Here is a 283832-nt window from a genome sequence, read left to right as displayed (position 1 = left end):
GCAGAGGGAGCCGGGGCCGGGGGTTCAGCGCTGGCAACAAATGGAATTTGTGCTATGAATGGAAATGGCTTCGGGTGAAAGTCCCGGAGGGGACGGGGCGGGTGGTGCTGCTGCTGTCGCATCGTTTGTCTGGGCAGAACCTCGCTTCTACCGACGACATTACTGTGTGCTGCCTAATTGCTTTTGGATGATGTTCCGGCACCGAAGTGGGGCAGAAACAGCTCTCCATCCTGGATTTTAACTTCTTTGTGGATGTGATTGAGTTGGTTGCAGGGGTAGGTGAGGTGGGCAGTGGGGCTGGAGCCTGGGGCGGGCAGCACCGCACACCGGGGCCCTCCAGATGCGGGCGGCAGGAGGAGGGGTAGAGGGCAATGAGGCGGAACCAGAAAAAGTGTTTTACTGATCTAAAAAAAGGTGAAGGTTAAAACCTGCAGTTCAGTGTGGAAGGAGAAGAGAAATCTTGGAAGGGTTCGGAGTAATGGGATGGAGCAGCCCCTGGCCGGGGGAGCAGGATGACCCATGACACTGCGGTGTGCGCGCTGGTACCCACAGCATGTGCACGCAATAAATTAATGTGTGTAACAAGCATTAAGAGGGAAGAGGTATGTTGTAGAAACACAGCCCCGGAGCCTGTAGGACTAATTGCCTGGGCAGGCTGGAGGAGCGGGTGGTGTTTAAGAGCCGTGGGGACCTTTGGTGGAGACAGTGTTAATCGGCCGGGCTTAGCGGCGCGCGGCGGGTGTCAGGGAGGAGCAGGAGGGCTGTTAAGCACGGGGAAATTGCTTGTGTCTGGATGGGCTTAACACAATATAAACTACACGGTGTGCAGAGAAAGTTAAAGCCTGACATGGCGAAGGAGCTGGAGTTACCCAGTACGGCGATGTGGATGTGCGAGGAGGGTGATGTTTTCCCTGCATGGTGCTGCCTGGAGCTCGCGCTGAGGCAGTGCCCACGCACCGGCCCTTTCCTGCGGGCAGAAAGGCGTCTGCAATATTTCAGAGCCTGAGAGATGCTTGTGTTTCTTTTCCCTTCCTGGTACTTTGTCACCATCCTTTTTTCCATGTGTTCCTCCCTCTGCCTTTACCTGGGCCACGCTGAGCACCGGCGTGGCTGCTATCTCCCCGTACACAGGGAATGTTCCCCAGTTCCTGGACTGGGAGGCAGGATGGCAGCACCTTCACTCCCCGCTTGGCAGCCCCCAGCCCTGCTTAGCTGGATGTTGTGACCCGGACCTGTTGATGCCTTTCTAGCTGTGCCATTTATTTGTTTGTTCTCTGCGAAAAATCACCCTGTAAAACCTCCTGGATTTACCTCCTGGAGGATCCTGGGTGGGGAAACCCAAGTTGCCTGTATGCGTTTTCCCGTCTTTAGGGTGTTGATGTGGGCAGACGTGGTAAGGGCACGGTCTGCCTTCCATATGGGTGCCCGTCTCAAGCTCTTGCTTGGAACAGTTGTTTGGCTAGAAAAAAATACAAGTTTTTTTGTATTGGGGAAGTTGGGGAAAACCTGTCCAGGCTCTGAGGAAAACTGATAAAAAAATATTTGAGTGAGAATTCATTACTGCTGTGTCTTGTTTTGGAATTGCACTTTTGGCTGGTGTGCATCTCACCAAAGATGCTGTGGCAGTGCCCCGCAGCCTTCCTGTTGGTTTTCATTTAGTTTAGAAAAGTAATTAAAAGAGGGTAAAAAAGAGCAGCAGCAGAGTTACGGGCTCTCTTTACAAGAGCAAAGCGTTTAGGCCAAACCTACTGCTATGAAAATAAACAGAATTTCTTTTTTTTTGTTGCAAATCCTCCCCGTATATTGAATTTCTGTGCTCGGTGACAACGATGGATCTGCGTGAGTGAGCAGCGATTGGATTCAGATGGCTCTGAGCTGCGACGGGCTTTGCGTTGGGAAGCTGGAACCGTCCTTGGAGAGGAGGGCTTGGACCTGAGCTTGGGGCCGTGTTCTCTAAGGAGCAGAACCCTTGCAGCCTGGTTTACCCCAGTTGCTAGCTTTTCATGGCTGTGCCTAGAAAATGTTTTCTGCCTTTTTTTATGCTGTGCTTAAGGTGTGTTTTCACTCCAACACGCTGGCGATTGCAGTTGTCACTCGAAAGGCTTGACGTGTGTTTGCCTGTAGAGCTGGACGTGGGCTCTTGTCCAAGAGGTGCAGGTCCTGTGCTCACCACAGCCTTCTCCAGCTGCTCCCCCCCGTTCTCTCTCTCACCCCCGTGTTTCCCAGTTGCAGGCGGCCGTTAGCGTGGGCGCAGGCATGGCAGAACCCGCGGTAAGCACCGCGTACGGAGCACGAGCCGTAAGCTGAGAATAACTCGGCACTGAGTTAAGTCATAAAGTGCTTTATGGCCCCGTTCAGGATGTAGCTGCAATGTCTAAATAAAACCATACCCCAAGCGATGGGAGCTGTCAGCTACGGCCCCAGGGAGCCGGGTTGTCGTGCGAGCAAAAAGTGACTATTACAACTCACAGGAAAAGGGAAAAGGACTGGAGTGAGTGGAGTGTGGAGAGAAGGGGGAGGTGGTGAGGAGCGTCCATGGGGAGTTGCAATGCGCAGCGAGGAGTCCCTGCGTTCATCAGTAACGGTGTCATCTCCTCTGGGCGCAGGGGACTGCTCAGGTGCACGGCAGGACAGAGGAAGGTGACGAGCTCTGCGGTTGCTCTGGGTCCGGCAGAGCCGGCTGTGCCAGGCCAGGAGCAGGGTCAGGCCACGCTGGTTCCTTGAGGCTGGAGCCCGAGCGCTCTGAAAACACAAAAGCCACGAGCACCGAGTGCATGGGGCAGGTAGGTCACCAGCTCGTCCCTTCTTTCCTGCTGGCATCACCTCAAGAGATATTTAGCTCCTTTTCACAGTGAGGAAAGTGGGGCACATGGTGGTTCCTGAGCCTGGGTGTGTTGCTGGGAAGAGCAGTGGGCCTGGCACCTGAACAAGGCTGCCTGCTGCTCTTCTTGCGCTGGCATTGTGGCTCCTCCTGCGAGTTGGCTCCTTGGCCTCCGGGGTCTGGGACAGGGGAAGTGAGGAAGGAGCCTGCTGCCAGCAGCCTCCGTGGACCCAGAACGCTTTTCTAATAACATCCAGATGGACCCACAGAAATGGTTAGCGTCTCGGAAGAAAAAAAGAAAGAACATCAGCTGCAGGATAAATGTGGTTCGGATGGTTTGGGAAGGGCAGCCTGGAGGAGCCCAGTGCTGGCTCCCCACGTCATGAGAGCATCTGAAATGGCAAACGCAGCGCCGGGAGCTCTGCTTCCCGGGGAGCCCTGCACTGCTGTGGCAGAGCCTTTCCTTTCAGAACTAGGCCAATGTTTGCTAATTTGAGTCTAGAAACCCATTTTATCTGAGGCACATTGCAGAGGTTGGCTCTTTTGTTACATGTGTGTGCGGGTGCCCACCTGCCCTCCTCCTGTCCCACAGTGAGGAAACCCACACTGGGATAAGTTCTGCAGAGAAACAGTAGATTTGGGGTGGTGGGGAGTGGGTTGAGCTTATCCCAAGTGTGCCCACCGCCTGGGACCCCCCTGCTGCGGGCTGCGAAGGGCAGAGGCGAGCCCTGGCAGGGGGGTGGGAGGTGTTTTGGTGGTCACTGCGTGCACCAGCGTTCCTCTGTGCGTTTGGTGGTGACAGCAGATGGTCCCAAGGGAAGGGGCGAGGGGGTGAGGGGGGGTGAAGATGCTCTGTGCCTCGGGTGATGAATGCAGTGCGGCCCAGCTCCGGAAACAGGGCAGGGGAGGATGTGAGCGACAGAGGATTCATATCCCGGAAACGCCACGGTGTAACGGCTCGGGAATTCGGTGTGATAAATGCATTTGCTTGTGCTGTTGCAGACAATCTTCTTAATGTGGGAAGCAGAGTTTCCTGCAGCACGGAGGTAGTGGGGAGGGGAAAACCCTGAGAGCCAGGAACGCCGGGGAGAATTAAGCAGGTAAACCCATTACCAGTGACCACCTCTTTGTGTGGGGATTACGCGGAGGTTTAAGCTGCAGCTTCCTGATGCTCAGCGTCTCAGGAGGAGCAAGGGCTGCAAGAAGGGGCCTCTCCCTCCCTCCCTCCCTCCCTCTCCCCTCTTGAGGGGCTCGACCTGAGAGCTGGGATTAGCGATTGCCACAAGCCCCCGCACTAGCCAGAACAAATTGCTGCACGTGCTTAGGAACAGCCCAACCTGTGCAAACTGGGGCGATGCTTCGAGGCGGAGGTTTGCCAGACCTTGCTCTGGCAAATCCCCCCCTTCTTCCTCATGTGACTTTCACCGTGGAAATCACTCCTTTTTAAATAACCAGTTTACAGTGTCCCAGTACCCTGACCAGAGGTTTGCCCCAGCTGCCTCTGTATCTCAGGAGTGCTGCAGACACTGGCTCTAAAACCAGAGTCACGGCACATGTGGGAATAGATGTGCTGTCCCAAGAGCTTATTTCAGTTGGCACATCGTGAAATGGGTTGGCACTACCCATGGTGGGGCGGGTGCAGTGGGGGGCTGCTGAGGATGGGTGTGCGGAGGGTGGGGGTGTGGGCAGTGCTGCTGCACCCCAGCACCAGGGAGAGCTGTGATGAGCATCACCCAGAGCCAGGCTCGGGCTGTGGCTGCGGGGGCTCCCTCTGCCCTTGCCGGAGCCTCCGAGGGGACGATGCTCCATGGCATGGTGGTGCCCTGCAGCCCTGGCCCCGGCCGCTCACCGCCATGCCATCGCCCGCCCCGAGACGTGTGTGTCCTCTGGCAGCCTTTCCCAGTGCCAACCACAGGAAAGCAGCAGAAACCCAAGCTTTTCCTTTTGCTTGGATTCCCATCGGTTCCCAGAGCTTAATAACAGATTATTTCAGGCTTCCTCGCTTCGGTTGTTTTGGCTTTTCGGTCTGGGGCCGAGCGCTGTCTCATGGCCGAAGCAGCCCTCGGGGTTAGAGGAAGAGGAAGGAGAAGCCACTTTGTGGGATGTTTTGCCTGTGATCAAACCCTCCCTCGAGGCTTGCCAGGAGCGTAACCCCTCTCTACCCCTCCTGCTCCCCACGGGGGTCCCTGGCCAGCCCTGGTGCCATGGGGGGGCTGCAGCGGGGTGGCAGAGGGGGACCCTCCTCTGCCCGGGCCCCTTTCAGCTCCCTCTGACTCCATTTGTCAGCCAGATGCCGATCCAGATGTTGGCGCTTCGGTGTCTGCCCGCTGGCACCGGCAGCGCGGGGTGGGTGGGGTGGGTGCCCCGGTCCCCCCCCGCTCCCCCCGCTCCCCCCCCGCCGCTCCCGGCCCGGCCGCGCATCCCCATCGCCACCTCCTGGGCATCCCTCGACACGGGGACAGCGGCGGCGGCTCGTTTCGCGGAGGGGAAGCGCTAATTCCGCTGTGCCCGGCACCGAGCCATCTGGGGGTTCGTTGCTTTTTTATTTTCCTCATGTTTTGGTGCCCCCTCCCCACCCCGAGCTGGTCCAAAGCCGCTGCCGGGGGCTCCCACAGCCTTTCCGCGGGTGCTCGGTCCCCGCGGTCCAAGGCAGCAGCGCGGTGACGAGCTCAGCAGGTACCACGAAAGCCTCAGCCTCAGAGGTCTGGCACCTACAGGACTCATCCCCCCAAGGGCACAGAGAGCGGTGAGGGACCACGAGCAGGCAGCGGTGGGCAGGACCTGCTGCCTGGCGTCTAAAGGGAGCTCGGGATGGCTGAAGGGCGCTGGTCCACCCGCCCCGTGAAGCAGAGGTGCCACAGCCTCTGGTGTACCCCGCAGCCCAGCCCTGCCCAGCTTTTACCTTTCTTGGGCATTTTCATGGAGAACATATGGGAGCCATTAGACCCAGATTTACGTTCTTCCCTAACGAATGGCAGCATGTCAGAGAGTTGTTTATTTAATGTAAAGTGTGATATTTAAAAAAAAAAATAGCTTCAGCTCTCCTAGCGTGATAGTTTGTGTGACTTTTCATGGCCTTCTTCCTGGTGCAGGATAAACACTTAACAGGAACTAGCAGTCGGGTTTTAAATCTCCTCAGAGGACTCCTGAGCCAAGCAGAAGGAGGGAGCGGACACAACTGAGAGCGCTCTGCAGCCTGGTGCCCTGCCTGCCCGACGGCGTGCTGGTGAGGTTACGCTCTGTTAAGATCTCTGCAGATTTTTAGACCTAGCAAACTCCTGCACTGCGCAGCCCAGCTGGGATCCGTGGCCCTTTATTGCCCTTCTGGATTGGGCAGTCGTGGAAAAAAAAGAGCTGATCGGGGGTGCCCTCAACCTGAGAGGTTTGACAGGCGTGGAGGTGAAAATATGGCTTTGGAGAGCCCCGGTGAAGCTGTGTGTGCGTGTGCCACTGACCTCAGCACCGGGAGAAGGGGTGTGGGGATCACACAGGACCCTACCTTCCCTGCGCCACCTCCTCCTTCCACTTCTTCAGGATGTGGAAGCTTGCAAGATCCTGCCGAGATCTGCCAGGAAACAGTGCTAGGTCGTAGCTGAAAAAGGCTGAAGCCTGGCCCGTCGGGTGCCCTTGGCTGCTGCTGGATTTGAATGGTGTAAATTTAACCGAGCATCTGAACACGGCCGTCCTCTCCCTGCCCAGCCGTGCCTCGCAGCTCACCCTCTTGTGCAGCAGCACTTGCTCTTCCTTCCTCCCGACATGCTCCAGAAACCCTCTCGCAGCTCACTACTCTTACTGGGAAAGATCTTCAAGCGTAATGATTTTATTAAATCTTAAAAGTCTTTTTTTTTTTCCCCCCTCACCTCTCACCCTAAGGACAAAACTCTCCGAAGCGAGCGTGGGTTCTCTGGGTAATGTCATCCTTGCTTGTTCATCTGTCTGAAGCAATTACTGTGGCTTCCTTAGGGATTATTTTTCAGACAAAGTGTTGACATTTTTCCCCAGTTGGGCGTCAAGCGTGTACCTGCAGTGGTAATTTCTGAGCAGCAGAAGCCTAAGGAGAGGAATGCCCTGCGGTTAATGAGGTGTTGGAAGGCGGCACGGCTAAATCCGGCATTGCGCTTTCCAACTTTCCAGTTTAATTAGAAACCTGGATCTCCTGGTCATGCGTTCATTCATTTTTTGACTTGACAATCCAGCCTTTCACAGGGGAAGCGACCACAATGTTTAAGCAAGGTGTTCATGCCGGTGGCCATCCACATTGCTCTGTCTTGCCCAGCTTTGTGTTTGCCTTTGGAACATCGTCTGTAGCCTTTCCTGGATGCTGGACCCGCCAGAGCTCCAGTGCCAGGGCCATCGGTAGGGGCTGGGTCCTTCTCCTGTCCTTTCTCTGCCTGCAGCTTGTTGGCCTAAATCTGGGATTTTGGCAGATATCCAGTCCTTACTGGACAGTGCCAGGTACTGGTTTAAATGTCAAACTTCTCAGCTCTTACCCACAGCAGGTCAGCAATTACAGATTCGTAGCAGTGCAGAAGGTACAGACGGAGGGGTTCAGCCTGTGTCCCTGCTTCAAGAACCGGTGCTGCAGGTGTAGGACGTGGGCACACGTGAGGATGATGAGGATACCCCCCTGGGGTGGCCCTTGGCAGCTGAAGGGCTGCAGGGCGCCGTGCGTCTGCTCCTCGCCCGCCCTGAGCCTGAACCACCTTCACCGAGAGCTGAGAGAGTGTTTTACCTCCCTGGCCAGGTAATTAGAAGCAAGCACATGGGTTGTGGTGGCAGCAGAGCTGATGAATCATTCCTTGTTCACCTTTTATAGTGGGATCCTGTGCGCTTGCTCTGAGTTGTTTTACGTGTGCTTGGATGTGGGGAATAAGGCAACACTGCGAAATGGTCACAGGTGCTTGCCAGTTTAGGGATAACCAGCTAGCTTACCTGTGACACAGTGATAACGAAAAAAAACCCAAGATATCCTGCTGTTGGTTTTTTTTTGGGGGGGGGAAAGGTGCCTGTACAGAGCAGATTTTTTGCAAGCATTATTTTCTTCTTTTAATTAAAATGTTTTAATTGGTATATACAGTAAAAACGTGCCTTTCTGGCCGTTGGGGATTATAAGTGCAAACTGGAAATCGATGTGTGTAGTCCTTCAGGCAGTCAGTGTGCACATAGCAAATACCTGCAAGACCACACATCTGGGCTCCCCGTGGGCAGCTGTGTGGAGACTTTGTGATGTGAAGGACACGAGGAGCAGCTGGCATCGTGCAGCCCGTAAAGGGCACGAGGAGCAGCTGGCATCCCACAGCCCTCCAGGAGGAGCCGAAATCACTTTTCTCCTTGATTTCCCCGTGGTTGTCCCAGATGAGAAGCAGCACCGAGGGGCCGTGGCAGCAGGTAGGTGCGAGGAGGGTGCAGGGCTGGTGCTGCGGGTGGGCGATGGTGCTGCCAAAGCTGCCGCACGCTCCTTCCCCGTCTCGGCTCTGCCGTTCCCACGCCAGCTCCCCGTTTGCCTGCGAGGACGATTAACCGCGATGCTATCAGCGCTGGGGAAGAGATTTTGGAGCCAGCAAGTGCAAAAGTTCCAGAGCACAGTAATTAGCAGAGTGGTTCTAAAGTGCAGTAATTAGTGGCTAATTACTGCTGCAGAAATATGCGAGGCAGAGTGCCTTTTCTTCCTGTCTCCCACGCAGAAATGGCTCACCTGGGGTGTGCCGGGAGCGCTTGTCCCACGGCCCGCTGCGTAGCTCACCTCTGGGTGAGAATTCCTCTTTGGAGAGCAGCTGAGCTGCTGTCGTGCTCCTGCCAAACACGCACTGCTGCAGTTTCCAAGGGTTTATTACACAAAAATAAAGGTAAAATGAATTAGATTACCCATCTTTTCCAAACGGAACAGCAGTGCTTTTCACCACTGACCCAGAATTATTATTTCAACAATGTAATGTTTAACTACCTTACACTGTATTTCTAAATGCCTTTTATTTTGCCCCAGTAGTGCTGAATACGGAAAGTCAGGCCCAGCAGGGGGGAAGCGTTAGGAAAAGCATTTAGGACTCAGTGGCTCTGTGCGTGCCCCCAGCCCAGGGTAAAGGGGAGGATAAAGTTCACCCCGTCCCTCAGCCGTGTGCACTGCAGCAAGTCCTGCTTCCCCTGGCATTTTTTTTCCCCATTCACTAGAATTACAAAATTGTGATTATTATTGTAGAAACAATAAAGAAACAAAGCCTGGGGCCATCCCTCCGTGTGGTGGGAGTGGTGTCTGCAGCGTCTGACCAGGCTGTGTCACCTGCCTGCCCTGGTGCACAGGGGCTGTGTGGCACTGCCGCAGCTCCAGCCTTGCACAAGCAAAGGGGGAGGGTCAGGTTGGACATGAGGAAGCATTTCTTCTCAGCAAGGGTCATTAGCCATTGGAAGGGGCTGCCCAGGGAGGTGGTGGAGTCACCATCTCTGGAGGGGTTTAAGAAAAGCCTGGACATGGCACTTAGTGCCCTGGTCTAGTTGCCATGGTGGTGTCAGGGCAGTGGTTGGACTCGATGATCCCAGAGGGCTCTTCCAACCTGATCGATTCCGTGTTTCTGTGACTCCTGCACTTTTGTTTCTTCAGCTGCCGAATCTGTCCCGGTGACTTTGGCACCCTTGGCCACGTCTCTGCGTACACCACAGCCACAGCCAGCCCGTGACAAGTCACATGGGTGCAATGGAGTTAAACTTATTCCCAAGGTGCTTTTTAATGCAGTATCACCAGAGAGGGTTGATTAAAGGCTTTGGGCTTGTCTACACAGGGGGAAACAGTGTATGGTAAAATGCACGTGCCCCTTGGGAAGAAGCAATTAGAGAAGTGTTGGCTCAGCAAAGCTCTGCCCCAGTGGTGCCTGGGCTGGCCTGTCCCCTGTGCACCTTGTGCCTGGTCACTGGAGGTATCTGCAGGTGCCTGGGGTGGATGGGGGAAGGCGAGCCGGGGTCGAGTGTGGTGCTCCCGGGATGCTCTGGCCTGGCAGGAGCGGCTCTTGAGCTGCTCGGGAGAGGAGAAACCCACCTTCAGGAGGGTTTGGGAGTCACCAAGGGGCCCCAGTGCCATTAGTACAGAGTCCCGTTTAGCCAGGGTGCAGGAGGAAGTCCCCCGGGCTTCGGTGCCTAGAACTACTTATGAACAGATTGTGGAAGAGACAGATTTACTTAATAAATAAATACAAATAACATATGGCAGATATTAGCATGAAATACAGCAGTATTGAGGTCGTGAGGGAGGCTGGGGTGGCCAGGGCTTGGAGCTGTCGGCTGATGCTAGCCTAGCTTTGCTCGCTGAGGGTATCTGCAAGCACTTAACCAGGCTGGCACTGGGGAACGTGGCTGATGGCACAACCTGAAACTGCTTGAAGGGTGTATTAGAAGCTACATGGATAAATATGTTAATACAGAGTATCCAGGGATGCCTTAGAACGACTGGGGACAGCGCAGGCGTGCGCTCCCCGGGTATCCGGGGTGTCCTTGGGGTGCCCTTGGCCACGATTCTGGGGCAGGTTCGTGCGTGTCCCCAGGAGCTCGGGGGGGTGTTGGGGCTTCTCCCCTCGTCTCTGCAAAGCTTCGTGCAGCGCGGAGGAGCTCTGCTGTGTCTGGTTTTAGTTAAAGCTTTTACCTAAGCTCGGAGCTCTAACGTTTGGCTCTGTCACGCTAGCCAAAAAGAGAGAGAGGGGGGAAAGGGAAGCGACGGCAGTTGGGTTTTGGGGTTTGGGTCATGTCTGAGCTCCTGAGACGGGGCTCAGTCAGCTGAGACGGGCAGCGGGAGGAAGAGGATCGCCTTCTGGCCGTAGTGAGTCCGCGGGCCCAGCTTGCTGCTCCCGTTTTTCTTCAGACCAACAAACCAGTTCTTATCCGCGTGCTTTTTGGAGGCGTACGTGTTGTAATGGTTTTCTTCGAGCCTTTCGAGGAACAGGCACTCCTCACCCAGTAACTGCTGAAAGAGAGCCCCGGGTAAGGACGGTGAGATGGGGCGATGCTGGAGGGAGGGGGACGCGTGGCCCTGACGCAGCGATCCCACCTGGGATACTCTCCAGACCCACCTCCGAGATCTTCGTGCCCCAGTAAAGTTCATATTTAAAGCGTGGAGGTAAGTAGCCTGGGTTTAGTCCCCTGGGCTATTCCTGCAGTAACTTGGCCATGACCTGGACATTTTATTCGGCAGTAACTGAGCCTGGTGCCGTGCCCTGTAAGCTGGTCCTGGTGCTGGCTCCTGCTCTGGCACTGACCTGGGCGGTGGTGGCTGCTGGTTCAGGGCATGAGCATGGGGAACAAAACAGCTCTTTGGTGAGGCTGAGCAGCCTGTGACCAGGATTATGGGTCTCTATAAATGGGATTATTCTCAAAGAATGAGATTGTTTTCGGTCACTCCATGCCCTCCAGTTCCTGGGCACAGGGGGGAAGCTCCTGCCTTGCGTGATCCCACCGGCACTGGGATGCTGCGGATGCTGTTGCTGCCTCCGGCCAGGGCTTGGTGCAACCAGGATGCAAAGGAAAAATGTGGGGAGGTCTTTGCTAAGTGGCTGTGGGGCATCGCCTGGGGCTGCTTCCTCCGGCAGCCCTGCACTGCCTGGCAAAGCCGTGGGAGGTGGCAGGAGGCAGGCAGAGGTGTGGGCAAGGTGCTGCCCGGGCTGGAGGTGCACCTGCCCTGCGGGGCCGGGGTCCCCTGGGACCCTGCCACAGAGCTGGCAGCTGCTGCTCCAGATAGGAAATATGATATTTGTCAAGGGTTTGAGGCAGGGCAGTAAATGGTGGTGGTTGATTATTTCTTTCTTTCCCCCCCAAAATAAAGCCGGATGGAGAGTGGCCATCCAGCTCCCAAAATAACAAACAGAGGCTAATTGTTGCTTGCGGTTTGCATTACTCAGAGCTACGAGATTTCTGCAAACCTCAAACCCTCCCGGTGTCTGGTCCCACGTGAACCTCCTACTTACCGAGCCGTAGAGCAGCCCGTTGGTGTCCATCGCCAGGTACTGCCCAGACTTGGTGCTCTTTATATACACCTCTCCCACGCTTTCCGCGCTTAGCTGGAGTTGAACTGAAAGTAAAAATAAAACAACAACAACAACAAAAGTTAAAGGAAAATAGGAAAAGGGGAAAAAAAAAAACCTGTCAGAGATAATGTCCAAGCTGCTAGGAAAGTTAGCAGGGTATTTTTATTCTGAAGCCCAGCTTATAAAGAGTTTATAAGGAACAGTATAGCGTGTAATAAGTGTCTCCTTGTACCCTCTTCTTCAAAGAAACCCCACAGCCATGCTTCAGGAACCAAAGACCAATTTTTCCCTTATTTTACATCAAAGGAAGGGCAGCCTTTTGGTTAAGACGCTGGAATGGGACACAGGAGATTGGGGTTTTAATTCTGGCTCTAATTTACAAATTTCTCATGTGGTTTTGACAAGACGCTGAAGGAGTGACATATGAAGAAGTATTTTGAGAGCTAAACCAGGGACGGGCAGACTTCGGATGCCTGCGTTGCAAACCCGGACCCAAAGCATCCCATCCCGCAGCGTACGCGGCTGGCACTACCCGGCGTGGCGTAGGCGGGGAGTGGAGAAATAGAAAGGGCTGATCTTCACCCTAAAAAATACCTCCCGTAGGTAGCCGTGAGCTGTGCATTAGGACGTCCTAGTTTGCAAATGTGGGTTCCTTTTTTCCTTACTTTGCTCATTACAGGAGTCTTGGAAAATGATTAAAACTTGGCTCACGTTCCTGATTAATGTATTTATGAGGAAAATGCAAGGGAAGAGGCCGTTGGGTTGGAGAGAAGCCTTGGGAGGACAGGTCTCCAGCGCTGTGTGCCCAGAGAGGAGCCTTGTACTGTAGAAATTTGTAATGGAAATATTTAGATTGGTTTGAATGAAGTATGAATGGGTGCCTCAGCTCCAGCTCCGTCCTTTTTTAATTCATCCTTACTTGGACGAGGTAAAAGGTAATGTTGGTAAAGGTGAACGTCAATTGGCATGGCAGAAGCCCCCGTCCCAGTGAAATCTTTGCTGTAATGGTTCACCTTCTTCATTTTTGGCGTTTCCTGCACAGTAAATGATGCTTAATCAGTAAATTACCTGGGTGCAGCTTTGCAGCGATAGGCAGTCCCGGTGCCCGCCTGGTTCCGGCTGGGAGCTGGCAGCCGGCAAACCCCGCAGTAGGAGCGCTCCCAGCCCTGCCTCTGCTGCCGTGCTGCAGCCCCAGGACGTGGGCAGGGAGAAATCCAGCCGGGGAGAGGGGGAAATGAGACAAAAATGATGATATGGTCCTAAAAACTGCCTCTGAGAGAGGGGAGCAGGGGGACCCTCCAGCTGCCGATGGGAACGTTGAGGCTCCGGCCACAGAGGGATGGAGAAAGGTGGGTCCGGAGGAAGGAGCTCGTGTGCAAGTCCTTGTGTTTTTTACAGGTCTGTACAGAGATGTCCTTCTGTGAAGTAACAGAATGAAGCGGAGAAAATAAGGCTGGGGCTGTGGAAACAAACGTGGGCTTCATCCTCAGGGGTCTACAGCGTCCTGGTAAGTTTTCTTTTCATCTCATTTTTTTTTCCTCTGTAAAAATTTGTACGCTTTGGATATCCAAGTTTACGAGATCGTTTACAGGAGGTTCCTTTCTGGCAGAGGTTTCCAAACACGCGGCCCCAGGCCAGGAGTCAGCGAGGTGTTGAGCGTTGCCAGGGTGCCAAGGGTGCCATGCGCAGGGGTGCTGCCCGCGGGCACGGTGCAGCTGTGGGACTGGTGGCCGGAGGGGAAACGCTCACTCCAAGGTGACAGGCTTGTCCCCTGCAGATCCTTTGGATCGATGTCCCCCTTCCCGGGGTCTGAGAAGGGTTTGTGCCCTGTTCATGCCAGGCTGGAGGTTCTGCACCCACCCAGCCTTGATGAGCTCACCCTCGCCCGTCCCCCAGCGCTGCCGCGTTCTGCACGGCTGGTGGGGAAACGGCGTTTGTAATTAAAACTCTGCTATAAGCTGCCGCTCATTAAAGCAACAATAACAAGCGGAAAGGTTAAGTTTGGGGGAGAAAGCCACGTGTGCGCTTGTGGCTTAAAGAAAATAAAAGTGCTTTTCTTAGCACTTTGTAAGGCAGACTTGGCTCCTCCCTGTCCTTCTCTCTAACCAGATCGGAGCCTGGCAGGTCCCAGTGATATTCCAGTAAAGGGTCAGGATATGGTGGGCTCGGAGGTTTCTGCTGAGAACCGAGAGCTCCAGCACGCAGCGGTGGGGCAGAGCCCGGCCCCTGCCCGCAGAGCCCCAGGGAGCTTTGCTGCACCGCCAGCCTCCAGCACTGGGGTAAAACATCCTCTCAAGCGCTTTGGAAGTGCAAGAGCCCTAAAAGCTTAAAACTTCCCAACGCAGGGAAGGGCCAGGGGCTCAGCCCTCATGGGATGGCTTTGTGTGGCTTGTCAAAGCAGGAGCCGCAGCACCTCGGCTTGGCTCAGGTCGTGTGAGCTGCTGGCCTCTTAAATCTTGGCGACACACAGATGGGCGTAAAATGTCTTGAAACCATTTCGGCATGCAGTGAGCCGTGCTTGTTTTCAGAAAAAAGTGAATGGTAACAGGAGTGCGTTTCTAAAGGTGTAAGTCACAAAATAATTCTCTTTCACCCAATCCCTGCCTCCCTTGGGCTTTTGCATCCCACAGGAATTTAATATGGTGCACAAGGGGAGAGGGAAGTTCAGAGTCACACAGAATCAATGAGGTTGGAAGAGCCCTCTGGGCTCATCGAGTCCAACCATTGCCCTGACACCACCATGGCAACTAGACCAGGGCACTAAGTGCCATGTCCAGTCTTTTCTTAAAGTTCCCCAAAGGCGAGGGGACGCGGTGTGCAGAACACACCGATCAAACCCGTTCTGCGCGCTGAGGAAGCTGGACCTGCCACCAGGAGCAAGGCGAGCCTGGTACAGAGCCTGGTACAGAGCCCACCTTCTCCAGCTCCCCCTTCCCGGCTGATAAAGGCTGATAAAACCCCAGGAGCACAGAGGAGTGCCAAGAAGCCCCGTCGGGTTTGCTTACTGTGCTGGTCGCTTCGGTCCCTGGTGCCATCCACTTTGCCGTCTGGGCGGATCCGTAGGAAGTGGCCCCCGTTGCTGCAGTACAGGAGTTTGGGTTTCTTGTAGTTCCCCAGGGGAAGGTTGAACTTCTCGGTCAGGGCGGTGAAGGTGGTGATGTCCCCTTCGGCCATCTCTCAGCCTCTCCCGGCGGCCGGGCTGCAAGAGATGGGGTGGCGTGTGGCAGGAGTGGTGGCACCGAGTGCTTGGCACCCGCTGCTGCTGCCAGGCTTTAAAGGGAGGGGAGGGAGCCGGGGGTCCCTGGCCGGTACCCGGGGCAGGTGATTCACAGCACGGTGATGGCTCGGGCAGTGACACAGCCTGAAAGGTGATGCTCCTCCAGCGTGGGAGGCGGCGGGGGGTCGTCTCCTCCCTGGCTGTAGCTGGGTGGTAGGGACTCTGTCCTTTTAATTTTATCACAGTGAATTGTGTTTTCTTTCTGCTTTCTATTGACGTATGTACTAAAATTACACACTCAAAAAAAAAAGTTTGAAAAACACGCGGTGTCTGATTGAAACCCACAAGAGGCAGGAAGGGAGCCCAGGTTAATAACTCTCTCTGCTATTATAACTTTCAGACAACACGATTATGACTGGGTGTTGCAACACGTACTGCCTGCCAGATAGCAAACATTGCTTCATACCTTGGCACCCTCCGTCTCACCTGGCCACGGCGCACACACGCGAGAGATCAGAACGAACATCAGATCCTGCGGGAGGAGAGCAGGGGGGCAGGAGGCTGGCACTGCCTGGGTGGTGAGCAGGGGGTTTGCCCATACACCAGTCGATGGAAAAAAGGAGCTTTGAGTCTTAATTATACTATGCTTGTGCACCCTTCCATTCAGTAAAAGTGGTTAAAAGGGAAAGGCAAAGCATGGGCTGATGCAGAAGGGTGTAACTGGGTACGGGGCACTACCAGCTGCTCAGGAGCAATGAGCACCATCTCATAGAACAGAATCATAGAATGGTTTGGGTTGGAAGGGACCTTAAAGATCATTCAGTTCCCACCCCCCTGCCATGGGCAGGGACACCTTCCACCAGACCAGGTTGCTCCAAGCCCCATCCAACCTGGCCTTGAACACTGCCAGGGAGGGGGCAGCCACAGCTTCTCTGGGCAACCTGGGCCAGGGTCTCACCACCCTCACAGCAAAGAATTTCTTCCTAATATCTAATCTAAATCCACCCTCTTCCAGTTTAAAACCATTCCCCCTTGTCCTGTCACTACTTGCCCTTGTAAAAAGCCCCTCTCCCTCTTTCCTGTAGCCCCTTCAGGTACTGGAAGGATCTTGCAAGACACCGTGTGGTCACGATCCACGTTTAAGCCAGCGCTGTGCCAAAACCTAAAGGCATCATCAGACCGACAAGAGAAAGATGCTGTGAACATTGGAGGGTGAGAACTGTCGTTGCAGCCATGGCCGTGGGATCAGGAGGTGCCGTGGGTGGGGACCAGAGTCCCACACGTAACCCACGTATATTCAAATTTATCTGAATGTTTCTGGCCTAGAAACTGCGTTGAAAATCTCCCATGAATATGTTGTCTTTCATACACAAAGTTCTGTTGTGCTTGTAGAGAAGTGGATTTATGAACAGAAAAAGGGCACAGTATAAATCTAGATAGAGGAAATGAAATGTAATGTATTCCCATAGCTATATTATGGGAAGTATTATATAGTCACTGTTTATATATATTTATAGATTGTAAAAATGTCTATTTAGTACTGAGTTGTGCTGCTGGTACATTAGGATGGGGCCAGTATCAGACTGTGTGGGTTTGCCGTGGTACTTAGAGAGTGACCCTGGAGATATTAACGACTGCAACTCTGCAACACAAACACACACACGTATATATACATATAATCTCTAAATATTTGGCTGTAAACTCCTAAGTATTTAAATTTGTAAGTGCAGCTGCAAGGAGGGGAAACTGTTCCTTCAAGTGGATTGCAAAAGCCTGCGGAAGATAACAATGTATGAAAGTTGGATGGCTAAAAGCTGAAACCTTGGACATGAAGAATTCATTGCTGTGGCTACCAAGGGTTACTTCATCAGCCCAGTGCTTCCCCAGCTATGTGCTGGTTTGCACTGGAGGCTGTTGTGGTTCTTATCTAGGTTTGAAAACCGTCCCAAGCCAGTTTCTCCCCGATTTGTGCATCTCCCCAAAGCTCACTTTTGCTCTGGAGCTATTTGCAAACCCCAAAGTATCAACCCAGGAGCCTGACCAAGTTTTACAGCCACCTCTGCCGATGCCCTTGCTCCCGAGTCCCACGACAGCCATGTCCATCTCGGTGCTGGTGCGTTCAGAGTTTGTGTGTTTGGAAGTGGCGAAGCTTCACAGATCCACCATTTGACACAGACCAGGTTTTGGGGAAGTGATAACACGGGCTGGCTCCAGTATCCTGCGATGAGGCTGGTGGAGCAACCCAGGAGAGCTCAGCAGCTTTATGCTTCGTGGTGGCTTTCCAAAGCAGGTGAGGGACTAGCTAAGTGCAGCTTCGAAATCCTTCTTTAACACAGTTGTCAGGCACCTGAAATCGGGTATTTCTCAGAGTGTCTGGTCCCCAAATTTATTCTTCTGGCAAGAGATCATATTTTTCTTGTAGCAGTTCAGTTTTTAATGCCAGCTGTCTGCCAAGCGTTGTCTGGATGAAAGCCTTCAAGTTGTTCAACGTGGTGCACAAGGCTTTAGTGCTTTACTGAGCATTAATCAAGATCAGTGGCGTTGTGTAATTTCCTGGAACTAAAGCTTTTCTTGAACCTTTATCTGAGGGTAAAAGGCACTCAGAAGTCCCCTGGGTTGATGACTGATGGAAGTGAGAACCAAATATCCCAAAGCCAAGAGCTCGGATCAGGATCTCGGTAAACTTATGATGCAGGCTGGGATGCTCCCCTTGGTCACCTGAAGGTCTGTGTGCTCAAGGGCACCTACGGGTGGCTTTAACAGAGCAGTTCCACTGGCAACGGCTTCTTCCTTTTCACGTATTTCCTTTAAGGTTTTTTTGCTATTTTTAGAATTAATTCAGTGCTCGCCAGCTGCCTTTGACTCCACAGGAGAAGCTGAATGAACACTATTTTCCACTCCCATTGTCTCTCCTCGCTAAATACTATTGCTGTTCAACTTTTATGAGCGTGGAGTCGGTACTCTACACGCACCACCACTCAGGGCCCTCCTATTATACTTTTGGCAGGAACATGTTAGGTTTTTATGGGAATTAAAAAGCATGAGCGAGAGAGTGAACCTGAACCAAAGACAACATCAAGGGCCTTATTTCTTTGGGTAGAAGCCCAACAAAATTATTAAATGGCTCAAAGCAGAACAGAAAGCTCTCTCCAAGATGCTAAGCTGAGAGACACTGCGCTCCAGCGGTTATTTGGTGCCCCGTGGAGAAAGGAAAATATTCCGAGAGGAGATTGCTGTAAGAGGGGGACGGCTGCTGCCGAGCAGTTGACACTGCTGCTCGCACGAGGATGGTAAGTTGGAGCCCGAGTTGGAGAGTGTTTGTCCAAGACCAGCTGTGCTCATAGCTCTCCTTTTTCCTCCCACCCCTGAGTAACGTGCTCCTCCACTTCACTCCTGGAGCTTTACCATGAGGATGAGTGGCCTCACCAGCGGGAGCTGGCCCAGGGCATCTGCTCCGGGGTGGCCCCAGCTCCGTCTGCAGGCACAGGGAGCAGAGGGTCCTGCCCGCAGCCTGGGGGCACTCGGCCCTTCCTCCTGGGCTGGGGAAGGAGATGTCAGCACCCCAAAATATCTTTCTGAAGGAAAAAAGGACTTAAAAGGAGAGTTAAACCCGAATGTTAATTTTAACCAGGTCCTACTGAACTTTGGTGGCTGGAGCGCTGCAGCGTGCGTGCTCCCTGCAGCAGCGAGGAGGGATGGAGCCCGCCGCGGGGCCGGAACAGCTGTGAAATTCTGAGAAGTTTGGGTTTGGTTCCAGACTTTATCACCGACTGCTGCAGCGGCCAAACCAGCAGCTTTGATGTGAAATCCCAAGCTCTGCAAGCATCCAAGTCTGAACGTCGAGGGCTGGTTACGTTGCCAGTAACAGGCGAACTCTGTGTGAGCTCTGAAAGAACAGTGTGCGCTGGGGGCCGTGGAGGAGGGGTGAGGGCCTCCTCCCTTCACGTTTCAAACTCAGTGCAGGCTCCACTAGACAGTTCTGCTCTCCCCTTTGCTTGCATGACAAGGACAGTGTGATGAGACATTGACAACTTGGGGGATTGCTAATGGCCCAAAGCTTTTTGTCTGTCTGGATCACACTTAGATCAGGTTGTTTGTGGCTTCAAGGGTACTTTCGTGGCTCTTCTGTGGCTCCTGCGTCACAGATTTAGTGGCCAGCTCAGACTAACCTCCCATGGCTACCGCGAGGGCGGCAGGTTTTCAGCAGCAGCCGCAGCAGAGGAGCCAAGCTGGGTCCTGTGGGGCTCCCAGCCGAGCTGGGCACACTCCAGGCACGTCCCTCTGCCTGGGGGACAGTCCCTGCGTGGTCCCTTCTCCCCAGGGAACTAACCCCATACCTTTTCTGGCTACCCCTCTACACATGCAGAAGCTGGAGACCACAAGGATGGGAAGTTGTTGCTTCTCAGCTGGGAGATGATCATCTTCCACTGTCATCCACAAACCTCTGTAGAATCACAGAATCAGTCAGGTTGGAAGAGCCCTCTGGGCTCATCGAGTCCAACCATTGCCCTGACACCACCATGGCAACTAGACCAGGGCACTAAGTGCCACGTCCAGTCTTAAACCCCTCCAGTAATGGTGACTCCACCATCTCCCTGGGCAGCCCCTTCCAATGTCCATCAACCAGTCAAACTCGTTAGTAGCTTAATGAGCTGTCTTGTCAGAGACTGCAAAGGTTACCTAGGCCAGAGCGGTGACAGCTGTGGGGAGATGCAGTCCCTTATTCTGCTGCTAAAATTTCTCTGCCTGTTTTTCTTTCCTGTCCATCTCTCCAACGCTTCCTTTCCGCTCCTTTTCCTTTAGACTCCTCCTGACTTACTTGAATAGATCTGTTTTCCTGAGATGAGTTGCAGCAATTTTGCATGTTCATGGAAGCACATTGCATGAGAGGCCGGTGTGTGCAGCTGAGCACGCTGGGTCACCAGCAGAGCCTCCTCACAACCCCAAATGGTGCCTCTGTCCCACAGGTTGTCCCTGACCAGCTAAGGTGAGCCTATTTTTTTTTTTCCTAAAGTATAAAATACCTGGCTACTACACAGAGGAAACCAGAAGTATCTCACCTACCATGGGTTAAAACAGGAATGGAGGTTGACTCAAATACATTAAAATTGTCCTTGGCTTTGGGTACAGTTGGGTTTATAAAGGATTGGAAAGAAATGTTGTGGATAGCCTCTGTTAGCACCCCTTCAGGAGCGTGGATGTGCTGATGAGAAGTGCAGTTAATCACAGTTGTCACTCAGATGATCAGATAAATCACACCGAAACCTCCAGACTGGCGAGGAGCCAGCTCAACCCAGGGGTCTGTTAAGGCTTTGTCAGACCTCACTTCATGGGATCAGTGTCTCCTGAATCAGGCTCTGGTGAGCTCAGCAGTTACTTTCACTGTGGGAAGTGTTATTTTCTCCCTCAGAATCACCTTCATCCCGGGGCGTGTGACTCAGCTGTGACCAGCCAGTGTCACCTCCGATGGGCTCATTTCCCATCCCCACTTTGCAGCCACCTGGACAGTGCAGTCACGTCCCAGGCGGTTCAGACACTACGTACGGGAATGGAAAGAAGTTACAACAGGTAGAATATTTTTAAGGAATTCAGGCTCTGTCTTTCCTCTGCCCATTGCCTGCCGCAAGGGGTTCCTGAAGCACCCTGTGCTCAGCCCCATAGGCTGAGCTTTGGGGCGATCCGAGAACTGCCTGAGGATGCAGAATAAACATCTCTCGGATAAACATGATTTTATTCATCCGAAGTTTGAGAGATCCATGGCGTGGGATGGATTTCCTCGCCCAGGAAAGGATTAGAGCTCAGCAAGAGGTTTCCTCGTGCACTGGTTGCTCCAGGAGCTGCAGCACGGTGGGTCTGGGGCTATCATCAGCCCAGGCAGCCTGCAAGGGCTCGCAGGGCTGGCAGTGCAAGGCACGGCCCGAATTCCTTGGACTATGGATCCTCTTAGAAGGGCTTAATAAATGATTAGGCAAAGCATATGATAAATATGGAATAGATAATTTTGTGCGTATCAGCGGAATGCATTGGCTCGTTTCTAGTCAGTGTTTATGGCAAAGTGATTTTATCTCCAGCAATATGATTAACTGCTTAATGAAATATTTATCAGTCAGGTTTCACCCTAAGTGGAACGTGTGGTATAAAATGTGACCAAACCAGTAGAAATTAATTTAACTAATGCCTGCTGTCATCATCTCCTGCTCTCCACCAGAAGACACAGTCACTCGGTTAGGTGACGTTGGATTTGTGTCAGGTAAAACAGGAGTGTAAATGTGAAACTTCTAGCAATTTACTGAGTGGGTATCACTAATGGCAAGAGTGAGTGAGTTCTTTGCTAAAAAAAGGCTGATGATAAACACCAGGAGCATCCTGGTAAGGACAGATTCAGAAAAAGCTGCATCCCGCCCAGGGGGAGGGGACGGGGGGGTCTCGGTTCCAGACAGCAGCAGGGGTTACCCCATCCCTGTGCTCACTGACTTCTGCGGGGCTTTGGGGTTGGGACATCCCAGCAGCTGCTTCAAGCTGGGACGTCCAGTGCAACATCTCGGCGAACTGGTGGCATCATGGGGAGACAGGAAAACAAGGTGATGATCCGCTTTCTAATTATCCTCCAGCCTCCCCCACCTCCCACCCACGCCCTTGTGCAATCTGGTGATTAACTTAATTACAGTTCCAGCTCCAGGAGCTGATCCAACCCCAGAGCAGGAGCTTTGCCAGGAGGGTCTTGCCTCATGCGTCCTGTCTGGGTTCAGCCCAAGACCACGGACACGTACGCGAGCAACGCTGGCTGCAGAAGCAAATCCCATTGCCTCATGTGGGGGATTTAAGTGCCAACTCCCAGGGCAAGGCAGCTGCGTGGGACCTGCTGCACGGGAGGAACACCCTGGACGGAGCATCACAAAGGCACAGGCTCTCCAGCCAAGCACGGGGTGGAGGGTGTGTTGCACCCAGGGGACAAGGGGACACTGTTGGGCTTTGCAGCACAAACTGCCCGATCACAGGGGTGGCTGCTGCTCCCCTGCCCGCTCCCTCCCTCCCCAGGCAGAGCCCATCGTTATTTTCAGTTGCCATTTACATCGTTTGCTGGCCAGGCCGGTCTGCCCAGCGGTCCCCAGCTCTTCCCTGGGGACCAGGCTCTGAGCAGGGACCCAGGAGCAGCCCAGCTGCACCAAGTGTTCGCTCCCTCATCCCGGGGGTTCGCTGTGGGCACCTCTAGCTCTGCTGCCCCAGCAGCACTGCAGCAGGCATCCTAATTAAGAAAGGCAATTAGTAGAGTAACACCAAGGGCTTCCCCTCCGGGTGACGGCGTGCGCTGCCTGCCTTTTACAAGTGCCCTTTCCCCCTCACAGGCTCACGCTGAGACCACCATAAAGCATCGTCCCTTCCCCTGCACCTCCCAGCACCTCGCTCGGGCGGACTGAGATGTGCTGGCACATGGGACCGGCCGGGAGCAGCCACTAACACATGCCATGAGTTACACCGTCCTCGTGGTCCCGTCACTGGCACCCGAGGAGGATGGCTCTGGGCTGCTGAGGACCTGGGGACGACACCCTGGGTGCAGGTACCCAGATGGTACCTCCAGCGATGGAGGGGTAAAGCGGCATCCCCCACCTCGGCTCCTGCTCAGCAGCTCCCAGGCGTGGGGGGTCCCTGCAGCGGGGTCCCTGCAGCGGGCAGGCCACCCGCACCCTGCTCGGGGCCCGCTGCCCGGTCCGGGCAGGCTGGCAGGTTAAGCTGGGCGACACTTCAAATGCCACCGTCCCCCCACCACCACCCGCCCCCGGTGTCCACGCAGGACACTGGGCAAAATGTCAGACCACAGAGCGGGAGCGCCGGGGCTGTCTGGGCTGGCACTGCCAGTGTGGCTGCCCCGTGGCCGCTGGCTCCTGCCCACGGACAGACAGACGGACGGACAGACAGTGCTGGCCGCTGCTCCTCCCCACGGGCAGGCTTGGCACGGCTCTGTTTGCCGGCTCTGGTTATGGGTGCTTCTCTCCAGCTCTCCCTTCTCTCTGTCCCTTGGAGCACTTTGCCACGGGAGATGCGGGCGCGGGGCTGCTGGCAGCGGGGAGCTGCTCTGTTTGCGCCCACCTCTGCCCATAAAACCCGCAGCTGACACCAAATGACTGACCCTAACCCCAAAATTTCACTCCATGCATTGCTCTGACACCAAGGGGCTGATCTGGTTCTCCTGTTGCACCACGTCCCATCTGAGCCCTCTGGTGCCACCCCAAGCAGAACCTCCTGCTGACGGCCCTGTTTCAGGTACGTGCCTGGTCGCTGCTCCTCTCGGTCACCCTCTGACAGCCCCAAGCCCTCGCCAAGCTCTTGGCGCCCAGATGGGTCTGAAATCTTGGTGTGCTGTTGCTCGTAAGGCCTGAGGCTCGAATTGGGAGCAAAAAGCAGCATTTTCCCGTGGTGTCAGATGCAACACGTCCTGCAGCTGGCCCTCGAAGGGTGGCTGAGCTCAGCCAAGGGTTGGCTCAAGCTTCAAAACTGGGATTTGAGTTTGGGTTCAGACTTTATACCGTGTCCTTCCCCAAAGAGGCAGAGGATGCTGGAACTGAGGCTTCATCTCCAGGCCAAGCGAAACCCCACATCCATCCTGGTGGTTAACCATCAGCAGACATATCATCGCTCAGAAATCAAACTTCCTCCAGCATAGCCTCAGTCTTGGTTGTTCCAAGGGAAAAATCACTTGGTTTCTGGGTTCACCATAAGCTCAGCAGTGGTTTTACTACGCTGAAAATGCGCAGGGAGCTGATTACGTTCATTCTGAAATATTTGTGTAAGGGCTATATGGCATGTTGTGTTAAGTTCTAAGAAAAACTGGCTGGAAGAATTCTGTTCTTAGCTCTGCTGCTTGATATTTTACTTTAAATTTAGCATCTAGTAGCTATGGATGCTAATGCCTGTTTTTTTTCCCTGAGTAAACAGCTTGGGCTGTGTTTTCCTCTGCACACTGCTGCTCAGTAACTTAACAGTGCAGCAAAAGCTTGAGATAATAATTGCTACTACCAGGAAAATCCTCCAATAAATAATAATTTTCTTATCTGCTTGACTTTAGGGCTGGAGAAAACGCCTTACAGTGTGACACTGCAGTGCACGAGAGCATGCAAGGAGAAAGATGGGCGCAAGGCAAGCTCAAAGCTGGATCTTGTTAGGTGCAGATGAGACAGTCAACAAAAAACACAGAATAATTATCTGTGGATAACTAGTCACTGGAGTAAACTGGTGAGAGAAGCTGTGCATCTCCCCCTCTGGCTGGCTGGAGAGCCAGACAGGTTGCTGCTTTGACCTATGATTTTTAGGCAAAAACTGTGGGGTCCTCAGTTGGAGGCAGTGGGCGGCTCTGGAGGCCCGTGGACACTGGGCTGTCCATCTGTCATCCTCATTTCCAGCCCAGAACGGAGCATGAATCACACGCTGGGACGTGCCAGACCTCGGCAGAAGCTACAGCCCTAATTGTGGCCCTCCCTGTCTCAGACAGGGCCGTGCCGAGGCACCTGCGTCCCTACAGAGGTGGGCACCCGTTTGGTCTTTCCCGTGACATCTGTGAAGAAGGTGGTGTGACCACGGGCAGGAGCAGGCAGGAGCAGGCAGCCGCTCCAAGGAAAACAGTGCCCTGCCTCGGCCGCTGCCGTGGGTTTCCGTGCCGGTCCCCTCAGAGGCAAGGGGGTATTTTTTTGAAGGCTTTTCTACCCTTTCTCATCTCCGTAAACAACAAACCACCCTAAAAAGCCCATCGCAGGAGCGAAGGCTGTAATTTAACTACCTGATGGAGATCAGCAGAGCGCTCCGCAGCGCCGTCCGCGCCGTGCCACCCACGCTGGTTATTTCCAGCTCCCGAGTGGGCAGGCCAGAGCCACGGGGATGTTTGTCGTGCGTTTCCACAGCCGGTTTAGGGGAAAGCTGCAGGATCAGGCTGGCCCACAGGGATGCAGCCGAGGATGCTAGCGATGGTAGGAGGCAGAATGATGCCCTGGATTGTCTAAGTGGAAAAAAAAAACCCCAAACTAAAGAAAATAGGCAGCCTCACAGCTCCTGCGGGATGAGTGTCACCGTCCCTGCTGCACCGTGATGTGGAGGCTGCTCACGGGATAACCCGAGTGCCAGGAGCAGGCTGCAGGGAGCTGCCTGCAGGGACTCTGCACGCCGGTGTCTGACACGTTTATGGAGTGTCTCCATCCCAGTGCCATTCATAAGAGGCTTGTCCTCGCCCAGTTTTTAAAAATTGCATAAATGCACCCCGGTACCCGCAGCTTTCCCCTGTGAAACCTGGCTGGCCTTAGGGCACAAACATCCCCTGTCACAGGCTACGTGGGTGGGAAGGGGCTGACCCAAGCTGCGCTCGCACACAATCACAGACTGGGTTGGGTTGGAAGGGACCTTAAAGCCCATCCAGTTCCAACCCCCTGCCACGGGCAGGGACACCTTCCACCAGACCAGGTTGCTCCAAGCCCCATCCAACCTGGCCTTGAACACTGCCAGGGAGGGGGCAGCCACAGCTCCTCTGGGCAGCCTGTGGGCAACAACGGGTTTTTATCTTTTTCTGACTCAGGAGCCACCCGTTCAGCCCCCGCGCTGGGGTGCAGAGTCCCCAGGGGGTCACCGAGCATCCCCCGACCACCTGCACCGTTTGCTGGGGTCTGCGCGGCACCCACGCACGTGCACCCGCAGAGGATCGCATCTGCGCCGGGTCAGGCGTGAGCTACTACACCCCCACGTGTAGTTTGGCAGCTAGTAAACTCTTCCCATCAGCTGGAAGCTTCTTAGAACACCCCGCAGCAAAGGGAATATTAAGGAAGGGGAAGGGAGGGCGTTTTACTTGATGTTAAATACTTGTATTTTATGTCCAAGAGTTGAGCTGCCATTGAAACTCAAACATAAAGGGAGGTGGAAATTCCAGTGGAAAATGTACCCAATTGAGTAGTAGCATTCTGTGGGACGTAAACATGCCCTTTGAGGATGTGCAGCTGTCGGAGACTGAACGAGTGACCTCTCTGGGGAAAAAAATAACCAGAGTGGGTGAAAGGCAGGGCAGGTTTGGGGAGCTGCCAGGGCACGGCCCTGCGCAAGGGCTGCGGTAGGGCTGGAAGCACACGGAGGGGACAGGGTGGTCCAGCGCCTGCTTGGATGGTGCAGGGATGCAGAAGGTCGCCTGTGCCCACGGCCGCGTGTGTGTGACTGTCCCAGCAGTGTGTGTGTCCTGGTGTCGTGGGGATAAAACGTATAGAATTCCTTTTCTGTTCCATTTTATTTGAGTTTGTGCCCAGCTGTGGGCTGGTGATCGGGGCCATCAGCAGTTAAACCCAGGGCAGCTGCCCCAGGCTGCCCACAGGTGATTCTGTGACATTAACCTCAGGGTCACTATAAATGGGAGAGCTGCTGGGGAAGGGGGCTCTTGGCTCTGCTCTCCTCTCCCTTTTTCTTCTCCTCAACAGTTGTGATCCCTGGAGGGACTTGACACTGCTCTGAGCTAAGTATAATTTTGTGTCTTTTGTATTAGCATTGATATTGGTTTTCTTATTTTGTTAAATCTGTTTAAACTCCAACCCACGAGTCTCCCTCCTTTTCCCAACTCCCCTTCTCAGCTGGGGAGGGGTCTTGGGTGATAGAACAACTGGTTAGTGTTTAGCCCTGGGTGTGGGCTGAAGGAGACAGTGGGGTAGGGGAGATGGGCAGAAAGCAGCCAGGTCATCAGCACTGAGTTCCAGGGATCGGCATCGTTTTCCGGGGGCTTTACGGCGTGGAGTGTCTCTGGTGTAAGCGAAGGGCTGGGATCTGGAGTTCATCTGCTGGTGCACAGGCTGGGGTTTGTCACGGTAAAGATCTCCCCCTCCCGTCCGCCCGGGCAGCGCGGGGTGAGAGCAAACTGAAATACCTCGCCCGGGCTCCTGCTCCTGTTCTGTACCTGAGCTCAGGTCAGATGGGCTTGGTGTGCGATTCGGGGCCACCCTGTGTGAGTGAGGGTGATCGTGCCCTGAAGGCCAGCTCGCAGGCTGGGCACGCTGCCTGCCTGCCAGCACTGGGCTGGGGGTGCTGGGTGGGAGCTGTGCCCGTAAGGGCGACCGTGCACCTTGTCTGGGCCACCGCCGGGGCTGGCCCTACCTCGGGGTGGTCGGTGCCTCTCGCAGGACCCGGGGAAGGGCCCTGACGGGGCACAGGAGCACTGTCTTGCAGTGCCAAGAAGAGATTGTGCCCAGCCCTGCCACCCTGTCCACGCAGAGGGTCACCTGGGTGAAGGAGGAGGAGGAGGAGGGGTGAGCTCGGCGAGGAAGGGCACGGGCAGCACTGGGCACTAGGAGGTTGTCCCTGAGCTGCGCTGGGGGTGTCTGAGGACATCTCTGAGGAGAAGCCGTCCAGTCGTGGTCTCTGGTGGTGGGTGGCGAAGGGCAGCGGTGAGAGCTGCTCTAGGAGGCACTGACAGTGAGCTCAGGCTTTCTGCAGAAATAAGGTCCCTGCATGGGCGAATGCTGGCAGAGCTCGTCTGGAGGTGGGACAGGCGGGTTTACTAACTCCAGAGACGTGGGAAAAAAAGATCCGGGGTCAAGGCTGACGCCCAGATTTTGACTCTTGAAGCACAGCTCTAAGTTAAGAGCCAGAAGCAAGGACAGGCTTCAGAAGCACGAGAAAGTTGTGAGTCACTTACGGACTGTGTGTCTAGAGCGTTGTGGGCAAAGTGCAAATCTTTGGGGGGACGATTCGGAGAGGGCACCACCACTCCAGAAATGAGCCTGCAGGGGGACAAAAGGGTTTTGGACGTCACCCTGTGAGTCGGCGGTGTGGGGCCAGGGCTGGGGCTGGCACCCTGGGCTCAGCAGCCAGCCCAGCTCCCACAGCCTGCAAAACACTTGGTGCAGAAAGCCCTTTTCTGCCTCTTTTCTAATCTTGTCCTGAGGATGGCTGATCATCGAGTCCAACCATTGCCCTGACACCACCACGTCAACTAGACCAGGGCACTAAGTGCCATGTCCAGGCTTTTCTTAAACCCCTCCAGAGATGGTGACTCCACCACCTCCCTGGGCAGCCCCTTCCAATGGCTAATGACCCTTGCTGAGAAGAAATGCTTCCTAATGTCCAACCTGACCCTCCCCTGGCCAAGCTTGAGGCTGTGTCCCTCAGGAGGGCAGGGCCATCCTGCTGCCTGTAACACCTCACAGCACTCACAGCCTATAAAATCTGCAAGTCACTGATTGCTCCTGCAACGGCTCTGCAAGGCCTCAGCGCCTGCTTTTATTCCCAGCATTAAAACAACAGACGCTGGTGTTGGAAACAAGGCAGAAGATGGGAACTGCCATTCCTGCGAAGAGCTGAGTCAGGAGAGGGAGGATTACTGCGTTCTCTCGCTTGCTGAACTGGTTTTTGACAAATTCTTCTGCAAAGAGGTTTCTATTGTGAGCCGTTGGAAAGACAAACTCAGCCAGGCTTCTGGCACGAACGATAATCCCTGACGGTTCTGCAGTACCCAGGATTTATAAAAATGCCCCCATCACGAGTCGCTGCCCGCCGTGTTCGAGGGGGTGATGTGTTGGTACCCGGGGTGGGCTGTGGCAGAGCAGCCTGCGAGGGTCAGGGCAGGTGTCACCGGGCTCCTCCCTGGTGTGTATGTTCTCGTTTAGGGTATGTTTACTAAAGGGTTTGTGCGATACAACGCACGTGCTAAGGGGTGTCTCAAGGCCCTAGTTGTGGTCTCTCTCAGCCCCAGTATACACCTCTGTGACTCTCCCCGGGGGATGAGCCCGCGCTGGGGCAGGTTGTGGTTAGAGGGACCCTGGCGATGGCCCGGCTTTGCCTCCTGGGAATTTATCTGTAGCTGGGGGTAGGTTTGGTGTGACCTGTTAACGCTCATCTTCCTCCACTATTCCTTGCAACCTCTTATTTCTGAGCCCTCATTTAGAAAGGAGCATGTTCACATCATCTAAACCCCTGTGGTTTGGGGGGTCATGAAATTAAGGGTGATTAAAAGGGGAGTTGTTCAGTGCAATGGGTGAATCTACTTGGCATTCCTGCGGTTCTGGGGAGGAAGGTGCTGCTCCTGCAGTGATGAAGGCAGACACAGCTGTACTTTGAGAGCTCACTGTGCCATTACCCCGCTGACCCCTCCGCTGCTGCCAGGGGGTCAGACAACCATCCCCTCCCAGATGTGGGTCCAGGTCTCTGCCATCGCCGGCACCCCGAGCGCAGCAGACAAAAAAAAGACTCAAGGGGAAGAGCCAGGACTGACCAGTGCCAAGCAAGGTGAGTAAGAAATAACCCCCTGTCCCCATCGCTTGGGGGTGCAGAGCCGAGGGCGGGGGGGTGCAGGGCAGGTGGAGGGTTTTACTGCAGGGGATGCGGAGGAAAATCGCCCTGCAAAGCATTGGGTGGGTGGTCGTGGGTGCCCTGAGAGTGGACGCAGCCCTGCAAAGCTTGAGCCTCCCGCGGCCAGCCTGGGGTCCGCAGGCAGCACGAGATGGGGACTGACTCAGTCACCAGCTGGCAATTATTACACCATTAAAATAAAAACCAGTGATTGCTTCCTCATTGCAAAGTACAACGTTCTTTCTCTAATTAGTACCCTAAAGCTAGGCTTATTTCCTGCTGAAATGCGTGTGCTTGTGGTTCAGGATTGCAGTGTCTCTCACAAGCCCTCCCCGGTGCCTCCTCCTCCAGACCGCGGCTCACGCACATATGGGCTGGCTGAGGCGTGGATGGAAGCAGTTGGGGTTTGGTTGGGTTCCTTCGCTAATTAAGGGCCACATCCAGCACCCAGGAGCTGCTGAAAACTGCCCCCAGCTGAAAGGAGGCTCGTTCCTGCAGGGAAGGGGCAGTGGTGCTTCCAAAAGGACCCCGGGAGTTTTCCCTGTGGCAGGCAGACACAGCCTGGTGGGGAGGAGAAGCTGGGAGTGCAGAGGAGGGGAATGGTCCTTTCTCAGTGCCAACTTCTGTTATTTTTTAAATTTCTGACTTGGCATCAAAGGAGAAAACAAATATTTAAGAAATTTTGGTTTTGGCCTCTTCCATGAGTGCATCATTGGAAGCACATTGAAATAAGAGGTGAGAGACTGAAATAAAACTGCTGCGGCCATTATCCTTCTGGGCCCTGTGACTTAGCCCTAGCTCCTCATTACAGCCACGCTCTGAGCTGCTCACTGCTACCAGAACCAGACCAAAGGTGCCAAATATAAAGACAAGTTGCCACCAGCTCTCATCGCCTGGCTGGGTGGGCGCAGGTGCTGTGCACGGCCAAGCCCCCCCACACCCCCGCTGCCCCCAGGGCCACGTGTCCCCACCGCTCCCCTTCCGTCTTGGCTTGTTTGTGCCACTTCGTCAAGGGGAAAACCCTGATAAAGCAGCTGCAGGAGACCCAGAGCTCGGGGCTGTGCCCGAGGACGGGGGTCCTGGGCGCCGTGGGGCTTCAGCAGGAGCCGAGCCATGCAGCTGATGGGGATGAAGGGGAAGGAGCCGTGGCCAGCTGCGTGATGAGCTGCCTCGGCTGGGAGGAAGATCAAGGTCTCAGGAGTGGGAGGAAGGCCAGAGTCATTTGGGGAGCTTGAGAGGGGAAAGTCCATCCCCTGGGCTGGGGTGGAGCTGGGAAGGAAAGTTTATCCAAAGGGCTTGCAGAGCTCTGGGTCTGGCTGGAGACCTCGGCGGACCCGAACTCTCTCCAGCCCTATTCCAAAGCGCGTTCCTGCGCATCCTGCGGGCTCGGAGGAAGCGGGGCTGACCCGGTGTTGCAGGGAGAACAATGGGACATTGTGCTGCCTTATCGCCACCCCTGGTCCTGCCCTTAGGAACCGACTAATCTTCAGGCCCCTGTTTGTGTGCATCTTCCCATAAGTCTCGTGCACTCCAAGGCAATCGCTGCAGGGGCTGAGAGGTGCCTGGGCTCCCCGTTACCATCGTTTTCAGCCCATCTCCCAGCCAGGGTGGCAGGTCTGGGAGCCAGGGGTGACGCTGGGGTGCGTGGCTACCAAAGCCCCTGGGCACGGCAAGGGACGCGTGCCCGACGCGGGGTGCTGAGCCAGCTCGGGGTGCGTCTGTGCGAACGGCACAGGCACCAGCCAAGCAACCAGGCACGTCGTACAAAATCAATTTAACCCCCTTTGCTTCTGTCTTGTCTCGTTCAGCCGTTGGTTTTACTCATTTCCTTCTTATCTCCCTCCCCAGCACTTCCCTGGATCCTGACCCCTTCCCGCTGGCTTGGGTGGCCCCGACTGAGACCACCCGTCCTGAACGCTGCTGGGACCTGGGGGCAGAGGTTGGCTACCCACAATTACTTCTAGTAAGATCTGAATTTACAAATCTTATGCAAGTCAAAAAATACTTTTCAGTAGGACGCGGGTGCCTGGCTAGAATTGGCCCAAGGACTTTTTTTTTTTTTAAGGAAACATATTTTTTTTGCATCAAAACCAAACCATTTTACAGTGCTGTGTCACTTCAGCAAGCTTCCTATTTGTGTTTTTTTTCTTCAATGCTCCAAACATTGTGTTTTGCAATTTAAAATGTTTTTTTATATTCTGAATCAAATTCAGATCTGGGTTCTGCCCAAAGCTTTAGGTTAATTTGCAGGAATTTTGAGATTGCAATTTGAAATGACGTGCCTGGCAGCCTTCCTCTCCCGCAGCCGCTGCCGGGGAAGGGGGGGGGGTTTGGCCGAGTCAGGGGGGGAGAAACACCCCCGAAACCCCCAACCTGGCCCTGGCACAGGGACCTGCCCCCCTCCCCCGCCCCAGCCCACCCCGGCGGTACGAGCCCCCCGGCACCTACCGCCGGCTCCGCGCTCCTCCGCGCTGCGGCTCTGCCGGCTCCGGCGAGGGCAGAGAAGGGATAAAATAATAATAAACCCAAAGATGCTGGTGAGAAGCTGCCGGAGGGGGCGGGGGGCGGGACGGGGCGGCGATGCTCGATCGCACCCACCCACCCCGCTCGCTCCGGGGCCAGCGGGGCCGGGCACCTGCGGCTGCCGCCGGCTCTGGGCACCCCCTGCACCCCCCTGCCCCTCCTGCCCCCCCTGCCCCCCGGGTCAGCCCAGCGGGAGGGGGCTGCTCTCGGGCTCCCATTGCCCAGGGAACAGCGGGCTGCGGCACAGCGGCGTCAGAGAAAGCAAAACCCCCCCAAGCTGGAGGCAAAGCAGCGTTGCTTTCCCTGGCTTCTCTCGCTCCCATCCCTGCTGTTCTGTGGGGGAAGGCGATAAAGCCCCTGGCCCCCATCAGCGTCCTGGGCAGTGGGGATGGGGGGTCTGCCCTCGCCTTGGGGCAGCCAGGGAGAAGGGGCTCAGGCAGGCGGCTGCCACGGGGCTCCGTTGGTGCCTGCCTTAGCACTGGCACCGTGCTTGGGGCTGGGCAGAGCTTGGCCTTAAAAGCCGAAGCGCTCCGGAGGGTGCTGTCAGCCTGATGAAATGCGGCTCCATCTCCCCAAGGACGGGGCCGCCTCGCCGGAGCTGGCGCTTGGTGCCCACCCTGGCAGCAGGGCGCTGTGCCAGGGCCTTGGCCTCGCTGGGGAGCCAGCGGTGGGCTCGTGGGGAGGCCGTGGTGGGCTCGCTGCGCACGGAGGCTGCGGGTCACTGTGTGTTGGCTGGCTGCGGCGTTGAAGCAGCGAGAGCGGTGACTGCACAGCTTGGCCGGCCTCCATGAGCGCTCTGATGCGGTGTTTAAGCTGCGTTATCTACGGCTGGCTTAGAACAGGCTTTTAGTGCTGGCTCACGTGGAGCCCGTGTCTGTGGAGAGCCTGTCCAAACTGAAAGTATTCCGAGCCCAGACATGACAATAAAAACATATTCCAGTTGACTGCAGTTACCGGCAGCTAGCGGGGATGGCTCCCGACACGTCCAGCACGGCACAGGTGGGCTCTGGGCTCTCCTACCATCTCAATATTCTTTTTTTTTTTGAGTTTGAACAAGCCCACACAACATTTCCTCCTGTCATTTCAGCCCCATGTTGAAAATAGAAAGAAAAAATAAGAAAGATACAGCCAAACATTTCTGCATCTCAGAAAACGACTGGCCCTGGCTTTGGCTCGGGTTTTGCTGGATGAAAGGCGTTGGGGTTGTTAGGATATGAGGAATGTTAGGAAATGCTGCTCCATTTTCTCATGCGAGGGAACATCACTGCCTTCGCTGCCAGCTCTGCCCCTCCTGCCCGGGAAGCCCCAGCTGCAGCAGATGCCCCTGTTATTTCCCACGCTCTTGAGATGGCTTTTGATGTCTGGCTCCTGCTCCTGCTCCTGCTCCTGCCTGAGGTGAGGAACCTCCTCGCCTTGCTGCCTCGAGTGTCCGCTGGCCTCCTCAGGTATGAGTCCCATATAATATGCACTTCTTGGGGTTGTTTGGAAGCACGGTGAATGATGACCGACAGAGCCACTCTCTGCCCCGAGGCATGCAAAACTTTCTGCAAGTCTGGTTTGAAACAAGCCCCCCGAGCTGCCCCAGTCCCAGGCTGGGGTTTCATCCCTCTCAGAGCTGCTGAAATGGCTCAGCCCCGTGCGGGCTGGGAACAGCGCTGAAGGGACAGTCCCCCCCTGCCTGCCAGCCTGGGGAGAGGAAAAGGAAACCCCGATTGTTCCCCAGTGACACCCACACCCGCCCGCCCTCGCCCCACTCACGGGCGGCTCCGGAGCCAGGCAGGGTCCCTCGGGTGGGCGCAGGCGTCGGGGCTGTGCCAGATCCCAGGCCAAAGCTGGCATCAGCCGGTGGCACCGCGGGGACCGAAGCGGCACCGTGGCTGGCAGCGTGGGCCGCTGCTGTGCACCCACGGAGGACAAGGAAGTATGGATAATCCTTTGCCTTGCTATTTTTTTCCCTCTCATGTGATCTTGTTTTTGGACTGCTATTTCGGGGCTGGACTCCAGCCCAGGTGAAAGACAGGGATTTAATCCAGCCTGCCTCCCCCAGCGCCCGCATGGCCTCCCAGCACCTCGCTTGCTGCCGGCTTGGGCTCCGTGAGTGCTTCCAGCCCTTTCCCTCTCCTGCTGCAAAGCCATTTCTGCCCACGGGCCACTGCTCTGCAGTTGGAGCACGATGGCAAACAGGCTGCGGGGTGCACGCCGTGCCCGGCTGCCCCTCTGCCCCGTCCCGTGGGCACCCTCTGCCCCGTGTCCCCCAGGGCTCTTGCTGGGACTCGGCACAGCTGCACAGGGACAGTCTCCCCAGCACTGTCCACCCTCTTTCTGCCCGTTTCCGCCCAGAAACAGCCTGTCAGGGAGATAAATATAACAAATGCTCGCAGTTTGCAGCAGCCTTGGCATAAACTGGTGTGAGGCCTGACCCTGCAGGCTGCTCATCGTCCCCCCGCGCCGGCTGCGAGCATCCCACCAGTGCTCGGAGGAGCTGGGCGTGCATGGACATGGGGGAGCCAGGGGGGCTGCTGGGGTCCCCCACACTCTGTGCGGGAGGCCAGACCCCACGCTGCAGCGGGCACACAGTGTCCTGCCCATCCCTGCACTGGGGCCTCCTCTGGGGACAGGTCCATGGGGTGCCACCGGCCCCACACGCTCAGCACTGCCAGGGCTGACTGGTTTTATCCCATTTATGCCTCTCAGCCCTCTGGGGGGAAGTTGAGGGGTGCCAGGGGGGCGCTGGGAAGGGCAGCCTGGTTCTGCCAGCCAGGTGGGTGGCAGGAGTGGGGCAGAAAGTGAGTGTCTGGGATGTGTCATCGTGTCTCACCTGTCCCCACGTGCATGAGTCTCACGCGGGCACATCCGTGCCCATTCATGGTGGATGGGGAGAGGAGTGGGTGCTGTCACGGTGTATTTAGTTGCCTAAATCTGGTCTTTGCATGAATAAAACTCACTAAATGTCCCTGTGCTGCAGGCTGGAGGTGCCCGTGCACCAGGGCTTGTCCCGCTGGGGACTGTCCGCGCTGTGCAGCCACCCCAGGGCAGGGACAGGGGACAAGGGGCTTCTTGCAGCAGGGGTTGGTGTGTGCACAGACACACCTTCGCCCAGACACGCCGGGGTCACACACAAACCTGCGTTTCCCTCTCCCTGGGAAGCATCCCCAGTTCAGCTACAAGAAGCCAGTTTGGGCACTGGGTGGCACAGCCCCGCGGGCAGGCGGCACCCGGGGTGGGGGGGGACGGGACCCACGCTGGGACGCTTTCATCAGAGGTGGGTTTGTCCGGGTTTGCAGAGAAATGGGTTATTGCGGGTGCGTGCGGGAGAAGGGGGAAATTCGGGTTCAAAAATTAGAAACGGCTCCGTGCTGGGGGGAGCCGCCAGGGGGCGCCCAGGGGCCGCGGCGAGGGGCGCAGCTGGGCACAGCTGGCCGGGAGAAGGAGATGAACACAGCTGGGCACAGCTGGAGCGGCTGGGCACAGCTGGCTGGGGCATGGGCACAGCTGGGGGTGGCTGGGCACATCTGGCTGTGGCATGGCTGGGCGCAGCTGGCTGAAGGGACTGGGCATCTGGGCACAGCTGGAAGCGCGGGGAGGAGCGGGCAGTGCTGGGGCAGCGCAGCTGGGGCGCGTGCTGGGGGTGGCACAGAAGAGGGGAATGAGCACAGCTGGGGAGTACAGCTGGAGCTGGGTACAGCTGGGGTGGCAGTGGCACAGCTGGCAGCCACAGGGCATGAGGCCCATGCAGGTGAGGGTGCTCACTGCTGCATCAGCCACAGCTGGAGCACACCTGGGTGGCAGCAGAGCTGGCAGCTACGGCCCAGCTGGCAGCAGGCATGGCTGGCACTGCACACCCCAGCCACCTCTGGGGGCCCAGGGCCCAGGTCACCTCTGCTGGCTCCCGAAAGCCGCTGCGGCTGCTCGGGGCTGGGGTGTACGTCCCTGTGACCCGCAGGCGGTGTCAGTCCCCTGCTCGGTCAGGATGGGGCTGAGGTAATTAGGAAGGAGTTGAAGATAGGCAGCAGGAAGAGTGTTTCTCATTAAGATCATCTCATGCACCCTGATTCCTGTCAAAACCAGTCGCTCTCCCAACCAGACACGCAGCGGAGTAATTTTGTTTGGCTTTTCTGTGCTCTTGCACATCGCTCTCAGTCCTGGCTCCTTTGCTCTTTCCCAGTCGCCGTTGCCCAGGAGGGAGCACCCCCTCCTGAGGAATGACTCCCATCCTTTGTTTCTTAACAGATGACCTTATATATTGAAAATAATGTTGTTTACTTGTGCTCTGACTAGTTCAGAGTCAAGAGCTGCTTCCCAAAGGACTCTCCTGGATACACGAGCCAAATGAGGAATCTTCTCCTGTAATTACATTTCGGGGGCAGCAGAGATTTTCTGATTCATTTAATATGTGCCAGGTTGCATTTGTTACAAATCAGATACGTAGCACAAGCCCTAGTACCTTAAAAGCACTGCTGTTATCAAGTACTGACTTAATTACTGTTTTATCTAAAAATAGATCAAGTTAGCTTGACAGAACCCATTTGTCCTGCTCCCTTGCTGCCCGGTGCTGTTCCTGCTCCCTCGAGCCCAGCAGCAATGGGGATGAGCCCAGGAGGCTCCTCGGGGCTCACGGTACCCAGCTCTGCCCGCTTCATCCTCGCTGGCTGTGGGAGCTGCTGACACCCAGGTGGTTCCCACGGGCAGGGACGTTTTGGCACAAGCAGCTGCAGCTCACGGTCCCGCAGTGCCGTCGGGGCTGCAGGGGCTGGGTGCGGGTGCTGCGGGCGGCCGGACCTGGCAGGACCGTGCTGGACCCCAGGAGCTCACACAGATGCCCAGCCTGGAAGGAGCTTTTCTCTCTGCATGTGTGTCACTGCTGGAGCTTTCTTTTGCTTTGCTGCCCAAGAAGTTTCTCCTCCTCGCTGGGGGTGCGGGGGGAAGGAGGGCAGCCCGGGCACCCCGGCTCCTTCGGGGACAGCAGCCCTGTTCATTGCAGAGTTGGATTTTTTTCTGATCTGAACCCCAGGAACAAAACAAAACTGGGGCTTCAGTGCCCGGGGGCTGCTCCAGGAGATACCTCACTGCCCAAAATCTCCAGGAATTCCTGATTTTGTCTTTGTCAGCTCAGCCACTTGTGCAAATAGTGTCAGCCAGGGCAGGGCACACAAAGCAAGGTCGGTTGTAAGCCCTTCTCCTGCAACAGAGGCACTCGGAGCCGGCACAAAGAGATCTCTGTCTCTGCCCTTCGCTGGCATCCTGGCAATTAACCCAGAGAATCGCAGCTTGTCCTGGGCGCGGGGTGCCCCGGCCCGGGCGCGGGGCTGTGCGGTGCAGGGGGGCGGCTGGCCCGGCCGGGGGGGGATGGAGATGGAGCAGCCAACGTCACGCTGGGAAGTACAAAATGAACGAGGAAATCCTCCAGTGCCAGGAAAAGTGAGGAAAATCATTTGGGTTTTTACACTGAATTATTATTTATTATTATTTATAATTTATGGCCAGAAAACAGCAAAATTAGGAGTCTCTTTGGATCAAATGTGACCAACCTGATATAAAGTTTACACTGACAATATTTTCTGGTGTATTTGATTCTTCTCCCTAAAAATATTTCAGGCACAACCTCCGTGCAGTGACCTGACCCCCTGGTCCCACGGGGCCAGGCAGAGACCCCTGCGTGGCTCCCGGGGCAGGGCTGGCTCCAGCCCCCTGCTTGGGGCACCGCGCTCGGCTCCAACGCTCTGCAAACCCACCCGCCACGGTACGATCGTTATAAACCCTAATTGTGTGCCCAGACTGGGCCAATGTACTTGCAGGGGGAGTACCTTTGAATAATTAAGAAATATTCTGTATTCGATTTGCCCCTGTGCTTCCTATGGATCAAATTAGCAAAAGAGAAATTAAATTTCAAAGTAATTTTTAAAATATTTGGGTTTGTTCGTTTGAAATTTTTGTTTCTTTTTTTTTTTTATTGTGTGAAGTCACAGGAAAACCTCACTACAGCTAATAAAGGCATAATGAGCAAGAAAACTAATTACACAAAAACGAAGGCAATGGGAAAGAATGTAAGTCATGCTTAAAGAGTATTGGAGAAAATACAGTTCACTCGAGTCCAACCCACCAGAAAACAAATATTTAATTGTACAGTAAATAACTTCTTTTTATTTTAAGAGAGGCCCATTTCAAAGCATGTCTCACAAGCCAAGTGAATATAAACAGGCGTGCAGCCCTGCTTGCCCACACCCCACGGCCTCCTGTGCCCTGCCATGGGAGGGGGAAAGCGAAGGAACCCAAACTGGAGAGGGATGAATAGGGCCAGACCCATCGATTTGGAATTGTTGCTGGTTTCAGAGGGAACCAGTCCCTCAGGACCAGCTTTGTAGGGAAAGGGACTGCTGCTCCCCCGGGAACCTCTGCTGTGGGCACAGGCAGGGCAGGTGGCGATGGCCCTGGGACCTCCTGGGGCAGCGATGCCCGTGGGATTCCTGGGGCCACGGCCGTGCCCTTGCAGCAGGTAACAGATGAGGAGCTCTCCAGTCACTTGGTGTTTTTAATAGCAAACGGAATTGCTCCCCATCATCGATATCTTATCTGCACGCTCCAAGGGCACGTCCTCTGCGAGCGCTGCCGTGAAAGCAAACCCGGTGCAGCGCCGGGGTGTTCTGCAGCAAGGTGAACCCAGGAGGTGGATCTGCTTACCGCACGCCTGCCCCCATGGCTGCGGCGCTGGGGTGCCCTGTGCGGCGTGAGGACACTTCACACCATCACCTTGAACAGATAGGATATGCCTGGGAAAATAATTGAGATGAGAAGGATAATCTAGTTCTCCTGCTCCCGTGGCTGCACGCCGCCCGCTTCAGCCCCCTCGCTCCCCAGAAGCACCGTTCCTCCAGGCATCGCTGGAGCGGCACCGGCCGTCCTTACCCGTCTCCTCGGGGAGCTCTGGGAGGGGGCAGAGAACTGTAACCCCGCAGAGCTGTGGGTTGGTGCTTGCTGACCCTCACACCTCCCCACAAACAGCTTAGTGCAGTCTGGGATTTGCTGTGTCTGCATCCCCCTGGAGCGGGACGTGGGCACAGGGTGTGGAGATGTGGGCACGGGGTACAGCAACATGGGCATGGGGTGCAGTGACATGGGCATGGGGTGCGGTGATGCTGGGGGGGGGGCTGCAGGGTCGGGCAGAAGGAGCCGCAGCGGCCAGCTCCTGCCTCCCAATCCCAGCCCCAAGAGCAAACCCCTTTGTCTGGGTTTCCAGGCCAAGCTGGGATGGTTAGTGGGGATTTCCGTGGGATTTTGGAGATACCGTTAGCTACTGTGGAAGGTATTTTCTTCCAGGAAAGGCAGTGGCCTTGCTGTAATTATGAAAATTAAAACAATTTCCACAGAAGCCAACAGAGGGGAGCTGATGTAAAGCTGGCACTGGGGCAAAAGGAGCGTGTGTACAGGGTGGTTGAGTGCCCCCCCACCAAGTGGGGGAGAGGAACATCTCTGTCTGGTTTCCAGGAGCAGAGACAGAAAAAGAGAGAACACGGAGGGCTGGGACCACTGAGCAGAACCAGGAGGAAATTAATATTTACACAGGGAGAGCCAGCGCTTACATCCATCCTACGGGTCGTACCAGGGCTAATGCGGAGCAGACAGCTCTGGAAACCCTCCAAAAAGGAAACTGGAGTTTGGTTTGGGAACTTCTGCTTCTAATTCCTGGAAACACAACTTCAGCTCGATTTCACAGTGGTTTGTGACTTTTTTTCCAGTGGTTATACACATTTTGGGAAAACATTCCTCTCCTTGGAATTGTCTTGTGATAATATAACCCCACTTAAGCTGTCAGGGGTTTTGTGTGGCTTCAAACCCCCCCTTCGAGGGCACCTGGGAGAAGGAGGAGACTTTTTACGATGTGGGTGGTGAGATGCTGGCCCAGGTTGCCCAGAGAAGCTGTGGCTGCCCCACCATTGGAAGTGTTGGAGGTCAGGTTAGACAGGGCATTGAGCAACCTCATCTCAGAATCACAGAATCAATGAGGTTGGAAGAGCCCTCTGGGATCATCGAGTCCAACCATTGCCCTGACACCACCATGGCAACTAGACCATGGCACTAAGTGCCATGTCCAGGCTTTTCTTAAACCCCTCCAGAGATGGTGACTCCACCACCTCCCTGGGCAGCCCCTTCCAATGGCTAATCTAGTGGAAGATGTCCCTGCCTGTGGCAGGGGGTTGCACTAGATGATCTTCAAAGGTCCCTCTGTGATTTGATGGCTCTGGGCTTCCAGGTGCTCTCCCTGAAGGGCTCACCCTCCCTGGGGAGCTGATGGGAGCCCCAGCTGGGAGAGGGACCAGCTGCGGGGTGTCAGTGCTGACGGGATACGGGGTGGAGCGGGGTTTAAGTGCCACTGCGCCAGGTGGGTGCAGCCCTTGGTGAAGCTTTGCAGTGCTGCTGGCTGGGGTGGCTGTGCAGGGCACCCAGCCTGGGCACAGAGGCATGTGCTGAGATACTTGCTGTTGCTGTACTGGGACTGCCCTCCAGCTCTGGTGCAGCTAAAGGTAGGTAGTGGTGTGTACTGGAATGGGGCACGTGGGTGTGTGATGTGGGTGGTGGCCAAAAGCCTTCCTGCCTTGGCCCTGGGCTCGGCGCAGGGGATGTGGTGCTGCTGTAAGTGCTTGCCTGGGTGAGCGGTGTTGGTACGTGCCCTGGCAAAGGCTCGCTGCCTGCTTGTCTGTCCTAGGTTGTCCTTCTTCTCCTCTCTGAAACTGAGGGGCCCCATCTTCACAGCCTTAAAAGTTTAGGCTTAAAAGAGTCACTTTAAACTCAATAATCTTAATTCTGAGCTGCCTCTCAGCTGTTGGTTCACAGCCTTGCAAAGCTTGGGATGTGCATCGTATTGCTGATGTCCTGGCTCATGGTCAGCAAGGTGGTGTCAGGGGCTGGTGCCCTGCGAGCTGGCTGTGGCTCTGCTGCACCTCGGTGTCACCAGAGCCCGGCACCCCCCCCGTGTCCAGCCTCAAGGAGCTGAACTAGGCTCCTGCAAGGAGAGCCTGCCAAGGAACACAGGGTGGTGGGGCTCCTCCAAACCAGAAGGTTTTGAAGGCTTTGAAGCTGGGACGTGCTTTGTGGGTCCCACACGAGGCTCATTTCCTTGCCCAGCTCCGCAGCCTGTGGTTCCTCTGGCACAACCGGGCGCCCATCAGCTCCAGCTGAATCGGATGCCTGGGCTGTGTGAGACTGACTTTCTCCCTTAATCTGACCAACTCTAAGGGTGTCACTTACAAAGGAGAGCTGAGGAATGTACAAATTCCTTGGCATGAATCTGTGGGATGGTTTTCAAAGGGGATATGTGGCATGTGTGTGATGGAAAGCAGTTGACTTCCAGCCCTTGGTGAGCGCTAGGTGTAAAACAGGCTGGTTACGTCTCTGGGTGCTGACTGCTGCTGTTCCCTCTCCAACGTGCACCTCAGTAAGTCTTTCCAGGAGAGGGTGACCTGCTCCTGCATCCCCAGCTCAGCGGGGTCCGGCGCTCCTCTGCCTCTTGCTCCCTCTCCCCACCACAAACACTGTACAACGACCTGTGCAAGTGTTTTTCCATGGAGCAAAGCTCCCGCGTAGCACACGGGTAGAGGCTCGTATTTTGTGTTTGCAGAGGAGATGAGTGGCAGCTCCTTGGCTGGGCCTTCCATGAGATCTTGTATTTCCCGTAAAAAATGAGAGTAAGTACAGACAGACTGTTCGGCCTTTCCTGACAATGAAACTTTGTCATATCTATAATTAACACTGTTATTTAAATACTTCCTTCATGAACATCTTTGAAGATTTCATGGCCCTTGGTTCATTTCTTGCTTTTCCACTTCAGCTTCCCGTACCGCAGTGATTCCCAGGGGCACGACTGAGTTCACTTTTCCATTTAATTGACAACTTGTTTCTGACTTTGCCTTTGTGTGTTTAGCTGCAGCTTGAGCAGCCTGGTTGATGCCTTGTCCCTGCCCAAAAGGCACCTGACAGCCCTTTTATTTTCCTCCAGGAAAAGCTTCCCAGGGAGTCTGGAGAACATCTATGACCAACACTTTTCTTTCTTTCAGAAACCTTTTCATCCCAGTGATGCAGTCCCATAGGAATGTCATTGTGGCTGTTGGTTTAATCCTTAACTTCAGCCCTTAGCTGCAGGGTGGGGAGTGCTGGAGCCTTGCACCCACCAGCACCATCCTATGGTGTGCTCCCCGCAGCCCTGACGGGACGGGGATGGACGTGTGGTGGGTGCACTGTGGGGCTGGGTCCCCTCGCAAGTACAGCTGCTTCCAGCGGTTGTGGCTGTGTCAGCTGGGCCCTGGGGAAACCTGCTGCTCTGAGCCTTTCCTGTTCCCAGAGGATGTCATCTGAGCTTGCCTAGGTGCAGGAAAAGCTGTAGGAGAGACCTGGGGTGCTCTCAGCCCCCCGAGATCTGTGGGGTTGAGTAGGGGACCTGCACCATTGCACTAGCCCTCATGGTGGATTTTCCTTGCAGTGTGCTGCACTTCTCCCTTTGTGACATTGGAAGGGGCTGCCCAGGGCGGTGGTGGAGTCACCATCTCTGGAGGGGTTTAAGAAAAGACTGGACATGGCACTTAGTGCCCTGGTCTAGTTGCCATGGTGGTGTCAGGGCAATGGTTGGACTCGATGATCCCAGAGGGCTCTTCCAACCTGGTCAGTTCTGTGAGTAACATTTCCTTTGCTACTCTGGCAGCTGCAGAGAAAGCAGATTCTCTTTTTCCTCCACCCAGCTTGGTAAATACCCACCGCTTTGCTCCACAGAACTCCTGCGTGGGGAGGCCTGGATGGGAAAGGAACTGGGGAAGCTCTTGGGCAGCACAGCAGAAACACAGGTGTGAAGGGCACAGTGAGGCTGGAAGCCTCCCTTCTCTCAGGGTGAGATGTAACCTGGACCATGAGCAAGGAAACGACGATCTTCAGTGCAATTAACCCTGGAAGGTAATTATAGATACACACGCACAGAGGTAAGCAGTGAAGTTCCTTTATGTGTGTTCTTCCTGCATCACGTTAGATGTGCTAAATGCCTCCAGACAGCCCAGCTCCATGACCCAGTAACTTCTGACCCTCGTCTTTGTGCTTGAATGATCGTCACATCTCCAGAAGTTAGGACCACGCAGCCTCATGATCTGTAGCACGGACTGAATCGTGCACAGATAACAGACGGTAACGCAGGGCTTTGTTCTGTCCCCACGTGTGTGCACGGCGCCGTTAGCACTGACAGTGTGAGTGGTGCTTGAAAATGAGATGGAGAAGGGGTCGTTGTGGCCTGAATCAGTGATTTGTGCTGCTGGGTAACTGAGCCTCTGCAATCTCCCGATTCAGGCATTAGTCTTTAAAATAATGTTTCTGTTTTGTAAGTTATTTTATGTCCCGTTCCTGGGCAGGGCAGTGTGACCGCAGACCCAGGCATGACGATTCCAAAAGCTGCTCTTCTGTGGTACTTCGGTGTAAGGATCTCATGGTGCTTTTGATCATCGGTCATTAATACCATCCCCACCACCAAATTAAGGGAAGACAAAGGAGGCACTGAGTGTTGAAGCCAGGCCTCCTGGTTCCAGCACCATGAGGATCATCACCCTGGAAACAAAAGTCAAAGCATAACATCAGGCAAGGAAAAGCCAAAGGGATTCACGAGTGTCCCTGTGCTCTGGGGAGGGTCCTGCCAGCGGGCTGGTTTTGGGGTCAAAACTTGGACAGGAGAAGGGAGGTTCGCAGTCAGGGCAGGTGTTGGAGCAGAGTATAAACCTTAACCAAGTAGTAAACACTTAAGTAAGGTGCCACTGAAATTGGGGAGGGAGGAGGCAAGCAGCACTCTGGAGAAGTGTGCCAAAAATCCACGGAGCTGGGAAATGTGCCACCTCCTGCAGCCAGCCTTACTGCTTATTTCCAGTGCGAAAGGACCGGCCCAGTTAGCAAAACTGAGGGGTCAGGTGAAGGTGAGAGATATAGATATAGATATATAGATATAGATGATATATAGATGATATGATATATAGATGATACTATATATATATATATATATATATATATATATATATATATATATAGCTTCTCAGTCTTAGCTAAAGGGTACTGAAAAAGATTTTCTTTTAACAAGGAATCAGGGCAAACCAACCTCCTAAACTGTCTAAAAGCACAAGCACAGAAATCTCTCAAGCCCGAGGAGCTCCTGTGCTTGCTCCGGACGCGCCGCTGCTGCATGTGGAAGCTGGGTCTTCGTCGATCTGCTCTGACACCTGCCAGGAAGATGAAGGGGAACGGTGCTGTCTTCTTCTGGAGACAGCTCCCCGCAGATGCGGTGCCCGTGGGCTTTGTTACTGCGATTCCTGCTCCCTTCTTGGCGCTCCCAGGTCTCCAGGAGGCACGTGCCAGGCGAGCGGCTTGGCAAAGATGGTGCTGTGAGTAGTTGGCACGTCCTGGACACGTACGAGCGGGTGTGACTGCTGCAGAGCAAAAGCAAGAGAAGCCAATTAGCCCAAGACAGACGGCAGCTCATAGCAGCTCTGGTTGCTGCAATATGCTCTCTGCGGGGGAGAAAATCTGATTGCCCGAGGCACAAACAACAGATACAGGGACTTGGGAGGAAAGAGATGTGGAGATGATTACTGCTGCAAGTAGGACACCACACACTGACTAATAGCATCTCACGTTGATATTTCCATTCAAAATGAAACAATTACCAAACCTGTGGTGCCTGTGAAACCCAGGAAGACTTGGTAGCACAAGTGGCTAATGATGAGTATTACCAAAAAAATTTATTGGAGGTTAACAAGTGTAAGCTGGGAGCTGAGGAGGTTTTGTAGACTGGGAGGTGGGACCCCAGCCCTGCTTGCTTTTCACTTCAGGGAGACCTGACCCCATGCAGAGGCTCGTTCTGTGCAGAGACCTGTGTTCTGGGTTGTCTCGGCCACCCCTGCAAACCTGCCTGAAGGCCAGAAGGAGGGACTGCAAGGAGAAGTTAGCTGGAGAAGGGAAAAGAGGAATCGAGGAGGTCAATCTGATAAGAACATACCCAGAGCGTATTTCCAGGCTGACACGGCTGCACTGGGGAAGGGGAAGCTCTTGGTGTCTGCTCTGGAGCTGTATTCACAGCAAAAGGTCCAAGCTCAAGGATCTGGTCTCTCAGAAGGCTGGCAGTAGAATAGGTCAATACATGCCCTTTGGTTTACAACAGGGAATTCACACAGATTCATTGCGATGGTCTAATGTATTATCTGGAACATTTTTTTTTGGGGGGCCATATACAATGCTTCATCTGTGCCTAGCTCAAACAAAATCCTTGAGAGCAAGAAAGATGTGTGTGTGATATATAGTCATGTAATAAATAGACCTTGAACATTGCTGCTGGAGGGCAATTCCAAGAAACCTCTCGTGCAGCTCCTCGTTTCTGACAGCCAAGATGCCATTGGAGTCTCCTGGGCTTTAAAGAAAAGCATTAGTGTGCCCAAGTGTCTGGTGTTTTGAGATGTGATTAGTGGGTGGTTTTCCACCTTCCCTCCCCCTGTAACACTGGTTCTAACTTCCACAAGTAGCAGCAGTGCTGCAGGACTGGGGGTCAGCTGTTGGGGGGCAGCCTCCCAAGTCCCCCACACGAGACCCTCGCAGGATAACTGGGTTTAACGTCCCCGGGGAGGCACCGTGGTCCCCGTGCCTGGCTGCCCGTGCTCAGCACGCGTCTGTTGCTCCGAGGCTACGGAGACGGGGCTGTGAGATGCCAGGAGCTGACACGGCAGCTCGGCACTGCCGGGGGGGACGGGGCTGGCTCCCCCCCGCCCGCTCCTGCTGTCACTCCGGCTCCTGCTTCACCTGCCTGGCAGAAAGCTTTCCTGGAGGAGAAGTGGCTTGTTCCTGCTGTGTTAGCAGTGACTTTCACAGAGGTCCAGCAACCCCTGCAAGGGTGGGGGCAGCAGAATGGAGGTGGGGAGATGCTGTGCTCAGCCACATTAGGGAGCTGATCCAGCTGAAAACCAGCTCTTAAAGAAAAATTTGTTAATTTTTCAAACCAACCTGCTTAGTACAGGTGATTGGATGACCCAGCCAGAGGTAACGCTGGAGGGCTGGGAAGGGCAGCTGGGGCTGAGCTGAGCTGATGCTATTGCAGTCTCCTGCTTGGCTGTGGCTGGGCTGGCCCCTGCACCAGCACCGGTGGTTATTTGATCCCAGAGTGAGCTGAACTAGGTAGAAACGGTTCTTTTTTTTTTTTTTTTTTCTTCTTTTTCATGCTGGATTAGTTTTCTGCTGACTTTGCTCCCTGAGTGAGTTAGCTGTGGGATGCGGGTTGGTGACTGAGCGAGGGAGAATGTGTTAATGTGTGGCCAAGGCCGGGCTGGCGAGTGGGAGCGTGGGGCTGTGGTGGGTGTGGGTTTCATCTGCTGGAAGCGAGTGTGGGCACAGCCCTGAGGAGGGCTGGGGGGTGGCAGGGCCAGCGCTGCACCGGCGGGCAGGTTCCTGGTGGTTTGAATGGCTGGACCCTACGCAGCATCCAATTGACTCGGCTCACTTGGAGGTGAGACAACCAAGTTGCTCGAAAAAAAATAAATCAAAGCAGGCAGGCAAATACCCAGGGACTGCAGAGGGATGCAAGCTGTTAGTTACAGGCAGGAGATGTGGAAGTTGGGGTTTTTTCTTTGCTTATTTTCCCCTTCGGTGGTATTCTGTTACAGTTTGGATGCACAAACCTAGGAAACTGGGCTGGAAGATGTCCGTGGCTGTTCCTCCTCGGTGCCTCCTGCCCTGCTCCCACACTCGGACCTCAAACACGACGAGTGTATCCTGATGAAAGCAGCATCAGCCGGAAAAAGGGGAGATGAGTCTGTGATGTGGTGGGTTAATCTCTGCCTGCCCGAGGCCTCGGTTCCTGCCCTGTGATGTGTGGTGTTTCACATGTGGCAGAGCTTTGTAACGCCTCGATTCTGTCCTCATCAGAAAATGACAGTCTGAGCATCGTTACTGTCTGTGGTTGTGGAAAAGTGGTGAAAGAAATTCAGCTTCCAGTCCCAAATATTCTGATCCTCTAAGGCAGTATCCTAAAAATCTAGTTACAGGTTCTTCTGTGTTAGCTGTCAGGGCTGGAACATTCTTTTAATATGAACGATATAGAAGGATAAAACCAAAACGTGCTCCTGCGGCTTTCTACTGTGTGGAATTAAGGATTGTAATCCAAATAATACCATGTAGTGCTTTGACAGGGCTGTATGCATATGGCGTAAATGACAGGCAATTAAAGTTCATATCCTGCCTACAAGATAAGCATGTAATTAGTACCACATCCTTTTTTTATAATTAGGAGGCCTCATCCAAAAAGATGTGGCTTGCAAACCATATTTGAAGGCAGTGACTCAGCCAGAATTAGGCTGTGGAGTGAAGATGGAGAGAATTGTGCTTCAGACCTGCCAGCGAATAAAAAAAGCAGAGACAAAAGGTTGAGCTGGTATCGGGTCGCTGTGCCTGGGCCCATCCGCTGGAAAACAGAGCTGGATTAACTTCTGATCACCAGGCCCGGGCTGGATCCCGTTCTGTCAGCCCTACGCCAAGCCCAAGCTTTGTGCAAGACCATCCATCTCCCCCAGTTTGCACAAAAGCACAAAGCTGGCCCCCGCTCCGCGTCGCGTTTCACGGCTGACTGGGCAGGAATGCCGCCGCGCTCGGGCCGAGCCGCACAGGGCTCGTGTTCGCCCTCCCCGCCAGCCCGAACGGCTCAGCTGGGGACAACAGGGGGCTTCCAGCCGTCCGGGGATTATCCGCAAATGTGGCTGTTTGTCACAGTCTGGGGCAAGAGGCCACCACCGGCTCCGACGTGTCTCTGCCTGGGGGAGGCTGGGCCTGGACTTGGTGCCATCTTTTCGGGCCAAAATGGGTTTTCTCAGATCCGTGGGGCTGGAACTCTCCTGTTTTAATTGCTGATTAGCCGCCATCCCCCTTATGGCAGCCAGAGCCAAGACGATGAGGAGAAGCAATTGTTTTGTGGGCTGCAGTTTGTTCCTGGAAGCTCCCAGCCGAGGAAGGAGGTGACGAGGCAGTTGCCGCGTTCGGGCCAAATTCCTGGCATGTCCCTGAGGAAATGGGCTGCAGGGAGAAGCAGCCGGGTTCGTGCACGGCTACGCAGCACCGTCCTGCCCAGCACCATCTCCCTTGCTGGGCTGGAGAGGATGTGCTCCTGGGGACATTCTGGGGATGGGGACCTGCAGTCCCTCCACAGCACCAGCCTGCTGCTTGGTGCTGGTGCTCCTTCATGACGAGCCGTTTACAAGAGATTAAGGGTGTGTGTGGGTTTTTTTTGTGTTTTTTTTTGTTTTTTTCAGACTGGTTTGGGTTGGAAGGGACCTTAAAGATCATCTAGTTCCAACCCCCTGCCACAAGCAGGGACACCTTCCACCAGACCAGGTTGCTCCAAGCCCCATCCAGCCTGGCCTTGAACACGGCCAGGGAGGGGGCAGCCACAGCTTCTCTGGGCAACCTGGGCCAGGGTCTCACCCCCCTCACAGACAAGAATTTCTTCCTCATATCTCATCTAAATCTCCCCCCTTTCAGTATAAAACCGTTCCCCCTCATCCTGTCACTCCATGCCCTTGTAAAAAGCCCCTCTCCAGCTTTCCTGTAGCCCCTTCAGGCACTGGAAGGTGCTAGAAGGTCTCCCCGGAGCCTTCTGTTCTCCAGGCTGAACAGCCCCAGCTCTCTCAGCCTGTCTCCAGAGCAGAGGGGCTCCAGCCCTCTGAGCATCTCCGTGGCCTCCTCTGGACTCGCTCCAACACCTCCATGTCCTTCTGTTGGTGCCCCCAGAGCTGGACGCAGCACTGCAGGGGGGTCTCACGAGAGCGGAGCAGAGGGGCAGAATCCCCTCCCTCGCCCTGCTGGCCACGCTGCTGGGGATGCAGCCCAGGATGTGGTTGGCTCTCGGGGCTGCGAGCGCACGCTGCCGGCTCACGGTGAGCTTCTCGTCAACTCGCACTGTTGAACCCGGGGGAACGATCTCGGACGGGGATGTTTAACGGGAGGAAAAACATGGAAAGCTGCATCCTGGGGAGGCCCAACCAGCGGGGTGCGGGGGGTGCAGGCTTCCACGCAGCCCCGGGCCGGGGAGGCCTCGAGTAACCTCCTGCCTGCCGGTGCCGCGGGCGGGGGCCGGGCCGGGCCCGGGGCCGCTCCCGCCGCGCCCGCAGGGTGGGGTCCCTCCGGGGCACCGCCCTCCCCGCCCCCGCGGCTGATTGGCTCAGCGGCCGGCGTGGGCGTGGCCACGGGGGCAGTGGGCGTGGCGGCGGCGTGAGGGGCGGAGCGCGGCGCGTCGGGGTCGCCCATTGGCCGGAGGCGCGCGCGCGGGCGGGGCGTGTCGCGACGCGGGGGCGTGTCGCGGCGGCGGCGGTGCGGGCGGGCGGGCAGCGCGCGGGCCCTGCCCGGGCGGCGGCCCCAGAGCGGCGGCAGCTCCGCCTTCCCCCCCCCCCCCCCCTCCTCCGCCGCCGCGCCTCAGCGCTCCGCGGCGCCCGGCACCGTTCCGCTCCGCTCGGCCCGGTCAGGCCCGGCCCGGAGAGGCGGGCCCGCGTTTCGGCTTAAAAAAACGTTTATTTTTAATTTTTTTTAATTTTGTGTTTTTTTTTTTTTCCGGCGGCGCGCGGGTGCGGGCAGCATGGGGCTGCCGGCGCTGGAGTTCAGCGAGTGCTGCCTGGACAGCCCCCAGTTCCGGGAGCGGCTCCGCTCCCACGAGGCCGAGCTGGAGAAGACCAACAAGTTCATCAAGGAGCTCATCAAGGACGGGAAGTCGCTCGTCGCCGCCCTCAAGAGTAAGTGAGGGGCCGGGGGCGGCCCTGCCGGGGCCCCGCGCCCTCCGGCCGGACCCCCGGCACCGGCCCGCCGCGCTCCGCCTGCCCCGTCGTTGCCCACCTGCCGCCATCCGTGTCGCCCCGGCCCCGGGCCGGCTGGCTGGTCCGGCGGGCCGTGCCTGGTCCCGGTCCCGGTCCTGCTCCCTCAGGACACGCGTGGTCCCTCGGGCCGTGCCTGGCCCTGGCCCCCCAGGTCCCAGCCCGTGGCCCTCGGGGGCTGCGTCCTTCGGGGGTGGTTTGGGTGGGTGCCGTGCCCCCCCGGTTGTCCTCTGCCCCCTCTCCGTTCGGGGTGGGGGGTGCCCGGTGTCCCCCCTCCGTCCCCAGCGGTGTACGGGGACGCGGAGGCGGTTGCTGTGGGGGGGAGCCAGGGGCGGGGGGCAAAGCTGCAGGTTCGAGGGAGCGGGACGTGGGCTGCGGGTCTGGGGACACCCCGCCTGCACCCGGCAGCCTCCCGGTGCCCCCCACGGCCAGGCTGGGCTGGGGACACCTCTGCATGGCCACCCGCTGCCACGGCTGGGTGGGCTGTGCCCTGGGGTGCCGCCGTGGGTGGGCTCTGTCCCTGCTGGTCCCCACACGGGGTCACGGGGGGTGTTTTTTTCTTTTTTTTTTTAAGTTTCTTTGGCCCAAATCCCAGGTCACTTCCACGCCAGCAGGTTTCCCGTACCAAGCACGCCGGCAGTGCGAGTTGTCACCACGAGCTCGCCCTGCCCTGCTCCGGTTCGGTGCCGTGGGGCGGTGGGACAGGCGAGGGGCACGTCCACGCACACCCGTGCCGTGGGGCTCCCCGCGGCATCGCCGGTGACACGCCAGCCTGGCCTCGGGGACGCGGCAGGGGTGTTTGGGGAGCTGAGGCGCGGCCGTGCCGGTCCCGGAGCACACAGGCAGGTGATGCTCTGGCCAAGCCCACCACCCCGTCCCATCAGCCACGGGGCTGATTCTGGCTCCCACCCCGTCACACCTCACCCCACGGGTGCAGTTTCCCTGCATCTGGTGAGGTCTGGATTGCAGGGACTTGCGTTGTACCAATTCTTGGTGTTTGGGTTAAAAAAAACCCAAACAACCAAACCCAACAGCTTTGGGTGCGTTTATGGTTCTGCAGGTCTGAGCTGTCTGCTGCTGCGGTGCGTTTGCCTGTCGAGCTGCAAGGCAGCCTGTGCCTGTCCAAGCCTGGAGCGTTCATTGTATCGCAGAACAAATCCTACAGCGTTGTTCTTCACTGAAAATAAATTTCAGTCATGAACTGGTGGGTCCCAAGGGCGTTCATCTCCGGGCTTAGTCAGCGGGTACCTCTAGCGGCTCGCTCGGCAGGTGCTGCCCAGGTCACGCTGCACAGCAGGTATTTTTAGGTGCTCGTGGCTCCTGGTGGGCTCCTCTGCCACCGCCCGGGGCCGTGGCCGTGCCGCACAGCCTCCGCACCCTGGGCTGCTCGCGCCGGGGCAGGAAGAACGCTCGCCGGCCTCCGGAGATAAGGATGTTTTTATGGCTGAATTGTTTTGTAGCCTCTGTTGAATGCGTTCCTGGATTAGACCTTAATTCCTGCGCAGGGCCGGGGGTATGTTCCGCTGACGCCCAGCCTGCGGTTGGCAGGAACAATGACCGTTTTGCTGGAGCACTGATCAGTGCCCAAGCACCGGTGCTGCCCGTGGCGCAGGGGTGTGCGGGCGCGGTGGCACGCTCCTGGTAGAGGGGGTCTGCAGGGCCCTTTGGGGGAAGGTTTGGGGTGCGTGGGACGGGGCATGGGGATGAGTGTCCCCTCCCTGGCTGTGATGCTCGGCCACTCTGTGCATCCTTCTCCCACTGTGAGAGCCACCTCACCGGCTGCCAGCGAGCCGTGACGCCTCTGACTTCCCCATGGAGAGACCTGGCACAGGACAGCGTCTGGCCCGGCTCTTTCCACGTGTGTTGCCCTCGGTGTGCGATGGGTCTGAGGTCTGTAATGTTGCGTGGGCCATTACAGACCCTCTGGGCACCTAGATGGAGATGCTCCAGGGGTGGAGAGCTGCTGCGCTGCCTCTTACTGGGGGTTGTTCCCGTTTCACTGCTGCAGGTGTTTGGGATGGCACCGCCGTGAGCCGGAGCCGGTGGTACCTGGTGGCCGTTCCTGGCAGTGACCCTTCTACCAGGCTTTTATTTTTCTCTGGTGTCTCCAAGGGGTTCGTCTCCCCGTGGCTGGACAGGGCGGCCTTATCTCACCGCTGGCATCGCCTCCATGCCCGCTCCGTGGCTGTCGTGGGGTGTGCAGGGACGCGGGGCAGGACGGGAGAGCAGCAATGCCCTAGGTTGGGGCATGCTGCCTCCGGGGCTCGGAGGGCGGCTGGGCTCTTGGCACAGCGAGGCGGCCTGCGACCAAAGTTACTTGAAGTCTTGGCAATATCCTCTCTCGTTTTCCTTCCTCTTGCGTTTTCTGCTGAACGTTTCACGTCCTCTTTGTTTTAAGACAGGCGCAGGGGGAACGTAACTCTTTGTGTGTCAGCGGGGAGCGAGGCGGAGGGGCAGCTTGGACAGGGCTGTGGCACGGTCCTGCGGCAGGGAGGATGGTGCAGGAGGAAGGAAGGTGCAGGAGGAAGGATGGTGCAGGAGGAAGGAGGACCCCTCCACAGCTCTGGCCCCTCGCAGCCCCCACGCTGCCGACACCAGGAGTGGTGCAGGGACAGCGAGGCTGGTGTGAAGGCACCTGAGAAGGTCTCTGGATTCGGTGGAGGAGCTGTGCTGCAGCTGCCCTGCTTTTGCCCTCTGTGACGGTATGGACAGAAATGAGACTGGCTCACAGTGCTTTCTCCTTCATTTGAAAAAGCATAAATTCGGAAGGTTGAAAATATTCCTCGTTTGCTGAAGGGCTGGTCTGGCTAAATGTGCTCTGATGCCGAGGGCATCTCTGGAGTGTGTATATATATAGGTATATATATATAAAAATACCGTGGTTTTTTCCCCCCAGTGAATATCTGTGCCTATTTCTATTGTCTCCCTTTGCTGCTTAGCTGCTCTGAGGACTGACCTGGTTTTCAGCAAAACGTGTCCCCCTTCCTCCCGTATTCACCATGCGTAAATTATTTAGAAAGTTTTGCAAATGCAAAGACCTCAAGTGAGACATAAATAATGAACTCGAAGCTTGGATGCTGTGAAACTTGTTCTCCAGCGAAGGAGCCGTGGTGACCGTCGGTACCGGGGATACGGAAGCCTTTTGCCCCGTCGCCTGTGAGCAGGCAGGGTGGTGCGTCCCGGCCGGCGGCTGGTCCTGGTATGGCGGCTGCCTGCGGTGCCGGCATCGCCTCCAGCCCCTCAGCTTGGGTGGAGGGGGGTATCATAGAATCATAGAATGGTTTGGGTTGGAAGGGACCTTAAAGACCATCTAGTTCCAACCCCCTGCCACAAGCAGGGACACCTTCCACCAGACCAGGTTGCTCCAAGCCCCATCCAACCTGGCCTTGAACACTGCCAGGGAGGGGGCAGCCACAGCTGCTCTGGGCAGCCTGGGCCAGTGTCTCACCACCCTCACAGCAAAGAATTTCTTCTTAATGTCTAATCTAAACCTACCAGTGTCGAGCCCAGTTGCCCAGATGGTGACGCAGAGATGCTTTATTCAGAAAACGAGCAGCACACGTAGCGATGGGGGGTGTGGGGGTGCGGGCGGCTGGCAGCCATCGCCTCCCCCGTGCCGCTGCGGGGGGCTGAGCGGGGACACCCTCCTCCTCCTCCTCCCCGCAGCCCCCAGCTCTCCCCGCGCTGACAGACGCTGTGCCACAGGGGTGACACACAGACGTGTCCCCGTGGCGGTGGGGCTGCGGGGGGCTGCGGGCTGTCCCCTCCTTCGGGCGCCGGGGCTGCAGCGCGGTGCCCTGCCACGTTTCTGCTGCTGGTTTGTTTTGCTCCTTCCTCCAAGTCCCAAGCACTAATTTGAAGCCACCGAGCTCGTCCACACCCCGGCTTCTGCTGCGCTCGCACGTCGCAGGCTGCAATTTGTGTGGTGGGGCTGGCGGGGGCTCTGCAGACCCCCTCCCCACGAGGGGCACGGGGCTGGACCCCGGCTGGGCTGTGCCGTGCCCAGGGCTCCCGCGGGAAGGGCAGAGGTGCCCGTGCTCCTGAAAAGCCCAGTCGGGCCAGTTTGGGGCTTTGGATCATTTTCCTTTGGCTGTTTTTCGGCCGGGTGGTGAGGAGGGGCAGGACCGACGGGGGATGCGGGGAAGGGGTGATGCTGGGGGGAGCCTGAGCTGGGGTGGTTGTGTGGTTCCCGGCGGTGCCATTGGCGTGCCGGGCTCTGCCATGGACCATGCGCTCGCACACGGATTCAGTTCCACGTCTCGGCAGCCTCTTGCCGCAGCCGAGCCTTTATGAAACGCGTGTGCCTGTGGCCGCGGTGCCACGGTGCCATACCCGGAGCTGGCACCGGCTCGGCGGCTCGCCTGGAAACGAAAGTGAAACTTCAGTCCAGTGTTTGGCCTGAGCAGTTAATTCCCCTTTGAGACAAACAAGGCGTACCCCGGAATCGGGAGGTGTCGCAGGCGCTGGGCAATACCTGCCCTTGCCTTCTGCCCTCGGGTGTGTTGGGGGAAGAGCCGTGTCTCGGGCTGCTTCACAGCCCGGTGCTGGCTGGGGTGACGCGTCCTTGTGCCGCAGGCGCCTGCCAGCGCTGGGGAGGAAGAACCCAAAGCCCTTCTTGGGTTATTTTCATCCTTTTGCCCCTTCTGGTCCCTGAAGAAAGCAGTAACAGCCCAAACCTTCCCATCACCAGATGGGAGGGATCGACATACGGAGGTTTAGGTCTGGCCTTTCCAGGAGTGGCCTTATTTTTGCGGGTGCAAACGTGAATGGTTAGAGCCGTGCTCCTACCTAGGGGACGGCTGGGTTTGGAGGGAGAGGGATGTTACGCTTTCTGGAGGGTGCAAACTGAAAATATCCCCCGTGTTGGGTTGCTGTGGCCGCTCGCGTTGGGCTCTGCTCTGGCTGTGCCGTCGGGTTTGGCGTTAGGCTCCAGCGCTGGGTGCTGGCCGCCCACGAGCATCTTCCCAGGGCCGAGGAAATCGCGGTGAGGAGGGTTCCCTGGGGCTCAGTGGGGCAGAAGACCCGGTCCCCTCCCGGGCGGTGGGACCCCGCTTTGCCCGAGGAGCTCGGAGGGGTGGGGGGGGCTCTGCCGGCACCAAGTGGGGGGAAAGCACGTGGGTTTGGGGCTTGGTTGCTAAGATGAGTTGCTTCTGATTTTTCCTGCTTTGTTCACCCAGGTGGCTCCCTCATGTCAGGGTGTATTTTTTCCCCCCGTTGCTTTCAGAGGGTGGTAGGAAACATTCGGTGCGGGGAATACTTTGTGCTATAGGAGAGGTACGTGGTTACAGCTCAGCCAGCCAGTCCTGCCCCTGTGCTGGCAGGGCTGAAGGCACAGAGGACTTCTTCCTCCTTTGCATGACCTGTGTGGCTTGTGCAGCCACATATTTAATAGCTTGTCTGGTATTTTATTCAAACGAGGGGGAATACAAATGATAATACTCGGCTCCCTGCACGCCGTGGCCCCTCGGCGCTGGCGTTTGGGGGACCGATTTCTTGCAGCCCAGAAGGCCAATGGTATCCTGGGGCTGCCCGCGCCGCTGGAGCCGGTGTAGCTTGGAAGTGCACGCTTGTGTCTGGGGAGGAGAACCTGAGCAGGGGGTGGATGGACCTGGAGAGAGGGATGGGGAGACTGGTCTGGAGGGGACCTTCCCGGGGGGCATGGGTGGGATGTCCTGGTGTTCCTCCAGCGTTGGGAGCTGGGTACCTGCTGGGTCCTGCTCATCCTGCCAGCGTGGAGCAGGGTGGTGTGGTTTGGGTCAAGAGGCCGTTTTCCCAAGGCTGCAGATGTGCCAGCACAGCATCAGCACAGCTTCAGCATCTCACGTCTCCGTTCGCTCCTGTGATGCTGAAGCATGCAGAACACGGGGGGGTTACCTGCGTGCCCCGGGCTGGGGGCTGTTGTGATTTTCTTTTCTTTTTCCTTTGGGGATGGCAACTCACAGTAACGTTGAAGATGCGTGTGAGGAAATGCCGTTCCCATGGTTGCTGCGGGGAGGGTGGGCGGCGGTGATGCTGGGGCTGTGCTGCGTGCCCCTGTGCTCGCCGTGGGCTGGCACACGCTGCCTGCAGCCGGGACAGGGCGAGGGGGAAGCCAACCCCTCTGCTCTCACCCCTCCCTGCAGGCACCATGACATCGCCCTGTGCTTCTCCCCGACACCCGGGGAGCAATGCCACGGCCGGAGCGGTGGCCAGGTCCGTGGCCAGGCTCCGGAGCAGGGGTGCCTCAGGGGTTCGCATCCCTCTGCCCGAGCGAAGGGGCATCAGAAGCCCCCGCCCGGTGCGAGGGGCTGTGACGGCGGCATGGCAAAGCCAACCCTGCCCACGCTGTGGCGGTTCTGGTTTGGGGTGTTTTGGGCAGCGGGGCAGCAGGTGGACGGGCTTTGCTGGGTGTCCCTTGCTGGGCTTGTTGGGATTTTTTTTGAGACCCGGAGGAGCCGGGTTTGGCTGCGGCCTGACGAGGAGCTGTCGCGTGACCGCGGTGGGCGGCGAGGGGAGGCAGAGCGAGGGGGAGCTCGTACCCAAACCCGCACAGCTTGTTCGCTGCTCGGCGTGAATCATCCCTCCCTCCTCCGCCGGGCACGCGAGCGGCTGTCACGGCCGAGTCAGGGCTGGTTTCCCTGGCACCGCAGGCGCTTCCACCTGCTCCTCGTTGCTCCGTGCAAGTGGCCGGTGGCCCTGGGCCCGCGGGCTGCACGTGCTCCTTAGGGCATTGCCCCGGCTGCTAAGAGCGAGGGTGGTCTCAAGCGTGGCTCGGAGGAACTGGGGACTGTGCTCCTTTGGCTCTGCTCCCGCGTGCCGAGGGCAGCCGGGGGGTCACGGCGTGTCCGGGGTGCTGGATGGGATGGCGGCCGTGGGATGCTCTGCGGAGCGGGGACTCGGCGCAGAGGGGGAAGGGGATGTCTCTGCGGTGATGCCGCGCCGGTTCCAGCTGGAGCTGGTGGGAAGGACACCAGCCCCCGGACCATCTGGCTCCCGCACGTGGAGCTCCCGCAGCCGTGCCGCGCGGGGGCCGGGGCTGCCTGCGCCGGCGCGCGGCCAGCGAAGGGCCCAGGTGCTGCTTCACAGAATGGTTTGGGTTGGAAGCGACCTTAAAGCTCATCTAGTTCCTCACCCGTCCCCGTGGTTTACAGCCACGGCTGCGCTGCGGTGCTCCCCGCGGCACCCCATTGCCGGGGGCCAGTGTGGGCATCGCCGCGGCACAGTGCCCGCCCGGGCGGCTGCGGCACGCGTGCTCTCTGCCCCGCGCCAGCCCGGCTTGGCGACTCTCTGGTTTATTCCCAAAGGACGAAAATGCTCCCTTTGTTCTGGGCTACAGCGTAAGAGAATCTATTTTATAAAGATATGGACTGTTTGTCCTCAGCCAGGCCACAGATAGCTCACAAAATAAGAAAATAAGAACTAACTTTCGCCCCCGGGTTTGCCCAGCTCCCTGGCGGGTAGCCATGCTGTGCTGTGCCATGCCATGCTGTGCCACCCATCCTGCAGTGGGGTGGCAGGCCCGGTACCCGTGGCACTGCCTTCACGAGGTCCATGTCACGTGCCGTGATGTGCCCGAGGACATTATCGCAACCCGCGTTTCGTGGCCGCTGCCCCGGCGTGGGGTGTGCATGCGTGTGTGTTGGAGCGAGTCCAGAGGAGGCCACGGAGATGCTCCGAGGGCTGGAGCCCCTCTGCTCTGGAGACAGGCTGGGAGAGCTGGGGCTGTTCAGCCTGGAGAAGAGAAGGCTCTGGGGAGACCTTCTAGCACCTTCCAGTGCCTGAAGGGGCTACAGGAAAGTGGGAGAGGGGCTTTTTACAAGGGTGTGGAGTGATGGGACGAGGGGGAACGGTTTTAAACTGAAAGAGGGGAGATTGAGGTGAGATCTGAGGAAGAAATTCTTGTCTGTGAGGGTGGTGAGAGCCTGGCCCAGGTTGCCCAGAGCAGCTGTGGCTGCCCCCTCCCTGGCAGTGTTCAAGGGCAGGTTGGATGGGGCTTGGAGCAACCTGGTCTGGTGGAAGGTGTCCCTGCCTGTGGCAGGGGGTGGGAACTGGATGGGCTTTAAGGTCCCTCCCAACCCAAACCGTTCTATGATTCTATGTGTGCACACCCTCGTGCTTTATTCTTTTGAGCTGCTTCCAATCCTGCGTTGGTATCTCAACGAGGGAAGCGTAAGGGGTTCTTTGCACGGGCCGAGTGACCTGTAAAATAAGCTGGCGTGTGCCTTTTGAATAACACAGCCTGGTAGAACATCCCTTTGCTGTTTTTTTTTTTTCTTTTTCTAGCTGAAACAGCATCTGTCCAGAGCGATGCCCTCGCTGCGTGCTGGTTGCTTAGCAATGTTTTACAAGAAGAGCCCCGCTGCAGAGTGGTTGGGTGGCTCTCCCTGGCGTGGCTGGGAGCAGCGGCAGCTCTGCCCTTGCCCTTGCCGGGTTTGGGGGGACGGCCCTGCCCTCGCTCCATCCCCATCCCCATATGAGCGGTGTCGGTGGCCACCAAGGCTGGGAGCAAGCCCAGGCTGCAGGCAGCGATGCGCTCTGGGCTGTGCATCCCGGTCCTCGCCCTCCCCGGGCTCTCCTGGAGATCTTAATTTATTTTTTTTTCCTCCTGTTGAAGGAGGAAAAATTGACTCACTGGCTGGTGATGTTCCTGTGAGCACGGTGGGATTTTTCCTGTTCTTACAGCTGAGGTGGAGGAGTGCCGGAGACAAAAGGATTTCCGCAGCCTCCTCGGGAGGAGAAGGAAGCAGGCTGCTGCAAACCCGTTTTTCGGGGGTCTGGGAGCTGACCCCGCTTTCCTGCCCTGCCTGGGGGGGGTGCAGCCCCATGGGACGTGGCCCCTTGCCTGGGGGTGGCTGCCAAGCCGAGGGGGGGGACAGGCGGGTCGTTGCCCCACGCCGTGGGCAGCAAGTGCCACGTGCCGGCTGGGTGTGTGGAGAGGAGTCCTGTCCTGCCCGTGGGGACGGGGCGCAGGTCCCCTCCCCACCCGGGGCGTGGGTGCCCCGCGGGACCCCAGTGCTTCAGCACCTGCTTCTTGGGACATCAAGCCATCTCCCTGCCGGGCTGGCTATTAACTAATGAGATTTAATAACAAGCTAATCCAAACGCGTGGCTGGTGCCGGAGGCGATCTGCTCCAGCCCGGCACGCGGTGTCTGTCCGGGACCCCCCTCCCAGTGAGCCCCCGCCGCCCTTCTGCTCTGCTAATGGTCATTGCCTCGGTCAGCAGCAAATTTCTTCTGGATTAGTGTCCTCTAAATCGATTAGCTGTCTCGGGCAGGGCATTTTATTCTAATGAAATGTGATTCCAGGCTCCAGTCGATAAATTATTGTGGCAATGAGGGTGAAGTAACCGGCCACCTTTCTGTGGGTCATTCTGGGGTTTGGAGAGGAGAGAAACGGGCAAGGCTTGGAGGAGGAATTTGATTTTATCTGGAGACCTTGTGTGCTCCCACCTGAGCTCCCTCCCCGTGCTCCGACGCCTGGCTGCCCCTCCTGCCTGCACGCTGCCCGCCGCCGCTGCGGGTTGGGATGGAGCTGGGGGGTTCTGCCCTGAAACAACACCAGGATGCGAACAAAAATAAACCCGGGGCAGAGTGCCAGCCCTGGGAGTTGGGTGGGGACGCGGGGAAATCTCGTTGTGTTTTGTTTTGCTGCTAAGTGCACGAAACGCTCTGGGTGCTCGGGGCCAGCGCAGGAGAAGGGGGGGTGGCACCCCGCATCTTCCTTTCCTGGAGGGACAGAGAGGTCGTTGAGCCCATCGCTGCTTGGTGGTTCACATGCCTGGCACTGAAGTGAGGGTCCCTTTGGGTGCAACCCTCAGCAGCGGTGAGGACCACTTCGTTAGCCACTCTGTTAGCCACCCCTGCTGCCTCGGCCAGCAGCCCTCCTGCCAGCGGCACGGGGAGGGGGCAGTGGGCAGAGCTGTTTGTGCACGCTGGCTTTGTCAAGTGTTGGGTTTCTGAGGTGTCTCAGCCACCGTGAGATAAAGATCTGAGTCACGGAAGTTGCTGTTCGGGTTTCGCCGCGATAGGAAGCGGTGGGCAAGGGCTAAGAAAGGCTGAACAGGAAGGATGGAGCGTGGTGGTAAAACCCCTGCTCAGAGCGTCTGCGGCAAGGCAGGCTCTGTATTGGGCTAAAATGTCCAGAAAGTGGGAAAGATTGGGGCTGGATCCAGGTCAGAAAAGTGGGGGCAGCAGGGCGAGGGCTCTGAGGGACCATCAGCTTCCTCGGACCAGGAGGTGGCTGCTGGATGCAGGAGAGCGACCGGAGCAGCGTGGGTCGGAGGAGCAGGTTCTTGCCTCCCGCGCTGCCGGAGCCCGAGCCCCGCTGTGGGCTCGTGGGGCCACCAGCACCCTGGCCTCCAGCCACCACGGGCTTGTTCTGAGCAGGTTACCAAAGCCTGCAGTGCAGGGTTGGACCATTGCTAGCCCAGGTGCTGGGAGGAGCAGGCAGGAGCCTGTGGTGCCCCATCCATCCCCGACCAGATGTTTCTGAGAGTCCCACGCAGCTCTTATCTCCCTGAAGTGGTTTTTACTGATTTTAAAGTTTTCTGTAAAGCTCCGTCTCGCTGCCAGGGCTGCAGCTGGCAAGCGGGGGCCGAGGTCAGGCTCCTGCCTCTCCTGGCCTGGCAAGGCTCCCAAGATGACCCCAAATGTTATTGATTTGGGGGTGGCCAGGGTGCTGGGCTGGTGGGCAGCGGGGGGATGATTTTAGCCGTGCAACCCCACAGTCCTTCCGAAGGCTGCCTGCGGTTTTCACGAAGCGCAGAACTTTTATCTCTTAAAATACCACGGAAATAATTCATGTCTTCAGCGTGTTACTCAAATGTGATCTGCTATTTGAGCCCAGTCAATACTCCCATTCATCCCACAATGGGTTCTCTGTCCCTCTGGCAAACATTTTGCCGTACGGAGCCACGTTGGGTGTGTGAAGCGAGGCAGACGGCGGTGCCTTGGCTGGGCAGCAGCGCGGTGAGCTCCTGGGGTTGCAGCAAGAGGCTGGGCAGAGGCTGTGGCACCTCCTGGATCTTCAGTCTTGGGGCCCTCTTGGACAGATCAGTCAGTTTTCCTTGCGCTTGAGCACATCCAAGCAGTTTTGGGTTTCCCTCAAAGCCTGGTTTGTAGGGTTATATGTATTTGTAAACTTTCTGTGGTAAGATGAAGCTGTGGGATTTGGGGAGGTGGGATTTGGCCTCCCCGCGGGCACCGAGATGGGGTCTGGGGGTGCTCGGGGCCGTGGCAGCGATGCTCTCCCCACCTCGGGGGGTTCCCTGTGGGGCGAGTGCAGGGGCCAGTCCTTGGGGTCACCTCCCACTTGGTGTGGCACCCCCAAACCTCTGTCTCTGGCACGTGCTGAGCCAGGGCAGCCCTTCCCTGGGCTTCTGTGCATGAAGCTGCTGCCGGACACGGGGTAGTCTCTGCTCGTCTGGTTTTATGTGTTTACTCGAACGATGAATCAGAGGGGGAACCTGCCAGCAGGTGCAGTCCTGTCCTAAACACTGATTAACTCCAACCGCCTGGTGGAGAAGTTATTTAATCAACAACTCGTTGCTAATTATGTATGAAAGCAGCTTGGGGATTGGGCCGGGTCCAGAGGACCGTGGTGTCTCGCAGGAGCGGGGCTTTTGCTGACCTCCGCTGGGCAGTGCGAGGAGAGGGGGTTTAAACCTCCTGCAACAAATTAAGCGTTGGCTTAACGTAAGCTCACGGCTTGCCCCCAGCAAGAAAAGATCTTCTTTCTTAGAAGATAGAGAGCCAGAAGATGGACCATGACGTAGATGGAAGATTTTTTTTGGAGAAGCTTTAAGGAACTTGTCAAACCCACGAGGGGGGAGCTGGTGGCTCTGTCCTTGTGGTTGTCACTGGGGCTGCGGTCACCGCCCCAGCGAGGGGGCTGGGAAGGCGCGTGGGGTGGTGGGGCTGCTGGGGGGGACAGGCAGTGCCACCGAGGTGCCCTTGGGGAGGGGACAGGCTCCTGCCCGCCAGGGACCCTCCTGTCCCTCTGCGGGGGCCGCGCAGCGTGCGCCTGCTGTTCCCTGCCGCGGGGGAAGGAAGGGGCAGGAGTCTCGGTTCCTGTTGTCCAAGTGAGCATTAAATACAGGCTATTAAGCAATTTTCTTTGCAGGAAGTGTAGAAACAGGGCTCTGCGTGAGCACAGCCTCTGTGAGACACCAGAGCCCTGGAACTTGCCTTGCAGCGTGCGACTGGCCTCCTCAGCATCCTCGGCTCTCCCCTCCGCAGCAGCATTAACCCTTCGCTCCCGGACTCGCCAGCAGGTTTGTCTTTAACTCGAACCACCCACAGCCTCCTGCTGCCCCTGCCTCGTCTCGGGTGCCCTCAGAGCGCAGATGAGTCCCAGCTATTTGTGCTTTTTTCCAGCTTAAATAGCAAGCTGGCTGCAGAGTCAGCTTTGGGGACAGCAGTGTGACTTTTTCCCTGGCCAGCTTGATCTTCCAAACATGCACTGTGGGGCTGGGGGACTGCAGGACCAGGCAGCGGAGGGGCAGGAGGGCACATCTGGCTGCTTGGTGTCTCATTTTGATGTTTTACTGTTCCACTCTGTGTCCTGTGGTCACGTTTCCCGGCTGTCCATCCCAGCCAGGAGAAGCACGCAGGTGGAGGAGCTGTGATCTCTTCTCAGCCCTGCAGGAGTTTTGATTTAAGGGCTAAGCTCCCTGCTGTACGTCTGCCCAGGCTTTCAGTGTCAGTGCACCTCTGTGGTCCCTTTGGGAGAGCCTGAGATGTTCAGAGAGGCGTGTTGCACAGAGGTGAGACGTCTGGCTGAGGAATACAGCTGGGGAAAGAGCTGGAAGCTGGTGATGGGGAGAGCAGCTTGTGGCAAGGCTGTGGGGCGAGTGACTTTGCTGAAGCTCCATGTGCTGAGTCACCCAAACCAGGGCTGTGTCAGCTCTGACGCCCGCCCTGGGGAGCAGGGCTGCCCTGTCTTGCCCCCGGGGTGCTGTACGCACGGGGAGGAGGGTTGTGAAATCACAACATCTTCCTTCTACAAACAGCCTTCTACAATAGTGCCAAATTCCTTTGGAAGGGGATTTTTATGTAAAAAAACCCCAACCACTTCAGTCTCCTTGCAGTAACAGCAGCCACTTCCCAGAAAGAAGATTTAACTGAGGAGGAGGAGGAGGAGGAGGAGGGATGCTGGGGTGATGCAGAAGGACAGGCAGCGGGAGAGCGAGGTGCTGCCTTGTGGCAGGGCTGCTGTGGGCTGGAGTGACGTTGGGTTTGGAGGGTGCCCCTGCCCTGACTCTGCGAGCAGCTGCCTCCGCGGTGCACGCCGGGCAGGACCCTGGGTGCTGGCAGGGCGCTGGGAGATGCCCCGTCCCCTGACATGGGGGCAGAGTGGTGGCGTTTCAGAGACGTGGCCAAAATTGGCTGCTGGGCATCTCCTAAGGGGCTGTTCACCAAACCAGCGAAGCTGTGGCTCAGGAGCTGTGGTGCAGGAGCTGCTCAGGCTGCAGCCGGCAGCAGATCCCCTGCCCATGTCCTTCACACCGCTCGGCTTTGCCGTGCTGGGGATGGGCGATGCCGGGTGCTTTGGGGATGGGCGGTGAAGGTCCGCAGGAGCCGGCTGCCTCCTGCCCTCCGCGCTCACTGCTCTCCGACCCGCTGCCGGGAAGGAGGGGATCAGACCTCGGAGTTCAGCTCCAGCTCCCTCCTCACCAGGACGGGCCCCTGCTGGTACCTCTGCCCTCTGCAAGGTCACATCTCCTTCCACATCACTCGTCCCCATCCTCTGTGGTTTTCTCCCCGCGTTGCACCCGGTTCAGGTCACAACCCCTCTTCCAGGTGCTCGGGAAGGGGAGTGCTGCTGGGCTGCCCCCCGAAACGCTCGAGCGGGTGACGCTGTGTGGCAGGGACGAGCCGGCACAGCACTGTTAAAGGGCATTTTATTTTGGTTGTGGGTTGCCGTAGCTGCGCAGCTGGCCCTCTGGCACGCGGGGCGTGTGCCTGCTTTCTGTCAAGCGGACTTTCCCGAGGGGAGCGTCCCGTCCCCCCCGCCAGCCCCGGGGCTGTGAGCGGGGAGCCGTGGGAGGTGACGATGAGGAGGGCTGCGATGGCATCAGCCATTGCAGCTGCTTGGCTGGTGCCTTCTCCGTGTGGTTTTGTCTCAGATCCTGGGCACGGGCACACGGCTCTGCAGCGGCTGCACCCCAGACCCTCCCGAGGTGGCTGCAGCCCTGGGGTGGCGGGGCCACCGCTTGCCCTCCCAGTGCTTCAGGAGCTTGTGCGGGGCTGTTTGCACCTCCTGGGATGCCTCTGCCCGACACGGCGCTTTCCTCGCTGCCCCTGGGGATCCTCAGTGCTCGGTGCTGCGAGGCACCATGGGCACGGGAAGGGTTTATGGGCAGCGGGGCTGCAGGCTGCGCCCCTGGGGCTGCCCACCGTGGGCACGCGGCAACCTTGGTGCTTCTGCCAGCAGATCTGTCCCAGCAGCCCGGCTCCCCCCTTGCAGGACCACGGTCTGGAGTTGCCCGGACCCCGAGCCGGTCGCGTTGCTCAGGCAGGAGGATTTTTCTGGCTTTGGGGTGGTTTTCCCTGACGTTGCGGTTGACTGATGAAGCCAGGCGGAGAACTTGGAAGCAAAACTTCCACAGCCCTTGGCGCAGCCCGGCAGTGACTCACACACACACTCCGGGTGGTTTTGCTCATGCACGAGAGGACGCAGAAGCTTCTCAAGCCTTTGCAGGATTTGGGGTTGGCTCGTCCACAGCCCTGGGGAAGAAGCAGCCTCAGGAGCTGAGCTGGCCCACGGAGGGGCCACCCTGCCTTCCCCGTGCGCCCCTGCCTGCAGCGCAGCCGGGAGCTTTGGCTGCTGCCTTCCACGGGAGGGGTTTGTCCCCAAAACGTAGGTGAGAGGTTCAAGCTTTTAGGACAAGGGGATGCTAGGAGTGCGGGTGGCACAGGGAGGACGATGGGGACGCTCTGTGCCGACTCCTCATGCAGCGCAGGCGCGGGTGCCCCCCTCTCCTTTCCTGGCCGAGCCTCTCGCTAATTTTAGCGCCCGCTTCGCCCCCACGCCTTGGCCCTGTCACTCAGCGAGCGGCTGCCAGCGATCTCCCTTTATCTCTGTAGCACCCAGAGTTATCTCCTGCTCCCCTGCCTCTCCCTCGCCTCTTTATAAGCACTGTGGGCCATCGCTGGTGGATGCTGCTGGCTCTGAGGGTTCCTTGGCTTCGCTCTGGCTCGTGCACGGTCCGTGTCGTGCGTAACGTGGGCAGGGTGTGGGTGAGGCCATAGCGGGCGGGTGGTCAGCGCTGAGCCGGGGAGAGGAAACGGTTCCTTAAGCCATTAACGTCATCTTGTCGTTATTCCAGAGGAGGCAGGAGGCCACCCGGCTCTGGGGACGGGTTAAAGTCCCTGAGCCCTCCGGCTGCCCCGGCGAGGGATGGGGGGCTGCTCCGGCGGCAGCACGGGTGCGTGGAGGAGAGCGGGATGGAGCTGTGGGCAGGATTAGCCCCAGGGCTCTACGCAGAGACACTCAGAGAGCAGCTTTAGTGCTTGGGGAAAGCTTTCATTTCTCTTATCCCACAGGGAAAGCAAAACACTTGCATTCTTTTGCGGTTATCTTTTGGCTGTTGGTGTCTGGGAGGAGGAAGCAGCCTTTGTGTGCGCACGCATGTTTTCCACCTGTGCTTGGAAAAGAAAAAAAAAACCACTGGATTTTTGGGCTTTGAAGAAATGCACAGGGGAATTAGCATTACATTTTCCTAACACAGTCCCTCGTGTTGCTCAAGTACAGGTTCCCCTCTGAGCTGGTGGCATGTGCAGGGTCACAGGGCCGCTTCGAAATGCCAGCCCTGGGTCCGCTCAGGTCACTGCGAGTCAGAACCTCATGGGATTCATATCTTGGAGAGAATCTGCGGCTTGGAAAGCAATAAACCTCTGCGTTATTGCTTGTACACGGTGCCTTCGCTCAGCAGGACTGGGAGCCTGTGCAGAGGTGCCGTCTCTTGGGGGGCAGCGTGGGAGCTGCCCAGGCAGTGCCGCCCTGCTCCCCGTTTGCCCTGTGGCACTCGGGGCTGGGACTGGGGTCCATGGGGACTTGCCAGCTGTGATTACGCGTCCGCTGGCATCATGCCCTTGGTGGGCTTTTCCCTTCCCTAACCCCTGTGTTTTCCCCTCTCCCGCTCTCTCCGCAGACCTCTCGGCGGCCAAGCGCAAGTTCGCGGACTCCCTCAACGAGTTTAAGTTCCGCTGCATCGGCGACGCTGAAACGGATGATGAGATCTGCATCGGTGAGTGCTGGGCGCTGGTGCCACGGGCAGCCCCGAAGCCATGCTCCAGACCCCCGAGCTGAGGAGGATGCCAGGGGGCCTGGGAAGTTGTCTCTGTGCTCTGAGCATATGGCTGAGGGAGCTGGGGGTGTTTAGCCTGGAGAAGAGGAGGCTCAGAGGTGACCTTAGTGCAGTCTACAACTACCTGAAGGGAGGTTGTAGCGCAGTGGGAGTCGGCCTCTTCTCCCAGGCAACCAGCGATAGGACAAGAGGACACAGCCTCAAGCTTGGCCAGGGGAGGGTCAGGTTGGACATTAGGAAGCATTTCTTCTCAGCAAGGGTCATTAGGCATTGGAAGGGGCTGCCCAGGGAGGTGGTGGAGTCACCATCTCTGGAGGGGTTTAAGAAAAGCCTGGCCATGGCACTTAGTGCCCTGGTCTAGTTGCCATGGTGGTGTCAGGGCAATGGTTGGACTCGATGATCCCAGAGGGCTCTTCCAACCTCATTGATTCTGGGATTCTTTCTTTAAAAATAAAATAAAATGCTGAATGCTGACTGCACGGGTGTGTCCCCCTTCCAGCCAAGTCCCTGCAGGAGTTCGCCACGGTGCTGCGGAACCTGGAGGACGAGCGGATGCGCATGGTACGGCCCCGGCTGCGGGGAGCAGGGCGGGTGGGTGGGTGGGTGGTGCCCAGGACACTGTGGCATGCAGCAGCTTCCCTCGCCCATGGCAGAGCCGCAGGGAGAGCAGAGGGAGGGGAGGGTGAGCTTGGCGGGGGGGCGTGCTTGAAGGGCATCAGTCGTGGTGTCTCGCTGTTGGGAAGTGGCTAGCGCTGGAGCTGGCGGGGCTCGCTGGGGTGAGGAGCAGGTTGGCACGAGCCCCTTGGCTTGTACACGGGGGGTTTCTGTGGGCTGCAGGAGGGCTGTGGAGCGGCGCGGGTGTGTGGGGTTGGGCTGGGCAAAGGGGGTGAGTGAGTTGTGCCCGTCTTGGCCCGTAGATTGAGAACGCCAGCGAGGTGCTGATCACGCCGCTGGAGAAGTTCCGCAAGGAGCAGATCGGGGCCGCTAAGGTAGGCTGCTGCTGCGCCTCGGGGAGCTGCCATCTCCTCCAGGAGCCCCTGCTCGGGCTGGGGGGCAGAGCCCAGCCCCGCACGGCCATGGCCGCGGTGGTGGCCGGGACCCGGCACGCTGCAGGGCTGGGCATGGCCATGGTGTGCTGCTGCGGGAGGGACGCGGGCACCGTCCAGCTCCCGGGAAGTTCTGAGTTCACCCACAACCAAGTAACACACCAAGGGCCAAAAAGCCACGTGCCAGTTGAAGTGAGCTTTTTTTTTTTCTTGCTCCAAGCAAGAATTAGCATTTTTTAGCAGGGTTCGCAGTCGCCTGAGCCCCCTGCTCTGTGTTCCCCACGCCTGGGCGGCTGCACGGGAATTGGGACAGGTTCTGGCAGGATGGGCAAGCACTGGTGCGGCTCAGGGCGGCTGTGAGACAGCCTGGGCCCCCCCCTCTTTCTTTCCTGCCTTTGTTCTGAAATGAAAACTGCTGTCTGCGGCTCTCCTGTTGTTATAACAACCTGCTGCTGCCTGCAAGAAGCACATGCCAGCCTGGCGGGGCCGCGTTCGCATGGCAGCGGTGTGCCTGGCTCCGCGCTGGCACGGGAGCTGCGGCGGCACTGCCGTGCTGGCCTGCTTCGTGCAGCTGAAAAAACCCCACAACAAAGGGGTCCTCCAGGAAGGAGCTGGTTGTTGGCAGGTGTCAGAGGTGGATTTCGGGGTGGCGAGGAGGTGCTGCCACAAACAGCCCAGTCGCTGTGTCGTCGTCCCAAGGGACACATAGGACAAGCCCTTGCACGGGGCGGCAGGGGATGGGATGTGAAATTGTGCTGGTGTGCTGGTTAGCCAGCGCTTTCCTTGCTGTGTTGTCCTCGGACCAGTGCTGGACCTGGATGATTTGCCAAGCTTTAGGCCCTGGGAATAGAGGAGAGGCTCCCCCAAGTCTTGGATTTTGGCAGTGTCATGGTTTTGCAGGGAAAAAATTTATAGAATCCTTTTCCTGTTCCATTTTATTTGAGTTTGTGGCCAGCTGTGGGCTGGTGATCGGGGCCATCAGCAGTTAAACCCAGGGCAGCTGCCCCAGGCTGCCCCACAGGTGATTCTGTGACATTAACATCAGGGTCACTATAAATGGGAGAGCTGCTGGGGAGGGGGGCTCTTGGCTCTGCTCTTTTCTCAACGGTTGTGATCCCTGGAGGGATTTGCACCACTCTGTGGGGTGAGTATAACTTTATGTCTTTTGTATTAGCATTGATATTGGTTTTCTTATTTTATTAAATCTGTTTAAACTCCAACCCACGAGTCTCCCTCCTTTTCCCAACTCCCTTTCTCAGCTGGGGAGGGGTCTTGGGTGACAGAACAACTGGTTAGTGTTTAGCCCTGGGTGTGGGCTAAATGTAGACAGGCAGCACAAGCCGTTTTCCTGCCTGATGCTCACGGATAAAAGCGGCTTCGTTTGCCTCCAGCTGATGGCCCTCGGCCTTGGTCCCCTCTCGTGCTGTGCAGGAGGGGGTTAGGTCCTGCCCGATGCTGTGGATCCTCATGGCTGCCCCGGTGCCGTTGTGTTCAGCATCACATTTTGTTCTGTTTTGTAGGATGCCAAAAAGAAATACGACAAGGAGACAGAGAAGTATTGTGGTGTCCTAGAGAAGCACTTAAACTTGTCTTCTAAGAAGAAAGAATCCCAGCTTCAGGAGGTGAGGGCAACCTCTGCTTTTCCATGTCTAGCAGTAGCCGTGTTGAGCTTTTTGAATGCTTTACGCAGCTTATAGCGTTGGTTTTCCTGGCTGTAAAGTCAGAGAGATCCCAAAATGGATAGCAATCAGAAAGGAGAGAGAGTTTATAATTAAAGAGTGCCACAGAGAGGAGCTGGTTCTGCTGCAGGCTTCCCTTGCGCTGGCACAAATCACGGGTGTCTAGTTCCCGTCTCTGAAAGTGGCTGCACCAGCTTTGGGCTTCGTGGGAGCAGTGATCAGGCTTAGTGCTTTTAAAGAGCTTTAGGAGCCTGTTACTGGCTCGGGACGTAGCTGCTGTGCTCTTACTGGGTGAGTATGTTGAGTTTTCAATTGCTTCTTCCAAGCTGGAATTCCCTGCCCTGGCCCGGAGCTGGGCTGGTCCCCACAGGACGCACGTCCTGGCTTTGGGGCGTGATGCTGGCGTGCTGCTGAGCTGTTGCTGGGGGAGCTGGGGGGCACAAGTGGGGGCTCGTGCACTGGGGTAGCTCAGGTGGTGGTGTGGTGCCCAACAGAGTTGGGGACTCGAGAGCAGATACATCTGTGGCACAAAGAATCATCTTCCACCAAATCAGGCTTGAAGAGGGGTAAGAATCAGGGTTGGTGTGCCTGCAAGCCAGCTTCGTCCTTGCATAGGTGTGCTGGGTTTGTAAATACCTGACCGTGGAGAAGCACCCGTACGTCCAGACGTGGAGAGTCCCAATGTCGTGGCTTTTAAATAACCCTTTAAACCTCTATTTTAGTGCGTGTTTGAAACACTGCTGTGAGACGCAGGAGTGGGAGGATTTCTTTCCAGGGAGCGAAGGAGCCGCTTGTGGCTGTCAGGTTGTAGCAGGGACTTCTAGAGGTGTGATCCTGTGCCCTGGCCAGTGTACGGCCTGGTGAGGCCACCTCGGAGCCACGGGCAGCAGGGCGGTGGGATGCCGAGCGGGATGTGGTACGGGATGCAGGCAGTGACTGGGTGTGGGATGTGGTGGGGATGCGGTGAGGATGCAGGCGGTGGCTGGGTGTGGGATGTGGTGGGGATGCAGGTGGTGGCCAGGTGAGGATGCGGTGTGGGATGCAGGCGGTGGCGGGTGCGGTGGGGCTGCGGTGCGGGCGCTGGTGCCACCTGCCGGCTTCTCCCACTGCAAACGCTGCCTTGGCTTTTGCTGCGAAGGCAGGAGGAGGCTGGAGCCGCAGCGCCCGCTCCCAGGGTCAGATGTTGGGGCCTTTCCCGGGGCACTGGGAAGCTCACCCTGCTTCTGGTGGCCCCCTGCCTCTGGTGGCCCGGTGCCCACCGCAGAGGGGGTGCCTGGGAAAGAGCCGTCCTGCACGTAGGCTGTGAAACATGAACGTGGCACCCAGCGGCACGTGGGAGCTCGCCTTGTCTGCACCTCCCGTGGGGCTGCCACCGTGTCCCTGCCTGCCGGGGGCTCCCACGGCAGAGGGGTGCAGGAGAGGTGCCCGTGGGATGGGAGCGTTGTAGGGCAGTTCACACCAGTGGTTTATGAGCAGTCTGAAGCTTCGCTAGAAGCTGATGCCCTAAGGGAAGAGCGTTTGTGTCTGGCAGATTTGGTGTTTTATTTTCCCTAACCTCCTCTTGCTGTCTGCATCTGGAGGGTGATAGTGGCCAGATGTGCGACCGCTGCGGCGAGGCGGGGAGAGGAGGAAACCATGGGAATTCTCTGCTGCTTTGGCTGGTGACCAGCTAAATAACACGCAGAGTCTAATCTGCCATTTAACTCCTGGTGAAGTTATCGGATTGCATCATATTTTCTGCTTTTCAGAACTCCGTTTGCTAAATATCTCAGCCTGGGGGCCACGGGCACGGGTGCTGGTGGCAGGTTGTGGGGAAAACGGGCCGTTTCACAGCTGTGTCACACAGAAGATGGGGTGTAAGCTGCTGTTCAGATGCCAGCAGCAACGTGTGCAGGGATACCCGTGTCCCTCGCCCCGCTGTTGGTGCAGTGGCCGCTCTGCGTGCCTGCCGAGGGTATTTTTATGCGCTGGAATTGGGGCACGACCCTGTTTTTACTCACTTGGGCTTTACCCGCAGAGCAGAGGGGATTTGCTGTCTGCTGACCCACCGAAGTGCCCCGCTGGCTGGAGGGGGTGGCAGGGTGTGTGTGCAGCCCGCTTCGGCCCCGGGACGCTCTGGGCAGTCTCCTGCTGTGGGGCTTTCCAGAAAGCAGAGAGTTGCCTTTTATTGTCAAGCACGCGGCGACTTCTCATCTTTCTTGCTTCTAATGCGTGCTTTTCCTGTCAGGGAGGTGAGAACGTGAGTCATTTTTCAGCTGAAGAAAGAGCTGTGTCATCTGTCCAGCCCCAGCCTGGCATCTGAAGCTGAGTTTGTCCTGCATGGACACGTTCCCGTTAGACCCAGGTGTCCTCTGGCCACGAGGCCAAGTGCTCCTGGTCAGGAGTAACTCCATATCTCCCCTTTAACCTCCCGGCGCTTGTATTGCAGGCAGACAGCCAGGTGGACCTGGTTCGGCAGCACTTCTACGAAGTCTCCCTGGAGTATGTCTTCAAGGTGCAAGAGGTCCAGGAGAGGAAGATGTTTGAGTTCGTGGAACCCGTAAGTGAGCGCTCAAGCCGCCTCCGCCTGCGAAAAATGGGGGGTTGCGTGGAGGAGAGGGGGCTGGTGGGGAGCGGGGCTGTGGTGTGGGCACCCCTGCAGCGGGGGGGCTGGGGGGCTCCAGCCTCACCTCGCAGCCCCTCTCTGGGGGGAGATTTGAGGGGAGAAAGCACCCGTGTGAGCCTCGGGGCACGGAGCTGTTGGCTCGGTGGCCGCGCGCATGCTGGAAACATTTTGTTTTTTATTGTGTCGTGGTGGGGTGGACTGGGGGACCTGCTGGCAATTAACAGAAAAATAGACTTGATTGGGGGGAAAAAAAAAGCACTCTAACATTCACAAGGGAAAAAGAGTGCAGGAGTGACAGAAATTGGGAAAAAATAAAAAAGGTTTTCCAAGATCTACGTTTGCTCAGGTGCTAAGTCCTTTAAAGCTCCTTGGGCAGTGCCAGCCTTCCCTGGCTCCTGCAAAGGTGATTCCTGCTGAGAGGAAAGTACCTGGGAGTGGGAGAGGCGCCGTGCAGGGCCTGGCAGCATGCTGCCTGCTTTGCCTGGCACCTCTGGCCCCGCTCTGAGTGACCCCGGGGTGTGGGTGATGCAGGGAACGGGGACAGAGGTGGTGAGGGGTCTGGGGCGGGGGCTGGCCGTGGCTTTGGGGGAAGGAAGCACAGACTCAGCTTTGGGATCAGTTCAGAGGAGGGTTTGAAAGTGAAACAGGGAACAGGGCATCTTCTAGGGACTGCAGCGAGCCCCCCCGCCCCAGGAGCTGCAGGGACGCGTCCCCCGGCAGCGGTTGCTCTGGGAGCGGCTGGGGGGTCTCCACTGACCATCCTGATTCGTTTTGCCCCAACGCAGCTGCTGGCCTTTCTGCAGGGGCTTTTCACTTTCTACCACCACGGCTACGAGCTTGCGAAGGACTTCAGCGATTTCAAGACAGAGCTGACCATCAGCATCCAGAACGTAAGTGTGCCCTGTGCCCGTGCCACTGTGCCACGTGCCTGTCGCCGTGACTGTCCTGCAGGGCTAGCTAACACTTTGGGTATATTTTAATAAAGGTTTTATTCTCCTTTTTAATGTGTGCCATCAAGCAAAGGCTTTGTCTGTGTTGTTAAAAGCAAATTCTGTTTTGTAAATCCTCCCCCATCACGTACACGGCCTTCATGGCAGCCCGTTCCCTGCGGCACACCAAACACACAGGCTCCCCGGTCCCGTTTCCCACACGGGCTGTAGTGACCCAGCTCGGGGGTCCCACCCCTGCGTGGTGCCTCCTCGCTGCAGGGGAGGCCACGTTGGGTCCACGCGCTGGAGAAGTCATTCCTGCTTTCATTTGCAGACAAGGAATCGTTTTGAAGGAACGAGGTCGGAGGTTGAATCTTTGATGAAGAAGATGAAGGAGAATCCTCACGAGCACAAAAACATCAGCCCTTACACGATGGAGGGTTATCTCTACGTGCAGGAGAAACGTAGGTGTTGGGGCGGTGGAGCTGCCCACGAGGGCAGTGTGGTGGGTGGGCACTGGGGAAGGTGGTTTATCAGGGCTGCAAATCCTCCGTGAGAGAGAGGGATTGGCCCAGTGGGGGGGATGTTGTGGTGGGAATGTGTGAGCCACGTTGTCCCCGGGAGGGAGCATCACTGCCTGTGCCTGATGAGACTCTTTCCCCTGAGCAGAAGCAGGGTAATGCTTAATCCACTTGTGAACCCCAACAGGAACCGTAGGCACAGAAATCTGCCGTGTTAAATGATTGTTAAACATAACAGGTTATTGATGGGAGGGCACTGGAACCGCAGCAGTTCTGGGGATAAAAACTGCGTTTGCTTTGTAGGTCACTTTGGGACTTCCTGGGTGAAGCATTACTGCACGTACCAGAGGGAATCAAAGCGGATCACGATGGTGCCGTTTGACCAGAAGTCTGGAGGGAAAGGGGTGAGTGCGGGCAGGCAGCGGGGCTGCGGCCTGGGGGTCTCGCTGGACGGCTGCATGCTGGCCCGTGGCTCCCATCGAACCGTTTTGAGCAAGGTGGCACAGATGAAGTGGGTCAGGCTCGTTCTGGGCTGAGCGGGTGCCACACGGAGAATTAACTCTGCACCTTGGTTAAAAAAAAAAGACAAGAAACCCCCCAAAGCCCACAGATCTTTGGAAACTATCAAGCTCCCAGCTGCGCTGCAGCAGAGCCCGTTTCCCAGGTGGATGGAGTCCCTCGGACACTGCTCTGCTTCAGCTCCATATTCCAGGCCAGTGTCTGCACGCAGCTATTTGTAAGGACAAGTTTGGTGGGTGGTCGGGACTGGGAGCAGCGCAGGGTCGTGCCACACACACCCACCACACTCCAGCTCCACGGGCCCCTGCTCCCCAGTCCCTGCTTGCTGCTCTGAGGCGAGAACCTGCTCGTTAATCTGCTCCTTCCCCAGTGCCTGTGACTTGGCCAATGAAGTTGTTTTGGACAGAGCCACAGGAGAGCCTGGAGCTGCCCTTGGCCCCGAGGGGCTGTGAGGAGCAGGGGGAGCCGGGGATGTGGGGTGCAGGGGCCAGCGCTTGCCGTGTGCCCCACTGCTCCGGGGCTGGCTTTGCTCCTCTGTACCCACGAACAATAGACCCCCTCGGAGTGTTCCCGGCCAGGGCGGTTTGCAAACATCATCCCCTTGCAGGGGAGCGCCCGGGGCAGCTGGACAGGCTCCCGCACGGCTCCATGCTGGCAAACGGGGTGGCCGTGGGGGGGCAGCTTCTAAAATTAATTTCCTCTTGCCTCAGAGCATCTTCATTATAACTCGGCATTAAAATACCCCGGCCCTGTAATCATCAGCGGCTGTGCTGTGTTTCATGTGGTCTCTTCCCCTTTACGGGTTCCCCTGCACCCCGCAGCCCTTCTCACGCAGGGCAGGGCCCCGCTCCGGGGCCTTGTGGCCTTCCCAATCCTGGCATGAAACGCTGCCCGTGCTGGGGCAGCTCTGCCCAGGCCGCAGAGCCCATCAGTGACAATCGATGTGGGTGTCAGAGCACGGAGCAGCGTGGGGGCTCGTGGCCGGGCGTTTCGGGGTCTGGCTGGAGCGGGCACCGAGCGATGTCGGTGCTGCAGGAGGAGACTCATGTCTCATGGGTCATGAAGGCCGCTGCACGTGGTATCAGCCCCTTGGGAACGGCCTGGGGCTGTGGCTGGAGCCGGATATTAGTGGGTTTGAAGCGGGGGCATTCCCTGAATACCAGACGGGGAGTTTGGGAGCAGCCTTGTGCCAGCAGCAGGCCAGGCTGGGGAGGTGCAGGTAGGCTCTGCCGAGCCCTGGGAGAAGCCCTGCGGGGAGCTCTCTCAGGTCTGCCTTCCTGGGGCTGTTCTGGGCCTCTAAATATGTTTCCTGGAACAATGGTGATGTCAGGGGGAACAGGGTGGTCAGCCAAGGTGTCCTCAAGAACAGCACAGAGAGCACAGAAAAGGGGCCATCTCCAGGAACTCGTTCAGAATTCATTTTCTATTGAGTCATCAGCGGATTTTAAGAATTGCAGAGGGAGAAATGTCTGTGCTGGCAGGGGCTGAGCAGGGATTTCCTCCAGCAGAGGACAGCAGCGCCCGCGGATCCGGCTGGATCGCTGCTCGGCGCGTGGAAACCCAGCGCAACTTGGATGCAGATGCCTGGATGGGAGAAGGGTTTTGTTGTTGCTTTATTATATAATAAACATTTAAAGGCATGTTTGCTCCCGTTAAGAGCTCTCGCGTGCAGAATGCTGCCAAAAATGCAGCCTGGAGTGAAAACTGACAGCCAGGTCTGTGATGCATTGTTCAGCAATGGAAAATAAAGCTGCCTTTGCCCAGAAGCTGTGGTCCAGCACTCCCTGCCTGCCCGAAGCGTGGGTCGCGTGATGCTTAATGACAAATTTAATGGTGTGTGTTCAGAAAGGAAGGCTCCTCGTGGAAGATTTTGGACTAAACATGGTTGCAAGGGTGGAAAGATCTATCAGATATGTCAGATATAGAAATATCCATTTCTAGCAGGCTGATATTGCCCAATCCCCCCCGGTTTGAACACGTTCATGGGAAGCGCGGCGGGTGCTGGGGACAGGCACGCGGTTCTCGGCCTTACCTGCGCTTTTGTCTCTTCTCAGGGAGAAGACGAAGCTGTTACCCTCAAATCCTGCACGCGGCGGAAAACCGACTCCATCGAGAAGAGGTTTTGCTTCGATGTGGAAGCTGTGGATCGGTGAGTGCCGAGGGGCACCGCGGGGACGCGGGGGTGGCTTTCCTGGGCAGTTCTTGTGCAGTTCCCGTGTTTCTCTTCCCCTTTAGTCGTGCCCTGGGCGGATGGAAAGCGTTAGTCCGTGGAAACGTGCTCTGCCAGGTGCTCTCGGTATATTGAGTCAGTGCTTCGGTTTACAAGGTGCCGAGTTTACTCAAGTCTCTCAAGCTTTACTGGTGTTTTAGCACCTCTGCAGGCTCTGGCCACGTCCGGTAAATGGTTGCAAGGATGGGAGAGGTGCTCTGTGGGTGTTTTGGCAGGGGTGTGATGCCTCTTTCCAGCACTGGGGATGTGTTGGAATAACTTCAGCTTTTGTCCCGGAGAGTGGCTGTTGCTGCTCTGCCGTGGATGGGTGATAATGGAAGTCGGGCTTGTGCCTCCGGGCACTTTACATCTACTTCTTTTTGCTGAAGGATAAAAATGCTTTCTGATGTGATTTCTCACGTAGCAGCTGAACCAGATGTATGTGTGGATTCAATCTATAGCGCCTGTTATCATATCTAATTAGCATCACGCACAGCTTACATATATAAACAGGAAAACCGGGCTGGGGTTGCTCTTCCAAGCGGTGTTAGTCACTGCCTCGTATCTTCCTCGCTGCAGGAGGTTTACACGGTTTACAAAAGCTCGCTCCAAAGTCACTGGATGTCTGTGCCCTCCCAGTTGTGTGCCTGTTCGTGTTCCAGCTGTCCTCCCCTCCGCTGGCCACTGCGGGAATGGCCAGGGAAAACCCCAGTTCATCAAATCCCGAGGTGTTGGATAACCCTGGAATACCCCGCGGCACCTTCCCCTGCCCAGCCTGTGCTTCCACAGCGTTTGGGTGCCAGCCCCTGGCGCTGCCAGCCCCTGCAGGGAGGGGCTGGGCTGATGGAGCTCTGCCTGCGCTGGCTGAGGGACAAGCGAACCCCAGGGCTGCCTCCCGCTCTCTGTAGCTGTGCTTTCCTCCAGAAAGCTGCAGTATTTCTGCTGACACGGGGATTTTTTTTTCCTATGCCCTGAGGATATTTTTTTTTAATGTGAAAATCAAAATAAAACTGGGAGGAGGAGAAGCCAGCCACCACAATAGTTTTCTTCTGCAGCGTGTTCAGAGGCAGCTGAACGTTCCCTTGATGTCTGGAGCCTGCTAGGCATGGGATCAAGAGCTACTCCAGAAATATGCCTGCTAAATGTAAATAATGGCAGGGGAGCGGCGAGGGCAGGGAAACCTGAGGAGTTGCTCGTTTCATCTACACGTTCCTGCTGCAAGAGATTACCTCTGCCCGAGAGGCCAGCGAGAGCAGAAAAAGCAGCAGAAAGGCTGGTGAAAACCCAATATACAGGCAACCCTGCGTATTTCTGGTGTCAGAATGTGTCATTAGTTGTCTAAAATAATGGTTATTTCCAAAATAGTTAAGCTAAGAGGAAGAGGAGGCAACACTTTTGCCATGGACAAAAGAGAGGGTGATGTGCCCACCGTGTCTCCCCCTCCCTGGGACAGCGATGCTGAGCGTTGGGAGATCTGGGCACTGTTGGGGCATGGTTGCTGCTGTCGATGGCCAGGGCTGGCTGACCACAAGTGACAGGGTGTCTCTGGCTGGAGCGTGCCCGTGTCTGTTTTTGCAGAACGCCAATTTGTGTAGTGGGCTTTTTGTCTTGGGCTGTGTTTTCTCTCTTTTTTTTTTCTTTTGGCTTTTTGTTTTGTGTTTTTTTTATTGTCTCTACTAATAGAGAAGTTAGAAACTTGATGTCTTGTTCTTCAGCCCCATGCAGGATGTCTGGATGTGATTAAGGCAAACATGCCCAAGATGCTTCTCTGTCTCATGTCCTGTGTTCTGACTTGCAGCAGTTTTCCCCTTTCTTTTCTGCGTGCATCTTCTAAATGAAAATTGGAGCTGTAACCAATGTCCAGCGAGAGTCAAATAGCTTGGCAGTGGTAGGTGCGTGCAGTCACCTTTCATCAAGCCAGCCCAGGAGAACACTGTGACACAGCCTGCTGCCTTCCCAGGCTCTCTTAAAGCGTGTTTGATCATTCGGTACGTTCTCTGTGCACAGACAGGCTTGGTTACCGGCTTGTTTTATGGTGGCCTGACAAGTTGTGTCCATCTTACTCACTGTGGGAGGAGGAAGCAGTACCGGCGGGGCATGGGGCTGGGGTTATTCCTCTGTCTCCTGCGGTATAAAACCTGTAGTAGTTACGGTTTGCTTATGTATCCCATCCCGTGCTAACAGCCACGCGCACATCCAAGTACATATGAGGAAACGTCACTTTCTACTCAACTGTTTTTATCTACTATCACCATAAAACTTGTGTAGCTCTTCGAGCTCTGTCCACGCTGACTTGCAGGGCTTTGTAGGATGCAACAATCCCAGCGTGGCACAGGAGTGAGGGGATGAGCTCTGGCTCCTGGAGGTGGCACAGGAGAGAGGGGATGAGCTCCAGCTCCTTGAGCCGTACAGCCTGGAGGTGACACAGGAGCAAGGTGATGAGCTCTGGCTCCTGGAGGTGGCACAGGAGCAGGGGATGAGCTCTGGCTCCTGGAGGTGGCACAGGAGAGAGGGGATGAGCTCCGGCTCCTGGAGGTGGCACAGGAGCAGGGGATGAGCTCCGGCTCCTGGAGGTGGCACAGGAGCAGGGGATGAGCTCCGGCTCCTGGAGGTGGCACAGGAGCAGGGGATGAGCTCCGGCTCCTGGAGGTGGCACAGGAGCAGGGGATGAGCTCCGGCTCCTGGAGGTGGCACAGGAGCAGGGGATGAGCTCCGGCTCCTGGAGGTGGCACAGGAGCAGGGGATGAGCTCCGGCTCCTGGAGGTGGCACAGGAGCAGGGGATGAGCTCCGGCTCCTGGAGGTGGCAGAGGAGCAGGGGATGAGCTCCGGCTCCTGGAGGTGGCAGAGGAGCAGGGGATGAGCTCCGGCTCCTGGAGGTGGCACAGGAGCAGGGGATGAGCTCCGGCTCCTGGAGGTGGCACAGGAGCAGGGGATGAGCTCCAGCTCCTGGAGGTGACACAGGGGAGAGGGGATGAGCTCCAGCCGTACAGCCTAGAGGTGGCAGCCTCGGCTGATGCTTCCCCAGCCCTGTTCATCAGTGCGGAAATGTTGTTGTCAGTGTTGCACTTCAGGAAACTGGTGTACACGCACCATGGGGTGCGGGCTTGGAGCTTTTTAAATAACACCCAGAGAAGCTGTTGCTTGTTGTGGGGGGGAACCCCTTGGGTTTTTTCTCCTGTAACGATGATTCAGCGCTACTGAGCTGAAAATCTCGAGCCTGATCTGTCGTTACAGCATGGCTTCCTTTTCCTGTTGTCTGATAAGGAGACACTGAGGTTCCCGACGCTGAAGAGCTGTGGTACAGGTGTTTGAGAGAGGTCTAAGAAATCCCTGACACTGCATTTGCAAATAGTTCTGATTTTCAGTGTGGGAAGCTAGGAGTGTTTTATTGCTTTGTTACAGCAAAATGAGCCCTGGGACGGTGTTCTAGTGTCTGGCTGGAATACGTTCCCAGTGTGATGGATGCTGTGTTTTACTGCTAATGCCCCTTTTCCCTAACTAAGCTTATTTGTAGTCTCTGTGCATTAGATCAGTTCGTAAACAAGGTAAACAGGGGTGACAGCCAGTGTCTTACAAAATGAGCCGGAGGAGGAGGAGTATCTCATTTGGCTGATGACAAAGGCTTTGTAATTTAGGATAATGTAGGTCATTGCTCTGGGCCAGAAGCTAAATACCAGTTGGCTTTTATGGGAACAGAGGGTATTCAAAATTTGGGGGGTTTGCTCTCTTAGTCATCCATAAAGGCAGTAAACCCCGCACGTAACGCCGTCCCTGTGGTCCTGCGTGCCCCAAAGCGGCTGGCACCGCGCTCCATCGAGCTGTATGGTGGTTGGCACCGGGGTGGGTGAGCTGCTGAGCACCTGCCCAGCGTGTCCTTGACCGGGTGGTTTTCAGTGGGTGGGTTGTTGGCCTTGCTCTGGGTACGCTTTTTTTGGATCACAGAATCACAGACTGGTTTGGGTTGGAAGGGACCTTAAAGCCCATCCAGTTTTACCCCCCTGCCACGGGCAGGGACACCTTCCACCAGACCAGGTTGCTCCAAGCCCCATCCAGCCTGGCCTTGAACACTGCCAGGGAGGGGGCAGCCACAGCTTCTCTGGGCAACCTGGGCCAGGCTCTCACCACCCTCACAGCAAAGAATTTCTTCCTAATATCTCATCTCAATCTCCCCTCTTTCAGTTTAAAACCGTTCCCCCTCATCCTGTCACTCCATGCCCTTGTCAAAAGCCCCTCTCCCGCTTTCCTGTAGCCCCTTCAGGCACTGGAAGGTGCTAGAAGGTCTCCCCGGAGCCTTCTCTTCTCCAGGCTGAACAGCCCCAGCTCTCTCAGCCTGTCTCCAGAGCAGAGGTGCTCCAGCCCTCGGAGCATCTCCGTGGCCTCCTCTGGACTCGCTCCAGCAGCTCCGTGTCCTTCTCGTGTTGGTGCCCCCAGAGCTGGACGCAGCACTGCAGGGGGGTCTCAGGAGAGCGGAGCAGAGGGGCAGAATCCCCTCCCTCGCCCTGCTGGCCACGCTGCTGGGGATGCAGCCCAGGGTATGATTGGTTTTCTGGGCTGCAAATCTGTGTATTTTGTTGGGTGCCGCCCTGCCTGCTCTGGACAGCACGTGCGATACACCTTGTACTTGTTCCTCTGCTGGTGTTGCCTTTCCAGTGACCTTTTAAACAAAGCGACTCGTGGGGCTTTCACAGGCGGGCTGGCAGCGAGCGGGCAAAGCTCGTTTACCCCTCGGTGCCCGCGGGGACCCCCACCAGCCCCGGCCCCTGCAGAGCGTGCTGGCGGTGGCTGTACCAACAGTCCTTATGCTTTACGTGGACAAGTGAGACCTTGTGAACCCAGGAACAAAGTCCCTCCCCTTTACACCTTTTCTCTTCTTCATTTTGGGGCTGCATCTGCCCGCCGGTGCCTGGACCAGCGTCCCAGGACCGGGGGGTCCCGTCTGCGGTGCCAGCGGCGTGGGGATGCTCTGCTCAGGTCAGGGCTGCAGCCTTCCCCACGTGCTCAGCTCCGCTCGGCCCTCGAGACCCTGTTATTAATCTGCTCTTACGCTTTTTCATTCAGCAGTTTAGATTGTCTCAGTGTGATAAGCTGCTGCAGGAGTTGAAAGTTCTTATCGGTTTCTGTTGCTCTCCCTGTTTGTTTGGTTTTCTGGAAGAAGGAGAAGCTATTGGACTTTCTCATTTTCTCTGCATGCTTGGTCATAGCTCCTTAAACCCAGGCTGTTTTTCACAAAAGCTGAGATATTGAGAAAATTCAAATTTCCTGTGTGGCCTCGTATGGAAAAATCTCTTTAGTTTTTAGATTGCAGCATATTGAAAATGTGCTTTCCTGTGAAGTGTTTACCATGCTGTACTCTGGTCTCGCGCATCCGCACCCACTCAGTTTAGAAATGGATTCAGGCTGATCACAAAATGTCCCTTTCCCCCCGCTCTTGCATCCCAGAAGGCGGCAGAGGGTTCTGCTGCCTGGAGGTTGGAGTGTGTGAGGCAGCAGCTAGTAATGAATCAGCAGGTCCTTTAGCTTCCTTGACACAGCGGTTCATGTCTGTGCGGTTTAGATGTGAGATCCAGGAGGGCGTCCTGCTGTCCCCCTGCGACAGCCTGGGGCTGGCTCGGCTGGGCAGACCCACCGGTGCAGGAGGCTCCTCCAGCGTGTCTGCGTGCCGCAGCAGGCTTTGGGAGGGGATGGGAGTGACCCAGCAGGGAAATCCAGCTCGGCTCCAGTATTCAGGATAGTTTCTGTGTCAGGTGAAGGAACCAAGATCACAGAATCAATCAGGTTGGAAGAGCCCTCTGGGCTCATCGAGTCCAACCATTGCCCTGACACCACCATGGCAACTAGACGAGGGCACTAAGTGCCATGTCCAGGCTTTTCTTAAACCCCTCCAGAGATGGTGACTCCACCACCTCCCTGGGCAGCCCCTTCCAATGGCTAATGACCCTTGCTGAGAAGAAATGCTTCCTAATGTCCAACCTGAACCTCCCCTGGCGAAGCTTGAGGCTCTGTCCTCTTGTCCTATTGCTGGTTGCCTGGGAGAAGAGGCCAACTCCCACTCCACTACAACCTCCCTTCAGGTAGTTGTAGACTGCACTAAGGTCCCCTCTGAGCCTCCTCTTCTCCAGGCTAAACACCCCCAGCTCCCTCAGCCGTTCCTCGTAGGTCAGACCCTCCAGACCCTTCCCCAGCTTGGTCGCCCTCCTCTGGACTCGCTCCAACACCTCAACATCTTTCTTGAAGTGCGGGGCCCGGAACTGGACACAGGATTCAAGGTGTGGCCGAGTACAGAGGGACGATCCCTTCCCCAGACTGGCTGGCTACACTATTCCTAAGAGAGGCCAGGATGCCATTGGCCTTCTTGGCCACCTGAGCACACTGCTGGCTCATGTTTATCTTTTGGGAAAGGAAGTCAGAGAAGGGCCTTCCCTGTCTCAGGCTCTACACTGACTAGCTGAGATACCCCTAATCTAATGAGCACACTTTGGGCAACGGTTGGTCTGGAAGGAAAGGCCGTGCCCACGAGGCTGGCTGCAGCCAGCGAGTCCAGGGCAGCCGCATGTTGATAGCGTTAGGAGGCTGCTGTCTCCATGCCAGCCGTCCTACCTGGCTGGTAAGCACATGGTACCCCGTGGGCATCGTCCAAATAACTAGTGAATGAGGCGTAATGTGTGGAGTGTGTTTTAAATGCATCACAGCCAGGAAGGCGGTTCTGCTCAGGGAAGTGGTGCAACGGCAGCCTTGGCAAATGAACGCTGGGGGAGGCAATGCAGAGCTATTTGCAATGTAAATAGGTTTTTAATTCAGTTTCATAGCCCCTCCCCTCCTGCTGTTAAGTAAGTTTGACTTTGAAGTGAAGCCCGAGGAGTTGTTATCTGCTCAAAGGCAGCACAAACATTTTTGTGTTATCACCTTTTTGCCCAGTGCGTGAGGGAACCTGGCACGCCAGATACCAGTGTTGTCTCCCTGGGACCTCGTTGCTTCCCTGGGAGTCCGTGTCGAGTTTAACACAAATGAACAATTTAAATTTATTTGTTTTAATGTCTTGGCTGAAGAGACAAAAATCCCAGTCCTTCCTTTTCCTGTGTCCCCCTCGTTGAGCTAGAGGAGGCCTTTCTGCCTGGGATATCTGTCCCTTCTGCAGCAGCTTGCCTTAAACTCAGACTTAAGCCTGGGCTAAAAGGGGGTGCAGCCACGGTCACCCCCGAAAAGCCTGTGCCTGCTGTGGGGGAAGGATCTTCTGTCAGGCTGTAGCCAGTGCAGCTCCTCAGGTACCAGGGACGACTCCTGAATCACCTCGTCTCTGCACCAGGGGGTTGTTCAGTGTTTTGCCAGTATTTGGTGTCGGATGTTGAACATTTTCTTTCTCAAATGGGGTGATGGTTAAGTGGTTTCCTCTTCCCTTCGAAATGAGTAAACTTCCAAACCACTAAGCTAGTGAGTATTGACTGACTCACCAGTGGGATTAGTGAAGACCAAACACATTATGTCTGGTTTACTCGGACCTGGGTTTGGTGCAAGCCTGAACGCGTGGCTTCCGCTGGTGAAACAGTGCTGAGCTGCACCAAAAGCCAAGCGTTGGGTTGGTTGGATGGGCAGCAGAGTTAGGGAGAAGGGTTAATCCTTTGTTCCTTGCACGTACGTGCCACAGAAGCAACAGAAGATGGGCCAGACCCACCAGCACGAGAGCCCCTGTTAAGGTTTTCTTTTCTAGCAGAGGATCAGCTCTTATCAGGGACCAAACGGCTTTTGCAGAGTGTTGCTGCAGCTCACGTTCTCCTGCTGAACGACTTTTGGGAAGTACAAGTTGGAAATGACCCCTCTTCCCAGGCCTTATCAGCTCCTGAGGATTTAGCACCGCAAAGAGCGCGAGCGGTGCTGCTGGCTCTGCGCTGCCTTTCCGAGCCCCCGCGCTTTGCCGTGGGGGGAAGAGCGGCGTCAGAGGTTCTCTGCTGTTGTACTTTCGATGGATGAAACCCCACGAGCATCGCTGCAGAGAGTGAGCTGCACCCAGCCCCGCTGTGGGGTTTGCTGGGAGCGCAGGATGCGACCGTCCCTTCGGAGGCTGGAGGCCTGGCCCCAAAGGCGCGAGGCTGAGGAGGCGTAGGGCTAGCTGGGCTTTGTGTGTCTGGGTCTGCTCGCCGAAGAGGAGCTGGGGTGTCAAGGACGGAGAGCCCGACAGCTCGCAGCCAAGGGAGATGGAGTAAATGGTCAGCCCACGACGTGACCCATGGGAGCACGGCCTTGGCTTTACCCTCTGCAGCGTGTTCCTCTCCTGTGCAAACACACGACCACACCTGGAGCTGGGCAAATACTCTCCACTGTGTTGAATCTGTCATGACCATGGTGGTCATGCTTATCAGAGCTAGATAATTAAGTTTTAACTCCTTGTAGGGAGAGGGCAGTCCAGGAGTGGGCTTAGGGTCCACTTACAAGTGGTGGAGGTGGCGTTGGCCTGAGGGCTGGACTGGTGGCGTCCCCTGGCTCCCCGTGCTTTGTTTGCAGGCACTTGGGCCTGTTCTTTCCCCTTCTCGTTAAAATAAAGAAGCAAACACAGAGTTAATTTTTGGAGGCTGGATTTACAGTGCAGCTCATGGGGGGTGGCAGGGCCAGGGAGGACGAGCGCTGGCATGAACGTGTTGGGGATGAAAGTCTTCCTGCGGCAGAAGGTCCCCCCCGATGAGCTGGTGCTTGGGGTGGTGGTGGGACATGGGGGGCTGGGGTGCGTGGGTCTCCCGCTTGCTTGGTTACCGTCCTTGCCTTCTCCTGCTGTTGCATGGACGTGCTTAGCCCAAGCGCAGGTGAGCTGTCTGGCTGGAAGCCAGGGGAAGAATTTGGCATCCAGCTCTCTTTCTTACACTAAAAACACTGAAAATGTGTGTTGATTGTTGGAGGCATCCTCTGCGTGTTTGCTGGCCCGGCTTAGGACCTGCAGGGACATCCCTGGAGAGATCAGGCTGGGCCCACCCCATGCTGCTGGGGCCTGGCTAGGAAGAAGGTTGTCCTCTCTCTCTCTCATGGGAAATTTATCTCTGTCATCTTTGTTTTCCATCCTGCAGTTTATTTACAGCGTTTCCTTTATCTCTGCAGGCCTGGCGTGATCACCATGCAGGCGCTTTCAGAAGAGGACCGAAGGCTGTGGATGGAGGCAATGGACGGCCGGGAACCGGTGAGCAGGAATATCAGCAATAAAAGCATTAGAGAAAATTGTGGAGATCTTTTCGTAGCCTGGGGCAGATCGCAGCGCCTGCCAGCCGGGGCGAGAGCTGTGTCTGTGGGGCAGCTCGCGCCTCCTGCCAAGAGAATAGTTTAATCCCTTGGTTAAATATTTGAGGTAATACTGTATCTCCTGCGCTTGGATTGCTCGAAGGTGCAGTGGAGAGGAGGAGGGAGGCTTGGCCAGCACAAACACGCCGCTGTGCCGTGCTGAAAGGAAAACATGGCAAAAAGAGCAGTGGAAGAAAATACACTGTAGGTTTCCAGGGCTGTTTGAGCCCTGCGACTCATCTGGCAGCCGTTCCTGGGTCTGGTGGGGAATTGCAGAGTTTGCGTGAGCGGAGGAGCGCGGCCCCTGTTCCCCGTCCTCGGCGATAGCCTCCTCGCTGCTGGGTTTGCTCCCGCCGTGCCAAAGCTGCGCAGGCTGCCTCACCTCTGGAAGGGATTGTGGAGCTTTTCAGAAAACCCAGAGTTGTTGGTTTTTTTTTTATTTTTTAATGCATATGCAAACTTTCCTGCCGAGCTGTAGGGGCTGTGGCTGGTTCCGAGGGGGTTCCCTCTGTGTGGCGTGGTCCTGCCCGGTTCCAGCAGCGAACAGCAAACACGGCACCGCAGAGCGAGACTAGACTGTGGGCCTCTGTGCCTCGGCGTGGCCAAAAGCGTAGCAGGATACGAACAGGAACTCTGCGGGTAGCTGGAGCAGCCAGGGCTGTTACGGGACGGCCAGTACAGCCTGGGAGTAGCTGTCCGTGCTGCTGGGCTTGAGTCAGGCTCTGGCAGTCGGAGCAGAGTGCATGTGGGGAGCAGGGTGTCCCATCCCAGCACAGCCTCACGGCCACAGGCTGGGACTGATTTGAGCAGATCACCCCCAAATCCACAAAAAGGTCCTTGTTTGTCAGAAAAAATGTTCGTTAAAGCCAGGTGAGATGTGGATACACGCGGGGTGTTCAGTCAGTGCTGGAGAGCACACGCTGGGCTTAGTCAAGCGACTTGCTTTTGAGGCGTGCCGCAGTTCGGAGGTCGGGAAGGTGCTGTGTGTGTGAGGGTGCTGCCGTGTGTGTCAGGTAAAGGATTTTGGTGTGGATTACAGCCAGGTCTCAGCCTGGAGTCACAGCTCCATCGGGTAATTCAGGTGGGACGGGACCTCGGGAGGTTTCTAGTCCAACCTCCTGCTCAGAGCAGATTGCTTGAGGTGTTATCCGGACGGGTGCTGAGAGCGTCCGAGGGAGGAGACTGCACAGCCTCCCTGGGCTCCAGCTCTGCTGCTCCACCGTCCTCCTGGTACCCTGGGTGATCCTCTCCTGTTTCCATTCACACCTCTTGCCTCTTGTCCTCCCGCTGTGCAGTGCTGCGAGGAGCCTGGCTCTTTCTGCTGCCCTCCTTGTAGGAAGGGTGCTGTCAGATCCCCGCAGAGCTTCTCCTTCTCCAAGCTGAACAAATGCTGCTCCCTCACAGGGCACGTGCTGCGTAGCTTGGACCTACCTCTGATGGTGATCACAGCTCTCTGCCACGTTGGTCTCCTCCCTGCAGCAAAATTGTGTTTCTGGGACAAAAATGCTCCCTCGCACCTGCAGACATACCATTGCCAAGAACAGGCACGGTGGGAGGTGCAGGCACAGAGGCAACAGGACTGGATGCGTGTCGTGCGCGCAGGACAGCCTCTGCTCCTGTTTTCTGTCATGTGTTGAAAAGGGACTCGTGTTTGGGAGAACAGCCTGCTCCTGCACCTTGGCTCTTGGCCTGGGTGGCCCTGCCCTGGGGCAGCCGTAGCTGGGGGACACGCGGGCGTAAGGCGTACCAACCTCTCCAGCTCCAGCGTGCAAGCTGTCTTGTTCCCTCCTAAATACCCCACCTTGGTTCTGTGGTGGCACCTGCAGACAGGATAATATTCTCAATTTCTGCAGAAACAAAATGTGCGTTCTTGCTCCTAGCCCAAATCAAGCCTTGTCCTCCTTCAGCCTGCTCACCTCCTCCCCCCGCCTCACCTCCGCTGGGAGCTGGGGTTGCAAGGATGCGAAACCCGGTCCCGTGTGATGGGAGCAGCGTGAATACGGCCATCCCGTTGTGTTTTGACCTGCTGGTGTCACCAGGATTTGGCACGACAGCAGAGCTGGTCTGTTAGGATCAGGCTGCAGAAGTGCAGGCAGAGATTTTGCGCGTTTGTGAAGTGCCGTACGTGCGAAAGGTGCTATCAGGAAATGCAGGACTGCCTGGATTGTCCTGTTTCAGGATCTGGTTGTGTGAACTCCTTCAAAAACACTCAGCTCTTTGTGCTGCCGCCTGCTTATTTCTGCTCTTCCCTATCGTGCCTATCAGCTTAGGGTGGCTTGCTCAGCCGGCACATCAAGGATTGCTGCGCATTAATGCAATACCTCATGGCACTTAAACGCTGGTGGGGTTTACAGCCTGGCCTTCCAGGTGTGGAGCGGGAGCTGTGGGAATGAAGCCTGTGTGGAAACGGATCCAAGAGGCATTTTACTGGTAAAGAAGGTGCGTGTTGACAGACAAGGTGGCTCCTTGTCCTCAGTTCTCCGCCTCCATCCGTCAAAAGCGGAGTTGTTGGTCTGCTCTGTTTGGGTTCTTATCTTGCAACACCAGGGTGTGGGATGTTACCTACTCCGCAGAGATTTCCTTGAGCAAGAGACGAGGATTTAACCTTTGGACTCCTAGAAATATCCATTCTATGCTTTGACTGTATCTCTGTGAGCAAAGAACCCTCCTGAAGGAACGTCTGGTTTTCCTTCGATTTGAATATTGAGTGTGGGAAAGATTGGCACGGTGGGGACAGTAATTCCGTGTGCAGATTCAGGCTGTGGAGAGATGTAAGTGGACTGGAGTTTGTTTCTGAATTATAATTAAAAAAACTAAACCCAAATGTTGTATTACATTTTGGTAAGATCTAAATGTAGAACGTGGGCTGCATTAGCCAAGACATTTGTCACAACTTGAAAAGATTTATTATGTATCTTACAGTCAGAGCAGCCCGTCTCCAGATAGCTATCATCAGTCTGTTAACTCTTACCACTTGTTACTAATTTGGCCAAAAACCCTGTGTTGACTTTGGGTTTTCTTTTATGTTACAGAGGCTGGAAACAGGAGAAAAAGTTACTAACTCCGTAACAGAGCAGTTGCATTCATGTTTGTTAGGATATTCAGTTTCCTATGGCTTTTCTCCTCTGGTGGTGCAGTTTGCAGATGTACATGGTGGAGGCCAGAGTGATTCTGAACCTTCGGTGGAGCCTAAGCCAAGACCAAACGCCTGGCGGCCGGGGTAGGCTGCAGGATTCGGAGAGGCACAAATTAGGCTGTTTGCTTTGTGGCAGAGAACTGCATGAGATCACAGAATCACAGAATCAACCAGGTTGGAAGAGCCCTCTGGGATCATCGAGTCCAACCATTGCCCTGACACCACCATGGCAACTAGACCAGGGCACTAAGTGCCATGTCCAGGCTTTTCTTAAACCCCTCCAGAGATGGTGACTCCAGATAAGTGTTTTAGTAAGGTTGTGGCTTTGCTTGCCCAGTCTGCAGCAAGCGTGCCAGCCAAAAGAGAGGTGTTGGTGCCAGCGGTTCCCCTGTTACCTTCTGAGCTGGTTGGTAACCTTGGAAATTGTTCTCCCATCAGCGAGGGCAGACACGGGGTACTGGGTTTGAAGTGCTTGGGGCGTGAAAACATTCCTCCAGGAAAGTGAGCCTTGCAGTGTATGTGGAGGGTTAAGGGTATGAAACATGTTAGATCATGTCCCTGTTGAGCTGTATTAATGTGTTGTCCAGAGATGCTGATGGAGAAGTTAGTGTTAAATGGCAAATGCAACAGGCTGGGATCCTGTCCGAGCAAATGGTGTGGCTGGCGTCAGCCCTCGCATCATGCTGCCCTTTGCTCACGTTGTTTTGGTTTTCTTTTTTTGTTCTTCAAAGCAATACAAATCTATAAAAATACAGCCAGCATTTCGTATCGGAGTTGGTTTTGTTAGTGCTGTGCAGCCGAGGGCACCACGGGCTGGGGATGAGCCGTCGGGCTCATGCCCTTGCAGGGCAGGGAGGGAGGACTTGGAAGTGGAGCCGCATCAGCAGCACTTTCTCCTTTCCTTCCCTGCTCCTCTTACCCTCTCCTCAGATCTTTAACTTCATCTGCAAGCTCGCAAAGGCAAGAACAAAGGACAAAGTCCCTCGCACGCTTCGGGAGGCTCGAGGCTGGCCGCTGAATGGGAAGGCAGCGCTGCAGAGGGTGGTGGGTTTTGTCCTGGGACCTCGCAGGGGTTGGACCTGTTGTGCTGGAAGGGCCCTGTTCCTCTTGGCACACACGTGACTGGAAACGCGATGCTGTGTGTCAGTGCTGGGCACTCGCGACGCTCAGGAGTTACAGCTGAATCACTGGGCACCCAGAGGACAAGATCCACAAAGTCTCTCAAATGATTTTTGAGATATTATGGAGACACTTAAGCTCTCTCAGGCCTTCCCTAGGTGCCCTAGACCTTCGGGTCTGCAGGCACCAGCAGCCCTTTGCTGAAAGCATTCTCGTGCCTAGATGTGCTGCTCCTTCGCTTGGGCCAGGAGCACCCTGCACCCACTGCTGGCCGCCACTTCAGCAGCATGCTTCACCCCTCTTGTCCTTCATTCCTCTTCCTCCATCTGAGCCCAAACTAAACTCTCCTTAGCCTTCCGTCCAGACCTGGCTCCCACCTGTGGAGCATGGCTTGGGCTTTACGGTGGGTCTGATGTTTATTAGCCTAATGAAATTAGGCACCAGGTGAGGTCAGCGTGTCTGAGTGCTGTGAACCTGCACGAGCGCCCGGGGCCTTTCCTTGGTGGCGGGGGTCTGACACTGCCTGGTTTCGTAGGGTGCTTGCAGCCAGGAGCTCGGGGCGATCAGACATCTCATGGTGGGCGTGAAGGACTCGATTCCCTTTCTGCAGCCGCCTCCAGGTTCCTGGCCGTGACTCAGCTCCTCCTCGGCTCTGGGGCTCTGAGGGCCACCCTGACCCCCGCCGGGGCTGTGGCGGCCGCCCTGGCACTGGGGCGGTTGGTGTCCCGGAGCTCGGGCTCCTCTTGCTTGTGTCCCCCAGCGCCTGGGTGTGTGGGCAGCACAAAATGGAGCCGATGGTGTGGGGGGGGCCCTGCGGCCGCTCTCCACTAGATGGCAAGCTGAGACCAGCCCGCTCGGTGCACTTGTGGGGGTATGGGGCTGCCCTCGCCCGCCCCGGGGGCTGGGGGAGCGAGGTGCCCCCAGAGCCGGGCTGCCCGTGCTCGGCTGGGGCTGTTGGGAAGCGCTCACGTCCCAGCTTTGTCCCCAAAACCCGGCACAGCCCAAAATTAGAGCCGCTTCCCACCTCTGTTCCTCTCTCTTCCTTCTCCTGCTGCCACGAAAGAGCAACTGATAATTTGGGGGACAGGCAGTGTTTAATCATGGTAAACAGAGGGGAGGTGAGCGCAGACCTTCCAAACTTGTAAGGTCTCTGGCTTCTCCCTCCCTCCCCAGCCATGGGGGTCCTTCCCTGCTCCCCATCCCACCATGGCCTCCAGGCTGCCATGGGGCCAGGCGTTCCCATGGTGACCGCTGCCACCATCCTGTGCCACTCTGGTTTGGGGCTGGGGTGTCCTGGGGGCCCTGCTGTGGTGGGACCTGCGCCCTGCTCAGAGCCAGCCCATGGTGCCGGTTGATTTGGTTTGATGAAAGGACCAGCAGTGAAATGAGCGGCTGAGGGACCTGGGGGTGTTTAGTGGGGAGAAAAGGAGGCTGAGGGGAGACCTCCTCACTCTCTACAACCACCTGAAAGGAGGGTGTAACGAGGTGGGGGGTCGGTCTCTTCTCCCAGGTAACAAGTGATAGGACGAGAGGAAACAGCCTCAAGTTGTGTCAGGGGAGGTTTAGATTGGAGATCAGGGACAATTTCTTCACTGAAAGAGTCATTAGGCCCTGGAACAGGCTGCCCAGGGCAGTGGTGGAGTCCCCATCCCAGCGAGCCAGGAAACCCCTCTGCAGCTCCCACCGCCGTGGGCCTGGCCCGGCCCCGTGGCTGCGCTCCCCGGCTGACGGCCCTTCAGCGGTGCTGGAGCTCGTTCGGCGTCGCTCGCTGGAAACGTAGTGTTGTGTTTCTGTAGCAAACCCCAGCGTAACAACGGAGCCCAGCCTCGCATTCCTGTCCAACACACAGCACCCTCGCCTCCCCGCCTCCTCCTCGGATATTGCTTCTGGGAATTCTTTCTGAAATTGTTTTTCATTTTCCTTGTCTAATTATACAAAATGGTGAGAGATTAATTTCCCAGTGGAAATGATGTCTTTTGAACTCACTCCAGTGCTTTCAACCTCGGCATTCCTGCCATTTTGGCTCATTCAGAAAATAAATTAACTTGAAGGACTGCAGTCCCCACACCCGTGCTGCCACGGGGGACGGCTGGGCACCAACCGCCTTCCCCACCTCCTCGTGTCGCGCCGGGACCCGCTGGAAGCTGCGGATCTGCTTTATCATTTTAATTCATTTGATCTCTGACTCCTTGGAGTCACTTTCTTCTTCTGTGCTGGTTTTGGTGCTGCACTCCTTACCTCTGTGGCTCGGTGTTTCCAGCAGGGCTAGAAAAGCCCTCTTTGATGGAGACGGGCACCAGGGATGCGTGCGTGGGGTGCGGTGTTTGCAGCATCAGGGGGGACTTGGGGACCGACCATTGAAGATATGGATGTCAGCAGTGCCTTTCCCTGAGAGTAACTCAGGAGTCACTGAGAAAAGTGAATTACTAGAGACGGTAGAAAAATCTTCACCCAGAACCTCTTTGGCTACAGACGGTGGGCTGTGGCTGTTCTCTCTTTGCGTGGGAGAGCCCGCGGGCGAGATGTCGGAGCGATCATCGCGGTTGCTCTTCTGGTGCTCTCAAGGGTTTGATCTGTGTCTGTCTCTTCAGCTTGTTCCCTCGTGGCATTTTCTGTGCTCGTCTCTTTACCCCCTCGATCCCACAGGCGTGTGTTCCTGTGGGCTTTCCAGAGAAAGATGATTATTTGTGTATGCTTTATCTTGAAGGTTTTTCCTGGCCTTCCTCCTGTCTGGGTTTGTTTGCTCATGACAAATTCTTTGTTGCTGTTCTGTTTTTCATGACCTGACTCATTCCAGTTGCTGCTTCTCCATCTCCCTGTCTCTCGTCTTTGCTGAACAGAACGTTTTTCCCCCGCTCTGCCCCCTCTCAATCTCTAAGTTTCTATTGTTTGCTTTTTCCCTTCGCCTCTAACCTGCTCCCTGACCCAGACACCCTGGTGAACTCTCCCTGAACCACGAGCATCCGCACAGCCCCCGAGCGCGGCACCTCTGTCTCGGTGGAGCCACATCCACCACGTGCAGCTGCAAAGCCTGGCCCAGGGGAGCTCCTGCTTTGCTTTTTTGCATCCCACAGTTCCAAGATTTTTTTGCCCAAAAAAGTTCTTTGTCCTTTTTGGGTGGTAGAAGAGGATCCTCAGAGAATCAGCCGGAGCTTTCGGACTGAAGGATAATTTGCCATGTTCCATGTTAGTTTTTGTACTACCTGTCCTCACCGCTGTTCCCTCCTCCCTCTCCTGTTTTGTAACCTATTTTAAGCCTATAATAGTAGTAACTTTACATTGATTTTATAAGCTTTTATATTGTTTCTAAAGCACTTAAGCCAGCGAGGTACTAAGCCTTGACTTCAGGCTTTTATTTATGGTTCCAGCAAATGCTGCTCCTGTGGTTGATCGCTCACCCAGCCAGCATCGCTGCTGCTGCAGGCTGGCAGCTTTTTGTCCTTTGCTTAAGAAACTGTTGGGGTCATAAAGAGAAAAATACTAGGAGAAGCATTCTAGATCATCTTAAAAAGAGAAAAGAGCCCCCTGTACTGCTTTTACACACCCAAGAGTGCTGTCCCACTGTCCTGGTTTCATTGGATTTGGTTTTGGTCTGGCCAGCCATGGTGATCAGGGCCATCAGCAGTTAAATCTGGGGCAGCTGCCCCAGGCTGGCCCACAGGTGTGTTCTGTATCATTGACATCGAGCTCACTATAAAAGGGAGGGTTTGCTGGGAAGAGCTGGGGATTTTTTCCTGCTCTCCTTGCCTCTCCTCCCTCTTCCTTGCTGCAATTCCTGGAGCAACCCGCCGGTGATCTGTGGATGAGTATACTGGTGTCTGTTTTGTGTTGTCATTTATATTGTTTTTCTTCATTTCATTAAATCTGGTTCACTTCATCCCATGAGTCTCCCTCTCTTTTCCCAATTCCCTTCCTCATTTGGGGAAGGGACATTGGGTGAGAGAAAAACTGCTATTGTTTAGCCCTGGGTGCGGGCTAAACGAAGACACCCACCCACTTTTGGAAAACTTGTGACCTCTTTCTTTGTGCTCTGTTGTTGGGGACATCCAGGAGCAGAGCAGTGGCTCCTGTCTCTGGTTTTCACCTCTTGCTTATGAATGCCTCATCATTTCTTTTATGTATTCATTGCTGTAGCCAGCTTTGCCATGGCACTCCTCACTGCGGTCTGTGCTGCACAAATGGGCTATGAAAGTTGGGCTTTACTTGGGGTCTAGGGTGGTTGGTCCCATGACATGAGTTGGGTTTTGCTCTCCCTTTGGGAGAAGGTGTTGGTTCTGCTGGGGAAGCGTTGGCAGCTGCCTGTTCCCTCTCATGTTGTCTTGCTGCTGATACCCACTGAGGCAACTACCTGAAGGGAGGTTGTAGTGGAGTGGGAGTCGGCCTCTTCTCCCAGGCAACCAGTGATAGGACAAGAGGACACAGCCTCAAGCTTGGCCAGGGGAGGTTCAGGTTGGACATTAGGAAGCATTTCTTCTCAGCAAGGGTCATTAGCCATTGGAAGGGGCTGCCCAGGGAGGTGGTGGAGTCACCATCTCTGGAGGGGTTTAAGAAAAGGCTGGACATGGCACTTAGTGCCCTGGTCTAGTTGCCATGGTGGTGTCAGGGCAATGGTTGGGCTCGATGATCCCAGAGGGCTCTTCCAACCTGATTGATTCTGTGAGGCAAGCTCGCAGAGGAGCGAGGGCTGCGGGTTTGAGCGTGGGGTCGGTCACAGACTTACAGGACGTCGTACAACACGCACCGTCTGCGTGGGACACCCACTGACTCTGCTGCAGCACGTGTCTTTCTCTTGCTTTGGTTCAGGCCAGGAGGTGAGCGTGGTGGTGGGAGGTGGTTTGAGTTTGCAGAGTCCCTGGGGAAAGGTGGTTCCTCGCCCTTGAGTTGCAGCGTGCTGGCGACGAGCGCAGCGTGTGTGCGAGCAGGACGGATCTGCTGACGTGCGGTGGCTTGTCTGTGAGTCTGGGCCCGGGCAGGCAAAACGGCATCAGAAAAGGTTGCAGAGTGGTTGCATCAAGTGATTTCGTTACCTGCTTTGGTGTGAGCCCAGCTGTACCCTCTCTGGCCACATCTGTCCAGCTGTGCACAGATTTTTGAGGCTCAAAGCATTCAACTGGAACGAAAGACCAAAGAGAGTGTGTTCTCTTTCCTTTTCTCTCTGCTTTTGTATCACCTCTGCTTAGAATCATTTGAGCAGGCAATTCAAGAAACATGGGGATAGCTCCATGGTAGCAGAACAAACTTCTCTGCCAGTTTGAATAGCCTATTAGAGTATTTTTTTCTGCTCTAAATTAAAAATTAAAGTGAATGGTTCATTGTACAGTCAGTTGCCAAACTAGCCTCTTTCTTTATTTCTTCCTTCAGTGGTCCTGCCTTTCGTTGTAACTAGTGATTTACTGCCCTGCTACAGTCCCACCCCAGTCCCTGACCCAGGCTTTTTCCTTCTCCGAGCTGCAGCCTCAGAAGAAAGTCTGCCCTTTGAAACTCCATTTTAACGATCTCATTTCTGTGCTTGTGGTCTCTCCCCCGTGGCACCCTTGGTTTGCCATTCCTGGCAGACCCCCAGCTGTGCCGTGCCTGTGGGGAGCTGGGCAGGCCCTGCGCAGGGTGGACGTGCCCCACGCCGTCTCTCAGCCAGCCTTCGTTGGATGCCATGTGGTGGAGATGCTCCTCATGAGTGCGGTGCGTGATCGTCCCTCTGTACGCGGCACTGGTGAGGCCGCACCTTGAATCCTGTGTCCAGTTCTGGGCCCCGCACTTCAAGAGAGATGTTGAGGTGTTGGAGCGAGTCAAAGGGAGGGCGACCAAGCTGGTGAAGGGTCTGGAGGGTCTGACCTACGAGGAACGGCTGAGGGAGCTGGGGGTGTTCAGCCTGGAGAAGAGGAGGCTCAGAGGTGACCTTAGTGCAGTCTACAACTACCTGAAGAGAGGTTGTAGCACAGTGGGAGTTGGCCTCTTCTCCCAGGCAACCAGCGATAGGACAAGAGGACACAGCCTCAAGCTTCGTCAGGGGAGGTTCAGGTTGGACATGAGGAAGCATTTCTTCTCAGCAAGGGTCATTAGGCATTGGAAGGGGCTGCCCAGGGAGGTGGTGGAGTCACCATCTCTGGAGGGGTTTAAGAAAAGCCTGGCCATGGCACTTAGTGCCCTGGTCTAGTTGCCATGGTGGTGTCAGGGCAATGGTTGGACTCGATGATCCCAGAGGGCTCTTCCAACCTCAGTGATTCTGTGCTCATGGTGCTGTGCACGTGCTGGGGGTGAGTAGTTTCCCAGGGAGGTTATGGGCATTGTTGGGATTTCAGGTCATGCCGACCCAGCATGTCCCCCACGAGCAGCTCTGCAAACCGAGGATTAACAGTGATCTTGCCTCAAAGATGTGACAGTCTTGGCATTAAACCACCAGCCATTGTTCAGAGCAACCAGGCAGTGTAAAACCTCGTTTCACAGAGGAAGAACGCGAGGCATGTCTGTGTTACAGTTATTTCAAGAATAAAGATGACACTGTCGTTTAAAATTAGGTTGGTTTTGATGTGTTCAGGCTCCTTGTTCGCCAGTAGATGTTGAAAGGAGGAAGGGCGTGTGTGCCTGCGGGAGAGGGACGGCGAGCAGCTGGCTGGGCTCCAGCGCAGATAGCTGGAGGAGGAGGAGGAGCGAGCTGTTGCTCAAGCATCCTAGAAAACTTGGGGGAAGCTGTTGAACTAGTAGAAGTTTTCACTTTTAATCGCTCACTTGAGGGGTCTGAACATATCTGCTCTGCTGGACTCGCTTAAAAATGCTGCTTTGTGAAGCTTTAAGCGCTTTAGTTATTCAAAAAATGTATTTTTCTAAACCAGTTGACCTTTAGTTGCAGTATTCTAGAGGCTGCTGTGTATCTGGCACGCTTTGCTCCCCGTCGCTTACGCCTACCCCCTTGTTTTTTTCCCCCCCAAAGTGTCTGCTGCTTGATCTCCTTTTACCATTTAGACACGGTAGGTTGATAGTTTGACCCAGGTGGTTTTTCCCTCAGGTTGGCCCAGGTGGGTTTTCCCCAGGGCGAGCAGGACGGCGGGTTGTATAACGGCGCTGAGCTCAGCACTCCAGATGGCTGGCGGGCAGCCCGCTCCGCTCCGGCTTCGGAGGCTCTGGGGAACGCCTGCACTTGTAATAAAATGTGGGCTCGTTTTTAATTAGAACCATCATTTAGTTCAGCTTGGAGAGACAGAAGAGCAAGACCTGTGTAGAGGATTCAAGCCCCCAGATGCTTCACTTTTGATAGATATTTTTTTTTCCCCTTTAATCAGGCTCAGGGCATCGGTGTAAGTTCTGAGCTGAAATTTATGTTGGAAGGAAGGAGGGGGAGAGGGAAGCGAGGCGGGGGGGTGGCTCTGACTGCAATGCATTAGTTCAGCGCTGAACAGTAGGTTGGGAGGGAAGGAAGGAAGGAAGGAAGGAGCTGCCAGGGACCCTGGGCCACCCTCTTCCAAATGAACAGCCCTCGCTTGAATGACATCAACCAGCATTTCCCAGCGGGTTGCTGCTGCCCTGCCAAGTCCCTCGCTGGGGAAGCGAGGCACATTTTTTCCTCCCCTCCCCCTGCAGGGACGTGGGCTGGGAAAGATCTTGCTCCTATCTATATCGTTCTGGCTCAGAGAGCAAGGAAGGTTATTTCTAGCCACAACACAGTGTAGTCTAGCTCTGAAAATCCTGCTTGTAGTATGAAAACCTGGCTCCCGGACAAAAATAGAACAGGGTTGATAAGGCAGAGCCAGAAACAAGGGCTGATTTCATCAAGGTTGCCAGGTGTCCTGCTTTTAACAAGGAAATATGCTTTTTTGTACATGAGCCTTCCTGCTCTGCGCTTTGCTGGCGTCCTGCTCCTGGGCCGTGTCCCAATAGCAGTTCTGCAGTGGTGTGCCAAGCCTGCTCGGGCGTCAGGTGCAGAGGGTCCTGCCTGGCGCCGCGGGGACCTGTGCTGACCTTGCTCTTGGCTTTTTCTTCCTTCTTCCCTTCCTTCCTTTTTCTCCCTTCCCTGTTGCTGCAGGGAGCAGGGTATACGGTGTCCTCCCCTCCCCAGGCATCCCCCCCCATCTCACGAAGGGACCCTCGAGTGCCCGGAGGCTCTGGCCCAGCTCTGGGCATCACTGTGCACCCCATGGGAGACGGTGCTGGGGAGCGGGCTGGGAGCCTGCAGCCCAGCCAATAGCCCCTGCCTTTCTGCAGCGTCGTGGTGTTGCCCCTCCTCACTCACAGCTCTGGGTGTCAGCAGGCAGGTTTTGGGCACGGCAGCAGGGGTTGGAGAGGTGCTGTCTGTCTCCGAGGGCTGGAGCTGGCTCGGGGCACGCTTCCATGTGCCCTTCGATCCGCGTCTGGGCGGCTGTGGGGAGCGGGGAGCCCACCCGCCTCTCCGTCCTCAACTGCTCACTCTCTGTTTCTCTGGTGCCCACGCTGTGAGCCTGATCTGGCTGCAGACTCTCAAGTAACAACAATACTCATAGCAGGCTCGCTGGATTGATTTTCAGCTGGATCAGCCTCCCAGCGCAGCTGTGTAGGTGGCACCGCTGGCGTTGCTGGCAGCCGGGGCAGAGCGTGGCTGCGAGCGTGCCGGGGGCGAGACGGTTCCCTGCGGCTGCAGGGTCGTGTTAGAGGAATGGCAGCCAGCTGTGAAACTGCTGTGTCCTGCTGCTGCCCGTGGAGCTGAGCAGGGCCACCATGGCCTCCCGCGGGCACGCAGGCGTTCGGTGTGAGTTGTGGCTCTTGGACCTGCCCATGTACCAGGGCAAGTGGAATGGCACGGCGGGAGCATTGCTGTGATGGCAAGAGCAGCAGAACAATGCACAAAGTGTTCCTGGCAAGGGAAACACCTGCCTGGGGAGCGACGGGTTTTCAGAGCAACTTCTGGGGCTCTGCCGTCCGTCTACAGCGCATCACCTTCTCCTCTCATTCCTCCTCCATGGTCTTAAAGGTCTTTTCCAACCTAAATGGTTCTATGATTCTATGATTCTCCTTGGAGTGAGTCCAGAGGAGGGCGACCAAGCTGGTGAAGGGTCTGGAGGGTTGGACCTATGAGGAACGGCTGAGGGAGCTGGGGGTGTTTAACCTGGAGGAGGCTCCGAGGTGACCTTAGTGCAGTCTACAACTACCTGAAGGGAGGTTGTAGCGCAGTGGGAGTCGGCCTCTTCTCCCAGGCAACCAGCGATAGGACAAGAGGACACAGCCTCAAGCTTGGCCAGGGGAGGTTCAGGTTGGCCATGAGGAAGCATTTCTTCTCAGCAAGGGTCATTAGCCATTGGAAGGGGCTGCCCAGGGAGGTGGTGGAGTCACCATCTCTGGAGGGGTTTAAGAAAAGCCTGGACATGGCACTTAGTGCCCTGGTCTAGTTGCCATGGTGGTGTCAGGGCAATGGTTGGACTCGATGATCCCAGAGGGCTCTTCCAACCTGATTGATTCTGTGATTTTGTCCAAGTGAGAAAGACATTAAGAGAAAAGACTTGTTCCAAGTGGATCTGTGTTGTCCCTCTCATGCAGGGCAATTGAATGGGTGGGAAAAGGGACGTGTGAGAGTCCCAGCACGCGGTTCCCACCACCGGGCTGAGCGAGCCCCCGTGCAGCGGCTGCTTTGCAGCTCCAGGGTAGCAGAGAGCACCCTGCCCAGCACCATCGGAGTCAACCTGAGCGGCTGGGCTCCCATCTGCATGCTGGTTTTCACTCCATTTTCCCCTTTTTGTTTACAAAACGGTTACAAAACACCCATGTGAACTGTCTGTGCTCCTCCTGCCCATGGCTTCACAACCTGTCCTTGGGTGGCTGGCAAGCCAGTTGGACTACCAGTTCTGAGGGAATATAATGATGTCTATTTATACTCTTTTGGCTTGTGCATCTTCTGAAAGTTGAAAAAGTCGTTCATGGTTGTTTTGAGGATTTCTGAATATGAATCACGAGGAAATTGCGTAACGCTGCAGCATTTCCTCCTATTGCTCCGGGCTTCACAAACACTGCGCTCCTCCAGGGAGAGCAAGGAAATCTGGCCCACGCTGACGGTAGTTTTAGTCTAAATGGAAAGTCTGGGTTGAAGGGTAGGTCCTAGCACTGGTAAAAGGAGCGTGAGGTGGAATCTCCCATGCTGGGGCGTGGACTAGGTGATTAAATGGTGGGTTCCTCCTCAGATGGTGATGGCTGGGGCTGCAGAGCAGGACTGCTGGCCCTGGGGGGGGTCCAGGCTTTCTGTAAACCGCTGCCACCTCCCACCTCTGAGAAGCCAGACAATTCCTTCCGCTAGATTTTAGCCATCTGGGCAGAACTTCATGCTGATGTTGGAACCTAAAAGATTTTGGGAACTGTGCTGAACGCTGTGCAGCCTCCAAGGGGTGCAGCTGAGGTTGGGCCGTTCTGAATTTTAAAGAAAAAATGCTTTGTGTATGAAATGTAGTGTATTCACGTAAAGGGTGTGTGCACATGTAGAATTGCTGTGTGAAAGCACAGTTCAATCACAGAATCAATCACAGAGTCAATCACTGAGGTTGGAAGAGCTCTCTGGGCTCATCGAGTGCAACCATTGCCCTGACACCACCATGGCAACTAGACCATGGCACTAAGTGCCATGTCCAGTCTTTTCTTAAACCCCTCCAGAGATGGTGACTCCACCACCTCCCTGGGCAGCCCCTTCCAATGGCTAATGACCCTTAATTTATTGTGGAGCCCCATCCCTGTTAGCTCTTCGCGTGCTCGTGTGTGCAGTGTATTTAGGATCAGGCTGGAAAACTGACGGATTGGATTCTTCTTGGTTTATCTGTGCGCACGGAGAAGGTGTCATTGGGCTCTGAAGGGTGGCTGTGGAGGTATTTTAGCCTACGGAGGGTGGCTGTTGGGGGATTTTGGATTATGAAAATCCACAATTTATATTACCCGCAGCTCCGGTGTGGGTGTTTGTATGTGGTGGTGAGAGAACTGAAGTGTGAGGGGGGCCTGGAGTGGGTGCAGCACCTCTATAAAACTGTTCCCTCTGCAAAACGTAGTGTATATTTGGTGAAATACTTCACCAGGAAGAATTAACTTGTTCTTTGATAAATTGCCTTAAATATGGAGTTGTTAATTGAGCATCGTGCGAGTGTTCTGGGGGGGATTTTAACTTTGCAGGAAAATTTCAAAATAATAACAAATCGCATTTTCTGTTGTGCTCTTATAAAGTTTATGCTTCTGGATTACTTACAGAAGTTTTCAATAATAGGTCGTAAAGGCCTTGTTTTAAGCCTCCAGACAGCAGTGATGCTGTGGGAAGCAAACAGCAGTAGCTCCTGCTAAAAATGATCTGGTTTTGTTCAGGGTATTTGACCATCTACAGCATGAATTTAGAAAACTAAATTCAAGGTATCAAGGGCTGCGAATTCTGTACCAGGTTAATATCTATTTTTTTCTATGCACATCAGTCCTGAAACTTCCTAGGAAAGATATTTTGGCTCTGAAGATACATTCAAATGGGAATAATTAGCGAGAGCGTGATGTTAAAACGGTTGCGGCGCTGCAGGGTGGGGAGTTGGCTCCAAGTCAGTCACTCGCCCCAGGTCTATAACCGAGCCCTCTCCCACGTGTGGGACGTGGGACAGGGACCCTCAGCAAAGGCTCTCTTCTCTCGAATTTCCTACCCTTGGTCAGTGACTAATACTGAAAAGTGAAAGAAGCTTTTTATTTCATGAGAAGCTTTCTGGGTTTATGTCTGTTTTCTCCAGAGCGTGTTAACAACAGGAAAATGGGGGGTGTGCATATACAAATACACGTATTTTATGGTGTTTATGGTCTCCCCAGTAGCTGTGGGGGTTACTGGGGGTCTCCCCAGTGGCTGTGGGGGTTACTGGGGGTCTCCCCAGTAGCTGTGCAGGTTTGGCAGCAGGCAGAGGATGGTCCTTCGGGCTCTGGAGGAGCTTCGCTCCTGGCCCTCTTACACCACGGGCCTGTCTTCAAACTTGGAAACTGTCTCTTACCCTAAAAAATCTCTCACTTCAAAAGGCTTGAGGCGATATAGGAAAGGGATTTATTTTTAAGAGTAATGTTTTTGTTGGAAAAGGAAATGATATTGCAGAATCGGGGCTTGGTTAAAACCCTGATGTTGTAGAGTGGTGTTAATGGATTAACACGCTGACAATGGATAAAAGGTTTGTCCTTAATAAGAGGGATGTAGGGTGACAGTATGTCCTTGTTTTAGGGTTGCATAATTGACCTCTGCCTGAAATTTCCTTTCCCTTTGTGGAAGGCCTTTCCCTTTTTTTAAAGACCAGTCTCTGATGATTAACAACCTCTCTATTGTTTCATGTAACCAAACTGGAAGAGAGAATATGCAGGCAGGCACGTTTTTCCCTGTAGCCGATGCGCTGTGCACCATGACTTGAGGTGCGTGATGGGTCCTTTAGCCCTGGGCACCGGAGGAAGCCACTGGGAGAAGGACAGCAGGTAGGGAGTCTGTGCCAGGAAGGACGTCAGGTGCCAGAGCAAGCGGCTGAACCCTGGGTTGACCCGAGGAAGGGCTGGGCGTCTGCAGCCTTCGAATAAGTGTTACCTCAAGCCGTGTCTCTGGTCCCTTCAATGAGTCCTCAACACTGGTCCTGACGTTGGAGAGAAAAGCTTCTCTAGGGAAGGCTGGTTCACGGCCAGGGCTACGAGACCTGTGTTTTGTGTTTAAGAAAAGCCTGGCCATGGCCCTTAGTGCCATGGTCTAGTTGCCATGGTGGTGTCAGGGCAATGGTTGGACTCGATGAGCCCAGAGGGCTCTTCCAACCTGATTGATTCTGTGATTCTGAGACAGCACCACTGGCCGGGGAGCCCGCTGTTGGTTTCCATCCCTCTTTTCACTTATTTTCTTGATATAAACACTGTTCCTGGAGGAAAACTCACTTGCTGACTACAGCTGGTTTTGCTGCTGAATCATCCCCCAGTTTCCAGATGTGGGATGATAGATTTTTTTCTCCTGCAAACAAACATCTCTGCTTTGTCTTGCGCTGCATCGCTGGGTGCCCTGGGAGGGGGCGAAGGAAGGTGCTCCTCGGGAAACGCTCCAGGAGGAGTGGGAATGAGTGTGGAGGGGTCAGTCTCTGCCCAAACCCCCACTTTTGAGCTGCACCGTTAGATTTGTGCTTCCCTGAACGTGTCCCGGGTGGCGGAGCTGATGCAAGCCATCCTGCTGCCCCCGGGTTGGTGCCAGCACGGCTGGCCATGGCCTTGTGGTGGGTGGCACCGAGGGACGGGCACGGGCAGCAGAGGTGTCCGTGGGGCTGCAGCTGCGTGGCTCTCTGGCACCATGGCCAACAAGCAGGAGAGCACAGGGGTAGCCAGGGTGTCGATGACCTCCAAGGCAGGCATGTGTTTGACTGTCCTGGTGGTGCTGTGCCGTGTGACCGACAGCCTTGTGGGGTGGGGATGGGGACACTGGGCTGGCGTTGGGGCACGCGGGGTGAGGGCGGTGGCGAGGTCTGCTGCGGTCAGCAGCACGCGTGCCCAGCTGCCGCTGGCACCAATCCTTCGAGGACATTATACCATCAGCTTCCCGGCCTTGTGCTCCTGCTGGAGCCCTGGGGGGGGGTGGAAATCCCCCTGGGAGCACACGGATCCTCACCCTGGATCTCTCTCCTGGGTGTTCACGTTGTTAAAGGGGAGCCCGCGGTGGGCAGGGTCGGGGAGCGCTTGCCTGCCCGATGGCGGGTCAGAGCCTCTCCTCCTCCCCGCTCCCTCGCGTGTGTCGGGCGTTGCTGCCTCTCGCGTTGCTATCAACATCGCCTCTGGAAACTTTCCTTCCCCACTTGCTATTTCTGGAGGCGGCATGTGATGGGCTCGGCTCCCTGCACGCCGCTGCCTCTGGAAGGGGCTCCCAGCCCTGCTCGCAGCAGCAACTCCAGCTTGTGATGCTGGTGGAGCGCCGGGGTGTGTGTGTGTTTCTGTTCAGGCTCGGGGTTGACAAAGGGTTGTGTTAAAACATTTTATCCTGTTGAACTAGAGAAATACAACTTGTCTGAAGGCTGATCTTCTTACAGCTGCAGTTCTCATTACGCTAGGTTTTAAATCGTCCTCAAAACTGTGATTAAAACCTTCTGCCATTATTTTTCTTGTTTTTATCGTACCCACTGAAACAGGACTTTAATCTAAAGCATGTCTAAAACATGACTAAAGTCTAAAACATGACTTTAAACTAGCGATAGGACAAGAGGACACAGCCTCAAGCTTGGCCAGGGGAGGTTCAGGTTGGACATTAGGAAGCATTTCTTCTCAGCAAGGGTCATTAGCCATTGGAAGGGGCTGCCCAGGGCGGTGGTGGAGTCCCCATCTCTGGAGGGGTTTAAGAAAAGCCTGGCCATGGCACTTAGTGCCCTGGTCTAGTTGCCATGGTGGTGTCAGGGCAATGGTTGGACTCCATGATCCCAGAGGGCTCTTCCAACCTGACTGATTCTGTGATTCTGTAAACAGCCAAGCTGTAGTAGTGATTTGGATAGGAGGAAGAGCAGTGGTATTTGAAGACAGGAGAGCCTTGGGCTGAAGTGGCAGCGTTGGCTCAGAGGGTGGCCCTGTCGCGGGCAGAGCTGGCTGCGTTGCTCATCCTTCTGCCTTTCAGGTCCTCTAAATTAATGCTGTTTCTCCTCCTCTCTCGCTCTTTGCCTGACTTGTTCGTTCAAGCTGTAAGTACTTGTGGGTGAGGGTGGCCTCCGGCTCCTTGCCTGAGTTGCACCTACCAGATGTCACTGTAATGCCCGTAGGATGTAGAGGGAATTGTCTGCTTTGCTCTAAGTTTATCTCCTTTCTGTGCACAGAGGAGGGGAATGCCCACCTTCACCTTGTTTAAAAGCCCCTTTACCTTCTCTTCTTACCTGGTCCATCCCATTTGCAGTCTCTCCTTTTAAGAACTGTCCTAGCTGTTATTTTAACACCACTCCAGCGCTGTGGCAGCCTGATGTTTTGAATGCAGAAGGCTGTGGTGGCCTTTGGGGACCACGCTGCTGGGGGAGGGTGAGGCAGGTCCTCCCAACAGCAGACACCAGACCTGTCAGCTGTCCCTTCCCAGGCGCAACCGGGGTCCTCATAAGACTTTCTTCTTGTGTCTTCCAGGTCTACAACTCAAACAAGGACAACCAAAGCGAAGGCAGTAAGTATTTCTTCTCGAGCCAGACCCCTGAGAAGGTGGCTGTGGTGTGTGGATGTTGGTGGGTCAGCAGGAGGGGCTGAGCTGCTGGGGCTGGTGACACCAGGCTGCGCTGCGCTCCCCTGGGCCAGGGGCACAGGGTGACGGGGCTCGACATGGGGACAGCAGGGTGGCCCCGGGGAGGAGCCAGCTCTGGTACCCAGCAGGGAACTGGTACAGAAACTTGGTGGTGGGACTTGGGGCCATGGAGAGCGGTGCTGAGCCGTTCCCTTGGCACTTTGGGGTGCGTCCCCTCGTGCCCACCCTGGTGTCACTGGGCTGCAGCAGCGGTGCAGGGGGTGCTGGTGTGCCTCGGGACCAGCTCCTTCCCCTTATCGGAGCCAATAAGTGCAGGTGGCATCTTGGGCCAACCAACTCCGCTTTCTGAACCTGTAAGTGGAGGACGAATGTGCCTTTTTGAGAGGGGAACCGGAGCAAAAATATAAGTAGGGAGGTCTCGCCTAATCAGGATTGTCAACAAGAGCCCCTAAAAAAAACCCCTGTTTTTGTTGTAGTTTGGGCAATCAAAGACTTGAGTCAGGAAAGCTCTTGTTTTCTTCCTGGAGGAGCAGTCGCACCTGGTCCTGGCTCTTCTGTCCCGTGTTTCAAAACCTTTAATTGAGCCATTTCCCAGTAGGTTTGAATTGCCATAAGTGCTGTGCTCAAAGCTCTGATCCCTTCCCTCCTTCCACTAAAGTCACCGGTCACACGGGAGCCAAGCCCAGGTTGACAGTTAGTAAATAGTTCATTTTTATGCTGCCTCAGACAAGGCATTTTCGTCTTGAGTAGAAGCATTCTCCTCATAATAATAGTTTTAATTTGCAGATAACGTTCCTCACGCCCATTTTCAGCCCTTGCACAGAGCAATCTCTTCTTCCTCTCTGCGATGTGGCTGCTCCCTTCCCTGTTGGTCCTCCATGTCTGCTGCACGCCCCTCTCATCCCGTACGTGTTCCTCTTGGCTCTCTGCGACCCAGCTGAGCCTGGCAGGGTTAAATGCTGTGCCTCACGCTTGTGGAGGGCAGTAGGGCTAGTGGCCACCCTGGGTGTGAAGGCTGCCTAGAACAGAGGGGTAAAAGGAGTTTTATGAGGCACAGACAGCAGGACTCGCTCAGCTCTGTCCGTGAGCTGTCACCACTCTGTTCCCTGCACACACTCTGCCAGGACAGTACGTGGTGATTTGGCTCAAGAAACGTGTTCAAAAAACCCATTTTCTAAACTTTGTTGAGGGGTGATGGAAAAATCAGGGAAAACATTAGGGATGGGGGTGGGAGGGAGGGTTGGTGAAGCAATTGGTGAAGTAATTACGGCTTCTGAAAGAAGCGCTTGTCAAACCGTGCCCTTCCCACCTTCCCGGTGCTCTGATAGGCCCTGTCGGTGTAAAGGAAAGGAATTACTGGATTAAATAGAAATAATCTCCTCGGCAAAAATAGAACAGGATGAGACCAGCTCAGTAGCACTAGAAATATGATGCTACACGAAGGTCAGATAAGTGTGTGTGTGTGCAACAGCTGTAACACAAGCGATGGGCGTCACCTTTGCTGATGTGAAGTGTTTCTCTGCTGGATTACTGTACAAATAGGGCATCTCAGCTGTGCACTCAAATGCTGCTCTTGGGGAAGAGCCCCTGACACGTGTCTTGGTTCTGCGGGGCTGCACGCCGAGGAGGGCACGCGTTTGTAGGTGTCTTATGCCCACGTTCAAAGGTGTGAGAGACTGAGAGAAAACTGCTGGTTTATGGAGTGGGTTGGCACTGCCAAGCGTGTGGCAGAGAGCCTGGTGAGCCGTGTTGGCTGGGCAGCACCGTGCAGGGGTACTGAAAGGTCGGGGTTGTGGCCAGCGCTAAGCCAAGGCTAATCTGGCTGCTGAGCTGGGTCTGCCTGTGCAAGAGAGTTTATACACGGTGGTGTCCTGCTGCTCAGGTGCCCCTGTGCTTGTCGGTGGTGTGGGCTATGGTGGGCTGTGCCCCACCGATTGATGCGTGTTGATTTTGTGCTGCATCCGTGCTTGGGGGGTGGCTGGGAGCCCTTGGGGTGCCCGACCCAGGGCCCTGCAGCTCCTGGAAACCCGCACACCCCATGGCACAGGCACAGGCGTTCCGCAGCGTGTGTGCTTGTGTTGGCGCAGCACTTCAGCCTGCTCGCCCAGAAAAATATAATAGAGCTGTTGTGCTGTTGCAGTGATTCAGGTTCTTGTGCCATTCATCAGAGAAACACCACGGGCAGAGAGCTCGCAACAAGGGATGAGCGAGGGGCTGCACCTTGCGGGTGAGCTGGCAGCTTAGCGTGGAGCAGCAGCAGATCTGTGCTGAGATAAATGGTGCGGGCTGGGGGGATGCAAAGGGGTACAACTGCCCGTGCCTGGCTGTGAGCACGCTGCCAGCCCGGGCCCTGCTCCCTTCCCGCTGGGCTCTCGGGACGTGGCTCTACCCCAGTCCCCCGGTGACAGGGGCCAGCCGGGGCGAGGGGGTTTGGCTGGAGGTGGCCCGAGGAGGTGGGTGGGCTGCATGCCCAGGGTGCTCATCCCAGCCCTGGAGCCCGGGGTGGCTTTGCACACCCCCTCTGTGGGGCTTCTGCCATGTGAAAGGTTTCCCAAACCTTTGTATAGGAAGGAAGTAATTTTCCTTAACAAATAGCTGTCTGCAGGCGGTGTTTTCCACGCAGTGATGGGAAGCTGACTAAGGGGTGAACCCTTCCAGCGAGTATTTGGATCTGTGTATTAGTAATTCCTTGAAATGAAATGTGAAAACCTGCAGCGGCACGAGTTAATTGAGTTTTACATTCCATTAATACAAATGTTTTAGATCTTACTCTCAGGCACTCAGCTGCCTTTGGGACATCCTAATTTGCACTCAATAAATATTTCATTTGTGCTAATAAAAGCAGGGGCTGTTCTTGAACCATGCCCGTCTGCATGGAGTGAGGGCGAGGGGGATGTGATGGTTGGTGTTCATGAGACAATAGTGTTTGGCCGGGCTTTTGCGCTGCTCGAGGCAGGGGTGTCTGCTGAAGGGGGGTGCGGGGGGGCGCAGGCATTGCTGGGGGTGGGGTTGGTGCTGGCTGGCTCCCCAGGGACAGGTCCCCTCCTGCTGGGTACAGGACATGCTTTGGACAGAGATTTGACCCGAAATTACTTCCCATCTCTGTCCGTGTTCCACCGCCACATGTTGTCAGTTCTCTCCTCTATGTGTTATGTTTTTACCCCCACGCTTTCACCTTTCTTTTGATTTCTTTGCTCCATTTTCCTTCACAGTCGCTGCTCACAGTTTTCTCCTGCTTCTCTCTTCCATCTCTCCCAGTTCTTTTACCGTAACTTTTCAATGCTCTAACCTGTCATACGGCTTGTCCTTGGAAAAAAAACCCTGCATCTGCACAAAACCACCTCAAAAGCCCCAAGAAGGAATCCAAGGCACTGACGGCCCCTGCCCTAGCACAGCCTGGGAGGTCAGTCCCATCCCCAGTGTGGGGTGATGGGGATGGCCTGGAGACGGAGACATCTCTCCAGCACGTAACGGCTTCGTTAGCTGGGGGGGGCTGAAAGGACTCACAGGAATTACCTGGGACTCCTCGAGTGCCGTGCTCAAGGTTTTGTTGTGTCAAAAATAAATGGTTCCCATTTTTTCCAAGCAACCTAGTGTCAGCTTTCCAGACAAAGGTCTCGTCGGGTTATCTCACCTTGGTCCTAAATTAGTATTTTGACCAAGTGCCGACATGAATCCCTGATGGAGCCCGGGGCTCTGCTGCTCGGCGGGTGTGGGAGGTTCAGGGGGATGCGGAGGCTGAAGTGATGGATTAGCCTTCTGCCTTACACCTGGTACAAGCTACTGTGCTCATGCCTTTCCCCTGTGAACACTTAATTTATCTCCTTCCTCTCCGCCTCGTTAGAGCAGCGGTACGGTGGGGTTGTGAATGGCAGCGACGACTGCGGGACGAGCGTTGTGCTCGGCTGGGTATTTATCGCTTCTCTCTCCTCTCCCCTTGCAGCCGCCCAGCTGGATAACATCGGCTTCAGCATCATCAAGAAATGCATACACGCTGTGGAAACGAGAGGTAGGCCTGCTCTGGCAGGAGGCTTTGGGCTGAGGAGGGCTCCGAGCCGGCGGTATCATTGCCCGTGGGCTGTCACTGGGGTCTTCCTCCTGCCCTTCCTCCTTCCTCTTCTTCTCCAAAAAAAAGAAGAAAAGAAACAAATGGGCAGATGAGACCAAACAAGGCGGGTGGAGTTCTTGGGGAAAGCTCGGAGTGCTGTGTCCAGGAGGTGCAGCACACCCAGCCTGGGGGCTCCGTGGGAAGGGCCGTCTGTCACCGTGTCCTTCGGCCGCTCTCTGCCCTGCCAAGGCGTTAAGTTCTCCTTGTTCATGGTGCAGAAGGCTCAGACCTCACCCTGAGGAGCTCAGCACAGTAAAATTTTCCACAGCTGCCCTTGTGTCATGTGTAAAGTGCAGATCCTTCATTGTGGTGTGGGGGGAAGATGTCCTTGGACTTTTATTACTCAGCTAATTGGGGCTAATACTTTGAATCAATACATGAAAGCCCTGACATCAAATTTTACCCTCTTCTATAATTTTGTGTGTCGTTGGTGAGAGGGTGTAATTATTTTTGCTATTGGAGGAGCCAAAGAAATGAAATAAATGTCAGCAGCTCTTCTGACATTCTCCTAATGAGCTCTTTGTTTTTCCTAGGGATCAATGAGCAAGGGCTCTACCGAATCGTGGGAGTGAACTCTAGAGTTCAAAAGCTGTTGAGTATATTAATGGGTGAGTGTCTCCTGTTTTGTTAAAGGCAAGTAGATTGTGCTGCTTTGAAGTCTTGCCAGCGGAGCAGAGGCTCTTGTGGGGTACCTAATCGTGGTGAATGTGCTCTTAGGGCCCCATGCTGTTAGAGGCCGGGAGGTCCCGGGGCACCACTGGCAGGTTGCTAAGGTAGGACTCACGTAGGACGTTGCTTTGAAAGGTCTTCTGGTGCAGTCACTGATGTCCTGCTCGTGTGCACTACGAATTTTGGCAGCCTTCCCAAATGCAAACTAAAATCTTCAAAGAAACAGCTGAAAGCTTTGGTTTTTAATCTCATACTTGCCACGTTGTTCCCAGAATACTTTTTAATTATTTTCTCTTGTGTGTTGCATGCTGCCTGTGGCTCTTCTTACTTCCCCCTTGGACCTCCTTGTGCCTGGTTTAACACGGTCTTGCCCAGACCTTTCCAGCATGCATTTCCCTCACGCCTGAGGCATCAGGTCCTGCGGTTCTGGGTGCTCGGGAGGAGAGAAGGTGTCGGGTCACACCACGGCAGAGCTTGGTGTTGACGTTGTGGGGCTCCTTTGAGCACTGGCCACCCTGCAGCTGCCCAGCAGCCCCCAGAAACCTCTCCCCCCCTCTGAGATGATGAGAGGCTGTGGTGTTTGCTACAAGTGCCTTTGTGCTCTGAACCAGTGCTCCATAATCCGAGCACCGAAACGTGTAGGAGCAAACGGGTCTTGTGGTTATCAGTGAGCTGGTGGTTGTTCCTGGTGCAGGTCTGGGATCCTGCACCAGAACCATTTTGAGGAAACACACGCTTGGGTTGGAGCAGCAGCAGCCGCCCTCTGCCAGTCCCAGCTCATGCTTCTCAGAGTTGGCGAAGCCACGTGTGGAATAGGTGTAATAATGAGGAAACAAATGCTTAATGATTTGTTAGAGCCCTTATGAATGTGTTTGCTGCTCCTCGGGGGAAACGGGTGGCATTTGTGGTCTTCTTCCTCTTTCCCTTCGCTTATTATGGTTCCTTTGCGACGTGACTTCCCTTTCCCTGCCTTCACCAAACGCCAGTGCTTCTTTCCCTGTGTATTTCTCCTTGCAAAAAGTTTTAATCTGTTGTGTTTCACTTTCAACATCTTCCCTTCTCCTCTTCCCATTCCCCCTTCTTTTCCCACCGCTAAGATGTTCGCTGAGCAAAGCCCGTGGTGGCCGTTACCGTTGTCAGCGGTAACCTATGCAAAATTGATAATCTAGGGCTAATTAGGAAGCAGAAGGGCAAGGCTCTAAATCAGAGGCTGACGCGAGGGGACCTCTCTGCACCAGGTTTGCTCTGGCATTTGGAAAGTTTGCTGCAGTCACAAGACCTGGTGGCTGACTTTCTCTTTTATCAGGAGAAGTTTGGCATAGGTTCTGGGGCATGTGAGCGTGTCCTGCTCGCCACCCAAGGAGCATCGGTTGAGGAGCGTTGCTGCCCACCGATAAAAACAGGCAGGGGGTTGGGAGCATCCAGCTCCTCAGCTGCCGACCTCGTGTCTCATAATGTGGTGATATATCGCCGGTGGTTCTCCTTTGTCCCTCATGTCTGTGTTAGTTGTGGGTGCTGGGAGCCCCTTCGGAGGCGAGAGCGTGCTGGGGGCTGCTGCTTGGGTGGCCCGGTGGGTGCTGGAAGCCCTTTGGGGATCTCCCATGCCATCAGTCACTGGGACGCTTTGCAAACCCGTGACTCCGTGTCTTTCCCCAAATCTCAGGTTAATAATAATAATTAATATTCGACAATCCCAGCGTTCAGGCTCTCCGTAAAGTCGGTGTCAAATGGAAACGTGTCCGTTGTCAAACCCCTTCTGTCCTGGGCTGCCCCTCGAGGCTCGGACCTGCTGGTCCCTGACCCGTGTTCGGCTCCAGCCCTCGTGAACGCAGGAGCCAAACCGTGCTGACGACTTCAGGTTTCCCTTATATTTAGCAATGAATGTGGGCAGCGTTACTGGCTCACGTACAGTTTAAATGGCAAAAAGATCGAGTTTCCCTGAGCGGTGGCTGGTGTCGGTGACGCTGCCGGGAAGGCCTTTGGCACGGGGTGCCTGCAGGAGGCCGCAGGGTGCTCGGACGAGCCTCCCCGGGGGGGCAGCAGCCGGGGCAGGGGCAGCGCAGGGCAGAACCTTGGCTCGGGGTGAGGCGGGGGGTGTGCGGCCCCCCGGGCTCGTGGGAGGCAGGTCACTGGTGGCAGAGCCCGCGGCCTTTCCCTTGCGCTGTGCGCCATCAAAACGAGGACAAAACCCAACAAATAAACCAACTTGTATCCGTGGGAGCTCCCGTGAAGGGGATGGCTGGGGAAGGGGGTGTGTGCAGGTCAGTGGTGGTACCAGTGGATCCACCGCTGAGCCCCGGCACTAAGAGGAGTGGAGCGTTACAGCATCTGCTCCGCTCTCCTCGCTCCCTCCCACTGTCCTGCTGCGGCGCCGTCACGGCCGTGGGGTTGGGGGGTCTGACCAGCCTGGGCCCCCTCCCTGCCCACCGCGCTGCCGTGCAGCGGCTAGCCCCCTTCCCTGCCCCGTGGCACCCGCTCCGTCACCCGGGGTCTGCAAGGATGGGCACAGGGAGATGAACAGGGCCCCGTCCCCTCTGCTACTGCTGCTGTTTGCCTCCAGGAGGAAAACAAACCGGCAAAAGAGATCCCTTTTTTTTGGGAATGGAAATGGATTCCTCCCACCCCCGAATCCCCTTTTCTTTCCTCAAATATCCCCTGTGTGAGGCCGTGATAACCTGCTTTGGCCTCAGAACCCAGGGAGAGCTGGGAGATGCTGTCCTGGGTGGTGTTTGTGACCATGCAGAACGAGCAAAGAGGAGCGGGGGCGATGCTGCCGTGTTGGCAGCGTCATGGGGTGAGCAAAGTGCTTTCCTCAGTCTCTGCTGGAATAAAAAGCTTGGGGAAGTTAATTTTCCCCTCCCTTTCCCCTTACGCTTTCACTTCAGCCTTTTCGGTATCTGCTGAGAGATTCCAGAGTAGTAATTTACAGCAATGAGCAGCTTCAGGGTTAACGCTGCGTTTGCCCTGCAGGTGCTTTTCTGAGCCCAGTTCCCTTTTACACCAGTTTGTGTGTCCTTGTGCGGGGCCAGCAGCTCACTGTCACCCTACAACGCTGGCTGTTTGCAGACTCATAAATCTGAAGGTCAAGGGGAACTGGTTATCTGCTCCGAGCCTTTTCATGAGACCGACCAGAGAGCTTCACGTAGCATTTCATGAATTGTGCCTGTAAACTCCTGGGCGAGCTTGTGAAGGGACACCCAGTCTTGAGCTGTTTGTTCAGCTTCGGTGAAGGCCTTGCTATTAAAAAGGGCTTTTTTAAAAAGGGTTTTGCTTTGTTTTGGTTTTGCTATGCCAAGCTTATCTTTAACCTATTAAAATTGCCTCCTTTAAAAGGTGATGCAATAGGAAGTTGCCTTGGCATTGCCGAGGCAGGATGGTGTTCATTTGGGTGATTGCCGTGAGACACACGTGACCTTTGTGTGAATATACATTTCTTAAATATTTACTTTTTCAAGTGCTCCTCTTGATGTTTTTTTTTTTTTTTAATTAAAATAAACCCTTCGCCCTGAGGGAAAGCCTAACTCTTATTCAGTGCATTCTTTTAATTGGTTTTACTACCGCACTGTGCTTACCTTTTGCTTTAAAATTCAAGAGCGCATTATATATGTCTGAAAGGACAACCCCCCCCCGAGCTGGCTCCGTGGGGCCAGATGGCGTCGGCAGCTGTACCTGGCGTCAGGCTTGGCCTTGGTGCGGTGAGTGCCTCTGCGCCTGCTCCGCCTCCCCAGGGACACTTGGCACGTCCCTGTCGCCGAGGGGACCCGCAGCCGTGTCTCTGGGGTCCCTGCAGAGGTTTCCCAGGGATTTTTTGGGGAGCGGGATCCCTGGTGTGGTGCCAGGTCCTGCTCACCCAGAGCTCGGTGCAGTCACAGCGGCTGAGAGATGCCAGGACTGAGATAAACGCCACCCGCGCTGGCGTGTGCCCGGGGTGGGTGTGTGGTCACCGAGGAGCCCCCCGGCTCGGCTCCACCGCGGCGGCGGGTCCTGGCATGGGTGGAGGCGCCGAAGAAGGGAGCAGTCGCTGCTTCTGAGGGCTCTTATTGTCAAAGCATTCAGGTGTTTTCACCAAACCCAGTAAAAATAGCGCCTTATTGATCTCACTGCACAACTCTGTGCGAACAAATCCAGCTCCCCCCTGCCTGGCTCTGGGAGAGTCCCCTGTGGTTTCAGGATGCTCCTGCCCGTCTCCTCCAGGGTCTCCTTGCAAAGTTTGCATCAGGCCGTTACAAAGCGTGACCCCCGCCCAGGTACCCGGGGCAGAAAACGGCTCCGAGGCTGCGGGGTGGGAGCAATCGCAGCGGCACCGTCAGTCGGAGATTGGGGGTTCTGGAGAGCTCGGGGGGTTGGATGGATGCAGTGTCCGCTCAGCATCAGTGGGAAGAGGGTCTCGGTGCCTGGGGCTGTCCCCAGGGACCTGCCGGGACCCAGGGAGCGTAGCCAGCATCAGCGTCGTGTAATACAGCTCGTGCCTCTCTCGGGTATCCTGTGCTGTCACTTGGCAAAGCTGAAGCTGTCAGGAGAAACTAGTTATTGCCAGAGAGAGTTTTGAAGATACATTTGTGTTTTATCTCACGCAGCCGTGGAGGGGCAGGGGTGATCCTGCTCCACGAGGCAACGGGAGCTTCCCAGCCCCTTGCAGCTGGCATCGGGCTGGCGAGGGCAGCTCGTGGTGGCACGTCCTGGCGTGGGGAGCTGAGCGAGGGTCCCCAGGGTGGGCAGCGTGGTGGGTCACACGGGAACACTGGTGGTGAAAGGAGCCATGGAGCCGAGGGAGCGTGGAGCTGCCTCCCCACAGCCTCCCCACAACCTCCTGGCTCCAGGGACCCTTCCCCGCCCCGGGTGGGAGAACGAGCCGCCTCCTGTCCCCCCGCACGCCCCGTCTGTCCTGCCACAGAGGCTGTGCCACCGTTGCTGCTCTTGCTCACGTCCGTGCAGGCCGTGGCGATGTTTGCAGCCTGCTCGGGGCTGGGGTTTTCTGCTGAGCCCTGGGTGTGTCTGTCTGTCTGTCTGGGTCCATGCTGTGTTTGTGCCCTGCCCTGTCACCACTGTCGCTGCACACCGCGGTCCCCTGCGCCCCGTGTCGTGTCACGCTTTGAGTCAAACTGCCAATCTCGTTGCTCATGATTAATGTTTTTCTTTTCTTTTTTTTTTTCCCTGTGCAAGCGAGCGTGGCCCGTCTCGTGTAACGAACCCTGCGTCCCTGCAGAGGTGTCTGCTGGGGATCGGCTCGTGGTCACCGGGCTGGGGAATAAATAGGACGTGGTGATCTTCCCACACAGCTGAGCTGGTTTTATCTGCACTTTGGTTCACTTTTTTCTTTATTTCTTTTTCCTTAGATCCCAAAGCAGCCACTGAAACAGAAACAGAGATCTGTGCAGAGTGGGAGATAAAGACCATCACTAGCGCACTGAAAACCTACCTGAGGTAAGGCAGAGCAGCCTGAGCTGTCGTGCGGCTGCAGGAGGGGCTGGGTGATGCTCTGGGGCGTTACTGCAGAGCCGTAACAGCACTTTAACAGAGACAAAGAGGCAGCTGCTCTTCGAGAATGTGTTCTGGCTTTTCCCTTGGCCCTCCAGCGTGTCTGAGTAGGGCTGGGGGAACACGCTGAGCTCTCCGACAGATGCATGTGTCGTACAAACACGATCTAAAAAGCCCATCCTCGCATCCCCTGCCTTGATTTAAGCTTCTCCCTAAACTTTTCACAACGGGCTTCCACCTAAGGAGCGTGTGGCAGAAGGGGAGCCCAGCGCTCCGCTAAGGGCTGCTCAGAACCGGGTGCTGAGCTTTGCTGGGGTCGTAATCCCCGCGTGTGAGCTGACGCCGTCACCGCCGTGGCTGCCTCCCCGAAGGGCTGGTCTGTTGGCAGCAGTCGGCACCTCGTTACCCACAACATGCTTCTACCTGTCCCAACTGTGGCTTCTTGCTTGCTGTTCCTGTTGGGTTTTGTTTGAGAGAGCGAGCGAGCACGAGAGAGGCTAAACCCCAATTAGGGTGATGAGTATCATTAGCCTGGTGGATCCCAGCCTAGAAAATCACAAATCCCTACGTAATTTTGCATGATTGGCAACCTTTGCCCCAGAGTGTGAACTGTTTGCAAGGCAATGGAGAATGTCGGCAGCACAGAGAGGTCCCGTTGAAGGGATGTGGAAGTGGGAGGGGAGAATGGGGGATTAATGGTGACTGTTAAAGTTTTATGACTAGGCTTGTTTCTCTTAATTTATTTTTAAACTTACTTGGAAATCATGGGCTCTCTATTGTACTGAAACTCTGTGTTACTGTATTACCAAAGGAATGCTAAAATTAAAAATGAATTTAGCGTGGTGCAGGAAAGGGAGGAAGAATAAATCACAGGTACTTCAATAGATCTTATTCCTTCTGACGGGGGAATTAATTAGAGCTGCTGTTGCTTAATTCTTTGCTTTTAAAAACGGAGCTGAATTTATGGTAAGGGCGAAGCTTTGTCTCTGTGGATGGTGTTACTCAGACGTGTGTTGTGCCTATTACCTTTTTATCTTCCAGAATGCTTCCGGGGCCGCTCATGATGTACCAGTTTCAAAGGAGCTTCATCAAAGCAGCGAGTGAGTTTGTTGATGTTTACGGCACCGCTCTGAAAGAGGAGCAGAATTTGCAAGTGACTGAGCCATAACCTCTGCCCTGCTGCTTCCCCACCGACCTCCTCCTCCTCCTTAAGTCCCAGAAAGCAGAATGGGAACGGAGAGACGAGGGGCGTGTTGTTGTTTGGGACTCGGGGGATGAAAAGGAAGCGCAGATGGTGCAGGGGCAGCGGGGAGCTGGCTGGTGGCAGGAGCTGCTGCCGCCGTTCTGCCTTGTTTTGACCATTATCTGCCAAAACGAGGGAGGCCGGTGTTCAAACACCACCTACGGTGTTGTGATGAGATCAGTGGCGCTTCAGATGTCTGCGCCACTTTCCTCTGACTGCCCGGGGAGAAGGTGCTGTGTATGGGAGCAGGTAACTCTGCTGGCAGCTGTGCAGCCTGTGCGCACGCGGTGGGACCAGGGGGGCGGGTGGGCTCACGAGGGCCGTGGCCACAGTGGTGGTGGCCTCCTCGAACGGCTCCTGCCCTTGAACAGGGCACCTGCGAACCCAGCCGGCCCATTGAGGAGCAGATGCTGCAGCCACTGGGCACATCCCGATGGTGCTTGGGCACACGTTGGATGGGAACGTGCCGACGTTCCCCTTGTTGGAATCAGAGGAACGCTCTGGTTACAGCCAGCCCCCTCCCTGAGCACAGCTGGCTTTTCACGTGGCTGGCGTCTGTCTCAGCTCACTGTTTCAGCCCGTTAGTTTCTTCCTTTTGGAAACAACTGGCTGGAGCTGGTAGAAAGGAAAGTGCCGTGGAGAGTATCCACAGGGTGGGAGCCTCGGGTCCCCGGGATGTCTGTTGGTGTTGGCGCCGGGGCCTGCGTGCCTTCTGCCGTAACAACCCCCTGATGCAGAGATAAACCATCTTTTATTTCCAATGCAGAACTGGAGAATCAGGAGTCGCGGGTGTCAGAGATTCACAGCCTCGTTCATCGGCTCCCGGAGAAAAACAGGCAGATGCTGCACTTGCTCATGAACCACTTGGCAAAGTACGTTTATGACTGATATGTTTTTCTCTCCTTTTTTTCCACTTCCTCTGAAAGTTCATAGTGGTAGAAAAGTTCCCTTGTGTGTGTGTGTGTGTGCGGCGTTGAGTCATATCTGGTTGGTGAGTAACTGGAAACGCGTGTGTGAGCGAGACGAGGATGGAGAGACGGAGTGGGGAGGGAGAGAGAGAGGGAGGGGGGCTTTCCCGCAGACCCACGTCCCTGCTGTCCTGTCCCCTGCTGTCCCCTGCCTGTGTGACCTGCCCCGGCCCCACAGCAGCAGGAGGAGCCCATACGCTGCTGGGAATATTGCGTTGGTATTAATGGGGTTTGGCAATCTGGAAGCTCCTCGCTGGGTCTCAGATCAAGCTGAGTGTTAAAGGACTAAAAGTGATTTCTCTGCTAGAATAGAAGACTACTCTGGGGTGTATTTTCTGCCTTTATGCAACCTGATTAATCAATACTTCTAGATCACCTTGAAACTTTTCGAGGGCGAAGGAATTGAATGATTTTTTTGCTGTCAGTGATAGCGCTGACCTGTAATTTCCCACCATCTTCCTGCTCCTGCAGGTTGCCACGGAAACCTTTGGTTAAAAAGTGAGAGCATCATCAGGTGTTTGCGCCAGCCTCAAGGCTGTGGGGTCATACCTGTCCTTGGTGTTTGGGGATTAGGAGGATTTAGGAGGGATTAGGCAGGACTTGGAAACCTGGGGAATGGGTTAATCGGCGTTGAGTGTTCAGAAGGTCTGGGAGAACCTGAAGTTATCTGTTTAAGAGAAAAGATAACAAATGATACTTGAAATAGGCTTAAAAATGGCTCTGGGTGCTTTCTTATGACACAGGGTTGTATCTGTTCCACTGACTCCCCGGCAAGGCTGTTCAAAACCAAAGAGCTGGTTTAGATCTCGGGTTCAAAACCTTCTGCCTCTACAGGCTCAAGCCAAGGGCCGGGCGGTTCCAGGTGCTCCCGTCGGCCAAGGATGGGCGAGGAATGTCATAACTGCTGAAGTGCTTTGAGCTTGAAGGAAAATCTGGTGGTGTTTGAGAGAGAGGTGTGGAGAGGGGAGGCGGGTGATACGGTGGGGTTCGTGCTGCGCTGGTAGGGAAGGGACTGAAACAAACCACAATGAGCGTAGCGGTGCGTGCTGTATTAGGGAGAGGAACAGCTCAGAGGGGTTATTTAATGGGAGAAAAATTATCTCGGAGAAAAGCAGGAAGGTGAGATGATGTTTGGAGGGCGGGAGAGCGTGGCAGAAGGGATGGGGGCCTGGGTGACCTGCGTGGGGAAGGAGGATGCTCTGGGGTGGGGTGGGGACCAGGCAGGGTTTGGGCGCACCCGAGAGCGGGGTGTCCAGAGCTGGCACGGGCACAACCGAAGGGCCCCTGCCTGGCCCTGCTGAGCTCGGAGGGGATTGCCTCATCTGTTCCTAGGGGGAGTTTTTTGGGTTTTTTTTCTGTTATTGATTTGCATTTTTATCAGATGAGCTAAAAAAGATATTTCTCACAGTATTACTGCAGAGACCTCTTGCACTAAAAGCAGGGCTCGGTCTGTACAGGTCAAATAGAGACAGAGAGTCTGTCCCACGTTGTCTTACAGCTCCTGGTTTTCTGGTTTGCGTGTTCACTGCTGCTTACTGGAAAGGGACGTGGGGCTCCTCGCGTGGTGTGGGGCTGCCGTGGACAGCAGCAATAGAACCGTGCTAACATGCGTCCCCCTGCGCGGGAGGGGAGTGGAGGGAGAGCTGGAGCAGGGGAGGACAGATCCCGGGGACAGGCACAGGCAGGGTGGAGGGAGAGGAGTGTGTAAATAGAAAATGAAGTTGATTTCTGCCTCTTGCTGTATCTTGCAGCCTGTCTGCGCTGTGCCTTGTCTCCTGTTCAGGGGTCCAGGCGATTACCCACTGAAGTACAGAGCATGAGCAACCCCTGTGCTCCGTCGTTAGGGACATAATAATGCTGCAAATTTCCTTCTCTTCTCTACAGACCCCAATTCCAGTGAAACTTGCTATTATGATGTTACTCTTTGACCTATGAGTAGGTGAAACCTTTAATTTTCCTTCTTGGGACGTGTTCACGCTGTCAGGATTTCTGTGATAAACCCAGCTGTGATTTACTGTTCCCGAAAGAGAGGAGATCTTTGTTCTCACGTTTTTCCAAGGGCATCTCTGCAGGAAAGCCCGATTCCTGATTCTGGGATTTTTTTCCCACTGTTTCTGGTTGGGAAAGGAGGAAAACAATCCTTCCCCGGTGCTGCAGAGCACCTCGGTGCAGCAGGCTGTCCCGCAGCATGTCACCTAGCAACACGCTCCTGCTCCCGAGCTGGTTTGCTGCAGGCAGCTCCTGTTGGCCCAGCACCTATCTCCAAGAATGGCTGCATTGTAGCTCCACATGCTTTTTTATCAATAGAATGTGCCAGCTCTGATTAAACCAAGTTGGTTTTTTTCCCTGCCAAATAAGTTAAAGCAGTTCAAAGCGAAGGGATGGTGCGTGGTGCTGCCGAGCTTGCGGGCGGCTGCGCCGACGGTGCTGCGGGAGTGGAGCTGGTTGTAGAAAGTTGCCATTTTTGTTAGTGGAGCTGTGATATCATAGACTGGTTTGGGTTGGAAGGGACCTTAAAGCCCAGTTCCACCCCCCTGCCACGGGCAGGGACACCTTCCACCAGACCAGGCTGCTCCCAGCCTCATCCAGCCTGGCCTTGAACACTGCCAGGGAGGGGGCAGCCACAGCTTCTCTGGGCAACCTGGGCCAGGGTCTCACCACACTCACACCAAAGAATTTCTTCCTAATATCTAATCTAAATCTCCCCTCTTTCAGTTTAAAACCATTCCCCTGTCTTTTTCTTCTCTTTTAACGTGCTGTGTCATTAAGTAATACATGCTTTGGAGGTGCAGAGCAGGAGGATTTCACGCTGATTATCCTTCAAGAATTTAGGAATTATTGTTCCTGCATGGACATAATTTGCCGTGTGAGCCTTGCTGTGGTGCAGCAGCGAGATGCAGGTTCTCCAGCGCGGATGGTGCTGTGCCTGTGCCCTGGCAGCGGGGCTCCCGAGCCCCTCCACGGCCCTGCATCGCCCCGTGTGTCACGACAGCGAAGGAGGCTGCAGAAGCGATGTGTGTACGTGTATTCAGCAGAATGAATTATCTCTAATCTCTCGCAGCTGCGGCCTGGCCAGCAGTGACTAGTCCCCTTTGTTTTTCCTGTGGTGGTGTTTTCTAGTTTACGTGTTTTAACCAACACGCTGGTGATTGCTATCTCCAGCACAAATTGTTTTCCACTTATCAGCGCGGACGGTTTCCATGGGCTCTGCGGGGCGGCTGCTATCGGCCCTGGCCCCGCGCATCCAACGGCGGCCGCCCGCCCTCGCAGCCCCTCGGTGGGACAGGTTCCGGAGGGGGCTCTGCCCAGCGAGAGGTTGTTGGCAAAGGAGAAGACAAAAAAAATCCGCCAGGTCTTCTGCCTAAAAATACAACCCGGCGCTTGTTTTCCTTCTCCAGAGCAGTCCCGTCCTTGGCAGCCCCGCGCCGTGCTGCCGTGCAGAGCCCTGCGGGAGCGGGGTCCCGGCCATGGTGGTTGCCACGGGGTGCCCGGCGCCTTCGGGGCACCCACCGAGGCACCCACGCAGGGCTCGGGGCGGCCGCTGCCCCACAAACCCGCTTTCCCTTGGGTTGTTTTCCCGTGTCTCCCCGAAGGTGCAGCCGCGAGGAGGCTGACGCCTCTTGGCACGGCAGGTCTGATTTCATCCCCGTGGCAGCTGTTTATGCTGCTGTCTGGTAACTATTCATTTGCTTGATTTATGTATTACTTCCAGTAAGTCATTCTTGTCCAGGACGTTCTGGAAATTTCCACTAGCCGCTGAGGCCTCTGAGATGCATTTCTCTCATATGCTCCTCGCCGGGTTTGGCTGCCAAAGGCAAACAGCGAGCGAGCTCCATGACCTTGCGTGGCCGGGCCAGGCAGCGATCCTCCCGCGTTCAGAAACGCCGGGTTCTCGCCCGGCGCCTGTTTCTGATCCCTTTGGATCGCGGCACCGCCTGGTCCCGGGTGAATCCCCGGGGGTTCGAGTGACCCAGAGGGTCTGGGTGCTCTTGCGGGTGCCAGAAGACACGTCACACGAGAGGGGACTCCCCGTAGGCACGCTCTGCCTCCCCGGAGCTGGGACAATCCTGCCTGGGGCTCGTCTGTCCTGGCTCCGGCTCTCGCCGTCCTCTTTTTCCCTTTCCTCCTCCTGTTTTATCTCCTTTTTGTCTTGGTTTGAAGCATCGAGTCCTGGTACTTGGGGAGCTGGGACGGGTGCTGCTGCGGCGTTTAGGCTACAACAAAACCAAACAAGAACATCCTTGGTTTAGAAAATACAGTTCTAAGCAACTATTTTAAATCATCCTCTTCCCAGTTGGAGCCAAGCCCACTCAGATCAATTAAAGTCTCTTTTGTGCTAATGCTTTGCCATGATTAGCAGGTATAGACAGTTGTCTGGAACAGAAAAGCCAACCAAGGCAGCAGCAACGTGGTGGGCAGGAGAAGGGGTGTGGGAGGGCAGGGGAAGGTGGTGGCTTTGGCAGCATGCTGGGGACCCGTTTGTGCTCCCGGCTCCGGGAGGGCAGCGCGACGTCCTCCGAGTCTCCCTCCTCCATCCTCCGTGCAAACCCTGGGGTATTTTTAACGTTGGAGACAGGCAGTGGATGAGAGGTGGCTCTGCAGACTGGTTTGACATCTCAGCACGCCCAGCTTGCCTGGCTAATTTAATTACAGCGTTTAACTGGAACCACCTGCAGCTCTGGGGAAGGACAAAGGCCACGGAGGTCCAGCCCTGGCAGAGCCTCCGGCGCGGCCACGCTGCCTCCTGGGCTGCCCCGGGAATGAGATCTGCATGTGTGTGCCGTGAGGGCTCCCTTGCTTTCCCAGCTGTTGTATGAGGCTCCTGAAGATAAGTTTACCTTTACCATAGCTTGGTAACCGGGGAGCTTTGCAGAGAGGAAGGAGCCTGCCCTGTGCCTTCTCCTGTGCGTTTTCAGGTCCTTCAAAGGCAGAGGCAGCACTTGGACGTGGTCGGTGGACGCTCAGACCCCCCGCAGCCATCGCAGGAGGTCTCTGAGATGGTCTTGATGTGTTTGCAAATGGCCTGCGTCTGTTTTTCTTCTGCTACCACAAAATAATCCGCTGGCTTATTGACACCGTGCCGGTAGCTCAGCTCCTTCCTCCTGCTCGCGTTCGGAGCGCGTTACACCAGCTCCCCGGCAGCAGCACGGCGTGCGCTGGCAATTAGCGGCTGGGGTAATGATGACGCTGGGAGTGTGTTCCCTGGTTTGCCTGGTATTCTCTCTGCTCAGGGATCCTCTCCCCCCGCTGAAGCCCTTCTGCAGGAGGCAGCCCGTGCTGGAGGAGCAGCTCTGGTGTGATGCAGCGTGTCCGTGTGAACCACCCGCGCTCTGGAGCCGGAGGTGTCGGAGCCTCGGGGGGCAGCACCAACCCTGCAGGTCCCCTTGCCCTCTCCTCCTCTCTCCCTCTTGTGCTTTGTTGGAGGAGCCCAGGGCTGGGTGTGCGCCCTCCCCCTCGCGAGCCCTGGCTCCCTCATACTCTCCTGGTTTTGTTTTTAATGTGAGATTCTGCAGAATTTAAAAAAAAAAGAAAACACACAGAAGCCTGTAGGTGTTTGCTGTGTTTTTTGGGCTTGGCTTCCTGTAATGTGTGAATTAGCAAAAGGTTTTGTTCTACTTCTGCAAATGAACTTTTCACCCCCTTAGCCCGCGTTGGCATTTTCTGGTGGCTTTTTCTTCCACACTTCTCCAAAAGGTCCTTACATTTTCTGAAGGCTCCCCCGTCTTTAGCTGGAGAGGAATGCACGTCAGCGACGGCAGCGTCTCTCTTATCGGGTTCTTTGTGACTCTTGTGTCTTCATCGCACATGAGAGCCATCTCTCTAGGTATGATAACGGGTGTCTGAAATTGGACTGAAGCTCACATCGGCAATGCTGGCAAGAGCAGTCATTTAGCAGCATGGAATGGGGCATGTCCTGGGTCTGCTGTGGAGTTTCTGTGGTTGAACATCTCTGCCGGGGTCTTCGGGAGAAGCACGGCGCATCCTGCGTTACTCGAGCGTGAATTCTTGTGGGCTTGTGTTTGGACTTTGTGTTGTCGGATAGAGGTTGTTGATAGCACGTAATTATCTGGATTCTTTTTGTTTATCACCGTGAAACTGAAACTATGTACAGGAACAGATTGAATCTAGAGTGAGCAAAAGATTTCCAATAACTAGCTGGTGTCTGTCCCTGGTGGTGGCTCCTCCATCCCCGCAGACAGAGCGGGACTTCGCCGTGTTAATGAGAGCTTCTCTAGATGGCTCTGTGTGCTGAACAGACCCAGGACTAAACCAAATCCAATTATATGGGTTTTAGGCAAATCTTTTTTCAACAGAAGGAAGGGGAATAAAAGTCACTGGTGCCAAGATGCCTTTGAGTTTTCCCAGGATGCTGGGAGCGATCCCCAGCCAAGCCTGGACCCGTCTCCTCCGTCCATCTTCAAGGGACTAAACCACACATCTAGTCGAGGTCTAGGTTCAAACTCCTCTGTTTCAGATATTGCAGCAGAGGAGCTTTGATTTTTTAAAAAATCTCCTTTGAGTACCTTGAAATATTTTCATGATTTATTGTTATTAGTCTCATTTTAAAAGTTGAGCCGTTTCTTTCCTGACCCAAATTTGCTTTGGATGAACTCGGTGTTGTGTGCCTCTGTTTTGGGTACCAGGGGACCTGCAGGGCCGCTCTGCCCCGGGGCACAGCTCCTCCGGCCCCCCGGAGAGGCACGAAGCCGAGCAGCGGGGGCCACTGGCGTGGTGGCCAGCCCAGCCCTCGCCCCGCTCCCCTCCTACACGCTCATCAGCCGCAGCCCAATTAGACTCAACGACGTGCTGGGATGACTTGAACGCACCCAGGAACGTTTCCCAGAACTCATTAGGTTTTATAGGATAAATACCACTGATTGTGTGCGCTAGCAGCTGCCTGCCCTGTCCCACATTAAATGGGTGGAAATGGGGGGACCTGCTGGCGCAGGGACACTGACTGTGGGGTCCCCCTTGAATGAAGCCACCGATTGAAACCCCAGCAGCCTTGGTGAGCCTCTGCCCCGAGCTGTGCTCCCCCCAGGCAGGGTTTCTGCTGCCACAGCTGGGTCGTGCCAGCGTGGGTTAGTCCAGCTCTTCCACGCACCGACCCACGCCGATGGATGGGGCGCCCACGGACACTCTGTCGCCCAGGGCTCTCTGCATTCCCTGTGCTTTTCACCTTTTGTTCCTGTCCAGAGGCAAATGTAAGGGTTTAATTTGTAACAAACTACCCAGAGCAGCCTAAATAATTTTTGGGGATTGCTGGCATGATTGGCTTTTCCTGTGAAGTAGAAGCTCTAATGGTGGTGGCAGACATGAAATATATTTTTACCTGTAACAATATGAATTAGCTGCGTCGTGTTCCATCCTATAAGGTCTTGTTAGGACAGCCGTAACAAGCACTTTGTTTTCAAAGGTTTGTCCCCAGCATGGAAATAGAAACACTCCAGACTTTGCCTGTGTTCCCTCTCAGATGTTTGTTTTCTCAGAGATTTTTCTCTGAATCAGGGAAGTTATTTGAACCAGTAACAGCACTCCGTGGCTGAGGCTTATATATGTGTATTTTATATATGGAATACATACACAGGGCGATTCCAGGCACAGAAAGCAAGAGTTCTGTGGGGAGCAGAGCCAGGTGCTCATGGGGAAGCCCTGGAGAAGCAGAGGAGTTCTTTAATGGGATTTCCATGAAAATAAATATGAGCTGTGGACCAGGCTGAAGGAACTTCCATCATCAGTGTCTGTAAAAGCAGAGGGCCAGCGTGGTGCTGCCCCAGCCCGCAGCACCCGGCTCCTCTCTCACACCATGCTGCCTGCAAGCCAGCGTGACAGAGGGGTATTTACTGCTCCCGTGTGCTTCCTCTGCACTGAAGCTCTGCAATTGCTCTGTACTGAATTATGTTTGGTCGTGCCGGTGATTATACAGTATCTAAGCAACCCAGGCGTAATCTAATTTAACACAACATGGATTTACTCCGCTCCCGTTCTCCTTTGTTTGCCTGAAAGCGAATGTGAAGGGAGCAGCGTCCACAGACACCCCAGGAGACACGACCTGCCCTTGGCTCCGGCCTGGGGTGTCCCCTCATGTGGCACAGTGTGGGCTCCAGCTCCTTGGGCTGGGCGCTCGCGGGCGCCAGCCCGTCTCCCACCTCTTGGGTTTGCACCACGTGGGGCAGGTCTGCACGGAACAACGTCCTTGTGCGGGGCTGCTCGGTGGTGGGGCATGGCTGAGGGCAGACACCCCCCTGTCCCACGCTGATCCTGGAGACACGTGGGAACCACCGTGTGCCTCGAGGAGGAGGAACAGCCCAGAGTCCAGAAGCTGGTGACAGCCCGGCACGTTGCAAGCACCAAGCTGGAGTGAAGGTTGCTCTGCACGTTTCTCCATTGGTGGTTGATTCCCACCTCCTGCTCATGCTGGAGGTGACTTCTGCAAAGCGTGGGTGGAGAGAGAACTGAAAAAGGACCCATCTAAATTAACATTAGTGAAATTAGAGTGCACTGAGAGCCAGAAAGAAGCAGCAGGTACTTGGAAACCTTCTAAAGGGCAGCTCAGGACTGGCGCTGACAATGCCTGCCGGGAAGCAGCAGCCTTAAGCACACTTTGGGGTGAGAACACCCCATCTTTAGAAACTGCGGCATTATTTTCTGGTACAAAGGATGATGAAGAGGTCTAATTTATAGTAAATTATCATGTGGATAATGGATGTGGCATTTGAAGGGTGTGAAAGGTGAATCACGGTTTGTAGCACAGCTTCAGCGAGCGAGCGTGGTGAGGACTGCTGCTGGAGAGGTCCCCGTGGCACGGATCAGGTGTTCCCGTGCCACCGGGCCAGCACAGCTGCAAAGTGGCTTCCACACTTCCCAAATTCAAAGCAAACATGGTAAAGAGGAGCTTGGTGGTGGCCACGGGCCGGAGGCGAGGGCCAGCGCTCGTGCCTGGGTGCGTGGGTGTTGCTCGGGCAGAGCTGGGGCTGCAGGGCCGGCTCCTGGTTGGGAGGCCATTAACAGTTCAGTCTGAAATAATTAACGGGCCCCTGCACAGCTGCCTGGCCGTAATGAGTCGGTGACAATGCAATTTATTAGAGCGATGTATTACATGGTAACGGTAATGAGAAATGGAGGGACCTAATTTTGTAAGACTTAGATGAATTCAGTTGTTTTTTTATAAATGAACGTTGTTTTACTAGCCACAGAAGATCATTAAAATTATTATTTTATTAATACTTTTCAAAACTATTTGAATTACAGCTGCGTTTTTCAAAATCCAAATAGGAGCGTGTGAAATAGAGATGTTGCTGCGATGTAAAAACGTCGCTGGCATTTGTAAATGTCTCGATGATGGGGCAGCCCGTCTCCCGCAGCGCTGCCGTTTACTGACGCGGGAGATTTCTCAGACGCTTGTGATAAAATATTCAGAGCTTCCTGGCAGCGGGGGGAGTTACAGGTAAGAGGGAGGTCCCACAAGCTCCCAAGGGGACAAGTAACTGTTGGGGGGAGCTAAGCCAGCAGTTCTGAGCCCCCGAGCACCCCTCGGTGATGAGGTCCTCTTCTGCTGCCTGAGGAGCTGTATACAGGGGTGAGGAATGAAGAGCTCTTTGCTGGTTCAAGTGAGATTTGGATGAAAAAGGACGGAAAGCATCTTCTCGTTTAAGCCAGCCCTAGTTTAGACTGCGCCGAAATAAGCTGAGCGTGCACATAAATGAGCGCTGTGGTGTCTTGGCCCTGAGACAGCAATAAAAGCTCATGGCAATAACTTCTTGGGGCAATCCAGCAAGCTCTGAGTGTCAGCCTCGCTGCGTGCTAGCCTGCTGCGTTTGTCCAGGGCCAACAGGAGGGAAGGAGTAAAGGGAAAAGACACTTAAAACCCCCTTAGGCTGAAGTGTGTGATTGCAGTGCCTGAAGTCATCGAGTTCCTGGTTGAAGAGGTCAGGAGAAAACCACAAGAAAGAGTGGTGGAGACGGGGCTGTCGGGCTTCCCCCGCAGGTCCTCCTTGCGTCACCCGCGCACGTGTCGTTGTGTGGCTCCGGCGCGGGGCTCAGCTGAAGCCCGTGGCCCCAAAGGCACGTTGGTGCCAGGTCCTCAGCGCGAGCTGCTGCACCTTGCTGAGCCGATCTGCTCCCGCTGGGCTGCGATCCGTGTGAGCGTAAAAATAGATGGGGGTGACAGGGAGGGGGCTCGAGTGTCGGAGGGTCTCTGGGGAGCGGGTGTCCGTGTCGGGCGGATTCCTCAGCGGGGTGGAGAGGGGCACGTGCGGGTGCTCGTGGGGCTGGGGGTAAAGCCTGGTCTTCTCCTTCCAGCCTGTTCTGGTCGGGCTGGAGGGGGCTGACCTCTGGCACAGGCGAGAGCTTAAATGGGTGAGAAGGAGTTGGGTTTTGGAACATATTAGGTCACTCATTCAGCTGGAGAGCAGCGTGTGTCAGAGGTCCAACAATTTGTTTTTAGAAGGGTTTTAAGCATTAATGATTCAAGATGTTTTCCTGGGAGGGGTTTGCAACATGAGACTCGGTGGCCAGCGTAGCGTTGGGGTTTTGTGGGATTAGCCAATTCGCTGGGGCTGGAAGGTCTCTAGTAACACAACAGTTAAATTTGTACTTTTCCACATGGCTGAGCCTTCAAGGAGCTCACCAGGAGGGTAAAAAATGTAAACAGCGTTGTAAGCTTGGTGCCAGCCAGGAGGCGGGGAGGGGGTTTCCGTGCAGATTCCTTCTATCACCTACTTTTTTTTTTTCTTTTTCTTTTTCTTTTTTTTTCCAGAGTTGCAAATAATCACAAGCAGAACCTGATGACTGTTGCTAATCTGGGTGTGGTATTTGGGCCAACGCTGCTTCGACCTCAAGAGGAAACAGTCGCTGCCATTATGGACATCAAATTTCAGAACATCGTGATTGAAATTTTAATAGAAAACCACGAGAAGGTAACGGCTTCGCTGGCTTCTTGCAGTGCAATTAATTTATGGAAAGGAATTTGTCTCTCTTTGTGAACGCAGCCCCCTCTGCCAGGGCCCCCCGACTCCCCGTGGCCGGTGGCAGGGCCAAGGAGGGCCACAGCTGGCACCTCCTGGCCATGGACCCGGCTCGGCGTGCGCCGTGGAGGCTCCAAACTGATGTCTCTCTGGCTGTGGTTGCGTAACCAGCGCTGCTGGGAACCAGCCTTTTTTACGGTCATCTCGGTGTGAGTCGGCGTGTCCGTGTCTCCGCTACAGAAATCCCCTTCCCTTCCCCTTTCCGTTGTTTAAGAGGATTTGTCCTTAGTTTCGAGAGAGGTGAGCGCTGAAGGAAACTGGTGCGAGGTGAAGACCTAGGCTGGCTTCTCGCTTTTCTGGCTAAATCCGTGTTTATTCAAGTACTGGCTTTATCCACAGCGTTGATCTCCTAAATTATGATGCGTTTGTGTGTGTCGGCCGTGAGGATGTTCTGTGTGTCCGTGGAGCGGAGGCGGCTCGGCGGGGCCATGGCGCTGGCTGTACCTCCCAGGGCTGCATGCAAATGGCAGCGCTAAAAAAAAGCCATTTTCTTCTAAATTCTAACAGTTCCCTGTTTACAATTTTTTGTTTGTCTGGTTTTCCTTGAAAAGAAATAAGTAATTTGTGCATTCAGGCTGCAAAGAAAGAAGTAGAGGCTCGGCCCCAGCCGGGGCTGCCGTGGCACCGTGGCATCGCGGCTCCGGTGTGGGGTTTTGCTCGTAGAGGAGCAGCTGAGGGAGCTGGGGGTGTTTAGCCTGGAGAAGAGGAGGCTCAGAGGTGACCTTAGTGCAGTCTACAACTACCTGAAGGGAGGTTGTAGCGCAGTGGGAGTCGGCCTCTTCTCCCAGGCAACTGCGCTAGGACAAGAGGACACAGCCTCAAGCTTCACCAGGGGAGGTTCAGGTTGGACATTAGGAAGCATTTCTTCTCAGCAAGGGTCATTAGCCATTGGAAGGGGCTGCCCAGGGAGGTGGTGGAGTCACCATCTCAGGAGGGGTTTAAGAAAAGCCTGGCCATGGCACTTAGTGCCCTGGTCTAGTTGCCATGGTGGTGTCAGGGCAACAGTTGGACTCGATGATCCCAGAGGGCTCTTCCAACCTCATTGATTCTGTGATTCTCTGGGTGGGCTGCAGGGCTCCTCTCTGCTCCCCAGCCACAGTACAGCTGCAGCCCCGGGGTGTCCCGGCACTTCAATGGTTCCCTCTCCTCAGAAGTTATTTATGGCACCAGCAGAAGGGGGAATCTGCAAGCTGGTTATGTACAGTCGTCGCAGTTAATTCTGGGGGTGGGTGTATTCCACAGGGCTCTCGGGAACAGATCCTGGGCAGGAGGGAGATAGGAAGAGGTGACTCGGGGAGAGGAAGATCTCTTAAATGCAGCGTTACTGCCGGTTCGGCTCCTGCTTTAGGACTGCTTCGTTTCAGTGTATTTCTTAATTTGAATTGATCTGAGCTCATTGCAGGCTGCCCGCAGGAGCTGCCGGCGGCGATTAGCAACGTGCAGCTCGCTGTGCCTGTGCTGCTGGTGCTTTGTGTTGTTTCACACCGGTGACTCACAGACACTGTTTGTGATTAAGTACGTTCAGGGGGAAAATGTAATTGATTTGAATGGTTCCTGGCAATCAGGAGCTGTCTGGTGTGACGCTGTGTTTCCCCCAGGTGAGTGGAATGCCTCTGCCGTCAAAACTGCTGGTGTTGTTGTGTACCAAAAAAAAAAAAGCAAGCAACGTTGGTGATAACATCTCTTGGTCTCAGTGACTGCTGGCAGTGTGTTACGTGGTCGCTTCAGGAGGATTATGGTCTAGTGGAAGGTGTCCCTGCCTGTGGCAGGGGGGTTGGAACTAGATGATCTTTAAGGTCCCTTCCAACCCAAACCAGTTTGTGATTCGATGATTATCTGATTGCCGGGGCAGTGGAGAGGGTTTCAGGGAGGGTCGGTCAGTGCCCACCTGCGTTTGCAGTCACCCCACCTGAGATGTGGCTCATCTTCCACCTGAGGTTATCCCTGGGGAAGAACGTTCATCCCAAAGCCATAAAAGTATCAGAGAAGGATGCTGCAGGATACGGTGCCCATGATCTCACTGATCAACTCTCACTGTGCCCTGTGCGAGGTGTTTGCGATGCGGCTCAGCAGCGATGTGCAGTGTGGAATCGTAGTCAGCAAAACTTCAGGGACTTTCTGAAGCTTCCCGGAACGACTGGTGAATTATGGTTTGCTCTTCGTTGCCAGAGCGTCCGACTCAGACCATTAAACCCTGTGTGTGATCCAAAAAGTTGAATTGTTTCTGGAGATTTAACAGGTTTCCAGGCCTGGGATCCAAATTGTTTGTTATACTCGAAACAACAGCAATAAACTCCGAGACCTTTTTTAAAGCTTCTCAGACGTGTTATCCTCGAAGGTCTCTGAGCACCGAGGTGTCGCGGGCCTTGCGTTGTCTCTATGATTGCAGCTGCATGTTGGGTGGTTTCCCGTGGGTTGTACTGACACCAGATCTTCTGGAAACGTGGAATAGTGTTGGGATGAGAGTAGGATCAGGGCTGGGGGAGGAGGGGACGACGGCTCCGTTTGCCTGCCAGATGTTCCAGCGCAGCAAACGGGAGCCCTGGAGAGGCCGGGCAGGAGCAGCTGCCCAGTGGTACCCAACGAACCAACGACACGTCACATTGCTGCTGAACAAGATTTATCCATTAGAGATTCCCAGCCTTTGCTGTGTGTGTTTGTGAATACAATACAGTAAGGTAATGTGTTATAAAATAACAATTATACAATAACAATGTACGATTAAATGGATAAAATGATTTTTCTCCTCTGGATGTTGCCTTGAGAGGCAAACCAAGAGTGCATCCTGTGCAAAGAAGAAGGATGCTGTGCTGTCTGCCTCGTTACTCAAGGGATTGCCATTTAACACCGTAGTTCTGATGTAAAAATTAAAAGTTAGCCAAAAGTAATATTGAAATACTATTACACCTGCCAGTTGCAGGTGTCTGTCCATGTTCTTTTCCAAAGCTTCAATTTTTGTAGCTCTCTGGAGAAGGCCGCTGCTCTGAAGCGTTACAAAATTAAGAGATCGATTTACTGTCTTGATGACGTTCCCTCTAGACCGAAGATTGAGCAGGTGAAGTGTAACGCAGCCAGTGTTGATGACTAGTTTATGCAGGGCGTTATGCAGAGCCGGGGGGACCGGTGGGTGCTGTTATCTCACATCCATGATTCAGGCAGGGTGCCCGACCTCTCTGGTTTTCAACTTCTGTGTAAGAAAATGGGCATCGTGGAGTAATTAGCGCCGAGCACGAGGAGATCCCCCAGCGTGTGCTGGGGAGCGGGGAGGGAAGGAGGCTCTGACGGAGGGGACACCATCCCGGCCCTGGCGCAGATAAAGGGTGCAGCGGCACCTGGATGTGTGGCATTCAGAGGTGGGAGGGATGTTAAAAAAAGCCTGTTAGCGACCATCCGAGACAAGGTGCCGCCGGGTCGTTGCCGTTTTGCAGACGGGAGAAGGCGGCGTGGAGCCGCGGGATTGCCGCTTGCATCAGGCTGTAAATGTGATTTGTGGATCCCGGCTGCCTCTCACCCACTCTGGCTGTTAAACTGTCTCTCCCTCCCCGTTAATTGGACTCTGTGACTGGGAGAACCGTAACACAGGTTTGCGCGGTGAGGAGCACATCTTGTTAAACTAAAAAATGAAACAAACCCAAGGAACTTTCCTGTGAAGAAGCGTGGGGGGGTTTGTGCAAGCAGTCTCTGGGCTGAGGGAGATGGAGTAGGAGGGTTGGGTCCAGCAGTGCTGGTTTCCTTCGCTGCTGAAGAGATCCGTGCCGTTTCCTGGTACGTGATAACGGCACCTCTGCCAAGGCAGCGGAGCCCATGGGGCGCGTGTGCTGCCGGGCACAGGCTGCCTCCTGCCTGCACGAGCACGGTTGCGGGGCACGGGCACGAGGGTGTGGTGGGGACCCTCGGTGCTGCGGGTGTTTGGGCTGATGAGGTGTTTTAACTGAAATACCAAGTTGGTTATGGTAAGTTGGGGTGTGTAAGGTACCAGGCGCTGAAGCTTGTTAGCAGAATTGTTTCATAATGATGTTCCAGCTGCGTTTGAAAATGCAGCCTCCTTACAAGCTGAGGCGGGTTTTAGTCGCGGAGTTTGTAATTTAAGAGCATATATATCTTCTCTTGTAGGACAAGAGGACACAGCCTCAAGCTTGGCCAGGGGAGGTTCAGGTTGGACATTAGGAAACATTTCTTCTCAGCAAGGGTCATTAGGCATTGGAAGGGGCTGCCCAGGGAGGTGGTGGAGTCACCATCTCTGGAGGGGTTTAAGAAAAGCCTGGACATGGCACTTAGTGCCCTGGTCTAGTTGCCATGGTGGTGTTAGGGCAATGGTTGGACTCGATGATCCCAGAGGGCTCTTCCAACCTGACTGATTCTGTGATTCTGTGACCAGTGGCGGTGGCTGCCTGCTCCAGAGGAGTCACCCTGGCAGTGAGCTGCCTCGGCAATGCACTGCTCTGTTGGCACTCCCCGGGACGGTGTTCGATACACCCTAGCGAAGGGAGACCTTGGGAGAGCTGCTTGAGGCAGCGCTGCTGTTGGCTGAGCCTGGGCTTCCAGTAAAGAAACAATAAATCGCCAAATACCAACAACAAACAAACCCGCTGCTCTTTAGGTTCGTGCGGTTCTAAAATTCCATCCCCTCGAGAAAAATGTGATTACTCAGTTTTCTGACAGCTGTGGCTGGAAGTCGCAGACTTTCCCAAGCTGGGTGGTGTCAGTGGGTGCGGGGGAGCGTGCGTGGGGACACCCCGATGTGTTGTACCCGGGGCACTCTGGCCATCGCCTGCCGGGGCACCACGCACCCCCGAGAGCTCAGCAGAGTGCCAAGTTGTCGGGGTTCTTCCCACCTTACAACGTGCATCTTGGGTGAAGAATGGGGAAAAGGAGTGCAGACAGGACGGGAATGTGGGATTTAGGAAACTGGACCCAAAACGTTGCCTTGGTGAACGCGTGTCTTCCTCAGGCACTGCTCTGCGGAGCGGTGCCGACCAGGCAGGTGGGCAGCTGTTCTCTTCGAAGGGGTGATGCCAAAGAACAACTTGTTTATTATTTTTAACAGATCTTTAACACGGTGCCAGAGACTCCGCCGTCGAACTCGCAGCTGCTGTTATCTCGCAAGAAGAGCACGGACTCGAAGCCTCCCTCCTGCAGCGAGAGGCCGCTGACGCTCTTCCACGCGGCGCAGCCCAACGAGAAGCGTAAGTGTGCCGAGCCCCGGCTCCCGGCTTGCCCACTTTGACCACGTTTTTGCCCTAATCGTGACTAGTGGGTTGTAATTCCCTTGCCATCCCCATGCCACTTCACTGGTGTCAATGGAAGAGCCTATTCCCGTCACAGGATCAGGCTTCGGTTACGTTGTGACGTGGGTGGGGAGCGTGATGATCGCTCGGCATCCGAGCCTTTAGCCAGGGGCTCGAGATGCGGCTGCATTAGCACGGTATAAAGTGTTGCTGTCCCCTCCCCACCTGACGGGCCCCTGCGCATTCCCCTTCTCGGGTTCCCCGGCCCCCGTCCTCGCCGTCACCAGCTGCCGAGGTGCACGCGGGGTGCCACCGGGTGCTGCACGCCCGCCCGCGTCTCCAGAAGACAACCCTTTTTGGATGCCCACAGGCGTTTTGCCTTTTACAGACATGAAAACTCAGCCAGGAGGTTCTGCATTTTTCTGAGGATTATGTACCACGGCAGTTTAAAAATGTTGCAGATCATCTTCCGTTTCTGTCACTAATTGATGCTCCAGATATTTAGGTGAAAGAGCCAGTGCCCCGTCCCCGCTCGTGGAGCAGCAGAAATGTGTCTGCTCAGGCTGTTGCTTCACGTTACAGCCCAGTTCCCAGCTCTGCCGTGGCGGACAGAGGGGTTGCCGTGGCCTTTGCTGACTCTCAAAACACGTGGGCTCGTCTGTCTCTGCTTGAGTTACCGTTAATTCTCAGGCACTCTCGTTTCGGAGGATGTCACGGCGATACACGTGGGTTTAAGGAAGCAGGGGTAGCACCGAGGCGTGCTCTGGAGATAGTGTATCACACGACTCTCGGTGGAGCCTCACATATCAGAAGCTGCTTTTGAAAAATTTCAGCCTAAGTCATTTATTTGCTGCTAACTAGGCAGTTGCTTGTGAGACTCTGGAGTCGCCCGGCTGCTGGAGCCTTCATGTACCATCCTAGAAGAGGAACTGAGTTCATTTATTCATTTCTGCATTTATTTAGTCTCACACAAAGCAATGTTTTCTCAGTTTTCCTCCTGACAGTCTGTAATCCCCTGTGTCTATGGGAAGCCACTACCATTTTATTTGGTGTTTGCCATCCCTGCTGCACGTGTCAGCTGAGGGCTTGGACAGCAGCTCCGGGGAGCTCTGGAGTACGTGGTCACTTTGGGTCTCGTGCCTCAAAATATGTACTGGAAGGGGTAAAGGCGGCTCAGAGGAGCCCCGAGCACAAGGGGAACGCTGAAGGCATGCTGCAGGAGTCGTTCATCTGTGAAACAAAGATATAAGAAGATCGAATAGCTGGAAATTGAAGCTAAACACATTCAAAATGGAAACAGAGTGCACATTTTTTAAGACTGAGAGCAATTTAACCATAAAAAGAAGTTAAGTGGGACAGTGGCTTTTCTGTCACTTGAAATCTATTCATCGAAGTCAAATATCTTCCTAAAATTTTCACTAAAATTCATCATACAATGCTGTGTGTAAGTCAAAAATTACAATGTTCAACAGCCAGTATCATGCAAGAGAGCAGATTAGGTAATTACAGTGATTATTTCGTTGTTGAACATTCACATTTTTGTCCACGATTGACCCAGGAGCTGAGGGGGTATTGTGAAACAAGTGTCGTTAACGCAGCAAACACACCATATCGTTCCCTGTCAGTTCTTCACTATAAGCGGCGTTTTGGTTCTTGGCCCGTGTTTTGTTCTGCAGAGAGCTTTTGTCATCACTTCTGTGGTCTCTGGGGATAACTGCTAGCGAAGTGCCCTAGATCGGGTTATCAGCCAGAAGCTGCTGCTCTGCTCTCTGGCGAGGTGTGGCGTTGGCTGGAGCGGAGCCCGGGGGAGCCGGAGGCTCGGGCAGGCTCCTGCAGCTCTGCTTGACTCGCTTTACTTTGAGATTCACAAGGGTTTGGGTAAGTGGTGAAAACTCAGACTGGCTTCAACGTGTTGCTGGTTCTTGAGCTCGAGGAGAGGGACCTGAGGCAGGCTGAGCAGTTTGGAGGAGAGGTGGTTGTTTAGCAAAGGGAGAATTGCAAACAACGTGCGATAGGACAAGAGGACACAGCCTCAAGATTGGCCAGGGGAGGTTCAGGTTGGACATTAGGAAGCATTTCTTCTCAGCAAGGGTCATTAGCCATTGGAAGGGGCTGCCCAGGGAGGTGGTGGAGTCACCATCTCTGGAGGGGTTTAAGAAAAGCCTGGCCATGGCACTTAGTGCCCTGGTCTAGTTGACATGGTGGTATCAGGGCAACGGTTGGACTCGATGATCCCAGAGGGCTCTTCCAACCTGATTGATTCTGTCCAGCTCCCCCTGAAGCCCCTCCTTTCCATAAGGTAGTTCTAGGGGTCGTGGAGAGAAGGGACTGGTCTGGTTTGTTAACGGTAGCTCTCGCCGGTGGGAGCTGGGCCACGGTGCCGGCAGAGAGGAGCTGCAGGCAGGGGCTGGGGCTGTGCTGCGAGGGGGGTGTCGGTGACCCCCCTGCACCCGGCTGTGCCGGCGGTTTGCAAAGAGCCTGTTCTGCCTTGGGCGTGACGGAGAGGGACACGCTTTAGCTGATGGGCAGTCCTGCTCTCGGAGCTGTAAGAGCAAATTAAATCTCACAGCAAAGAATCCTTTGCATAAGCTTTTGAAAACATGAAGCAAAATACAGTATCAGCCTTTTAAAGAAGAGGAAATAAAATAAAGCTAGAGTTTCAGATCCTGCCGTTCATCTCCCTTCCTCTTTGGATGAAATACTTCCCAGTTCCTTGGCTGATAGGGGCTTTAATTCAATATTGGCTGGTAGCTAGCGCTGAGATTAGGCAGGCGATTGACACCGATTCGCTCGGCTTACGGAGCTTATTGTCGGACTCCAGCCTTGGGCAGAAACATGTTTGGAAATAGGAAGACGTGGTGTCAGACCACACTCCACGGGCTCAGGGATCCAACTGAGCACACTGGAGGAGCAAAGGAGGGGACAGAGAAGTGTGTGTGCTGCTTGTTCCCTTGGCGGCTTAGTGGAGATAAAGGAAATGCAATTTCAGGAATGTGTTGACATGTATCAACATAATTAACACATCCTTGGCTTTGGCTAATCTCTGGAAGATAAGCTCAACCTGAGCTAAACCCAGTTTTAGCCCTGTCTCACTGCCATGAGGCGCTGATTTTGTCCAGGTACCAGCACAATGCAGCAGCTCCCACGGAGGAGTGTGAGGACAAACCTTTTGCTAACGTTGCTTTTCTCTTTGAAGAGGTGGCAAAGGGTTGCCCCAACGCCGTGCTCCTCGGCGCCCAGGCAATGCTGATGCCAGGCTGGGTTACAGAAATGTAGGCGGTTTCTTTCTGCTCTGTGTTCAGGATTAGCTTTTCATAGAGCCCAGGAGTTCCTCTTGCACTCCTTTATCCTTCTTGAAACGTGCAGGATATGGATGAGTAGTAGCACACGTTCTCCTTCTCACACAAGCAGAGGTGTACAGCTCAAAGGGATTGAGAATAAGGATTCCCTGTTACTATGTGTTTTTTGGTAGTAATTTGATCACATTAGTGTGCACTGGAAAAATAATTTTTGAAAGATTTCTCATTGAGGTAGGACTCACTGTGTTTTCCAGCAGGTGCCCGTCTTTCAGGAAAACATCACCACAGAAGTAGCAGTTCTCTGCAACAGGGCTGCTTTCTGAGCCATCAGTGATAATTGCTTCTCACAATTACTGCTTGTACAGAAAAAGCATCTTATGAAAATGAATTAATATGAGTTTAGGTAATTCGGCGTAGAGCTGAGGAGGGAGCCCATGCTGCGGGTGTCGCTTTGGGATGCATAATATTTTCACTCCTCACTGCTGAAGTTACACAAATAAGGGGGAAATCTCTTAACAGGGTATGATCAAGGAAAACAAGAAACTCTAAGAAAGCCCCTGAAGCATTTTTTGCTGAGATAAACTTTAACTGAGGGATCTGTCCTTTTCTGGTTCTGAAATGTTGCCCTGCTCTGTCACACACGTGCACACTCCCTTGGCAGCTGATTTCAGTCACGGAGAAATCCATTCCTCTACGTCGTTTGCATTTTGATTTTTTTCAGGTTGTGCGGTGCTTCGGATGTCTTTGGGAATATAAAATATTAATGCCTCGAGAAAAATGAATATTTTCTTACTAAAAATTGCATTAATTTAAAATGTAGCTGCACCTTAAGGGAAAAAAAAAAGAGTTCCTGGTATTTCTTAATTTATAATATCTAGAAAACATGACTGTAAACTAACTGCCTGTCTTCTGGGGCAGGAGACAGACGCTCTTTGCTTTCGTGAGCAGTGGCAGCTGTGTGACGGCTGGTGATTCTGGGGTTTTGGTGTTTTTTCAGAGGAGAACAGGAACAGTATCATCAACTCCAGCCTGGAATCCGTCATCTCGTCAAACGTAAACAGCTTCCTCAACTCCAGCAGCGCTCCCCAGCCCAGCCTCAACTCAAGTGATCTTGAACTAGAAGTAATTAAACCCAACAGGCCAAATTCACTGTAAGTACAGTGGTAATTAGTGTTTTATGGGCTCTCCGTCCTTAATCTTTAATCAGGGCTGTTTCTTACTCTGAATCCCAGCAGTTTGTTGAAGAATACAATTTAACATTTTAATTTTTAATGGGCGCCTGGCGTGTGCCCTGCATTTTTAACTCGGTCTGAGCGGTGGAATTAGTTACTCTGGGTTATATCTGCCGGCGAGTTTCATCTCTCATTATTTGGCACACGTGGGATACTTCTCGAGCAGGACCCCGCGTTGCTGCTTGGGCTGCTCAGCCCATCTGGTGGTAACTCCAGCAAACACAAAGGGCTTTTCTTCTGAGTTAAATTCTATCACTGTTGTCAGTACAGTTGATCTCCGGCCAAATCTGTGCCATTGCTTCTGCTATTGCTTCCTTCAGCTGGAAAGTTCAAGGGAAAAAATAGCGACCTTAGCAATGACTCCCTGGGGACGGCCGAGTTATTTATGAAGTCCCCTGAACTCGGCACGGCTGAGCCCTCGCGCCGATGGCCGTCTCTGCTGGGGGAATTTCCTTCCTGCCGCGGCTCTGCCGGGCCCGATAGCATTTTCCCACAGAACCTCCCCGTGCACGTGAAGATCTGCTCAGATCTTCAGGAGCCGTTGCGAGCCGAAGCCAATTTCCCCCCCCAGCGCTCCTCGGCGCGGCCCTGCCCGTCCCCGCGCATCGCCCCGGAGGATGCTGCCCCCTCCACGGCAGTTTATGGCCTCGCCATGCGTGGTGACCTTCTCAATTAAGCGAGACCTTCCTTCCCACCCCTCCGGTCCTCCCACAGGCCACAAACACTTCCAGTTCCCACTCAACCATCAAAGCCCCAGTCCCTTGAGAGCAGACGGTGACGTTTTTACTTTAGCTGCTTTCTTCTGGTTATCAGCGGGAGGATTGCTAAGGCCTCCAAAGGGATGGGTGCCAGGGTGGGGACTGGTAGAGGGGGTCAAACTTGTTCCTTGGGGTTGGGGTCTGGGGTGCGGCCCTCGCTGTCAGCGTGTGGGGACAGCTCAGACCCCTGTCTGCAGCGGTTTGCACGGGTGAGTGCACAAGAGGTGAGTACACAGCAAGGTAAGTGCACAGCGGGCACTGCTGCCCACGTGAGCGTGCGTGTGCGCAGAGGACAGGCTCTGGCTTTCATCCATCGCTCTGCCTCCCTCCCACCATCGCTGCCACTAACCGCGCGCTGCACCAGCCCCGAACCGGCCCGGCCTGGCGTGGCTCCGGCAGCGGGGCACGGGGGGCTCCCTGCCTCACCAGACGTCGCCTGCACGGAGGGTTGTGGTGGCACCCAGAAGGTCGGACACCTCTGAGTTACGGTTACGTGTTGGGTATGTTATGTACTGAGTAAAGATGCGCCGATGTCTCATGCCTGTGCTGTCCGTTGAAGCTCTGGAAGTCAGTCACATACCATTCCCCCAACAGGATGTTTTTAGTTTATTTATCCTTTGAGGGGAAAAAAAATGATGTGACTTATAATACAGCAAGGTTTGTGAGCCTGAGTCTTGCTGTGACCTTACAGGAATTGTTTGCCAGATTCGCAGTTTTTCAGTTTCCAAGAGTTGTCTCTTCCTAATAATTTCTTTTTTTTTAAGGAAATCATAAGGAAGTTCAGCAGAATAGATCAGTTAGTTATGTGGGGCTTTGGGGAACAGAGGCATCTTGCTGTTACCGAGGGATTAAGCGAGCAGACAGGCAGTGAAACCATGTGCTTGTCACCAGTTAAGGGGCCTTGATGGTTTTGCGAAGTGAAATAGTGATTAGCAGGGTAGTGCGGGCAGCTCTTACGGCTCTGACAGTGCTTGTGGCATTTTGGTGCTTTTCCTCAAATCCAGTGATTACGTGATCACTTTTACACACACAGGAATACACAAGTTTTCAGTCTGTGTTGAGCTAAAGGTTGAAAATTGGGATCTTAAGGTGAAAAACGGTACAAGGCAAGTGTTTTCTTCTCTGTAACCCCAAATATTTAAATGAAATATCTTTAATCCAATCTTTAAATGAGAAATGAAGCGTCTGGCTTCATTTTATTCCTTTTAAACAGTATGTATAGGTGTCATCTTTGTCCCCTCTGTGCCCGCTACCCAGAAGCATGAGCAAAGCTTCAGGAGTTTGCGTTTTTTCTCGCATTCTTCACCATTTTCTGTAGTTTTCCAGCCTCGGGCCAGGGCCGTCCTGTTTGTTTCAGGGCTTTCCCGGCGTCCTGCCCACGAGCTGATCAGCTGGCTGAGCTGGGAGCCGGCGCTCGCCAAAATCCAAACCGTGCAGCTGAGGAGCTGTAAAATTCCAGGTGTGCGGAGGCCAGGGCGTCCCGCGTCCCTCCTTGAAAGGAAAAAGGGATTTCTTTGTGAACAAGAAACTCCTTAAGAGAACAAGTACAAAAGAATCCTGGGTTCAGTGTTTCCTTCCCTTCGAGAAGGGGACCTCTGCTTCCCTAACGGGACGACAGCGAAGGTTAGTGAATTACAAACTGCTCCAGAGCAGAATTCGACCCAGTCCTTGTTTTCTGCTGAAAAAAACGAGCTGGTGGATGTTTCCATGCAGGAGAAACACCTTCATTAATTAGGGCCTTTTCCTGCTTTATTCTGGGGTTTGGTGCCTTCAGGTGTTGGCCCGTGTGGGCACGATGACCCCCACGTCCCGTCCAGCCTTGCCGTCCCGCCAGGCCTGAAGCTGTCCTGAGCTCGTGCCCACCCCGGGAGGGCACGGGCAGAGCGGGCACACCGTGAGCCCCTCGGCGTTAGTGCCGCTTGGAAAGCTTCGCTCTTGTTGTCTCGTGGCATCAGCGGGTTGCCCATCGTGGCTTGGTGTCATGTCTCACACGTACTGTGACGCGGGCAGAGCTGTGAAGGGGAAAACACAGTTTTTCTGCTGGTGACAAGGTACCAAACTCTGGTCTGTGCTCAGGAAAAGCTGTTGCCCCAAAGTGGTGCCCACCTCGGAGCTGCTCTCCAGCAGGGCCAGCGCCGTGCCCAGGACCATCCAACCTTCCTCAGACCATCACTGGTTGCCTCCTCCCCGCGGGCTGCAGCTGGATCCAGCCCTTGAGCCTCAGCAGAGCCCAGGTGGGGGGTCCCCACCTCGTGTCCCCACGCGTGGGGTGCGGGGGCTGTGGCACAGCTGCCCACCCCCTGCAACAGTGCTTTGGGAAACCGCAGGGAAAGGAGTTGGATCGTTTTGGTGTTCTTGCTGCTCGCTGAGCTGAAAAATGATGTTCTTGTGAAAATAACTCCTGTGGATCTCGGTGGGAGGCTTGTTGGAGTACAAACATCCAAGGCTGCGCGTCGGGGGGGTTTCTTGTTTTCCTTTTGCTGCGGTGAGCACCGGCGCGTGCAAAGGTTGCCTTTAAACGTGCGATGCTAAAACCTGTGAGCACTGTCCGTGAGATTAGAGGTGTTTGTTTGAGCTTTTGTTTACAACAGCCCCTCGGCTCCCTCCTGAACGCTCGTGTGTCCCCCAGGTCTGCTCCGCAGGGAGCTGAGCGGGGTCCCGGATCCCTGCCGTGGGTGTTGGGGCCGGGGCTCCCCGCCACGGTGCCGCTGCCCCGTCCTCCTCCCGCGGGGATCGCTGTCCTTCTCAGTGCCTTCCCTCGAGCACGGCCCTCCTTCACCAACCCCGAGGGAAACTGCTCTGCTGCAGGGCGAGGGCTCTTCCTTCCAAGCCACCAGCTGGGGTTTTACTATGGGGATGCATTAATTTATTAGGGCTGGTTTTATTTTTATGGAAAAACTGCTCCGGGCAGGAGTTGTACTCGGTGAGTCAGCAGGAGCGCTGGCCCGTGCCAGGAGCTGTCACTGCGGGCACGGAGGGACCGGGGCTGGCTGCCCGCGGCCACCAGAGTCCCAGGGAGGGGGATTGGGTTCTAAGTAAGCGTTGAGTGTCTTTATCCTGCCCTTGCAGAAAACATCTTCCTTAGAAAACGTGGCAAAACAAGAACCAGAAAGTGCTGTGTCTCTAGCACAGATACATGCTTCGGGTGAAGTTTTCAAACTAAGTTGTGTGATCATGAAAAACAGAAGATTTAAAATTGGGGTTTTTGAAATCCTTCTAAAAAAGCCCCTTGCTGTGGTGGCTCTGCAGCGCGTACCTGGGAAGCCTCTGGTGTGGGGTGTGTAATGCTATCAGGCATTTTTGCCCGATTTCTCAAGGAGATACAGCCAACCCGACGACGCTGCCTGTGTCCGACGGCGTCCCCACTCCCCACACCTTTCCGGCCCATCTGTGACCCCGGCGCCGTGGCGGGGGTCTCCCAAGTCGGGGTTTTCCCCAGGGCCTGGCCGGGGGATGCTGCCCACGGCAGGGACCGACGGCAGCGCCCGTCCTCGCCCGCAGGCTCGGGGTGCCTGAGGCAGGGGCTGCGGGGCACGGCGAGCCCCCCGCTCGGCCGCCCAGCCCTGGCATGTGCTGTTTGCCACACCTCCTTCACCCCAGGACTCGGCCTTTAGGGAAATACTAGCTTTGGGAAACTTGGATTTAGTCATCACATGTCTATTTGCATTTTACTTCATTTTCTCATTGACCAAGTATGGCTATTTCTTGCCCTCCACGGGCATGGAAAGAAATGAGGAGCAGATCTGAGGTCTAGAGGTCATTAAAAAATAACCCAGTTAATCTAAGGAAGAGACGTTATTCCCATGTGCTTCTCATCTACAGGACCAGAATAAATCTTCATTAGGCATCCCAGTTAAAACTTGAGCAACATTTCTCCTTCCCTGCCCGAAAATGAGAGAAATTTCAAGTATTCATGTGTTTGCAGAGGAGCCTCCATCCCCGGGGCTGGGGGTCTAGCAGCAGACAAACCAGTGTTGCATCATCAGTGTGTCAAACAGGAGAGGGTTGTATTTCTTGGCATAAATATGCAAACAGCTTCGGCAATTATCAGCTGTGACACACGTAAGCAAAAGCACGCGAGGAGAAGGAACTAGACCTTCAAATGCCGCCGGTTCCTTGCGGAATTTAAGTCACTTTTTCCACTCTGAAAAATAACTACGTAAACGTGACACAGCCTTATTCAGCAGCTCTGCTCCCGTACCCTCTGCGGCAAAAATAAATTGTTTCGGTTTGCTTTGCTTTTTTTTTTTAAAAAATCTTTTGTGGAGTCGTCAGTAGTAGGAGGGATGTGAACTTTACTGTACCCTGCTTCTTTAGTCAAATTACGGTAAGTACAAACCCTCGTTTGAGGCGCCGTCAGCAGGCAGAGCAGCCGGGGGCGAAGGGCAGCAGAAGCTGGTGCTGTTGGTCAGGAATTCAGGGGAGCGTTCCTTGGTTTCTGGATGCCGTGTGAAGTTGGCAGCTGGAATAAACTTCTTTTCTTTGTAGAAGGACCCCCCTGAAGGCACACAGAGAGCGTGTCTGGGGAGCTGCTTGCAGGCTCTGAAAGCCCAAGAACCCTGTACAGCCATATTCAGCTTTCATTTTGCTGGGCACGGAGAAGCTGTGAGATGGTGCCACGTTCTCCTCGGAGCAGAGCTCGGGGAAGGCACGGCACAGAGGTGGTGTGTGCACGTGGTCCAAGGAGCACGTCTGTCAGCCGCTGTCACAAAACCCCGTCCTTTCTGCCCCGTTAGCTCAAGTTCTAGAAATGCTCAGCCACGTTTGAGTTTCATTTGGGTTTTTTTACAGATAGTTGTGATTTTTTGTGTTGAATGTCTCGTTGGGTGAATGGAGTCGGAGAGGCCAAGGCAGTTAGTCCGAGGGGCAGCACCAGCAGTCCTGTCCCTGCCCTCTGCCCAGCCCTGGGATTTGCATCCTAAAAGTAAACCCGGTCTGTATCACACCGGCTTCGGCAGCGGGGCTGGGATGGCAGCTGCTCAGCAGTGTTCTGTTTCAAGCTGGGAAAATGTCAGGCTGCAGCTGAAGTTACTGATTCCCACCGCGGTGTTGGATGAGCCGTTGGGTGAAGTGGAACCAGCCGGTTGCGCGAGGTGCTGGTTACTCACTGCTGCGTTTTCCACACCTTTAAAATGAAAATGAAGATGGTTAATGACTGTTGCACACACCAGATAACATCTTGCTGGTTTGGCAAAAAAGATTTGCCATCCTTGTCAGCTGGGTGCTTCTGCCCGTGTCAGAAGGAGCAAACTGCCCAGCTTTGGGCAGTCCCAAAATCCATCCTCGGTAACATCCACGTCAAGCGCCTCTTCCTCCTTTTTCTCCCTCTTCCACTACCCATTCCTGTCTTCTGCTGGGATTGTACAAGTAATTCTGGCATTGCGGTGCCAGAGCGTGGAAGAGCCGCTGAAGTGCCAGGGATTTTTGAGCTTCTGTTTCTCTCCGTGCGCCAGTGTTCCTTGGGGCTCAGGCTTACAGGTCAGAGTATTTCTGAACTAATCCCTTCCCTGTTATCAAATGAGGTGAGGTGCAGAACCGATGCGCTTCATGGTTTCAAGCTGTGTTTTCCATATATATTACCCGTTTCAGAAGGATGAATGAGGTTCAGGAGGCAGGAACCCAGCAATGTATTTAAAAGGATAAAAAATTATCTCCAGATTAACGTAAGACCAAACAGAGACCATCAGTCAGAGCATCTGCCCTGCACATCGCTGGGGAGCTGGTGAACCCTGGATGCAGCTGGTAAGGGGCTGGGGCTCGGGGCGGGCGGAGGGTCCGGCTGCCCCCGGGGTGAGCTGGGCAGAGCAGGCAGGAGGGAGCGGGCAGCCTCGGCTGCTCCGCGTCTGCCCCTCGTCCTCCTGCTCCGCGTCTGCCCCTCGTCCTCCTGCTACACGTCTGCCCCTTGTACTCCCTCCGGAGGGGTTGTGGTGTGCCAGAAATGAGCCCCAACCTGCCCGACCTCTTTGGTTCCTCTCCCTTGTTTTGCAGAGGCTTTCGTGGCTCTGTTTTATTTGCTCGTGTTGTTTATATTCATGGAGAATAAAGGCAATTAGAGGTGCAGGAGGCGCAGGAGCGGGTCCCACCCTCATCCTGCCTTTCTGTCAGCCACTTTGGGAACGTCTCTGAAATGGCATCTCTGGGACTTCTGTTTAAGAAATTTTCTCATAAATCAAGTACTTCTGTCCTTGAGAAACCTGGATTCTTACCCACTCTGCCCCCAGCCCTGCAATATTCAGCCCCACTTTTAATTTGGAAAAAGTCCGGGAAAATGCACTGGGTTTTTGTATTGACACATGTTGCTATAAAAATGGGGTAGTTTGTGCTCAGAGGGGTCCTCTTCTCCCTGGGTGGGAGAGCTGGTGCCCAGGAGGGTGTCCCAGGGGACAGCAGCCTGCTCGGGAGGTTCCCGCATTGCAGTGAGCTCTTAGTGCCATCCGAGCGGTGCTTGCTGTAGTAAAGACGTTTCTTTTTACTTTAGCTTAGTTTTCTGGTTCTCTCTGTTCATGTGAAATTGCAAAGAAAATTTTGGGGTAGGCGCAGGGTGGCCGGGCTCCTTCATGGTGTAGAAACTGCCTGGTGCGTTTGGGGTAGGTAGAGTGGGAGCGCGAGGCAATAGGAGCTTGATTAATTGTGAGGCTTTGGGCAAAACGAAGCTGTTTCTCCTTCCTCCCACCACATTGTGACCGTGCTGGGCTTTTGCCTAAACTGGGGTTTGACCGCGAAGGCCAGCCTCGAGGGGTGGCCCTGGCTGCCAAACAGCGACTGGGATTTTTTAGGGATTAGGTAAAATCTTGTAGTCATTGCTCCTCCGGAAAAGCCTTATCTAGATTTCTTTTTCAGATGAGCAGACCCGTTCCCAACTGCGGCTCTGTGCTGGGACTGGGGGTTTGACACTCGGCGTTTGTGGTCCCAGCGGGGTGGGATGTCCCAGAGCTGGTGTGAGAGTTGCCCCAGGCGGTCCCTAACCCCAGGTCCCCAACCCCAGGTCCCCAGGGAAGTTGTTGCCTTCCAAGCAGTGTCATGATCCATGATTATTTCATCTTTCCTTCCCTCAACACCTCCTCATGCGGCAGCTCTGGGTTTGCATCTTTTCCGTCTCCTAACAGGGTTGTGAGGTGCTGCTCCACTGCCTGCGGAAGTGGGGAGGAGCCCCGGGACACCCCTAATTACAGACCTGCACGTAATTTTCTCTGTTCTCGGCCATGAAACTGCCCTTGGCAGCAGAACGTCAGCCTGGGGTGTGTGACGCAGGTTGGGGTGAAGTTACCCCAGATGTCATTGTTTCCTGTTAATATGTCACAGAAAATATTAAAAGGTTATGAGGGCAAGGCCGGGGACGCCGGGGCAAGGCCGGGGACGCCGGGGCAAGGCCGGGGACGCCGGGGCAAGGCCGGGGACGCCGGGGCAAGGCCGGGGACACCGGGGCAAGGCCGGGGACGCCAGGGCAGGGTGGGACCGGGCAGAGGGGAAATGGCAGGTTCCTGCAGCCCCCAGGCAGATGCTCCTGCGCAAAGCAAGGTTCCTCCGCCGGTATCTGCCGAGGGCCCCGGGGCGTTTCTCTGCGGGCCGGGCAGGGCCTTTAGGCCGACGTCTCCGGGGGTGCGTTGCATTTTGTATTTTAGACATGGGGTTGGCTTTGTGCTTAAGAGGGTTAGAGATTATTTCCAGTTTAGAACAGAAACCGCCTATCTCCTAGTTTTCTTGTTTGAGAAAAGATCCTAAAATTCCCAGTCTGTTGCTTGGCTTATTCCAGATGACATAATATTCAAAGTATCTCATGACTGACTTATTTTTTTTGGTGCAGACTGTTTTAAGGGTGTCTGTATGTTTGGTTTTTTCAAAGCAGTTTTAACTTGGGAGTCACAGATTGTGCCTGCAGCTCGAAAGCTCCATAAACTTTAGTGATTCAAGGGTCTGGCAAACATCTTTAAACCCCTTTCATGAAAAACATGAGCAGCGTACTCAGTAGGCCCCGCAGATAAATATACTTGAGGCTCAGTTGCTGATGGCAATATATTTTAAAGCTTGCATATATATATATATATACACACACACACACATGTACATGTATATATTTCATAATTCTTTCCTATGTTGTGTTTAAATAATCCTGGATTTATTTTTGAAGCATCTATATGCTTCCATGAGGTATTTTAAGATACATGAAAAAAGAGCGATGCTTGTAGGCCGCAAGAGCAGGGATCTTGTTTTAGGAGGGCAGAGGGAAATTACAAACTTCCATTTGAGGCGAGATATTTCAGGTTGTTTGGCCAAGAGGAAAAGTCCAGCGCTGAAGGGATGCCAGCTCCCCGGCAGCCCTGCTCTGCTTTGGGCTCGCAGAAGAAGGGGTTGAAGATGGATGGTTTATCTGTTTTTCTGCTGTGTGGGCTTTTCATATCCCCCCGAGTTTGGCATAACAAGTTTTCAGAGCTTTAGCTCTTTCACTTTTTAGTTGGCTCTTGGTCTAGAAACTTTCCACAAATTGAACGTGAAAAGTAAGCCAAATATTCTCATAAAACAAGTCTCCAGTTCTGTGGCTAACCCCATGTGAGCTAGAAGTCATACATCAAAATATTTTCTACAGGCTCATCCCTTAAAACAAAGGTAATTTGTCAGGCGAAGAGCCCTTTCGCTGGCGGGAGCGGGCACCCATCTCCCTTTTCTCAGCAGGGATGAGTGATGTGGGTGCTGTGGCGTGGCCGTGGGTGACGCTGTGGCCTGCGTGGGTGCTCGCAGGCGGCTGGGCTCTGCGGGGGCTGTCCCACAGCTCTTCCCAGGGCTGCCTCTCCGGGGGCTCCTCAGAAGTTTCTGCCTTTGAACAGCAGCGTTCTGTGTGTGGGATTTGCTCTGGGAACGTCTAAGGGTGCTTCTTGCGAACTGAATTAAATTAGATCTTACAAAGCGCCTCAAACTCCAGCGGCACAGACACTTGAAAGACAGCTTTCCTGAAAGCCCAGGGAAGAAAATACAGACATTGCACTTTCATTGCTTGCTTAATTCGTGTAATTAGCGTGGAGATAGCCGCATAGCAGCGTTTTCTTCAAAGAAACACATGAAGCAGTATTTGAAAATACATTAAGGCCATTGTGGGGAAGTGGATGGAGGAATCAAAGATGCTCCAGCAGAACAGGCTGTGTTTTGTCAGGAGCTGCTGTGCAGATCTCGGGCTCATCTTCTTGCTGGCCAGCCCTTTCTTCTTCACTTTGCCCTTCCCCGCCTGCCACCCCCCTTCTCCCCTTTGCTTTTGTCCGAGCTGCGGGTCCCGGCGTGTGTTTTGCTCCGTGGATGCCGTGCATCGCTCAGCCCCCGCGTCCCGACTCTGCTTCGGGCTCTGCTCAGTCTGCATCTGAGTTTCTTTTGGGCAGAATCTCTCAAGCGTGAGCACTGCCAAAATTTTTATTGAGGCTGCTGAAAGTGAAATGATAGTAAATTAGGTCTTTCTGCCACCTATAAATGTCACCACAGTCAAAATATTTTAAAGAAACGGCCGAACGCATTCTTTGGTTCCTCTTTGTGCAGGCAGATTTAATTCAAAATCAAGGACGTAGCCTAGGCTCTCCCTTGTAAAAGTCTTTTGACGAATGTGGGAGTGTTTTCTGAAGGCAGTGCTGGTTTCCAGCCCTACCACACAGGCACTGAAAATGCTGAAAACGTACCAAAGCTCCCCGGTCTCCCAGCAGCTCCAGCTGCCAGGGCTGGGAAGGCGCGTGAGCGGGGTTCAGATGGGGACCACCGCCGGGGTGGCTGTCCCAGGGCCACCCCCTCCTCCCGCCTGATCCGATTTCCCAGCAAAAAGCTGACAATTTCCCCCGAAGGGGCAGGAGGAAAACGGGGCCGCTGGCTCACAAAGACATCCTGTCTCCCTCTGAAAGAAGATCCTTGTGCCTAATTAACTTCACAAATTAGCTGGAGCTGTAACGCCACCACTTTAACCTAAGATGGAGGTAACCCAATCGCCCTGGTCCTTTCTGCCGCCGTAAGGGATCCTGCCCGACGATTAATTTGCCCTCGCCCGCTCTCCGCGTTGGCTGTGCCCAAGCCGCTGTGCAGACACTGTTGACAGGGCTGTGCTAAGCTGGGAAATTATCAGTCGCGTAAGAACCGCCGCCAATTATCCGCCTGCCCCCGCACGCTGGCATCGCTCCCCGCTTCGCCCGGCGCAGCCCCGCAGCTGCCGGCACCAGCCGCGGTGGCAGCCCGGCTCTGAGCCCGTCCGCAGGCTCGTCCCGGCTGGGTTTGCCGGACAGTGGGAAAGGAAATCACAGAGGAAGGAGCAGGATTTCATCTTTTGTTGTTGGCTGCACCGGTGCTTGGAAAAACACGAACGCAGGCAGCCGCGTCCCCTGCGGAGGGGAGGAAAATCCCTCCAGGATCTGGGCTGAGGGGTGGGAGCGGGGGGAGAGGGCAAGGAGCCGCAGGCATGGGAACAGAGCTGCCTGCTTCAAACACCCAAACCTCGCTCCTCGAGACCCTGCGGGGGGGCTCTGAGGAGCATTGATCCCCTCCGTAAGCAGAGCCAGGACACCTGTCCATCTGCCCGCATCGCAGGTCTCTGTAGGACAAAGCCAAGGCTGAGCCTGAGCTGTGCCTTGGGGACTGCAGGGGAGTTGGGGCTCCTCCAGCCCATGCTGGTTTGCCCCCCAGTTGCTGCTTCTTCAAATAATGACACCAACTAATCATCTCTGTCCAATATATCTGTAGCTTTTAAGTATGGCAGCCCAAGATGGGACTTAAAGTTAATTTAAGTCTTTCTGAGGCTTTAGTAGTGTTTGACATGATAAAAAGTGTTTTTCGGGTCTCTCACAAGAGCCAGGCTCTTCCACACGTCATGGTGTGATGCTAACGTGGTGCAGTGCCTGCAGTCTCCATTCTTGGAGGTCTCCAAGCCCTGGTGCGTTGACCCGCTGTACCCTCCCAGCCACCCCTGCGTGAGCGGGAGGTTGGGTAGGGACCTCCCGGGGTCCTCCCCGAACGCCTCGGGGGCTCGGGGCACAGCCGTGGGTGCAGCCCGCAGGGAGGCTTGGGAGACCTCATGAAATGTTGCAGAGGAATTGAGGCTGGGCCAGTAAACTGGGAGGGTTGTCGTGCTCCCACCTCCCAGCTGGGCTGCGCTGGGAGGGGATGTGCAACTGGAGGAGGAGGGTTTTGCTGACAAGAGCTGATGAGGCAAAAATGTTATTACAAAGTCTGGGTTTTTCAAGTGGAAAAAAAAGATGAAAAAAGAACAGAACAAAAATGGAACTTATTTTGATAAATATGATCAAATTGGATCATTTCTATATTGTAGTCCTTGAGTTTTGGAGTGAAATGTTCTGATCAGCTCTCTGTGACTGATGTTTGCAGAATACTTGCAAAACAAAGCCACCCAACAACAAATATACAAAAGGAAATCAGGCAGATCTAGTAAATGCAGAAAATTATTATGCAGTGATTTTACTCACCCATTATTCTCAAACCACTTTTACAGGCCAGAATAATCCTCATTGTTTTTCCCAACGTGTATGACTTATGTGGGCAGGTGTTAGTTCTTTACACTGCGGGAAGAATATTTGCACAATACAAAAATGAGTTTTAGCTTGTGGTGCTGATGAGGGCTTAAATAAGCGGCCTTTGTTTTTTGTTGGCCATTTCCAGACTCAAATCCTTTCTATCACGTTATGTGAGGAAGATGACTTAGCCAGGAATGAATTTTTTATGGTGTGGAGTAGCTTTTCTGACCATTTCCAGAAATTACTTAAGAAGTAAAAGAAACTTTTCTTCCTTCAGAGAGCTGAGAGTAGCAGCTGGTGGGGTGGGTTGCTGCTGCCCGTCCCGCGGTGCCTGACCTCCTTGGCTGTTGGCAGGACGGTACTTTTTTGGGGGGCTCAGGGGATGGTGCTGGCAGCAAGGACAGCCTGTTACGTACCCATCAGCTTTCCTGCAGCTCCGCCTTCCCCCAGCTGCGTGCGGCGCGTTTGAGGTGCGGGTGGCTGGCGAGCGGTGCGAGGCAGCGAGCAGGGCTGCCCTGCACGCAGGATGTGTTTACCTCAAATACTTGATCCTACCAAACACCCCCCCAGCTGATCTAGGGGCTGGGATCCCACAGGGCCTTTAACTGCCATCATTTTCCAAGAATCCCATACGGTCGCTGGGGTGGCAGATGGGAGAGTTTTCTTTTCTGGGGGACGTAAGGTGGCAGTGGATTGAATGCCAGAGAAAAATGAGAGATTGCTGAGGGCTGTCGAGTTCTCCTTAATTGTGAGTGCCATTTGTTGGTGACTAACGCATCCAGACTTGCAGAATTACCTCATGTGTTGGAGGCAGTGGTGTGATGGAAAAGATGGGACTAAGATGCCAGCTCCTGATTTACCAACACGTCCCTCCTAAACTGCTGTTCGGTTTCCTACTGGCACGTTACAACTTTTCTATTAATAACTAAGAGCTTTAATACAGTTTGAAAGCACTTGGTTCAACATAAAATCTGCCAGCTTGATTCTTAGTCTGCTGAGAGCCTTTGAGCAGGGAGGGGGCTATTAATGGAGCAGAAAATACATCTGCCAAGCAAATGGTGGAGCAAGGCGGATCCTGTCGTGTCCAGGCTAGGTGCCACGAAGGACCCAGAGACACGTTAGCGTGGACCCGTGGTTGCCCCCATTCCACTGCCCTGCCCCATCTCTTCCTGCCTGCCCCAATTCCAGTGCTGATACGATGGTGTCTCTGTAAGAGTGGTGACTGATGGGTTGGGAACTCACCAGTGATACTGCAAATTCTCTGTTTTGAACGAGTTTGCAGCCATTAATGAAATGCTGTTCTGTATTAAGATGGCACGACGTTCCCATCGCCTGGATCCCACCCGATGGGGAAGACACAAACGCTCCAGCCTCTGCGCGGTGCCTCCAACGCTTACTCCTGCTGAAAACACATCCATTTCTCATTCTCTGCTTCTTCACCCAGCCTTTCTCCAGCATTAACATCAGTCTCTAAGCTCCGTGCCAGAAGGCTATAGCACGCCAGCGATGTCATTGCATCCCTTTGAAACATCAAGCATCATCTCTCTCTATGTGGAAATGGAAATGTCTGTTAAGTGGGACAACAAAAACTCCAGCTCTCTTTCCCAAAGTCAGAACTCTCCCAATTCTCTCTTTTTTTCAAGTGGAAAAGCTTTTATTTTAGATGGTTTATGAAATTACTGAAGGAGGGAAATATTTCTACATATGGGAAATAAGCCAAACAGCAAAGTGACAGGGCAAACCACTGTGCTGGGTATCTTCAAGATTACAAAGAGGGACACCTCCATATGAGCCAAAAGAAGACTCTGTAATCTGTGCTCATGGAGACAGGAACTAGTAAATGGAGATGTGGGGGAAGTCCACGCTGAAGGACTTGAATGTTTTTGGACCTGTTTGGTCAAGTGATGTTGACCACAATGTATTTTGGCTGCTTATTTCCCTAAGTGTGTCACTGTTTTCCACCTGAATGGTTAAGCAGCAAGATAACTCGTGAGAGAGTAACACTGGAGAGGGTTTTAGCAGCATTTTTCTTGCATTAAAAGTACCAAACAGAGGAAGAATCCTGCCAGTCTGAAGCCCTATGAGCTAATGGCCATGTAAAGGGTCGTGTGTGGTGCCAACACTAACCTGCAGTGCAGCCAGTGCCGGGGGAATTGCTTGCTAAGCCCATCCAGATCTGTGCTCTGAGCTTTGCAAGGACGTGCACCATTGCATGAACTTCATGAGCTTCTCCACCAAAGGCTGCCTCCCATTTCATTTAGCCAACAGAGCTGTGTCTGCTGGTGAGCTGCAATCTTGGCCTTGTTTAAGCAGAGTTTAAGTGCCCTGGCATTCAATGGTAGTATAATTGTGGGGTTTTTTCTGGTTAGCTTTGAGAAGAGCCTTATGTTCTGCAGCTTTGTTTTATAGGAACAGGAGTTAAAGGGTTGGGTGGTTCTTGATGTATTTTAATGCAGTCAGGTATCGATAATGTCAGAATGGGAATGTTGTTATTTATTCTTGAGATGATTTCATGAAAGGGCTTTGATTCCTCACTGGACTGTGCCCATTCATAGCTGTTAGATGTTCTGTGTCAGAAATAGCCCCGAGTTCCACAAAAATAAACAAGGAGCTGTAAACATTTTTGAAGTGGAACTGATGTCCTCTCAGCCAGAAGAACAAAGCAGCAGCGGTTGTCTAGAAACCCTGCTGAGAATGGCTCTTCAGACCTGCAAATGCCTTGAGGACTCTGTGTAAAGAAAGTGCCAGAGGCAGTCTGGGTAGGCAGATTGCAGAGGAAGGGGAATTGAAAAGAGACGGGTTATGAGAAGGGATTAGAAAAGAGATTTTTTAGCTACAGCAACTGGAAAGGAGACCGGAGTCTGGAAACAAGAGTTGCAGCTTTTTTTTGCGTGTTCAGGCAGCAAAGGAAACATCAGAGTGGGAAAGGCAGTGTGTCCAGCAGCACGGGAAGCAGGGAGGAGGAGTTGGCTTTTAAACACATTTCTAAGGACACTTGTTTGCTGGAAGAGTGGGACTGGCAAAGGGGCAGACAGGAGCTGAAGGCGCAGGTGCCCCCGCAGCCAGTGGGACCAACCGCTGCAACACGACGTCCTCCTGCACTGCCGTACCCACCTCGGAAGACTCCACTTGCAATTTTATCCACTTCTTTGTTTCTTGCTTCTGGTATTTTTGGTTCTTAGCATTTTTCTCTCTTTTTGTTTCCTACTATGCACCCAACAGGAAGAGCCCCTCGCAAAGTCCTCCAGAGTAAGAAGAAGGAGTCAAAAAAAAAAAAGGTCCAGATGACATTTGCAGGCAGAACTGAAAGCAGGCAGCAGCCAACATTTCCCCAAAGCCTTTCACCACCTCTGCTCTTTCCATGAGAAACAGAAAGGAAATCGGATCCTACAAGAAAACTGTTCTCCAAAATGCAGAGACCTCAGAACAGTCTGTTTGCTCGCACGCACTGACTTCTCCAGCGAGATGGGGCTTGGGTCGTGCAGTCACATAAGCTCAGAAAGGTGATGCTGAAGCAGTATCTTGAAAATAAATACCTGTATTTCATGGGAGGGAGACGAACCCTTTGTGCACATGGTAGCCCTGTGGTGTGAAGGTGCTGGGAGGGCCAGCTCAGGCAGGGTCCTGAGAAAGCTGGTTGTTCTTCCTGAGGAAATGTGCTGGGAAGCCTTGCAAGGCTGCGCGGGGGCAGCTCGGTCACCGTAGGGCCACGCTCATCTCTTCTGCGAGCAACCTGATTGAACCAGGATGGTCTTCAGACTTAAAAATCCACCCGCTCTCATTCGTTAATAGTTCTCTCCGTTGCTTTGGTGGGCACAGAGAGTGTTTTCTTTGCCACCAAGGATCCAAAGACACCAAAATCCTGCTCCAAATTATTGAGTGCTTCTTGGATAGAGGCCAGCCCGAGTGCTGGTTCTTGCTGTAACGCTTTTTTACTGCGACATCGCAGAAATAACTCCGAGAATCGCCCTGATTGCTGTATGTGCTGTAATTAGTGTAGCTGGCTGCGCGGGTGGTGCAGAGATGACAGAGCCAACTTTACAAGTAGTGAGAGCCGCATTCTTTTAAAATGATTTCATCTCAAAAAGCGCGTTGGGAATTTCTAGTCCTAGAGCCCTGTGCGGTCGGATAGTCCTTCCATCGAGCAGTGGGGAGGACCGGGGTCGTAGCGGAGGTGGAGGCCATCCCACGATGGAGGCACACCCACCGAGGTGTCCTCTTGTACCCAGAGCCCACTGCCCACAGAGGAGGTGGGAGCTATGACAGGAGGGCTGGTGGGTGTTGGTGGCCGCTCTCAGGGGGACAAGCTTAGCCATGTTTTGGTCACTGGCTCACTGCCCCCTCCAAGGCCCACCTTGACCGTGGGCCAGGCTCCTCTTTGAGAAGGGCATTGCTGTGCCATTCTTTTGCTCTCTCCTATCCCAGTGTGGGGCCTTTGTGGTCCATTAGATACTGGATTTCTAACCAGTGGGGAGATGGGCTGATGGCTAGAGGTGTCTAAGCTGTCTTAGGACTCATCCTGCAGATGGTTTGGTGGAAAGGAACCTCACTGGAGCCAGAGGCTGGAGGCAGGGAAGTCTGCTTCCCAAGGTAACGCTCCTTGCCTACGGCAAATCCATGCACGGAGCACGTAGCGTGCAGCTTGATGAAGAGCTTTTTGAGATCACCAGGATGGAAGAGTCTACGTGACTGGTGAGAGGCCATGGTAAGATGAAAGGCTCACCTAGCAGGTCCTCTGCCTTCGGAGTGATAAACCCATGCATTCATATTCCATTTGCCATGAGGACGTTTACCGTCTTGGAGGCTCGCAGTAGTAGCTTAGCTGTGTAGAGAACGTTGCATACAGGTATTACAAACGAGGGGCTCTGGCTTCCAAAATCCTGGTCCTTCTTGCAGTACTAACAGTGAAGGAAACATTCCAGTTCCTGCTGCCCCGAGGAGAGCACTGTCCATGTCTTCCAATGCATCTGCCAGGCTCTCCCCATTAGAGGGCAGAAGCATGCTTGTGCACAGAGAAAATAAACCCAAATTACCTGCCCCGTGTGCTGTATCGCTCCTTGTGTTGGGGGAAGGTAGGACATCACCACGATAGCCAGAGAGCTACACCTGCTAGAAAGAAAAGCAGCAGCAAGAAGTGGTGCTTGAAGGGTTAATTGCTGCGATTTGGGCTGCCTGGGTGGTCTCTGTAGCACCTCCTTCTGGTTCAAGCTGGAAACAGACTTAAGATATGGTAAGTACCAATGTCTCATGGATTTGTTAAAGACTATGTAATACACGTAATTAATAATTTTTTAAAAGACTGACAATTTTGATGATAGAAAAATGCAAAAAGATTGTTTTTAAATAGTGACAATTAGGATTGTTGAGGATTTCTGTTACCAGTCTGCCTGTGACCCTGCCCTGTGTCACAGCCCTCCTGCAAAAGCTGTCACGCTCTGCTGTATCTCATGTCTATGTGCGTGTAATCCTCTGGTGTAATAAAGGTATTGCCCGTCCTTGCAAGGAGAAGTCCTTCCTTTCTGTTGAATTCAGTGACGCAGCGTCTGTGAGGAGTGAAGGAGCCAAGAGTTTGGCCTTAAGCAGGGACGGACCTCGGGGTTGTTCAGGCCAACAATTTAACCTTCTGTCGTGTCCTCGAGGTGCTGTTGCGGTGGTGACATTTATGGCATGGACACTTTCCCCCTAGAAGCTGGACCAAATCCACAGCCCTAGCCTTTCCAGGGTGGGTTGTCACCACCAGAGAAGGCCAGCTTCGCTCGCGGGCAGCACCGTTGAGTCCCCAGCCCTCGGCCAGTGCCGGCGCTGGTGGCAGAGCCAGATGCCCAGGGGTGAGCCTGGCGCGGGCGAGGAAGGTGTCAGGGGGTTGGTTGCACGGCTGCATGAACTGGAGGGGAGCTGGTGTGCCAAGAGTGACACTTGAGTTTTAAGCTGCTAAATTCTAACGCCAACTGAAGGGAAGAAAATAACAAGAAAACACAGAATTCAATATTAATCGTAAATATTTCCTGGAGACCCTCTTGGATGTTGGGGGAGGTTGGGAGGTTGGTTCTTTTGAATAATAGAGGTTGAAGTTCTACATTCAGCTTGACATGGAAGAAGAAGGTTTGTTGTAGTCTCTTTGTTACTGTATGAAACGTTTCATCTGGGCTTAAGGAGCAGAAGGCAGGGGCTGAAACAATGAACTACTGCTGTTGTGATCTAATAGGTATTGAGCGATCTTTACAGAGACTTCATCTGTTTATTCAAGGTTTGAGAGGCGGCACAGGCTGCCCCGGCCGCTGCTGCACACGAACCTGCCCGCGCTTTGTCCCTTTGGGAGGGGAGGGGGTTGCTTCCATCCCTTCGGGAGGTTGGGTTTTTTTTTTCCAAGTTGGCTCCTGGCTCCTCAGGAAGCTTCTGCTCGAGCGTGAAGGAGGCACAGCCCTGCACACCGCACGGTGACAAGAGGAAATCAGAGTTAAACATACCCAGGAAACCCTTTTATAATCCCAGACAGGTATTTGGAATGAATTATATTCACAGCCTGGAGCTGAGAGGGAGGGCTGTGCCCCTCCCCACATGTGGACCCTTTCCCTCCACCTCGGGACTTACCCTGGTGCTGTCAGAAGGTGGCTCAGCAACTTCACCCCGTCCCCCTCGGAGACGAGGGAGCAGAGATGCAGCGATGGCCTCTGGCATGCTCTTAGTGCTGGTGCAGCCCTTCCCCTCCCTCCAACGTCCACGTGGGCTGGGGGGTCCTGTAAACCGTTGTTACTGCAGGGCTGAGGTGTCCCCACATGCTCCAGAGCCCCCCCCCCTACCCCGTGTCCCTTCCCCTTCTCTCCCTTGGAAGCCCCCAACTTGGGGATGGGGATGAGGATGGGGATGAGGACAGCCGGGGGGCTGCCTGTAGGGTCGCACCCTATCCCCCCCTCATCACAGACCTGAGTGATCAGAGGTACCACCCCTCTCTCAGGAAAAAAAAACATAAATCATGATGCTTTTACAAAACTTGTTTTTACAGAGGTGTTTTCAGCAGGGAGGGGTTTTATTGGGGATGGAGTTTACAATCTGAATTAGAGAATAGAGATGAGTTGATGAGCATAGGAACAGCAGAAGATGAATCAGGCTCAACTTGGTATTTTACTACAGTAATTGCTTTTTGGTGAACCTGAGCATGACCTCAGTGGAAGAGTTTTGGAGGAACCAAGCACTTCTCACTCACCTTCTGCGTGCATTTACTAGCTCAGTAACTTGATTCACCTTTAGTTGACAGGAGTAACTTAAAAGTGAGGAATCAAGAGCAGCTGGCGTGAGGGGAGAAGAGTTCTTCAGTGTAAAACGTGGAAAACAATTCCAGGACATTTTTATAGCACCGAATGCACGAGCAGGGCAGGAGCCCTGGTGCGGTGGTGACCTCCACGCGAGCTGTTGCATGACCTGTGAGGTGGCACCCGGGGTGTTGGGTTCGCGGGGTGATGGAGCAGGGGTTAATTGGAAGATCCAGCTCTTGTTGTCCAGAGGAATGCAGATCTGGCCTTGAAACATTTCCCAAGGTCTTGGCACTTCATTTCATGGCTGTGTCTCGTGCTCTGAGTATTCCCAAGGCATTCGCTATCGTCGGATGTCGTCTGACTGTCTCTTGTTGCTGTTTGTTTCTGTGGTTGCACGTTGATAAGGTATCTGGTTATGTCTTGCAGCCCTCAGAATCCAAGCCCAACGTCACCCCTCTCACCGTCCTGGCCCATGTTCTCCGCGCCATCAAGCCCTATGCCCACCTCCTCTACGTCCAGCGACTCATCCCCCATCAGGTCTGTTGCAGAATTCGCTTTGCTCTTTGTTGCTTTTGCTGTTTTCTCTTTAATTTACTCGGTTTCTCCCACTTCGCTTCCCTTTTCCCTTTGCATCCTGCTCAACCCCCCCCAACGCAGCTATCTGCACTCAGCAAGAGAGGAGCTTTCAAACATCTCCTGCCCCAGGGGAGACCCTTTGAGTCCCCTCAGAGCCCCCCAGAGGTGCCCGCTGGCCCCGCGGTCGGGCGAGCGGAGCCGGCGCTCGCAGGCCACGCTGGCGGTGCCCAGCCTCGCTGGCGGGTGCTGGGGTTTTGCCATTTCAGCTCCCGTGGGTCGCTTCACCCCTCTCTGCAGCAGGTAGGACGTGCGCCGCCTTCCCGGGTGCTGCGAGGGGTGACGAGCCTTTGCAAAACTGGGAGTTTTCTGGCCGCTTCCCTTTTCTGATCCGGAATCTGCGGAGGGTAAAGGACGTGGTGCCCCACGGCCGTGTGCCTCCCGTGTGCCCGTGTCTCAGCGCTTGGGCATCGCTGGGGTAAATCCGTCCTGGAAGCTGCAGACAGACCAGTGGAGGTTCCCCCTGCGCCCCGGGTGTGACACGCTGCTGGCTGGGCTGCAGAGCTCTTTTTTGGGGAGAAAACCAAAGTTTGAATAATTCAAGGCAGTGTTTTTCCCCTGCCGGTCTCCCCAGGCGCTGGTTTTGAAGCGTTTGGTGGCTGCTCGTGTCAGGCAGCCGGACCTGGAGAGGAGAGCCCTGTGCTCTGCACAGCAAACCCCAAACCCTCCCCGGCCGCCCCGCTTTGTGGGTTCTGTGTGAGGGTGAACCGCTTTCGCCTCGAGGTGGGAGCATGCCGCTTCCCTGGGCTCGCTCGGGGAGAATTCAGAATAAGTTCAGGTCCTCGGAAAGATAAAAGCTGGTGAAACCACTGACCTGAGACATGGTGACGCCTCGTTCCTCACCCCAGCAGCTCTCGCCGCGTCTGCCGGCACCTTGCTCCCTCCCTGGCTCTCTCTGCTCCCGTTCCTGCAGCGTGGGCACACTGGCACTTCCCACTAACTCCTCACGGTTGTTAAATCTTTTTTATCTTCAGGTACAGCCTCTAAAGAAGTGCAGCGAATTCTTCAAGGACCTACTTGTTTTTCTGTTTTGAAATACCCTTCCCCAAGTGCTAATTCTTCCACCTTCGCTCCGTGCCGTCCTCCAGCCCCTTATGGCCCTTCAGAGACCCACAGAACACTTCCAGCTCCCCGATGTGCTTCTCCCATCTAACACCCGGGGCTGTCCCGGGGACCCTGGGCTCGGGGCTGCCCCCTGCATGGGCACCGGGTCCTGGCAGTGCCGCTGGGCTCGGACAGTGAAAATTGGGGGCTCATCCCCAAGAGCCTTCAGCCTCCTCGGGCGTCTTCCTCGCTCTTCCCCCCCAGCAGCATAACCTTGGACCCTTGCGGAGGGGTGGAGGTCCCTGGACCCCTCTTCACCATGCCCCACGTGGACCCCTCTTGGGCACAGTGGGGAGGGCAGTGCTGCTGTGTACGAGTAGAGCATTTTTGATGTCAATAAATGCTTTCTCTTTGCAGCTCACCGCTGCGGAAGGCCCGAGCTCTGTACGCCTGTAAAGCAGAACACGACTCGGAGCTCTCCTTCACGGCAGGCACCGTGTTTGATAACGGTGAGTCCCCGAGCCGGAGGGAGGGCACGGCGGGGCAGGAGGAGGGGGGCTCGTTCTGCAGCGCGGTTCCCAGTGTCAGGAGAGCTGCGCCCGGTGCCGTGGGAGCTGCGCTTGCTCTTCTTTTTCTTTCTTCTTCTTCAGTCGGGTTGGAAGAGCCCTCTGGGATCATCGAGTCCAACCATTGCCCTGACACCACCATGGCAACTAGACCAGGGCACTAAGTGCCATGTCCAGTCGTTTCTTAAACCCCTCCAGAGATGGTGACTCCACCACCTCCCTGGGCAGCCCCTTCCAATGGCTAATGACCCTTGCTGAGAAGAAATGCTTCCTGGGCCTGCCGCTCCTAAGGGAAATAAATCCTAAGGGAGACGTAAATGGGAGGGATGAGTAGGTGGGACTCCCCTCCTCTCCCCCGGAGCAGAGGGCAGGAGATCACTCTGGCAGAGATGTCACTTGGCCACCTCCAGCCCTTGCAGTCCTCGTGCCATGGGCTCGGGTTAGTCTGGTTTTTGGAGACGGTGTTAATGAACATGGACTTTGCTTCCTGCATCGAGGGAAAGAGACTGTGCCCCGTGGAATTAAGCAGCTCTGTCTTAGATATAATCCTACCGTAAAGAAAAGACTTTTTCCTACTTTCCAAGTAGTTCTTGGCTTTTATATGTTAAGCATTGTCATTTGGAAAACTGCTACCACATGCACTGGTTTTGCCCTGGGATATATGTAAGAATATAGCAGAAAGGGGACAAGAATGAATACATGTGAAGTAAAGAAAATACTCTTCCTAGGCAGCTCCACGGATATCTTGTAAATAAACATGGTCTCCCCTGTGAGAGCCCGTGGGAATTAGAGCAGCTAGGAGGGGAACAAGTTTGAATTAAATACATTGTGTTTGCTAGATAAAAATCAATGGATTATTCAAGGGAAAAAATATACAGCATGTTCCAATCCCTCAGCAGCGCAGCCGGGGCTCACGTTAGCTGGGGGAGCGAGTTAGAGACAGCACTGCTTGGTGGAAGTGTTGTTATGATGAAGGGGTTTTATAAAAGCCATGGAAAGCAAAGGGGTCTTGGAAGTGCCTGGAGACAGGTTCGTGTTTGACTTCAAGCTTCTCTGGGGTTGCACGTGGCAGAGCAGCGTCTCGGTCCGATAGAGCAGATAGGTGCACTCTTTTTGGTGAGGGACTGATGCATTTTGTGTCTCAGCCTGGTGCGAGGCCAAGCCGGGACACGCAGGGTTACGAGGCGATGGAGAAGTTCTCTCGAGCTTCAGAGAGATTTTAGCCCAAATCTGGAGGAAGTTTTGAGCCTTTGTTTTTAACCCAAATGCTTCGCTTACATCAGCTGGTCTTTGGGAGCGCAGGGCATGGCTGAGCGTGCAGCTCCCTTGGTCCTTCTCTTGGTTTCACCGTGTAGTCCCCGACGCTGCGGTGAGGGGCCACAGAGCGAGCAGGAGAGCCCTGCAGCTCTCTGAGCTCCTTAGCATATTTCCTTACTTTAAAATAAACACAAACCAAGGGCCTTGCTCTCTCCCAAGAGCAACTTGGATGCTGTCAGCACACCAAGAGCCACGGCCTCTACCCCGTCACCCCCCTCCTGTAGTAACCTGCCTTTTCCTTCTCTCCTCAAGTTCATCCATCCCAGGAGCCCGGCTGGCTGGAAGGGACCCTCAACGGGAAGACAGGATTAATCCCCGAGAACTACGTCGAGTTCCTATAACTTTGGGCCCGGCAAGCGCCGCTGCCGAGCTGGCGGGAGCCCCGCGGGCCGCGCTGCTCCGTGCGCTGCGCGACGCAGGGTGAGGCCTCCCCGCACCCCGAGGTGGATGTTTGTGTGGACAACGACGTCCGGGCCTGCTCCTGCGCCCCGCGGAGGCAGCGGGCTGGGGAGGCGGCTCGGTTCCCCCCGCCCCGCGCAGAGGCAGGCGGTGCCCAGAGCCACGTCCCAGCCGGGAGCCCTCGAAAACCAACCGGCAACGCAGCGGCCGGAGCGCGCCGTAGGGGATGAGCCTGCAAACAACCAGCACGAGAGAACCCCTCGCCTGGCGCTCCCTGCACTTGGCCACTGGGAAGAGCATTGGTGGGAGCTGGGGGACCACGAGCTGCCCTGCAGGAGGGGGAGCGGGCAGCAGCGAGGAGCCCTCTGCTCCCAGGCCCCTCCAACCAGCCTGGGCAGAGCTGTCCCGTGCAGCCCAGGAGCACCCCAGCCCCTTCCCGCGCCGTGGCAGGGGCAGGGGTGAGGTGCTGTGTCTGCAGCAGTGGTGGGCTCAGGGCTGAGCCTCCCTGGCCGCGGGGCAGCCCGGCGAGGTGGGCGCCGTCGCGCCGTGCCCCAGCAGAGCTCTGCTCTCGCAGGCGAGAGCGGGCCGTGCCGTGGGCGCTGCCAGGGCCTGGCGAGGGGAGAATCGTTTGGACCAAACCTCAAACATTTTTTTTTTAATATTTGGATTTTTGCGAGGTAAGCATCTGTGATGTGTGCAGCCTGCGTTTCCTTCCTGGAGGGCGAGATGCAGCTCCAGATAAACACCCTGCTTTTGTCGGGCTGGCTGGTTTGTGTCTCCTCTCCAAGGCACATCCACGCTTCTGCGAGTGCTCAGGCCGACGATGTGCCATCCCGGGGCTGCGTCTGCCGCTCTCCACCCTCGTTTTTAGGTGGTCTCCTTGCTTGACGCCTGGCGTGTGCTCTGTCCGTGCCAAGTCTGTGCAGTACTGGGTGTGCGAGGTAAATTATTTCCATGCTCACAGGACATTTGTTGGTGGTGTCACCGACCTACAGTGTACAGAAAGCAAAGGGCGAGCCCCTCGCCCCCCCCCACCCCGCTGCCCTGCCCTGAGGAGGGTGCTCGTGCCTCCCTGGCCGTGCAGCGAGTGGCTGGGGGGTGAGTGTGTGAACCCATCACCATTTGGGGTCATTTTTAAGGAGAAGGAGCCCTGTGGGGCTGCAGAGCCGGGCGGCGTGTCGAGAGCTGGAATGATTATATTTTGTAATATAAAATGGTGAGAGGAAGCCCAGCGTGCTGGCGGAGGGACCGTGGGGCAGCCGTGACGCTGCTGGGGAGGGAGGTCGTGTCTTTTTGTAATGATTTTAAAGGCTCCGAGTGACTGAATTGCTGTATGTGTCACTTTTTATTTTTGAAAGAATTAATGTATAAATAGAGTATCTTAAAATATTATGAGGAAAAGATCTATATTTGATATTTTTAGAAGACCTGTAACGAGAGAAGCGAAGGACATTTGAAACCGGTCGCAGAAAAGCGCTTGCAAACGCCCTCGCACCCACGGCCGCCGCCTCGTTCGCTTCGTGGTGTCACTTAGGAATGAGGGAAATGGAAATTTCAGACCTCTTTACGTTTCTTTCACAGTGATTAAACTCCCTGGACTTTTGTCTTGGAAAAAAAAACAACAAACGAAGGAGAAAGTGGCTGTTTTTTTCCTGCTGTCTGGGGCGGGCGCAGTACAGCTCGTCTCGGGGCTGTCACCTCTCCAAACGTGACTCGGTGTCTGAAGAGGAGGCTACTGTGGGCAAATGATTTCAAACCCACGAGAAGCCCCTTACAGGCAGAGCGAAGGGCTGTGGTGTTCAGGGACGTCTGTCGTGATGCTGCCGCCCACCCTTATCCCACGCCGGGTCCCCCCTGGGCTCCTCAGGTGCTCAAGGTAGCCTGAGAGGAGTAAATTCCTTTTCTGCGGCACGTAGGAGCTCTTGGACACGCTACCCAGAGAGTAACTGGGAGCAAAAGTCCCACACAAACCTATTTACAAGATGTCTTCTGGAGGAAAGGAAAATAAAGCACGAGCAGAAGTTATTGCTCTTACAGGACAACTACTGGAATAGTTTTTTTTAATTAAAACTTTCCAAAAAGAAAAATTTGGCTGAAACGCTCACTAAATGTTCCCGTTTCGGGCCAGGTTTAGTACTGGAGTAAACATTGGTTTATTCCAAGAGAAATTGAAGATAGAAAAGATTTTTTTTTTTTAAACCAGGCTGGCATGGCGTTTGATGCTTAATGTTAAAGTCATCAGTCAAAATGATATGAAAGCAGGGTGGCCAGGCGTGCCGGGGGGTGAAGGCTCTCCTATGTTCCCTGTCCATCATTTTAGGCATTAAACCAAAAAAAAAGACACGGTGCAATAATGTCTGTTTAAACAGATGTCAAACAAGTCTCGGGTGCAGTCCTGCCATGATTCAAGTCAATGGCGCAAGTCCCACGAGTTGGCCACTGTGCACCAGCCTTGGTCCTCGTGTCCCAGCAGCCACCGACACACGTGGCATCTCTGAGGTCCCCATGGGCCCGGAGTTGAGCTGCTGGCCCTTGTCTCTTTACCCATTTCATGGGGTTTTACAGGAGGAAGTGAAGCACCTCAGAAGGTTTGGGAGCCCCCAGGCTCCTGCCAGTGCTCCTGTCACAGCTCCCGGTGCCCTGCTGGGGGCTTGGGGTGGGATGGGAGGGGTCGGGTTGGGGTTGGGCTGAGTTGGGATTGGATTGGGTTGGGGTTGCATTGGGTTGGGGGTCCCTGCTGCTGCTGGATGCAGGCTGAGGCTGAATGGGTGTCATGGGCTGGAGGGAGATGGGTGCTTGTGGACATGCAGCGAACTGTCACCATCACTGCTGCATGACAGTTGACTCTGGGCTCATCGAGTCCAACCGTTGCCCTGACACCACCATGGCAACTAGACCAGGGCACTAAGTGCCATGGCCAGGCTTTTCTTAAACCCCTCCAGAGATGGTGACTCCACCACCTCCCTGGGCAGCCCCTTCCAATGGCTAATGACCCTTGCTGAGAAGAAATGCTTCCTAATGTCCAACCTGAACCTCCCCTGGCCAAGCTTGAGGCTGTGTCCTCTTGTCCTATCGCTGGTTGCCTGGGAGAAGAGGCCGACTCCCACTGCGCTACAACCTCCCTTCAGGTAGTTGTAGACTGCACTAAGGTCACCTCTGAGCCTCCTCTTCTCCAGGCTAAACACCCCCAGCTCCCTCAGCCGTTCCTCGTAGGTCAGACCCTCCAGACCCTTCTCTGTCTGAGCACCAGGCGAGTGCTCCCCAGTTCACTGCAGCATCAACTGAGGCCGGATCAGTCTGTAGCTGGGGACAGTCACCTGCACGAGGACCGCGAGCCCTGTGCTGAAGGGAAATGTTCTTTTTAGTGAGTGCGTGGTATTTTAATTATTCTAACGAACCAGAAACCTCAAAGCAATTATAGTTTGTACATTTGGGCTAATTCAAATTTTTAGCTTTTGGGAAATAAAGATTAAAAGCAAGGGTTTTTTTTTTTTAAGAAATAGCCATTTAAAGTTGTATTCTCTGGGTGAGGAGCTGATTATTTGAAGACAAGCACGGCAAAGCAGCTTGTAATTTAGCACAACTGTCTGACGGCTCACGAGGTAGCACCTACCTATTACTTATTATAAATCCTCCCTTCTGCTAATGAAGCTCATTCTTGCTTCTAAACCTCAGACAAAGGGGTCTAGAAAAATCGCACCTGGGCTCTAAAACTCGCTGACGCACTCAGGAAGGGGGAAAAAAAAAAAACAAAAACGCACCCTGGAAATCTGCCACGGGGCTCAAATTATAGGGGGAAAGCGAGGAAAATGGCCTGGATGTGGGAACACTGGTGGGGTTTGAATAAACCATTTCCCCACGGAGGTTTCTGTGTCCCTGTGACTCGTGGCCCCGCTCCCTGCACCCGCCTCCTGCCCCCCCTCCCCGGCTTCACACCAAGGCTGCCCCAGACAATTAGATAATTAAATAGCTGCAAATTGATCAGGGCTTTCCTTAGCAGCCACCTGTGAGTTCAGAACAGCAAAGGAGTGATGGGCAATGAAAAAGGCACCGTGAACGAGCAGCAGCCCGAGCGCAGCGTGGATGGGCGCGCAGGCGGGTGGCACGGGGGGGGTTGGTGCCGTGGCAGACCACCAACCTCTGCGGACCCCCGTGGTGTCACATCGTGCCCCCTGTGCCCACCATCCCCTGCACCCACACCATAATCAGAAATGATTACGGTACAGACAGATGCACGGGCTGCTGTTAACCGAAGGAAAAAAAATCAGCTTAATGCAGAATTTCTTGGGAGAAGTGGGGTTTAAAAGAGCTGCTGGAGCCTTACACCAACAGAAGTTCTCAGTTCTAGTGGCTGGGACGGCCCCATCACCCCCGGCTGGTGTCTGCAGCCAGCAAAGAGGCTTTCTGAAGCCTGCCCGGAGCAGCCCAGCCACCACGGCTCGCTCTGCCACCGCAGGAGGGGCCCGGGGCTGGCCCGGAGGGGCTGGGGTGCAGCTGGGCTGGTGGGGCCAGTGGGACCAGTGGGGCCAGTGCCCTCCGGCGGCCCGGCCAGCTGGGACCTGCCCCTGCTGCTGCAGCGAGTGGCTGTGGGTTTTGGTTTGAACTCGGCTTTCCAGCTGCTGTTGGAGCAGCTCTTGTGCCAACAAGCCCATTGTGGTGGTCACCTACAGCTCAGTCCTGCGGGGAGCTCCCGTCCTGCCGCAGCGTCACACCGTGACCCTGCCAAGGGTCCGTGCCTTTATGTGCCAGGCTGGGGATGCTGGAGGTGCTGTGCCTTTTTAGAGCCTTATTAATTTGCTGCTGTCATAATCTATAATAACTATTTCTGGGACTGGGAAATGCACATGCTTTTTCTGGCCTGTGCCTGCCTTTATTTTATTTTATTTTATTTTGTTTTATTTTATTTTATTTTATATTTATTTTATATTTATTTTATATTTATTTTATTTTATTTTAAATTTGGTTTTGGTTGTCTCTTTCTTTGTTAAATAACCGTGGCTCCGTGTTGGGCTGGTACCTGAAACGCCGGCTCCTCCGAGGCGCCCGGGGACGGCCCTGCAGCCCCAGGAAGGAGAACCAATTAAACCACACGCTCATAATCGCTCCCCTGTTTATTATTTATTTCCCCAGCAACAACGATATATTTAGACCAACAGCTCTGAGCTTTTTCAGACCCATTATGCTCAGCAAATCCCTGCAGCCACGATGGCGGGGGAGACCGAGGGGCGACGGAGCCATACGCCCCCTCCCAGGTCCCCGAGGGGTGACCCCCAGCCCCCGCAGCCCCTCACCCTGCATCAGGGCAGGGTTTGGCCTGGGGCAGGGGGCTGTGGGTGGGCGAGGGGCTGCCCCACACCTGGGAAATCATCTCCACCAAAGAGGGAGGATGTGGAAGCAACATCCATCAGGTTTCTTTTGGTTTGCCAAGGGTTGGTTGGATTTTTTTAATTTCTTTTTTGATAATTGCTCCGGTTTAAGCCTTGTAGGAAGATGTTTGTTTGTTTGTTTGTGGTAGGAACATGTGCAGGTCTGCTGCAGCTCGGCTGTGGAAGTCCTGCCCGCAAGGCGAAGCGGAAAACAAAGGAAGGAGCATGAAAGAAGTGTTTGTGCATATTATTTAGACAGCTAGATAATATTTCTTGATAGATTATTGGACAAGTATTATGGGTTCAGAGCTGAGCCCCCACTTCGAGCGCTTTATTGTCAGCGTTTGTACCTGCGTGGGGCTGCTCTGCTCTTAGTGCCATCTTCAAATTAACAGGGCACGTTTCTGTTAAGGTAATTAATTAGACCAGCACGCATAGCAAACTGCACAGGGCATTCACCTGGGGCTCACTGCGGGGTCTCAGGGGAGGCGATGGCTGCTCTGGCTGGAAGGACAGTCTCTGCCTGGGGACAGGGCGGCTGCGGCCGCCTCGAGTCCCCGGTGAGGGGCTGCAGAGGAGAAGGACAGGGACCACCTCCCAAACCCTGAACACCTGCAGGGAGGGCTCCTGGTGAGGTGTGTATAACATGATCTGTATATATGCTGCACAAACCTTAATGGTATTAATATTAGTCTGTAGTAATAAGTATTTTACATGCACACACTGAGGAAGGAGCGTGTGCTGTAGAGTGTGACCAGCAAGAGGCTGGAGAGCAACCACAGCACAAGGGCTGTCGCTGGTACCTGCATGTTCCCCCTCCTCAGTGTCCCCCTGTCCCGGGGGGTGACAGGGACGCTTTCCTGCAGACGCTGCCCGTCGAAGCCCTCCCTGCAGAGAGCAGAGGGGCTCCTCCCCGGTGTTCAGGGATTTTACTGCATTATTCGTAACTACTGGGACTCAATTCATGGTGCTGCAGGCCAGAGGGTGTTTCTCCCCCCGCCACCCTTGCAGATACCAGCACTGAGGTAGGGGCACACGTGGGTGCAGCTGGGGCTCCGGGGTAAGAAAAAGAGTGTCCTGTTTTTGTGGGGATAAAACGTACAGAATCCCTTTTCTGTTCCCTGTTGTCTCAGTGTGTGCCCAGCTGTGGGCTGGTGATCGAGGCCATCAGCAGCTAAACCCAGGGCAGCTGCCCCAGGCTGGCCCAGGTGTGTGACATTAACGTCAGGGTCACTGTAAATGGGAGAGCTGCTGGGATGAGGGCTCTTGGCTCTGCTCTCTTCCTCATTCTCCTTCTCTTGTCCCAACAGTTGTGATCCCAGGAGGAACTTCCCACCACTCTGAGCAAGTATAACTTTGTGTCTTTTGTATTAGCATTGATATTGGTTTCTTTATTTCATTAAATCTGTTTAAATTTCAGCCCACGAGCATCCCTCCTTTTCCCCATTCCCTTTCTTGGTTGGGGAAGGGACATTTGGTGACAGAACAACTGGTTGGTGTTTAGCCCTGGGTGCGGGCTGGTCGGAGACAGAAAGGAAGGAGGAGCAAAGAAAATAAAGGGGCAGAAAGAAAAGTCTTGAGAAGAGTTTAGAAATGCTGCCTGCTCGAGCCAAACCCAAAATCCTCCCAGCAAGTGCTGGGGAAGAAAAAAAACCCCCAAGCACGGGCTGTCCGGGCTGGGGGATCCCGGTCCCCACGCTCAGCCCCCTGCAGCTGCAGCCCCGCGCTCCGGCCCCGGCCTCCCCACGCACACTGGGGCACTTTTTCCAGCACATCACGTCGAGCAGAAAGTATAACCCTGTCCTATCGCATTAGCAACGCAATTAGGGGCCGTGTTAGGTGCTGCGTCAGCAGTTTTCCCTCGATCTTTTCATGTGGTTTGAGCGTGAATCAACAGAGCCTGTAATTAGAAGGATTCCACTCACTTGTTATTTTTTAAACTTAAAAGTACCCGTGTTGTGACCTCGGAGAATATCCTTAATTATGCTCTGGAGCTGTGCCAAGCCTGTGATGTGCGGAATAAGGATATTTACTGCCGCCACCACTCCTCCAGTCTTGCTCCAGAGCAAGTTCCTATCAGCTACTCCATGGGCTGGGGTGTTTGAGATCAACTTTCAACCCCCTTTAAAGGGTTTCTCTAGTTACGGCTCCTCCAGTCATGTCCTACATGACAAAACTGTAAAAATGGCTTTTCCAACCCGGTCTGACACATGGAGAGGGCACACGGGGGATGCAGAAGCTCTGGTTTTGTACCCCTTGTTTCACAGACGCTTTTGATGTAACTAATTCTGTAAATGCAACAGGACAAACTGGCTCTCGGGTGGAGTGTGTAGGCATGGAGTAACTGATGCCCTCTGCCACAAAGGGTATCAGCAGACCCTGAGGTGGTACTACAGCATAAAGTAGTTATTTTATCTTAATAGCTGATGTGTCTCCTTAAAGCATCTTTTCCTAATTACTACATGAATAAATGTAGTTACTGCAAACCCTGTTGTGTTGCCTCTGACCCCAACCTCCAGCCTTGGGAAACACCAACGGGACGTTTGTGTAAGGCTGTGCTTTAATTGCAATCACTTCGGAGAGACCATTCCCTGCTGGGAAGTTGGCATTTTATGTTGCTGTTAAATGAGATTTTATTATAGCACGAAGCTCGCACTGCTGTTCAATGGGGGTGAAGGCGTGAGCTATGTTAAGGAAAAAAATTCAGCAGTTTTATTTACTGGTGGGTGGAAGATCCATCGCTTTTTAAATCTCAAATGGTCACAGGGCAGGAAGGGAATTTTATGGCAGTGTTGTTTGTTCTGGGGCTGCGAGACTTCCCACACACCAAGAGCAACGTCTTCCCCCCCATCCACAGCCAAACGGGTATTTTTCAGCATTTCTCATCTAGGAAATAAAAGTTTAGTTAAATTCTGCTTTTGGAAAGTGACAACCTTGTGAGGCAGTAATGATTTTCAATTAAATTGTTAATCTGAAATTAATTATTAGAAGTCCTCCTGCTCTAGAACTCAACTACAGCAGCACTTAGCTGTAGTATAAATAATTTTTGCACATCAGGTGGGTAATGAAAACAACATAAATGATCGGGGTTGTCAGCAGCAATCCTTTGTGGGTACACAGCAAGAACTCGACAAAAGCATTTTGGAGCCATTTAATGAAAAAAGCAGAATTTTATTATATGGTTTCTGTCCATTATTCGGCATTGCTGTAAATGGCTCACATTTACTGCAACTTCTGTACAGATGTGTGGCTTTGTATTACCCGAACAGCAAATTTAAATGAAAAAAAAATAAATGTTCAACAATTCCACACAAGCTTTTACAGTCCAACATTTCACTGAGTAGGTGAAAACTACAGACTTGTTACTACAGAATTATTCAGCATGAATAAAAAACTACAACTTTTATTTTTAAACAGGAGTCACTGGTTTAATTTTTTATTTTTATGCTGTTTTAAAATTACTGTGATAAAAATAATGATTTTTTTAATAATGCCATACACCGGTATGATACAGGATTTGTCCCCAGTATATATCTTTTGTTTAATATACAAAATAGAGTCAACGATGTGTCCTTATTCTGCGCTGTCACAGAAGTTAGGGTGGAGGTGGGGATATTTTCGCACACACAGCCTGGCCTCAGAGAACCAGGGCGTCTCGAAGAGGCCCTAAATCCTTTCCTGGAAATTTGGTTCCTATGTAACACGGATGGCTCAGCAACTCCTGGCTGCAGAGCGGAGTAAGGACAGAGCTTAATTAGTAAGGAATACACACGGGCATTTAAAGATCTCGCTCTAAGGGCTGGCCCTCAAGTCCCCACGTGCTGAAGTTTGACTACGGGGAACAGGATTTCACTGACGCTCATCCAGGCACTTCCTCCTGTTCTCTGCCTTTTGACGTGAAAATGGCAAGGTCCTTTTTCGGCCCCAACTTCTTCCCAGCCCCCCACACTTCCAGGTGCAAAGCTCCTACCGACACCCCGGGTCGGTCGCTCGGGCGATGCCCAGGCTGGGCCAGCCCTGCAGCAGCTCCCCCTCTGCCCCTCCGTCCCCTCTCCCCCTCCATCCCCTCCCTAAGGCCCTTCCCGGCCCTCGGTCGGTGCATGCACTTTGTGATAAGGCACTGAAGAGACAAAGTCAGAATTCTCCCTGCTTTATCCAGAGTGCAGATACTACCCACTGCTACACGGACTACGACACACACAACATGGACTCCTCACCGCTTACTAAAGCACTACAGACTTTTAATTGTGAACTTTAAAACTCAACAGCACGTACAGGACGATTGCTTTCTTCTAACATCACAGTTTCCTTTTTTTTTTTGTCTCCTTAAATCTGTAAAACTAAAACACACAGGCACGTCGACAGAAAGGGGGCAGAGAGCCTCTCTGCTCCTGGTAGCAGTTCTCTCGAGGTGGTGATAATTTGTTCATGTTCACTGTCGTTACTTGTCTGCTGGCAAAAAGTTTTGTATCTCTGCATCTATAAACGCACAAACGTGTGCACAGGCGCACACCCACGCTCCTTCACACCAGCTCAAACTGAGGTACCCGGGGAGGGGATTTTTCAATCCATTCTCTAACGCAAGAGCAGTTTTCACTGAAGATCCCCCTGAAACTCCCGTCCGTGCCTCCAAGGGGCTGCGAGTATTTCCACCGAGTTGGGTTGAAAGTTGTAACTGAAATACTGACCTTAACTGTTAGAGAACGTACATATTCTTTACAGATCAGAGAGAAGAGAATGATTATTTTTTTTTATTAAAGATGATATTTTACTCAAAAGTACTGAATATAGTATCTTTTTTAATAGGCATAACATTCAAAAAGAGATTGAAGAAAGGATGAAAATTTATTTTCCTGCTTCACTCGGGAACAAACCTTTGCCAGACGACAGCACTGTGCTAGTGTGTTGTGCCCCACCTCCGCTCCGGATTTACACACTGCTGGTACCTGGACGTGCATTATTGCCAATTCTCCGAGCTGGCTGCGTGGGGGAGGCTGGATGTGGAACTAACCCCGACGGCCAGAGGGGTGCAGATGTGCACACACGCATCTTCCCGACGTGTTTCGCAGCGGGGTCTGACTGAGCCACAGCTGGCGAACGGTAACCAGCCACGCCGGGGGGGGACCCCAGCCAGGCTCCAACTCCTGGTTGTACACAGTGATCTGATCAACGTAAAACCGACCCTAAAACCCTCCGCTGAGCACAGGTCTGCACTTCTTTGGGCACTACCCACCGCTGCCTTCAGCACCACCTCCAGACACCCCCCACCTCGCACGGGTTACCGTTCAGCATCTGTGTGACCCCTACAAAAAATATAATTACATGTATCATGATAAAGCAATCTGTCAGCTAAAAATCATCCTTATTATACACTATACAAGCTATTTTACAATCATTTAATAAATTGCTTTTAAAGCTGCAGTAGCCCTTCCCTTCTTTTCTCAGATGAGCGAATATACCGATTATACATATTTGAAACTATAACTAAATATAAAAATATATTAGTTTTTTTTTGTATTTTCTCAGATGATCTCTCTCATTTCTATTACACAAATAATCTGGCCACTTTTTGAGTAAAAATCAAATTTTAGAGTGGCTTAGTAAATATTTAAATTTTGAGCTACAGAAAATTGTTAAGGTGCACGTAGAAAAGGCTACTACAGCTTCTAAACATTTTAAAATATAGCTATCGATGGCAACGAGGAGAAATTCACAGGACCTGTGGTAGGTTTATGGCACGCTAGTAATTCCGTACGAAGGGACGCAGCCTTACAAAGACAGAGAGGTGGACAGACGACTCTAAGACCACGAACTCAGAAGCGGAGCTCTCCTGCTCCCCAGGAGAGAGGATGAACCCGTCGGCGGGGGGGAGCTGTGGACGCGGGGCTCCAGCCACGCGTGTGGAGTCTGTGCGGGCGGGCGCGCTGCCGGGGACACGCCGCCCCAGGAGAGAGCTCCAGGAGAAACCAGAACCAACCCAACCCCCTGGGCACCGTCACGGGGCCGCCGCTTCAGTCCATGGTGTTTTTCCATAGATACTCGTACGACGATAGGTTTAAGTGTATAGAAAATGTGAGTTTCTCCGCACAGAAGTAAACTTTTCTTAAGCTATGCATATTTTCCTGAAAATTTCCTGATGGGCAGTCAGGACTGATCTTCTTGGCATCAATGCAGCCCATGACTCTTATAGTTATGGCTGTTGCATTATATGCAAAAAATCAGGCTTTTTTTTTTTTTTTTCAATATATAAAATAACCTGCTCGTTTATATCCAGTTAGGACTGGGTTAATTTGCTATGAATCTGCATATCCAACACTTTTGCACACATACCAAAAGTATTTGTGTCATTCGCATCTATTGAAATTAGATTTGAGTGTTCTCCCACCCGCCCTGGCCCTTAAAAAATGCCTAATTTTTATGGTCACTTTGACAGTTGAAAGCTATCAGGTTAGAAAAGCCCAACCCATTTTCACTTGAATATACTCAAGGATTAATGTCTAGAGGTCATTTAGGAAAGCTACGAGCTGCCCCACCTTAAAAAACCAGCTGTACAATAGGCATCTTGAAGTATTACAAAAAAATTATGTAAGAAAAAATGAACAAGCCTAGTTCACGGTATATAAAGGAAATTGCTAAAACCAGACAGTAATAGCTATAAAAGGCACAACTTCCCTTTTCTGATATACACTTGTAAACTTTCTTCAGGTTACATGCATAAACCAAAATGCTACCTTAACTTTAAAAAAAAAAAAAATCCAAAACACTTAAAAAAAAAAAAAAAGCCTAGAAAATTGTCTCCAGCCGACTGCAGAAATTAATTAGCAGAATGTTCATAACACAGCCTCAGATCTTGTCACCGGTGGTTTTGATGCATCCACGGATGTTGCACGAGGGGAGATATATAATTTCTGACAAATAAATTCCTTTTCCTTTCCTTTCTCCCCAATTTTTTACCAAATGTGAGGAATCCGCTGCTTCTATAGCCTAAATCTTGGCCCTCTGTAAACCACATGTAGTGCATAATTACAAAAGAAACACCGCTGCAAGGACAAAATTAACAAGTCTGTTAGGTTTTCTCTTTACAAAAAAACAAAAGCTATCATTTGTCGTTTTCTTAAGGCAACCCTTTTGTGTTAAGGCAGTCACTTCTGATGAAATAAGAGCTTCTTGATATTTCCATTTGAGTATTTTGGTATCTGATTGCTGATGATTTCTGCCAGCATTTCTGGGAACTCAATACTCATGGATTTATCCAAAAATGTCTGGAAGCAAAAGCTCAGAAGATTTTCAACCACCTACAAGCGACAAAGCAAAGAATTACTTTCACAGCAACACTTACAGAGGAACCACCAACCTACCCCCGTCCTTCGGCGCGGGGCCTGGTGTCCAGCTGCCCCACGCACGCCTCGCGCCCTGCTCACCCAACACCTCCTTCTAATTAGCAAGTCTCATAAATGGCCTTGTAACATAAAACAAGGAACAGGTCGTGCAAGGGCTTTACAAATACTGCAGAGATTTTGTATCAACTCCCATTCTAGCATGTAGGTACCATCCATATGGATGAGCTTAATGGGATCTTCCCAGGTGCTTGGTGCACTAATAAGAAAAAAAAAATCAATCAAGGTCTCCAAGTTTCCCTTGCTTTATCCAGCTTAAACTCTACTTCATACTATCTGCACAATCCAGAGCACATACTGCAACAGCAGACAGCCTCAATTCTGAAATTCCTTGCAAAATTGGACTGCTACTAATACTAAAAAAAAAGCACTGATGCATTATTTTAACGCAATTTCAAACAATTCCACAGATTCTTGAATAGTTTGTCTCTGAGGCAATACTGTTTTTAAACCTCACATCTCTGCTGCTACTGCAAAATCATCTACAATTTCCCAGTTCCTCCATTTTAAAGCAATAACATTTTCAAAGCCTAAGGAGACAGAAGATTACATCAATTATTATAATAATTGGACTCCACTGCAAAAGCAGGCTGAAAGCACCGAGTTCGCCTCGTTCAATTAGCCTTGAGTCAGACAGCAGGGGAGCATGACCGCCTCCTCCCCCCCGCTCCCACCACGTATTTATCCCTTTAAATAAAAAAAAGGATAGAGAATACTGTCCTATCCCCACACTTATTTATCTGGAGGGTCCACAGCGTTTGTTTCAGCACTTACATCATGCATAGAGTCCAGCAGTTTAGTCAGTTGATAAAATCGCTGCCAGTTCTGGCTGGAGTTCCCTTCTCTCTTCACTATGGCCTTGCCCAGCTCCTTGATGTACGTCATGCGGATTTCTTCGAACAAAGACTGGCTCTTCAGGCCTTCCTTAGGAACTGCAACATCGATACAAACCTTTGAGATATTACACACCTACGAATTGTGTCATTATTTACGTTCTCTTACGTTATTTACACAAAAATGACCAAAAGAAAGAGGACTCAATGAAATGACAGCTGAGACACAAGGGAAGAGTGAAAACTGAGGCGGGTGAGTCATGGAACAAACAGCACGGGACTGCTGGCAAAATGAAAATAATAATAAACAACACAAAGGTAACCAACAAGAAACAGGGAAGGGAACCAGACCACGGAGGCAGCAACACTAAGCCCTGGAAGTGCCTTGATGAAGAACCACCAGGGCTGGAGCTCCCGTGTTCCCAGTGTCTTTCCATAAAAATTCCGTGTGCCAAGGGAAGAGCGAGGGTAGGATCACAGGAGGGCTCAGAAGGGACATTGAAAGACCATCTAGTTCCAACCCTCCTGATGTGGGTAAAATAACGCGTCCAGGCAAGGCAGTAGCAGAGAGGCTGGACAACAAGGGGCTGCCCACGCCAGGGAGGACTCGGGTCTCAGCAGAGCTTCTTGCAGTAGGGATGGGAGGTGGAGAGAGCGCCACATGGATGAGGAGCTGGGGTGAGAAACCCAAGGCGTGGAGACCAAGACCCGTACTCAGATTCAAATCCACGTTCAGTCCCTGCGCCTACTTCTCCTACTAGGATCGTCCTTCTGGAGGCCAAGGCCTAGTAAATAAATAGGGACAAATCAAGCGTATGGACTCCAGTGGTCCTTAAGGTGCTTGATTTGAAGCCTTTGATCACCTTGGCGAAGCGAATGGAAAGAGCTGAAGACAGAGAAGAGAGAGAGCTGAGACAAAGCCAACCGAAAGCAAGAGAGGAGGAAAGAGGCCACTAACGCACGCTCCCTTCCTTAGAGGATCCAACCCTCACTACACTGTCAGCACCCGTGAGATGTCAGAGTGAAGCATCTTGTCTGCCTTGTCTACACAGGAGATGACATGTCAACTGTTGCTTCAATAATTCAAATGGGAAAGGTCCGTGAGCTACATCTGTGTGTGAGCTACTTCTCTTAGACCCGCATGGGATTCCTGTTTTACTCCTCCTCTTCTCTTGGAAAATTTACACAGAAACACAATAAATATGAATTCAAGTTGTGAAGTTGCAGGTTAAGCAGCTATACAAATTTCAACTATTCCACAATGTACCACTTCCACAACGTATGTACTCAAAAAGAAATGTGAAAATAAATTCTTTCACTGTAAATATAACAAAGCACTGCTGGATAATGCCAGCGCTCGCCATACTTCACTCGTGAATGCGTTTATTTCTGCCAGTGTAGTCTCTTCCCTACTTCTGCCATGGAAATTCCTTTAAGGAAATTTCCAACTCCTGTAAGGAAAGTTGGCCTACACCACATCCAAAACACTTGAGGAATTTTCGGGAGAGGTTTCAGAAACTGCTTTAAATTTGCAGTTTCGGGGAAGTTTCAAGTTCCTACAAAGCCCACGGCAGCGTGGAGCTGAAAAGTTTCCTCTGAAAAGAGCCCTTGTCCCAGTGCTGGGCTTGGCAGGCGAGGCTGCGCCGTCCCTGCCAGGACGCCGAGGTGACGGGCCCGGGGGGAGCTGGCCGAGGCAGCGTACGGCCCGACACCTCTGCTGCCCGCGCTCCTCACCCAGGGCTTCGCAGCACACAGCCCCGGGTCACCAGAGCCTCCTGCCCTCACTGGGGGAAAGCCCAAAGCTACCCATTTCTCATTTGTTTATAAGAATTACTGCTATTATTCACTGGAAATATTAAATGTTTGAGCCCTTGGTGTAAAGAACTGTTTAAACTTTTTAAAATATTGACTTTTCATCATGTAGTAGTGCTACGCTGAAAAATGCTTACTTGCACTGCTGCTCTGACTGACACTGCGGAGCACGCTGGCGTGCCTGTCACTAAACAAACCCCATGAGTCTGAACAGAGGGTGAAAATGACACTGTAAGAGTTATTTACATAACGATTCACATCGGTGTACGTCTGTACGCTCCAAAAGCACTATTTTGACACTGACATTTCATGCAGTACAGACAAGAGAATTGTACTAAGCTGTGGCTTGTAACTACAGCATGTCCTATCGGAGACATAAAACCATCATGTAGGATACCAGATAAATCCATCTTATGGTATCTACTGTAAATCTACCATATAGTCTTAGATGCCAATGCAAAAAGCATTTAACAAATTTTAAATAACACTTTTTTTGGGAAACTGCTTAACTGGGTCAGAACTTCCTCTCAGGTGGTGGTGGTGGGTTTTTAGGGGTTTTGTTTAGTTGTTCTTTTTTTTAAGTATTTCATGGCATGAAGTCATAGCCCTGCCCACTTCTTTGAGTCCTAAACTCCTCAGCCAGTCTGTGATTTATAGATTTTTGAAGAATTTCAAACTGCAGCTCTGAGCTAGGCGCCTCTGTTGGACTTGCGAAGTTTTGAACACAATCCATAGTATCTCAGCATGAATGTCTTGTATCTGCTAACAGCAAAACTTCCTTCACTAACCCTATATGGTCAGGTGCAAAGCAGAACATTTTGGCTTTTATTTGCCATCAGATACCTAACACAGCATTAAACTACATACTCCTAACACCGGCACACTGTTCACACAGGTATTTAACTATTCACCTACTTGTAGAGAGGAGAAGCAACGTTTTCATGCAGAGATACTCTTCATATGAGACTTGAAGCCGTGATAGCTCTCGGGCAACCATGAGCATACGTTTGCACTGTTCGTACATACACGGGAGATTCATCCTCTGCCTGAAAAATAAGAGTATAAATGTTAGTTCCATGTCTAGCTACCTAAAATCTCTAAGCCTAAGTCTTACCACACTTCACTCAAGAGCAGTGGGGGTTGTAGAGGCAGATGACAAGCTAGTACGTGATATATCTCGCAGCAAAACAATCTGGTTTTCTCCAGTGACCCCATTCAGGGCCATTGCCTCGGTCCCCACACGCACACACCGCCCTAGATCCGCAGCGTGAGGGGAGCGGGCGGTATGAAACCCCGGGGCTACGGAGGAAGCCTGTCCTCACCAAGGGCTGACCAGCGAGCTCTGGTATCAACAGACAACACAACGGTTCAGCACAAACGGGACATACAAATCAAGTTCAGTCACTGTGTGACAAACTTCTTGAAGTCTGGCAGTCCCAAAGTATTTAATCCATATGAAGAACCATGATGGTACACTACACTAAGAGATGAGATTTCTCTAGTTCTTTCAATACCTTTGAGTATTTACCTGAATTTAATATGCATTTGCTCACCAGCGATAGCATCAACTTGCTGCAACTCCTCTATTTTCAAAGTGAGTTTATACTCCTTGTATTCCTTTTATGTTCTTAAAAAGATGCCTAGTACTGCAATTAAATTTTGTTACCTTTATACAGTGATAATAAGGTTTCTAACCATAAATGGAAAGACATGTTGACCATCAAAGGAAAATCTTGGCAAGGACTGACTTGGAATCAGAAAGACAAACATTATGCATTTATAATTTTTTTCCTTTTATTTTTTTCTATTTTAATGAAACCGTGCCTCAAGATAGGAACTGCTCCTTTTATTTAGCACCTCAGCTGAAGCAACAATCCTCTTTACACGTGCTTTTACAGCTAGCTGCTGGGAATACTGCAGGATTACAGTTTCGGGTGGTAAATAAACAAGAACAGATTAATTCTGAAGAGTGTAAGAGAGATTTATGCTTTTCCATGTAAACTTTTATAGAGAAGAAGATAGGCAAAACAGTACATTTCAAATGCAATGACTACACAACCTCTCTCCAGTGATGCTAGCAATTTATTTTTCATTAATGATGTGTCACCTTAAGACACCACCTATTCAATATTATAATCTAAACAAAGACACAGACAAAACTGAATCCCAGTATAAGTTAAGAGTAAGATTTGGTTATGTAACTACACCAGTTTCTCCAAAGCTGCCATCACTTTTCAGTGCTCCTTTTCTTAGCCCTGCAAGAGAATTACACACCGTGCCCTCGCAAGCACACTGAGAAACTCTATGTGAAAACAAGAAGAAACACACACCTTTCTCCAGGTGCAAAATAAGAATAACAGGAATTCAGATGGGTTTTGAAAGACAGAAGGAGTAAGTGTAAGATGTTCAGTTGCAGGATGTTTCTCAGGGCACTTGACACAAAGCCACTATTTGGCCATTTGGCAAACCTTCCCCTAACCCCTCCGGGCTGTATCAAAGGGCATCTTAGATATTTCAAATTGAGCAACTCAAACACATTCTGTGACAGGGCTCAGCAGTTTTTCCTCATGTAAAACTATTACCACTTCTGGGCAGAAGGTTAAAATACACATTATGAAATGGGTCAGCCTGCCATTTGTTTCTATCTGCTGTAAGTGCAATCACCACCACAACTCTCAGAATCTATATGAAGACACGCAGATTTCTGGTAATACCAAGGCTGTGCAAACTGCAGTCTGCAAAAAACGAGAGCAAAGCACAGCCCTGCACCGTGCTGGGGAGGGAGCAGATCCAGGCTGTGTCAGAACAACAGGGAAGCTGGTTCACTGGGCAGCCCTTAACGCTGTCGAAGGGTCTGGGAAGAGGTCCAGCCATTCCCCTCGCAGATCTCCTGGCCAGGGTGCATGGGGTGATCTCAGCTGCCATGGGGCTGTGTGCAGGGGGAGGCTGTCCGAGGAGGCGGGTCGAGCCACAGACCGAGGACCCAGCGAAGAGTGGGGGCTTGAGGGCTCCTTCCTTACTCCCTGCTCACTTTCACTGGTACCCCACCCTACAGAGGGCATTTAGCAAGCTTATTAATTAATTTACCCACGCATAAACCAGATACAATAGTTAAACTAGGTACTATACTTAGGTAATTATACTCAGCGATGACATCACACATGATTTCTTCTCAGCAGAAACTATCCACAGAACCATAGTGACTTCGTGGAGTCTTCAAGCAAAGCTCTGGTGACACCCAGGGCTGGTAACCCCCGGGACGCTGCATGGCCCCGGGCTCTGCAGGAGCTCCGGGTGACACGGGGTGCATCGCAGCCATGCGGGGCTCTGGCAGTGATTGCCACACGTATACACTGAGGCTTGAACAGCTGACCAGCGGCATCCTACCACTTTTGGAGTGATCCTCCTTTCTGGAGGGGTTTAAGAAAAGCCTGGACATGGCACTTAGTGCCCTGGTCTAGTTGCCATGGTGGTGTCAGGGCAATGGTTGGACTCGATGAGCCCAGAGGGCTCTTCCAACCTCATTGATTCTGTGATTCTGTGACCACAAATCTAGTCCGATTTGAATCACCACCTTGTTCTGGAAGTATCTAACACTCCTCTACCTCAGAAAAGAACACGCGAGTCGGGCATTAGCTGTAAGTTCAGCCCAACGAAAGCCCAGGTAATGTACACGGCATGTACATATGCATGTGTGTGGGATGCATGTTGATGAGAACAGCACGTGATGGTTTTCAACACTGCTGTGAGTCACTCAGTTCAGCTAACTCTATAAAAGAATAAAAAGCAGTAAACAAGATGCTGGTATTCTGCAAAACAGGTGACACTGACTGCACAGGATTAATTACAAAAGAATGTTTGGAAAAAATCCTGAGAAGAAGAGAACTGATAAAACATTGCTTAGAAAACCGTAATCACTTGTTATTTCCTTTCTACTCCAGTAACACCAACACAGACATTCAGCACGGTATATGATATTATAAGGACAAATGAGACCCAGGAGTTGACCTCACACCTCAGAGGAGCAAAGAGCGAAGATGACGAGCATGCAACCAGAGTCAAAATCCCACAACATGGGACTGCCAAGAAGCTCTTTCTGAAGCCAGGCAGCAATTAAACGGCATCTGCGACTCGAGCACAGCTGTGCAAGAGTCACTGCTGCTCACTGTAACTTCACGTACACTGTGACACAAATAGAGGCCTGAAGCTGACACAGTAACGGTGCCAACTGCAACAAAAGCATGTTTTGAATCACAAATTGTGGAAACAGTTATACAGTGCTGCAAAATCATAGGTTTGTACTATCTCCAAACACTAAATGATGGTCTAAAGCCTGAGATTTATTAAGCTGCCAAATTTTTCCACAATTTGAATCGTTGGGTTTTTTTTTTGTGTGTGTGTATATATATATAAAAATACATATATTATATATAAAATTACCAGCTGATATAGACATACCTCCATTAAAAAAAATTTTTCTTGTTTTGAAATGTAAAATGATGAGCTTACTGAATAGTGACACACTAATCCATTAAAGTATATTATTTTTACCCAGAAATGAAATATAGAAACGCAAATCTAAAGTATTTTCCAAAGCCCTACAATAACTTAAAATACATTTTTGCCCCTCCCCTGATGAGCTGCTGAACAAGCCTCCCCTCTCCCCTGGAAGCCTGTCCCCGGGTGCTGGCAGCCCTTCCCCGTGCAGAGGGCGAGCTGGGCACGCTGGAGCACTGCTGTGCCCACGCACTGGCACCTTTCCTACCGCCCGCAGGGGAAGGGCCGGGGCAGTACCTGCCACCCCACAGGTGACTGACCCCACGGGAGCACCAGGGGTTGCCCATTTCCCTGCCCAGGTTTACCAGCGCCGGCTCGTCAGCTCTGGAGCCCTGGATGCCGTAGAAGGCTGAGGAACCTCTTTGCACTCAACAAAAGCTATGTGAAATAATTAATTTTCATACCGCAGCAACTTCATAACCCACCTTACTCAACCCTATCAGACGTATTAACTCAGGACATCCAATACGTGATAAACATTATTCAAATATATTGGATGACTTTCTTCCCCCCCACCCAAATAAATGACAGGAGTACAGACACAAAAATGGAATATTCAATAAATATTCAATTTTTAGGAGAAGACTGGTCAAATGACGAGGCTGCCAGCTAAAGACTGAAGAAGAGAGTTTAATTCTCTTTCCCACCACAGACTGCATCGATGATACTCGGGAAATTCAATTATGGAGGCATCTACGATGGTACTAATGAATAGTGGCATTCAGCACTACCACAGCTAAAGCTACCTAGGCACCACGCAGAACAAATCCTCTGATGGCTGGAAAGCCTTTTGTGCGTTCATGGTGAGGTATTTACAAATGCTAAGGATCTGTCAGCTGAAAATGCAGCATGACAAACCTCTTAACGGGTTAGACAGGTTCTTTATGCACAGCCTGGTTACACACAGCTGCCTGAGAGGTGTCGACATGAGCTGGTGGATCTTGCTACTCCATACCTAAGTAAGTAGTAACTACACAGAATAATACTGGAGAAGGGGAGGCTCAGAGGTGACCTTAGTGCAGCCTACAACTACCTGAAGGGAGGTTGTAGCGCAGTGGGAGTCGGCCTCTTCTCCCAGGCAACCAGCGCTAGGACAAGAGGACACAGCCTCAAGCTTGGCCAGGGGAGGGTCAGGTTGGACATTAGGAAGCATTTCTTCTCAGCAAGGGTCATTAGCCATTGGAAGGGGCTGCCCAGGGAGGTGGTGGAGTCACCATCTCTGGAGGGGTTTAAGAAAAGCCTGGACATGGCACTTAGTGCCATGGTCTAGTTGCCATGGTGGTGTCAGGGCAATGGTTGGGCTCTATGATCCCAGAGGGCTCTTCCAACCTGGTTGATTCTGTGATTCTGTGGACAGGGTTGGTGCATGGATAAATGCATGAAAGACTGACGTTGCTCAGATGCTTGAGCAGATACATGGAACTACAGAACATCTTATTAGCAAGAGTTTTGGGGGTGTGGGTGGGAGGTGGGAAGGAGTTGTTGGGCTGAAAGATCACCAAGACGCGTATCAGAAAGCGGCACTGAATAACCCCAGAATGGTTTTCAGGGGGTTACGGACCTCAGTACTCTCCTTTGAATGACCTATCAAGCAGAGAGAGTGGGCACATCTGATCACTAAAATCCAAGAGCATTTTTTCCTCGATGTCCATGATGTCTCTCTCACCTACCGAACGTTTCAGCACCAGCGGTGCCTCCCCAGTGCCACGGCCCCTCTGCCTTTCCCTGCGGTACTGCGCTTCGTAAGCTGCTTACAGCTCATGCAGTGCTTTTATGCATTATTCAGTATTTATTATTATTATTTTATTGACGAATGGCACATAAAAAGTTACGACCAGAGAGTTTTATGGGGAACCTGTAACATGCTGGAGAAGAAACTGCAGCTCTCTCAATCTACACGGCTTATTGAAAACAAATGTCATTTTGATAAACAACTTATGTACCAAAACTGTAACCAGAATGAACTTGAGAATTAATATTTAGTGTAATAGATTACGCTTGCAGGTTTTTTTTAAGCGTACCAACACATACTTAGCTGTAAAGCTCTATGGTTTTGACCCTTTGATAGAACAGCAGAAGACCTCTGACTTAAAGCAAATTAGATGTTATTATGCTTATTGATGTCAATATAAAATATTTCAGTTCCACCACATGGAGGCTATTTTACTCCAGAGACATATTCTAAGAACTTTAATAAACCTAAGTGCACAGATGGGCCCTCACCTGTCATCTGCTCTTCACCTTTTTTTGAAAAAATTATTATTATAAAGAAACAATTACAGTTTATAAAAGCCTGGACAAATATTTACATTGAAAAAAATAAAGGAAATAAATAAACATGAAAAAGCAGTAGTCTGGAAAGTGAATGGCTAATCTCATAGAAAATGTAACAATTACTATTTTTTTTTAACAGAGAAAAGATTTGGGAGATCTGATACTGAACTGCAATAGGAACAGAAATATTAAGACTACTGTCTCAAACCATGCCAAAGCTATTGCCTCCATTTTAAAGACAGGAAAATAAGAGACAAGAACAATACCTTGTCACTTGCATCAGTTTTTCAAATTATGGCCAGTGAAATTGTGATGCTAACGAAGTTTGGTGATGGTCTGGGTCAAAGGCCCTGTGTGATGGTATTTATTAGTTTTAGTCCCCACAAATGGACTACGCCACCTCATGAAAAAAGAAACGGCAGCTCTATAGTGATAGAATCATATTAACTGGAGCCTGCAGATGGGGAAACCAGGCTTTGAACTGCCTGGCCAGCAACCCCAAAGGTTTACACCTACAGAATATTATCAGCAACTAATTCAGAATACAGACAAAATGCCTCGAAGGGCTTTATAAATACGGCTATCAGCTCTGGGCCTGCAAGACTGAAAGATCACTTGAGAAGTTTGTTACAGACCATGCAGACACTCTCCCACCTGCTTGAAGAAGCAGCTTTTTAAAATCTGAGCTGAAGGGGCCAACTGCTAAACCAGCTTCAGAGCAAAAGGCAGGGCAGAGCGTGACAGTGTGTCCTGACCGATTCCTGAACACAGCCCGGCAGGAGAGGGTTTGCCATGGAGTATTTGCTCTCCAGCCTGGAGGCAGAAAGGCATATCCTCACCTGATCTGCTACTACGCCTTCCAAATAGTATATGGGAAGTAATATAACTATGCATATGTCTGCGCAAAACATCTGCATCCAACGGAGCCTTCTGCCCATCACCTCGACCACCCCCAACTCCTTTTTTCTCTGCTCTACAACACAGAACTACTGCACACCACCACTTCGAAAAATACAAGGGAAACGACACACAGTGCAAGAAGAGAGGTGTCAGAACATTCTAGCAAACTCAATTTTTCTTGAAAATTGGTAAGAAAGTTCAACAAAACAAAAAATCAGATTAGTTTTTCCAGGTGTGATGCTGTCCTCTTAACCAGATTTTAATCAGGCTCAAATATAAATGTTTAACTGATCCAGAACTCAGTGAAGCTGGTAGGACCACACTATTATTTTATACAATAAAGAACATTATGCAATTTGCCAAACTTTTCTCTCCATCCCAGATGTATTTTTAGCTTCAACAGTGTTGGCTCTGACAAAATCAATGATTATAATCAATGGTACAGGAACAGTCACAATATGGAACATTTCAGTACAAACACCTCCCACAAAAGCTTCTTGATATAAATACACACTATCTAAAATACCTTTCTTCCATTTGACGTATGTAAAAATCCTAAGCATTCTGCTAAAAGAAAAAACAAGTTGCAAATGACAGACTGGTTTGTGATTTCTACAAGAATTTGCTACCCAGTGATTCACCTCTCAAGTGCAAAGCCCAGAAATACCGCGTGGAGTCTAGTATCACCCTGGGAAACCTGGGAAATGACTCACGTCTGACTTACTCGTTAATGATCAGGTCTGGTGCAAAGCACAGGAGATTTCCATTGGATTGTTTGTACGATCTCCATCCTAAAGCAAAAGCCATCAGGAACATCCATGAGTACTGCAGAAGGGTCATTTGGTCATCCAGGTGTAGATTTCGGAAACCTGGAAAAATCAAAATTGAGGTGTGGCAGTACTGGTTGCAAAAAAAGGAAGACAACCCCTCCCTGTAACCTGGAAAAGGACCATATTTATCATCAGTACAACTTCTGTCTGACCGACGGAGATTACCACTTTTAAAAGCATATTTCATAAAAATTTCTGTAACTGTGATGACTGTACCTGAAATAACACCAGAATTTCTTGCCATATTACAATAATCTAATTCAGTCCAGCATTTCTCTATTTTAGACTAGATTTTGGGTGGAAGAAAAAAAAATTAGAAGGGGATGTAACATTAAAAAATCAGAATATATGTGTGTGCTTGTCTGGAACTGATGGTCAGTTACGACAGATTACGAAAGACAACAATTATATTTAATATACACTATAATTCATTTGGCTATCTTCCAAAAGCACTACCTACCACTTACTACTTCTAAAATACAAGCAAAGTGTTTCAAAGTTATTTCAAACTTACTGGGTCAAATCTTGAAATCTTTGCTCAAACCCTCCTCAGGAAATTTTGAAATCCCAACTAAAAGGTTTAGCAACCAATGCTGGCTTACTGTTAGCATGTCTGATGCTGTACAACCAGCAGAAGTATGTACAAATTAAATAGTCATGAAGAGCCACCTCAGCGACCACAAAAAAGAAGATAAAAAATGATAAGAATAGTTCCTATTAACATAATTATTAAAGAGAAGACTGGCATCTTCATTAAGAGCGTATGTTCTAACCCGAAAGGTTTGGCTAATTAGGGAAACTGTTCAGAAGAGACTATGAACACAGAACTCTTATAAAAATGGTATCTAAATTTGTATTGAAAACAGGTAGCTAATGGTACTGAGTGGAAGTGAAAGGGAGAACAACACTAATCTTTGTTCCATCAGGAATAGACAGATCTTCAGCTTCACCTGCAGCCCTGGCCTCTCCCAAAGACACACTATGGGATGTCCAAGGCTGAGACGTGGCATCACTTCTGTAAGGCAATTGCTGACTGTGCCTTCAGGTGGGAGCCAAAATAGCAACAAACCTTCCACATTCCCCAGGTGACAGTCAGTTCAATCGTGTGGCTACAGTGCTTGAGAGAAAATGAACATTGTGACTTCCCCTCTGGGACTGCACGCTCAAATGCCAACTCCCAGTCAAGAAAAAACTACAGGTATGGCGAGGGGTAGTAAAAAAAGAACCGTGCATGAATGCAGACCCAGATAAACCAGTACAGCAGCACCAGTCTATAAAAGCCAAGAGAACCTTATTGCTAAAAATATTCAAGAAATAATTATCTAAGAGGTGCGGCTAGAGCTAATAAAAACAGTTCTCTATACTACTTTTAAAAACAAATATCTATTTTTAACACTCAGTGGTCAAAGGGTTCAAGTAAAATGAACTTGTAATCCCAGTAAATACATTTTTGCATCTGTGTCTTTTCTGCTTTTCCACTCCAGAGGTCTGAGACACGAGTTAGCCCAGCCATCACTAAAACTTCATCTGTGAAGGCTTTGAGGGATACCACATACAAAAGCCAGACTGCACTCGGTAATTAAGGTATTTGCATATTACCTGGTATTGCCTTTGCCCACTTCACTGCAGCTACCACCTGCCGTCCCCCCAGCATGTTGAGCGTGGACAGGATCCTCCAGCTGGAGTCGGGCAGCGTGCTGTCGTAGCCCGAGTACAGCACCTCGGGCTCGATCACCTCCAGCAGCGAGACCAGGGTGGGCGTCAGCTGCGGCAGGGACGCGGGGACGATGCTCTTGTTCCCAGGCGCTTCAGAAGCGTCCCGCGCTCCCGCTGCGGGCGTCTGCTGAATCCCTTTTATCTTCTTCTTTGTTTTTCGAGCTAGGAAAGTTTTGGTAAGTCACAGGTTAGACCATGGGAAGTGACCGCACAGCAATAAAAACGCAGCAGAGGAAATGCTGCTTTCGTGTCCGTGCAGCTGTAGATGGGGCAGCTGAAACTTTTAAAGCATTTTTTCATAAATCTGTAAATAATTTCACTTCAATTCTAATTAAGCTTCCTGTGAAAATAAGTTGATTTTACTTTTTAATCAAAGTCACGTTTATGTTAATGTTTCACCATGTTAAATAACGTCTGCAGGTGGTACAAATACAGGGCCTGATCCTACAATTTCTGTTACGTGCAAAATTTCAGTGAAACTTCACGTGACAGCATGACATCTGCTTGGAAATATTTGCAGGACTGAGCACTTTGTAAGTTCCTTAAAATATTAAGTATAGAAACCATACAGAAGAAAGGAAAAAGTCTATTTAACGGGTAAGGAGTTACTCAATCTCTCGAGCCAGGGAAAACATTTTTTTGAAAATGCTGGGCAGGAGGAGATTCTTCTCTTGCCAGCTCTCTTGCATATAAATCATTCCTGCGTAATTAAACCATAAAACTCATTCGCCAAATAAATAAAACATCACACAGAGATGTTAACTGTAAACTACAAAAAGCTGGAGCAACAATTTTATTAGCATATTGTCAATAACGGAGTCTCCTGCTTGGCTCTCAGCTCTCCTGGACGCAGGCTGCTACCCCGAACGCACTGAGACCAAAATGAAACCCAGTTCTGTTCCCGTGTCTCAATTAATTAATTGATTTCTGTTCTGGAACTTCGGAGAGAAATCAGTCACACGTAACAGCATCATGTAATGTGGTTTTACATTCAAAATGTCTGCGGACCTACCCAGAATCTCTAATCATCAGAAATGCACCAACTCTGTAGCTTAACGACAGAGCCAATCCCCCTCCTGAGCCCGCTTCTCCCGCTGGCTGGGACAGAGACTCCAGAAACCAACAGCTGAAGAGAACAAATTCCCTGCGGACCTTGTACAAACTGCAGTTTCCCAAAGGCTTACACACTGGCCACATCGGCCAAGCCTGTCATGGGGGAATAGCAACAGCTATTTCCTTGGAGCAAAGAGCTGCTTGTTATTCTCATCTACATTTTGAAATGGCTGCTCCAAAATCCTCTCAGCATTCTGGCATTTTTTGCCCCACTGTCCTTGTTCTCAAAAGCAAACAAACTGCTTTGACTTAAATTTACATGCACATGCCTTCAGCTTAATGCAGACACCTGGTATGGAGTATTTCCAGCCCAGAAAGTCTGGTAAAATTATAATTAAAAGAAATATATCTGATAAGATAAAGTATTATGCAAGAATTTTTTTATTAGGCTATACTGCTAGACCTGACTTAGATATATAGCTGTAACTCACAAAAGAAGAAGGTTGAGACAATGTATTTCTTTAGAATTTATTTCAAATATAAAAATACCACAAATATAAACCCAGCTCCTTAGGGCAAATTACAGAAGATAATCCATACCAATAAACTTGGCATGGGAATAAAAGCATCCAAGGTTTTCTGCTAAAAACAACCAACCACCGCCCTGCCAAAACCCCAGCCCCCTGCAGCCCGGCACCCAGCGAGGCTGCAGAGCCTTCTGATGTCCCTGCAGACACCTCCTGTGCGCCGGGCAGATGGCCCGTGCCCCCGAGCCACCCACGCAGCTCGTGGCCCCAGGACGTGGCAAAGCCTTCCCTGCACCGTGCCCAGACCCACCGCTGCCAGGCAGGCGCGGAGACCGCGCACCGCGCTTCCAAAATGGGATTTGTAATGACAAAAACTGCAGTGACAGGGCAGGGCAAGGGGTGTTATCAGAAAGAGGAAGAGATCCTTCAAAAACTTGAAATTCAAAATCAATAAATAATTTCTTCAAACACATCAGAAAGAGAAAGGGTGCCAAAGGATGCCTGGGGTCAATTAATGATGGAAGTGGAAGTGGGAAGTCAAAGAAATAAAGGCTGGAGTACAGAATGTCATTATTCTACTGTATAAATCTCTGGTACCTGAGCTTGATAGTTGTACGTTTTTCCAGTCCCCTACACCCAAAAAAACATGCAATAGAAACAGGAAAGTTCCAGAAAAGGGTGACAAGTAGGGCCAAAGGTATGACTGATGATAAACCAGACTAGAACAGAAAATTATCAAGCAACACGTTTCTAGTGTATAAGGAGCCACTTTTGTCTCAGCACAAGAGCAGGTAAGAATTAAAATATTGTATGGTAGGTTTGATTTATTTATTTATTTAAAAATAAGTTAGCCTCCTCCTCAATACCTAGCAGTGAAATTCACTGCAAGTATTACAAACCTAGAGACCCTCAGAATGTGGCTGGACAGTCCTGGCAGCAGTCTACCAGCCAGCACGGCTGCGTGAAAAGGGCCTTCAGACTGACATGTGGGGTATTTTCATCTCTTGCTGTTCATTAACTGATTTGTTTATAACCATTATTTATGCACTGAGAATAAACCTGATGACTTTTCAAAAATAAATTACTGTCTAAAAAGTATGCAAATTTAATTAGCTTTTGAACTAGAGTAATTCCTGAACTGTGACCCCGAAATAGCCAAGGTAAAAGGAACTATTTTTTAGTCTCTTCTGCACTCAAAGCTGCCTTCCAGTTTTCTTTTCTGCGACTTCTTCTGTACGACCAGTTCACCACCTGTTCAGATCTGTCCCATAAATCGTTGTTTTCACGGCCCTTTTTCACTGTTTCACACTACCTTGGGTTCTTCCCTTTTTGTGTTGCTGAGTTTCCAGATCTCTTTTCCCTCTCAGTGATAAAAGCTTCTCCCCCTTCTTCCAACAACTTATATAACAAAATCCATCCTCCAAAAAGCCACGATTCTCTAGGATTCTCTGCGCCAAAATTCAGGCAAACTATAGCTGGAAGGGCTCTAAACTACACGCAGAAAAGTGGCAACTATCGGTGTCATTTGATTTTAATTCTCTTTTGTGCAGAAAGGCAACTCAAACAACACGTCCTAGAGCCTGAGATAGCTATATTGGTGTCTGCTTTCAAAAGAGTTCATATGAATTGATGCAGAAATGGAAAATTAAAGTAATATACATAATAAGGTGCTTTATCCATGCAGATAAATATATTAATACATGTACTTTGAAAACAACTATGGAGAGAAAAAATAGAAAAGTCTTAAAACAAAATGTATTCTTTTCCACCTCAAAATGAAAATTGTGGTGGTTTGCATCATTCTAAACTTTCTTTAGGCTCTGCTGTTACCTCTACTTGCTACTGGCCACACCAGCCCCACCAGGGCATTGATCATTCCACCTTGGACACCACGAGTAGGCAAGTGGACTATGCTGCTATGACCTCTGAAGCTGCAAGGTCCAGCCCGCTGGGAGTGTCTGAAAGCTCAATCTAGCTCCTGGGAGACACTCGCTGACAACCTCACGTACTTTAAGGATTTATTTTAGAACCCGCTGTTGCAGATTTTGGCTGTTAAGAGATGTACCCTCGCATCCTGCACAAATCACAGCAACACCTCAACAAGCGCACCAGCAACATCCCCTCCTCCCTCAAATCTCTCCCACGACGTCTGGGATGTACTTGTACCCATGTCACAGAAGGGGAAGCATTCCAGCCCATGGGGTTTTTCCCTTTGCTCTGAAGGAAGGGACATGGAGAACCACCTGCAGGGCAGAAAAACTGGTGGTTCGTCCTCCTGAGAGAGGCTGGAAGCAGAAGGACGGACGTGCTAACACAGACTCCAATATGCACATCATCTATCTCTAACATAATTCACCACTTACGTTTTACCAACGGATATTATCACTGACTGAAATGAAACTCTGCTCGTATTTGTATCTGACAAACACTTTTTTGACGTTTTTATTTTATCTGACAACTTTGATTACACAAGTATCACCATGATAACTATGCTAGTAAGTACTGTATTAATCTCTACAGCTCAAGGAAAAAACATCAAGCATAAAACATAGCTGACACTAATAAAAATGTTTTATGCCATTTTACAACTGCTGGTAAATCTCTAGTTGATGTGGTCTTCGGTTTCTCATAAGTCATCCAGGACTTAGCAGAGAATAAATATGTACTGGTACATTTACATTTATTTATTTAACCTATCTTTTTCTAGAGACATTCTGACAGATACTTAAGAAGGATCCACAGCATGAACAAAAATAATTCCCTTTTCTTCAGTTTGAAGATACAAGCCCCACTCCAACTCCAGATCTGTCTCTCTGGGCTTTCCCTCTCATCTGTGGTTGTGTCAGGTCACTCTCCTGCACAGGGACAGGCAGGTGTCACACTTCCCCACAGCAGTTCTCCTAGAGTTCTGCTGTCTCAGATTCAGTGAAAAAGCAACACGATATAACGTGCTGACAGGAATAAAAAATAGCCCTGTTTTGTGTGTATGACTCACTTCTGCGGAACACACTGAGAGACAGAGCAACTGAGCACGGGTAGGGAAGTACGGGAGAAACTTTAGCATAAAAAAAAATCTTGCTTTTCATTAAAATGCTCATACACACCACAAAATGCTGTACTTACTTTTAACATATTAAAATGCTGCTCAAATAATTGCTTTAGCTTCATAAGCAGCACGACCTTATTGTCCAGGACTCAAAAATAAAACAGGGATTTGAACACTAAGTTACCTTCGAGGTTCATGCCAGCCTGCAGACATTTCCGGTAGCGGCACGCCGGGCAGTTTTTCCTCCGGATCTTGTCAATAATGCAGTCGTTTCTCCCAGCACACAGGTAGTTGTGCTGCCCTGCATTCACAGAGACAAACGGAATAACCATGAGCTCCACGATCAGAGCAGCAGATGAAGGCGTTCATTCTTTCAGTAACGTTAAGGATCCGGGGACTACATAATACCTCTCCTTACTGTACTTTTATTGCAAAAATACGATCAGTATTCATATGATTTCACATATCTATACACCAACCAGATTTCTCATATTTAGACACCAAAGCCAATAAATTTAGGAAGAAATCCTATTTTCTATTTGTTAGCATCAGGCAAATTCTATTTTTCTCTTACGTTTCTCAAAGCTATCTTCTACAGCATGCTTCCAGTTTCCCTAAATAGTTTCACAAGAGATGTAAGTAACGTTCATAAACACATTCTGAAAGCGTTCATGTAAACACTCCTACTGATGCACAGACATGGCTTTCATCATTCTGAAAGTCATGAAACCCCCTCCTTGTTTAACTTCAGAGTCTGAGCTGGACAAACCAAGTTCCCCGGCATTTTTATGGACTCACAGATTCAGAGCAAAACTGACCCCAGAAATACGGCACCTGGACTACGTAAATTAAAATTTCTTAGCTGTTAAGAGCAGGGCAACAGAAGAATAGTATCGATTCTTAATTACTTGAATTACATGAATAAATGTCTCACACAGACTCAGACTGGCTGGGGTTGGAAGGCACCTCTGGAGATCATCTAGTCCAACCCCCTGCTGAAGTAGGGTCACCCAGAGCACGTGTCACGGGGTCGTGTCCAGGCAGGTTTTGAGTATCTCCAGAGAAGGAGACTCCACACCCTCCCTGGGCAGCCTGTGCCCGTGCTCTGGCACCCTCAGAGTAAAGAAGTTTTTTCTCTTATTTAGATAGACCATCTCCTGAAAACATCCACAATATCTAATCTGAAGGATTAAGGCTGGGATAATCTGTGGAACAATAAAAATGGAAGTGGAGGTAAGCCTTGAGCAACCTATTGCAATTTTTAAGCTACAAGCCTGCTTACATTTTTACCATTAATACAGTTGACATAAGATGCAGCAAGTTGCATCACTGATCAAAAGGAACCACTGCATTGATTTCTTCATGTATCAACACCTTTGTGATTTGTTTAAGCTTGAGGACGGGCAAAACCATCGCTATGACATATATTCAGCTGCCATGTAATACTTCTGAGGGATATCCAGTGACCTTATTTTAATCAAAGATACCGATGATTATTTGTTTCAAATAAAGAACCTGGACTAGCAGAAACTGTGATACGAACTCGACTTTTCTGATCCCCCTGAGAGGGTCTGCATGTCCATGAGCTCGCTGTTGCACCCAGTGAGCTGGGAACTGGGGAAAGTGCTGCTTCTAAGACTGAACGGTGGCTCGTCTTTGTCAAAACTGCCTTCCCCTTCTCCAGTGAAGCCCAACTTGCAAAAACGTTAGCAAAAAATCAGTCTGATTCACTTCAAAAGACCCAGGAAAAGACCTCTCATGGAGAACGAGAGAGGGAAAACCCGTAAGGCTGTAACTCAGAACATCATTTCAGAGCAGAGGGATCGCTGTCCTTTCAGAGACCCTGAGGAGATGCTCCAGCTTTTCTGCATCTCTCTGATACTGAAGCGAAGAGTCAGACACTGAGGCACAGCCCAGCTCATCACATAACAACTACTTATGCAGCCCAACAATCACAATCACTTGTTCTGCCATACACAGCACCGATTCACATTTACTTCTCCATCATCTCTATTTTCCAGAGTGATTTTCTCCCTGTGATTAGAGAGCAATCTCGATGATCCAAAACCACACGCATGTTCCTGTTACCTAGCTACCCCTGCAAGTACCCCATGCGGGCATGTATGTAACACAACCAACACTGCTTATAGGAAAAACTGTAGAACTATTATAACCTCACATACAAGAGATTTACCAAGTTTCATGTACAGTTTTATACACAAAACATTAAACTTAAAAGCCACAAACTTTACAAATCTAATGCACACAGACAAATATTTGTATATAAACAAATGAACAAAAACAGCAGTGAAAGAAAAGGAAAGAAACAAAAAGCCAAGACAACAATACATCCTTTTACACTGCGAGTGAATGGGAGCATTTTATAAATGTCAATGGAATCGATGCTTCAGATAATCACACCATTATCAATGTTATTTACTATGAGAAGAACAGTGATAAAATGGATGGGGTTTTCCAGTAGGATTCTAGCAAAACCATGGATTCCAGCAAGATCAAACAGACTGGTTTTGAACGTGGACTTTATATTTTTAAACAGCAAATTCATCAGAACATGTCCTACCTTCCACAGCTCTTTTGAAGAACACTTTGCAGCTGCCACATGTAAGAACACCATAATGGCAGCCAGACGCCTCGTCAGAGCAAACAAGACAAAGCTTGGGAGGTGGTCCCGTAGTAGCTGAGGTTGTGGATGGAGAAGAGCTTACATCTGATCTCATTCCAGGGCTAAAAAAGAAAAAAAAGAGCATAAAAATACTTTTAATTAAGATCTGTGGGATACTGGCAAACATAATATTCATAAATGCAAGAAACAAATTGCCTTTATCCTCAAATATTACAGTTCTGCACACAGAGTTCAGTGGACTGAAAGAGTTAACCATGAATTCTGTAAAACAGAAGTAAAGCTGTATGGATTTTTCACTGCCTATTTGACTAGGTCAAGATTACTTCCCTGACACATCTCTGAAGCCAAGTTTCATGCACAATTATCCTGGCCTTTAAAATTGACTCTTAAACCACACTCTGATCCCATATTGTTTTCATTACTGTCACATTCCCCGCAGCCTGCACCGAGTCCTGCAAGAGCTTCCTTTCCAGTACCATCGCAGTGCTTTCTACTGGGATACTATTATGCAAGAAGCTGTGCAAATTAAGCTATATATTTATATGTATTTACAGTAATAAATTATAATTTCACCCCAGCATTTTAGGAAAAGAATATCTATTCCTAATTTCAGGATCTGGTTTTCCTGTGCAAACATACAGGCCATCTACAGACGAAGGGTTAGTTCTTTAACAAGAAAAGTCATTGTTAGAACAATAAACAATCTATTGTAATCACCTTCGAGCTGCTTCTAATCATAGGGGCTGAACCACCAGTGGCTGTGCCCAAGTTCAGAGGCTAATCTCATTCAGCACGTGTAAACACCACGGGCAAGCCCTGCGCGTTACCTGCTGGAGGCATCTTGACACCTCCTGGATAAGGCACGTTTCGTTGAGTTTATTTTCACAAAGTTTTAAACTTTAAAAACGCAAGTTTTATACTGTATGCTTGACTTAAGAGTTATTTTCACAGAAATTTTGTCCAACAGGGTTCCAGCCACTTTCCAGATGAAGCTAGAAAATAACACTTTTTTTAAGACTTTACTCAGAAACTCTCCAGAACATCCATGCTCCCTAACGTGGGCTTGACATTCGCATGTGGGCTGGCTTTGCACGGAAAACTCCTTTCCCTCTCCTCAAGAAAGTCTGACCAGATTTGATCACCCATTTAGAAAAAAAATATAGTCCTCAAACATTCACAAAAGCCTTTAAAATTCCATCCCAGGTTAAAACACCCCAGCCCTGGGAGCCTTTCCTTTTGAACAGGTCACCTCCACATGCCCCAGCCCCAGAGGGCAACTGAGAAATGGCCCAAGGACTTTTTTTTTTAACCCCTCAGATAACTGATCCACACAGAAAAAGGAATTACATTGTTTCTCTACATTGCAGTGTCATACACAAAAAACAAAAGGAGTATCAACACTTACCTCAAAACCAAACACGAAATCCTATAAAAGCAGTAATCACTGACAATTCAAAGCCTACCATAACCTGCCTTATTTTCTCTAAAGTTTTAGGCCCAGTAGCTCCTTTTCTTATATTAAAAATCTCAGTTTAAACACTGAAATACAGGCTGGGAGCCTACGATTTAAAATAAGGAATATATAACTTGAGAACTTCACAACATTAAAATTACTAAACCCAGAAAAAGATGGAAACATCTTTCCATGCATAGTTTTGAAGACAGTTAATTTAGATACAAAGATTAAACTCTCTATATCGTATGGATTTCTGACAAAAGCATTTTTAAGGAAACATTCATCAACTGTCACAGAAACTATAGAATCATTTTGGTTGGAAAGGAGCTTTAAGATCATCAAGTCCAACCGTTAACCCAGCACTGCCAAGGCCACCACTAACCCATGTCCCTCAGCACCACATCTACTCATCCCCTGGGATGGTGACTCCACCACTGCCCTGGGCAGCCAGGGAAGGAACATATTCCACCGAAACTTTTCAATCACCTTTAATTTTTAAACAGGGCTCATTTTCTGTACCAGAACCATAGAAAATGTAATATGAGAAAGAAAACAGATGATGTGACTTACAAAACTAAAAATAAATCATTACATTGATTAATAAAGCAGTAGCCAGCAATCTAATCTGGGTTTCTGGTGTATCTTTTCAAGCCTGGCTGTATCAGATAATGCCAATATTTACTAACTGTGTGGAGAGCTGCCAGACACTGACAGTCCCCTGGTTGTGTGAAACACCATTTTGCTTGCCTGAAACGTGGAGCACAGGAGGGATTACACTGCATAAGGACTCCTGCAAGAGCTAAACAAACCGACTTGAGGTTTAATATACGTCTTTCACCTATAAAGTTATATGCAGTCAATGACAAACAACCACTTCCTAAGGAAGAGGTAAGGGAGGGAAATTACACTCTGAGATAATATAATAATAATAGTTACCTTTCAGTTCTTTGCAGAAATGTTTTTAAACTCAACAAAAACCTAATAAACTATGATCCTTATCTAAATAAAAGTCAAGAAAAGAAGCATGGACAAGTGACCAAAAAATCTCTGAATTTTAAGGGTCTTGGATCTGTAAAAACTTTCATTATAATTTATTTTGGGAGGCAAGGTGTTATTTGTTTAAGGGTGCTGAGCTCCATTCCCATGTACTTTCAGAAACTATTTATATACAATCTAATTTTGTTTGTTTGCATAGATACGTTTATGATTTCCAGTCAAGAAAACATATGAGTGAAAAATTGAAAGACTTAAAGAAGATGCAGCTACAGTAACAAGCTCTGTAGAAATCAAGTTGTTTAACCAAAGCCATTCCTGCGTTAATCATTCACCAGAGATTTTCGAACGGGGCTCAAGGTTCAAGCTCTATACAGTCGGGTGTGGTAACGTTTACGGCGGTGCGGAGCTCTCCCTTCTCGGGGTCCCCTCCACCGCGGGTCACGTTGTCCTCCCGTGGAGGCCAGGGGAGGCCTTCCCCCAGCTTAGTTGTTCACTACTGAAGAAAACATTTGCTTTTTCCTTTTTCTTCTGCCTTTACTGTGAAGAACATAAAACCTCCCCAATACAACACAGAACGTGCATACTCCCATACGCTGAACCTGCTAACGCTATAATATTATTTAAAAAATATACTACCTTCCTGTTACTTTACATTATTAAATGGAAAAAACCTCTCGTCAGGTACCGAAGAGATGAATACTTTCATCGACTAAAATCACTGGTCATTTACAGTCTACACCTCGCATGAAAGCTCAGGATGACCAGCCTTGACCACAGGCCGAAACCGTGCCCAGCTCTGGCACAGTTCTGCTGAAGGGTAAAGCCTTTTAAAAAATGCTAATTAAATTAGCACTAATAGCAAGTTACACACGTGCAATGAGAAGAGAACTTGGTTAACAGTTTGAAAACTAATTGTGTTTAAGGAAAACGGCTGCAACCTGCAGAACAGAAGCAGCATCTCAGGAACTCCGTGGGGCTGCCAGGCAGAGAAGCAGCTGTCTGCTCAGCAATTTTCACCTTTTAGAAAAAAACCCTACCCTGACAAAAAGTTCAGGGGAAATGCATAATACAAGGGGTTTTTTTCAGAGATATGGACAACTAAGGTGTTCCCTGGTGCTATTATAAACTACAAAACCAGAACGCTTGCAACTGGCTCCTACAAATGTGTAGGAAATGCTGTTCAAGTCCAACTGCCAACCCCACGGAAAGCAACGGATCCAGTATGTCTAGGGTGGAAAGAACCAGCTCCGAATTTGACTATCTTTATTTTGACTAGTCTTTTGATAAGACTACGCATTCTGCTCCTACTTCTAATCTAATGCCTCACGCACAAGTTGCGTTCACTCGTGACATACCCAAGCTACAAAAGACCGCACGCCATCAGTCCTGGCTCGCCAGCAGAAGTCACCTCAGTATTGAACTAACACATTCTTACAAGCGAGTTAGTTACTTATCTGCTTAAGTAATACCCCCAAGCTAACAGTAAAGAAACGATTTTCAATGTCATTGCCATCTGGGCCTCACTCTTATCTTCCAGCAATGAGAACAATGTAAACACTCGCCTGCATACACGTACTGATTACATTTTTTGAGTTGCCTGCTTATTTCTTTATTAACTAGAGAAACTACTAATTCTTTTTCATACCCTCTTAGGCAGGAAAGTAGTTTTCAGTTCAAGCAGAAAAAAAATAGGATGAGGCTATTGACATTACTTTCATTACAATATTAAAATAAAAGTATATTTGCCAATTGAAAATAATTTCAAAAATGCATTTTGCTGAGAACCACAGGTTACAACGGTCTCTTCTCTCTCTCGTAACATACTCACTTATAGTTAAAGAGACTGATCTACTACGGATTACAGTATTTAACCAAAGCATCCAGTATTACTGTTTTACCGCCAAGATGATTAACACCATTTTTCCTTTATCACGCCCCAGATAAATGCCATATCATGACTTGATAAACCAGGAAACCAGATTTGGAACTAACGGTCTAGTTTTGTGCACACGCCTGTAACACGGCCAAGATAACGCCAACGTGAGGAATGTGTCGCCCACAAAGGCCACGGCCAAACCTGCTGCACTGCTGGATACAGAAACTCGCTGCAGAGAAACAAGTTATTTCACAAGCAGATTGTCAGGTACCATCGTGCCTCCTCCTGATGTCTCTACATCAGGATATATTTTATCGCTAACTTACAACGGAGTACTGGGATTCTAATCCACAGAAAAATTCAAAATATGAGACATACCTAAAGCAGCGAAGTCTCATAATTAAACTATGTCTACAGAACAACACACATTTTACCATTCCCTTTAAGACAACTAAAGCAGACTGCACCGTTCATTGTTTTGCATAAAGTTGCCTCAAATACCATGAACATTTTTGCTTATATTTCCAACAACTCAGGTACATCACAACAAGGACCTTGACCAAAGTACCCAGACTTGAGGTGTTGGAGCGAGTGCAGAGGAGGGCGACCAAGCTGGTGAAGGGTCTGGAGGGTCTGACCTACGAGGAACGGCTGAGGGAGCTGGGGGTGTTTAGCCTGGAGAAGAGGAGGCTCAGAGGTGACCTTAGTGCAGTCTACAACTACCTGAAGGGAGGTTGTAGCGCAGTGGGAGTCGGCCTCTTCTCCCAGGCAACCAGCGATAGGACAAGAGGACACAGCCTCAAGCTTGGCCAGGGGAGGGTCAGGTTGGACATTAGGAAGCATTTCTTCTCAGCAAGGGTCATTAGCCATTGGAAGGGGCTGCCCAGGGAGGTGGTGGAGTCACCATCTCTGGAGGGGTTTAAGAAAAGCCTGGACATGGCACTTAGTGCCATGGTCTAGTTGACGTGGTGGTGTCAGGGCAATGGTTGGACTCGATGATCCCAGAGGGCTCTTCCAGCCTGACTGATTCTGTGATTCTGTGACTGAGTTCAGAACAAAAAAAGTGACTTCAGTTCACACCAAGAAAAGACTTTACATATATCTGTTATGAAAGATTTTGTGTATAAAAATACACATAGTATTTGCAAAGTAAATGAGAATGAATATCCTTCCTGTAAGTACTGTTGTACAGAACTAGTCAAACCTTGACACTGGTGAGGTTTTGATCAGCCCAGAGGTCTTACGAAGAACCTCAACTGCAAACCTAAGCTCTGTTCTCCAACAGTATATAAAGAAATAGGATTTCCTTAGAAAACCCAGCACATGCAAGCTTTGGATGCCTTCTCCTCATCCGTCCCAAGCCCATGCCTCAATGCCCAAGCTCTCTCCTGGAAGCTCGCTGGAGCACCGGCACCGGCACCACCGCAGGCTGTGGCTGCTGGAGAAGGGACACTCGCACACTGTGACACGGGACCACGCACACCCCCATGCCATCTGACCTGTACCATCGTTACATGGGTCTGGCAGAGCTTCAACGACAAACAGGCGTGGCGAAGAATGGGCTTCACTGGGAGCTCGTGTCTCTCTAACGTCAGGCAGAGGCAGCAGGGACTATCATTCAAAGTGCTGTCATTTCATTTCTCATAAATTATACTCTATTAAATAAAAATAAACCCTGCGAGCACAGGCAAATACCAGCAGCATGTCAACAGAAATACAATTTGTGGAGATCCCCGATATAGCGCAAGGGAAGCGAACCCACCACGTCCAGCAGCGCAGGGTCCCTGTGGACACGGGGCCCTTCCATCCCCCCCTCGAGGCCCGCACGGCGCTTATTCCGGCCGCGAGTGACCCGCCGCTGTCCTTAATTAACACACGGGCACCGGGCGGGCTCGCGGGGCCCCGCTGGCACCAAAGACACCCCTTCCCCCCGCCCGAAATGGCGCCCGCTCCCATCTTAGAGCTCGCGCAGGAGGGAGAAAGAAACACCGACGCGAGGGAGCGACGCGGCTTTTTTTTCCCCCCTTTTGGATACTTTTGGATCCCCTCCAGAACGTAAAGGTTTCAAGGGCACCGGCAAAGCGTTCTTGGAATGGATAAATGGTAATTGATGTTGCAGCTGCAACCTTAGCTCGAGCTCTTGGGATTTCAAATGTACTACAGCCCTCAAGTATTTATGACCAGAATATGATAATTAAATTATATGTTCTAAACCTTTAAATTTATTACAGCGCTCCAGTAAAGCAGCCAAAAAGTCTTACCTTCAAGCGTAGGACTTAATTTCTATATGAATCAATTTATGCATATTTTTCCAAAGATTTTTTTTTTTAAAAAATTTCATTGTGCATCTCCACTGCCTTAAACAAAGAGGCAGCAAAAAAAATAAAAAAAATAAAACAGAAGCCAATACCTTTATACTTAAATAAAACCTTTACATAAAAATACAGAATCAAATCATCCTGGGCCACCCTTATTCTTTATGCGTTGCTGGGCTGGGTAACAAAACATGCACTTGATCTACATACACTTTTACAGACAGGTTGTGGGTCATCTAAAAACTTGACTTTCACGAACTCAATCTTGCAAACACATCCAGCTCTAGAAGCATACACACACACGCACTCTGTTTTGATCCCCTGTGAGGAAATTCCATGTTGCAGCCACTTGTTTCCAGAGAACTGAGGAGCGGCTAAAGAAGCAAGCAGAGGAAGAACTCAAGCTTTGTCACAACCATCACGCAAGGAGGGAATCAGCTTTCATAACAACTTCTGAGAGCACAAAAACCAAACAAAAACCAATAAAAACATCATATCTTGGGTACTTTGCTGGAAGACAAAAATCCTTCTGATGATTTTGAGACCTTAGTCACAGAGTAGGATGATTGCAAGATGTTCTTCTCAGTGCTAAAGGCCAGAAACGAGGTTCAGCGCCAACTTAGTATTAAGAATTGTGTAAGATGCTGCTCCCAATGCGTGTGAATTATGTTCCCTGTGTAGTCATGAGCAGTCTCTTCACTTGAAAGGGTAAAGATTCTTTTTTATATTAGAGAGAGAACAGTAATTCTTGCAGGCAAGATAAGGAGCAAATTGAAAATTCTTGGTGACTAAAAATCAGAAAGTTGTTGACGGACAAAACACCGTGATGGCACACTGCTGAGTTCCCCAAGGGAAAGGCTAAGACCTCCCACTCTGAACGCAACCAAAAGGTTTTCTTTCACTTTCTCTGTTTATGTTTTGGTGCATTTTATCCTTCATACCCTGCATGTTTATATGACAGAGCTTAAAACCAAGCGAACCTGTCTCACAGGTATTCTCCGAAGTCTTACAAACACTTTCGATGCCCTTAATAACACCATTTTGTTCCAACCGGCCTCTGACACACTGGATGCACAGAATATACACAAACCTACTCTTCCCCACACATGAACAGGAAGAAAAGCATGTAGTAAGTTTATTTATTGACATAAAACCAGCCATCTAAACTTGGGTAATATTTTCAGAAGGACAAGCAACAAGTATTACCACCTGCAAGATGTGGATAGCTACTGTATGTAATTTTCATGGCACTTTTAAGTCAACTTTATTGAATTACCTCGTGGAGTGCTATAATTACTTTTGTCAACACTGTTAAGCAATTACAGATACGATTTCTGCTGTAACATGCATACGCAGCAGGTTATTATCTGCTTTTATTTCCACTTGGCATCCATGTCACACACTCAAGACTATCAAGATGTTTCATCACATCCCTCTTGTTGCATACTCACTGACTTTACAATCACTTCTTGTTTTTTTTTTTCCCCCATGATACTTTTAGGTCTTTCCTCTTTCTCTCTCCTGGATTTCTCATATTATTTTACCCACTTTCCTCTGCCCTCTTCCTCTACCCCTCCCCGTCAGATGAAGGAAGCTCTATCCCTTCCTTGCTGAACCTCACATGGTTTCCTGGCCACATTGTTCATCTCTGCCTCTTTGTGTATTTTCTCTTCCTGAGCAGCACTGGGAACCCCTCCCAATTGAAACTCCATCTGTAAACTTCATTAACAGGCTGTTTACCTCTCGCACATAACTATCACGACGGTGACTAGTCCGATAATCCTGGAGTCTGTACACACCTATCTCCTCACCACCCCTTTTCTCCGAGAGCATCTTGTGTGTCTTAAGGACACGCATTGTTCAGTTCTTATTTCAAGTTTGAAACAGTGGGCAGTCCAACATTCTTTCAGAAAAGTAATAAAAACATTCTACTCACCACCTAAGGAACACAGGTGTTTAATTCAACTTTTAAAGACTATGTATTAGCCACTAGGTCCTTACTTCCTTACAAAAGTGTAATTGTAAATGGTGCTGATTAAACAGTATTTCATCAGCGTCTCTTCTTTTTGATGATATCAAACAATGTAAAAATACAAAAACACTGCTTTTTGAGCTGCAGCAGGAAGGGTTTCAAAGCACAGAAGGTGCTGTAAGAACCTGAAAAGAGCACACGAGAGATGAAAATCTGGCAAAGCCAGACACAAGGTAGGGAGAAAACAATGAAGGTTTATCTGCCAATTCCTTCAAACACTTCTGCTACCTGTCAGATGAACAGTCAATCAATCAATCCTACCTTTTAAAAATATTTACATAAAGCAAAGGGGGGGAAAAAAAGATCCATGTCAATCAGACAGTATTGAGAAGACCCCACTGTGGTACAACTTTAATTCACGTAAGTCCTAGCTTCATCATCGATGTTTTCACTAGCGAGTACTACAGAAACAAACCAAACCAGCATCCGAACTCCCATGGTGCAGACCCCGTAAGAAGTGCAGTCCTACAGACAGGGACAAGCTTTTTACTCCAAATCATTTCCTGTTACGGTTGTAGAGAGTGGAGCACACCTCCTACGACACAGTCAATGGACACCCAAACACGTCCTGCTCTGGCGGATGCTCTGGCAGCAGGCGCTACACTTCACACCGCACACACCGATGCCCTGTTCCCAGGTGTGCTGAAGAGAGGCAATGAGACCCTGGTGCAATGATCAAGGGAGCATTCCCTACAGCAAAGATCAAATTCCTTTCCTTATTAATAGCTGAATCCTAGCATGGAAAAGAAACCAAAAGGAAAAACTTGAAACTCAAGAAACTATGCCCATATCTGTAAATAACAATTCACAGATTGTGTAAAAATGAATTTTTTTTCATAATGGTAGAGCCCAAATCTCTCATTATTTTAAATGCTGCACCTCATGCTGCCCCTCAGCATCATTTGTCTGAGTCTGGCTTTGGTTTGCAAGTAAAGTCCACAACCGATACTTAAAAATACAGACAGAGTTTAATAGAGATGCTGACATTCAGAAAGTCTTAATTTTTCCAATAAAAAGCACATTATGGTGCTCTTCTTTTATCTAAAACACAACATTCTCATTTTAAATAAACATTTCTCGTATTGTACAGTTACTGCATCTTCAAGAGACATTGGTCAAATGGTTCAGCAAACTTCAACGCTGTATGAGATTCTCTCTCTCAAAAGCTTTTTTTACCCCGGTAAAGCTTTTCTCAGATTCATGGAGCTTCAGAGAAATTAATTCAATAACAAAACATCTTTCTGAAACAGGAAAAGTGGTTAATCTTTGCTTATTTTTAACAGAGGTTGAGACCGCAGCAGCACTAGGCTTCCAGACGTGTCGACAGAAGCAGGGTTCCCAAACGAGAGGGCAGCACCCAGCTCCCCAGAGCACTGCGCGCTCACTCCGGCCTCTCAAGAGCTCCTGAGAACACGCAATTACTGCAGGACTATTTTTAAGGTGAAATAAATAACTGTATGATCAAAGACTGGCAGTATTTCCACTTTGTGCTTGAATTGGTTAGACTCTACAGCCTTTGAAGTCATGACTAAGCCCAACACTTCTGTTATGTCACGTTTCATCTGAGAAACATTAAACAAAGGTCAAATTGACAAACAAGAAAGTTTGCTAACAGAAACAAACCGAGCACTGATTGCACACTTAACTCTTTGTTTCAGTAAGCTCTTCTTAAAGCCTGTGGTTAAGCCCGTGTTTAAGAAGGGATTCACTTTGCACAAGTTTATGACCGCGCCGCTGCCGTGACACAACGAGGGGCTGGCTGCGAACCTCTGCTCCGCCGGCCCTTCCCCGGAGGAAAGGAGCCTTCCTTTGGGTTTTACGGCGTCAGCCCACGGCACATGCAGTGCTTTTAGTTTTCACTTTGCCTAGGGAAGTTTCTCAATCTAACATACTCGTGACAATACAGTAACGGGATCTAGCTGAGAGAGACAAACCGGATTTTAAAAGTTGAAGTAATATCTGAATCGTGCAAGATGGACGCAGGCTGAATGCTTCAGCGCCTCAACTGACTGATTTTTTTAAATATAGCTGAGATGGTATCAACAAATAAAACACCACCACGGCAAATGAAAAATAAAAATGACTAAGAACTAATACCTCCTAAGAATAAAATTCTAAAAAAATAAAATTTAGAGTCAGACTTATGGTCCAAATCGATTTCACCTAACTTCAGAAACCAACGGAGGCACTAATTTTAGAAGCATCGCTACAATGAACAGAGTCAACACAGAGAAACACTTAAGAGCAAAGAGTAATTCAAGCCTGTTTCTCCCTCCCACTGCCTAATGCAGAAGACTGAACTCTGGATAATTATGCTCTTAAATTTGAGACCTCGGCACACCTGAACTTAGATGAGATTAACTGAGGCCTGAATATAAATGACACTCAAATGATATGAAGGGATTTTTTTCTTAAATTTCATATTTTCTTATTTGTGATGCTGAACGCATCATCATTATAGAGTTCTTCCTACCTGCAATATAGATTTTCCTGTTAATCCCTGTTCTGTTGTTCAAGACACCAGAACCGATTCTCCAAGGTGTTGACCTATTGTCACTTCCCAGGGGCTTCTAAAGCCATAGATGCTGAGGACTCCTAGTTGTGGAAGGAAAACAAAGCAAGCACCACAAGAAAAATATAATAACTGTCTCTAATTGATAACACTAAAATAACAAAACCACCAACTTCCATTATTTATGCTACTTCTCTGTATTTTGGAAGCTGTGGTGTTTCAAAAAGCTTGGAACGGTCATAACTTAAACCATTTTTCCACTGCAACAATCCATACAGAAATAACAAACAGAGCCAAAGGTCTGTAGTTTTTCATCTCAGTTGTAGATGGCCTGAGTGAGGCCAAGAACTGGAGATAAGCGGGCCAGCCTTTTCAAGGAGAGAATGATAAGTGTTTCCCCGTATTGCTTATTCTTGCAATTTTAATCACAAGTCTTGCAGCATCTGGCATTTTTCCTTCAGCTCTGCTTAAGGGCTTACAGTCGTGAGAATCTCCCTTTTCTCAGAAAATCTGTACTGAGCTGAAGAACGCGGGCACCGAAGGGTTAACAAGGCAAGGCAGCACGTCCACTGGAGTATTTTTCAGCATCTCACGATTAAGTCGAGCCTCAAACCATGGTGCTGGTAGTGTTTTTAAGCTTTAAAAGAAAAACTTGAAATATTTTAAGGACTTTGATGAAGGAGGAGACACATTTCACAGCTCACTGCTAACCCTGGGCAAGAAATTCAGCCCCAGATGGACAGAGCACATTGCTAATGGATCGCAAGAGGTTAATGACCAGACTTGAGGGCATGTCCGTGTGGCCGTGTACACATGCACACACCCTAGAGATACGTGCAGGTATTTTCCAAACTGTGTATTATGGGAATATAATACGTCCAGACGCCTAAAGACCTACCAAGATCACATATTGCAGAGCCTGACACAGGACTAATTACAGCCTTAACTGCATCCAGTAATGTGTGTGCTCATCTTTAGCTTTCTTCCCCCAAAACCTCTATAGATATGGAATAAACTCATCTTTACTGCTCTCCCCAGCAGCTTTCTCACCCTAGCTGGCAGTCACTCGAGAGCACTGAAAAGGCAGAGATAATGGAATTCGTTCTCTTCAGACAGACTTTTTCTGTTCAACATTTTTTAATAAAGCCAACAAGTAAAAACCATAGTTTTATAAATATTACAGGAACCGTCATTTACACAAACAAAGGGCTTGAAAAGACCAGACAGAAACCACTAAGTAATCTTAACTCGATCATGGAGATGGGAAATGCACGACTGCCTGTGCTCGTCGGCAGCTCTGCTACCCCCCGGAAGGCGAAACCAGCCCAGGAGTTGCCAGAAGTGCGAATGCTATTGCCAACCAGCATTACTTGGATGAAGACACCCTTTTTTTAAATAGATATACACCTCTGCAGATCATAGAAAGAGATAAAGTGAAGTTGGAAGTAGGGTTCTACAGAATCAGTAAATTAACCACAAGAATACCTGTGTTGCTGTTTCAATTGTATTGCCAAGGCATCCTCTGATTTTTTTTTGACCTCAAACTAAAGGCCAAGAAGAGAGATTATATCTAAGGCTGCTGTTTAAGAAACAATTACTGTAGAGTTCCCTGTAAAAGCAGCTTTGCTTTAACACCCAAACCGTCATGATAATTCCTTGGTACAGATAACATTAGCTGAAAGGATGCCACCCAAATAACCTGCCCAGACTGAAGGATTCACGAGCTGGAATGAATAATACACACATTGTGTTGGTGCCTTTGGAAAAATCCTGCCCTGTTCAAAGCAGGGAGCCACAGCCACGAACCTCAATCCAGGGGCTGAAGCTTCCCCAGCACAAGTGTTTTGTTCTGGAATACGTGAGCGTGTTTTGAGGGGGGAAGGAAGGGGACGCGGGAAAGGAAGCAAGTTTCCTGGCAGATCTTTAGCGTAATTACACAGGCAAAAAGATCAATCGCAGGCATTCATTCAGTCTAATTATTCTGCAGCTCACAGTATAGACATATTTAACTTAACATTACATAAATTAGATCACTCAAATATTGGAAGAAATCTAGCCACACAAGTGCAAAACACCAGGTTACTCTGGCCAGATGTGTCCTGGTACCTGAAGTGCTTCATTTAACATTTTGAGTCATCTTCCCCCAGCCTGTAGTTCAAAATACACACAAACTACTACTGCGAAAGGTAATTTTCAAAGCTGTGCACTCGGCCATTCGCTCCCCATGTGTCTTTGACACACAGAGGGCTAGCTGAGAGTCTGTGTGTGCCCCGAATACCTCTCTCTGGGACAAGCACAGCTTTCACAACAATAAATGTCTCAACCAGGGAAAGAAAATTAGTGTAAAACTGCTCCACAATTAAAAAAAAAACCAAACCAACATTAATTTCAAGACCAGGCACTTCTCGACCCACCATTTGCAATACTGTTTCTTGAAGGCTCCTAGGCGAAGGTCAAAAGCTTCCTTCCAAAATGCTGAAGACCCAACAGCTGAGTAACTGAGTAACAGCTGAGTAGCTCTACTATCTTTCCCTAATTTTAATATTTAGGCCAGGAAAGCTATTTAATTGGAGGAACGAAGTTTTATTTTTTGTACTTGAAAGGAAAGGAAGTGACCAAGTAAAAAGGCATTCTTGTGAGCCTGAATGCGAGTCACAAGCTGCAGGACAGCTGGAGGCCAGCTGGCGCGCAGCCCATTTACAGTAAGTTGTTTACTTGTTGTCTAACCACTGATAACTACAGAGTGGATCCATGAATCCAAAAAAGGACTAAGTTTTCTGTTCAGAGAGGAAGGAAGAACAAGGCAGACGATGATAAAAATATTCACCGATGGCGACTACAGTCACTTCTGAATCAGTACAGCTTTTTTTAAAAAAAAGATGATTAAAAAAATTAATGTGAAATTAAAACCCTTCTGTATCAAACACGGCAAACACATACAGATACAGGAACTGTATGATTAAACCCGTGACTCAAAATGCTTGTCTTATATTTGCATGTCTACACTGAGACAAAACTGGCATGTTACTTCTTTAAATAATAGTAAGTGTCAAATATCATCCTTCTATATATACCTTCTAATCTAATTGAATGTGTTTCATTCTGAAAATTTTAAAATAAACTTGCATACAGTTTCAGTAGTTGCCGGCTGGTGATATAATGGAAACAAGCATCACTCGGATGGGAACAAAGTCGTTTTCATCAGCCAAAATGCTTCATCAAGTGAATTCCAACACGCCCATCCTGTCAATTGCAAACCTAGGAATGGCTTATCGAACGCAATAGCACAATCTAGACTGATTTGCCAGCAAAAAGCTGAAATCTGGCCTAGCAAAAGGTTACGAGTAAGGAGACAAAAGGCGCAGGTAACGAAGGTGGTGTCAAGGCAAGGGGAAGCGGTTGAGCTGGATGCCTCAATACACTCCAGCTCAGAAAAAGAGTTACTAAATCCAGAAGTACAGGGCGCAGGAAAGTTTCAGTTGAAGCTCCACAGAAGAGGAGGAAGCAGAAGGCATCGTCGCCGTGTCAGGCGGCTCCATGGAAGCCCGGAGGTGACCCCGCCGCGGCTGGTGACCGCTCAGCGATGTGTGCGGACACGGGGCAGCAACAGGACTGAGGAGCTTACGCAGCGGATGGCTGTTTGGTTACTTACTATTTGCATTTATGCATAAATAAGAGACAGAGGAAGTCGAATATGTAAAAATGACGTTGTCTGAATGCTCAATATAGCTCTAACTTTCTGAATTAACGATCACCATAATTTTTTAAAATTTAAGGTCAGTGAGAATTCCCTGCACCCCACGGGGATGCACCCGCCCGCACGCCTGGCAGCACAGAAATCACACACAACTTGTGCTGGGGGTCCATCTCCCCCCAGTTACCAACTTCTCTTCTTCTCCCCTTTCTCTTGGCCTCTTTCTCCATTTCAACTTTCCACTCTCCTCCTCCTCCAAATCATTATATTTTGTCTTGATTTTAAAACACTGGCTGACACACACCTGGCTCATACCTCCTAACAATGTTTTTTTCCCCATTATCTGTGCTTCTACCAATAGGTGAATTCAGATTAAGAAACACACACGCCCCGCACCAAACACACACTGATTAGTCTTCAAAGACCTTCTAAAGGCAAGTGCAAGAAAGGATTTATTAGAAGTATTTTTATCTAGTTTTCCTGAGTACACAAAAGGAGATACAATTAATCTCAATTTCCATTTGTCTTTCTCAGCAGTACCATGAGGATGAAAAACACAAAACTTGAGTTAGCTTTTAAATGTGGCTGAACTCATCAACAACAAGAGGTCTAAGATCTGTAGGGAACAGCAATATCCTTTTGCAGGCATACGTACAAATTTTTACATTTTCCTGCACCTTTGTTTATTCATATGAATAAAACTATTTTTATGTTAACAGCTTCCAGAAGGATTAAAAAAACCCACTGAACTAAATAAAGCATCCCCTCGTCTGCAAAGGGTACCTAGTGTGTACATTGAGTGATCTTGTCTTCATTGTGCCGCCAATAATAGAAAAAGGAAGCAGAGACTTGACTAACTCAGAGATCCAAAATAAAAGGGGAATGCGTCAATGTTAACGAGTGTTACAGAACTATCATCAAATATTTGATTCAGATTCTTGAGATGGAGGATGGTATTAATAAAAGCAGATGAGAAAACAGACACCTGCAGAAAGAGGAAAGTAAAACGTTCTCCAGTTTACAATCATCTCACTCAGCAATGTAAATGGAAAATGATGGAGACAAACTACCATGAACACCTGCTGCTGGGGAAGTCAGAAGAAAGCCCAACGCACAGACCAAGAGACAGGGCTGTGAAAAGAGGGATCTCAGGTCGTCCAGGGAAGCGAGGAAGGTGAACCAGCTCTTCCTCGACAAGCTGCTGTACGAAGCGCAGTTACACAGCTTTGTTTTCACATTTCTGTGAACAAATTGTGACATATTTCAGTAAGGACATGACTGCTCAGAGACTAACTTGAACAAAAAAATATTTATTTTGAAGTTATCTGAAAACACGACTTGACTGAGCTCCAGAAATGAGAGCAAGAGAGCAAAGCAATGAACACCGGAGTGAAGCAACATCCAGCGAGGACGGTGCCATTAGCTACTCCCAGCCTGGTCTCATTTACAGGAATGAAAAGTTCTTCAAAATACAAGCTGGAGAAGCTAATAATTCTCATTTCAACATCTACCAACGCAACATCTAGTCATCAGCTTGTTTGTATTAGCCAATTTTCTCACCTTGCAATAACCTACAGATTTAATGCACCTTCGAAACTAGGAGTTTAGAAGTACCAGGAAGCGTTGCTGACAAAGGAACAGCAAACATAACCATGTTCCCTAGGAAAGAATGATTATAAATATAAGAGCAGTGAGTTCTATCCTTTGCTATTAGAAAATAAATATAAATCAGTTATTGGAAAGGCTAAAACATTGTCAATTTCTAATTTTTCTTGAATGACAATACATGCTCTATTTGTAGAAAGCACTTCTAAATATTATGTTTAGATTTGCAACAATTTGTACTAATTCTATTAAATTTATATTTATTCTATTACTATAAATGTATTGCAGTTAAGCTGGAGAGAAAGCAGCAATGTTAAGGGAAAAGAATTTATATTTTTGCAGAAATGGGGGTCTGGCTGCTTTGGATGGTGTCTGTGGCAGCAGCACAGGAGTCAAAATAACCTTCTTCAGTGCTGCTTCAGCAATCTGAAGTGTGTGTGGGGGGGAGCGACAGCTGGGGAGAATTACTGACAATAATATATACGACAGAGTAACCTATCTTTATAATAGAAGATTTTAATTTCTTAGATGTCTTTGGAACTAAGACTACAGTATGACAAAAGGGAAGGAGAGCTTTCAGGCCCGTAGGAATTTCCCTAGGCAGCAGTTGGAACAGCCTGCTTCCCATCATTACCTTGATTTATTTGCAATTTTAAAGACAAAATGGAGTATGGAATTTAACACATGGGGTGAGGGAAATACACACACATGTGAATGTACCAATATTAACAATGGGAAACAAAAAACGTGGGCAGGAAGACATCACTACAACCACTGCGGATCTCACTAATGCGAGACGAGATTTTTTTCCCCTCCATTTTGTCTGTTCAGCTTGTTGACATTTGGGGATGATTTCTTAAGCACTGGAGACAAACACATCTGACAGAAGTGTCCTGGGAGTAAATGAAAAGCTTTCCCAGCCCCGCTCAGGAGCGGGCAGTACGGAAGGGACGAGTGCGGCACCGGGGGTGCGAGCACATCGTGGCTCACAACGCCCGAGCCACGGGCCACCCCCTTTATCCCACTAAGGATTCCCCAGAACCACCAGTGACCACCCAGAAGCCCCTTCCCCAGTCCCAGCTCCGTGCTGGGTGTACAGACAGCGTTCCCCAGCCGCACGGCCCCACGTGCTTTAGCTGGAGGCTCCCCACCGGCTTCCCCCCGTGCTCGCTGGGCTCCCGGAGAGCTGTCTCGCCTGGCACTCAACCACCCAAAATAGCTCCGTATCAGCTAACCCAGACGCCTCCCCGCGCGCTCCCTTTGCAGGCCCCGCAGGGAACCAGGCAGGCGAGGTCTCATCCCGAAAACAAGCCACTAAATCCTGCCCTTCGCTTCCTATTCTCTAACCAGCTCTCAAGCCCACAAAGGAACCGCTCTTCCAGTTCCATGACAACTTGGGGTTTTTTGTTGGTTTCTTTCTCTTCAAATGGCCTCTGGCAAGGAAGCGCGTCAAAGACTTAAAAGAAAAAAAAAAAATCAGATCTATTCAGGTCAGTTGGATTTCCCCTGCCCACAGGCTCACAGAAACCCAGGACGGGGGATGAGGTGGTGTTTTCCTTCTAGGAGCAAGGACAGCTCTTCCCCAGAGACTCACGTGCTCAGTGACCTTACAGCCGTACCGTGTGCCACCTTGCCAAGGGCAGACGTCGGGTGCACTAACCCACGTGCTCCAGGTCCCGTGGAGCCACGGTTTTAACGGGACGCACACCGGCAGCCCCACCACGGCGGCTGGTTGGTCGGAGAGCCCATCTGTGCTGGCTGGCTCCTGGGCGAGTGCCACCCAGGCCCATGACCCACTGGCACCGCACTGGCCTGGCCGGCCGAACCCCTCAGGCACACGCACCCCAGCCCCACGGAGCTCCCTGTGCCCACGCCAGGGGGGTTCGCAGAGCTGCCCGCCAGCTGAGCACCTTTCGCAAGCCCCTTTGCAAACTCCTTTTTTAAATCCCTCTCAATTTTCTATTTACATTTGACCTTGCATCTTTTTTTTTTTTTTAAATTAAAAAAATTAAACTGAGCTACCTTTTGCATCTTTGAGGGTTTTTACAGATCTCTTCATCACACACCAAACCAAATCCAAAAATCTGATCCCATCCCGCAGAAGAACATCGTCCTGTGACAGTGGCTTTGATCAGTGGGGACACGCACCGTATCACTCAAAACACGTTTTCAAAGTCATTGCTTTATCTTCCAATGCAGAGACAAGGAGCTCTGCCATCTTCACAAAAGCAGAACCGTTACAAAAGCTTCCAGTAGGAAAAACACAAGTGAAGAAAAATCTTTGTTGAACTTATTTCCCTTTTTTAATACAGGACCTAGAAAGAGACCCCCTGACCCAAAAAAGAAACTCAAGTTTGTTCTTAAATAAAGAACAGGCGAGAAGAATCCACATCTCCCTCAAGAAACCAGCAGTAACAGTTTGGGAAATAAACATCTCTGTGATTGCTGAAATAAAACGTTTTGGATGTTTCTGACAAAATTTGGAATCGCAGTTTTGTCGCCCATTTCCATGAAGTTTTAGGGCTTCCCTTGCTAGGTGTGTGCTCTGTTTCATTTTTAAATTAGGACGGTGATTTTAAGATGTCCACATCTTGAAACGTCGCATACAGGAAGGCAGAGCTGGTAGCACTTCTGAATGCTTGGAGAGATTCAAAGAGCTAAACGCTGCATTTCCTTTAAAGCTCTTCCTCGGTTTACAGCCCGGGGTCAGCCAGGAATAGAAACCCAAGTCACTTCCTCCCTCCCCAGTGGTATGAGGGCAACTTACCCGTACCGCGGGCTCTGCGAGATGGGACAAACTCAGCCACAAAAACAAGCGGACTGTTAGCAATATCCCAACCTCCTGATTGTTATTTAATAAAATATCAGATGTTCCAACCTTTAACGCATTAGAAGAGTCTTTAGAGAAGAATCTAAAGTGATAAAATAGGTCCAAGCTCATCTGTCAAGCCAGTTGCTCTGGTTGGAAAGTAGCTGTCAAGTATCTAGTGTGACTAAGAATGTAATCTTGCCAGAATCCTAATAATAACTGCTCACTTAAATCAAAAATAAAAAAAAAAGAAAGTTCTGCTACTCAAAATAAAGAACTCTGAGCATTCAGATTTTTAGAACATTTACATTTTATACGAAGAGTTTTAGCACTAAATTCCGTTTTTATTAAATCATGCACATAACTTGCAAATAACCTGGCACTTCATTTGAACAGACTTGTCTTCTCTAACTATGGAAAGGCAATTCATTACAGAACTTGTTAGATGGGTTTTGTTAAAAATGAAGGTGTCAGAACAGCTTCCTTGTCAGTTTAGAAAATGGCAGATGTGCGGGGCTTAGCAGAAATATGTGTGCAGGAAGGGTAGAATTCAGAAAACTACATGAAAATGAAACCAAGTGCCTTTACAACAGACCAGGACTCAGATTTGAAAAAAGATTACTTCCCACTGAAATCGATGTGGGCAAATGACCTTTAAGAAGCCCGGTCTGGGCTGTAACAAAGCGGAACAGGTTAGAGAAAACGCCTTTTCTGAAATACCTATTAAAGTAGCAGCTCTTCTGTCTACAGACAGCACCAAGGGAGACTATATTTGTGATTCAGGATCTCTTCCATACTTTGTGCTACTTCAAATAACAGAGAGCAAGCATACAGCGTAACATTCATTTTCCTTTTAAACCTTATCAGTATTGTTTGGTCAAAGCAAGTAACACAAAAAGCATTATAAGTTTCCCCTTTCCCCCAAAAAGGGATTATACCATTTATGAAATTAATGGGCAAAAAAAGACATACTATCATTCTTTAAAAGTTTTATTTTAATCATGTGTGTTTGGAAATCTGAGTTAAGGTAGTGAAAATAAACTTGCTTAGCTTATTTTCAAGTAAGTATAACTTACTACCTTTCACTTTTTCTTTTTTTTTATATTTTATTCCATTTTAAAACACTCTTTTCATAGTGAGTTCCCTTCAATACAATAATTCAGCATACTCATAAGACCTAATCCTACCGAGCTAAATGAAAACACAGTAATTTATTTTACTGAAATTAAAGAATTAAGAAAAAGTGATGCAACCCTTCAGCCTCATCATTGTTGTTTTCCTCTGGAATCTACCAGAGATGAAATAAACAAATAAAAACAGCATACTAAAAATAATTCATTAATATCTCTTTGGAGCTTCCTTATCAAGATCACAAAACATTTTGAAAGTTAAAACTTGATAACACAAGAGTTTCTTGCATTCATGAGAAAACTGTCACACAGAGGCGAATCTAAGGGTACTTATGGTAAAAAAAGGTCATTTCTTTAGGCTATTTTTAAATGACCCCCCAGTGTTCAGATGTAACTCGGGACAGTCTTTAACTCAACCTCTTACCACTGAAAACTTCTCTACCTTCTGCTTTGTGAGCACAGGGCCTCAGCCCCGCTCCTCCGCACACGCTGCCGCTTCCCCGAGCCCCGGGCCCACGCCGGGCTGCGGCCCTCGCCCGCTCCCAGGCCCCAGAAGCACGTAAGGCCCCAGATCTTTAAAAAAGAAAGTCCTAACAGCATACGCCTGTTCTGTCCGCTTTTAGTTTCTCTTTGAACACACGAGGTACAGCCCCACCTATTACATAACTCCATCACCCTCCATGTTTGATTTTCACTTGTGTTACAGAAGGGCAGCACGGCCACCCCAGAAACTCCTGCATTTACAAGCGGTTCGGACTTGAGTTGGATACCAAGTTCAGGATCTCTAACTTTTAAAGCATTTTTAAATGTCTGTTCTCAGATAAGACTGTTTTTCTTAGATATTTCATATTGGCTTGTATTCTTATCTACTCCATGTTTTAAGAGAACCAAGACGCAGAGTTCTTTAAAAAAAAGTCAAATTATATCTACAAGTACATCAACCTCATACTGGGATGACGCAATTGATTTTGGAGGTGTTCATACATAACACAAGATTAACAGAAATTCAACAGGCAAAACTAATCATCAAAGGACCTGGCAGCATAAGTAACACAAGAAAAAAATATGAGAGATAAAAGAACAGGTAGGTAATAGGCAAACTGACATCAGGAGATGAAACTATAAAGTCTGCAAGTATGTATTTTTTTAAGTTAACATGCACAGACTGCATCCTTGCGTAACAAATCCACGTGTGTGCATGCAGCACATGCTCGTTTTAGGACTGATGTGTTAAAAACCTTTAGCTGATGGCTTTAGTAAGTTACTGCTTCAGAAAGGTAACAGAAAACTCTTAGAAACTAAAATAAGCAAGAGGAAAAAAAATACATGGGGACACAGCGATATGTAATGTGTCTATAGAGTAGATGTATTGATTTTAAAATATATAGTAACCAATTCACACCATCTGATCAAATGAAAAGCTACAGAAAAACTATACATTTTATTTACAATAGCATGTAGTAACTGTATTCATAGACACCTCATCTTTAAGTGACATGAGAGATCACACTGTCCTTTCCTGACTAGCATTAATTTGCCACTCAGCCTCCTTCGAATCCATACCATGAGTCCTCGTCTCTTACACGTGTCAGTGAATGAACTAAGAGCAGTTAAAACCTGCTCAGGAGAGCAGCACAGGAAACAGGCTCCAACACGGACTGTTAAAGCCCAGTGGCACACCACACAATTTACCATGGCAAACACCCCAGGCGTGACTCCCGACTCACGGAGATGCTCCACCACGAACCAACTGTCATTTGCAGCGCTCGACGTGTCCTGGCAGCGCTGCCCTGGCAGAGCTCCCCTTCCACACGGAGCGGTACCGGAGCCCCACCAGACCCCATGACTACATCACCGGGCGAGCAGGTTCTCCAAGCGATGACAACAAAAATAAACCGTGTCAGCTGCTCTCTTCTGTCACAGATACCAGACCCAGCTCAGGCTGAGCTGCCACGCAGCAGAGCAGCCCTGCCGAAGCCTGGCAACAAAAAGCACAAAGACTTTCACACTTGTGCTCTCAAAAGCAGGTTATGATGGCATGGGAAGGCACAGCTTAGGGACACACCACGCGGGGTTTAGAGAACTCACAGATGCGCTGAAGCCAAAAGCAAGGCCAGGTGCCCACACCCCCCAAGCAGCAGTGTCCTTCCTAAACGTCCAGCTGGGAAGGAGGAGAGCGAACGAACCCCTCTCCCATCATACACAATTCACACAGTGGAAAGAAGCCCTAGGGTCCTGATCCAAGGCAAAAAACTCATTTTCTAAAAATTTCTAACCACAGATGTCCCGTTTTCACAGCCCTCTCACCACACCAAAGAGATGCAGCCAAGCTGCTGCCTGCTTCTGAGAAACTGGTTATCCACTTTCCAACCCCTCTTCTCAATGAGCACTTCCAGGAGAGGCAGGCACTCAAATATTCAGAGACAGGAACACACTCATAAAAAACCCCAACACAACAAACCCCACAGCCCCCACGTTTCTAACACAAGACCGAAGTCCATGACGCAGCCAGAAGCCCACCACAACCCATCTTTTAGACAAGGACAATTACAAGACTTTTCCCAGTTTCCTTGAGAGGCTGACAACCAAAGCATCACATCTCAGATCCTCCAAAATACAACGAAACCAAAATGAAAACCAAGCCACAAAGCTATAAAATAATTTCCATTATTTGCTGCTTTGAATAAACTACATACTTCATTCATACTCAATTATTCACTCTTACCTGACAGTACAGCGAGTCTCCTGAGCTTCACAGGTAGTATTTTGAGGCAAACTACTCATTTGTGACCTGATTTCTTTTTTTAAAAGAAAACTAGAATCCTGAGGAGTATTTACTGACTTAAAACTTATTGTTATGCAAATAAAAGCAACTGGAAATATGAAATATCTGTATAAAGCAACAGAAGAGCAAATTGTGCCCTGCTGCTCAGAAGTTTCATATTAGATTTTCTGTGATCGTGATGCATAAATACGATCATGATCTCCAGCTGTTTTCTGACACACAGTAACTGCACAAGCCTACTACAAATAGTATGAAGAATGTATTACTGTAAAATCTAATGTGGAACTCAGCTTCTTAACTAAATTACAGTAGCAGTGAACCGAATTCAAGAAAGACATCATTATTATTTTGGAAATCCTCCCCCAACAGCAGTTTTGCCTTTGCGATCTCGGGATGGTTGAGATCTTTGATCAAAAAGTGTAAGTTGCACATAATATTGCATCACCACAACAAACATTAGCAGCTTGCTGGATATTGATTTCCAAATAGCATCAGAATTATAATTTTCTAGGAAGACTTAACATGGACCGAGAGCTCCATAGGTACACATGGAATACGGAGCTTTAATTATAGCCAATTAATACAGACCATATTAAGAGTGCAGTTGGCTGGTACTGAACCGTACTCCACAAAGGATGTCAAGATGGCTCCTGAAGAGCACCATTTCCTCCAGATATCCACACAATTGTTGTGATTATTGATTTAAGGAACCATTATTATAAAACTCTACATGATATCCTGGCTAAGTAACACTGTGTCCTGGAATCTAAACTCAAGTCTCACATTAAGAGCACCAAGAAAAACTGACATCACCTACGTTACAAACCTGAACTCGACGTGCTAGGCAGCACTACCTCTCCCTGAGCAAGTTACACCTCGCTGCTGCTGCCAAAACGCACCTCCGGGACACGTGAAGCGGCCCCGTGATAGACCCCGCGGTGCAGGCCACAGAAGCAGAAGGGATGTGCCTTTGCCACAGTACGTACAGTTGTATTTCAAGCCATACAGCACACAGCTCGCACGCAGGAAGGCATTGTTTCAGCCAGGGAAACAATTCTGGCAGAAAACGTCACGGCAGAGATCAGCGTCAGCTGAGTCAGGTGAGGACGTAGGAGGCATGTGCACAACATTACACCTTCTTTGTAGAGAAGATGAGGTAAGAAGGAAAACCTCCAGGAGAGACAAAGTAATTGCACTGAATTGTTTTGCCAACCCAACACACTACTACTGGGAGCACAATTACTCACCCCCCCCCAGTACCTACCACAATTCAAGATGATGGACTTGTTACATGTTGGGGACAACCCGCACCTTCGCCTCCTCCTGCGGAAAGGCAGCAAGAGCTGCACCTCCACAGACTTTCAGTTTCCTTTTCATTAAGTCTGCGATAATTAAGTGCTCCACCACACGGATGGAGTATGCTCTGGGCAGGTTACCCTCTGCTTAGATCCCTTTGCAGGTGACCAGCAAAGCCGTAGTCACAATTTGTCACCCTCACATATGGGCAAAGTATCTGTAGTTTTTGCATTTATCTTTTTTTCCTACAGATATTTGAAACTAATTGATGTGAAGTCAGTGTCAAGACAATGAGCTGAAATAATTTTTTCTTTTTCTGTGTATCATCTATTCCAGCTGTATTGGTTCACTTCTGTCCCATGGGGATGAGGCCGTCCACTGACAGCATCTGCCTATTATTTCCAGAACCCAGCACTGAGAAGAGGATTAACTCCTGGTCTATGAGTGTCTTGGTTATTTAAGCAAAAGCTCTATTATAAATGGGTATCATACTATAGTGAATCAGTCAGAAAACCGCTGTGATGGGAACACGAATAATCTGTACGTGCAACAATGCAATACATTAATACTCCAGAAAATAAGATTAAAATTTATGTTTACTGCCAGACTCTGGGAGACAAAGACTGTAAAACCAGAGACAGCTTAGCACAACAAGCTCCCCTGGCCTGCTGCACAATGTACTTACCGTACAGTTAAATATTCTTCCCAGAAACTACCCTGCTCCACACACACTTGTTTCTGTGTTTCTAAGAACAGCTAGAAGTTGGTCATTTTATGAATGCATTTCAAAGTTCATTTCTGTATGCCAGAGGCAACACACTTTTAGTTATTAATAACACAAAACCAAGATAATTGTAACTACAGCTCTACAAAGCTTTTCCTATTGCTTATAACTTGGATTGAAAACAGGATTGTATTGGTATGTTATTTATCTCAAGAATAGTGACACTGGAATCAGAATCAATCACAGAATCAGTCAGGTTGGAAGAGCCCTCTGGGCTCATCGAGTCCAACCATTGCCCTGACACCACCATGGCAACTAGACCAGGGCACTAAGTGCCATGTCCAGGCTTTTCTTAAACCCCTCCAGAGATGGGGACTCCACCACCTCCCTGGGCAGCCCCTTCCAATGGCTAATGACCCTTGCTGAGAAGAAATTCTGTTTACAGAACGCATGTGTTACGCTGTACCAGCACATCAGTGGGAGGACATTGGCTTAGGCAGTCTGCATCTACCTCAGAAAATGAATGGAAATACAATTGTGTCTTGCAAGACTCCATAAGCAAGGGTTTTGTGAGGAGCAAAGTTACTGCCGAGAAGCAGATGTTCATTTTCTCCCAGGCACATTTCTGAGTGCTGAGTACTTGCTCTCCTCTTGTAAGTACTTGCTCTCTCTCTTGGGGAGAAGACACAGATCACAACATCCAGTGGTGCGAGAACGGATGTTTCTCAGGCCAGTGGTAAAGAGTTTTAACAAAATGTCCTAAGAAAAAGGCTCCAAATCACATTTTGCACTAAAGTGCCAACACTGGACCCCTCCTTTGCTCCAAAGAGACCCAGAAGCCACAGACTACTAAAAAAAATTTAAAAATAAATCTGTTAGTTTCTGTTTATGACCAGTTTACAATTAGAGGACAATGAGTTCAAAGCTTGCTTTCTTGATTGAATATTGTAGACGAATAAAGAAGAAAATATAAAGGAGCGTGGGTAAAACTTTTGCAACCAACATATGAGAGGACTCAAAGGAGCCAGTACAGCATCTGTGCACTGAACTTCATCTTACGAATGAGGCAGTGAAGAGGTGTGAAGGTGTCCTTACTTGTGCCCAAACACACCCTGGCAGGAGCACGGCCCTTCCCACCACACTTGGGACTAACCGCAGAGGTCTGATGGTCAGAAGAACAGTATCTGCCCTGGAAACTCAGCCAGGTTAAGCACACGCACTGGTGACCAGTGCTCACGGACAGAGATGCGGCATCTGGTGTGGAACCAAGAGAAACAACACATCTAATTTTGCAAAGCGTAACAAACGCAGTCAAGCTGTGGTAAAAGGATTACATCCAAGACAGCAGTGCCAGGTTCTTCCTCGATGATTTTCGCTACTTGAAGTTAAGCAACATTTAAGAAAAAAAGAATTAAAAAAAAAGAGGAAGCCCCCAAAGTCCCACCTGCTAGGTGGTGGCTATGAAAGGGGACCTAGGAAGAGAGAATGACTTGGTAACCTTCTAAAACATAATTCCAGAAATAATTCCAGTTTGCAGTTACATATATGCGTAGAATAGTTACCACTCGTTCATTACCAGAATGAGCAGTAATAATCAAAATAAGAAGGGAAATTTGCATCACCAAGACAATTTGCTCTCATTGTGTAGAAGTCATCTTTAACACAGTAAATATACGATGTAGGAGTTGTGTAATACATATATTTCACTTTTATGAGAAGATTTGTCAGTAGGGCTGGGTCAGCTATAGCTTTGCTTTCACTGGAAGCAGAAGAGCACAACGGGGTTCAACCATTATTTAAGATGGATTAAAAAAAATGCATGGGCAACAAAAATCAGCTTGTGTTTTATAAACTAGAACTACGTTTAAAACAGATCATTGTAGGGGGAAGTAAATTAGCAGAAATTAACAATTTGGGTTGCACTTATAAAAACCTACTGAGCTCTTCAGCTAGCTGAATGGATCAGCTAAAATCGGAAAAAGTGGATTACATCTTACACGACCTACCATCATCTAGCTACGTTTTCACAGCACCTTAGAGCACATTCTGCAGGACATTCCTGATCCATCCCTGTCTGCCAAAACAACTAGATTTTTTGCCATGTACTTCCAAGACTCAAAACCCAAGTACAGTATTACATTCAGCTGACAAATCACAACACAGACTATTGAAACCCTGAGCGCTCCAAATAAAAAGTCTGGTTTTTATATCCAAATAGAATTATTAAAAAAGACACATTTCCATATGTACCATACATTATATGCTGCTGAGTCAGACAACATTTAAAGCGCTACATCCAACCGTGCCAAGCCATCAGCCTTGGCCAAAAGCCAAGCTGAAACAATGCGGTAAGACAAACGGACAACTGACCTTTACCATTTCTAGCAAACAATCACTTTGTTCCCCTTCCTTCTAGTAAAACGTGTGAGTCCAAGGAGGATCCCAGTCAAAGAGTGATGGCAGAAAGGTGCCTTCTCCTGGACGCAGGGCTTTGGGCCACGACTGACCAGCAAAACTTCTTCCCCCCTCCAGGTTCTCCTCTTCTTTCATGGCTCCTCTCAGCTCTTGCCCTTTCTTAAACTTCCTTAATGATCCTCATCCCCCACAAGCTTGAGTACTAGGAATGATTTCAAATGTAATAAGAGAAGCCGTGACACTGCCAGTGGGGCCCAGTTTTTGTAAATTCTGGCTGCGGGCTAAGAGAAAAGGCCCACAGCAACCCCTGCGTCGCCGCGTCGGTTCTCATCGTCCTTCACTCCCCCCGCAACAAGCCACATCTCCAGGAAGTCACAGGAATAAAACAGTCTAGCGATGGATTTAATGTATATACCACGGAACAGGCCTACGAGCGTGTGCTGCTAAAACCATTTCCTTGAAATTTAATAATTTTCACTGGCGTTTGTGCAATAAATCACAAATAATATCCCAGCAGAGACAGACGCCATCAAACCCTCTAATTCTTCAGTGAAGCATTTATCAAATGCTTTCAGCCTGTTCTATTCCTCTCCCAGATACTGTCCCACTTCTATTAAAAAAAACCTACAGCAAATTTTCTCAGCCTCCTTTCCCCCCCCCTTACTCCATCCACATTCTCCTTAGCGCGCTCCACAGCGATGGGCAGCTCGCGGGCTCCGACGGAAGACCTGGCCAAAGCAGCCCCAGGACGAAGCTGTCCTGCCCTCTCTGGAGTCGCACATTTTGAGTGTTAGTGGCTGAAGCACCGAGCTTTGCACACCAGCACGAGCGCTGCAGACTCTTCAACAACCCCGAGACACCGACAGCAATTCATTGCCTATTCCTGATTCACTCCATCGAACAGATCTCTGAAGCTTGCATTCCGCTTGTTAACTTCAGAAAATCTCCTACCGTCCACAGGGAAACTGATTTGTCTTCTCAGTCCTGATTAGCACTTGTCTCATTAAAGGCAGCACGCTGTGCTATCCTTAGAAGAAAAATCACTCAAAAATTGCATGACATCAATTCACGACTGCGTGTCTACAAAGAGACATTACACGCTTTCCATTAAAACAGATCAAATACTACCTGAACACCAGGACAGAACTGCAGGTTCTCTTCCCATATGTTTACTATATAATTAACATGTTATGAACAGTCAAGTAATTCTCCCAACACCAAGAAATATTCCCTATTGCAAACTGAAGTTTAGCAATCCTGAATTCTCAAAATCCCAGACTTCACCTCATACAATCAGCACCTAAATAGAAAAAAGAAAACCAAACCCACAAGAACCTGGCAAGACAGTCCTTCCTTTGTTGCTGAAACAAATGCCAATTTTGTTAAGTCTTCTGTAAGATAAACAAACAAATCCACAGTACATTACCTTAAACTAACCCAGTTTAGACCAAATATTTCTGACAAGGTTCAGGAAGAAGGAGAATTCCTGCTGCAAGCCCAGGGTTCATTAATATCTCAAACATTGTAAAAAGAAGATGGAGTTGCCCCTATTTTATGGAATAAAAAAATGAGGCAAACCCAAACAGTGTTGTTTTTAGAATTGGACTTGGTAGTTTTAGTGTGTAAAAACCCTTGGGAATAAGAACAGCTTCCATAAAGGCTAGAAATAATGAATGGTTATGCAAAACTCAGCTAGGAGCCACCTCAAAATTCTTTACACTTCCCTTAAATTTAGAAAAAAAAAATCCATTATCTTAAGGCGAAAGAAAGCAATAAAACATAAGCCAGCCTTGCAGGAAGCAAGCGGCAGCACGGCGTTGTGAGCCCCGTACCGCGGCGGAGGAGACCTGTCCCCACCACCGAGGATGCTCCTCGCCTACACGCCGAGCTGCGCCCAGGGCTGCTGCCAGCTCTCCCAGCACCCTGCCCACCGCCAGCACAAACACGCTCCCCAAAATTGCTTCATGAAAGCAACGATAACATCCAGCGCTGCTGTCCGTTTCACTCCAGGATCAGATGTACTCTGTACACATTAGTAGCTCAAGTGGGTTTTTCATCACAATATTATCGGAAAAAGAGTATGTAAAATTGCTGTTTACGAAATTCCCCAAAAGCCAGACACACACCCACGTGTAAACCATTCACCTATGAATGTGCCTCGTTCTATCTAAACAGTTCTGTAAAATAAAAACAAAGCATGAACTTTACAGAAGCATTCCCAAAAGTGATGTTTCCATTATCTGCGAGGAATCAGCTTACTTAAACAGTCACCGAAATGCACCTCTCAAACCCAGAAACAGTTCTTCTTGATTTGATACAGAGTTTATAACGATTGCCATTAAAGATATAGTGAGAGCAAAATAAAAAACCCCACCAAAAAACCCCCATGAAACAAACTAAAAACAACATGGAAGCTGGACTGATTATGTGAAAGCTTAGCACAAAGGATTTCTGCTCTGTCAAAATAAACAATAAGGCACGTTCAATATTCATATATCAAAGTGGAATTTACCCACAAATTCCAATTTTCCTTTCTGGATTCCTTATATTACAAATTGCTTTAAACAGCTCAAAGAAAGAAAAACAACACATCTTCACTAGAAAAATAAAAAACTACGAAAGAATTCTAGAATGAAAGCGAGTTAAAAGTTGTCTTCCCGAAACAAAGACGAAATCCTCACACATCTCATGCCAACCGTGGGAAAATAGAGCAAATAATGCGTAGGGAGAGCCCCGGGACTGGCGGCTAACACTCTGGGGATCAGCTGTCGGGGGGGGGCAATAAAATAAGAAAGTTAAAATAGACACTTGTTAAAAGCCTACAGTTACTGGGTTTATGTACAGGGACTTGAAGAGCCATTTTCTAAGACTCCACAGAAACAGCGAAAACCTCCTCCTTCACCGAGACCGAACGCTGGGCTTGTGCAAGTGTGTGTTGAACAAGGAACAGCTAAGGAGAACATACAACTAGGTGTTCCCACTGAGATGGGGACCCGACCCCGCTGTGAGAGGAGACGGACACAGCTGCCCACTGAGAAAGCTGCCACCAGCACGCTCACTCTTGAAGGGCAAAGTATTTTACCTGAATACCTGCACTACTGAATTACTTGTCGAAAACACGGCTACAAAGTCACCTGAAATATGTACTCAACACCTATAAGCAAGCCCTCCTCCAGTTCTATCTAAGAGTTAAATTCCAGGTCTGTTTAAAACTCACTGCAAATATTCCTCTCTTTAAATGCAGTTACTAAGCAAACCAGTAAGTATTTCCTACTGGGAATGTTCTTGTCCATGCAAAGTAAATGCAATACTGAGCAAAGCTGAAACTGTAGTTTGGCTTCAATGTAATTCTAGAAATTTACCCGGCAACCAAGTTATTTTTGTGCATAACATTTAAGTAACACTAGGAAGGAAAAAAAAAACAACCCCCAAACACGCAGTGATTGATCCTCTAACCCCTGAGAATGAAGCAGCTTTTGTACACACTTAAATACTTCCTTCTGTACGGGTCCTTCTACCACGTACTCAATTCTCCCTCTAGGTTGCATCTTAGAATTTTTAAATTATTATTTCTTTATTAAAGCATACCAGCTCCCCTCCTCTTTTCTTCCCTTTAATATCAATAGCTGAGTACCTGGTTAAAGACACTACCACGTTATGGAATAAATACACACCAGTGACACCCCATCAGACAGCCACACATAACGAATGAAAAAGGCATGACTGACTTTGAAAGGAAAAAAAACCCCAACAAACAGGCAAGCATGCAGCTGTGCTAAAAATACTTGTAGTATTTTAATAAAGAGCAACAAAAACCAATTACCTTGAATAGCCATTAGAGAAAGCAGGTCTGCCAGAAAGGCTGAGCGTTCCCAGCGGAGCTAACGTCTCATCCCCTGATCCCTGGCACCTATTCCAATTTTCTGAACCGGCAGGAAGAGATGGAATGATATTAAAAATTGGTTTCTGATCCTGCTGCTGAGAGAGCGACGCAGTATTTAAATCATAGTGATACATCTGTCCCCCAGAGGTACTGACTCCATGGACAGAGATGGCAGAGACTTTAGTACCCAGCAGATTAGACCCAGAGAAGTTTGCCTGACAGTAAACCGGGCCCATGCTTTCTTGCTTTATGCCAGGAGTACAGAGTTCAATGAAGTCTTCCTTTTCTGTTTTCACTTGAGGCATTGGCATTTTGGAACTAGGTAAAAGGTCACCACGGTCATTCATTTTAGGTTTAGTGTCAGATAAAATAGGAGGCTTGCAGTCTTCACCGAGGCTTCCTTCCAGGAGAAATGCATCATCTGCAGATATAGGGGACAGCAAGCCACCGTCATCTAGCAAGGGGTCAAGCCTCCACGGGCTCCCATTGGGCTCTTTGCCAGGCGATACCGGCGGCAACTCTAAATCCTGGAGAATATCCAGGGTGCTTTGGTCTTCAGAGAATAATTTCAAGTTGCCACCATTCGAGCCAACCTGGCTTTGGACTGCAGTTCCTGACTCTAAAGGGACGTTGTGGCCAGCCATGCCGGGGAAATCCGGCTCAAGCGGCACCTCTGAAGATACTGCTCCCTTTGCGTCCTCGGACAGGCTCGAGGACTTGTTCAAGCTCGCAATACTTTCTTCCAGGAGCCTGAAGTCCGTTTCTCCAGAAGAGATGCCGATTTGGCCCTGCTGCGAAAATCCGAGGTCGTTTCCCATCACTTTGGCGTCCGTTTCGCCCATGTACAGTCCCATCGAGAGCGACACTGCCTTGGAGAGGTCTGGCTGAGGCACATTGTTTACCAATCCTTTCGAGAAGTCAGCCAAAGCAGGCTGCTGACTGGAATCTGACTGAGAAGACGCAGGGAGAGGAGATGTAGACACAGGGGCTTGTACAGTAGCTCCACCCCTGAAGGGTGGATTAAAGTCCATCACGATCCCTCCTTTGGTACTGATGAGCGCATTTTTCCTCGTTTCGTCTCGATCCGACGAGTTAAGCAATTCTTTGGAATCCATTACTTTAACATTAGCTATAAAAAGATCAGAAGCATTCAAAGTTAGCACAGCAAGGGTATTTTAATAACAGCTTAAAAAAAAGGTCTAAATCATTAGCCAGGGGAAGCCGGTTTAGCTACTCTGAGAATGACAGCACAGCAAATCAAGCTACGAACTGACATGTGTCACATCTTTCTCAAACCCACTGGGTTTGTTTTTGCGGTTTCGGTTTGTTTTTTTATTATTATTTCTGACTGCTAACAAGAAATGTATTTTTTAAAGCTTTGCTAAACCTGGATGAAGTGGTAAATCTGCCTGTATGCAGCTCAGAATCAGACTACAGCACACCTTTCTGAACACACTCTCTAGCTCTGCTCCCCATCCTCACAAGGAAGCACAGGAATTGTTAGAGCAGCCAATTCACAAATTTTGGAAGGTAACTAATTAATTACATCTTGAGCAGGGCAGGGGAAAAGGACATTTATTGCCTTTCCCATGTCAGATCCCTCTCTCCCTGCAGATCTGGGGGCATCACCCACCATGGGCGCCGAGCCTCCCGAGCCAGCTCTCAAACGCGGTACCAGCCAGACCAAATCTAAGTGGTTTGTTATTGTCCAGGAGCCACACAACTTCTCCACCACAAAACATCAAGTCTGCTATCTTTGCATAGGTTCAGCTTACAATGCAACTCGTGAATCTTGAAATAAACTCAATTCTTTAAATAAATCTCAAATTCATAAATAAAAGCTAACTAAAAATAAAGCAGAATTTTTATTAGCCTGCAACACTTTAAGAGCTCACGGCTATTCTCCAAACACATTTAAACAGCAAAAACAAATCTCCCAAGTTTAGTCCGTTTGTATTTACTACATTTATTTTCAGCACAGAGCATAAATATTTGGAGAATAACTGTAAATTCTTAGGCAAACTTTCTATACTGTTTGTTCACGGCCTAACGCTAACAGCAAACAGCCAAGAGCCCCCCCGGTCCGTCTCAGGAGGCGATGCCCAAGCCAAAGCCTCGCCACAGCATTCTCCATCAGGCACGGTGACCCAAGAGCGCTCACAAGTTTACAGTCGCCTTAATCATAAACCCGCCGGCTCTGCCGCCCATTTTCTCCAGCCTGCCAAACGCTGCTGCTTTCTGTGTGCCAAAGTTAAGGCTGCGATCAACAAGAAGTCCCCACGTGGAAAAATTTTAAGGTGGCCTCAGCCAGCTTCGGCCTGGGTGCAAGCGTCCCGAGTGGGAGCAGCTCAACGTGGAAACCCTTCTCGGTCCTTCGACACCTCTTCATACAGCCTCTACGTGCGCCCGAGCAGGGGGTCCCTCACCCACGCCGGCCGAGGTGCCGGGTCATGGTGGGGGGCTGCGCTCCGGCCAGCTGGGACCACGGCACGCGGAGCGAAACGGGAGTGGGGCAGCCCCCCGAAACCCCACGGAGTGCAAACGGCACGGAAACGCTGCTGGGCTGTTTAAGGTGGACACCACGCTGGAAAAAAAAATATATCTACCTAAAATATATCTATCTATTTCTAGTTTTGCTTTTTTTTTTTTTTTTTTTCACACGAAGGGGAAGAAAAGCGTAGTCATTCCATCTGACAATTTCCCCAATGTCAAAAAAAGCGAATCATCCAGCGTAGGAAACGTGTCAAAAATCAGAGGCGAGAGTCTGCCCAAAGGAGGAAAAAAAAGCTGCGAATACTTAAAACTGCCGGATTACAATAAATTCTTCTTTGCAAAGTATAGTTTTCAGAGAAATGTGTCGAGACCTGTTGAGCTGTCTCCCCGGCACACCCACTTCTGCAAAATCAGCCCAGCCCGCGGCTGCACCCGGGCCCGGCTCCCCCTCCCCGCTCCGCACCCCCCTCCTCGCCCCGCGGACGCGCAGACCCCGCACCGCCGGCCCCCAACACCGCACACACGCCCCGGCTGCCGCGGGGCGGGCAGGCTGCGGCGGCCGCCCGGGGCCCGGGGGGGGCTCCCCGCCTGCCGCGGCCCGGCCGGGTCCTCCGCGGCCCCGCCGCCGCCCTGGGCACCCACCTCGGGGGACGCCGCTCAGCTCCGGGCCCCACCGCCATGCCCCGTCCCACCCCGGGATCCTTCCGGGGGCGGCTCGGCTCCCCCCCCCCCCCCCCCCCAACCCGGGGCATTCCTGCGGGAGCGCTGCCGCCCCCCGGAAACTTCCCGGGGCGAAGCCGCGGCGCCGACGCCCCCACCCCCCGGGACCCCCGCTCCCCTTACCTCGTCCGGGGGGGGGCGCTGGGGCTCCTTCAGCCGCCAACTGCCATGGCGGCCCGCGGCGGGGGGCGGCAGCCGGCCGGGGGGGCGAGGGAGCGGGCGGGAGGGAGTCAACAGCCGCCGCTCCGGGGGCCGCCGCGGCGGCGGCCAGCACCGCTCGCCCTGCTCCTTCCACTTCCTCCTCCTCCTCCTGCCGACCCGAGCCCCTGACCTAGTCCTCGCCCGCCACCGCGGCGCCCCCTCCGTTAATTAGCGCTAATTGCCTCCGCGGACTTCGGCCCCTCCTGCCTCCCCCTCGCGCTCTCCGCGTCCCGTCCCTCCGCCGCGCAGCGCCGCGCTCGGCGGTCCTCTGCCCCCGCCACAAAATGGAGGACGGCGGCGGCCTCCTCCCCCTCCCTCCCCCCGCCTCCCCGACGTGGAGAGGGAGTGGAGACAACCGGCACGGCGAGGGGCGGCAGCGGCGCCCGCTCCCGCCGCCCCGCCACACGCCTGGCCCCCGGCGCGGCTCGGCACGGCTCGGCACAGCGCAGCCCGCCGGCGCTCGCCGCCCCCCGCTCGGCACCGCGGGGCAGCGCCCGGCGGGCCCAAGCGAGGGGGAACGGTGCAACCTGTTGGCTGAGGCGGGCAACTGCAGCCTGCGCCCGGGCGCCGAGGGTCCGCCCGCCGCCTCGCCTCTGCGGCGGCCCCGGCTCCCCCTCACCGCTGCCGGCGGTGCCGCCGAGGGGCAGCGCGGAGGGCCCGCCCGCGGGGCGCCAGCCGGGGTGACCGCGCCGAGGAAGCCGCGGGGCCGCCCCGCTTCTTTCCTCTTTCACTTCCTCAGCTTCCTACCGAGGGGGCGGCAGCGCCGTGGCCGCCGGGCCTCAGCGGCCGCCCCGCGGGTCTCGGCCCCGGCCCGGGCGGCGCACGCCCTCCCTGTGCCGCCATGGCCGGGCAGCGGCTGCCCGGGGTGTCCCCGCCACCCCCGGGGCAGAGCCTCTCCGCAAGGGGAAGGGTCGGGCGGGGGGAGAGGGCCCGCGCTGGAGGGAGGCAAAAAGCCATTGGAAAGCTGCCTTGGGGCTTGGGGGACAGCTCTGCGTGCGGGGGTGGGTGGCTTGGGGGCAAACCCCTCAAAAAAGACCAAAACCCCCTCAAAATAGCTGAGGGAACGAGAAGAGACAGCGAGGGGGCGGCGGGGAGGGAGAGACATCTGTCCCCTGGCAAGCACTGGGGGTATAGATGTATTCATTGAGAAATATGGATAAACGCCACAAATGATGGTAGCATTTCACCGAGAAGTTAACAGATTTTGGCGTTTTTAAAGTAAAGAGACTGGGCAGTGCGCTGGTCTGAAGTTGGATTTAGACTGTGGAGGCATCGAAGAGCGAAGCGCTGCTGGTGGGACATCCCCAGCAGCTCGCTCTGCCCGCTCCAGGGACAGCCCTGCCTCGCCACCGCGCCCGGGTGACACATTTCTGGGCAAGAACAGGACAGAAATCGTCAGTAGAGAAGCAAAACAGGAGTTAAAAATATCAATGAAATAAAACAGCAAAGTAGAAAGTTCTGCTGCCTTGGAGAAGGGGAGAAAGAGCCAAGGGGGAAGAGGTTGCCCTCTCAGTGTAGAACAAGCGATCCTCGTCGGTTTGGCTTTCCCTGGAACTGGCAGAAATTCCAGTGACGGGTGGAAGAGCAGCGACGATTGTCCGTTTATGAAGATATCCATCGTCCTGATTTGGGACAATTAAATGAGCTTGGAGATAATGACCAGATAATGCTTGCACTAAGACTGTGTTGACAAGCAGTTAGTATCTAGAAATGGTTGTTATGGCACCCAATAAATTACTTTCCATAATACAGGTTACATCACTGAAGGATGTTTTTGGCTTTCCAGCTGTTTAAATGCAGTTGTGGGGATTCTTCTACAGCGAAGGGAAAGAAAAGGCCAAGTAAAAGAACAGATTTTAAAGCATGATTAATCTGCCCTAATTTTTTTTAAGTAATAAATGTTTTACATGCTATGTTGACTTTTGGAAGATACTGATTCACGTTTAAAAATGCAAAATGCATGCAATGTTAACTTAATATTCATTTACGTTTCACAAATTATGAAGAATGGTTCTAAAAATTCTAGATATTCCTCCGCAATCTCCCTTAATCTAATGGATATTTGAAAGATGTAGTTAAAATAGCACTTAAAACTCTCTTCTGGTGCTTTTTGAATGATGCAATGAATTTACAGCTAACAGGAAACACTTCTTCCCCTACAAGGGAAATAAAATAGCAGAAGTTGGACTATTCACAAATACTATGAAATCTTTGTTACCAGGTACAGGAATGTTGCAGAGGACCTTGAATAAAGGCAAGAATGTCTCTTGAGGCATGAAATCCTAACGTGTACCTGGAAAACTGACTTCCAGTTACTGGATATTCTACCAGAGAAACTGTCTTGCGTTTGGGGACCCCTCCTGCCACTGCCATTTGGTAAAAACACAGGGTGCGTACGGGAGGACATCAGCCTGCGGGGGAGAGCTGCGACACCGCTGCACGTCAGCGTCACTGAACTTTCTGTAGTTTGAGTTTGTCTAACAAAGCTGTTTATTTCTAAGACATTTAGATGAGAACATCTGTTTATAAACACACTCAAGATGCTTAATTACAGCTTGTTTTGCACGGTAATGGGTAGGACATTCCTTCTCTAATGAATAATTCCATATCTTAATATCATCTGTTATCCAAAAGGACCCAATTTTAGATTGCTCTAGAGTATATTCACCGGCATCAGCCCCTCACCACACAAACGGCGAGCAGGGGACATCTCCGGGCGATGCTGGAGCATGGTGTGTGCAGCGGTGGGGTCTGGCCAGCCAGAACGATCCACGTCCTTACCCTCCTGAAGGATGTTTGTCACTCGTTGCTAAGCGCAGCAGCATTCATTGCAAGGTCGTTGTTGGTAAAAATCACGATTTGTCGGTAAACTGTGTAGCACCGGTTATGTTCAAACCCAAAGTCAGATTTGTTCGTTGTCTTCAAGTTGCTACAATACCCATGAACTCTGTCTCTTAGATTTTTTCCCTTTTAAATGTTGTGTATTGAATTGAGCAGATGAAAAAGCTCAGGTGTTTTCTGCTTCTGGTACGTAAAGCTGGGAAAAGAATATTACTGATTCTCACTTCTAGCTGCAAGTGCTGCCGAAACAGAACGAGCCCACAGGATCACGCACGGCAGCGACAGAGGAATAACTCTGCTGCGTGCTCCTCACCTGGCTTTGGACACATCTTTCTGGCCTCGTGAGTTATCCTGTGTGACTGAACCACCCAAACATACCATCTCCCTTTGTTCTCCTTCAAACAGAAATGTTCCCTGGGGCACTCCTACGTTGTAAAAATAAATGTAATGTGAAAACGTGGTAAGCTTGGGTGTTCTGGCTAACATTTTACAACAGTAACATGCTACCCTGTACATAACAACTTAAGATCCGTTATATGATGGTGATCAGAGTTAGATAAAACCCATCGTTGTTAGGTTATACATATGTATGTATGCGGTCTCTTACCGCAGGAACCTCACTACTCCATGGAATCAAAATATTAAGAAAATTCTTACTTCAACCTCAGAATATGTGGCTCATCGTCTCCCGTGTCAGTCCAGCACAGGATTTCTCCATCCTGCTGGAAGTGTCAACACAGGTAATAGGTTTTGTTTGGGGTAACAGTTTTTATGGCTTTGACTTCCCGTTTGATACAAATCTTAACAAGACCATGTCTTCTGCAAAATGTCAGCATTGTTCAAGTCTTTTCTACTAACCTGGGCAGCATGGTAACTTGGTAAAATTTGTTTATTTGTTCTTAAAATTGAGAGGTGAAGGTTTGTGGTTTTTTTTTTTTTTTTGCAAAGACTCCACTAGTTCTCTTCTAAATACACAAGTTATGCACTATAACAATGAACATAAAAATACCATGGCTGTTTAACAGATGAATAGTTAATTACCTAAAGACTTCAAACACAGGAGTTTTCTGTCCATCTCAAAATGTCTACAAATGGCATACGTGTTAATATGCTGTGTAAAGTATCCAGTATCTGGTGAGTATCGAGCTTACCCAGTAGTTTGGTGGAGCCACAGGAAGAGCGGTATGAATTGTCATGCAATAGATTTAAAAAATGTAGAAATGACTGCACATTCCTATGCCACAATGTAATAATACTGCAAAGATAACGAGCCTCAACCTTACAAACACTAAATATAGACATTAAAAATATATATCTGAGCGGGGAACTTTATTAAATCGTTAAAATATAGTTATGACTCTCAGAGAGGAGATCAGGCAATTCATAGAAACCGAGAACCGACTTCAGGTTGGTGTAGGGTGTTCCAAACCAAATGTCAGAAAGAAACATCTGAAGCACCGAAGGGAGCTCTCGTGGCTGCCAGATGCAGCCGTAAATCTGTCTGTCGGGGGGTTGGCGTGGACAGTACCGAGAGCCCGAAGATAAGCAGATCGTGCCACATCTGACTGTGAAAGGAGCATGCATCATGTAATCCACAGGAAGCATCCAGGTATAAAATGGTCTGGAGTCACCCTGGGAAAAAAATTAACCCCCTCTAGACTCCAGGAAACAAATAACTGTGAAGTGATCACACACGAGTACATTTACAATACGGGGAAATTTCTTTGGTTACGAAGTGCTGACAGGCCCAGTAAGAACAGAACTGACACATGGGTCCCTGTTGGCAAACAGACACAGGCCACTGTGGAGCTGTACTAAATCATTTTTAGTGCTAGAAGCAGGCTAGAAAAAAATGACTGAAGTTTTTCCAGATGAAGTGATGTGCTCATGAAATAGAATAGCAACAACTTTCTCTGTAACCTTCAAGAAATTAGTGTACGAAATGGTGCTAGCAATTAATGGAGATCAGCTTCAACTGGCTGGATCTACTTTACCTTGGTAGGACAGAGAAGTTTGCAAGCTAAGGTATTGATTTACCAGTGTTTCAAAGTACTGAAATGGACACAAATGATGTCTTTGATCTCTGAAGCAATTAATAAAAATAAGCTAAAGGAAAAAAAAACAACAAACAGATGCTGAAGAACAAGAGCTACGTATCAAAGACAACAGGGAACAGAAAGAATTTAGTCCAGCCAAGGACATGGTAGCACCAGTGACCAAAAGTCACGTCAATGAAATAAAATCTTACTAAATAAATATTTGCAGAGATATCAGGAGTTGGAAGATGATTGGTCAGAATTATACAAAACAAAGAATTGGCACTTTTGGAATAAATACAATATGAAGTCCACAGATAACAGATCATGAAGTCCTTAAGCCTACTCAGAAGTACTTACAAAAATAAGGGTTGCATTCCCCTTTCCTATGAAATGCTGATTCTGTAGCTGTGCATCAAAGACAGCTCATGGAAAGCTACAATTTTATAGGAAGCACACTTCCACCCTTTGCAAGCTGTTGTCTCTCTACACAAAGGCAGTGACATGCCCAGTTTCCAATGCTCTTCACAAACACAAATCTTTCAAGATCTTGGTTGTCTTGTAAGGAGGTCAGTTTTGTTTCCTATCAGCTTGTAAGTAATTCCGTTTAATTCTTGAATATCAAAGTCATTCAGCCAGTGACTGCAGCCTGCCAATAGTTTTCCAGCTAAGCCAGAATGGAAAACCCACGTTCCCCAGCTGCTGTTTCCACAGGCACAGGAGCACACGATGAGCGGCATCCTCATGACTGCAAACTTATTTGTCGGAGGAGACTCCTGGGTCCAAACTCAATCTAAGTATGCTTTTGCTATTAACTTTAGTAGGTCATAGACTGCGGCACAGAGGGTCTTGTGCCATGCCCTCCTTCATCCTCTTCAGGTTAATAACTCTGTATTTTTCCTGGTTTCTTCATGATTTTTCCTGTCTTTATTTCCTGCGCTAGTCCTTCATCTGTTGGGATATATTTTGTACTTTGATTTCCCATCAGGTCCTTCACTTCTACACGAACCACTGTTTTAGTTCTTTCACCATGCCATTCTCCTTTACACATCTTGATCTGCTTCATCTTGAATCTCTTTCTTTCTTCCCCTTCTCCCCCAGAGTTTTCATTCTCTGCGTAGCACTTAGAGGACAGAATACGTCCGCTCCAGAGTCGTCCTTCTTCCTCCTCACAGAGCGGGAGCCTGACACATCCTTCCCCAGCCCACAGCCACCTTCCACCTTCACTGCCATCATGGAGATGTCTTGGGGCACTGAGCACTGACAGCTTCTCAAGGCTTGCATCAGCTTACACCAGCTGTGATGAGGCTGAGGCGAGCAAGCCCGTTAACCTGCTAATTAGGAACAGTAAAGGATGGTGTGTGCATTGCAGAGGGCAATGTGGTGGGATTAAACATTCGATTCGGAGAAGTGCAGCACTGTAACCAGGGCAGGTGAAGTCTGTTGGCCCTTCTCATGCCTGAATAGAGCAAAATCTTAAAAGAGAAAAGAGGACAGAGGGAAACTTTGTGTACAGCCATACAATGAAATAGAACTCACAGCAAATGCCTGAATAAAACACACCTCCAAGCTTCACCATAAACTGAAAAAAAAAAAAAAAAGAAACCTGTATCCAGTTGATAAAGCCTGACACAGGGTTAAATCTCTTCCTGGCATGATGTGATATCAACTCCTAGTTCCACCAGCAGCGAGTTTGGCCCTCGGTGTTTATTGAAGCCATAAGAACAATTGTGAGCGCCGAATCCAGCCGTCTCTGGGTTTATACTGACAAATCATGGAGGGCTGCTTCCTTCTGCAGCTGTTTTGTGTAAAAAAGAAATCACAACTGCAGCTGGAAATTAATCTGAGGAGGTTACGGTCCTATTGAGCCTTTCTGAATGCTAGGACATAGATCTGTAACAAATGGCTGAAATGCTAAAATGCTGTGAGAAACAGACAATGGAAACGCGCCGCTCAGAAATGGGGAGAATTAATTGGGTTAATTGAGGAGGAGCACTTAGAGACAGGCGTTGGGGTGAAGTCATATGTAAGTACACACAAATAACTCTGTTGTTTTTAAGTTTTGCAGAAACATCTGGCAACAACATGCAAGGAAGAGGAAACTTTTGGTTTATGCATCAAGACCTCTCTATGAAGAAAAGAAAACTCTGGCTAATTACAGGATGCCTGCAAGAAAAGAACCACCTTTGATTTCACCGGTATTTTTTCCTGCGACACAATGCCTAATAAAAATCAGTAGCCAGTGACACACAGAGCCTGATGCAGCCTGGGCTCTGTGGCATTGTCAATGCATCTCCTGCACCGCCCGGGAAGGTTGCGAGGCTCCTCGTGTTATCGTGTAGTGCTGACCTGACAGGTACATTTCAGGAGTACAGAACACAGTAGGCTTACACTTATTTTGTTTTAAAGCAAGTCGTACCTTCCCATGTAGTGATTTCAGATCATGTTCTATAAATTTAGGGCTTGCCAGCAGTAAAACAGAATTATATGCAACTGGGTTCACTAATGAAAAGGAATTCAGGATGTGACACTGTGCAAGTTTTAAGCTCAGACTCATGAGTAAAATATATAAGGAAAGGTATAGGCAAAAGAGAAATGTTACCACTAAAAATGTGTTTTATGAAATGTCATATACCTTTTAAAAGATCTGTCTTTACTGCAAGAGATATGGCACCTCTTTAAATTGAAAACATAATTCCAAACTCTGCCACATTTAGTACCGCAGACGGGTCCTAATTCAGAGTCGGAGCCAAACCCAGGAGCCAAAGGGAAGAATTCTTTGGATTGCGGTAGGTGCCACACACAAAGAAAGGATTTAAAAATCTTTTCTTAAATACTACACACTGGAAATGAAAGAATTCAGAGGGAGATAAGTAAGGAGATGGGACATGGAAATTGAAATGCTTTTTCTTGAAACAAGAAAAGAACATGGTATAAATGACTTTGATGAGAGGTCTGGCTCTTGTAAGTTCTTAAGGAAAAAGTGTTTGTAGACAATTGCCCGTGTGCTTTGTGTTCCATCTTCCTTACTCCCTGTGCTTCGTTGTTACAGTATTTACATGACTATAACTTTTAAAGGACTTCAGTTTTAAACAGGCTGCTTCTGAGATTTTAGTCGGGAGATCTAATAAAAACCCTAAAGATTCAAAAAGATATTTGCTTGCTGAGGTGGTACCTCGCATCAGTCTGACATCACAGAAATTGGTGCTGAAGTTGCAGTGCCAGAAATAAAAACAGGTAGAAAGAAAACCATATTGTCTCGTATGTAGCAGTGAGATAAGTTTAAAGACAACCTAAACATTATGGTAGTGCAAAGCCCTTTAAAACAAGTGTTTATTTTGCCACCTGAGAGTTTCTGCGTTGCTGGGAGCACTGAGACCCAGGATCCTAAGTGGATCATAAACACTTCGGCATTGACGTAGTGGCGGGTACTAATCACTGATGGATTTTTCTTTCTTCAGTTTCTCTTTCAAAAATTTTTTATACTTTGGTATCTGCTACGTCTTGCAGCAGTAAGTTCCACAGTTTAATTACACGCTGGGTGAAAAAAAATGCCTCCTTTTGTTTGCTTTAAGCTGCAAATGATAATTTAATGCTGCTAACTCTCGTTTGTCCATGAGAAGGAGCAGATAGTTGTTCCCTGTCCTCCTGAGAGATCTGTCTCAGGGGTCTCCTGTCTTACAGACCTCCCACTGCCACCCCTTGCTCCCCTTCTTTGCAGACTCTCAGAAGCTGTTCTTTTGCTTTAGTTATAGTTCTTGACCTTTTCCACACCTTTTTTAGTTCTAGTATATACTTGCCGAGATGGGCGACCAGAAGGACATACGATACACAAGACGTGGTGACACAGTGGTGTCTCTGTTTTGTTCCCTCTTCCTTCCCTCATAATTCCTGACATTCCAGTTGATTTTTATGTTTCCATAGAACTACGTATCTCCACTAACTCTTTTTTCCTTGGTGGTGTTACCTAATTTACAGCCTGTCATTGCACATGTTCATATAGTTTTCGTTGTGCATTTTGCTTTTCCTTGTGTGTATCCTAATTTACTGGCAGTAAATTCAGCCTGGCACTTTTTCACCTGGTCACTCAGTGTGGTGGGATACTGCTGCAACTCTTTGCAGTTAGATTTTGGTTTTATTACTTTGGATAATTTATTTTCAGCAGCCAACTTTGTCATCTCCTGCCACCTCCTCCGTTCAATATTTGAACGGTCAAATATTAAGCCTTGCTACATTGCTTGTCTATGAGATGATCTGATGCCAACCAAAGGTTAACATCACTTGGTTTTTGTGGTGTGTTAGCAGCTGTTCAGCGTCACCTGCATCCACGGGCACAGTCTCTCCAAAGCATTCAGAACGCTCTGAGCGCGCGTTTGCCTCGCCTGGGAAAGCCAAGGGAAATGTTAACTGCCTTATGGTTCTGATCAAGGCCATTTGGGATGTGACAAATTTCTGGAGCGCAAAGTAAAACAAACCAGAGGGTGAACAACACAGAGGACAAAAACCCAAACCCCAGAAAATCAAAATGGATCCAATCGACCGCGTTTCCTAACGAGAGCTTCCAGAGGGCTGCAGGAGAGCAGGGTCACAGTGTGGCATAACTATCACACTGTTTTCTTAAACCTACACACCCTTGGCCCCTACAGCACACTATTTTTAGACACATACAGTGCACGTGTGTGCGTAGGAGGAGCTGGGCTTTGCCTGCAGCCGCGTGAGCCTCGCGGGGCTTTGCAGCCGGGTACCACAGTGCTCAGTGCCTTTCTCCTCGAGACCAGGTCACTGGAGAGCAGCTGCTGTCACGAGATAAAGTGCCCCAGAGAAGTGGAAGAGAGAAAGAGAAAATGAGCAGTTTAAGACGATGCTACCAAGTGAATGCACGTGACTGAGAAGTGTTAAATCCCTTCTCTCCCAAAGCATCCCTCGTGGAGGTGTGGAGAAGCAGGGTGGGAACAGCAGGCAGCTGAGCAGCTCTGCTGGCTGCACAGAGGGTACCGCTGCCCAGGAACCCGCGGGCAGTCCCCAGAGGTACCCGTGGGGTGACCCACAGCGAGCGTGTCTGCCTTGGCAGGAAAATACAGCAACAACTAACACAATCCAGGAGAGGATACAGTGAGAAATTTACCCCCCATCTTCTCAGTTCAGATTTACATTCCAGATTTACAACTCGGGAATCACTGTGTTGGTCATATCTCTTTGTTATAAAATTTAGAAATGGGAGGAATGTATCGAGTGAGTAAGGCTGAAGGCAGAGAGGCTTGATGCCTCCGCTCTCCCTTCTATAAACTGGCATTGCTTCACAAGACTAATAGAAGATTTATAATAGTTTATAATTGTGAAGCTCTCTGGGTAGAGACTAGAGAAATATTTATTAATAAAACAATAAATACTAAGTTTAGAATGACTTTCCGTCACTCCCAAAGAGAAGGAAAGAGTGGATTATGAACTGTAACTTACATACAGACTTCTGTAGCAACTACAGCAGTCGTCAGTGGTTAATATATTGCCCCAAAAGGCTCTTTTGTGCTTATATGAAAGGTCAGTATTTGTCTTCTTCCATTACTGCATAACGAGGCACAAGACTTGAAACAATTGCAAAAGTTAAAAAAAAAAAGGCCTTGCAGTATATAGTCCCCATGCCAAAACGCTGTTACGCCTGTAGCCCTCAAAGAGCTGAGATAAAGAGACAAGAAAACGAGAGGCCGGATGACAGCAGATGCCATCATCGCTCCTATCAGCGTGACTCAGGGCTGACCCGGGGGCTTTCTGCCCCACCGGCTCCACGGGACAGCCCTTTGTGAAGCGCTAAATCAACCCACACGGGAGTTTTCAGTGGCCTTATTGAGATATTAAGATGCTCAGCGGGCTGGAGCCCCTCTGCTCTGGAGACAGGCTGAGAGAGCTGGGGCTGTTCAGCCTGGAGAAGAGAAGGCTCCGGGGAGACCTTCTAGCACCTTCCAGTGCCTGAAGGGGCTACAGGAAAGCTGGAGAGGGGCTTTTGACAAGGGCATGGAGTGACAGGACGAGGGGGAACGGTTTTAAACTGGAAGAGGGGAGATTGAGATGAGATATTAGGAAGAAATTCTTTGCTGTGAGGGTGGTGAGACCCTGGCCCAGGTTGCCCAGAGCAGCTGTGGCTGCCCCCTCCCTGGCAGTGTTCAAGGCCAGGTTGGATGGGGCTGGGAGCAACCTGGTCTGGAGGAAGGTGTCCCTGCCTGTGGCAGGGGGGTGGAACTGGATGGGCTTTAAGGTCCCTTCCAACCCAAACCATTCGATGATTCTATGATTCTATGTCCACAAAGCGATACTGTATCTGAGAGCATCCATCCCTCTGGCCACCCAGAATGAAAGTGGAACTCGGCAGGTTGGTTTTGCCCTCCCTCTGAACCCCTCGGAGCCCCGAGAGGAGCAGCCGGCGGTGCCACGTACGGGGACACGCGCGGCCCCGGCCCCCCTGGGGCTCTCTAGGATGCTGCGCTGCACGAGGAGGGATCTCCCCGGGGGGACCGGTGGCCATTTCTGCTGAGACCTTTCTGAACAACTGACAGAGAACAGGAAACCACAGTGCTGCGGAGCAGAGCCCGGCGCGTCCCCACGCATCTGCTCTTTGTAGATGCTCGTACTGCGCTGGCGACCCCGAGGCAGCGGAAACTAACGGGGATGTTGGCGAGGAGGTGAAGTAAATGTATTAAATTGCCTTATCTTTTTACCTATACTGCCACTGGCCAAGTGGGATGTTCCCTCAAAATCCACGACGCTCATACAAATGGTCCTCAAGAGGTGACATTTCAGATAGTGTTCCCAGTAAGTTCCCAGTTAGAGCTGAATGGGGAGGAAGAGCTGGAGTGTGCGCGTGGCAAACTGCCTGGGCGAGGGACAGGCGTGATGGGCTGTGTAACCAAGTGCACTGTATACCCCTGGCATTTCATAAACAGTTAATAATCACTGGTCGGGAGAACAGGAACGCAAATCAATGTACAGATTCAATTAGGAAGAGAAAATAAAAATATTATGTGAATTACTAAGCTAACCTGATGCATTTTAGCCTTGAGTTCAGAATTTGTTTGGTTTAGATGAGAAGCTCTAATCAGATTTAAAGGAGGCTTCAAAAAATTAATAGCAGATGTGAATGAAATAGATAATGATTTTCATTCCTGATTATGTGGCCGAGGTTATAGATAGGGGGAGGGAGTTTAACGAAAATAATTTGGCTAGTGTGCTTATAGCTTTTCTGATAAAGATTAACACTTTACAGCTTTCTCTCATTTAGCAAGGTGGATCAATCCCCAATTGATCTGCGCACAGATATAAAAGTTGACAACCTCAATTTCCTACTGCTTTCCTCAAAATTTAATCAGTATCCGAATGATGTGATTTCATTCTGTTGAAGGACAAAATACCTTCTCTAGAGGGAAGCAATATCAGGGTTATCCTTCAGTATGAGAGGATGCTAAATTTTCAAACCAGTACACCTGCATGTTGCTTAGATGGCCAGTAAAGCAACTCACTGCCACGTAAAAGGCAAAAGAAAGCGAGAAAATATGGCCCAGATCCTTAGACAGGTTTAATCACTGCATTTTCCTCATGTGGAGCTGCACACATGGAGCATATGAAGGTTCCAGCTCAGAAACTGAATTTCTGAACCTATTTCATTCTGGATGTGGAGGAGGGGAATTTATAATAAGCACAACTCACGGAGGGACCAGTTGGGCTCACCGGTGAGACACCGTCACGTATTTCCTGGCATTCCTCCCCAGTGCAAAAGAACAACAAAATGATGGTAAGAAATCTTCATCAGCCCGTGAAATGGTGGAGGAATCACGATGGAGGAGGTTGGTGAAATGCAGAGAACGATAGCGTCGTTTCTGAACATCTGTGAAGTCCTTAGCGAGCATCATCACATTATTATGGTTTAAATAATTAACTTGGAACTGAACTGCTACTTCTCATCCTCTCTTGAAGAAAACCCTCATAATACACTTGGGTACGGGCATGGGTAACAGCCTCGGAGCCCTCTGTGGCTCCATGACTTCGTGTCCAGAAACTCAGCCTTGCACACGAGAGAATGAGATGACCCCATGTTCTCAGGCTGCCTCCTGTTATTTTACCAACTGCGTTTTTCAGATGTTCTATAATTTTTTGAATGCTCAAGACCACAGGAGAAATTTTGATAAATAATTCAGAATCACAGAATCAATCAGGTTGGAAGAGCCCTCTGGGATCATCGAGTCCAACCATTGCCCTGACACCACCATGGCAACTAGACCAGGGCACTAAGGGCCATGTCCAGGCTTTTCTTAAACCCCTCCAGAGATGGTGACTCCACCACCTCCCTGGGCAGCCCCTTCCAATGGCTAATGACCCTTTTTGAGAAGAAATGCTTCCTGATGTCCAACCTGACCCTCCCCTGACGAAGCTTGAGGCTGTGTCCTCTTGTCCTAGCGCTGGTTGCCTGGGAGATCTCTTTAGAACATGACCAAGCTAACAGACTGAGGGGTAAGTGATTTTAACCCTCTCTTCCCCGACCATTTCGCATTTACTTAGCTGTGTTTAGGATCTTAAAGCATCGGAGTGAAGAGAGAATACAGAGAAAAATATGTTGTTTGTTTTCCCAGTGCCAGGTGGATGGATTCAATTTTCAGATCCCTTAAACTGCCAACGCTGAAAAGTTGTAAAAAAAAAAAAAAGATTAAAAAACCCCTATTTGTTTTAAAGATCTGACACAGTTTCTATAAACTGCATAGGAATTTTTTGGCATTTATAACAAAACTGATCTCACATGCACATTCTCTCAGTTGCATCTGGTGATGTTATACTGGTGAGAAGTTTAACTAAGGTAAAAAAAAGTGAATATAGCGCTTCTTTTTTCCTACCACCTTGATTTTAACCACAGGGACTGCTCTACCTAGGACCTTTGGGGTTTTTAAAGAGGTTCCTGCACATTCACTTTACTCACACTTTGGAGGCACGGAGGATACAAGTCACAATACTGATGTTAGGAGCTACTCACATCACACATTTCTTCTAAAAAGGGGTCATTTTTTTCCCCTCAGCACTGAACACTTTTCACAGCTGTGCGCTGTGGAGAGAGGCAAGCTGGACGAGGTGCTGGGGAAGCACGCAGAAAAGAGAGGTCATTACTGTGAAGCTCTTTATTTCCCACCTTTCAATTTGTATTAATTTAGAGTAAGATTTTTAAACAAAACTTTCAGTCACTGAGAACTGGATGAAGTTCTGCTGCTTCCCTGACAACATTCTACCTTAGACCAGGAGAAATCCATCCTTCTTTATTTTCAAAGTCCCTTTCAGATGGTATTGTTCTTATTATGCGAGTTTCATAAGATGCAGATTTCCTTCGAGGTACAAAGAGGGGTTGAGCTGCACGCGTGAACCCCCTGAGCAGGACGGTGTGGGGGACAGCTGGAGGGGCAGCGCGTTCCCAGCCAGGACAGGGATGAAAGATCAAATCTGGAGCTGTTACTCCAGAGAGCCTTGCTTAAATAAAAGGACCAGTTCAGTTTAAGGGCTGGCTCTCAATAGGAATGGATGTTTATAGGAATGCTAAAAATAGCTCCCGGTATAATACATGTGCTGAGGGGATAATTTACACGAGATACAGAGAACAGTTGGGGCTATGCAGTTCATCGAGTATAGAGCCACTTGTGATCATCCAGCCAAATGACCAAAGGCAAAGCAATTAATTTCTTTATGGGGTGTGTATGTGTGTGTATAACACACACAATAACAACACATCTATATGTAAAAACATCTAATTTTAAGTTCATTTTTTTTTCAGTGACAGAGACTTCTGCACAGGCATTTTAGCGTCTGCTGTGGCAAGCTTCCTTCAAAATTAAAAGTACTGGCTCTCAGAATTAGTCTAACTCTTGCTTCCAAGCATTGAGTCTCATTGCACCTTTGCTTTCAAGACAGAAGGCCATCAATTTAATAATCTGATGGTAAATCCATGTACCGCTCCAAGGGCCACACATCTAATTGTGAATAATGTAGATCTAATCACTTGGAATGAATAGTGCGAGTCCTGGAATGAGTTTGCTGCATTTCAAGTGGTGGTTGATGCCTTAAATCTGCTCCTGCTCTGGAAGGCCTGGAAAGCATTTGTGACCTCCACATCGCTATATCCTACCGTGGGATCCTTGCAAAATACGTGAGCTGCAGTCCCTCCGCGCTGGTGTTGCTTCAAGAGGACGTTAGCAGTACAGCCATGCACGTGTAGAACAGGGCTATGTGCCGTTACTAACAGTTTGCCTGGTTTCTTGCTGTTTGCTAGGAAATAGAGATAGCCAGGTACAAGCTAGACCGATTCCTTAAACATCAAGAAGTCACATTAGAGAAAAATGATACCAATAAAAGATGTAAACCCCCAGTTTTCAATCCTTGTTGAAGAACCGGACTACTTCAGCCTTTCCAAACTGAAGGTGAATATATTTTTCATTCTTTCTCTTGCTGTTACATCACAAGATCAATTTGCCATTCTGCCTTTAATATTAACTCACAAGGATTTAAACAAAAATGGTTTTTATGCACTGAGTAATTTTTTGGAAAAGAGTGTTTGAGAAAATCTAACGAGAGCGAGCAAACCCTACCAGCTTCCTCTGGCACACATCTGTCTTTCTTTTGAGTTTTGTTTCCTTAGAGGAAATAGACTCATTCTGCTTAGAGACCTTTTATTCCTCCTGGGCATACATGCCGCAGAAAGGTAATTAATATGTAATCACAGAATAATTAAATATGTTCTTTTACGTGTTGCATTTATGAATCATGCCTGAACTCCCCGGTCAATGGACATCTTTAACCACTAGTGCTGTCATATTTTCTGTATTCCTATCGTAGCAATATGCTTTAGATGCTTTATTTTATGTACTTTTAAAGCACTATGCTCTGTGTTTCCGATAGACAGTAGTGCTTATTGATCCGTGCAACTGTTCTAACAGAAGAAGTGGAAAAAGAGGGCTCAAAGTCAGGACGCATCTTCCTTGGTTGGTACCTCGTGATCCTGCAGCCTAAACCTTGTCTTGAACTCCTTCAACAAGCCTTGCTCAACAGAATCCCTTATTAAATATTGAATCCGATGATGACACGTGGTAACCCACATCAGTGTAATTCCCTCTCTTTTAAGCATAATTTTATTCTTCCTAATTGCAAACGCTTGGGGTAAATTTTCTTTTACTCTGCCTAGAGGGTGCAAAGCCAGACCTTTAAATAAAGCACCTAGCTGGAAAACACAGGGCCTTGCAGCCTGCAAAAAATGCAACTTCACTGTCTTTCTGCCTAGATAACACGGATCACAAGCTTTTATAAAATTGTGTCCAGGGCCGGTACCCAGCCTCGGGGCAGGAGACTCCGTTCGGCCGCTGAAAGTCCTCAGGAAGCAGAAAAAACTGCCTGGAAGATTTATTTCAAAATGTGAATGTTTTATTCACAAATACGCTTTGTAACCCGTAAAGCATTTTAAAAAGAAGTTCTCACCGACAGTCTGCTAAGGTCTTGTGTGAATCACTAAACTATCACAACAATCTGGAATAATTGGCAGTTTTCCTCTCGGAAAACCTATTTGACTTCGCTTGTGTCTGCTGGGTCTGAGAAGAGCTGTTTTTGTACAACAGCCAGAATTCCAGGAAAGCCCGCGGGTCCATTACACAGCCGTGTCTCCATTTCCAGAAACAATCTGCCACTAGCACGATAAGAGCCTTTTTAATAATTCTGCTGGGTTGTCGCTTTTGCCTTCTAACAGGGTGAGGTTTGTAACAGCCCAGACATTCACCCTTCCCTTTGTAACGAAGCTCCTTAATGAGGTTAAACGCCTCCTTTTAACGTTGCAGACCTCAGCCAGCTCCCCTCCAAATCTCCGCTCCAGTTGGGAGCAGCACCCCGTGCCACCACGCACCCCCTTCTATGAAGACATCGTAGACCATGCAGCTAATTACATAGGGATTAATAACCTTAATGGGCACGGTTTGAACCTAGAAAACATTTCTCTCTGTAACACAACTCAGATTTTTGCGAACCAGCCTGTCCTTGTAAACACAAAACACGTTGAACCTGTAAATACTTGATTTGTTAGTGTTTTTCTCGGGGCAGAGGGTTTTGTAAATACTTCTCTTCCCTGACCAGCCCAGCAAACCACAACAACGGGTTCCTCGCCCACGGCCTGGTTTGCTCCGTGTAAATTACATAATTACAAGGAAATTTCCACCGTGGGGATAAATGACTGCCCTGGGGAAGTCAACAGGAGCTTTAGCATTTGATATTTTCAAAGCAAGCTTACATATTTGAAAACATTCCGTACCAAACACGGCGCTAGATTCTCTTAAGTGGGATTATTTGGGTCTTTTCTAGGTGGTCTCCAGCCTTAAAAAAGGATAAGAAAGCGTTTTACCTTCTCTTATCTTCTTTTCTCCTTTTGCTATTTAACCCACTTCGTACTAGACAGAACAGCACTAATTGAGATAAAGTTGAGGTTTAGTCAGCAACGCCCGACAAGGGCTTTGTCTGGAGACGCACACGTGCATGTGGAGAGCAGCGAGACCTGGGCTGGGCGTAAAGCACTCGGAGGAGACGTGACCAGGCAAGGGGCTCACGAAGAAGCCTCAGCGGTTAAGATGGGAACACGACCTGGATTTTTCAGATTCCAGACTTTTTCCTCCACCTAGAGAAAACACGAACTCCCGAGCGTGCCCCCCAGACAGCAGCGACCACGGGAGTCAACGGTGTGCGGCCAAGGGCGGGCAGCGGTGCCTTCTCCTGGCCCTGCAGCGCTTCTCGGCACCTGGAGCAGGTACTGAGCGGTGGGAAGAGTTAGCAAAGTGCGAGTACACAAAGGTCACGGGGGAGGAATGGTTGGACTCCAGTCATTTCATCTATGGGAGTTTAAATAGTTGCTGAATGACGCTGTGGACTATTAAGTTAATTGCCGAAGTGACCTGTGGGAAAATGTGCAAACTACTCGGGGAAGGAGCGACGGGAAAAGCAGCCGAGGCAGCACACACCTCCCCACGTCTGGGCACACCAGGAGGGTGCAGCAACGGCCGCGGGCGACGGACCCGCCAGGGACCCAGCGGCAGAGGGGACCTGGCCCTGTCCCACCCCAGCCCTGGGGCCTCTCCCACGCCCTGCCCCAGGGCCACGGGCACCCTGGCTCCTCCTCTGGCATTTCCCATTTCCCCCCCAGTTAGAATATCCCCTGGAAGCTGTTAGTCAAGAGGAGCCGTAGCTCCACGTGAATGTTGGTGTTTTGAAACAGTTCAAAATTTCCACCCAAAAAAAAAAAAAAAGTATTTTCTTGTCCTGTTTTATTTATCAAAACTTTCCTCACTTTACCAATGACTGAAAATCTACCAACCTAAGGCCAGATCATGTTTTTTCTCCCTGTGGAGGTGGGTCTCAGACTACTCTACCACTAAGATAAGGCCTAAACCATTTTCCTTTCAATAATACCCTGAACAGTTCTGCCATGGGACTTCATTAATGACGACTTACACATCAGCAAAGTTACAATGAAAAAAGGAAGCACGGTGACAGAATCGGAAATTAAGTTTCATTTACAGTTTGTACTAAAAATTTAACATTTCCTATGACTGGACCATTTTGAATGGAATAAAACTCAACATTTTAGCTAAAAAAAATGAGGATACTTTCAACTGGATGCAACTGAGAGTTCGAAGAGTTAAGTCAGTTTGTAAAGTAGGTCTACAAGGGCTCAGCTACGAGTGTAAATTGCTGGCAAACAATTCGCTGCTGCTCAAGTAGAATTATATAAGCAGATTTATGTGTGTATAATCAGATAACGGTGCCAAATGTAAGGTGCTCTCAGGCTATTTATATATACAGCGTGGGGCTTTTCTCCCCTGTGAAGAGAAGTAGAATAATACAAAAGACCTGTTGGTGCTAATGCTTGTGTGTACTCCGGGAAGCTGCACGGGAAGCTTTTTGGGGTTTGGTTGGTTGTGCTGTAATGGAACATTTCTAAACCTGCAAGGCAAAGGAAGCAAAACCGGATTCAAAAGCCCTTATTTAAATTCAACTGTTTAATGCATTTTGTTTTTTTTTTTTAAACCAAAACAGCTTTGACCATGTATTGGTAGAGAGGGGTTACTACTGCCTTGAGCGGCAGTAACTTGTGAATCAGACTTACATGGTTTGTTCACTTATTTTCTCTGATTACATAAAAAAATGCATATTTGCCATGGCAACCTCCTCACTACATGTCAGGATACCAATTCAAACATAAAGGGCTTCTCTTCCAAAGACCCTCTAAGGTCACTGCTGCACTAAAACCTTTCAGGGACAGAATGTACACAATTCACCAAGAGAGGGACTTTTTGGTATATTTTAAAAGCAATGTGGTCTCTTGCTGCAGAAGTAATATGCTGGAGTTCTTCCTTTGGTAGAATTGTTTTATTTTTCTTTTATTTTTTCCCCCAAAGGCAGTAGGAGAATATTTGTAAAGGCTCTTGCCTGGCTAAAATATAGATGACATTGTATCTATTCCAAAGGTTTAAAGAGATATTAATTAGTGCTGGGAAAAATAAAATAATAAAAAAAAAAGAACAGGCCATTTAAATTCGTACCTTAACAACCTTAATTTATGGTGGGAATATTTGATAGAATCTAGATATTTGATCTAGGCAAAAGATTTCTTTTTTCTTTAAGGAGCTACAATAATTGAAATTCATATTTGCCAGATCAGGATGTTGTCAGCACATCATCCGTGACTGGGGAGCCTGAGCCTGGCTTGATGCACAGCTCCGACCTCTGCAAAGATCTTTTCCAAGAAATGAAGTTCTGATGAATCACGGTAATAGTCTGTCGATGGGCAAGAGCCCAACAGGGTAAGCGAGAGGAGACTTTGCAACTGAAATAGCTCTTCTGCCGGGCACGTCTGATTGCTGTGCAGTTAGATAGTTCTAGAATGTAGACAACTAGAGGGACAATGAAATGAATTTTCACCTAGCCTAAAGGAGCGGAGCTCACCAGGGTGGGGTACGGCAGCCACGTCCCGGCCACCGCAGGCTGCACCCCGGGAGCGAAGGGCTGCCCCGCGCTGAGCTCAGAGCCCCCAGACAGCCCCTGCCGTGGGGACACAGGAACGTCCAACCCGCAATTACCAACTCAGGCACATTTTCTGACTACTGTTAATGTCACGAATGAGTGAGCTAATTATCTGCCTGAGCGACCGTAGGAGCAATCCTAACAGTTTGGCGTCCTGAATTTTCAAGGTCACAGTTTTTACAGTTTACAATAAAACACAGGCTGGAAACTAGCTCCGTCCTCCTCGCTGCCCGCTGGCTGGCACAGGAGTTTTCTGGTCCTTACCTTGGTTTTTGGTTACTGCCCCGGCCCATTTATTATGAGAAGGAACCACAGCAAAGTCTGAGGCAACAAACGCCTGAAGAACAGCCTCGGCTTTGTGTCATTTGCGTTGTCTTTGCAATAAATCACATTCTAACTTCCCCAAGCCAAAAACCAAGAGAAAACAACCTACGATCCTCGTGAAATTTTGCAAAAGTTAAAACGCTTTGTAGATGAAACATGAACAAATGTGCGATGAAAGGCTAAACAGGTTAAAAGAAAGACGGTTTTGCTCAACAAGATTATGCATTTCACAAGAAACTTCTAAAGAAGCTGCTCTTTTCATCTTTAAAGAAAAGAACCCGTGTGTGAGTGTGATCCTGCTCTGCTGCCGAGGAGGCAGACAGCTCTGCACAGAACTGGAGAGCACTCGGTGCACGGCGCCGGCATCATGCGCAGGCGGAGGTGAGGCTGGTGCACGCTGGAGGATGCTTTAGATCTGAAAACAACGTTACTGGGTAATGAAAAGAGTACAAAAAATTATGACACGTCTCAGTGCTTCAGAAGACGTTTCAGAGATGGAAATGACAACACCCGAGAAGATCATTACAGCGAGATTTTTGCTGCAGCACTCAGGTTAGACATTAGGAAGCATTTCTTCTCAGCAAGGGTCATTAGCCATTGGAAGGGGCTGCCCAGGGAGGTGGTGGAGTCACCATCTCTGGAGGGGTTTAAGAAAAGCCTGGCCATGGCACTTAGTGCCCTGGTCTAGTTGCCATGGTGGTGTCAGGGCAATGGTTGGACTCGATGATCCCAGAGGGCCAGGTACGACACGGCTTTGCAAAGGACAATGCAAGTTTTTTCCTGAACTTGTTGGTCCCTCCCCCAGGTCTATTATATAAACCTACCCATGAGTCCTTCCTATTCTCCGAGATTATTTGATGCGATACCCACATTGTGTGACGCTTCTGCGGTGCCAGAAGATGTAGGTGCCCACCCGTGCTGCCACCCCGGCACCGAGCTGTAGGGACACGTCCCGTCTCTGCTGGGGCCGATGGGGCCAGCACGCTGCTATGGGTTGTTGACCACTGAAATTGTTTTAACTTTTGTTTCTGGAATAATTAATCTCTGGCACATTAGGGAGTCACTAAATGGAACTGTGCTAGAGGGAAATAATTGCCTTCCCATCAAAATGAATACAGATGTATGATTAAGAAGACGTGGTATTTATATAATATTCTCGTATCATATAAATAGAGTTGCTGTGTGGAGACAGAGCCTGTGAATCACTCATTTGGTTTATGAGACTGAATAAGCCTTGACTCTATCAGTATTATCAGCACTGAAGAAACAAGACTGGCACTGGGAGAAACTATTTACCACAGATTCATTTGTGGGGATTATTCTTTTCAAGTTAGACATAAACCAAAATACGTTATTTCAAATTACGTCCAGACATAAATACTTTCAGGTTAAGCCTAACATAACAGATGCCTCCAAACACTGATGTTCTGAGCAATGCCTTAGGAAGGTTTTACCTGTGTTTGAAGTCAGTGGGACTCTGAATTAGGTGGAATTAGTCATTGAAACAACGATATTTCTGCAGTGTCCCACCGCTGTTTTTCAGATCAGCCTATCTCTAAGTAATGCTACAGCAAGTGCCCCCTTTCAGGATCCCAGCGCTGCACCAGACACAGCTCACGCTGCCTGGAGCTGCAAGAAGCAGGCCAAAAAAACAACAAAAGAAAAAAAGACAAACACTGGTCTAGAGATGTATTTGTGTTTTGGCTTCATAAATAACCACACTAAGACAGGAGCGCACAGCCCCTCTGTCCCGCACCCAGCACGGCTTGCTTGCCCCCAAACCTCTGTGGATCGCGCTGTGGTTTTGGGGAAAGCTGTTGGAGAAATCCCCCTGGACTTCAGCTCTGGCCCTGACCCCGGGCAGGAGGAACCTGCTGCAGTTGTTGCACGTCTCTGTCACAACATCCTCCTGCCCAGCAGGAAGCGATCCGAGCCCTCAACACCCGCCCTGGGGCACGGTCACCAGGCACTGACCCGCGGGGCTCCGCATCGCCAGCGCCTCCGGCACCGGCTCCTCCCGCGCCAGCCCCTGCTCTCACCAGCACGCGTTCGGGTTTGCCCGCTGCCCCGTTCCTCACCACGCAGCTCGGGTGAAACCCCGAGGTTACCAAATGATCACAGATTTGTCGCAATAGTTTACTGGCAGCTTGTGGATTAAAAGGTTTAAATGGGAAACTTTCATCATAACAGGAAACCCGACTGCAAACTGACCCAGGAATTGCTCTCATTTAGACTCGCTTGGGTGATTTTTTTGAAATTATTTCTGGCTGCCTGGGATAGTTATTCATTTTAAAAAAAAAAAATCTTTAAATCTGCAGTGACTTACAGTACAATTTTATTGACTTAATATTTTTTGTATGTATTACCTGACTCCAATGAGGCTGCAGAGGGAATTACAAGTCAGGCCAGAACACACTTCCAGCTAAGACAAGCATAAGAACTTTTAAAAATACATTATTCAATACTAAATGCATCATTTAAAAAGAACTGCAACAATGAGCTGAGAGGGGAAAAGCTACAGAACAATAGCTGGAAAACAACTGCCATAGCCCGTGTTGTTGGAGGGGCCTCAAGAAATCAGTGCTTGTGTTCTGCAGGAGTACGGGGTAGTATTTTAAGGAATGTCAAGAAATATTTGAGCAAACGTTCACGTATGAACAGACTTAAATACAATTAAGTATGTCTGTGTAGTCACTAGAGATTAAAAATCACCTTGATGTCTTAAAAATCACCTTGACATCAGCGTCAACGATAAGGCAGATAAGCACAAAAACCAAATCTGTTTCATTCGATCCAAAATCAAGCCTAAATGTACTGGAAATAGAGTCCCAAAAAGGGTCAACACCAAAAGACATTATCAACAGCTACCTGAAACTTCAGCTCTATCCTGTGTCTGCTCCACAGCTCAAGGGACGAGCGGTCACAAGGGAAAACGCTGGTGGGCACTTTCCTTGTCAGGAAAAAGGAAACCTCATCATGCAAAAATGGCAATTAATAAGGAGGGGCTTTTGGTTTGGGTTTTTTGGAGTGTGGGATTCTTTTTTGGGTTTTTTTTTTGTTTTTTTTTTGTTTTTTTTTTTTTAAGTAATTGAGGACTTTCCCTAAACTAATATTGGCAATTACTTAATGCAGATTACGTATTCCCTGAGCATCAGTAACAGCCACACGAAGCTCAGACCTGTCTGTTTGCACCCTTATCTCTCACTGTGTCCTGGCCGAGGGTCCCAGGGATCCTCTAACACGGAATTTACTTGTTCCTAAATGAACTGTTTGCGGTATCTAAACACTGATTCTCAGGTCAGAGTTTTAACTGAAGTGGAACTCCTTTTTTTCTTAATTCAGGAGAACTTTTCTACTCAATTAGCGAACGTGTTACTGCTTTTGTACAAACAAAACTGGAAATTCAGTTTTTGACAAATGGGTTGGAAGCACCTCCTCGCAGCAAAAAGGGTTTTCTGATAAAAAGAAAAAGCACAATTTCTTTTAAACATTAAAAAAAAAAAGATAAAAAGGCATTGACTGACCTCCTGTCTAATGCCTATAACTGGCCAAGGGGCAATAAACATTTTCTTGTCCTAAATCTCTCACATATGCCATGCTATTTCCTCTTTTGCTCAAATGAGGCTTGAACCACGTAGCAGAAGTGAAAACTACACAGTTCAGGGACGAGGAGCGAGTGAATGAGCGAAGGCACCGGGGCAGCGCGGTTGGGCAATTATTTTAGCAACGCAGCGAAGCGAGACGCGTCGAGCAGCGTCAGCTGGGCTGGTCCTGTCGCTGCCAGAGCTTCCTCGACCCGGGGCAGCCGGAGGAAAGAACGTGGATTTGCTTCCAGGGAAAAGCGAGTGATGCCAGGACTCGGGGGTTTGGGTGTCAGGCGCCCGGTGCCACCCTGCCCGCGCCACAGTGGGTCCTGCCTCCTCCAGAGCACCGCGGGCTCGGTTCAGCTGGGCAGAACCTGGTACTTGTCTCAGGATTTTCTGCCGTGCAGCTGAATTTTTCCTCTTTTGGTGCTCTAAAAGCAGCTTTACCAAATTGTGAAAGTTACAGCCCAGCTCAAGCAGTTTACACACCCCTGCTGAGGCAGCACTGCTCTTGGGGCTCCTCTGCTTACTCACAAGACCTGGGAGTTTTCTGGGTGACCCCCTCAGCACCAGCTCTGCCAAGAGCACCCAGCCTGTCCTGGTACCAAACCTGCCGCTTGCATTCCTTCTGCCTGTTGTATCTGCTCTTCAGAGTAGTAAAAAATAAATATCAGAGCAGTTACAGGAGTAGGAGGAATGAACTTGATACAGCTGAGGAACCTCGTCTCGTTTAAAACTATCTTACTTTTACCTTCCAGCAGTGAAATGAGTCAGCTTCTCTTTAAGGATTTTTATATGTATGTATATAAATGCACACACACACGTTTGTGTATAGATAAAGATTAGCAAACATCGTTGCATTTGTGGCTGATCCTGCCAGGTTTAGGAGAGGGGGACAAGGGAACTGATCCCAGGTGCCCCAGAGAACAGGCAGAGCTTTCCCTCCAGGTTTCAGCCCCTGTGCAAGGGGCATGTGGAGATGTGGCACAGACCTGTGATGCTCCGGTGTTTGGGATGTGTATGCACATCCTCGAGTCACAGCTTTCACTTTTTTTTTTAAAAGCACTCAGTTGTGTTCAATGTGCATTGAAAACAAATGTCAAACTCTTAAAGCTTTCCAGAAAATGACAGTCTTGTGTTCTAGCCAGCCCTACTTGATTCTAGCAAATACTGTATTTTGATAACATGGTTAGGGCTTAGCATGCCTGGATGAGTAATAAATTGGCCAAGAAATAAAACTGATTTTAAAATCACCCTTTCAGAAGGGAGACCCTTTGCAGAAACTCTAAGTTTTTCTCAAACTTGAAGAAATGACTTTAATTTCTTATCGCTGTTATAACTTTAGACAAGCAAATTTGGAGGGGGAATACATTCCCTTTCCCTGTCCCCTTACACGTACGCTCACACACAAGGTGCTCTCGGGGAGCTGGCAGACGCTGCAGAGCCAGGCGCTTGCCCGGAAGGCAAACTCCAAAAAATTAATGTAGAGAAAAGCCACGTGAGGTGTGGGAGGGCAGATCAGTGGGAGTGACTCCACGTAGCACCCTGACAACAACCCACTCCAGAAACTGGAGACAAATCCGCTTCCAGCCTTAGTTATCAGGAGTACAAGATAAGTTATAAAATCTAATTGCTTTATGGTCCACAAAACTCAGCGATGCTCAGTTCCTGCTTCCTCACGCTTGACTATACATGGTTTGGGTGAGAGGCGGCGCAGACCTGGAAGGAGAGCAGGATTAAGATAGGAAAAGGGTCTTTACAGCCGAGCAGAGTGAACTTGGCATTCGTGACACACTCCAGACCCCCCGTGCCCGATCCCGCATGCCTGCGGAGCTCGCAGGATCCCCGGGGGCTCACAGCGCAGATGAATCTTGCTGGAAGATGTACAGTACACACGCTCGCGCCTGCCAGAGGGTGAGGTAATTTTGGAAGGAATTTTATTTATTCAGGAAATATTTCTGGAAATATTTACATGTCAAGATTACATGTTTAAATTCTTTGACAAAGCAAGCTCTGGGCCACATGCAAAATTTCTAAAACCTTTGCAAGTGTTTCTTCAGGCTTTCCTACTCACAAAAGGCTTTTACTGTATCACCTTTCTGATGGCAGCAGCAGATCCTCTCTCTAAAATAAGGAGATAAGTCCTGTGTTGAAGACTCCAGTTCTCAGCTGAGCAGGAGGCTGCAATTTCTCTTCAGTGCCAAGGCAAGAAAAGGGAGTAGCTTCATATGCTCAAGCTCAGAAAAATACACACAACCAGACCCCCTTTATCAGCAGAGATGTGCGTTGCACAGGAGAGGGCACCCAGCCCTGCCAGGGCTGGCACGGCCGAGCAGGAGCCCTGGGAAGCTCCCCTCACCCCAGGCATGGCTCAGATTTAGTGACTAACAAGCTTTTCCAAGTGTTTTAGATTTTGACTTACTGACAGAACCTAGGCAGCAGTATGGGGGATAAATATATATATATATATATTTTTAAAGATGATAGATAGAATTTTAAATAAAGTCGTTTGCAACTCTGCAAGACTATTACCCAGCACTAAAAACAGGCACTTGAAGGAAACACTCCTGCCTTGCAAAAGGAGGTAATCAGCCCCTCCATGGTGTCTTCCTACTATGACAGTAGGTTAATATTTTACTTGATCACTATAGGAGAGAAGAAAAAGATGAGCAAAGGTATGAAATAGCTTCCGTATGAGAAACGACTAGACAGATTATGACTTCAGGCTGCAAGAGAGATTGCTGGGTGGAGGATGGGGAATATGACAGAAGCCTGTAAAATTATAAGTGGGAAAGAGAAGACTAATAGGGAACAAGTTCATCACTGTGTCTCGCAGTCTGAGCGCCAGAGGCATCAAATGAAGCCATCACGTGGCCGTTCCACACGAAAGGAGGACGCACACAAGACAGGCTGGGGAAGGCTGCCGCAGAGGATACCACAAGCTCACGTTTGCTCAAAGGATCTTCCAAACGTTTTTAGAAGAAAAAAAAAAAATTTCATATAGAGTTACTAAGCCTGGAACCACCACCCTGGTGTGGGGGACCCAGAGCTGCAAGCCAGCAGGCAGCAGAGGAGGGAAGCGCCAGCTCCTGCCCACCCTGCCCTTCCCAGGCACCCGCTGCTGGCAGCACCCTGCAGGGACACTCTTATTTGTGCTAAATAGTGAGTAGTAAATGATTTTAAGTCAGAAAATGAAGATAGCATGAACTGACAATAATATGTGTTGGTTCTAGTTTTCCAACATGCTGTGGTATCTACTCTACTCTTCCTCAGTTATTGCCGAATTCATGAGTTGATGTGCAGAGGAACTGTGGCAGAGCACAGCCTTTTAACAGATTCAGCAGTGTTATTCCTGGAGTTATGTATAGTATTTCTAAAGATATATCCAGATCTAAGTTTCTATACTCTGCCTGAAGGGAAAAAAAAATTAGGCTAATTAAATACTGGCACGGTAAGAGTTAGATTCTTCAGGGAGCTTAAGGCAACACTTTATCTGGTTAATCACAATCATTGGCATGAGAAAGAAATGCACAAACACTTCTCCAGGCTTCAAAGTTTTGGACTCAACCTCTATTCGTGGCTCAGCTTCACCAAGCACAAACTCACCTTGAGCAGACGCAAACATATATACAAAGTATTCATGGAAAGTTTGTTTTTTTAAAAAAAAACCCAAACAAACAAACCCAAACAAAAACCAAACCACAACAAACACACCACCGAAATAACTCCTGTGTTTTATAACACTAGGATGGGTTTGCTTTGCCCAAGTACCTGTAGTGAGGTACCAAAAACATTTCCACCTGAGGAGCTACAGTTCAGCGAGGATTTCCCACTTGAGCTCCCTACTCGGAGACTGCAATAAGCATCACACATTTCCTCTCCATGAGGCCCTTGAGAGGCAAAATCATCTCTGAACTCTTTTGTTCGCCTGCCGCCACCCTGGGACTCACACAGGACATACAGATACCTGCAGCTCCTTCCAGACCACCAGCCCACAAGGACACAGACAGCAGCTCTGCTTTGTGGTAGACTTGCCCCAGGCAATGCTCTTACACACAAGTTATGTGGAAGTGATTCTCTCACACACAAATAACATCTTTTTCTTTTAAGTGCCTCTTACCTGCTAGGCAGGTGCTATTGCAGGCCTTTGGGTTTCCATCTGGAGAGGTGCAGCTACCAGCACAGCATTTTGGCTGGCATTGGTAATAGCTTTATTTCCTTCATCTCTTGCAAATCTGAAAGAGAGACATTTGGAAGACTTACTAGAAAGGCATTCTCTCCCAGGAAATAATTTTTGTGCATCTGACAATGAAAAACCAAGTTTGTTCTCAACGCTCTCAGAAGTGCACAACTGAGAGATTGTGACTAAGCAGCCTCAGGTCTATAAAAAGACATTTAAACAAGACTCTCAGCAAAAAGAGAGACTTTGCACAGCCTCACGTGATGTTGCTGCTCTTGTCTCAGCAGTCATTTAACCAGCCTTTTATACTGGCTTTGGCAGCAAGAGGCAGGAGGAGAGGGGCAGAGGGGTCCTGTCCCCGTGGCCACCAGTGCCCCCCCAGCACTTCTCCTCATTTAAGTGCTGCTCGAGCTTGCAGAGCTGCAAGGCTTTGGAAGATGACTCCCCCACACTAGCCTAGAACGAACTAAACATAGCAACCTTGTTGTTCACCCTGTAAAGCGTCTGTCTGGATCCTTCAGAGCTAGGGATGCCCTTCTTAAGTTGTCTTAGAGAAGATTTAAATAAGTTTACATGGGGGGTGGTTCTAGGATCTGAGCTTTCTACTGTTCAGCACAGAAATATTTTACCTTGTTTTCCCAACCAGTTGTTTCCTCCAGTTCTTCAAGGCCCTTCCTATAAGTCCTTCTTATGTTTGAATTCTTCCCAGAGCCCCGTTTCTTCAGCCTCCCCCCGCTCTGCAGGGGAGCACCACCACCCTCTGGGCCACCTCCCACCCACAATCCTTTTCAGCCCAAACCTAATGCTTAATTTACACCAGCTGACCTTCCCAGGCCCGTGGTTACTCCTTGATTACCTTCACTGCTGATTAACCTCTATGTTTCCCTTCATCAGGACAGCCAACCTGCATTCCTTACAGGGAGGAATGAGCGTCTGCTCCTGAGGTGGAGCATCTACATATACATGCACTGGGGAAAATATTTTTTTACAGGCAAAACATGTATTTATAATCAGAATTTTCTTCTAATGACCTTTGAAACAACAAAAAGCAAAGGAAAGGAAGTCTACATGAAGAAGCAGAGTGCTGATTTCCTTTGAAATAGCCTGCCCTGATTTGGCTGTGGGATGCCTATGAGTATCACATGTGGTTCTTCACACCTCCCTGGAAACTTATTAACCAAGAAATAAAATGAGACTGTAGATGGAGAATAAGCCCACTATGTTTCAGACCAGTTTGCGATTCTAACTGTTGCTCAGATGCTCATCAGCATTATTTATGGGATACATATGAAGATAAATAGAACAATATATTCTTGAAAGAATATAATTCTGATGAGATTGGGGAGATGCTAAAATACAGGAGCCCTGGGATTAACAGCCTGAACTAATATCACAATTGTCATCACATTAGGAGGATCTCGGGAGACTGGAGTATTGATATAACTATGGTGTGAAATCAAAATCTTGTCATTTATAAAGGGGAAAAAAAAAAATGTTCCTGGCATGCAGACAGCTAGTTATGCGTGAGTGTAGCACATACAAACCACAAAGTTAGAAAAGCCCCAAGAGGTGCTATAATTCCGTAAATATAACTATTCAATATATTCAAATGAAGAAAAATCATCTTTACCACACTCCTCAGTCGGTTATTTACATAATTTTAGGGGCCTGTTATTCTGTATATTTTTCCTTTGTTATTCCTTATTTCTTATCATCATGAATTTGTGGTAATTGAGCTGCATGAAAGACCTTAATGTAGGCTAAAAAACACGGTCTGCTTGGCTGTGAGGGGCAGTAACCAGCAGTCCTTTGGTACCACAATCAGCTTCGCTGTAATTATCCTTCAGCAAAGAGTTGAATTGTGAATGTTTTCATTTCTCTTAAAAAAGAACCTTAAAAAGGAATTGTCTGACAATCAATTCCTCAGACAGTCCACTAAGCAACATTAGCAAAGCTACTTAAAAAACTCATTTTAACATCGTTTCACCAGTTCATAATTTCTAAAGGAAAGAACCAGCCAGGGAACCAAGCTGCTCGTTGTTCCCTGGTGGTTGTGGATGCAGGCAGCTGCCCGTGGGCTTGGGGGACTGTATGAACTCAGAGCAACTACACTGCTGAAATAGGCACTTTGGGAACCTAATGTTAGTTTTTGTGCCATATCCAGTCCAATCTAAATCAAAAATGCACTTGTTTGTCTGGCATCTCACTCTGCAGTTGCAGTAAACACACGTTGGCTCAGGAGGAGCAGCAAAGGTGTTGTTTAGAACCGCCCGTCCCAGCGGTCCCTTCCTCCTAAGAGTTATCAGGTTTACTCAGTGAGTAAAACACCAAAACAGACCTTCTGTTTGGCGAGAAAATTTTGGTCTCTGACTAGATGAGATCACGGTTTGTGATAACAATTGTGTTCCTTTCATTGCCATCCCAACCCAAAATCTGGATGGTGGCCGCCGGTGTAACTAAAACTGGGGAGAAATGCTAATTCTGGAGCAACCTGGGATCCGGCCATGAGGGGAACACAGCCCTGCAGAGCCCTACTGGGGAATTATTTCTTGTGATCACAACTTCCCCACCCCCATTTTCTCGTGTTTCGTGAAGACCAGGACACAAACCTGAGCTGTGGCGTGTTCCTGTGCTTTAGCTAACCAGGTCGCTACAGAAGGCTGACGGGCTTTTAAATGTCATTACAAGGGAGGCAGGAAAACGCAGTGACTCGGATGCTGCTGGAAACGCCCCTTCTGAATAACTGTGTGAAAGTACAAGTAATTTGAATCGAGGTGCTCAATGTCCCCTTTACATTATTCCAGTCTTAATTACAATACCGACGTGAAATCTGGACACTGATTACCCAACGTCCTGAGTGACATTAGTGTTATATCAGCTATTTTATTAGTATTGTCTCCTCTTGGAAAAGAAAACTGATTTTGGAACTCTGATTTTTCCATAAGGAAGGCGCAGCAGAGCTGGGAAATGCCAAGGTCTATGGCTGGAATAAGGTATTCCAGCTATTCTAGTGCTTGCTCTTAGAAGCACATCGCTGTAAGTGGAAATGCAAATACTCTATGCCCTTATTGAGGTTGTAATTAATGTCTGTGGGAAAGGAACCAATGTAAATTATTTTTCACAACAGTGAACCTTTATATAAAGTTGGACTATTCAAAAGCGTGCCCACTATGTAAAGGCAGGGAGGGAAGTGCCAGGCCGTATTTATGAACAGCGAAGGCTGAGCTGATTTTCGTAAAACTTTTCAGTACCAGTTTCTAATGCTCAGCTTAAGGGCCCGGGAGCTCAGGTCTTCTCAACGGCTAACAAAGCACCTTTAAAATTCAGATGTGAGTTACGCTCTGCCCCCCTCGGGGTGGGTCACCTCACCGTGCCCAGGCCCACAGACACTGGAGAGAGTGGTAGAAGCTTTAGTGAAGCTGGTGTTTTGAAGAGCTGTAGGTGTTTAGTGCTGCTGCCCAGCTCCCAGCACCCAGCAGCATGGGGATCCTCCCGGCATGTCGCCCATCAGCTCATGGGAGAGCTCCAGTGACCCTCCTGGAGCCCACCTCTGCTTTAGCTTCCTTCTAGCGGCACCCAGCACGCGCGCGCCGAGGTGGCCCCACGCCGGGTACCGCAGCGCGGGCGGTGGGGACGGGTGGGATGTGCAGCCGAAGGCACCTTCTGCCCTGGTGTCAGTGTCTGCGGGGAGCACCGTCCCGCTGACCCCGTCCCCAGGGCACCCGCTGCCCCGCGTCCCCCTCCTCCGGCACCGCAGCCCTGCGCGGTGGGGGGACGCCAAGACCGGCGGCGTCGGGCTGGGAGAGGCCCCCCAGAAACTGAAATGAAAGGAGCAGATGATGCTTGGTGGCACTCTTCATGCTGAAATATGTTATTAATATTAACAGAGTTATAATTTGATGAAATGTGTTTTTTGTAAGAAGGATTAAGTGTACCCTGGTTCCATTGGCTCGTTGCGACACAGCGAGGTTTAAAATCCTCGCCTCTGCAGGCGGAGGATGGCTCTCGTGCCTCTGTCCCCGTGGGAGATGGCAAAGGATGAGGGCAGAGGCAGGCTGAGCCGGGGGGACAGGGGGTGACAAGGGTTGTCCAAACCAGGAAACTCCTTCTGCGCACCTCCTGTGCGGGTGCACGCCGCCGTGGCTCTCCGAAACTCTGGCATATACTACCCGGGAAAGGAGAAATTAATATTAAAAATTTCATGCATCAGAAGGAGATGATTAATTTTCTTCCAACTAATTAATGAAACGAGATAATTTTCCACCGACTGATCCAGAGTCCAGCAAGATCAGCTGAAAGACTCGTACTGACTTCGGAGGGTTTTGCACCGGTGTCGTTTTATGGTTCACTTCAGCAGCGTGATACATTTATATTGGGGAAGGGAGGTTATAGGATTTGCTAGGAACAAGATCATTTTTCAGAAAGAAGGATGTTTACCTACATTTTCTCTGCTGCTAAGGCAGCTGAAAGAGAGCATTGTTCTTTTGTTTTTAATTAAAGTTTTTAGCATTCATCTCAGCCACCATATTGACTTTTTAATATACGAATAAATATTAAAAAGCACATATATTTTGTACTCCCTGCTTTGCAGTTATTCACTGCAACTTACAGGATTCTTTCCCGTGAGCTGAGTTATACATTTTCAGCAGCATCCTGCCACATCTTAAAAAGAAAAAAAAAAAGTAGGGCAGAAAAACCACCACATTAACCCACTGTGTCCTGAAATGAGTGTGTGCTCCGTTCAGAACAGACCTCACCATTAATAGGTTTCGTACCTATTTATAACGAGGAGGCTACAGCATTTCTGAAACATCCTGTAAACATTAATCCTCTGCAGACTCCCATCATGAAGCCAAGTAGCATTTTCCTACTTTCAACATAAGGGGATTGATTCCCAGACATAAACATCAGGGCACAGATACCACGGTGATGGGCTCCGAGTCGAAACCGCCTTTGCCATTGGCAGAGCTCAGAGCAGAGCTCAGGGGTCCCAAGTGCCACGGGCTGGGGGGTCTTCAAAGGAAAAAAAGAGGGTTTTGTCAGAAAATGCCACTCGACCAAACCCAAAACCGTCTGCAGGAGCGTTCTGGTTTTGGGACACTTCCCACTTCCCTGCCCCTTCCCCGGAGCTCCCCGGGCGCGGGGTCCCACCCAGCCCTCCCCCAGCCTGCTCGGGCGTTGAGGTGCACCAGGGCACCCAGAACCCCTTTTAATGCTCAGCCTGAGATACACGAATATTTTCAGAGCTGACCCGTTATGCCTTTGAATAATTAGATGTGAATGAATAAATAGCGCAGCAGTTTCAATTTCCTAAGAAACAGGTTTTCTCTGAGAACAGCACCCTTGGTGCTGGGCAAGGGCTCGGAGATGCAGCTCCTGCTCGGCTGAGGTTGCTGTCTGACGCCGTGTCGCAGGGAGCAGGGAAAGGGGGTGATTTCTGCTCTGATCTCACCGTGTACGTGGATGGATTTGCTGGGGCTCTCAGCGCCTCGCAGAGCTGGGGCTGTGCAGGTCGGTGTTCAAGGTGTGGAGAGGACAGATACTGCCTGCAGAAGTGACTTGTGTTAATGAGGTGATAAGCTGCCAAGTACAAGGCTGGATGGTCTTTGTGCTGAAAGGTTAATTAAACCAGCAGAGCTCACATGCATCACGCTACGGAGTCACTACGGCTCTTTTCCCTTTAAATATTTCGCATACTAAATTAAACTTCACCCCCTCTCCGCACACACGCAAATAAATAAATAAACGTAGTGAATGAAGCCAACCATAATTCCAATTAGTCCCAGCTGCTATTTCACCATCCTGCAAGGCCCCGTCTGCAGCGCTCAGAAATAGGTTGCACATGGCCTCATGCGAGGAGACATGGAATAATTGCTTCAATCTGAACGAAGAGTAACTAATTTTGTTCATGTATTATTCAGAGTGACAGGGACATTACTGTCATAATTCCCGACTTGTTCAATATTCTCAACAATGGTGGAGAAAAAAACGCATCTGCAGCCACACGAAGTGGTGTGGGCTGCGTCGCCGGGCTGAACCTCTGCCTGCTTCCCTATTTATTTTTAACTACATTTCCAAATCACACTTTAACGACACTACTTTTCACAGCTAAGATTCATTTTGACTGGAAGTATAAGGAGAGCTTTTCTTGAGCCAATGGGACCTGTGACTGATTTAGCAAAAATAGATGATGTCACTGGAAATAAGTGACTCTCTAGTATTTCTTCTTTCACTGTTTTTCTCCTCAAGAAAGAAGGAATTACTTTGGTAAGTCAGTTAGCACTAAAATTAGTCAATGACTCTAAGGAAATCTCTTTGGAGAGGACACCTTTAGACGCAAATAAACAAATTTATTTATAAACTATTTATGGCTGTGCACATTGTAGCCTAACTTAAAAATCTGCATTTATGATTTAATGAACTGGCGATGAGTTTAAAAGAAACATGTTGTAAATTGTCGTTATTTAATAAAGACGAGAAAGACTAAAAGCAGGGATAAAAACAAAATGAAAATCAAAAGAGGGACAAGACATGAAATATTACAGTGGGTGGGCTCAGACACACGTCTGTATATCAGCTTTTTAATGGAAAGAAAAATGATAAAAATCTGAAATAAGTTTCTTTGTATGAGCAGAGGAGACAAAGCAAGACCCAGAATTTACACTGTTGTGTCTGATGCTCAGAGAGAGCCAACAGAGGGGTAAGCAGCAAGTGATCAGAGGATGCGCGTGGTTTCCAGTCATGTCCTGTGCGTAGGTCAGGGAAGAGCAGAGCTGAAATAATCCTTCGCTACTTGGTCATGAATGTTGACATGAAAACCCGAAGGCGTTTCAGGCCCGGCTGGGCTCCCCGGCTGTCGGTTCCCAGCTCGAGAAGCTGAGTACGTGCAGATAGAGCACGCTGGAGCTGGTGACAAAGAGCCCAACAGAAGGAGTTTCCAGCGAATCGATTTGAATATTTGCTAATTAGGTGGTGTACGGGGACCTCGAGATCAGTCAGCGTGTGGCGGGTTGTCTGGGCAGAACTAACCAACGGAAAACAGCTGAACAGCTGAGCAAAACCAGAAAGATCAAGTCCGCTCCCTAAATACCAGAGTTATGCAAAAGTTTACAAGGCATCAGAAATCAGTTGAAAAATAACACAGTTTTTTTTAAAAGCACACGGACGCGGGTTGGCAGATGCGTGTCAGTGCCTGCACACATGTAGTGTCAGGTGCTGGTTCCCAGCGGTTCTCAGTGACTAATTACAGCCTTTGCAATTACCACAGTACTGTTATGATTCTTTAAAACAATAACATTTTGTTCACTGGATGCTGAAAACTTAATTTGCTTATCACATTGCTTTCAATAGTAAAACAATGAGGAGAATGAGGGTGACCCACTTTTTTTTTTCCCCTGAACAGTCAGATGATCCAACAGAGAAAGGTCAAGAAAACCTGCTAGAAGAGAACTCAGGGTTTGTAAAAGCTCCTTCCCATCGACAGAGCTTGCTCCCACTGCTTCAGCATTAGCTCAGTGCTAAAAGTTCACCAAAAGCTCTCCAGGATCAGACGGTGCCTTACGGACAGACCACCCGGCTGGGAAACCTTCCTGTAATCTCTTTTGTGATGCATTTCCCAGGCACAAGTAATTTACTTCAATTTAAGGGCTGAAGTAATATGTTAAAACAACATATTGTCTTAAAACCGAAAGAAATGTATTGTGTGAGTCTTGGAAATACAGCTAAGGAAAACACTGCCATGAAATTCATGTTAAAATCTCCCAAGCTGGGCATCCTGACCCTAAATGTGGGTAAGTATCAGGTTAGAATACAGAGATGCACCTTGCTGCCAGCCCCTTTTCAAGCTGGATGCATTGCCACGGTTTTCACCCGTATTCCCAGTACAAAGTCCTCCTCTCAAAGTTGCCTCCTACCCCAGTGCAGATCCAGTTTCTGCAAATACTGGAATTTCTCTTACCTTGTTGAACATCTTATGGGATACCGTAGGAAATGAAACCGTGTTGTCAAGTCACCTCCTTCTATTTACACATTTTTTATCATCTCCTCAATTTCCAGAAATAACCGGGGATTTTAAGAGTTTCTGTACTGGAGTACTTAGTGCTGGGTCTCACAGATCACTCTGTGAGATGGAGGAGCATCGGCCCCAATTTATTCTGGGGTCTTGCAAGCATCGGCTTAGCTGGGGCTCCCCAGAAGGCCTGAGCTCACCCCCCAGCCCCCATCCAGCCCCTCTCCTCCTCCTCCTCCTTCTCCTGCACCAGAGCTAAGCACAAGCAGCTCCCAGGCAGGATCCTGTCACCCCCAAGGAACCCGTTATTGCCCCCACACCTCCAGCCAGCCCTCTGCCACCTCTGGTGCAGCCCAAGGGCTAACGCGGGGCTGACCACGAGCAGCCAGCACCCACCTGGGGCGAGTTGCTACCAAGACCTGACTGTAGCACTGAGCTCAGCTCAAACGCCGTTTCCCTGCAGTTCTCTCCTCCTGGAGCCGGTCCATGCTGCGTGTAATGTGGGATGCCTGCTCGGTCCCAAATCTAACCCTGATGTACGCGAGTCTGTACCAGTTGGCTCCGACCTCAAACGCGAGCTCGTGTTGGGTCGTGATTCAGCTATGCAGGACAGCCTGTAAAACCCTCCCAGTACAACAGGCAGTTCTGCTGTAGCGCTCACTAAAAACCAGCCAGAAATCCTTCACAAACGTATATCCAATTATTCTCATGTTCCCTGGCCTTGCGTGAACCTACGAAGCGTCCACGGGGGCAGGAGCTCCCCAGCACACGGGGGAGCCCTGCGGATGGGGGTGCGGGCTCCCCGCTGCCGGGCACGGAGGTCCCCTTCATCCCCCCACCACCACGGCATCAACTGGGGCTGACCACTGCAGGGAGCGGGGCAGGGCTGGGAGGAGGAATGAGGGGTTTTTTCCCCCAAAGTACAACAGAAGTTTCATTTCTCATGATCACCATCAACAGGGCTGTGTAAATCGTCTCCGGGCTGGTGAAATGTCCGTGGCAGTGCTCAAGGGCACACCACGGCACGGCTCCCAACCGTCACCCCTTCTGTGGGGACGCCCCTCAGCCCTCTGCTTCAGGAATATTGAGTTATGGTGTCATCCATGCGCTATCGCTGCTCATCTCGCCTTGGTTCCGCTCTCAGCTGCTGAGAACATTCTTACGGATTTGTCAGGTAAGGCTTTATTCCTTTAAAAAATAAATCAGAAAAGCCATCTGGACTATTTTTTTAAACCCAACTCGAACTCCTCCAGCTGTTGTGTGACCTCATCCTTTATTAATTTCTGTAGGCTCATATTTACCATTGAGATCAACCCTACAAGTGTATAATTTCCTGATTTCTTTCCAGCTACTTTATTAAAGATTGGGGTTAGAGATTCGCTCCCCTTGAGTCCCTTGATAACCCTCCTTCTCTCGCAGGAGTTGTTAAGGAGCAGATGATGCATCACAGGTTCCTTTATAGCAACAATAATTGTTCTGCTCCAGAAGCAACTGTGGCTTATATACTGCAGTTTTTCTGCAATTGTTTTTCTTCTTTCCCTTATTGCCGAGGAAGATATTGGCACCAAAATGTGATTTGAGAGCTCATGTTCCCTCATTTTTCTCCCCTACCTGAAGCCAGGGCAGATGCTACGTTTGCGATGCCACCGCTGACATCTGCGTAACCGAATCCAGCCGTATAAACAGGAAGCAGAAGTGACAGCAGCAATTTCAATAGGTGCTTTTCTTCTGCTGAAAGCATTATTTCGGGCAGGATGTATAAATCACACCGGCTCTGAAGTGTCCAGTTCCAGGTCCATGGCACTCCTCAGCTACATGGCTCTGCCCCAGCCCTTTCCCTCGCTGACAGCCTGGCTGCTTTCCCCGAGGCGGCTGGAGCTGGCGAGTCCCTGTGCTGGAGGAGGAGGAGGGGGGGTGATAGTCATTGCAAAAGACCACGAGGTGGTTTTTGTGCCTGTCAGCCAGGGCAGTCTGGTTCTGCAGAAGCAGCTGTTCACAAGCACTTCCAGTGTGGGTATGGGGTCAGCACCCAAACCCCAAACTGGTTTTCCTGCCCCAGATGTCTCAGTGATGCTCTGGATGTGCCACCAGCCGCCACCAGCCAGGGCATCCTCAGGGAGGCTCGTTCATTCGGTGCTTACTCTGTTTATGGCCACGGACCTCCCACCTTGGATCTCATAGCTGGTATTTTCAGTGGTAGATGTCAGACCTCAGCACTCAAAGCCTTGGGCAAAGGAGACTCTCCACCCGCTCGTGATCCTGTGCTGTAGCCGACATCACCCTCTGAAGCAAAGATAAAATGTGAGCACAGCCTCAGTTCCCGTCCCTTTCTGCTGAAGCAGCGCTGTGCTGACACACTCCCGCTGGCACAACGGGGTGGCAAATGACACCGTGGCCCAACGGCACAGGCTGGCTCAGGGCAGGGGCCTCTTCCCTTGTCACAGTGGGAAGCTGAGAGCTGAAAAACGCAGAAAAGGACAGCAATAAAGAAAAAAAAATGTGGAAATATATAAAATCTGAATGAGGATGAGAAATCTTACTGTTTGTGTTGTTTGGGATTTACAGTCCACTTATAATCAAACATCTTATCTCAGCAGAATTCCCCATCTTCTCTGCACCAGTGGCAATTTGGCAGGAGAGCCCTCAGCAGCCCAGGGCAGGCCGTGAAATGGTGGCATAATGACATGACGTGTTAGCTGTGTAGTTTATATTTATTAAATTTGTCTTTACATAAATACAATTTATGTTCACACGGGTCTTCAAATAACTGCACAAAGGGTAATATACCAGAAAAGTTAACGTTTTATTACTTCTGCCTTATAGAGGAAGGAGAGGAAAAGCCGCCTGGTCCAGGAAAGACATAGGGACGGGAAGGGATTGAAATGAGAGCCAAAAGGGCTGGGGGCTGTGTTAGTGCGGGGTGGGCAGAAAGAGGGGCGAGGATGGGGTTAGTGCAGCTGGAAGTTGGTAGAAGATTTTTTTTCATTGCATTGCAACACCTGGAGCTTTGAAGGGTTTGGGGTTTTATTTTTTGGTTCAATTTTCCCAGTGCATCGCTAAAAGTTTAAGGAAGAGGCCGTCCTCCTCCTCCAAAAGGCAGGGGACTCCAGCCTGCATCTACCGCTGGGAACCACAGGGCGTGGGTGAGATGGGCTCACGGGCTGGGCAGAGCGTCACGTATCCCAAAGAGCCCACGGGAGAAACGTGTGAGGTTGGCCTTGGGCTGGCTCGGCTTCCAGGAGGGTCCTGGGCCAGCTCACACCCAGGACATGGAGCCTTCCTCCACGTCCCCACTCAGCCCCGCTGGGGAGAGGGAGGTAATGGGCAGCATTTGTTCGAGCTTTATTGGAAACACACAGATTGCGTTTAACATATCAACGGGCATCAAGTAAATGGGTGATTTATAAATATTTGCATCCTATAATTGTCTTTAGGAAAGATCAGCTGGGTTAAATCTCGCCGGGGCTGTTTTTCTGTGAGGAACAGCAGAATCGTTAACAAGTTTCATTTCCACCGCTCAAGCAGCTAATGTGCAGTCTCTCAGTCTGATCACACTTCTGCTCCAAAATGGCACTTCACGAGGGAGCACCTCGGATCGGACATGTTCTCCCAGCACTTCGTGTGGGAAATGACTTTCCAGACTATCTGAAGGTTGCTGGGATGAGTCTTGCTGTTAGGAGATGGGACTCCTGGGTGATGGGAAGCAAAGTACACAGCTCTTTGTGGGGGAGAGAGAGCAAACAGCTGGAAATCAATGGGGACTCGGCTGCTGATCCCCAAACTCTGCCTGGGAACAGCGAAGGCAGCTCAATGGGTCGGGGTCAGACCTTTTACAATCTTAATGGTACGCAATAACTTGCTGTTAGATGGTAAAGCTACATTGTGGCTTGTGTTTAAGGGTTAATTCTGAGTTTAATGAATCGAGTCCAGTTACTGAGGCCAGTCTAAGGGGGGGACTGCTGGAAGTAACACAGCTTTACATTGCACTCCTCCTGGCCAGGAAGATGGGAGCCTCTGAGGCTTTCTTGAAGACATAAAGATAGTGACTTATGGACATCATCAAATATTTAAATCTTCTTCTCTCGCTGTCCTCTTTCTGCTAGGAGGTACTTTTTCAACATTTCAACCACGTTGTAGAGGGCTGCAAATGAAGAAGAGAAGCAAAAGACTGGGAAAAAGGAGAGAACAGTGTAACCCTGTAGGTGACCTTAACCTTATGATCCATTTTTGCATTTAAATTCCAAAGTCAGAGGAACATCAACCCAAACCCAAACTCCTGGCCTGGGGAGAACTTGGGTGCAAACGCTGTGGCTTGGGCTCAACATCAGTTCAAAACTCCTTTTTTTATATAGAGTTAACAACCTCCAGTGTTTTCCCAGTTCTGAGTGGTAGATATTGCAGCGCCCACTCTGTATTGACCCACAGCTGCATCACCAGGTGAGAAGGTTTGAAGGACTGGAATGGATGGAAGAAAAAGCTGTCATGCTAAAAGATCTGCCCTTATTTACACTATAACCAGCGCTTCTGGAAAGAGGCTGTAAGTAACACAATATTTGCTGAAGTGATAATAAAATATGAGCAAAAACGCTTCAGAGAATAAACAAAATTTGTTTCTTTTCAATAAGCAATAGGAAAAAAAAGATGCTTATCCTGAGAAATGCTGACTGCCCTCGCTCCTCCTGCATGCTGAGGATCGCTATATTTAGCACCTTCATGTATTATGGGTGTATTTAATTGATCCAGAACTTCACAGCTGAGGGATAAGGTCTGGTCCCAATGAAGCCAGATGTCTTTTGCCCTCATCTCCAACACAGGCAGGACTTCATGCTAATGCTCTGTTCTAACTCTGCAAATCTTTGGCTCGGGCAGAGGAGTCTGTTGTTGATATGACTGTGGAAACACAATGTGGGGTAGGGCATGAAATACCAAGGGAAGATTGGAGGATTTTAATAATGCCTATTTTTATATCTACTAGATGCCAACCATCTGAGCTAATAGAATATAATTGGAAGACTAGATCTAGTCATTTTCTTTATTATTAGGTCTTGATGTACTTCTGTCAACTCCAAAATACTCATTACGTGTAATTAGGAAGAAGATTAGAGTGCCGTTAAGATGCAGAATAATGATGCAGCTCAACAAGGACCAGTGGAAAAAACAACCCACTTAGGAGAATGTCTCAGAAGTGCTGAGCAGAAGAGGGCATTTAAAAAAATGAGGAAGATGAGAGCTGGTGCTAAATAATGAAGATGAGACTTTGAAGTGGGAAAAGGGTTGATATGCAGAATCAAAGCATTTGATGACTACTACCTCCCTCTAAAATGAATCCCTTGTGTTTATTTAGATGGCTGCAGTAATGTTAGTAAGATAATTCCCTAAGAACCACCCTCTGTGTCTTTTTCATAAATTCCCACCCCAAATAGCATAATTAATTTCACAGTTGTATAGAAGAATAATAGAAAAAAATCCATCCTTTGGGAGGTAGGTGGTAATTTCTATCTGATAGAAATTGTCATTAGACACAACATATAAAGCTTCCTGATCATTTGTTCACCAGGAATTACCATATTATACCTATCAGAGGGCTGGTGATATGAAACTTAACAAGCCGATATTTCACTCTGATTTCCTTGAGCATGGTCCAATTTATTAAATCAAAATTCTAGATTAGCTTTAATATGAAATAAGATTTTTATATTTCAGAGTAATGTATGTCAGAATGCAGGAAAGATAATGGGACAGCTAACAGAAATTAAGTAGCGTGCAGCACTGAAAGACAGGGTAAGAAGAAAAAGAAGAAAATTTCTGAAAATTTCTGTCGACCTAGGGGATAAAAGACAAGAGAAGGAAACAAGCCCGTGTCTGTGACGCCGTATAAAGCAGCACACCACAAGGCATTGCCAATATGGGAATCTACTCCTGGTTCTATCACCGACTCCCCATATGACATCAGGTGAATTATTTCAGGACAGAAATTCTTTTCCAATAGGTACAGATTAAATAGCAAAAGACCCCGACACGCTGCCCGGGGACTCGCGGCGTCGGGGGGTTACTGCTGCAGCCCAGCCAATCTCCTCTGCTTGTTTATGAGTATCTGTGACTCACAGACGTTTTTCCTGCTCCTTAATTGCCAGTTTCCTGAGAAACCATCGCAGCCAGCCAATCGGCTGCGGAATTATGACTTAGTGACAAGACACAATTGGGAAAAATAAATACAGCATTATTGGTAAATTGAACAGCACTTTCCTAAGTACATCACGTATTTATAAACAACACCCACACCTGCAGGAACCGAGAACCCCCTCGCCTTGCCGAAGGAGGCCTCCGAAGGTGTGATGCTGAGAAGCAGCACCCACTCCCCTCTGCCTGGGTACCTGCCTGCGCGATGAGGGATGTGCCCAGGGGGGACGGTGGTGGCCCGTGCCTGGGGACCGCGCGCTCCCCACAAGTCACCTCAGGGTGCGTGGGGCCAGCAGCTTGCTCGGACTGGCACTGGCACCCGTGCGACCCCAGAAGAGGCTGAAGATCACCCCTCCTGCCCAGAGCTACCGTCCAGCTGGAGATGCTGCCCGTGCCAGCTCACCACCTAGTTGCACAGGCAGAAGGGAGGGCACTGGGGGGTAAAGGGGACAGGACAGGGTGAGAGCAGTGACTGGTGCAGCAGGAGGGATGCCGGGGGCTGTGGCTTCAGGTCAGCCACTGAATCCCTGTATTTTGATCTGCGCATCCATAAAATGGGACCAGTAATGCAGGGACCTGCCGGAACTGGGCACCAGGGCACTGCCACCCTTTGGCCTGGGCTTTAATTTGACAACAGGTTGTGGGTGAGGGCAATGAGGCACCGAGCGCACCACGGCTCGCTGGGGGGAAAAGCCCGCAGCCACATCCCGGGGCAGAGCCTGTGGTCAGTAGGGTGAACCTCCTGCCTCACCCCACTGTGCTCCCTCCGCTCCCCTTCCCCGCTGCACGGGGCATTGGGGGCACGGCTGGGTGCTGCGGGGTGCTGTGGGGCACAGCAGGCAGGTAAGGGGACCTGTTCCACCGGTTCGGCTCTCTCATCTGGGTCCCCCTTACATTTCTTAATCCTGGTTTGAATCCTGTGTCTCCTAAACCGTGCTGGCTTCCTAAGAGCCCTTATGGATTGGTAGAGTAATTTTAATAAACAAATTTAAATCCTTGGAGAAACAACAATACAGTATTATTATTATTATTTTTATTATTCAGCATTGTTATAAAAGTGATGAACAAGATCTAAATAAGAGAGAGAGGACAATCTCTGCCTTCAGTATTAGTCACTGCTCAATTACAGCTTCATTCAAAGCCATTAATTGGTAGAAAGAAATAAGCCTGTGAAGTCACTCTAGCACAGCATGCTATTTCCTTTATTCTTTTAATAGGCGATTATGTTTGGGAAGCTTGACAGTCTTTTTTAGCAATCATTTGGTAAAGCCACTCTAATAGTAGTTAAAAGGCTAGGAAACACAATGTCGGTTAATTTGGGATGAGATCATAGGGAACTAGGGGAAAGGATATAAAAATATAATGGCATAAAAGAAAACGGTAAGTTGGGGGAGCGCAGCACCTAAACAACTGCATGATACACTGGGTGATTCAGCCAGGCAGGCGAGTAATTGGAGGGCTGTGTACTGATAAGTTTTCTCCAAAGAGTACTAGCAGCCAATGTACCCACGTCCTCGCTCCCCGCAGCTGGGTGTCAGAACTGCCTGTCTGCAGACCTCAAATTGCGAGTGCCTTTGGTACGTCAATTATTGAACATTATGATATGTGCAGCGTGAATCCTCTGCTCCTTCTTCCAGCACTTGGATCAGACCCGTAGGAAACCCTCCCATCCTCCTCCTGCTCTGGCACAGCTGGGGAAACTGAGGCAGGAGGCCTGTGTGTTTCAGCTGGGTGCCGAGCAGACTGGAAGTCCTGGACTTGGAATAATTTCAACTAGGGGTCTTGGAAACCCCTTGGTTCGGGTCTTCCCCCAAACCAAATACATCATTTTTCTGCAGGACGACACTTAATCTTTGTTTTTGCCCTCAGACCTAGAGCTCCAAGCGTGGTTCTGATCAAGATCAAAATAATTTCAGCTGGCCAACACTCACCACTTGACATTCCACCTGTTTGAAGCAAAATTGGAAATGGTATTTATGATGAAGATTAGCTCATGGCCATTAAGTGGTCTGGGCTGAAGATGGATATTTGCTGTCAAAGGGGCGGTGGTGATTTATCGCAGCTGAACGTTTCCCCGGCTGTGTGAAGCTGCTGCCACAGAGCTCTTCTGGCAGAAGGCATCTGTGAGTGTTCCTGAGCTGCATTTTTGCAAAGCTGAAGAACTGACCCCAAAAGGCTTTTGTAGAGGCGAGAGGGGAGACCTTGCATTTTCCCTTTCTCAGGATTACTCAGTACTGCAGCAATATCAAACAGCTGGGGGAAAAGAAAAGGAGCTGAATTGTTTCTACAATCTTCATTGGTCAAAGAATAAGGAGTTTAAAACAAATCTGACAGTTGCAGAAAATTCAAACCAAATATGAAGCTCTATATAAAAAAATATTGCCCTGCAAGTGGTTGCAAAGAGGGCCAGCCCACACGGCCAGTCTCCTCCAGGACCCTCGCTCTGCCGCGAGCAGTGCAGGATCTGCTCTGCTTCCCCTCCGGGGCAGAGGGAGACAAGACCACCACCGAGATGAACACCTCGCTGCGTTACTGTTTCCAGCAATATTCGTCTCATATCACCATATTGGAGAGGATGGATTTCTTCCCACCTCTTAAAACCCATTTCTGTAGGAGTGTCTGACTTCCCGCACACCAGACCACTGGCAGTGCTGTCGCAGATTCCCATGGGAGAAGAACACGATAGGAATAGGTTGTTGATCACACCATTTAGATGATTTGTGCAAGAGATTTCCAAACGAGAGACTGTTCCCTTCTTTCCCACAGCAGCATTTTTGAAACTCTCCTACCGCATTTTTCTCTCTGAACAAACCAGACCGAACTGCCTCAAGAGGGTTTTGCCGTCTTTACATTCACCCCAGCACAGAAATCTTTTATCTTCTATGAAGAAAAAATATTGAAGCAGCTCAGCTGAGCAGACAGGCACAAACCTAAAGATGGATATAAAAGCTCAAACCTCTCAAACCCAGAAAATAAATCAAGATGACAACAGTCCCAAAACATCAGAAAACCTCAAACTTATGAAAACCAGAATATCATAAGTTAGGACATTTCTAACTCAAATCTCTGGAAACCATGAAATGTGTTTCATATTGCACACAGGCGAGCAACAGCAGCCTGTCTCCCAGCAACTGCTGGCTGCCTCGGCCCTGATCCCCAGGGCAGAGGTGGGATGCGGGCAGGCGAGCGGGGAGAAGCCGTGGGAGGTGACCACGGCAGGTATGTGCACAACCAGACCTGGCAGCCTGGCTAACGGCCACGTGCTGTGCATCGCCACAGCGCATCGGGGACGTGTCACCCCGCATCGGCTGCAGGTCCCCTCTGGGCACCCCATGGCACAGGAGGAGCCCAGGTCACCCCAGGGCTACGTCCTTGGCAGCAGAGGGGGCTTCCCACCCCGCTGCCCTCTCCTTCGCTGTGGCAGGGCGGCACTCAGATTTTGATGTAAAATTATGTACGGGGCTTACTCTGTACCTAAACACACACCTCTGTTGCTGGAAAATTTTATTGAAGACAATATTAAAACTGTCTCTTCCAATTCTGTTCAGGGAATCTCTAACCAGTATGTCAATAAGGCCACATAATAATTATCAGATGCTTCAATTTGGCCTAGATAAATTAGCTATGGGAGAGCAGCCAGTCTGCTCTCATTCATGAAAGTTAGATGCCAACGGGTAACGAAGAATGATGACAAAACCCAAATCTCTTCAGTTTTATCTAAACTTTAAAATTAGGAACCAAACCAAAATACATGTTCTTGGGCAAAGTCTTACTTACTTAGTTTAGGTTTGGTTTCAGAGGTTGGAATAAAATATACGCAGATATTTACTTAATATAGAATTATATTCAGTAACGTCAAGGAAGAAACCCCTGCAGTCACATTTTCCTAACACCTTCCCCAAGCCCTCAGCACCGTGCCACAAACCTCAGCCAGACCAAGTACAAGGGCCACCTCGACCCGCATGCACGACCCATTTGGCCTTCCAAGTCCCAAGGCCCCAAGTTACAGCTGTTCTGCAGTAGAGATGGAGACAAACAATACGGAGCAGTTCGATGTTCACAGTGAAATTGCAGTTTCTGGAAATGTAGTTGCAGAGCTGAGTATACGTGATATAATATTTTTTTAATTTCCTTCTGATTGCTAAAGGTTATGCACAGACTGGAGGAATGTGCATCTTCAGGGAGGGTCACCCTTCACAGGTCATCATTTCTCACGCAATGTGGTTCCTGTCACTCATGTAACCTCATTAGCATCTAGACACGAGTGGTTAAAGGCTCACTAAGCAGCAAAGCCTTGCTGGAGAACTGAGAGGAAATTGAGAAGAATGAGTTCTGGAAACAATATTCTGAAAGATCGTGAAAAGAAACTCCGTGAAAGCAATCACAGCATTTTTCATGGATGCCTGAGCCTGTAGCCACATAATAATTATAACGACTTACACTGGCGATCAGTTGTTCAGTAAAAGTACACCAGAATTTGTGTTAATCTCATTATTTGATTGCCTTCTCTATTTAGACCTAGATTAAATATAAACAAGCAAATGGAAGAGAATCATTGTGAAATTCTAACCTTAGTATGAACTCACCATCAGTCACTGAAGTAATTTGAGCAGTTCAGGTGCACCAGCCACTTTGAACTGTTTTACAATTTCTATAGATGGGGGAAGTAAAGAGTTATATTCAGAATGAATGTTTAATGAACATGCTAATTTCCGTCACCGTGCCTCTGTTCCATTAGCACCCTAACTGCTCCCCGTCGCTCAACAGCATTTAAAAGGGTACTCTAGTTAAATTAATTTTTAAAACCTATTTCTTTTCACATTTCTCACACCATTTTATATCAACCTGGCTTGTACAGATGGAATATGAAGTAATTTCATGTCAGCATCAAAGGATGGACAGTAGCTGTCATTGCTGATGCTACGGGAGAGTATTATGGGATTTGCTTATGGCAAAGGGTTGCAAATATTGTACGTGACAGTGGTCTGCTCCAACCTGAGACTAATCATTCGACAAAGCTCAGCCAGTTGTGATTAGCTCTGCATTGACAAGCCAGTTATTAGTGGGATATATGCTTATAATTGTTGCTTGCTTTGTATCTCTCTCCTGAAGCATCCTTTGCATTATGGAGATGCTGATATGTACTCGGAGCCCTGTGAAGCCTTTTTTATTTGATTTTTGCTCAGGCTCGAGCCCAGTGCTAGATATATAGGCAACAATTGCAGAAAGCAATTTTAATGTAGAAGGTTTTTAATTGCCATAAAGATTCTGTTAGTGCCTCAGTTTGATTATTTTAGCAAACATAATTATTTAGCAGATGTACGTTAATATTATTTGTTACTATAACTGAACCCTGAAGGACCCGATTCTGTTCTGTTACTTTTGCACAGGGTAGCCTCCAAGATTTGATCCTCGTGTACACACATTGACATGAAGTGCATGCAGAATCTGGCTCCACATTTGAATTACAGCTTGCAACAAAAAACATCTTTTGGCATTGTGAGGACTGGAGAGAACAGCAGTTTTAAATAATCATCCATCACACAGGAAAACATTCGACTGTAAATCTGAAGTAGAAACCTTAAGGCATGAAGCTGCACAAACATTTTGGCTGCAATCCACCATTAGGATTGTCAGAGTAAATATTAAAAAGAGTTTTTTGTATTCCGCTAAAATATCGGTTTCCAGATTTCTTTTGCTGAAGCCGCATACTGTAAAATGAAATGAGATCTCCAAGACCATTTTTGCTCTAATAACTTTATAAACTCTGCTATATATTATATGGAATTTGAATGTATGAGCAGTTGGCCCAGAACTACTTCTGCAGGAGATTACTGGGAGAAAACATTACCATATGTCAGTAGAACGGCAACATCCCGGAGATACTCAAGAGGATCTCAGGCTCAACCCAGCTCTTGTGTTTATAATGTGGCAATATTTCCATGCTTCATATGTGGGTACCTCTGCTTATATAAACAATATTATGGCAATGATTGTCAAAGACACTTATAGGATTCCAATGAAAATAAAAGTAAATTTCTTCTCACATATTTTCAAAAAAGCCTGTGTCTGCTAGCACGGCTCTGCTGGGGAGAGATCACAGGCCACCATCCCAATGCCCAACACGGCTGTACTGGAAAAAGCCTGTAATATAGACCTGGCCCACATGGTTTCTGCGTGTTTGCCTGGGTGGTCTATCCCTAAGACACCGTTCATTCTGCAGAGCTCGCCTTCCTGCAGCTCGCACGTTTTCCACGGTGAACTGTGATGACCATGATTTTAAACCATTTGGCCATCACCGAGCATGCTCAAGGGCTTTACAAAAACTCTTCGGCATTTGGTGTTCAGCGATAGGGCTCTCAGAAGAAAATTATTTGCCTCCTCTGAACATCTGTATGTTCTTCCTCACTGCATAATTCAATGCCATCCCTCATCTAGCACACGGAGTTAACAGGTAAAGTCTGTGAGGCCGTTGGGATCGCTGCTCTCCTGCCCTTCAGGAGTTGCTGGTCTCTGCGCTTGGGAAGCGGGACAGAGCTCGTCTCGGGCAGTGACCTGCTGACAGGGAGGTGAACGTGATCCATAAACTGCCCAATCCAAAACGCTGGGAGAGGAGTGACAGCTCAGTACTCACAGGGGACAATTTTCCCTCGCACAGAGTACACATTTCATTGCTCAGCAATTTTTAGGATGCTTTTTGAACAAAACCAAGTCATGCAGCTGCATATCATTCCAAATGCATTTACTATTATAGTTTCTTGCGTTGTATAAATGCAAAAAAAATGATAACAAGCGGCTTAATCACACCTTTGTATCCTAAAGGAATAAACGAGGTATTTTTTCCAGAGCACGCCTCAGCACGAGTGGCCATTTACGGTTAAACACACAACACACAGACAGCTGTCTTGGGGTTTGCTTTTACTATCAAAAAAAGACATTTGTAATGACTGAAGATTAACAATTATACAAGCATCACCTCAGGAAAGCACTTTAAGGAAGGCTTTGTCGTGGAAGCAGTGTAATTGCATGGTAATTGCACGGCACATGCTACGCTACACAAGAACAGAGCTAAGCATTTATTTGAGAATAAAACATATGTTTGGGAATACTGAGCATAGTCTGGATGAATGGAACAACTTTTTCTATAAAACAATAATGGTACAATGTCAAAAATGACAAAGTAGTGATTTGTTAATATGGTTTTCAGCAAAGATATGAAAAATGTATTTGCTAATAAAATAGGTATGGGAAAGCACTACAAGTCAGAGGAGGATCTGATGAGGGATGGGGAAATTGGAGATCAGTCATTCTTGCCTTGGACACTGGGGTAACTTCAGAGAAAGACGGACGTTACAAAACACCCTTTGCCAGGTAACAGGCTGAGAACGCTGGGACAATTATCTTGAAACTGCCATTTTTAATTTCACTGGCAAAAGTAAAGCTGGGCTGTGGTGGGAAATAACTGCAGGAACTCCTCGTGCTCAGAGCTTTGCCCAGAAGTGCCAGTTCAGACTCCTGAGAAAGCAACACCTAAAGGTGACCAGCAACATCACTGGGGATTTGCAAACAGTCCTTGTGCCCAACAAATGCAGATGCAAATTCTGGCAGCTACTTTATTCTGTAAGAAAAATAAGCAGGTTCCTACTCTGATAATAAAGCACTTAACTGAGATTTTAATGGTTTCCATTGGACTCATTTGAGATTGATATGCCAAATTAATATCACTAATTAGTATCTGTTCCTTTTTAATCAAGTAAAATTAGGGAGCGGAAGACGTTTATGTTATTTATTTGACCTTTCTGAGTAAATTCCAGCAGTTCCCTGAGGACAGACAGCAACGGCAGCTGCAGCAACTGCTCCGTTTTGTTTCCCTGGACAAACACCTTTTGTGCATGGGCCGTGAAAGGGAACGAACAGCCATGTTACTGTCATCGTCAAGTCCTGTACAGAGAATAGTCCGGGCAATTCTTGCTAAAAGCCTGTCTTTTAGCGTTTTTATATGAAGTGATTTCACTTCTTCGCTGTGGTGAAGCCTAATCCAGTACATTAATTTGTGTTTCTAGAAATAATTGTCCCCAAGACAGGAGCCAAACAGCAGTCAGATTCCTTGCTTGCTGTGTAGATTATCCCTATTTCAGACACAGCCTTTTCTACTTACTTAACATTTATTACTAGGCCAAAGCTCTTCACTTAAAGAGCAGGCTGGCCAGGTAAACCCTTCCATGGGCTGTCAACAAGGCAACAATTATAAGTGTATAGTATCAAATTTATTCTTTGAGTAGGGATCTGTTCCAACCTCACTGACACCACTTTGGTACAACTGTAGTGAAGCAACAGTAAAAGTCGGGTAACTAAAACTAGACAGAATTTACTCTCCTTTTCCACCCCAGGGGGGAGGTCAGGTCCCCAATCTTAGGCATTTTGAGCCCCTTATAAGTGTTTGCAAAGCAGTGGATGATGCTCGTCTAGTTTTGATGTAAATTGTTCGTATAAGTTGTAGCTTTTTGGGGGGAGGAAATTACAAAACCCAGACCATTAAATTTCTTGTTCTTCTGAAATTTCAGAATCATTCCTTGGCAAGAAAGGACTTTTCTGCCTTGCATCACTTTTTGGTGACAGAAATCCCAAAGAATTGTATCTAACCACTGTAAACAAGGGCTGACAGAAATCTTACGTACTATCTTAGGGCCTGGCAATCCTCCTGACCTAAAGTAAAAATATTTGGAACATGAGAGGTGAATGACTTCAGAAGTACACTTTATGAAACTGTTATGATCAAAGCATTCAACTTCTCACCTCACAGCGCACTGAAAAATGCTAATTAACAGGGCTTGCTAGTATCCGGGATGTACGAATGATAACAAGCATCATCTGTAATTCAGAGATTAGCAAGATAAAATATTGAGTTGCTAAGGAAGGTTAGAGGGAGTTACAGTCTGCAGCGCCTTTTAAAATAGATTAACCACCTCCCATCACAGCGGTGCGACGAGCTTGTTGCACAAGCAGAGGAGCAGCCTGCTATGATGTTTTTTTAAATGCACGTGTGATTTCATCACCAACTGAATAATCACACTAATTTCCCATAACGGTGTAATTTGCTCTGCTAACATGAGCAAAACAAAAGCCGTGTTCCTACATTACGAAGCACAAATCCATAAGGGGAAAGTCACTTTGTTGGACGCAAGCTTCAGGTGTCACCAACGTTGGGCAACCCGACGCCGATTGGAAAATGGGATCCAAAGAGGTCAGTGGGAGAGGGAGGTGCTGCCCGAGGGGGCTGCCAGCCCCAGCTCGCTCCCCGGGAAGGGATGAGGCTGCGGGAGAGCGGCACGGAGCGGAGGCTGACGCAGGAGAGGGGCAAAGTACGACGCAACCGAAAGGGCAAGGGCAGGCGAACAGCTCCGTGTGAATATTTGTGTTGGTTTTAAAAAAACCTGACGTGTGTTTCCTGTGACTCTGAGGTAATGAATTGTTCCTCTGGCCTGAAGTGTTTCGTCTTCCAGCTCCTGTGTTGTGGGTAACCATAGAGAACACACAGCTCGCGATTTCCCACTGGCAGCTGTTTCTAGTGACAGATGTGCTAGCGCTATGGCACAGGCGTTGGGTGCCTGTCACCCCCAAGGGCTGGTAAACACCAGACAGAGAAATGGCAGTTTTCTTTATTTTTGGTGCTTCTATTCAATCAGATGGATTTAGAGTAAATTGGAAATCCGGAAAAACATGCCCCTGTGTGTGTGTATATGTGTGTGAGACACAGAGAGAGAAAGAAAAGGAGTCCGAGAAAAAAGAAACCTACTCCCCTTTCTCTCTAAGAATTGAAAATCATAGTTATTCTATTTATTTTTCTCCAAGTCCATCCAGTGGGTTCACTGCCCAGGCTATAAACTGCGCTCAGTGAGGTTGCTCCCATACACCCCAAATTTCATGTTTGTCCCAACACATCCAGGTTTTGCAGTCACACAACGATGCTGACCTTTCTAGCAGCCCTTTAGTTTGGATAGAAAGGTATCAGAAAGAGAAATCTATTTTATCAATGCCTTCCACTCTTCTCTGCCAACTGTAGCTAGATTTAGAAATTCAGAGGTTATTCAACTCCTCATTTCAGCCCCCCAAACAATGGCAGTGTTCTCTCCTGTGACTCCTCATCAGCATAAAGTTTCTAATAGACAGTATCACTTTCCAAGGGATGATAAAACATTCCTTGGTGTGTTTTTCCATCCTATAGCTGATGATGGCAGCAAGAAAAAAATATTTTCTATCAAACCTCTCAAACAATAACTGTCCCGTTGTTGGGTGACCTTTCTGTGCATCTGCATTTGAGGACACACCTCACTGTGGTGCCAAGTACAGTAGAAGAGGGAGCAATGCCAAAGCAAACAAGCCCGCGGGGAGCTTGCAGGCTGCGTGCGTGATCTGAGGCATGTGCCTTGGAAGGCAGAAGACAGAAACGGGTCTGAAAAGGTCCTTTAATTGGCTGTCAGGTAGCAGAAGTAAAAGACAAGGCTGTTCTTTTTGGCATTTAGCAAGGGACCTGGACCAGAGAAAGACTCGCCAAAGGTGTTTGATAGGAGGGGTCACGGTGGGCCACCCCTGCCCTGTTGACTCTCTGCACCCTCACGGGACCACCAGCTTAGGGAGACCTTGAGGTGTCCTGCAACCACGAGCACTGCTTCGTGGGACCAAAGATACTGAGTCACGGGTGAGTCTGCATCCATAACAGCTAATGCAAGAGCTTCTGCAAACATCTTGTGGCTTTTCAATCAGTTTTTGAAATAGCTGGCGTTAACCAAAAAAACTCAACTAACCAACCCAAAACTGCTGACTAAACACTGCAGCCTTTTTTCCATATGTGTGAACCTGTACTATGTGTGAACAAATGGTTTAATTTGTACCAGACCAAAGAGCATTAGCCTCTGCCTCAGCCATCAGTCTCCTCATTAGAGCTACTTCATCCGTACCCAGCGTGTAACAGAGCCGGTATTTTTACGCCGCGCCGGTGGCATGACCCTATGTTCTTTACCTTGTTTCAACTTGTTATTTACCTTGGACCCAAATCCAGATCCTGACTGCTGCTGCTTTCACCTAAGCAGTGTCAATCTCAGATGAGTTCCCTGCACTTAGCCTCAACCCACAAGCACAACCCGGTATTTAAGCGAGCGCTGCCTCCCCTCTGGTGAGGATATCCTTCCTGCAGCGCCGCAGGAAAGGAGGGTTCCCTGCAGCCAGCAATGGCCTCTGCACACGCTGCAACAACCAGCAAAAAAAGCCCAGCCTGCATTGCAAGGACAGCAACTCTTGGAGCTTTTTTTAAAAAAATTATTATTTTTATTATTATTTTTTAAGCCAATCTGCAAACACTTCAGGACTTCAGGACAATTGCTGTTGAGCTGCACGTTGCTGAACTTGAAACACTCCAGCCAGGTTTGCATTTTCTGACTTGAGCAAGAGACCCCTCTGACTATTGGCAGCATTGATCACTTCTACAATTTGCCAGCAGCCCAGCTCTGCCTAGGACACGTCTACGGAGCAAGTCTGTACGGACAGGCTTGAGGATCCCCCGGGCTGTGCACTGCAGCCCCTCTGAAGTCACTGCTGCCTCTCAGTCCCTTTTCCACCACAAGGAACTCGCAGCATATGCCTCTGCTCTATGTGTTTTCAATTGAACACAGTCAGATCTTCCATCGGTTATTTCCGTTGGCAGCCCCCGTGACTGTCCCAGATTTCTCCCTGCACACTTCAGTACTGGCACAGATAACAACTCATTTTTCACTTGAGCAAAGAGTCTAAATGCACTTTGCATGGTGCAAAGACCACAGTTTATCCTCAACTAAGCATAAAATAAAAGAATGACTGGAGAAAATGATGAACAGTCAGTAGCGTTTTAATTTGGCTTCCAAGCAGATACAAGAACCATGAAAAAACTGGTTCCTTTTTAACATTCCTTTTTACTCAAGATGAACGAGAAGCTGCTTTACGTAGCAGGCACTGCACGCTATTTTCCTCACGGTAGTACAGAAGCAGATCTTTGGTTAGATGTCTTTCAATCACCCAGATGAAGATATTAGACAAGTTAAGGATTTCTGTTCCTTGGAGCTGTCACCAAGAGAAATGTAATGGCTCTAGAAATAAGGAACAAGTGAATTGCTCCATTTCTTGCAGGAGATTAAGTATATGCTGTCCCAAAATAGCTAATGTACATATTTTTCTCTGGAAAATGGAGACAACTTCCAAAATCAAAGGTGTCAGCCAGGGATAGAATTGATGCTGCAGAGGCAGCACAGCCAGTTAATGGAGCTGTGAGCAATTTTCATAGCAAAACCCTGGCAAAACATATCCAATTTTGGATATGATCGCAAACCCAAACCTTGCCCAGGCTCATGAAGCTTTCAGCCAAGCTAAACCATATAAGAGTGAACTTCAGCAGGATGCTGCCTAGCTGTGGAGTTCAGTCCCTACTAGGTGGGGAAGAAATAGCTCAGCACTTTTCCAAGGCTTCCCTCTGGTCGCCTGAGAGCGCCCTGTCCAGGGGAGCGCTGGCCGTGTCCCTGCGCGGAGCAGGAAGGGTGAGCAGTCGTTCTGCTAAGCCTTAACGTGGGGCTTATGGACAGAAAGGTGCACGGCTTGTGGACAGGTAAGGACTGACTTTGAACAAGACCCTGAGCAAGGTGATCTCACTGGAGTGGGAAGATGGACGAAAGAACTCTGGAGTCCCTCCCAACCTAAAATATGCCATGATTATGTAGGGTTTTGTTCCTTCCCTTGACACTAATAAGATGTATATGAGGACAGAAAACTGCACATCAATA

At 50.6% G+C, this 283832-nt stretch overlaps 3 protein-coding genes across 9 annotated transcripts; 1 reads left to right on the top strand and 2 right to left on the bottom strand.

Annotated features, from left to right (window-relative positions):
* Positions 1 to 9977: 9977 nt before the first annotated feature.
* Positions 9978 to 33756, bottom strand: FGF1 (fibroblast growth factor 1). 3 transcript variants are annotated; one of them, XM_068409151.1, is made up of 4 exons: positions 33623 to 33756; positions 14829 to 15022; positions 11764 to 11867; positions 9978 to 10766 (listed from the first exon to the last, which is right to left on the bottom strand). In XM_068409151.1, the coding sequence occupies exons 2-4, from the start codon at positions 14995 to 14997 to the stop codon at positions 10572 to 10574; spliced, it is 468 nt and encodes a 155-aa protein (XP_068265252.1). In that variant the 5' UTR covers positions 14998 to 15022; positions 33623 to 33756; the 3' UTR covers positions 9978 to 10571. The 3 variants fall into 3 exon arrangements, with proteins under 3 accessions (XP_068265252.1, XP_068265254.1, XP_068265253.1); XM_068409153.1 differs by having other exon boundaries at positions 9978 to 10763; XM_068409152.1 differs by lacking the exon at positions 33623 to 33756 and adding an exon at positions 31790 to 31833.
* A 15570-nt stretch (positions 33757 to 49326) lies between these two features.
* On the top strand, positions 49327 to 162939 carry ARHGAP26 (Rho GTPase activating protein 26). Of its 5 annotated transcripts, none has more exons than XM_068409673.1 (23): positions 49327 to 49635; positions 65847 to 65942; positions 66502 to 66563; positions 66920 to 66991; positions 68569 to 68670; positions 71156 to 71266; positions 72118 to 72222; positions 72596 to 72725; positions 73086 to 73186; positions 75356 to 75450; positions 84593 to 84671; positions 104082 to 104118; positions 108137 to 108202; positions 108835 to 108909; positions 114307 to 114394; positions 115490 to 115548; positions 116458 to 116563; positions 127419 to 127578; positions 132734 to 132872; positions 137211 to 137364; positions 157372 to 157482; positions 159040 to 159131; positions 160758 to 162939. In XM_068409673.1, exons 1-23 carry the CDS (start codon positions 49482 to 49484, stop codon positions 160844 to 160846), a joined length of 2283 nt encoding a protein of 760 aa, XP_068265774.1. In that variant the 5' UTR covers positions 49327 to 49481; the 3' UTR covers positions 160847 to 162939. The 5 variants fall into 5 exon arrangements, with proteins under 5 accessions (XP_068265774.1, XP_068265776.1, XP_068265773.1 ...); XM_068409675.1 differs by having other exon boundaries at positions 157372 to 157686; XM_068409672.1 differs by lacking the exons at positions 159040 to 159131; positions 160758 to 162939 and having other exon boundaries at positions 72136 to 72222; positions 157372 to 157976.
* A 7557-nt stretch (positions 162940 to 170496) lies between these two features.
* Positions 170497 to 229066, bottom strand: NR3C1 (nuclear receptor subfamily 3 group C member 1). Its single transcript, XM_068409743.1, has 9 exons — positions 228724 to 229066; positions 225328 to 226516; positions 193797 to 193960; positions 191400 to 191516; positions 186473 to 186751; positions 184768 to 184912; positions 177228 to 177358; positions 174442 to 174599; positions 170497 to 173565 (listed from the first exon to the last, which is right to left on the bottom strand). The coding sequence occupies exons 2-9, from the start codon at positions 226500 to 226502 to the stop codon at positions 173413 to 173415; spliced, it is 2322 nt and encodes a 773-aa protein (XP_068265844.1). The 5' UTR covers positions 226503 to 226516; positions 228724 to 229066; the 3' UTR covers positions 170497 to 173412.
* Between the last annotated feature and the right edge of the window lie 54766 nt (positions 229067 to 283832).

This window comes from Nyctibius grandis, chromosome 10 (genome assembly GCF_013368605.1).
Source record: "Nyctibius grandis isolate bNycGra1 chromosome 10, bNycGra1.pri, whole genome shotgun sequence".
In the NCBI taxonomy this organism is placed as follows: domain Eukaryota; kingdom Metazoa; phylum Chordata; class Aves; order Nyctibiiformes; family Nyctibiidae; genus Nyctibius; species Nyctibius grandis.
Note: the sequence above shows the minus strand (reverse complement) of the source record. Positions and strands in the feature narration are given on the sequence as shown.

What these genes read in the sequence shown, in the direction of transcription:
- ARHGAP26 (XM_068409675.1), top strand. Translation starts at nt 49,482, where the DNA reads ATGGGGCTGCCGGCGCTGGAGTTCAGCGAGTGCTGCCTGGACAGCCCC. An exon ending in TGACCATCAGCATCCAGAAC is followed by an intron (nt 72,223 to 72,595) that starts GTAAGTGTGCCC and finishes TTTCATTTGCAG; the next exon opens with ACAAGGAATCGTTTTGAAGG. An exon ending in AGGCACCGTGTTTGATAACG is followed by an intron (nt 159,132 to 160,757) that starts GTGAGTCCCCGA and finishes TCTCTCCTCAAG; the next exon opens with TTCATCCATCCCAGGAGCCC.
- FGF1 (XM_068409151.1), bottom strand. Translation starts at nt 14,997, where the DNA reads ATGGCCGAAGGGGACATCACCACCTTCACCGCCCTGACCGAGAAGTTC. An exon ending in GGACCGAAGCGACCAGCACA is followed by an intron (nt 11,868 to 14,828) that starts GTAAGCAAACCC and finishes TTTTACTTTCAG; the next exon opens with TTCAACTCCAGCTAAGCGCG. An exon ending in ACGGGCTGCTCTACGGCTCG is followed by an intron (nt 10,767 to 11,763) that starts GTAAGTAGGAGG and finishes GCTCTCTTTCAG; the next exon opens with CAGTTACTGGGTGAGGAGTG.
- NR3C1 (XM_068409743.1), bottom strand. Translation starts at nt 226,502, where the DNA reads ATGGATTCCAAAGAATTGCTTAACTCGTCGGATCGAGACGAAACGAGG. An exon ending in TTCTCTAATGGCTATTCAAG is followed by an intron (nt 193,961 to 225,327) that starts GTAATTGGTTTT and finishes TTTCTTTTTTAG; the next exon opens with CCCTGGAATGAGATCAGATG. An exon ending in CTTCAAAAGAGCTGTGGAAG is followed by an intron (nt 191,517 to 193,796) that starts GTAGGACATGTT and finishes CTGTGAATGCAG; the next exon opens with GGCAGCACAACTACCTGTGT.